We start from the raw sequence: 286,556 nt of genomic DNA on the forward strand, positions 1-286,556 counted from the left end.
CCCCGTGAGCCATGGCCACTGAGCCTGCGCGTCCGGAGCCTGTGCTCCGCAACGGAAGAGGCCACAACAGTGAGAGGCCCGCGTACCGCCAAAAAAAAAAAAAAAGAGAGATGAATGGATAAAGAAGATGTGGTACATATAACCAATGGCATACTACTCAGCCTTAAAAAAGAACGAAATTTTGCCATTTGCAGCAACATGGATGGACTTGGAGGGCATTGTGGTAAGTGAAATAAGTCAAACAAAAAATACTGTAGGATATCACCTGTATATGGAATCTAAAAAATACAGCAAACGACCGAATATAACAAAAAAGAAGGAGAGTCACAGATACAGAGAACAAACTAATGGTTGCCAGTGCGGAGGGGGAGGAGGGGGCAATACAGGGGTGGGGAAGTGAGGGATGTGAACTACTGGGTGTACGACAGGCTCAAGGATGTATTGTACGACACAGGGAATATAGCCAATATTTTGTAATAACTGCAAATGTAAAGTAACCTTTAAAAAGTATATAAAAATTGTTTTAAAAAGAAATCATATTGAAAATTGGAAACAATTTAAATGTCCATCAACAGGAAAATGCACATATAAATTATTGTAGTTCCTTACATGGGAATCCTACATAGCGAGGAAAAAAAAAAGGGGGGGGGGATGCCAGCAGCCACCAGAGCTGGAAGAGGCAAGGGGTGGATTCCTCCCTAGAGCATCCAAGGGAGTTTGGTCCTTCTGAAAAACCCTGATTGCAGCCTAGCTGATGCTGATTTGGGGCTCCCGGCCCCCAGATCCATGAGAGAATACGTTTGATGTTTTAGGCCACTAAGCTTGTGGGAATTCATTACTATGTTTAGCAAACCAACACGGGGCTCAATCTTCAACTCATTAGAGACCAGCCCCCGCTTTGATCTGAACACTTCTGGACTCTTCCTGTAAGGCAGGAGTGCTGTGGAAATTGCACGAAGGACCTTAGTTGTTTTGTACGTGTGGAAACAATCAAGTAGAAAATTATTCACGTTGTTCAGAGAATAGCTCATGGATGTTTAGTACGTAAAATGTGGAGCAGGGATGCACCTCCGTCTAAAGGCAGGCAGGGAGAATGTTAGCTGGAAATGGTAACAATGGGCTGGAGCCCTGAGCAGTGCCTAGGAAGACAAGGAAGTTATCTGCAAGAGTAAATTAAAACCAAAGCAGGAGGTCACTTTCACCTCAAAATTCCCGAAGGCACACTCGTCCTGCTTGCTCACTGGCTCAGACTTACCAGAGCTCTCTATCTTTTGACTACAAAAAAAGCTAAAAAGGTAAAAACCAGAAGAAAGACCCTGGCCCTTCCTTTCCTCTCCACCGTGTTTTTGTTCTTAGGGTAAATATAAGAAAGGCAGAGACAGGGGAGAAAAATCAAAAGCCACCCACCTGTTCATGGGCCCTAACTGGCCCCAGGGCTATGAAAGAGCAAAGAAAATTCCCTCCTAGCACTCCCACCCCACCCAAAAGGAGGCATCTCAGCAGCCGTGTTGGTGCCATGTGACCTCCGCCCTCTCAAGTCACAGCCGATAGGTATGTGTTCACCTGACCCAGGAGAACCAATCAGAAGCTGGGCTGGGCTAGGCTCCTCTCTCCCAGGTCCTGGGTTGGGCAATGTGGTATCAGGGATTAGGGGGCCACAGATGAGTGAAGCAGGGGACGTACCTCAGCACAGAGGGAAGCTGACTGCTGAAAGAGGCAGACATGAAGATGAGACCTCAGACACAGCTGTCTCCTGATGACTTTCTGGTCTTTGGTCCTGATCCCTCGGAAAGCCCAGGTGTACTTCTGCCCCTGGGTTCCACAAGAAATGCTGTGTCCCCCCAATAAATTCCCCTTTTAAGCTCGGATCCTAAATTTAGCCCATGTCCTTGAAGGTGGGCCCTGCCTTTGCATCATATCAGGCAGCGCTGGGCCCGCAGTGGATACTCCACCTGGTCTCAATTTTGATTTTCACTTTTCTCAGACCAGTTACAGTTCTGAGAAGGGGAGCCACAGGCAGATGATTGAGGTAGAAGATCGTGTTGCAGAGTGCTGCCTGGTGTGTGTGTGCAGCTAAGTCAGCTGCATCCACCCACAGATAAGTATTGAGCTCCACAGATATGTGCCAGGGTACTGTTCTGGGTTCTGGGGATAAAGCATGAAGCCCTGCTCTCCATGGGAAGGGTCCTTGCTTGGACAGTGTTTCCCAAAGTGGGTCCAACGGCCTTGGGTGACAATGACCATGGTCATTTTGGACTGGCTACTTGCACTGGATGTAATAAACTTGAAAGCCACCAGGGAGCCACGTGCCCAGAGAAAGCTGGTCTGCAAGACGAGACTCATGAAGCAGAGGTTCACGGAGAAAACAGTCCTTCATAGAAAGAGATCTGGGTTCTCCTTAGCCTGGCCTCACTCACTGTCCTATAGGATGCCCCAGGCTACTTTCAATAAAGTCCTATCTTATGCTTAAACGAATTGCAGTGGGTTTCTGTTGCTTGATGCCACATGTCCTGAGATGCCTTGGTTGGATGAACACGTGTGAGACGGGAAAGCTAAAATAAACCCGCAACCGTGGAGCAGAACTGAAAATGCGACACAGCTTTCTCCCTGGAAATGGATGGCTCAATCTAAACCACAGGCCATAAAGGGCAGCACACGAAGAGCCCTTCTGAGGATTAATGGTCTCGTTTGTTGCCTTAAGGGCCCTGGCCAGGCCCATTTAGCTCCTAGGACAAATTGTGCTGAGTATTTAAGTGTGGAGGTACAAAAGGACAGCCCCTGTTCTGTATGCAAGCGCAGAGGGCGAGAGATGGGCTTTCGATTGGGGAGGACTTTGTTTTAATCCAAGCACTGCTGCTTCCTAGAAGGATGATCGTGGGCTAATAATTTGATCCCTCTGAGCCTTCCTCTCTACACCAGCAAAATGGAGTTTCCTAATTTTGAGCACCTGAGGAAACCACAGACAAAGTGCCAAAGCTACACCTGACACAGAGTGGAGGCGTGGGGGGGGGGTGCGGTTGGTGGGGGGGGGGGAGTTGCCACGTGATGGCTGTGACTAGACCACAGTCTCCTGATGTAGAACTTGAAGATTCAAGCACTTCTCCAAGTGTGAGCCTCACACTCATTTCTGAAAACATGTTTTGGGAAAATCCACCAGGCGCCACCAGTAGTTTGCAAGGAATCTTCACATAAAGCCATCTCCAGGAAAACGGCAGCAGGGCCACGTAGGTAAGACCAGTTGAGGCAGCCCTGGGGTGAGCCTTGCACAAGGCTTGGTTCCTCAAGGTACGTGATGGCAACGCTCATGGCATCCGTTTTTTTTGTTTTCAGTCTAACGCCGAGTTGTCTGTGTATTCAGAGCTAAGTGACTGGTACTAGGAGCCACGGCCATCAGGATTCTAGCCACGGCCATCAGGATTCTAGCCACCGTCTTCCTGGTGAGTCCCCAAGGACATTTGCCAGGATTTTAATGGGAAAATGTCCCTGATTAGCTACATTTGGGAATCTCCAAGGTAAACAAAGTCTATTCATTCAACACATTTTTATTGAGCACCTACTATGTGCCACATGCTAGGGATAATCTGCAAACAAATGGGTCAAGTCCCTGCTGACACAGAGGGCACGTCTTGGGTGGAGGGGGGACATAAAATAAACCGATAAATAAAAATAGGATGCAATGTCAGAAAATGAGAAGTGCTGTGAAGAAAAATGAGGCAGGGTAAAGGATAGATGAGAAGGGATCACAGATCTGGGCGATCAGGAAAAGTCTCCAAGGGAAATAACATTGCAGAAAAGTGACGAGTGAGCCACATGGATATCTGAGTGCAGAGAATTCCAGAAAATCTCTCAAATGTCTGTGCGCATTATGAATCTCCAAACAGATGCTGTATGACGTCGCATTTCCCAAACCCATTTGGCCACAGAAACTCTTTTTCCCCACAGAGCACCTTCCAGGGTCAGCTTTCACAGAACACCCTGCAGGGTATGGTGATGGTCCAAATCTGATATTCTGCAGGGGGAGAAACAGGCCCAGAGCAGACGAGGGTTGTCCAAAGTCCTACAGCTCATTGACGAAGTCGTCCATTAGCTTTCTCGCTGTGTGGCATTCAGATCGCATATCTCCAGTAAGGGCAAGCCACTAAGATGGCCCAGTGCCTGACAGCGGTGGTGGTGGGCAGCGGGGTAGAAACAAGTTCATGGGTCCAGGATGAGCCAGGCACGGGCGCCTGGAACCTCCAGCTCAGACCTCCCTGTGTCCACTCCCCAACAGGGAAGCGTGTGCCTCTGATGGGAAGCCTGCACCCCCTCATGACAGCCTCATGGCAGAGGGGTGGATGCTTTCCAAAGTTCTTGCCACCTGTGTGGGTGGTGGTTCGCAAGGCACCGTCAGACCATTCAGAAGCACCTTTCACGCTGAGCCGACAGGAGAAAGCCATTCCCCGGTTTCTTTTTAGCAATGCAGCTGGCCTAGGAAGCGATGTCCGAGAGTGCCTGAAGATGGGATGGTACGTGACAGCGAGCCACAGCACATCAGGCTCAGATCTTCCGATAACTGAAGGAGAGTAGTGATCAGGAAACCTGCTCTCAGCAAGCTGACCTAGAGAGGGAGGGAAAGATGGGGAAATACGAGCGCACAATACACAGATGCAAATTTCTCCAGAAAAGCCGCTAGAGAGAACATGCATACACGTGCACCAGACACCTTTCAAACGTAGCCCTGGCAACAGGAGCTTCCTCGGGGCCAACCCGCCTGACTGCCGTGTGTGTCATCAGACCCCTGGAACTCTGCACTTTCCAGGAAGGCAGTTAGGTGGATGACATGCTGATACAAGCCGACCAGCTCCCAGATGCAACATGGGACAAAACGTTCTCAACTTGCAGTGACACTCTTAAGGATTCAAGGCAACGCCAGAACTGAACGTTCTCACCTCAGATCAGTGGTTCTCAACCAGGATCGGTTTTGCCCCCCAGGGGACATTTGGCAAAGTCACAGTCGCCGGAGGGGGAGCTGCTGCTGGCATCTAGGAGAGCAGGGATTCTGCTAAACATCCACCAATGCCCAGGACATTCCCCACAACAAAGAACTGTTCTACCCCACAGTCAATGGGGCCGAGTTTGTAAAAACGCTGCCCTGGACAAAGGAAAATCCATTCTCTTGGGCGGTGAGGGTTCCCGTCATAGAGCCTGGCCACCCGGTGTCAGTTGCATAAGAGAGAAGTGGGAAACAGTCATCCTTGGAGACCAGTCTGAGGGTGGTACTTACCATTTTCCTTTAAAGAAACAGTCTTTTACAAAGACTGTTTTCCTATCCCTCCCCAATCCAGAACTATAAATCAAATTCCCCATGGCATGATATAAACAGACTTCTCTTCCCTTTCTCCTTTTCTCTATCTCCAGTCCCAACTCTGTGCATTAAAACCTGGAATTTAATTGTAATATAAAAAATGTGGGAAAGAAAAGAGTCAGTAGTAGTTACAAACTCAAATTGATTTTGAGAAGTTTTAGATTATTTAAAAGCATACTTGGAACTAATGGAGGGTGAATAACAACAACAAAACGATCTAGAATACAATTTGGGAAGCAAAAGTTATGGCAAAAACCCTTCTGGGCTATAGGTCTTCCTTATCAGAAAAAAGAAGCAATGTCAAACAATACAGCATGCATCTCAGAGATAACCTAGGCTCAATACTGTATAAAATTTGGGAGGTGCGTGGGAACTTTAAACGCAAGAAAATATCCTTAGTGTTTATCCTCAAGATGACTTATTTCAGAATGCATCCTTGATGATTATGTCCAGTCAAGAAAAATCACCAGCATCTACTTTAACAAAACACAAAAGAGAGAAAAATCATACAATAATGTAAGAGCAAGCTTTTTCCTTCACTTTTTGGGTAAAATTTGACAAGCTGTGAATATATGTGTCGGTAAGAGAAATTGTGTGAATACTTGATATAAACAAGTGAATAAATGTACCTGCCTGGGCTTCCCTGGTGGCACAGTGGTTAAGAATCCGCCTGCCAATGCAGGGGACATGGGCTCGAGCCCTGGTCTGGGAAGATCTCACATGCCGCTGAGCAACTAAGCCCATGCGCCACAACTACCGAGCCTGTGCTCTAGAGCCCGTGAGCCACAACTACTGAGCCCGCGTGCCACAACTACTGAAGCCCATGTGCCTAGAGCCCGTGCTTCGCAACAAGAGAAGCCACCGCAATGAGAAGCCTGCGCACCGCAACGAAGAGTAGCCCCCGCTTGCCGCAACTAGAGAAAGCCAGTGCGCAGCAAAAAAAGACCCAACGCAGCCAAAAATAAAAATAAATGTACCTGCCTTATCTACATGCTGCCTCTTTCAAAGCTGAACAACAACCACAAGAAAGATAAAAGCTGCATTTTTTTTTGTTTCTGGCAAATTAGTTGTCTGTTTTAAAAATCAGATTCAAAGTATGAGCCCACAGATTGACTTCTTGATTAGGAAAGGACACACCATTCTAGCAGTCGCCAATGATAAATTCATTTTAGCACCAAATGGGTTCTTTTAAATCAGCACAAAAGCATCAGAGAGAAAGATTCAGGAATACACATCTCACAGGAGATGCCGTGAGCGGAAGAGAGCAATAATTTGAAAGGTAGTGCTAAGTTTATTGAAAATATCCACTCAATCAACTAAAATGGCAAAGAGGAATTGGGACCAAAAAATCTAACTGCTATTTACGATAAAAGTTGATTTTGATGTTTATTTCCCGAGTTTAAAAAAAAAATAAATTTAAGACCTAAGAGTTTTCCATTGACCTGAAAGCAGTAAAAATTGTCCATTCATCTTCCCTCAGGCCAATAATAGAAAGGTCTCAAGGGGCAGAATAGGAGCCAGAAATGAGATTGAAGGGGAAACAGTAAAGAGATGCACATCAAATGACTAAATTCTATGCGTAGGTTAAAAACAGACCATCTCATTGTCCTGCTTCATGTATAGCTGAATTCTCAGATGTGTACATTTTCATATGTACTTCCTTTCACTGAAACATATAAGTAAGAGCAATATGATTTTATCTCTATGGATTTCTTCAGGTCAGAGTTTCTCAGCTTCGGCACTAATGACATTTGGTGCCGGAGAGCATTTATGTGAGGGGGGGGGGGGAGCCGTCCTGTGCACTGTAGGATGTTTAGCAGCGTCCCTGGCCTCTACCTACTGGATACCAGTAGCTCCTCCCAGGTGTGACAATCAAAAATGTCTCTAGACATTGTCAAAAGTCCCCTGGGAGGCAAAATATCCCTAACTGAGAGCTACAGCTTTAAGTCTACTGGGGGAAAATGCAGTATGGAGAAGTAGAAAAAAACAGTATCAGCTGGGTGGCCATTTTCATGTTTGTAAAAGGAAGATGTTGGTAACTGCATTCAGTCACAGAACTGGAAGAATCAAATGACTAAACTATAATGTTATATGTAATGAAAATGCTACAAAAGGGAGAGTTTTGAATAGGAATCGTGCTAGAGCTCATTTTGTCCAACTTCCTTGTACAGAGAAGGAAAACTGAGAGGCAGAGTTGTTTGTCTAAAGACCACACCAATGCAATACAAACATAGGTGGTTACAGTTAAATACTGCGTAGTTTCCACCTGGAAAAACAAAAACACAGGAGCCAACCTGCATGAACCCCTGAGGTGACATAGTATGAGCCTCAAACCAAATAATGAGTTCAGTGGATTAAAACACATCTACACTGTTTAAATCGAAGACGTCTAATGATTTTTTTTTTTTTTTTTTTTTGCGGTACGCGGGCCTCTCACTGCTGTGGCCTCTCCCGTTGCAGAGCACATGGCTCAGCGGCCATGGCTCATGGGCGCAGCCGCTCCGCGGCATGTGGGATCTTCCCGGACCGGGGCACGAACCCGCGTCCCCTGCATCGGCAGGCAGACTCGCAACCACTGCGCCACCAGGGAAGCCCCCTAATGATATTTTTTAAAACTCCCTGGTCACTTTGGCAGCTGCTTCTTTGAATACTGACACATAGAAGGAAAGAACCAATCTTTTATTCTGCCTTTCCTGAACCACCTGTATTTTATGATAAACAAAAATGGTTGATGAAGGATTCTAGCTAATAATGACCAAAGGAATAGCAATCAGAAAAAAATCACAACTCTGTGACCCCACAAGAAATACGGATCCAGGCAATGATCCTCAAAGGATGCTAAAGCTATTAGGCAAAAAGTTGATGGATGAGCTCAAGTGCCCACTTACAAATGAATCGATAAGACATGGTATATACACACAATGAAATATTACTCAGCCTTAAAAAGGAAGGAAATTCTGACACATGCTACAACATGGATGAACCTTGAGGATATTATGTTCAGTGAAATAAGCCGGTCACAAAAAAAGACAAATACTGTATGATTCCACTTATATGAGGTCCCTAGCGTAGCCAGATTCATAGAAGTAGAAAATAGATGGGTGGTTGCCAGAGGCTGGGGTAAGGGGAAAATGGAGAGTAGTTGTTTAAGGGGTACAGAGTTTCGGTTTTACATGATGAAAAGTTTTGGGGGGTTGGTTAAACAACAATGTGGATATCCTTAACATTAGTGAACTGTATATTTTTAAATGGTTAAGATGGTAAATGTTATGTTATGTGTATTTTACCATAATTAAAAATTAAAAATGTTAATTATTGGGGGAAAAAAAGCTGTTGGGGACTTTGTAATGGATGGCTCAGTCTGTTAGCACTGGACCTACTGTTCAATCTCAATATCGTTAAAAACGGGATGACCAGACATTATGTGCTCGCTGTGCGACGCAGGACGGATCACACAGTACCGCCTACGAAGGCGTCCGGACAACAAAAAGACTTTGATCTCCTCAGACCTCTCGATCTAACTATTAGTTTACAGGAAACATGGGGAAAAGAGGAACAAGTGAACTGAAACCAAGAAGTGATCAGCCACATCCAGGATGTGAATGTTCTATGGGACAAAAGACCCAGTTTCTCCAACAAATCAGTGGCTGGGGGATAAAAAAGGTCAGGGGCGGGGAGCTGCTGTTACAGAATTAAAGACATTTCAGAGACATAACAACCCAATGTGATGTGTGGACCTTGTCTGGAAACCAACAGTAAAAAAGATATCTCTGAGAGAATCAAGGAAATGTGAGCATGGACTGAATATTAGATGGTATTCAGGAACGATTATAAGTATTTTTAGCTGTGATAATGTCAAGGCAGGGATAAAGTAAAGAAAAAAAAGTCCTTCCAGTTAGGATGTCTTTATGGGTGAAATGCCACAACTTGCTCTAAATTAACCTAGAAAAAAACTCAAAAAGGAAGAAAAAAGAATGAAAGGACATTGGGAAAATGTTGAAGCTGGATGAATACATGGAGTTAATTGCACTCTTCTCTAGTTTTGTGTGTGTTTCCAAAATCCCATAATAAAAAACAATTTTTATGTAGGCAATCTCAAAGGAACATACAGACACACAACACAAACAGAGTGAGCTACAACCAAAGCGTAAGCAAATGAGGAAGCCATTACGTAAGCAAATGAGGAAGCCATAAGTGCAGGAAACGGGAGATGAAGCCCTGGGCCTTTGCAAAGTGAGCTAACCGAGTCTAAGATGCCTGTATTAAGCTGGCACCCTCAAAGATGCTCTACCCCCTGGCAAGAGGAGGGCTTAAAAAAATTTTTTTTCTGGACTTTCAGAAAGGGGAGCCTATGAAAACCTGTAGTTTTCAATGTGGCTCTGGAGGGGAAAACTAATAATGGCCACAATAATGATGATGATGACCACCCTGAAGGTTTGTAAACACGTGGGGCTGGGGCTCAAGTTTATACTCCATGTATTCAGTGGGAAAACTCCAAGCTGAGGAAATAAATGTCAGTGTTCAGAGGTTATTAGCATCCCCGGCATCCAGCTGAAACAAACAAAAAAGACTTCCGAGAGAAAAGCAGCCAGGAATCAGACCCCTCAGGATTCCCACAGATTAAGTTCAATCAAAATGAGATCACAGTCAAATTACTAAACATCCAAGCAATAAGTCAGTATGAGCCAGAGTAAGCAGAAACAACAAACAAGACATTGAGACAGCCCCCCCCGCCACTCCCACCCAAAGACTTCAGATGTTGGAATTATCAGATAACAGATTCTAAAATCACTATGTATTCAATATTTCTTTTTAAAGAAGGTTTTTAAAATGATCAAGGAATGAGACTATCAAAAATGGCCAGGCGGGCTTCCCTGGTGGCGCAGTGGTTGAGAATCCACCTGCCGATGCAGGGGACACGGGTTCGTGCCCCGGTCTGGGAAGATCCCACATGCCGCGGAGCGGCTGGGCCCGTGAGCCATGGCCGCTGAGCCTGCGCGTCCGGAGCCTGTTGCTCCGCAACGGGAGAGGCCACAACAGTGAGAGGCCCGGGTACCGCAAAAAAAAAAAAAAAAAAAATGGCCAGGCATTTGTCCTCAGGAGTTTGTGGGAGCACAGGAGAGCTATTTGACCCCTGTACTTTTGGCTCTTCCATTCTGGTGGGAAAAACAGATTTATTTACAGAATCAAATTATGCTGGCAGTAAAAATTCAAGTGCTTCCAGGAGCCAGAGAGGAAATGTGAGCAGTGCATTGGGCGGGCAGAACATAGGCTGTACCTAAAGAGGGAGCCTCTTCTCAGCCCCAGCAGACTGTTGATCCATATACAAGAAGAGAGTCCAGGTATTGCCAGATATTCCCATTTTCCAAAAAAAAAAAAGGCATAAATCCAGATGTTAATGATCTGTACATGTCGGCTACTGTGGTAGACATCTGGTTTTTGTCACCTAATAACAATTCACCTCTCTTCTAAAATATTATGGTGTTACAATTCCTCTTTGGGAACAACACCTTTCTCCTAGTCTCAGTCCAGTTTCTCAGAGACGGTGTTGATTCCACCTCTGGCTGCAGGGATGGGCATGTGGCTCAAGCTCAGCCAATCACAGCAGAGCAGTCTCCTGGGCCACAATAATCGGCTCAGGAATGGGCCTGTGACCCACCCAGAGAAAATGAGAAGCAGTGAGGCCATTGGGGGAAGCTTAGGAAAAAGACTCTTATCCTTCCCTATGGAATTCAAAGCTGAGAAGATGTAAGGGCTGGAGCTTTGGCAGCCTTTTAGTGACCATTATACAGAGATTCTGTCTAAGGTTGGATCCACATGGTTAAAAGAATCCCTGATAGCTGGAGAGAGGCCAAGGCCTCATGAAATCATCTGAGCCTGAACCCAGAGGTTCCCTCTAGACTTTTCATTTTTGGTAATCAGTGAATTTGCATTCATGCTGAAGACAATTTGAATAGGTTTCTCTGTCACTCCACAGAAAGAGGCCTATCCTTTCAGCAACTAATTAACAGTCTTTTAACACACTGGGAAAACCAGACAAACATATCTGAGGGCTGACCATGGACCTTCAGTTTGCAATCTCAGCACCTGGCCACCCCTCTCCTTCTGTACTACTGTACCTAGCTTCTCTTATTTCTCATCTTCTAGCCTCCATTCCCACTGCTCCTTCCTTGTACCATACTCTTCTCTCCCTGCTCTACCTCCTGAAATCCTAATCATCCTTCAAAACTCAAGTCAAATGGTTTCTTTTTTCTTAGCGCCTTTCCTGACAACCCCACCCTAAGCCCTACCCCAGGCAGAAGAAGATACCTCTCCCTCCATTCCCAGGCCCCTCTGACCCCCCCGATGAACACTCAGCCCTTCTGCTGAGGATCCTAATTACCCAGCAACATTCCTGTCTCCCCTGCTTCTTGACCGTGATCCAAATTCAGACCCAGATTAGAAGGGATGATATTTGAGGCTTAAGTTTCAAAAAACAATCAGTTCTTAGGAGAAGTCAGAAAACATGGTGAAAGATGAGGACATGGGTAAGGGATTAGAAAGAAAAGAACAGTTGTTCCGGGGAAAAGAGAGGGTCTATGTGGAGTGCAGTGAGGAAGGAAGAAAAACTGGACATATTTAGACCAAACGAAATGATTCAGAGGAAACCTGAGAAGCAATGTCTAGAGAGGCGTGAGGTTGATCTGACTGGAAAGGAATATAAAAAATGTGTGACGGGAATGACCCAAAACAACAACGACAAAATGCCCAAAATAGGTGCACTGTTCACATGAGAAAAGAATGCAGACAGCAGCAAGACGCTGAGAAACCTCCAGAAAACAAGAAAGAAGGTGACAAAGGATGAGGTCATCTCAAACCAGATAAACTGGAAGGCTTTCTATTGATTGAAAGGGTTTTTTCAAAAGCTAGGACTCATGTTGACTTGCCACTGATGGAAACTCAGGGCACCAAGGCCTTCTGGAATTTTCTGTTCAGCAGACAGACACAGGGAGGGTCCCAGGAGGCCATTTGCTAGATGTACCAAAAGAGCTACCATGGGTCAAAGGTCAAAACAAGCAAGGTGTCAGTTTATGAGCCACCCCAGGCAAGCACTGTCTCGCTTTTTACTTCTAAGGACCGTGGGACCTTGTCCACAGTTCCCATGCCTCCTACCCCGGGACCAGTTCTTTCTTCATGTGATAAAATACCTAAGCCGGACAGTATCCAATCACAGCGGCCCTTAACCTTTGTTGGGGACATATCTGGTTGAGGCTCTGGGCCCTCTTCCCAGGAAAATGCACACAGCCTCAGACACAACAAAGTTTCCTTCCCATTTAAGCAGCTTATACCCGCCCTGGGGCCCATCTCTTGAACAATAGTTCCTAAACTCATTCCCTTAATCAAAAAAACATTTATTGAGTGCCAGCTACCTGCCAGGTACTGCTCCGGGCACCAAGGATACAGGGATCCTCGCCTCGTGGAGTGGACCTTCCAGTTTGTATCTGAGCCCTCAAATAGCAGCCCGGGAATTCAGTGATTCTGACATGGGGCCAGAATTAGGACCTGTCGTCCCAAAGAGCCCCAGCTCAAACACCCCTTCTGTAAGGAGAGAGGGGAGGAGTGTATTAAAGCATGTGCTCTAACTGGGAAGCTCATAGCCTGCTGAGGGAGTGTAGAGGGTACCTGCGCTTGGGAAAAATGTTCGGCAGAATCTCGTAAAGCCGGACGTATGTGTGACCCAGAAATTCTACTCCTAGATATATACCCAAGAGATATGTGCACATGTGCATACAAAAAGGTATACACAATAGCCCCCAATTATCCCTGGTGTTCACACCTCTGTGTCCCCTCCCCTTGAGAGTAGGCAGGACTGTACTGTATTTCTAATCAGATGCTGCAAAGGTGATGGGGATGTCATTTCTGTGATTATGTTACAGAAGATAGTAACTTCCATCTTGCCTGGAGACTCTCTCTATGGACTCTCACTGGCTTTGATGAAGCAAGCCACCTTATGGAGAGGCCCACATGGCAAGAAACAGTGCAGGATCTCTGGCTAACAGCCAGCAAGGAGGTGAGGCCCTCAGACTAACTAACAACCCGCAGGGAACTGTATCCTGCCAACCACCACATGAACTGGAAAGTGGATCCTTCCCCAGCTGAGCCTCAGATGAGACCCCAGCCCTGGCCACCTCCCTGACTGCAGCCTGGGAGAGACCCTGAGCAGAGAACCCAGCTAAGCAGTGCCTGGATTCCTGACCCACAGAAACTGTGACATAAGTGTGTGTTTTTTGGAGCCGTTAAGTTTGCCATAATTTGTTCTGCAGGAACAGATAACAGAGTGTAATGCAACGCAACAGTGAGAATGAATGAACCACAGCTACATCAGACAACGTGGTCGAATCCCACATAGTTGAGTGAAAGAAACCAGGCAGCAAATGGAATCTGTAAGATTCCATTTACATGAAGTTCAAAAGCAAGCAGAACTAATCTATGATTGGAAGTCAGACAAGCGGGAGGGGGCACAGGGAGACTTCTTGGAGGGGCGGGGACGGGGGGTGACGTTCTGCTTCTTGATCTGGGTTCTGGTTAGGGTGGGTGCATACACTTTGTGAAAACTCTTTAAGCGTACACTTATCGTTTGTGCTCTTTTCGAGATGTATATTACGTTTTGAAAACAAAAGTTTACAAAAAAGACAGTATGCTGGAGTCAAACAGCTAGGGTTCGAATCTTGGACCTATCACTTACAAGATTTGTAACTGGGCAAGTTACTTGACTTTTCTGAGCCCGCTTCTGTAAAATGGGTTGGACTAAGAATTAAATAAAACAGTGCATGGCATAGCGGCTGGTACCTAACAAGCCTCAATAAATATTAGCTAGTTTGGTTAACCTCATTCATAATGGTTCATTGTTAATCTCAAAAAAAAAAAGTAGTGGAGGTTGACTTGCCTGGATGCCTGGGAGTCGAATTTACAGAGTTGTCCTGCAGGTGCCAACCCACAGAGACCAGCTGGATTCTCAGAACCCCTCTAGCAGTGATCCGGGGAGGAGCTCAGCCTGCCTCTGACACTGACACCCACACCCAGAAAGTTCCCTGGGCAACAAGCAAGATATGCGAGTGTTCAGAGGTCAAGTTTGCTCTGGGTTGGGACTGAGACGATGTAAATCAAAGTTCTCCCCAGGATGTTTGTGATCGGGTTGAGATGGTGCTGTCCTCCCACATCATCAAGAAAACAACAGACAGACAGACAGCAATGCAGACATTCACAGAAGGGGTCTGTGGTATCAGGCACAGTTTAGTACTTCACACATATTAACCCATTTGATCTTTACAGTCAATGCTGTTATTACCTCCAATTTACAGGTGAGAGAAGTGAGGTACAGACAGAATAAAACAAACAAACAAACAAAACCAGGCCCATCAGAGGTGGGATCAGCACCCTTCATCTGCAGTTTTCAAACAGAACATACAGACTGGCCTCCCTGGCAAAGCTTTTTTTTTTTTTAGAGAGAGTGGCTTTTTGTTTTCGTTTTAATTTTTTTAAATTAATTATTTATTTTTGGCTGTGTTGGGTCTTCGTTTCTGTGCGAGGGCTCTCTCCAGTTGTGGCAAGCGGGGGCCACTCTTCATCACGGTGCGCGGGCCTCTCACTATCACGGCCTCACCCATTGCGGAGCACAGGCTCCAGACGCGCAGGCTCAGCGGCCGTGGCTCACGGGCCCAGTTGCTCCGCGGCATGTGGGATCCTCCCAGACCAGGGCTCGAACCCGCGTCCCCTGCATTGGCAGGCAGATTGTCAACCACTGTGCCACCAGGGAATCCCCCTGGCAAAGCTTTGATTTGCAAGAGATGAATGTCCCAACCAGCCTTGTCTCTATCTGAGAAAAAACCTGGATGTCTTCTCATTTTCTGACAGGGGAAGTGGGTGAGCACAGCTGCAGAAGGCCTCAGTTACCAGCTGTTATTTTGTGGTTTGAATTTATTTTTGTGAACCTGTGTGTGTGTGTGTGTGTGTGTGTGTGTGTGTGTGTGTATAAAAACCTGCATTTCCTTAGCCCATAGGGTCAGGTTATTAATGGACTGTGGAGCCTCTAGTGGCCCTTTGCTCTCTCATCTGTCACCCTACTCAACAGCTTAGCTACTTCCTGCTCTTCGAGCACTCTCTCTTTTACTCTCCCTTTCTCCTGTTCCAGCTCTTTCCCTGGCTCTCTCTTACCCCTTAAAGGCTGGGCAAGCTCCCTACCTCTTCCGGGCCAGAGGCCAGCATTCATTTCTTGTTGGAATGCAGGAGACAACAAGCAGGTCTGGGGAGGGGGCACAGTGGATGGGCTCTCCCAGTCAAGGACAGCCCAGGGAAGGTATGCGGCTGAATGAGATTTTATGGGGCAGAGGTCCTGCAGGAAAGAAGCCCAGTGGGTGGCAGGAGAGGTCCGTGGCGAGCCCCAGCTACCCCCTCCTGGCTCAGCCCCCTTCCCCTCTTGCTGCGGGCACTGCCGAAACTTCAGGACAGCCGGAAGCCCAGATGGTTCAGGGCTGAGGGAAAGCAGGTGGTGAGCATGGGTGTCTCATGGCTGTGACACCTGTCACCTGTAGTCCCGGGGGAAAATACCTTCCCATCACAGTCATCTAGATTCAAATCTTTTTCTGGCTGTGCCCCCTTGGGCACATACCTCCATGTCTCTTGAGCCTTATTTTCCTGTTCAAGTGGGAGTGATTTGATAGAAATAATACCCATCACGACAGTTTTGAGTGCTTCTCTGCTGAGCTCACTGTTCCAGGTGTTTCACACACACCTACTGCCCCAGGTTATGGTGAGGATTAAATGAGATGATCCACAGGAAGGACTGAGACAGTGCCCTGCAGGTGGAAAGCCCAGAGTTAACATCACTCGCTCCAGTATTATGAGGACAGCTGGGAATGACGAAGCTGGGACCTGAACCCTGGCCTTTCACACACCAGCATTCTGATGCTGATGGAAATACAGTACAGCCTTGGTAGCCACCCAGAGCTCAATAAGATTGATTGATTACAGGCAACACCAAGGAGCCCATATAATCTAGAAACCTCTTTTTTTTTTTTTTTTTTTTTGGCCATGCCGTGTGGCTTGCGGGATCTTAATTCCCCCACCAGGGATTGAACCCGGGCCACGGCAGTGAAAGCACCAAGTCCTAACCAGTGGACTGCCAGGGAATTCCCCAGGTGCAGTATTTTTAACACCCCATCGTTGCAAAGTACCACTCTCACTCAGCCCAGGACATGCTATTATAAAGCCGTGAGTTATTGGGGTATTTTATTTTCTGTTTTTGAAATTTAAGTGGATGACATGGAACTGGGGTTTAAGACTTTCACACACCCTCTGAGATGACTGTGCCAACCTGTGGGGAGCGGCAGGATACAATCAAGAGTTGGCAATTTCTGCTCCAGGGAGTCTGAATGTCAGCTTTGTTCTCCGTTTTGTATTTCGTCATTGAGAGATGGACTAATGGCAAATATGCTCTCCCAAGCCTATCGGGGGGCCATGGGCTGCTCCGGCTCCAGGCTGGCCTGGATGGGCTCCGTAGGGTCTGGCTGGCAGTGAGCAGGGTTGTGTTCTGTGCTCATGTTGATGACACTGAAGACAAGCATGGAGATGGGGGTGGGGCTGGGGAGGGCCATGGCTACAGAAGCCTAGGTCCTGGGGTAAGGACAGTTCAGCTCAGCAGCTCAAGAGGTAGGAGGCAAGGCTGTGGGCGGGTGGCAAGGGCTGCCCCTGTTCATTCACTCATTCATTCATTCAGGCACTGTTCTAGGTACTGGTGATACAGTAGTGAACAAAAGAGAAAAAAAATCCCTGCCCTCATGGAGCTTAAGTTGGAGGGCAGGGGGGTGTTGGGAGTGGGGAGACTGACAACAAATAAGATAAGGAAACTAAATAAATAGCACGTTAGAGGAGTGGTAAGATGAAGGGAAGAGCAATAGCGTGAGGTGTTTGTTTTGTTTTGTTATTCATGTTTTTTGGGGTTTTTTTGGTGGCGTCATGGGGCTTGCAGGATGGACCAGGGATCGAGCCGGGCAGTGAAAGCACCGAGTCCTAACCACTGGACCGCCAGGGAATTCCAAGACCATTTTAAATAGGGTGATATTTGAGTAAAAATCTAAAGGAGCTGAAGGAGATCCCTGGGGGACGTGCCTGGTAGGGAGAAGAAACAGTAACTGCAAAGGCCCTGAGGCAGAAATGTGCCTGGAGAGTTGAGTCTGACCCTCTCTGTTCATCTGAAGTTACCACTCAGGGCCCCAGCCTCTGTGGTCACTCCTCATACTTTCCTAGGGTCTTTCTGGTCGAAGGAAACTAACCCAGGCAGAACCTTCCAGGCAGACTGAGGGCCTGGAAGAGATTTCCAGGGTCAAGTTCTGGGAGGGCTCTGCGATTCAACTGCAGGGTTGAATAAATCCTGAGGTTTTGCCAAGGTTTTAACAAGGAATTTGCAAGAATGCAACAAATTCATTCCTGGACCATGCTCCAGAGCTGCTTAATCAGAATCTCTGAGGTTTGTGCCAGGGAATGTGCATTTCTAAGAGCCTCTAGGCATGTGGGAGCATCTTTACCATATATTCCATCACATATCGATTTCCATGATTTTTCTCTCTTATATCTTCTTCTAATTGACTAGAGTGGAGTCTGCCATCTTTCATCTTTCTTAGATGAATATTTTGAGTTTGTCTTGGGGCACCTTGTCAGTCATTTCCTGCCAGGGAAATGAGGCATTCTGTAGGTAGTCAGCGGGGCTGTTCTGCTCCCACACCAAAAGGGTTGATCTGAAAAAGGTGACATGGGGTGAGGGGAGATAGTTGGGATTTGCATGTCTTCTCCACACGCTCCTTCCCCCCAGTCCCGTGCCCATGGCGGGTGCGGGGGGGCTTCTTGAGGATCTGATCCAGGTCAACACTGGGGCCACCGTCTGACACTTGTAGGGACTCAGGTGATGTTTGTAGAAGTAAAGAATACATAAATGAATAAACGTGAGTTTTGACAGGGAAGGACAGGAACAGTAAGGTTGTGGGCTTGTAAATACCCTTTCCCTAGCACGTGGAAGAATCTCTCATTCTTTCAAAATTGTTCCTTCCACCCCACCCATCTCCCATCTCCACCCCCACCCCCAGAAGTGATGGTCCCCCCAGCTTACTCTATTTTCTCCTCCACAACAGAGAGAACTAGAGATTCGGGTGGGACGGGGGTAGTAACCTCCAAGCTTCTCGTGGTTCAGCTCCATTACCCTCCCACGCCTGACCACCCCCTCCTCAACGCACCTAGCCTAGAGCTAAGGTCAGTAGGAAGGATTCTTGAGTCTGCTCCTTCCCCGCTGTAAAACTTTGGGCTACTTCTGTGAACACTGAACCCGTTTCCCCATCCTTGAAACGGGGCTGGGGACCTCTACGCGGCAGGTCGGGGAGGGCTCGCAGCGCTGCAGCGGGCTGTAATTGGCTGGGTGCTCCCAGCGCACCGCCCCTCGTCCTCTAGCGCCGCGCACGCCACGCCCCTCACCAGCACGGCCGGCTGGGTGGCGTTGCCGTGGCGACGCGCGTACACAGGCCGGGCCGGCGCGCGGGCTGTGGGCCGCCGGCTGGAGACTCCGCGGGAGTGCGGCCCGGCGGCCTCGCCCAGAGCGGGCCCGGCGCCTCCCGAACGGTCAGGGCTCTCGGCGGAGGACGAGGCGTGGGCTTCTTCCTCTGGCCAGGTGAGAGCGGCGCGCGAGGAGGCGGCGGGCGGAAACCTGGGCCGGAGGAGGCCATCCCTGCGAAGTCAAGGGCGTTGGGGTAGGCAGGGGACCCGGCCCCACCCGAGTCCGAACTCTCTGATCCAGGCTCGGGTCGCCAGGAGCACCCCCAGAGAAGGTGCCCCAACACCAGCCGTTCCTTCCTAAGTGCAGCCCCTACCTCGTCCCCCAAGGTAGCCGGCACGGGAGCTTTAGGCCTCTCCTGGGCACCAGCTCTTGGATGTCCTGTGGGTATAGCTGGGATTAAGAGAGGAACCCCTGTTTCCCCTGATTTATGGACAACACCCACCCAATGGTCAGACACACACACACACACACACACACACACACACACACACACACACACCGCCCCTTACCTGAACTCTCCTTCTTTAAGGAACTTGGAGGCCACTGTAAACCTCAAAAGAAAGTTCGCTCCTATATCCCAATTCTGAGCCGTCCAAAGTGGTCAGGGGGGATGCAGATGATTGAAGCTCTTGCTCTTTACCGTGGCTGGTGCTCCATGGCACTGAGTAAGAACGAATTCACAGAGCTAAACACATTCAAATTACTTTTACAGTGTTTTCAGGCAAGGAAGTGATGCACAGGGCAAAGTTAATGTGGAGAAATATTGTCCAATCCAAAAGCTAAAGAGAGAGAATTTAGGTTTTCCAAGGAGTCATCTAAGATAGATACTGACAGGAAAAATGAAAGGTAGTTACTATCAAAGCTTCCTAGCCAGCTGGCTGTACTGACTTGCTTTGAGGTGTCGTTTGTATTTTCATTCACTCAGCAAGTGTTTACCAAGCACCTACTATGTGTCAGGTGCTGTCCCCCCCACCGCCCCCTACCCTGGAGAAGGGGTAATGCACAGAACTGGCAGGAACTGCAAAGGGTCTGACGTTTTACCCTGTTTGAAAGTTAGTAAGAGCCTGCCCAGCTTATAGTTCCTGGCAGAAGACAAGAGACTCCTGGGCCAGAAACAAAGAACTTTATTACTCACAGCACAGCCGACGTAACAGGCAGCCAGAGCTGCATATGCACATTGGTTCCTGTTGCCCAGAAAGTCCCTCGGGGTGGTGCAGAACAGCCAGTGTGGATGCTGTGCCCACAGTGGGTCTGTGTGCCAGGTAAGGAACTCCAAACTTAGGAAACTGCAATCTTTGAAAGGGGCTGCTAGCAAACCTGCCCAACTTTTGCCCCAGAAGGAGCCGTTATCTTTATTATAAACATTACCTATATCCTCCCAGGCTGTTTGCCATACAAGCATTCTCGGAAAGTTAGTGCAGGACAAAATCTTTCAATGCCTTTGCTCTGAAGATGGGTACAAACACAAAATACCCACGAAGAATCGCTTCTTAACAAAATGAACACAGTTCTGGTTTTCCAGGAACATATATCTTAGTGAAAGAGAAACAAACAGCAAGCATAACTAAATAAAGGAACAGAACATGTCAGAGAATGATAAGTACAAGGAAGGAAACACAGCAGGGGAAAACCAGCAGGGGAATAACATGACTGAGGGTGCCTTTAGCCAGAGTGGTCAGGTGGTTGCCCCAAGGGGGGACGTCTGAGCAGAGAGAAGACCCCAGCCTTGGGGACGTCTGGGGTGAGAGCTAAAACACAAATATGCGCATGATCCAAGTTTAAGTTTTAGATTAGTGGCGTTTCCTGTGGTTTTCCTGCAGAAGAGACATTTCTTGAAAGTTTACATTTTAGATTAATTCGACTTGAATGTGTTGCTTGATAACATGGTTCTCTGCAATTGAAGATTAATAACTGAGGGCAACAGAGCATGGTTCTTTGGGAAGAGGAAATGTCTTTTCCCCTATATACATGACAGCGAACTTAATAAAATTTATTTCTCATTATATGAAAGTATATATATTTATTTATTTATTTATTTATTTATTTATTTATTTATTTTTTGCTGTACGCAGGCCTCTCACTGTTGTGGCCTCTCCCGTTGTGGAGCACAGGCTCTGGACGCACAGGCTCAGTGGCCATGGCTCACGGGCCCAGCCGCTCTGCGGCATGTGGGATCTTCCCGGACCGCGGCATGAACCCGTATCCCCTGCATCGGCAGGCGGACTCTCAACCACTGCGCCACCAGGGAAGCCCGAAAGCATCAATATTTGTGGGACATCCACAGGCCTCAAAGTTTACAAATATAAACTATCCTGCTTATTTTTATTTCTCTTACCCCCAGGTAGGGTCTCATCTTCCTTTCGGAGGATAGAATGCTGGTTTCAAGGACTTTCTTTTATTACATGTCCCAAGTGTCAGCAGACAGTGCAATTCCCCCACCCCTACTCTGCCCCACCAGCAACAGTGGAGGTTTGTACACTGGTTACATGCAAAGGCCCAGAGTTGTCACACACTTACTCTTGTGTGACCTTAACTTCTCTGAGTCTCAGTTTCCTCATCTGTAAAGCGGGACAATCCTGACACCTACCTCGCAGGGTTGTTCTGAGGATGAAAAGAGGCCCTGTGTGTAAAAGGATAGCCCAGTGCCTGGCACTTAGTAGGGATTCAGTGATGAAATGATGATGGAAATGTTGATGGAAAGCAGAGCCAGACCGGAGACCCTCTACGGTCACACCTAGATGATTTTTGTTTTTATCCACAGTCTAACAACTTCACACTTCAGTGACCTTTCAGTTGAAAAGAGAGTTCGGGGACTTCCCTGGTGGCTCAGTGGTTAAGAATCCGTCTGTCTGCCAATGCAGGGGACACGGGTTCGAGCCCTGGTCCAGGAAGATCCCACATGCCTCGGAGCAACTAAGCCAGTGCGCCACAACTACTGAGCCTGCACTCTAGAGCCCGCGAGCCACAACAACTGAAGCCCACGCACCCTAGGACCCGCGTGCCGCAACTACTGAGCCCACGTGCTGCAACTACTGAAGCCTGCACACCTAGAGCCCATGCTCCGCGACAGGAGAAGCCACCGCAATGAGAAGCCTGCGCACTGTGAGGAAGAGTAGCTTCTGCTCGCCGCAACTAGAGAAAGCCCGCATGCAGCAATGAAGACCCAACACAGCCACAAAAAAAAAAAAAAAAAAAAAAAACGGAAAAAAAAGAAAAGAGCCTTTCTTTGACATGGCATTGAGATGGATCAGAATTCAAATATCAGGTGAATTATCAACATCTTGGAACCTACTGAAGTCACTGAAATTTTTATGTTTTAAAAAACATGTATAGGGCTTCCCTGGTGGCGCAGTGGTTGAGAATCTGCCTGCTAATGCAGGGGACACGGGTTCGAACCCTGGTCTGGGAAGATCCCACATGCTGTGGAGCAACTAGGCCCGTGAGCCACAACTACTGAGCCTGCACGTCTGGAGCCTGTGCTCTGCAACAAGAGAGGCCGCGATAGTGAGAGGCCCGTGCACCGCGATGAAGAGTGGCCCCCGCTTGCCACAACTAGAGAAAGCCCTCGCACAGAAATGAAGACCCAACACAGCCAAAAATAAATAAATAAATAAATTTAAAAAACATGTATAGGATTTACTTTGAAATGCATTAAAATATAAAAGGTATAGATGGGTAAATATGTGATAAAGCAAATATAGCAAAATGTCGATTGTAGAATCTGGGTGTTGGTTATATAGAAGTTCACCATCCACTTCTTTCAACTTTTCTGTGTGTTTGACATTTTCATAATAAAATGCCAGGAAAAGATATGTACAGAGTCTTGACCATACAGCCAAGCTATAATCTTGATATTTTGTCTTTGGAAATCTTTTTTTTTTAACCTAAATATATGAAGGAGTGCAGTGACTTAAAAAGAAAGTATCTTCTAATGCCCATTTCCTTGATGACTGACTCTTCCGCACTTTAAGAAGCTCTGTAGAAGTTGGGGTTCCTTGAGTCAAAGTTCAGAAGCCCAAGATTAATAACAGTCATAATCACAGTAGGACAAATGGGGGTTTAGTGTAGCAATCACCATTCTAGATGCTTCACATTTAATCCTCACAAAACTCTTTAGGATACAGAGTATTATTAGCCCCATTTTACAGATAAGGAAACAGAGGCATAGAGAGAGAATAAGTAACTCACCCAGAGTCACAGAGCTAGTAAGTGGTGGGTTAGTAACACTGAGCACTTGATTCTGTCAGATAACTAACCCCAAACTAAGCTTAATGGGAGGTGGAGAGCGGTTATCAGAGGAATTCAGATTTGTTTGGGGTTTTTTTTTTTTTTGCTATTGCTTGTTTGTGCTCTGAGTTACATAAAGGATGTCCTCTTGTGATCAGAACCAAGCTCATCTATGCCGGATATCACTGTTAAAAGGACAGTCTTAAAAATGTGAGGAATTCTAATTGTGATCACTGTTAACTCCAGCTACCCACTCCTACCTCTGCTGACTTCTCCTGTGGACATTATGGTGTATTCCATTCATTCTAAATATGATATTGAATAATTAGAGGACTGTATTTTTCTAACAGAATTGTCTTCTGTAAACCTTTTATAGGGGAAGCAGAGAGTATGAGGGCCTATCTAAAGAGCGCAGAAGGCTTCTTTGTCCTGAATAAAAGCACTACGATTGGAAAGCATGAAGATTCAGACCTTGTTTTAGAGGTAAGACCTCTTCCTACCCAGTCCCCGACCCTCCCTACCCCTCACGCCACCAAAAGTCCTCACTGTTCTGTGGACTCCAATCTCTTCTAAAGCACAGCCTCTGGCTAACAGTCCCAGCCTTCGTCGGTGTGCCACCAGTAACCAGTCCCCGCATGTGCTGGGTCTCCCTGGCACGTGTGGTGCGAATGAGCACAGTGCAAAGTGCGATGGGCCCTCTGTCCTTTGCTGACTGTGTCTGCGGTGTCCCACCCTGATGGCGCGGGTTGGAAGGTGGGCGTAGAGCTGATGCTTGACCTTCACCTGCTCCGCGTCTGGCAGCCACGGCCACCTGAAGTGCCCAGCTTGAGCAATGGCCTCTCGCCCTTTCCAGCGCTTCTGGAGACTGTGGGCCCCTCGGAGCCGTCCCCCGCCCCCACACCTCCAAGTAGTAAATCAGGGTAAGCCCCGGGCATGGCCTCAGCGCTCTCTCATTTCCTTTCATTCTCTGAATTAGCTGTGGCTCGGTCCACATTCCCAGCTCATTGACAGCCAAGGAAGTTGGAAGAAATTGTAAGTAAGGAATTATAAAAACAGTGGCTTGGAGCCTTTTAAAATTTTGAAAGGGATTAAAATATTGAAGCAGAAAGAGAAATGCAATGGAATCCCTTTACGACTGCGAAAGGCAGACCTCTCTCAGACTTCACTCGACAGATTTTTTAAAACTTTATTTTGAAATAATTATAGATGCACAAATCGTAGAGAGAATGGCACGAAGCATGTGTGGAGTTCTGTGCCATTTTACCACGTGTGGATTTGTGTGTGGCCATCAAGATACAGAAGTATTCCATCATCAGAGATGTCCCTTGTGATATGCCTTTTATAGTCGCAATTCCTCCTCCCACCATCGTCCCCACGCCCCTAAAACCACTCATCTGTTCTCCGTCTCTATAATTTTCATCACTTATGTATGACCTTTGCGATTGATTTTTTTTTTTTTCTACTCAGTGTAATGCCCTCGACATCCATTTAGGTTATTAGCTTGTTCTTTTATTGCTGAGTAATAGTCCACGGTATGGACGTGTCACCTATGTTTAACCATTCACCTTTTGAAGGACATTTTGATTCCATTTGGGGCTATTACAAATAAATCTACTATAAACATTTGTGTACAGGTTTTTGTGTGAACATAAGTTTTTATTTCTCTGCGATAAATGCTCAGGAGTGTGACTGCATGGATTAACGTATATGTTAATATATATTCGGTTTGTAAAGAAACGGCCGGGCTTATCCAGCGTGGCTGTACCGTTTTTCATTTCCACCAGCCACGTATGAGACACATCCTCACCAGCAATTAGCGTAAACACTGTTTTTCATTTTAGCTGTTTTAGTAAGTATGTAGTGGTATCTCATCATAGTCTTAACTTGCATTTCCCAAATCGATAGTGATGTTAAATGTCTTTTCATGTACGTATTTGCCTTCTGCATATCCTCTTCGGGGAAATATCTCTTCCTGTCTTTTAAGCACTTCTCATCGAATTGTTTGGTTTTTTACCATTGAGTTTTGAGAATTCTTTATGTATTTTAGATGTGAGTCCCTTGTCAGATAGATGGTTTGCAAATATTTTCTCCCATCCATAGCTTGTTTTTTCATTCTCTTAGCAGAATATTTCACAGACCAAAAGTTTTAATTTTTGATGAAGTCCAGGTAGTTATTTTTTTTTTTTATAGATCATGCTGTTAGTGTCATGTCTAAGAACATGCCACCAGGTCCCTGACCCTGAGGATTTTCTCTTATGTTTTCTTCTAAGTGTTTTATAGTTTTATGTTTAAATCTATGAACCATTTTGGGTTCACTGTTGTTTATGATGTGAGATTTAGGTCAAAGTTCATTTTTATTGCATGTGGACATTTAGTTGTTCCAGAGCCATTTGTTGAAAAGACTATCCTTTCTCCATTGAATTGCTTTTGCAAGTTTGTCAGAAATAATCTGGCCACACTTTGTCTGGGGGCTCTCTCTTGGTTCCCTATTATGTTCATGGATCTATGTGTCAGTCCCTCTACCATTATGACACAGCCTTGATTACTGTCGCTAGACAAGTCTTAAATCAGGTAGAGTGATTCCTCCCACTTTTCTTTAAAAAATTTTTTTAACCTATTCTAGTTCCTTTGCCTTTCCATTTACATTTTAGCATAAGCCTGTCTGTATATACAAAATATCATGCTGTAATTTTGATTGGAATTGTGTTTAATCCTATATATCAATGTGAGAATAATTGATATACTCCTACATTTTCTTCCAATTCATGAACATGGTATATTTCTCCATTTAGTCAGTGTCTCTCATGAGTGTTTTGTAGTTTTCAGCATACGAGTCCTGTACATGTTTTTTGTTAGATTTACACTTAAGTATTTCTCTCTCTTTTTTTTTTGAGTGATTGTAAATGGTATTGCATTTTTAATTTTGGTGTCCACATGTTCATTGACAGTATATAGAAATTCAGTTGATTTGTGTATGCTTCTTGGTATCTTGCAGCCTTAACTGCACTTTCTTATATAAGGGCTTGTGTAGATTTCTTGGGATTTTATACATAAACAATCACGTCATCTGCAAATAAGAACAATTTTATTTCTCCTTTCAGAAAAGGAGATGTGAATGCCTTTAATCTTCTTTTCCTTGCTTTGTTTCCCTGGTTAAGACTTCCAGGACTCTGCTGAACAAGAGCAGTGTATAAATCCTTATATGCACTTGTTCCTGACCTTAGGGGAAAGCAGTCAGTCCTTCACCGTTAAGTACGAGGTTAGCTGTAGGGTTTTTCTACATGTTCTTACGAAGTGCGAAATTTCCCCCCTTATTCCTCGTTTTCTGAGAATGTTTATTGTAAACTCAACAGATTTAAAGATAACTCCATGAACCTCCCTGTGAGATTCTCCTCCATGATACGGTCTCCCTTCAAGGACACAGAAAACCTGTGCAGTGTGCAAAGTGGGAGGAAAAAGAAGAAGCAGCAGCACTGTAGTTTCTTCTTTATCCTAACAAGGCATAGATTTGGGGTAGTTTTATTTCCTGTCTGGCTAAAGTAGAGACAGAGATCTCTGTTTTGAACCTGACTATGATATTAGAAAACTGTAGTAATTTTTAAAAGCACAGGCTTTGGAGATAGACAGACCTGGGTTTGAATCTCATTAGGCTACTTTGTGGCTGAGTGACTTCAGCCAAATTACTTAATCACTCTGAGCTCCTTTTCCCTGTCTGTAAACCCCTTACCTCACAGGGTTATTCTGAGGATTAAGTGAGAAATGCACCTAAAGAGCCTGGCCTGTGGTGCTCAGTAAATGACACAATGATCATTATTATGGTCGCATAAAACAGAGACTGAGAAGAATCCTCAGAGGTGCACAGGGTTGAGATGAGGATCCACTGACATTAATAAGCCATTTGGAAACGGGAACCAATGAGGACAGTTATTAACTAGACAGAAATTGAGTTGCATTCATTGTATAAAAATAATTGACTGCTGACTGCTCCTCGGACTTAGCTTAAGAAATACGTCACTGGGCTTCCCTGGTGGCGCAGTGGTTGAGAGTCCGCCTGCTGATGCAGGGGACACGGGTCCGTGCCCCGGTCCGGGAAGATCCCACATGCCGCGGAGCGGCTGGACCCGTGAGCCATGGCCGCTGAGCCTGCACGTCCGGAGCCTGTGCTCCGCAACGGGAGAGGCCACAGCAGTGAGAGACCCGCGTACCGAAAAAAAAAAAAAAAAAGAAAAGAAAATAAATACATCACTGCTGCCAGCTACAGTCACATTGATTTATGAAGGAATCAGTTGCATTTCCGGAAGCACGAGCTCATTTGGGATCCTTGGAGGACAGCTGATACATGAATTGCCAAGCGTTTTGGGGATAGACTTTTGACGGGCGCTTCTGTCTTCTCTTAGACAAATCATCTTCCCAAAGCTTAAATGGGAGAGGAGATTTGCTCTGAAGAGGGGTGTGGGGACATGGGTCCATTTTGAAGAATTGAAACCTATAGACATATCAACATTTTCCAGTTTTATAAAACAAGGTAAAAGTTGCCCCTCTGCTGACTTCACTGGGCCTTTCTGATCAGAAGAATCACCCCTGATCAGCTACGAGCCATCCCGAGGAATAATTCAGTAGTCAATTTATAGTTTATGTTATTGAGGCCACTAGAGGTCATTCCACTAAATAAAATTCAGGGATTTATATTAATAAAAAGTCATCCTTGCAATTACCCAGAGGTTACATCTAGCAAATAAAAAAGATTGTTTGTTTTATTTGCCTGGATCAATCCTAAAGAACAGGCAGTCATGCTTCTAAAGATCTCTTCTCATCAGCAAGGCTGACATGTTGTTTTGACTATTGGTATCGTAGTATTTCAACATCATTTACTCTTTCCAATAATGGAAGGTAGTTACATGCTTCTTGTTTTTAAAAATTGGGAGAAAGGAAAATATAAGGAAGAAAATAACAGTCATTTGTAATCATTTGGCTCAGGGAAAAATCAATATTGATATTTGCAGGGTTTTCCCGTCCAGGCTTTTTTTCTATATCCTGTAAGGAGTTTGGTTCCCTAAAGGCAATAGGAAGCCTGTTTATAGCCAGACTAGTGAGAACTGTTTATAGTCAACAGTGATAACTGTTGTTATCACTCATTATTTGCACAGTATTTACCCAGAGCCTCAGCACCAAGCCAAGTCTAGGGGCACAGCGATGGCAGAACTGGACCTGGTCCCTACAATCAGGAAGCTGCCAGGAGAGAGAGAAGTAAGTCAGATGATCCCACAAAGGTGTGACTAATTCCATTCCAACATTGGGGCTGTAAAGGAAAGGAATATGGAAGACAAGGAGGACTTAACTAGACACAAGGAGAAGGGAATGGCATGTGCAAAGGCCCTGGGGTGGAAGAGCATATTGTGAGCCCAAGGGACTGAGAGAAAACCAGGGCGTCCAGAGTCAGAGTGGGAAGGAGGAGGGCTAAGTGACAAGTAGGCCTCCTTCATGTCACCGTAAGGGTTTTGATCTTTATCTGAAAAGCGATGGGAAGAAGGCTTGAAGGCTGGTAAACAAGGGGCAGACCTGCCAGTGAGCATCCCGGCTGCTGTGTGCAGACGAGCCACCAGGAGCTCTAGTCACAGTCTCCCCTCTCCCGTCTTACACGGCTCAGAAGCCTCAGCCTTGCCCGTTTCACAGCTAAACCTTGCGAGTTGTAATTTATGTGATTTGATGTGTCTTGTAAACTGTAGTTTTTAGAGTTGGATATGGCTGTTATCTAAACGCTGCTGAGAAAGGGGCTCAAGTCTTCCAGAATGAAGAAACACCAAGCCAGTGGTTGTTGGATTTTCCATATGTTTAAGAGTGGTTGTTAAACATGAACTCCTAGACATTCTGACCCAGTGGGTTTGGGGTAAGGCCCAGGAATCTTCACATTTATATGCTCCCCAGGGTCAGGTGGGGGGAATGGAGTCCCCTGGAGTTGGTTCCAGGACCACACTTCGAGAACCCCACCATCAGTGTTCCCTCCCTCTCCCTTCTTGATCAGCAGAGCTCCTGCTTGTGTGTGTGTGTCTGTGTGTGTGTGTGTGTGTGTGTGTGTGTGTATTATTTCAATAAACCTTGTTTTGAGGAAAAGAGAAGCGAAGGTTAAACAATGAAGGGCTGACTGACCCTACCCCCTCCCCAGAGACTCCCCCAGTCCCACCCTGGGGAGGTTCCAGGATCCCTAGAAGACTGAGCTCTAGGACAGCCCAAGTCAGCGCAGGGCTGCAGCTGGGAGGGTGGAGATGGAGGAGAAAAAGAAAGAACAGACATGACAGGGGGATGAAATGCTGGTGTCCGCACCTCCACCCTTGGTGGTCAGTGTCCTGCCAGCCAGCTCCTTTCTCATGGGCGGAGCCACCTCTCCAGCCTGGGTCAGCCCTTCTCGCGTGGGATCGGAGGGTCGTGAAGCCAGACTGAATCTCACACACACACACCAGATCCCATCTAGCCAGATGACTCTCGTCCCTTTTCCTGGCCCCTGCCAGTTCTGGGCTGCCTCTCAGAAAAGAACCAGAGCCTACATCATAATCTTGTTTATTATTATTAAACAAGGCTGCTGGGATTGTCCTATTATTTGCATCATTTCACGGACATGCAGGTACGTCTGCTCTGTCAAAGGACACATACAGCTGTAACGCTGATGGGCATGGCCACATTGCCCACCAGGGGTTTCCGGATGTGGTGTCCTGCCAGCAGCGGACGCCTGTCTCCCACTCCCTCCCCAGCCTAGGGTGCTGACCACCCATTGGATCTTCACTGATCTACGGGGTGAAGTATGGTACCTGTGTCATTTTAATTCACATTTCTCTTATTCTAAGCGAACACCTACATTGTGAGACATAAGGTGACAGGTGGACTCTCTGTGGGGAAATCCACAGAATGGAACAGGCCTGGGAGGGTGCACTTGCTGGCTCCCCATCTGCATCCCGCTTGTCCTCCCGCCTGGGGCGTGCTCCCGTCCCCCCCCACCCCCACCTCACCCCTGGCTTCTCCCCAAGTGCTCCTCGCTCTGGGGGTTCACCTGTTTGGTCTCGCCAGTCCTCAGGGAATGTTTTGTCCCCTGTTTGGGAACTGGCGGCTGATTTCATTGGTCAGTTCCCACCACAGCAACTGATGGACCTAGTTTCTCACCGGCAGATGGAGGGCTTCCAAAAGGAAAAATTTCAGAGGAAAGGGCTCGATCGTGATCTCATTTTTCTCATTTTTTTATTGTGGTAAGATATGCATAACATAAAATTTACCATCTTAACCACTTTTATTAAGTGTGCAGTTCAGTGGCATTAAATCTATTCACACTGTTGTGCAGCCGTCACCCCCATCCATCTCCAGAACTCTTTGAATCTTGCAGAACTGGAACTGCACCCATGAAACAACAACTCCCCGTGCCCCCCCATCCCAGCTTCTGGCAACCACCATTCTGCTTTCTGTCTCTATGACCTTGACTACTGTGGGTATCTCACAGAAGTAGAATCATAACAGTATTTGTCTTTTCGTGACTGGCTTCTTTCACTGAGTATAATGTCCTTAAGGTTCATCCATGCTGTGGCATGTGTCCAAATATCCTTCCTTTTTTAAGGCTGAATAATATTCCATTGTGTGGATTCACCACATTTTGTTTATTCATTCATCTACCGATGGACACTTGGGTTGTTTCCACCTTCTGGCTGTTGCAAACAACGCTATGAACATGGGTGTATAAATATCTCTTCAAGCCCCTGCTTTCAGTTCTTTGGGATATATACCCAAAAGTAGACTTGCTGGATCATATGATAATTTTATTTTTAATTGTTTGAGGAACCGCCATGCTGTTTTCCATAGTGGCTGCACCAATTTACATTCTCACAACAGTGCACAAGGGTTCCACTTTCCCTGCGTCCTCACCAACACTTGTTATTTCCCTTTTTTTTTTATAGTAGCCATTCTGATGGATGTGAGATGAAAGAAAGATCATAATCTTTTGAATAGCATACGTAATACAAACAGCTACAGCATACATTTATGGACTGCTTACTGTATCTCACATGGCTTTATACATCATCTATGTATGTTCTGTATATCTATTTATAGAATTATATCCTCAAAACAAATCCTGTGCAGGTGAGAACTACTATTATCATTATTATCCTCATTTGATGACATGGAAATGGGACTCAGAAAGGTTAAGGAACTGGCCCAAATCACACAGCTAGTCGGGGGACGTGGGGCTGAGTTTCAGACTGAGCTGACTCAAGTTTCTAAAAAAAGAAGCTTCACTTTTTGAGTGTAAATTTAGCTTTGGGAACATCTAATATCTAAATTGGAAATTCTCAGTTAACTGCGATAACAAGATAATTGACTAAGCTAGGGAAATTCCACCCTGTGGAATCCAGAATGGGGGTTGTCAGTGAAATGTGAGATGAATGTTCTCGTGATCCTCATTCATGCAACAGGCTGAGGTCGCGCCATCTAGTGGGGGATTTGGGTAAAGAGGAAACGTTGACCTGGTGCTTTCCCAGGAAGAGGAGCATTGGGGCTGTTAAGTGGCGGCCCAGCAAGAACCACCGCTCATCTCTCCAATCCAGCCAGAGTAAGTTCTCTGCTTATAAGGACTGGTGGGATTAGATTAGTCCCACCTGGATAACCCAGGATAGTCTCCCTCTTTTTTTTAATTTTTTTTTTTTTTTTTTGGCTGTGTTTGGTCTTCGTTGCTGAGCACAGGCTTTCTCTAGTTGCGGCGAGCGGGGGCTACTCTTTGTTGCGGTGCACGGGCTTCTCATTGCAGTGGCTTCTCTTGTTGCGGAGCACGGGCTCTAGGCGTGCAGACTCAGTAGCTGTGGCACGTGGGCTCAGTAGTTGTGGCTTGTGGGCTCTGGAGCGCAGGCTCGGTAGTTGTGGCACACAGGCTTCGTTGCTCCGCAGCATGTCGGATCTTCCTGGACCAGGGCTCGAACCTGTGTCCTCTGCACTAGCAGGCGGATTCTTAACCACTGCGCCACCAGGGAAGTCCCCAGTGCTCTTTTAAGAGCACTGATTAGTAACCTTGATATCTGCACAGTCCCTTTTGCCACGTAATGGGGCATATTCCCAGGTTCTGGGGATCAGGACATGGGCATCTTTGGGAGACCATTCTGCCCACCACATTAATACTACCACCTGACTGGACCGTTGCTTTGGGACTGGTCTGAGAGCTTTCTGGAGAAATCAGTAGGATCAATGCCACAGGCCATGGAGAAAGATGGCTGGATGAGCTGGAAGGTGATAATACCATTACCAAGAGGGGAAGAAGCAGGATTGGTTGAGTGAGCACCTCAACATCCAGGAAGCAGCCAGGCAGTTTGGGGCCTGGAGATGAACCAGGGGTTGGAAATACACATCTGCGAATCGAGGGGGTGGTACAGTGGCCCCAGCCCATGGACAGAGTGAGGAGGAAATGGACATCTGAGGGGAGAGCAGCCCGGCGTGGAGACCTGGAAGCAGTCAGAGAGGTGAGGGAGCCAGAGAGCTGTTGCCAGGCTGAGGGGATTAATAACAGAGACAGCTTGCTTTGTGCCAGGTACTGTTCTTGGCACTTTCGAGTGTATTAACTCATTTCATCCTTAGGAGGTTAGTGTTGTTTGCCCCACTTTACACATGAGGGCGTTGAGGCACAGATAGGCTGAGTATCCTGCCTGAGGTCACAGAGGGAGGCTGGGGCACTGGGAGCCACGCTCGGGCAGTCTGATTTCAGAACCAGCCTCTCCTGAGGCCTTGCCGGTCCACAGGGCTCTCCCGGGGAGACCGGGGAGGAAGGATCCAGCTGACAGGGAAGCAGAGAAGCTTCTTCTTTCCTTCCACTCCCAGACTCGTCGTCTCACCAGCGCCTGGTCATTTCCTCATTTCTTTATTCTTTTGAAAACCCCAATTTTTTACTATTTCTGCACTACATCCCTTTCCTGAGGCAGTGGGGGGATGGGGCTGGGGGATGGGATAGCCAAGAACCAAAAGGTTAAAAGAAATAGATAAAACACACACACACACACACACACACACGAGTTAATTTCAAAAATGTTATCCCTTGGGCTTCCCTGGTGGCGCAGCGGTTGAGAGTCCGCCTGCCGATGCAGGGGACACGGGTTCGTGCCCCGGGTCCAGGAAGATCCCACATGCCGCGGAGCAGCTGGGCCCGTGAGCCATGGCCACTGAGCCTGCGCGTCCGGAGCCTGTGCTCCACAACGGGAGAGGCCACGACAGTGAGAGTCCCACGTACTGCAAAAAAAAAAAAAAAAAAAAAAAAATGTTATCCCACTCCTTTGAACATTTCCCCAAGCAGTACCTTTTGTCAATCCTACGAAGCCCAGCTTATCAAACTCATTTTTGCTGCTCAGGGAGCAACTGAAGAGAAGCAAAGAACCATGCCCCAGGCTGTGCAGCTGGAAGGTAGCAGAGGTGGGACTTGAACTCAAGGCTTTCTAACTCCAGAGCCCATCCTCTTGCTCTTAATAGAGAACATTTCACATTTGCCATATGTTCTCTCCTAAGGGCTTTTGTATGTATCATTTATACGTCACCAGTAACTTATAAGACTGTCCTTTTGTTACCTTACAGATGAGGAAACTGAGGTATCACTTGCCCAAGGTCACCCTGCTAGGAAGTAGGAGAGCTGGACTCGAGCCCAGTCTAATAACCACCACATTGTCCTGCTTCCCCAACCCCTGAACCATCAGGCCACGTGCCTCTCTCTGACAACTGTGTCACATGTCACAGGGAGGCCGAGAGCCCGAGGAGGCCCCCGAGGGCAATGGCAGTGGGTTGAGGACCCAGCGGGAAAGGAACGCTCTTGAAGCCATTTGACAATAAAGGACAGGAAGGGGGAAGGGGAGGCGTTTCTAGGCCGAGGGGATGGTAAGCAGGTTCACAGGTTAGACGGAAGTTACACTGTCAAGATGAGGATGCTAAAGCAGAGATGGTTGAGGAGAGGGACCAGACCAGGGTGGGGTGAAGGCAGGACCACCCGGAGGCCCTTGGCAGCTAAGAGAAGCCTTGAAGGTCCCATCTGAGAGCTTCTCCATGCCTGGGAAGTCCAGGTCCTGGCGGGGGGCTGAAGGTACATTAACAGGGGTGTGGAGTGATGGACGGGAGTTTCATGAAGGGACTCCACAGGGAGTGGGCAGGGCTCAGAGAAACCACAAAGGATAGTGCAGGGCCCAGAGCTAGTATGAGTGAGGACTGTTCCCACCCCCAGAGCTGAGGGGTGAGGGGCAGGGGCATTCCTGGGACCCGGAGACCCCGAGGGCTGGGTAGAGTCCTCTGACGGAAGCTGTGTGGCCCCACAGAAAGGAAGCCAGGGGAGTAAGTACCCCAACCTCTCTCCTCCCTGCTCTGACCTCTAACCCCCCATTGGCCAAACCCAACCAGAAACCAGAGGCAAGGAGCCCATCAGCCCATGATGCAGCTGCACAGGTGGGCCTGCTGGGCAGAGGGCGCCGTGGAAAGGGATGGAGGAGGGTCGGGAGAAGCAGATGGAGGATGCCGGCAGGTGCAGGAGGTGAAGACCTAGGAGGCTGTTGTCAAAGTAGAATGAAAAGCCTAAGAGCAGGGACTTGCTGGCTGGGGGGCCCAAAGAGCACTGGGCAGCCTCAGGACAGAAGCGTGAGGGTGGCAGGAGGGTTTGGGGGCCGGGATGGACTTGAAGGAGCTGGTGGGCTTGAGCAGGGCCCAGGCTGGGTGAGTGTAGGGCATTACCCACAGGGAGGGGAAGGGGAGCAAAGGCTATGTGACTCAAGGAGAGGACGAGAGAGAGGATAAGGAAGGCCGGGATCGGGAGGTTATGGTCTGAGATGGGGCTTCCCAGTTCCAGGTGATGCAGGGTTGAAACCTAGCTCCAAAGGACGGTTCCAGGTACACGTCGAACCTCAGCGACAACGTCAGCGAACCTCAGGGCAACGTCATAACTAAGTCAGCTTCCCGGGGAGGCTTCCTCAAAGCACAGGAGTCATCAGAGCAGAATGGTCATTGTTAATAGATGTTTAAACGTCTCAATATTTTATGGACTCGCTATATACTTTTTAAAGATATTTAAAATGCAGAAGCCTTTAAAAAAATGCACTTGCTTTCTATATTAGGTCCTGCCTGTCTCCTCTCTCATTATTAAATCACTCTCTACTCTGGAAATCACAGGGTACAAATCAAAGGTGCAGGTTTTGGAATTAGACTTGGGTTCAAACCCTGACATTGCCCTGTGCCAGCATCTTGATGTTGAGTGAGTCACTTCATCTTAGCCACTTTTTAAATCGTGGTAAAATACATATACATTTTACCATCTTAACCACTTTTAAGTGTACAGATCAGTAGTTGTGAGTGATTCACATTGTTGTGCAACCAGTCTCAGAAGTTTTCATCTTGCAAAACTGAAACTGTACCCATTAAACAACAACTCCCCGTTTCCCCCTTCCCCAGCCCCTGGCAGCCCCCGTTCTATTTTGTTTCTATGAGCTTGACTACGCTATGTACCTCACATAAGTGGAATCATACAAAATTTGCCTTTTTGTGACACTTACTTCACATAATGTCCTCACGGTTCATCCGTGTTGTAGTATGTATCAGAATTTCCTTCCTCCTACACTGAATAATATTCCACTGTATGGATGGACCGCATTTTGCTTATCCAGTCATCAGTCAGTGGGCACTTGGGTGGCTTCCACCTTTTGGCAATTGTGAATAATGCTACTATAAACATGAGTGTGCAAATATCTCTTTAAGTTCCTGCTTTCAATTCTTTGGGGTATATACCCGGAAGTGGACTTGCTGGATCGTATGATAATTTTATTCTAAATTTTTTGAGAAGCCGCTATACTGTTTTTCATATCAGCTGCACCATTTTACATTCTCAGCAGTGCGTAAGTGTTCCCCTACTCTACATCCTTGCCAACACTTGTTATTTTCTGTTGCTGTTTGTTTGTTTTTGTTGTTGTTGTTGTTTTGCGGTACGCGGGCCTCTCACTGTTGTGGCCTCTCCCACTGTGGAGCACAGGCTCCGGACGCGCAGGCCCAGCGGCCATGGGTCACGGGCCCAGCCGCTCCATGGCATGTGGGATCTTCCCGGACCGGGGCACGAACCTGCGTCCCCTGCATCGGCAGGCGGACTCTCAACCACTGCGCCACCAAGGAAGCCCTGTTTGTTTGTTTTTGATAGTAGCCGTCCTAATGGATATGGGGTGGTATCTCACTGTGGATTTGATTTGCATTTCCCTAATGACTAGTAATGTTGAGCATCTTTTTATATGCTTGTTGGACATTTGTATATCTTCTCTGGAGAAATGTCTATTCCAGTTCTTTGCCTATATTTGATCAGGTTATTTGGGGGTTTTGTTGTTGTTGTTGTTGAGTTATAATTCTCTATATATTCTTCATATTAACCCTTCTTCAGAGTTGTGATTTGCAACTATTTTATCCCATTCTCTAGATGGCCTTTCACCCTGTTTATTGTGTCCTTTGATTCACAGACGTTTTAAATTTTGATATAGTTGAATTTATCTATTTTTTACTTTTGCTGCCTATGCTTTTGGTATCATATCCAAAAAAGCATTGCCAAATCCAATGTCATAAAGCTTTCCTCCTGTGTTTTCCTCTAAAAATTTTATAGTTTTAGACTACGTTTAGGTTTTTGATCCACTTTGAGTTAATGTTTGTATATGGTGTAAGGTAAGAGTTCAACTTAATTCTTTTGCAGTCTTTCCCAGCATCATTTCTTGAAAATACTGTTCTTTCCCCATTGAATAATCTTGGCACCCTTGTCAAAAATCATTTGACCATGTATGCAAAGTTTTATTTCTGTGTTCTCTATTCTATTCTATTGGTCTATGTGCCTGACCTTATGTCAGTATCACACTGTTTTGATTACTGTAGCTTTGTATGCAGTAAGTTTTGAAATCAGGAAGTGTGAGGCCTCCAGCTTTGCTTTTCTTTCTCAAGATTATTTTGGCTATTTGGGGTCCACTGAGATTCCATATGAATTTTAGGATGGATTTTTCTATTTCTGCAAAAACTGCTATTGGGATTTTGATAGGGATTGCATTGAATCTGTAGATCCTGCTGCGTAGTAATGACATCTTAACAATATTAAGTCTTCCAACCCATGAATACAGGGTGTCTTTCCATTTATTTGTGTCTTTAATTTCTTTCAGCAGCACTTTGTAGTTTTCAGTGTACACATCTTTTACCACCTTGGTTAAATTTATCCTAAAATATGTTATTCATTTTGATGCTATTGGAAATGAAATTATTTTCTTAACTTCCTTTTCAGATTGTTCATTGTGAGCATATAGAAACATAACTGATGTTTGTGTGTTGATTTTGTATCCTACGATTTTGCTACTGAATTTTATTTATTGGTTCTAAGAGGGTTGTGGTTTTTCATGGACTCTTTAGGATTTTGTACATGTAAGATCATGTTGTCTGTGAACAGAGATAATTTTACTTCTTCCTTTCCAATGTGGATGCCTTTATTTCTTTTTCTTGCCTAATTGCTCTGGCTAGGACTTCCAATACTTTGTTGAATAGAAGTGGCAAAAGCAGGTATCCTTATCTTATTCTTGATCTTAGAGGAAAAGCTTTCAGTCTTTCACCTTTGAGTATGATGCTACCTATGGGCTTTTTCATATTTGACCATTATTATGTTGAGGTAATTTCCTTCTATTCCCTGTTTGTTGAGTGCTTTTATCATGAAAGAGTGTTGCATTTTGTCAAATGCTTTTTGTACATCAATTGAGATGATCATTTTTTTCCTTCTCTCTGTTAATGTGATGTATTATTACATGGATTGATTTTCATATGTTGAAACATCAAGTCTGCATTCCACGAATAAATCCCACTTGGTCATAGTGTATGATCCTTTTAATGTGCTGTTGAATTCAGTTTCCTCATATTTTGTTGAGGATTGTGGTATCAGTGTTCATAAGAGATATTGGTCTGTAGTTTTCTTGTAGTGTCTTTGTCTGGGTTTGGTATCAAGGTAATGCTGTCCTCTCACTTCACCTTTTGAGTCTCAGCTTCTTCATCTCTAAGATGGAGATAATAATAGAACCCTGTTTAGGGCTGTCATGCAGATTAAATGAAAAAAATGCACACAAAATGCTTCAGCAGGGCCCAGTTCACAGGAAGCCCTCAAAATACGTTAGATGATGATAAGGATAATAATAATAATAAAAAATAAATAACAGTTCATCTCATAGTTGGACAGCTCAGTAGGACGGAGCTTATACAGTCAGTCTGTATTAGCAGCAGGGCATCTGTCCAGTAGTAGCACTTAGCAATTTTCCAGGTAAAGGGAGCGAGTGATATTATAGGGCAGAACTAGGAAGCTGTCTCCTGGCCTAACACGTGGTAGAGGCTCACCCAATTTTGTGGAGTCATTTAAAACTTCCTGCTTGCTTTGATTTCTTAATAATGGCTTGACAGTTTTTGAGGAACTGAAAGTAGTGAAGCCTGGGAAGAGAAAAACAAAATGTAACACACAGAATTTCTCTCATTCATGGGTTATCAAATGTTCAGAGGACACAAAGATCAATGGGAATGGTGATGAAGATGATGTGGGTGACATTTTCCAAAGAACTAATGTGTTTTAATTTTTTTTAATACTTTATTTTTTTGAACAGTTTTAGGTTTACAGGAAATTGAGCAGAGAATACAGAGAGTTCCCATATATCCACCCCTCCAATACACACAGTTTCCCCTATTATTAACGTCATGCATTAGTGCGGTACATTTGTTACAACTGGTGAACCAATATTGATATGCTATTATTAACTAAGTCCATAGTTTACATTAGGGTTCACTCTTTACGTTATACGTTCTTTCGTTTTGACAAACGTATAGTGACAAGTATCCACCATTACAGTATCATAAAAAATATTTTCACTGCCCTAAAATCCCCTGAGCCCCAGAGCCCCTGTGCCCCTGGCAAGCACAGATCTTTTACTCTCCTTATAGTTTTACTTTTTCCAGAATTTCATACAGTTGGAATCATACAGTATGTAACCTTTTCAGACTAGGTTCTTTCACTAAGCAATATGCATTTAAGATTCCTCCATGTCTTTTTGTTATTGGATAACTCATTTATTTTTATCACTAATATTTCATTGTATGGATGTACCACAATTTGTTTATCCATTTACCTTTTAAAGCACATCTTGGTTGCTTCCAGTTTTTGGCAATTATGAATAAAGATGCTGAAGTATGTATCCAAAATAAATGAGTCTTCATGGATATAGAGAACAGACTGTGGTTGCCAAGGGGGAGGGGGTTGGGGGAGAGATGGAGTGGGAGGTTGAGGTTAGCAGATGTAAGCTGTTACATATAGAATGGATAAACAACAAGGTCCTACTGTAGAGCACAGGGAACTATTTTCAATAGCCTATGATAAACCATAACGGAAAAGAATATTTTAAAAAGAATGTATATATATGTATAACTGAATCACTTTGCTGTACAGCAGAAATTAACACAACATTGTAAATCAACTACACTTCAGTAAAATAAATAAATAAACAAAAATAAATGAGTCTTAAAAGTCAACAATAAGAAACCAAACAACCCGACTTAAAAATGGGCAAAAGAGCTGAACAGACACCTCACCAGAGAAGATCTACAGATGTCAAATAAGCATATGAAAAGATGTTAAACATCATATATCACTAAGGAATTTCAAATAAACATGAAATATCTCTTCATTTATTTAGACTACTTTGATTTCTTTCATCAACATTTTGTAGTTTTCTTCATATACCTCTTCATATAGCTAAGTATTTTGTTAGATTTATTCCTAAGTACTTCTTTTTTTTTTTTTTTTTTGGTGCTAATGTAAATGGTGTTGTGTTTTTAATTTCAAATTCCACTTGTTCATTGTTGGTATATAGGAAAGCAATTGACTTTTGTATATTAATCATGTATCCTGCAACCTGGTTATAATTGCTCATTAGTTCCAGCAGGGCTTTTTGTCAGTCCTTTGGGATTTTCTGCATAGACAATCATGCCATCTGCAAAATGGGCAGAAGATCTGAACAAACACCTCACCAAAAAAGATTTTTTTTTCCTTCCCAATCTATATATCTTTTATTCTCTTTTCTTGCCTTGTTGCATTAGCTAGGACATACAGTACAATGTTGAAAATGAGTGGTGAAAGGGGACATCTTCACCTTATTCCTGATCTTAATTGGAAAGCTTCTAGTTTCTCACCATTAAATATGTTAGCTTTAGGGTTTTTATAGATGTACTTTATCAGGTTGAGGAAGTTCCCCTCCATCCCTAATTTGCCAAGAGTTGTTGTGGTGGTTTGTTGGTTTGTTAGTTTATCATGGATGGGTGTTTAATTTTGTCAAATGCTCTTTTTGCATCTACTGATATGATAATGCGATTTCTCTTCTCTATGCTGTTGATGTGATGGATTACATTAATTGATTTCTAAATGTTGAACCAGCCTTGCATACCTAGAATAAATCCCACTTGACTGTAATGTATAACTCTTTTTATACATTACTGGATTCAATTTGCTAATATTTTGTTGAGGATTTTGCATCTATGTTCATGAGAGGTATTGGCCTGCAATTTTCCTGTTTTGTAATATCTTTATCTGGTTTTGCTATTAGAATAAGTTTGGCCTCACAGAATGAGCTGGGAAGTGTTCTCTCTTCTTCTATTTTCTGGAAGAGATTATAGAGAACTGGTATCATTCTTTCCTTAATGTTTGATAGAATTTACCAGTGAACCCATCCAGGCCTGGTGATTTCCACGTTGGAAGGTTATTCATTATTGATTCAAATTCTTTACCAGATATGAGTCTATTCAGAGTATTTATTTCTCCTTGCGTGAGTTTCAGTAGATTGTGTCTTTCAAGGAAATAGTCCACTTCATTAAGTTATAAAATCTGTGGGCATAGAATTATTCATAATATTCCTTTATTATCCCTTCAGTGTCCATGAGATCAGCAGTGATGCCATCGCTTTCATTTCTGATTTTAGTAATTTGTATCTTCTCTCTTTTTTTCTTGGTTATCCTGCTAGAGGTTTGTCAATTTTATTGATCTTTACAAAAAAAAAAAAAAAAGCTCTTTATTTTGCTGATTTTCTCTGTTGTTTTCCTGCTTCTTATCTCATTCATTGCTTCTTTTCTTCTGCTGTGGTAGGCTTATATTGCTCCTCTTTCTCTAGTTTCATAAGGTGGAAGCTTAGATCTTCTTTTCAAATGTATGCCTTCAATGCCATAAATTTCCCTCCAAGCATTGCTTTCACTGCATCTTGCAAATTTTCACAGGTTGTATTTTCATTTTCATTTAGCTCAAGATAAATTTTTATTTCCCATGAGACTTCCTCCTTGGCCCATCTGTTATTTAGAAGTGTGTTGTTTAATCTCCAAATATTTGGGGATTTTCCAGCTGTCTTTCTGGTATTGGTTTCTAGCCTAATTCCGTTGTGGTCTGAAAACGTACTTTACATCATTTCTACTCTTTTAAATTTGTTGAGGTATATTTCGTGGCCTGGAACGTGGTCTGCTTGGTGAACATTCCATGTGAGCTTGAGAAGGATGTGTGTTGTTGTGGGATGAAGTTGCGTGGTTGCAAGTTAGATCCAGATGACGATAGTGCTATTCAGTTCAACTTCATTCTTACTAATTTTCTGCCTGGTGGATCTGCCCATTACTGAGAGAGGGCTGTTGAGGTCTCCAGCTACCATGATGGATTCATCTGCTCCTCCTTGCAGTTCTATCGGTTTTTGCCTCCCATACTTTGATGCTCTATTGTTGGGCACATACAATGAAGGATTGTTATGTCTCCTTGGAGAATCGACCCCTTTATCACTATGTGTCGCCTCTCTTTATCCCTGATCACTTTCCTTCCTCTGAAGTTGGCTCTGCCTGAAATTAATATAGCTACTCCCACTTTCTTCTTGTGTTTCAGTATTTTAAGTGCCAGAGTGTTTGGTAGGAATTTGAAAGGCACAGTCATTTGAATCAGGCAAACCTGGGAACAAACCAAGCGAGTCAAACTGGCTGACTGTGGGCACACTTAATCATTCTATGCCTCAGTTTCCTCATCTAAAAAATGAGTAACTATCGGACCTACTGTACAGCACAGGGAACTATATTCAATATCTTGTAGTAACCTGTAATGGAAAAGAATCTGAAAAAGAATAGATATTATATATACGTATAACTGGATCACTTTGCTGTACACCTGAAACTAACACAACATTGTAAATCAACTATACTTCAATAAAAAATTAAATTTTTTTTAAATGAGGAAGTCTCCCTTTGAATTATTGTGAAGATGAAATGGGATAATGCAGTAAAGCGCTTAGCAAATTTCCTGGCATTTGTGTAATTGCACATAATGTGTAATTAATATATTCTACTAATATATGCAGTTATATTATTATCTATTCATATAATATAAGCTATTATATTATTAATATAAGCTATTGGTTATAATTATATTGTGGGACGTTAGTATAGATTTCTAAGTCCAAGTGCACTCTATGAAAGTTGGATGAGGCACTCTGAGAAGAGTAACTTAGAAAATAATTGCAAAGTCTCAGGCTGGGGTGGATGGCTCATAGGCAGTGTCCTGAGAAGACAGAAGACTTCACACGTGCCCTGCAGCCCATAGTACAGGGCACCGGGGCCAGGGGGAATGTGATATTTCCTCCCTGGTGCCGAGTTTTGCTCATTCTTCTTACTAAAGTGGTTACACAAGAGGTTTCTGACTCCACTGACAATTCACTGTCTGGGGTCTCCCTCTTTTGGGGGAAATGTGGTCACACTAGGGCCCCTATTGAAAAATAGATCATCTTTGGTTAGATAAATTCTGATAAGCTTTTAAGAAGCAACAGTAATAATTAATCACATGGGAAAAACCTTCATTGTACACCAAGGCTTTTAAATGTAGTTATAAAACTATGTTTTGTGGTGTGAGCTCAATTGTGTTTAAACTTTTTAAAAAGATTGTAAGCATAGAAAAAAGACTGGAAGGATGTGAACCATCGTGTTCACAGTGCCTGCCTCTGGGGGACGGGAGTCTAAGTGATTTTAATGTCTTTGTGTTTTTCTCTAGTTCTCATTTTCTGCATTATTACAAAAAAAATGTTATTTTAAAAATGAATAGAACAAACAAAAGAAAACAACAGTTATTACAAAACCTCCCCTTAACTTTAACACTTGCAGTAAATGGACAGTTGTCACTTGCCAACTGACCCTTCTGGTTTGTGTTGGGCCATTTCTGCTGTCTTGCCATTCAGGACAACCAAAAGGATACTTGCATGGGATCAGAGAACTACAAAGTGGCCAATTCCCCCCGAGTTCCCTCTTACCTCTGTGTTGCCTGACGCCCTACCCAAAAACTGGGCATCTATCCTGGGTCTGCTGTCAGGGTCTGGTGACCCTCCACTCACTAGCTGTGTGGCCTTAGGCAAGTCACTTCACCTCTCGGACCCTCAGCATCCTCCTCTTAAAATGAGGATTGCAGTGACCATCCAGCCAGATGAAGTGGTTAGCACATTGGGGCACCCAGTGTCAGTGGCACTAGTAAACATTAGGGCCCCCCTTGTTATTCCTGTTTTCCTGGCTCTGACTGTCCCCCTTCTCCATTTCAGTCTGCAGACATCGACAACCATCACGCGCTCATTGAATATAATGAGGCCGAGAGCAGCTTTGTTCTCCAGGACTTCAATTCCCGCAACGGCACATTCGTCAACGGGTGCCACATTCAGAACGTGGCTGTGAAGCTCTTACCCGGAGACATCCTGAGGTTTGGGTCCGGAGGGCTGACCTATGAACTGGTCATCGAAAACCCAGCCTCGGTGAGTCCGGGCCCCTGCGGGGTGGGGGTGGGGTGCAGAGGCGCCGTGTTGTATCACCTTCCGTGCAGCCTAGGGCTCAGATACGGCCACAGGTGGAGTTCGTCTGGAGCGCGTCACTCTGCTTTCGCGATTCCGCGAAGTTCAGACCCATCTCGTGGGTGCCGGGGGAGAGCGAGTCCTCGCGCCCTCTTCTGGGCATTTCGTGGAATTACATGCAAGAGTTGCCTAGCGACCAGCCCGGAGCGAGAGCATTTTCCTGAAAAGTGAAGCTTGGCGAGGGGAGGTGGAAAGCAGATGTGTGCTTTTGAAGATGCAGAGATGGATGCTTCCCTTTTAGGCAGATCAGTGCTCTACAACTTCCTAGCTTTGCGACCTCGGCCAGGGTACTCTGCATGCCTGGGTCTGGGTCTTCTCAGCGGTGCAGGGCGTTGAGAGAGTATCTATGTGTAAAAAGTCAAAGTCTCTGGCGGGAGTAGACGCTCAAGGCCTGATAGCTGTTATCACACCGGATCAGAAAGGTTCCCGGGATCAGGACCTAAAGTATGGCCCCAGGTTAAGCGGAACGTAACCCAAAACTCGCCCAGCAAAGCTCAGTCACAAGAAGTGTCTGGTTCAGTAGGGAGGAAGGATGGGGGCTGGTTAGCGACACAGTCCTGGGTCAGAACCCCAGCTCTGCTACTGGCCTACTCGGTGTGCTCTTGCACAAACCATCGGACCCCTCGGAACCTCGGTTTCCTCATCTACAAAATGGGGCCAACGACAGCAATGACCTTGCAGGCTTATCTCGAGGGCTAAATGAGATGGTTATAATTGTAAAACTCCCAGAATAATGCCCATTCGTGGTGAGCACGCAATTAATACCTGTCATGTGTGTCCCAGAGAGACGGTGTGTTAACCTCACTCGCCAGCACCGAGAACGCTGCATGGACTGAGACCTCCGAGGCTTCAAATCCTTTCTGGGACGAGGCTGGGTATAAATGAACAAAGTTTAGAGAATCTAGACAGAATCCTGGGTTGTGGGTCCCCTAGGCAGCCCTAAATACTCACTCAGAGAAGACCGGCAGCATCCCTCAGGCTGCAGGGCCCGTGACGCCGCATCCACCATGTTTGGCTTTGAAAATCTGGGGCAGTTTTCTCCTGCGGCTGCTCAGACCCCTTTTCCTCCTTGGACCAACATTAAAGTGTGCTCACTCGTGGGATGCACTGGGGTCCACTGGCCGCCCTGAGGAGGGGCTCCTGACCCAGCAGGTGTTGACCTGATCAGGGACTCTCAACCTGGGTTCTAAGGATCCCCCTCGTCAGAACCACGTGGGGAGCAAACCAACAGTGCAGGTCTGGGCTTCACCCCAGGCCTGAGGACTCATAGTTAGGACTCCCAGATGAAATACAGGACACCCAGTTAAATCTGAATTTCAGATAAGCAACAAATAATTTTTAGGTACCGGTGTGGCCCAAATATTGCAAGGAACCACTTATGCTAAAAAAATTATTTGGTGTTTATCTGAAATTCAGATTTAACTGACACCCTATAGTTTATTATGTATTTATTTATTCATTTATTTATTTATGCGAAATCTGGCAACCATACACATCCTCCCTGGGAGAGGGGCCTGGGAATATGCATTTTCACAAGCTCCCTGATGATTCTGATTCCCAATAGTAGGGAAACCCAAATTTAGAATCGTTTGTATGGAACACTTACAGAATTTTTTAGGGATCAAAGAAAAAGGGATTTCAAACTCCCAAGCCTGAAAATCCAAGTTCGCAAAGTTTGATTCAATGTGCCCCAACATGTCTGATTACAAGAATTTTTCAGGAGTGTTCAGTAAAATTACAGGTTCCCAGGCCCCCTCCCTGGGAAGTTCTGACTTTGTGGCTTTGCCCGTGGGGGGAAGAAGAGGGGGAGCAGCAAACAATATCTGCATTTTTTTCTTTTTTTTTTCCTACAAAGATATTTATTGAAATATTATTTATAGGGGCATAACATTTGAAACCTAAATTTTCATCAAAAGGGGGCATTGTTAATAAATTATAAGGAGTTCGTTTATATATGGAATACTGTTCTGCCTTTTGAAAACACAGCTTTATTGAGATATAGTTGACATGCAATAAACGGCACAGGTTTAAAGTCTGTAAGTGGATGGGCTTTGACATATGTGTACACCTGGGAAACCGTAGCCACAGTCAAGACAGTGAACAGCTCCTTCATCCTCCAAAGTCTCCGATCACAGCATGTGTTGTTTGCTTGCTTGCTCTTAACAGCTTCACTGAAGCACAATTTACATAACAGAAACTTCACCCATTTTAAGTGTCAATTCAGTCAATCTTAATACATTTATGGAGCTGTGCAGCCAACACCACAACCTGCTTTCAGAACATTTTCATCCATTTCTATCACCCCAGACCTCGGAGAAACCTTGGAGGTACTTCACTTGGGGGTTTGTTTTTAACTTTTCATTTTCAAAATTGTGGTAAAATACACATAAAATGTACCATCTTAACCACGTTCAAGTGTACAGTTCACAGTGGCATTAAATCTATTCACGCTGTCGTGCAGCCGTCACCCCCATCCATCTCCAGAACTTTGTTCATCTTCCCAAACTGAAACTCTGTGCCCATCAGATAAAACCCCCTGCTTCCTTCCTCCCCTCCCACCGTGCTTTCTGTGTCTGTGAATTTGACTATTCTAGGTGCCTCCTATAAATGGTATCTTACATTGTTTGTCCTTTTGTGACCATCTTATGTCACTTAGTATGATGTCCTCGTGGTTCATTCCAGCTGCATAATATTTCATTGTATGGATTTTGTTTATCTGTTTATCTGTTCATCCATCCATGGCCACTTGGGTTGCTTCCACCTTTTGGCCATTTTGAGTAAGTTTGTCATGAACATGGGTGTACAGATATGGAATGGGGACTTTATTTGACAAGGTGCTTCTTATATAATTGTGGGAAACAGTGCTGACGACCTTTAACCTTGAGTAGATAAGACGGAAGAAGATGCTTTGTAAGAGCAGCAGGAGGAATCACTGACGTGAACAGCTAAGCGATTCACCTGCTTTCCCTTATCTCACGCTCACAGCAACCTATGAGATGGGTTCTCCCGTGATCCCCATTTTACAGACAAGGAATCCGAAACTCAGAGAGGTTAAGTAATTTCCCCAGGGCCACACAGCTAGTCAGTGCAAATTAAACACGATCCCCACTTGCGGAAAAAGGAGGGGAGAAAACCATTTAGCCTGATGCTAGCTGGAGCAGTAGCCTTGACTGGTTTTCACACAGAGGAAAGCATACTCTCACGGTCACTCGAATATACACGGATTTTTTCAATTCTTATTCAGTACACGCACTTGCACGTTGCTTCATTCCTCGGGTGACTGCAGGCAGCTGCACAAGTGTTGCCCTGGCCTGGGCCCAGGGCACTTTGCAGGACTCTCCCCAACCCCATCTTCTCAAAAGTGCTCTCTGCGAGGGCGTCCCCAGCTTGAGAAGCTTCCATCCGTGACGCTCTTATTCATGGAGGGGCCCTTTGCACGGCCCGCGTGAGGGCGGCCTGTGGACTGACTGACACGTTCCTACAAATTCCACTTCCTGATGACCCCAACCTGCTGGCTGTTTAAAAGAAGAGAAAGAGGGCTTCCCTGGTGGCTCAGTGGTTGAGAGTCCGCCTGCCAATGCAGGGGACACGGATTCGTGCCCCGGTCCGGGAAGATCCCACATGCCGCGGAACGGCTGGGCCCGTGAGCCATGGCCGCTGAGCCTGCGCGTCCGGAGCCTGTGCTCCACAACAGGAGATGCCGCAACAGTGAGAGGCCCGCGTACGGCAAAAAAAATAAAGAAAGAAGAGAAAGAAAGAGGGGAAAAAGGGAGAGGTATTGAAGAGCATCTCTCATCAAATATTCTGAAGCCCAGTTTTTCTAAGAAATTTGTGGCCGTCTTTCTTCCGGCATGTTCTTGTTTCCAATTGATTTTGGGGTCCCTGGTGAGGGCGCTGTGTTTCCTCCTTGGGTGGAGTTTCCACGGGGGACTGCCCTGCTCTCATACAGGTTAAGTATGATGAGAACTTAACCGACAAAGAGTTCCCAAATGAAAGCACTTATTTCAGGTTTTGTGGTGACCATAACCAATAGAGGAGGGTGTGACAGCATTTTATTGGGGGAGGGGGGTGAGGTGCGGGGCGGTTAGGAATCCAGATGTGTTCGCAGGTGTCACAGTGGTTAGAGCACGTGCCCTGAGGTCAGGCTGACTCCAGCGCCGTCCCAGCCCTGCTCTTGTACTGGCTTTTATACTGGACATGCACAAATCATCTGCCTCTCAGAGCCTCGGTCCCCACTCCTGTAACAATAGTTCCTACCACCTTGAGTGACCATGGTATTCAGTGGGCAAAGTACGTAAATTGCTTAGTCCAGCGTCTGGCACCTAATAAGCACATGATAACCCTCAGCTTTAGAGTCAAGCAGACCAGCATGGAGCAGCCAGGATGCCTCCTTTGTACGTGTCCTTCTGGACAGGGGAACCTCCCCAGACCTGCCCCCACTAGCACATAAATATATTTGCAGATAAATTACCCATAGAACAACATACAAGATGGAAAAATATAAAGAAAAACTCTTGTTTGACAAAGTACACTGGCAGCCAGGATGTGCCCAGGACCATACTTTGTAAGTCATAGGTCTCTCATCAAAGTATTAGCTAGGGCTGCCATATTGCACAACTCCAGGGTCACCATTCACAACGTGGTCCATGTGGATGGTGCCCACTGAAGCTATGCAGGACATAACCCGCAGGGCCGTTTGCAATGCCCTGAAGCAGCCGTTGATTAATACCATAGAGTCTTGGCACCAGGCGTGGGAAATTGAAGTCATAAGGTCAGGTGTGCCTGCCGTATTGTGGGTTTTGTTTGTTGTTGCCTTTATTCGTGCTTTCTGAGCTCTGGGAAAGGAGGTGTAGAAACAAGCTGTGCTAGTCACAGAGGCGCCATTCTTACAAGGCAGCTGAGTGAGGAAACCCACGTCACCCATATGTATAAATCATGTCTTTCTCTGTCCTGAAATACGGCAAAACTGAGGGAAATGGCCAGAATGAAAAAGGAAGCCAGGCGCCACAAATGACGTGCCGAGTTGCTCCATGAGCGGGTTGACAGCTCCTTGGCAGCAGCCCCCATCCCCATGATAGCCTGTGTCTGGCCTTCCCTGTAGCCTGCTCTGCCCTGTTCCCAGTCCAGCCAGACTCTCCCATGTGTCTCCTGGATACTGTCTTCTGTCCCTGCAATGTCATGACGTCCTGTCTTGCGAGAAGAGCGCCCTCTGTCGGCCAATATTCCTTGCTGCTTTAATGGGGAAGCTCTGCAGAACACAATCGAGAAAGCAAGGGCTTTGGAGTTTGATGGGCCCAAGTTGAAATGCCAGCTGCAACTGACTTTACCTTTCTGAGCTTCAATTTCCAATTTCTTCCAAGGAGCTACTCATTAATCCCAGGTCCCCTTTCCCCCTTCAGTTTTTTTTATAGAGGTCCCTGGGACCACCCCTATCATGGCATAAACTGAGGCTCAGAGAGTTTCAGCGACTTCCCCAAGGTTAGGCATCAGTCATATAGATCCAGAGCCAGGATTAAAAGCCAGCTCTCCTGAGTCCCTTGGAGGCTTTTCCTAATAGCACGAAGCATCGTGGGGCCGTGAGAGCCCAGGCAGGTCCTTCACTGCCCAGCGGTTAAGGAAGGTCTTGCAATTCCCAGTCCAACCTGCAATTTCACACACTGACAGGGGATGATTCATTATGTGGGTAAAAATGAAAGCCACTGATAATAGAAGAAAATGCATTTTCAGTTATCTGGCTTCCTTGTTTGATTGGCTCCACTAACTTTTTTTTCAGCTGCACCAACGCAGGATCTTAGTTCCTCAACCGGGTATCAAACCTGCACCCCCTGCATTGGAAGCGTGGAGTCTTAACCACTGGACGGCCAGGGAAGTCCCTGACTCCACTAACTTTTTTTTCTTTAATTATTTTATTTATTTTATTTATTCATTTTTGGCTGCATTGGGTCTTCGTTGATGCACGCGGGCTTTCTCTAGTTGCGGCGAGCGGGGGCTACTCTTCGTTGCAGTGCGCGGGGTTCTCATTGAGGTGGCTTCTCTTGTTGCGGAGTACGGGCTCTAGGCGCGTGGGCTTCAGTAGTTGTGGCACACGGGCTCAGTAGTTGTGGCTCGCGGGCTCTAGAGCACAGGCTCAGTAGTTGTGGCCCATGGGCTTAGTTGCTCTGCGGCGTGTGGGATCTTCCTGGACCAGGGCTCGAATCTCTGTCCCCTGCATTGGCAGGCGGATTCTTAACCACTACGTCACCAGGGAAGTCCATCCACTAACTTTTTACCAGGGGTATTGCTGCCGTTCCTGGACAAATTCTGTTGCCCCCTTTCTTCTTCTTTTTTGATGATGATGATAATACCTGATGGCTAATGTTTTATGCTCATTTATTATGGACCAGGAAGTGTTCCAAGCATTTCATGTACACTATCTCACCCACTTCTCACAGACTAAGAAGTGGCTGTTATTATCCCTATTTTTTACAGACAAGGCACAAAAATAACACACTCATCAGGGTCACAGAGGAGGAGCAGAGCAGGGAGCTGGACCAGATTCTGTGTAATGCCAAATCCCAAGTTCTTAACCAGAGGTTGGCAAACTATGGCCCAGGGCCAAATGCAGGCCATCTCCTGTTTTTGTAAAGTTTCATGGGAACACAGCCATCCCATTCATTTCAGTATTGCCTATGTTGTCTGCTACAGCGGCAGAGTTAGGTGGGCAGATCATATGGCACTCAGGGCTGGAAATATTTACTGTCTGGCTCTACAGAAAACGTTTACCAGCCTCTGCTTGTAACACTATGCTGTACTGCCTCTTTCATTTTACTTGGTTTCTGAAAGAAGAACTTAAAGTAGAGGGGGGAGCTGGGGAGAAAGAAGTCACTCAGATTGAGCCTTACTGTGTGCCGGGAAATGTGCTGGTTAATAGCTTAAGTTTACTGAGGAATAAGAAAAAACAGACAAGCTGGAAAAATAAATTTTGAACAGTCTTTTCAACACCTCTTTAAAAAAGAGCTGGAAATATGTGGTTCTAAATATACATACACATATATATGCATTTGCATATATAGTAATAATATAATTACATTGACATGTATCTGATAAATATACTAGACATGAACATATTATATATACAACAGGTGCATATTATAAATGTTACCTGTTTCTTCAACTGGAAAGTTTTCTTTTAAAACTGTGAAATGTCGGGAATTCCCTGGTGGTCCAGTGGTTAGGACTCAGTGCTCTCACTGCTGGGGGCCTGGGTTCAATTCCTGGTCAGGTAACTAAGATCCCACAAGTGCACGGCGAGGCCAAAAAACTAAATAAATAAAACTATGGAATGTCTTCCCTGGGTCACTTTTGAAGCAGAAATTTGGGGTTTGTAGCCTGAAGCCTGCTGTAGCTAGAGAACTACTTATCTGTCAGAGTCTCTCAGCAGCGTTTTACTACTTGTCCTATGATCGGTTCCTTGGTCTTAAATCGTTCTTCTCTGGAGACGCTGCTTTACTTGTATACATTTAAAGGTACATTTGGTGCGTGATTACAGTCTGGTGGGTTTTATCTGCGCGTGTCATTACCTTTAAAACAACTTTCATTCCGAGTACGTAGTGAGGCTTACGCTGAAGTCTCCATAAGCATACTGTCCAGGAAATCTTATCGTTTGCAAGTGTCAGAAAACCAACTAAAACTAGCCCAGGCAAAAAAAAAAAAAAAAGCTCATGTAACTGAAAAGGCCGAACGCTGCAGCGTAGGCCCAGCTGGATCCAGGCGCCCAAATCATGGTCAGGAATCTGACTCTTTCTTCCCTGTTAGCCTCACAATCTCAGAGAGACTCTCGCCTCCCCTGTAGGAAAGTGGCCCCCAGCAGCCCCGGCACCCTACAAAGTAGCCGTTCCAGGGAGAGAGCCAGCATCTTCATTGGCAGTGGCTTGGATCATGGGGCTTCCCCTGAACCAATCACTGAGGCCAGGGGCAAGGAGTGTGCTCTGATTGGCCAGGCCTGGGTTATGGGCTTACCCCTGGAGTGGAAGGGTCAGAGTTATATGGTCTCGGGATTGTCAGGGAAAGGGTGTCTTCCCCGCAAAAAATTAAGGTGCCCGTCCAGAAGATGGAAAAAAGTGGATGCGGGGTAGGCAAAAACAAAGAAGATGTCCATGACATTAGGAAGCATTCCTATTGCCTAAGTGGAACCTTCCTAACAGGATTTGCCACTAGGGATCTGGGGGGAGGAAAATGACGAATAATCCACTTTTCCATTGGAAAAGTCCCAGGCCAGTCTCCAAGGAAGCAGAGTTGCTCATTTCTCTCCTCTGGTGAACAGGTGTGATGAGAAGCTCAGAGTCGGGGCCTTAGTTGTCCATGCCCAAGAAGGGTGGCGTTTCCACGTTCCTGGGACCTCTGAATAGGGCCCATTCTTGAGGAAGATGTGGCTTTACTGTACCCGGGGTTGAGAAGCCGGCAACTGAGTGAATGACCAGAGACCATGGTGCCCTTCACAACAAAGCCTCTTTCTGGTCAAGCTCTGTCATCTCCTACCTGACCTTGTAGGATTTCCTCTACCCTGTGCTCTTACAGGTCCCGTGGGGACCTACTGATGTGATGAGAAATCCTGAGGCTGGGCGTTTTATATCAAAGGCGATTTCCCGAGACCAGTGAAGTGGAGGGCATGGGGCAGCAGACAGCCTCAGGCTCGGCATCTGCAGCAAAAACTCACACGAAAGGACCCCTGAGGCTGTGTTGTCACCAGATGTCTACAGACGATGCAGATGACATCAGGGGAGGTGGAGATGGGAGCACGGGCTGAACCCTTAGCATCCTGCTGAGACAGAACCCAGACCCGGCCAGGAACCGGGCCGCTTCCTGCTTCCTCTGGCAGACCACACCCTTTGTTACCAAACCAGAACCACATTGCTCCTTCTCTTAACTTAGTTGATGATCATTCATTCATTCATTCATTCCATCTCTCAATCTGGCAAGACCGAATTGGAGTAGGCCAAGTCTAGGAGTAGCAAAAGCTATTTGCAAAAATCCGGCTGTTTTCTCATTAGATTCTATTTCCCATTTTATGGACTGACCAGGAAGCTGATTAGAACTTGAAAGGAAAGGAAAAACCGTAAGATTGAAGATTTACAAGAAAATGGGGGCTGGGAAAAACCCAAACAAACGACTTTTCTGAACAGCTCAAAGGGACTTAATTCTTTTAAGTTCCAAAACCTAAAAATAATGTATAACTTGGCGGTTCTGTGTTCTAAATGTATAATCCTGATTTCTCACACTGAAACCCCGTACATAATTTACCCTTTTCTCTGAGTTACGGTGACACCCCAGGAGCTGTTGAGATAAAGGCCATTTGTCCTGGCACCAAGTAGCCCCCTCTCCTGGCTTCTGAGATCTACTGGCCATGTTTTATAGTCTCCATTCTGTCTTTCCAGGTCCATGGCTCCTCCATGCTGCGGTCAGTGTGCCTGTTTGGCACCATCACCCCTACCCCCCAGGCCCTTCCAGACCTCCACATCTATGTATGTTAAATTCTTCCGTAAAGAAGACGGTCTCTTCTCCCTCCTTTATGTATTTACTCCCTAATGTATCTATGTCAGTATGGACTCATGTATACTAATTTTACACTTTGAGTTATAATCCAACACTCATTAACTATTTCATCGCTCAAATTCTTCCAGCCTTGGCCGCTGGGAGCTCTTTCAGGTTGGTTGCTGTGTCCTTGAGCATCTCCCCACCTTTTCGTTTTGGGCACTTCCTTACTCTCCGCTGTTACAAGATGCGCCAGGCTTAGCATGTATTTTCCCCGTCCCAGCCCCAGAATCAAAGTCCTTTTTATTTACACTCCATTTGCTAACTGTTCAGCTCAGTCAGCGAACACCTACCATGAGTAGCAGGCCCTCTGCTGGGCGCCAGTACAGCCAGTGATTGGCTGGTAAGTATTTAACGACCAGCTCTCTGGAAAAAGTAAAGTACATGATGCATAGCATAAGGTTTACTGATATAAAGAATGTGTAGCGGGCTTCCCCGGTGGCACAGTGGTTAAGAATCCGCCTGCCAATGCAGGGGTCACAGGTTCAAACCCTGGTCTGGGAAGATCCCACATGCCGAAGAACAACTAAGCCTGAGCGCCACAACTACTGATCCTGCGCTCTAGAGCCCGTGCCACAACTACTGAGCCCGCGTGCCTAGAGCCGATGCTCCCCAACAAGAGAAGCCACCGCGATAAGACTGCGCGCCGCAATGAAGAGTAGCCCCCCGCTCACTGCAACTAGAGGAAAGCCCGTACGCAGCAACGAAGACCCAACGCGGCCAAAAATAAATAAATTAATTAAAAAAAAAAAAAAAAGAATGTGTAGCACAGTCTTTCCACATAACAAGAAATACAGTACTCTTTCTTGCAAATTCTGTATAGCCAGCTGAGTCTCACAGAATGTTTTCATTGACTTTAGCTGAACTCTTGTATCCACAGCCAATTTCTCATTGCAGTTGACGAATGAGAGAGTTCCCGACCTGAGCGCTGGTGGATATTTGGGGATATTTTGTATTTATGAATAATACAAGTGAAAAAAGAAAGATGTTAGAAGAACATCACACATTCATCAGTGACATGAGTGACTTTTTTGCTGCATCAGATAATAATGTTCAAATACTGGAAGAACGTTTCCCCAATTTTTTGTTCTATTCATAACATAATGGCTAAGACACAACATGCTTTTGTATAATCTGCATTGTTAACATTTTCTCCATTACCGTCTTAAGTCTAGGCAATCAACAAAACAAACAAACAAACAAAAATCAAGCTCTACCTGAACCACCATTATTAAACCTATTTGTAAAAGTTTCTAAAAATCAAGCCCTGATTTATAACATTTCCTGATTTCTATGGTGTAATACGCCCTCCACGGTCAATTTCAAGCTCCCAATGACACATCCCTGAATACAGAGATGGAAAGAGAGGTGTGGTAACACATCACTATGTAGCATTTCCAACAGACACATATAGTAGAGCGAAATAACCTCAAGAGCATAGGTAATAATAAAATAGAGTAAAATAATTAGGAAGGGGTGAGTTAAGTTTGTATCGCCTTTGTTTCTGATATAATTTAATTGTAAATTTATGTAAGTTAATTCTTATTAATAGCTGTGTTTATCAACCAGTTGGCAAAATTCCTGGTCATTTAACAATCGGTTCTCTGGGCGGGTACCAGCTGGCCCCAGCACTCCTCTGGTACAGCAGTGAACATACCACAGGTCTTCCCGGATGGAGGCTGGGGTCCTCTGAGCTGCTTCCAGGGCATGGCATGTACCAGATGAATAACACATCCATAAGACAGTTGTCAGTGTTCCTAGAAAATCCCATTTCTAAGTAGCCCATGCGATGTCTTGTGGTTTTTCACACCATCTAATGCTCATTTCCTTTTTTTAACTTGGAAAATATCCTATCGTTCACTAACCAACCATCTAAGATCTGTTTGTGAGTATGGAAAGCAGGTAATAAATCATGACTTCGAGTAACCTAGAAGTCCTAAGAGCACAGGTATTGGAGTCGAATAGTGTCACCGCTTCCTGGCTGTGAGACCTTGGGCAAGTCATTTAACCTCTCTGAGCTTCAGTTTCTTAATCCACATAATGAGGGATAAAATGCCTCCTCCAAGATTATTCTGGAGATCAGATGAGACCACATGCGTTAAGTGCCCAGCAGAGTCTGTGGCACATCTGTGGCTTCTCTACACAGTGGCTCATAGCCGTTGTATTGTCCACAATTACTTACAAATGGCAGAGCACATAACAAGCTCTCCAAGGGCAAGGTCTAAGTTCCCACCTTCTCTGCAGGCTCCAGGGCTTCCTGGCAGAATTCATGTGTACTGTAGGCACTCAATGTGCAAACTACCTTGAATTTTTTTTAGGGTCTCCCATTCAACCTACACTCTTTACAGGGTTAGAAGCAGATATTGGAGACATAACACAAAGAACAAGTAGATAATATGAAAAAAAAATGGATAGTGATTTCTTGAGTAAATCATTGACCCGTGTTTATTAAAGCTAATATAAATTCAGCCGTGGATGTGGTCATGGTTAATCCAGGTGGTTGACAACCTGCTATTTTAAAGGTAGTATGGAAAAGAAATCAGGAGTATAACATATGCTACCTCAAAAACAAAACAAAAAACCCAACCATGGCAACATACCATATGGTCAGAGAACAGACACAAAGAAAGAGAAAAGGCATTAGCATGTATTTTTAAACTAAAGTTTCTAAAATCAGACTTGGGGACTTCCCTGGTGACACAGTGGATAAGAATCCACTTGCCAATGCAGGGGACACAGGTTCGAGCCCTGGTCCGGGAAGATCCCACATGTTGCGGAGCAACTAAGGCCATGTGCCACAACTACTGAGCCTGCGCTCTAGAGCCCAGGAGCCACAACTACTGAGCCCACGTGCCCCAGCTACTGCAGCCCATGCGCCTAGAGCCCAAACTCTGAAACAAGAGAAACCACCGCAAGGAGAAGCCCGTGAACCACAACGAAGAGTAGCCCCCGCTCGCCGCAACTAAAGAAAGCCTGCACGTAGCAACAAAAACCCAACACAGCCAAAAATAAATAAAATTAAATCTAAAATAAATAAATAATAAAAACAGACTTGTCGATAACTGACCTTGACCCCATGCTTCCTGTACAGCCCAGAGCTGGCTTTTGATGTGAGTCTTTTTCTTATGTTTGCTTTTCTCCCTGCCTGTTTCGTTGTAGTTACCAGCAGCAATTTCTGAGAAAACCTTGACCTTCCCTGTGATAGAGCAAGCCGGCAAACTAGAGAAAACCAGCTTTAACCATCCGACTAAAGCTACCCTCAACCAACACACTTCGGAGAAAAAGAAAAACGCAAACTTCATTTTTTAATTTTTAAACCCGAAGAGCTTGCAGTCTCTGCTGCATTTACACATCTTTCACTCCTTCCCCCAGGGGCCCTATCGTTCGGGCCCTATGTGCGGCAAGCGACAGAAACCAGCTCTAGCCGGCCTCAGGGATAGAGCCCTTCAGGGTAGCACCCCAGCCAGGGCTCAAAACCAACTTCCTTATCTTCCCCATCATGTTCACAGCAGCATAGTTACAATAGCCAAGAGGTAGAAACCACCCAAGTGCCCATGACGCTTAATGGATAAACAAAATACACTCTAAACTGTATGATGGAATATTATTTAGCCTTAAAAATGAAGGAAATTCTGACATGTTACAACACGGATGAACCTTGAGGACATTATGCTAAGTGAAATACACCAGTCACAAAAAGACAAGTACCATGTGATTTCACTTAGCTGAGGTACTTGGTACTTAGAGTAGTCAAATTCATAGAGACAGAATGTTGGTCACCACGGGCTGGGTGGCGGAGGGAATGGGGAGTTGTTGTCTAATGGTAATAGAGTTTACATTTTGCAAGACGAAAAAGTTCTGGAGATCCATCTCACAGTAATGTGAATATACTTAACACCACTGAACTATATACTTTAAAATGGCTAAGATGATAAATTTTAGGTTGCAGGTTATTTACCACAATTTGAAAAATAAACAGCTTCCCTCTCTCCATGTCTGGGCTCCGCTCCCTCATGCTGGCTGCATTCTGAAGTTCCACCAGGTCACTCCAGATCCTGGTGTCCAGCCAAGTCTTCTTGGGTCTCCTTGGCTCTGATTGGATGACTTGCCCCACCACTAAACCAATCAGTATGGCCAGGGAGTGTGATTGGCTGATTGCTTAGCCCCACCCACAGCAATGGGCCAACAGATTGGGAGGGAGATTCCTGGAATTTCCAGAAGAGCTGGGTGGGTTGTGGCCTGTCCACTACAGCAGTGGACCACTTGAGGCATGAGATATGACCACTCCCTTTAGCACCCTGGCAGTTAGTGGGCAGTGAGGCACATCTACCTGAGCATCCCAGCACAAAAGGGATTTCCTCGGGCTTCCCTGGTGGCACAGCGGTTGAGAGTCCGCCTGCCGATGCAGGAGACACGGGTTCGTGCCCTGGTCCGGGAGGATCCCACATGCCGTGGAGCGGCTGGGCCCGTGAGCCATGGCCACTGAGCCTGCGCGTCCAGAGCCTGTGCTCCGCAATGGGAAAGGCCACGACAGTGAGAGGCCCGCGTACCGCAAAAAAAAAAAAAAAGGAATTCCTCCACACTACCCGTGGTCTCTAGATTTGTTTTCTAGCAGGCGGGGGTAAAACATATTCAAATTTCCCCCTTCCCACCTTCAGCCCTTTCATTCGATAAATCTTTATTAAATAGATGAGGAAAGGTTATAGGAATGATTGAGGCAAGACAGCCCCAGAGAAGAGGACGGGAAGGGATAGGATGGATGGAGAAGTTAGTGTAAGGCAGGAGCAGGACACCTCAGCTTCTGAAAGAGAGAAAAGAAGAAAGCTTAGGTGGAGACCGAGGTGCCCACACTGGAGAGAAATTCGAATCTTCACATAAGGTAACAGAGTTCTGGAACACTGCCAAGTCCGTTCCTGAAACAGGTTTCAACGGGGCCAGTGTCATCATAAATGCTGGGCCAGGTGTCGCCAGGCAATTGGAGTTTGATTTTCCTGAACAATATTCTCCCTGACTCCAAAAAAGTCTTCAGGGGAATTCACCGGATTCTTGACTTGGCTGGGAAAGACTGTAGCTAAAAGACTGGGTTGGGAACCAGAGTGAGTGGAGAACCTTCCTCTTGAATACCATCCAGCTGGAGCTATAGGAAGTTCTGTCTGCCAGCGCTCCTATTTCGGAAGCATTCTGTCCTGTTTCTCATTATGTGTCTCCGGTCTGCAGAAAGCGAAACGTGACCCGCCACAGGCAGCAAACCTTTGAACTTAGCTTCTTACTTGAAAAGTGTGTTTTTTTCTGCCAAGAGACTGGGGGCGGGAGGGGGGGCAGAGAAGGGAGAGAGAGACAGAGAGGGAAAGAGCTTTCCAGAACCCCAGTCCCACCACCCTCTCCACCACCACCTGAGCTTGGTGAATTCCTTAACCTCTCCATGCCTCATTTGTAAGCTAGGAATCAGGAGAGCTCCTCCCCTGCAGGGCTATTGTGAGAAATCGGTGAATAATTACAATAAATGGTAGCATTCACGATGTCACGGTTTAACCACTAGGCTCGGGGTGGGATGGTCACAACAGCATTAACCAAGACAAAGCCAGGTGTCAGCACCTCTCAGCATTTGCTTCTCCCGGTTTAGATGGATTTTGATGTGCTGTCTGTTGAAAGTAGCTACAGACATCTTCCGCTGGGTCAGATGAAGAAAGGTTCCCTCGATAGATATTTATGGAGCGTCTGCCAAGAATCAGATGTGGCAGATGTTGAGGATCACAGGTTAATGAGCCAGTTGGGGTGCGAGCCAGTTGGGGTGCCGGCCACCCCAGAGCTCTCGGCTTCGGGGAACAGACGGAATGGGAGTGCCAGAGAGAGACACAGTGTGGATGCGTGTGTCCTGGAGAGCTGAATCTCGGAGATGTGTTCCTTCATTCTTTCAGCCAGTATTTAAGGACCTACTCTGTATGTGCCAAGGGTGTATTCTAGGAGCTGAGGATACGGTGCTGAGCAAGGTAGACAAAAAGCTCTCACCCTCGAGCTCTCACCCTCGTTCTACCCGCTCAGACGCTCACTACCAGACGCTCACTACCACATCTGTGATCCTGGGAAAGTCACTAGGTCTTGCTCAGCCTGGGGCTCATCACAGAGCATCAGGGGTATTAAATGAGGTAATGCATGCGAATCTTTTGACTGGGTGCCTGGCACGAAGGCTGCACCCAATAAATGGTGGTGCAATAGTGTGCAAGGTGACCCACGGTGGGGACCACCATCCCAAATTTGGGGAGAGTCTGGGAGGGCTTCCTGGGAGAAGTGACTTATACGCTGAAATCTAGGGCAGCAATTATGTCGCCGGGACAGAAGGGTGAAGACCACCCCAGCTGCTGGTAACCTCCCCTGACCCTCTTGTCTGCCCCTGCAGGTCTCCTTCCCATGGGTGAGGGGCCCAGCACCTTGGCCAAGGCCACAGCCATCTCGGGCCACCCAGCAACCGAACCAGTCACCCTCACCACCACAGACCCCCTTCCACCCGGGCATCTGGCCAGCGCCAGTGCAGAGGAGCTGGTCCCCGGGATTCCCCGGGCCCCCCATGGTCCCACCTGCCTCCCACAAGCGGCCTGTGAGTGCCAGCGGGAAGATGTTCTCCTTCGTGGTGGACAGAGACGCCCACAGGGTTCCCATCATCAAGCAAGGTACTCATGGGCGCTTCCATGGCAGCTTAGGGGGTGGGCTTTTGGCTAGGAGGGTGGGTCTCAGGTTCTGCTTTCCCCTTTTCTTAAAAAACAATTTTTTGTCGAGGTACAGTTGATTTACAGTGTTGTGTTAGTTTCAGGTATGCAGCAAACTGAATCTGTTAAACATATACACGTATCCACTCTTTTTTAGATTCTTTTCCCATATAGACCACTACAGAGTATTGAGGAGAGTTCCCTGTACTATCCAGTAGGTCCTTCTTAGTTATCTATTTTATATATAGTATTGTGTATGTCAATCCTTCTCTTCCAATTTATCCCTCCCCCCTCTTATTCCCGGTAACCATAAGTTTATTTGCTACATCTGTAACTCTATCTCTGTTTCATAGGTAAGTTCATTTGTACCTCTTTTTAGATTCCACATATAAGCGAGATCATATGATATTTGTCTTTCTCTGGCTTTTGCTCTCTGATTCTGAAGTAGAACATAATCAATTGTGAAAAAATTGGGATAAGCAGAAAGTTAGAAAACAGTCAAAGATAAGCTGTCACCCTTATCACCGGAATTCTCCCTGTTGACTTTTTGGCACAAACTCCTCCAAGACTGTGCTCTGCCCGTCTGCACACGTCAGTACCTCTGTGGTGAGTGTGTGTGTGTGTGTGTACGTATATATGAATATATATGAATGTGTGTCAGGATCTAAATTTATATACTTCGACTCAGATGTACACACATATTGGTAACTGAAATCCCTCTTGCCTTAGGAGGTTTTTAAATATTTTATTACCATTTTACAGGTTAGAGGAGACTGAGGCTTATGGAGAAAATTACTTCTCCGGAGGTGATATATTCAATCTAATCTCATCTAACACTTTTCAGTCAAATTTAAGGCTGGTTATCTCAGTGACTGTCACTCACAGCCTGGTCACTTTGGGGACACACAGCCATCAGGGTTTCCTTCTTCCCCTCTCCCACCCCCCCAGAAGGCCGCATGGCGTTTGGGGAGGAGACTTCCCGTCTGTCACCATCCTCCCGGCCTTGCCAGCCTTACTGGCAGAGTAGCTGGGTGGACTTAGTCCCTGGCATGATTCCCAGGTTTCTTCTGTGGCCACTGGTGTGAAGGTCCCATTCTCTGTTTTCTGCATCCCAGCCCCAGACCCCTCTGAGTCCCCAGGTCTCTCGATGCCTCCACACCCTTCCCTGGTCTCACTCAGGACCACTCACCTAGTCACCTCCCTCAGCCATTCAAATAATAGTTATTATTCTGGGCTTCCCTGGTGGCGCAGCGGTTGAGAGTCCGCCTGCCGATGCAGGGGACACGGGTTCGTGCCCCGGTCCGGGAAGATCCCACATGCCGCGGAGCGGCTGGGCGTGTGAGTCATGGCCACTGAGCCTGCGCGTCCGGAGCCTGTGCTCCACAACAGGAGAGGCCACAACAGTGAGAGGCCCGCGTACCGCAAAAAAAAAAAAAGTTATTATTCTGAAATATACAGACTAAGGAGCAAATGAAAGGTATCTCTGCAGTTTATATCATCATCATCATCATCATCTAAGGAACGCTCATGTACCTACCACCCAAGTTCAGAAATTACTCAGCCATTTCCCCCCAGAATTTTAATGTGAAAACTTTCAAACATACAGCAAAGCAAAAAGAATTTTACAGAGAACAGCTCTCCTCCTAATTCTACCGCTAACACTTTGCTGTACTCTTTATTACATTTCTGTCTACCCATCCTTCCCGTCCTGCATTAATCCATCTTATTTTTTGATGCATTTCAAAATAAATAGCACACATCTGTAGCCCCCCCAGATGTTTTAGCACATACACCATTAACTAGAATTCAACATTCTTTGTCTCCTTCGTGTAAAATTAACACACAATGTGTATTAGTTATCATGACTGCATAACAAATTCTCCCCAAACTTAGCAGCCTAAAGCAAAAATCAAACATGTGTTATCATCTATAGGGTTTCTGTGGGTCAGGAATTTGGGAGCAGCTTAGCAGGATGGCTGTGGCTCAGGGTCCCTCGTAAGGCTGCAGTCATCTGAAGGCTTGACCTGGGCCGAGGATCCACTTCCAAGACAGCGTGCTCACATAACTGTCAGCAGGAGGCCCCAGTTCCTCACCACACAGGCCTCCCCAGAGAGTGGCTCGAGTGTTCTCATGACACGGCAGCTGCTCCTCCTGAGCAAGTGATCCTGGAGAGCAAGATGGAAATTGCAGCATCTCTTGTGACGAAGCCTCAGAAGTCATGCTCTGTCATTGCTGCAACGTCCTGCTGGTTACACAGGGCGTCACCCTCCAGTGTGGGAGAAGACTACACACGGGCCTGAAGACCAGGAGGCGGGGGTTATCGGCAGTCACCTTGGAGGCTGGCTACCACACCATGAAAGTGTAGATCTTGAGTGTGTTCATTGAGTTTTGACGGTCATGTACACCTATGTAACCCGAATTCCTATCAAGATATAGAACATTACCATCACCCCAGAAAGTTCCCTCATGTCCCTCTCCAGTCAATTCCCAGCCCCAGGCCCCAGAGGCAACCACTCTTCTGAATTCTTTTCCCGCCATGGATTAGCTATTCCTGTTCTAGAATCTCAAGTACACAGAACCATGCAGTGCATGTTCCTTTGTGGAAGGCTTTTCTCACTCTGCATAGTATTTCTGAGACCATTCATTCTGTTGCATGGATCGTGTTCTGTTTTATGAACATATATACAGGGTTTTGTTTTTGTTTTTTTTAATGCATGCGTGGACACATGGCACACGGGCTGTTTCTTTTCTTTTCTGTTTTTCACTCCGCCATTTAAATGTTTCCACTGTAATCACCGGTTTCTCCAGTGCCATGTTGAACTCGGGGCTTCTCTGAAGGACTTGCATCCCCCTGGAGAAATGAAGGGTGAGTCATGTGGCTTAGAGTCCCTCACGTCTACCTGGGCTCTATCTCCTCAGCCTCTCAGCCAGGTCTCATGTTTCCAAACGTTTGCCCTCGTTCCCCTGACTCTCCCCCCATCCTCAGAAAAGGACTTTCACCTTCCCTTGTGATGGGGAGTTCCCTTCTGTCTGGGCCTCTCTACTCCACGCTTTAGAGAAAACTCTGTGCTCCAGTCCTCCATGCTGTCTCTTGACAGAAAACACCTATTTTTAAGGGTTCCAAGAAAGCTCTTTCCTCTCTTAGCAAAGCTGGGCTCTTCAAATTAAATTGGTTTACTGTTAGACTGTCACCTTGCTTTAGACTTGAAAAATTCTATTTGAAAACCCAAAGCCAAGGACTTATTTATTGCAGGTCAGGTCAGGGTTTCTCAATCTTGGCACAGTGACATGTGGGGCCAGATGACTCCTTGTTGTGGGATCTGTCCTGTCCACCGTAGAATGTTTAGCAACATCCCTGACTCCTACCCGCTAGAGATACCAGTAGCAACACGACCACCACTACCCCCTAACTGTGGTACTCAAAAACATCTCCAGACATTGCCAAAAATCAAAACGTCATTTCGCCTGGGGGCAAAATCACCCTGTTCTAGTTAATACTCATCCTTCCTATTCCACAAGGCAATAAACCATCAGCTCCAAGGCCAAATCTTAACTGCAAGAGCTCGTGGGAGGTGGGGAAGAATTACTGAGAAAAGAAAATATGTGGAGCGATTTGTTAAAATAGCATCTTGATTCATATATTTTCCCAATAATGGGATCATATGAACCTAACATAAGTAACCTCCTTTTTTTTTTTTTTTTGGCCGTGCTGCTCAGCTTGCGGGATCTTTGTTCCCCAGCCAGGGATGGAACCTGTGCCCCCTGCAGTGGAAGCACAGAATCCTAACCACTGGACTGCCAAGGAATTCCCTACCTGATTTTTAAAATTCAATAATATATCATAAACCTCTTCCCACTTCAATACATTTACTGCATAGTGGTTAAAAGCATAGGCTCTGAATCCAACAAACTTAGGTTCATCCCTTGACTCCACCACTTACCAGCTGTGTGTCCTTGAGCAGGTGACTTGACATCTCTGTGCCTCCTATCTCTCACATATAAAATGGAGATGGGAATAATAATGCCTGTCTCACTGGGTTGTTATGAAGACGAAATCGTATCCTGCCCGTAAGTGCTGAGCACAGCACCTGGTGCATAGCGAACATTCAGTAAATAGTAAAATTTAAAAATTAAGTTATTACCTAACCAGGATTGTTATTTAAGTTTTATTTACAACTTACAATGTCTTAAAGACACAGTTAAGGTACGCACACACTGCCCTTGCTGCAGACTGGTGATTATTGGAGAGCACCAGGACAGCTGGGGGTTGTTAAAATATTAAAGCAACTCCCCTGCCGTTTGGCCAACAGCTCACGCCCGAAAATTCTTTTTTTTTTTTTAACATCTTTATTGGGGTATAATTGCTTTACAATGGTGTGTTAGTTTCTGCTTTATAACAAAGTGAATCAGTTATACATATACATATGTTCCCATATCTCTTCCCTCTTGCATCTCCCTCCCTCCCACCCTCCCTATCCCACCCCTCTAGGTGGTCACAGAGCACCGAGCTGATCTCCCTGTGCTATGTGGCTGCTTCCCACTAGCTATCTACCTTACGTTTGGTGGTGTATATATGTCCATGCCTCTCTCTCGCTTTGTCACAGCTACCCTTCCCCCTCCCCATATCCTCAAGTCCATTCTCTAGTAGGTCTGTGTCTTTATTCCTGTCTTACCCCTGGGTTCTTCATGACATTTTTTTTTCTTCTTAAATTCCATATATATGTGTTATCATACGGTATTTGTCTTTTTCTTTCTGACTTACTTCACTCTGTATGACAGACTCTAGGTCTATCCACCTCATTACAAATAGCTCAGTTTCGTTTCTTTTTATGGCTGAGTAATATTCTTAAAGTGCCTGTGTCCCCGTATCTGCCGTCCCACTGCCCCAGCCCTCCCGACCCTCCCTGGGGCTTCTCCCCACTGGGACCTCTGAAGGATCCAGCAGCTAGAGTTAAGCCGGTTTTGTCATACACGACCCTTAGGTTCTTTTTGATAAATAACAGTAGCCGCTAAAGAAGTTTGGGGCGGGTGAGGGGTAACTGCTCCAGCACTTCCCTGCCTGGGTGTAAGGAAAGCGAATCTCAGAGCAAATTCTAGCCCCACAAAGACTTTGAGTAAACACACCTTCCCCAGTAAAGGGACCCCATCGATCAGCCTGTTCTGTAGGTTTGATGAAGTCTCCCCTCCGGCCGTCATCTTTCAGAGAAGGGTCCCTCAAGACAGCCACAACAGGGTCGCAGAGGCAGCCTGGGTCACCCCTAGAGATGGCATCAGATGCCAGAACTCTAAGCTGGGACTGGACAGGGGCCCAGTTAGGGTCAGACCCCGGGGCCCTCCCTGGGGACACAGGCCAGGCAGTACCTTCCTCCAGTGGGAGCCGATTTCTAGCATTCAGCATACCAGGTGCGAGGCCACCCTTTTACCAATAAGAACCCATTTCTGGCCTTCAGTTTGCTCACCAGGAAGACTCTAGGAGTCACAGCTGCCTCTGGACGGTAGCCTGTCTGATGTAATACTGCCCGGCCACACCAGGCCTGGGAACCACAGATTCTGGCAACTGACTGCCGCAGCCTGAAAACTAAATGACCAGCACACATATAGCATCAAACAGACTGTGCTGAATATTTAGAAACTAAGCCACAGGCCTGTGACCATCCTTGATGCGCCACAGGGACCCCCCACAATTAGGCTGCATGTTAGAGTCAAGCCTGCACCAGAAGACGATTTTTTTAAAATCTCTTTTCTCTATTCCTTTTTTTTCCTAACCCAGTTGCAGATGTTGGCAGGAAAGGAGGTGTTTGTTAGGTCAGGAAGAAGGGGAACAAGGGGAAAATGTTCTGGTTCTGTGCTTTCTGCTACGGCAGCACCAGCTCCAGTGGCTGCTGAACATCTGAAACGTGGTCCGTGCGACTGAGGAACCAAACGTTTAATTTTAATTCATTTAAATTTAAAAACTGATATTTGATCCAGTTATTGAAAGGGTCGAAGTCTGTCTGGAACATGTTGAGTTGGCGAATCGACTTTTTCGACTCTAAGATTTTGTGGAATCTGAAAACAGATCAAGTCTTCCTCCTGAAAATTCAGTTTCCAAATTGAGATGTGCCGTCAGTGTAAAATAAACCCCAGATTTCAAAGGCTTCATACCTCGAAGAAAAAGGATATAAAATATCTCCATATTCTTTGTCGATTACGTGTTGAAACGATATTTTTTAATGTATTGGGTTAAATAAAATTTATCGTTAAAAAATTCATCTCTTCTTTTTACCTTTTTAACGCGACTACTAGAAAATTGAAGATTGCATTCAGTAGCTCGCATCAGGCACTGCTGCTGTAGTCAGTTAGGACTTAGCTGCTCAGGACCCAAGAGGGTCAAATGGGGGCCGTGAGCTTCAAATCAAAGTTTTCTAATCATGGACCTAGTTGGGGAGGTGGAGGGAGAGAAAATGGGCAGCTGCTGAAGTTCCAGGCCCTTCTGTTCCTCGCACCCCAGGAAACACTGTGGCCAGGGCTGCTCATTCAACACGCAAGGCTGTGCGTTCTCCGGGCACCACAGGCTATCAGCTATGTCCACTAGAGGTTCTGGGGTCCACAAACAGGTTTGAGACCTGGCTGGGGGGCAGGAATCTTTGACTCTAAAATGCATAAATAAAAAGTGCAGAAGCAAAATGAATAAATGATTGAATGAATGTCCACAAACATGACGGTGCATGCTTCATTCATTATTAATGTTAATACTCCTTAAAGTTTCATCACCTTTGAAAACAATTTCTTCAGTTTCTCACTTCACAAGAAGATAAGATTGTGCAGTGACTGTCCAGAAACCATAGTCGCTTGGACATTTAAAATACGCTGCTTGGGCCCAAGTGATCTCACAAGTAGAATGATAGAAATCTTTACAAAAGTTTCTACACCAATTAAAAAAAAAAATGTATTCAGTGTTGATGTGAGTGAATTGCGAGATGTCTGATGTGATACAGAGTGGGGCCCCCAAACATAATGCCATACTCCCCGAAAGTCATATAAACAGCCCTTGTAACATTGGGGTTAATAAGAAAGCAATTAGGAAAGCTTACATGTCTATCGAGTGGATCCTAGTTAAATACGTTTGGCACACTTGTACAGTGGACCACAATGCTACCATTGAAAGGAACCCGGTACAGCTACAAATACTGACATGGGAAGATGTTTTTGATATTGTTAGCTGAAAAGTAAGCTGGAGAAGAATCTCTGTCATGTAAATCCATTTTTGTTTTTTGAAAAGATATGACTGCAATAAAAAAAATATAGCTAACGTTTAGTACTAAATGCTCTACATGAGGCGTCAGCAAACTTTTCCTGTAAAGAGCCAGATAGTAAGTACTTTAGGGTTTGTGGGTCACATGGTCTCTGCTGCAGCTACTCAGCTCTGCCTTCGTAGCTGGGAAGCAGCCATAAATAATATGTAAATGATCACTGGCTGTGTTGCAATAAAACTTTATTTACAAAACTAGGCAGAAGGCCAGATTTGGCCACAGGGCCATAGTGTGCCAACCCCTGCTCTATATCATTATTCTATTTAATCTCCAGATAGCCCTTTATAGCAGAGACTATCAGTGATCCTAAATTATATATGTGGAAACTAAGGCTTAGAGAGAGTAAATGACTTGCCTAAGGTCATCAGCTCTTATGCGGCATAGAAAAAAGTCTGGAAAGAGACACATCACAGTGCATCCGTGCAGTTAACGCTGGGGAAGAGAAATGAGGCAGCTCTTACCCTTTCCAGTACTCCTGTAATGCGTTCATTGCATAAGTCTCATGAATGTGAAGGTTAATCTGAAAATATTCTTTAAGACTTTGGGGAAACTCACAGTCTCCTCTGCATTCTCTGTCGACCTTGTGTGTTAGTGTGGACCAACGCCATGGAACTGTCGGAACAATCAGTGGCCGAGGAAATTCCTGGGGCAGGGTTCTCCAGAGAAATTTTTGTGGACCAGGACCTGACCCAGCATGATAAGGTGAGGGGTCTCGGGGAAGGACAGAGCTACAGCAGCAAGAGGGACCATGGAGAGATTGCCACTGCCTCTTGTTCACTGTGTCTCAAGGACTGCCCCTTTTTCCTACTTCCAAGAAACCACCTCTTCCTCCCAAGACGTTCGGCCAGGTTTGGCCATTGCTCATTTTATCCCAAATAACATCTACAGCTACAAGGTACTGAGCACCAACTGTGTGCTGGGCCATGTCCTGTGCACTTGACGTTTATTATCTGGTTAATCTTCACCATCTTCAAAATAGATTTTATCACCCTCATTTTGCAGATGAGGACACTGAAGCTCAGAGAGGTTAAGTAATGTGTTCAAGGTTGCCCAGTGCAAGGAGCAGTGTTAGGATTCAAACCTAGGTCTGGTTAACTTCTCAGAGGGTACTTCTAACTCCCACACAGTAATCACTTGGTCAACCTTGAATGATGGAACAGTGATGCAAAAACACGTTCCTAGCAGGAGCAAGTGAGCACTGAAGTCAGGGAGGCCTGGGCAGAGAGACTCGTTAAAGAACCAGAGAGGTTTAAAGCAGGGATGCGAGCAGAACAGATGGTTTCAAGCCATCCTGGGAAAGGCCCAGGTCAATTTCTCCCCGCTTAGACACGACCTGAAAGTTACTCTAAAAGAAGCAGTCTATAATATCTCGCTTTCCTTAAGGGCCAGGGCCTGCTCCCGCAGCAATTCTCAGAGTTTGTGAGGAGCAGACCTACCTGGGGTTCTTGTCAGACACAGAAATCCAAAACTTCAGGAGGCAGGGGGTTCCAACTCAGGCATCCTGGGACCAGACTCTGAAAAATGTTGCAGAAAGGCGAGAAGCCACGCTCAGATTCTGTATTTATCGCTGTGTAACAAGCCACCCCAAAACTTAGTGGCTTAAAACAGCAATTCATTATTCCCCAGAATCTATGGGTTGACCTGGAAGGTTCCTTTGTTCGCATCCCCTGGCCTCACTCATGCAGGCTCAGTCAGCCGCTGGCTTGGCCAGGCTGGTGGTCTCCATTGGCCTCCTTCCCACATCTGGGGCCTCAGCCAGGATATCTGGACTGGTGGGCCCCTTTCTGCATGTGGATTTTCATCACAACACGGTGGTCTCAGGGTTCCCAGGGGGCCAGAGCAGAAGCTGCACAGCCTGTAAGAACTTGCCTGGAGATCATGCAGCATCACTTCCACTCCATTCAGTTGGTTATAGCAAGTCACAGGGCCAGCCCAGACTAGAGGATGGGGAAATAGACTGGATGGCAAAGCTGCAAAGTATTTGTAGCCATTTTTCAACCTGCCTCAATTTTAACTTGGAAATATAGTGCAACCACTATAAATTTTTCTATTTATAGAAAATTTTTATAAGCCATTTATAATTTTTTCTATTTATAATAGAAATAATTTTTTCTATTTATAAGCTATTTTTACCCTGACTTGCCAGGACTCCTTCAAGTGACAATAAACAAAGTAGCTTGAGGGGGAGCAATTATTAGCTCATCTTATTGGAAAATTTAAAGGGCCGCTAGCTTCAGGTATGGCTAGATCCAGGAGCTTGAATGATGTCGTCAGAACACCTCCCCACTACCAATCTCTCCCCTCTGTTTCCCTCAGAGTCTGGCTTTCTACATAAGGCTGGCCTTGTGTGTTAGAAAAGACAAACTCAGGCAAACAAGCCTACATATTTAAAGCTTGTGATCCAGAAGAAGGCAAGATCCTCTCCCTCTGTAATCGATGTGTGAAATCTCTGATTGACCAGCTTGGGCCACATGCACACGGGGAGGTGGGACAGGAAGGAGCAGGGCACATGACTGACAGTCCTACCCAGACCACATGGAAGGAGGAACGCTCCCTCCAAGAAGGGCAAGGGGACCCTCACCAGGAAAGCAGAACCCACGGCTGTCCGCTGCCCTCTGCAAACTTCTTATATTCCAGCACTGGCACGGGGCCTGGCACTTAGCTGCTGCCCGATGAATGTTTGTTGCATGAAAAATGAATAAGCACCTGGCTGATCCTAACAGGGTGAAACAGGGGAAACTGCCCAGGCGTAGGGAACATGTCTGATGCTCTCTCTTGAAGTTTGGCCACCAGCGTTCACAAGGACCCAAAGGAAGGCCCCTGGCAGTAGTTGGCGATGTCAGACAGGCTTTCTCATGAGCGAGACCCTGTCCTTCCCCAGGTCACGGAGCTAGCAGGTCGTGAGGCTGACTGGACGGCTCCCCTGGGAATGAGCTGGCCTAGAACTTGCCCGTTTACCTCCTCCTGTGACTGCTTTGGAAAAGGCCTCTGGGGCACTTTTCTTCTTCTTCTTCAGTTTTGCTGACATTTTATTGATAACTTCTGGTGAGAAGTTTGGGGGATTTTTTTTTCCTTTTTTGGAAAACCTAACAAATTCTTTGGCTGCAGAACTTTTTCACTGGAGAGACGGAGGACAGGGTTAATTATACCTGTGGGTAAAGTCTAGCAGCAATTTTGTTTTTCCAGCCGAAAGTTTACATGAGCCCACGCAAAGAAATCACCATTCCTGTCTCATTTACTTTCCAGATTCAGTCACCTGGAACAAATTCATACATGAATAGCGAAAAGAGGCAGGAAGTACTAGAAGAGAGGAAAGGGAAAACAAATATTTCAGAACGTTTTAAGTTAAAAAAAAATAACCCTCATTATAGGCAGAATGTGGTCAAACAGAATGTTGTTTTCCTGATTACCTTTCCTAGGTCCCCAGTGTGCTAGGCTGACTATTATAAATGAAAATATTATAAGTAAACTTTCTAGCAACAAAAGTTCCCAAGTGGGATGGTTGTTCTTAATATGAAAGTATAATTCTCGGGGAAAGGAAAGTTTCCGTACCTGTGAGGTATAGACATCCATTACAGGAGTCTATATACAAGTACTCATTTTAACCAAATTCTTGTCTGTGTGAGATTTTCCAAGCGACAGAGACAGCCTTGAAAGTCTGCTTTTTCCCTCCCTGCCTGCCCTCACCTTCCCAAGAATGATACCGTATTTTTCCTGTATTTCTTTAAATGGGCTCAGCCTTATACCCAGACCCACACCTAGTAAATTTCCCATCTGGCCTCCACCCAGGATGAAATAATTCTGCTGCTGGGAAGAGAAGTCAGCCGTCTCTCAGGTTTTGAACTTGAATCCAAATACAAAGACACCGTGATAGCAAGCCTGCACAACGAAGTGGCCAACCTGAGCCAGAAGCTGTTGGAAACAGCCGCCTCCAGGCAGAAGGAGAGGGTGATCCCGCCCAAGGTTCAGGTTCCGCATGAAGAGGACGATGCCCAACAGACAGAGATCCAGAGCTTGAAAGACCAGGTAGGGCTCAGAGACAAGTGGGTCGGGGCCTTGGGGTCACAACACAGGTGACAGCTCTCAGGGAGAGCCTGGGCAGAGCCACCCGGGTAGTTAGAAATGGGCAGTGAGCATAGCATGGTGGAGAAGAGTGCAGATCCAGGGAGTGGAGGGTTGGCAAGTTTCTAGCCTTGTAAGAACAATATTAGATTTGATTAAGTGCCTACCATGCTCAGGCCCTGGTGCAGGCACTTTTGGTGTATTAGCTTATTTATTTATTCATTTATTTATTTATTTTTGGCTGCGTTGGGTCTTCATCACTGCGCGGGCTTTCTCTAGTTGCAGTGAGCAGGGGCTACTCTTCGCCACGGTGTGTGGGCTTCTCATTGCAGTGGCTTCTGTTGCTACAGAGCATGGGCTCTAGACGCGTGGGCTTCAGTAGTTGCAGCATGAGGGCTTCAGTAGTTGTGGCTTGTGGGCTCTAGAGTGCAGGCTCAGTAGTTGTGGCCCACGGGCTTAGTTGCTCCATGGCATGTGGGATCTTCCTGGACCAGGGCTCGAACCCGTGTCCCCTGCATTGGCAGGCGGATTCTTAACCACTGCACCATGAGGGAAGTCCCCGCATTAGCTATTTAAACCTCAGTCTTCTGGCACATGCCATTCTACAGATGAGGAGACTGAGGCAGGCTCAGAGATGCCCAGGAGCTCGTTACAGCTTGCACAGCAAGTGAGAGGCAGTGATGTGATTTGGGTTCAGCTCTGCCATCTTGTACACCTCATGCTTTCACACCCACTTTGCATTTCCACCCAACTCCTGTCGCTTCAGTGACCACTTCTCACACCCACCCAGACCCAGCCAGAAAGAGCTGGAGATGGGGAGAAGGAACCCCATAGTGTTCCAAACACTGAGGCCTTTATCAAACCCTGAAGGCAGCTGCTGGTTCATTAATAGGGAATTTGACCAAAAATTCTCCACCCAGAATGTCTGGATTTACCAGTCAACTTCCTTTCTCCTGAAACTAAATACAACAAAGAAAAAAAATTTTTTTTAAGTTTTAAAGAACTACTTTAAAATTGGCCATTGATCTTGTACATAAATTATATCTCAACAAAGGTGATAAAAAAGCAATTGATCATTGATGAATTTTGGCCTCAGTGCATAATTCTGCTTAAAACCGTAGTCAGATTTAGTTCAAGATGGTGGAGTAGAAGGACATGCTCCCACTCCCTCTTTCGAGAACACCAGAATCACAACCAACTGCTGAACAATCATCGACAGGAAGACGCTGGAACTCACCAAAAAAGATACCCCACATGAAAAGACAAAGGAGAAGGAGCAATGAGAGGGTAGGAAGGGCGCAATCACAATAAAATCAAATCCCATAACTGCTGCGTGGGTGACTCACAAACTGGAGAATATTTATACCACAGAAGTCCACCCACTGGAGTGAAGGTTCTGAGCCCCATGTCAGGCTTCCCAACCTGGGGGTCTGACAACAGGAGGAGAAATTCCTAGAGAATCAGACTTTAAAGGCTAACGGGATTTGATTGCAGGACTTCAGCAGGACTGGGGGAAACAGAGATTCTACTCTTGGAGGGCACACACAAAGTAGTGTGCACATCGGGACCCAGGGGAAGGAGCAGTGACCCCATAGGAGACTGAACCAGACCTACCTGCTAGTGTTGGAGGGTCTCCTGCAGAGGTGGGGGGCAGCTGTGTCTCACCAAGGAACAAGGACACTGGCAGCAGAAGTTCTGGGAAATACTCCTTGGTGTGAGCCCTCCCAGAGTCTGCCATTAGCCCCAACAAAGAGCCTGGGTATGCTCCAGTGTTGGGTTGCCTCAGGCCAAACAACCAACAGGGAGGGAACCCAGACCCACCCATCAGCAGACAAGCAGATTAAAGTTTTACTGAGCTCTGCCCACCAGTGCAACAGCCAGCTCTACCCACCACCAGTTCCTCCCATCAGGAAACTTGCAGAAGCCTCTTAGAGAGCCTCATCCACCAGAGGGCAGACAGCAGAATCAAGAAGAACTACAATCCTGCAGCCTGTGGAACAAAAGCCACATTCACAGAAAGACAGACAAGATGAAAAGGCAGAGGGCTATGTACCAGATGAAGGAAGAAGATAAAACCCCAGAAAAACAACTAAATGAAATGGAGATAGGCAATCTTCCAGAAAAAGTATTCAGAATAAAGATAGTGAAGATGATCCTGGACCTCAGAAAAAGAATGGAGGCAAGGATCGAGAAGATGCAAGAAATGCTTAACAAAGATCTAGAAGAATTAAAGAACAAACAAATAGAGATGAAAAATACAGTAACTGAAATGAAAAATACACTAGAAGGAATCAATAGAATAACTGAGGCAAAAGAATGGATAAGTGACCTGGAAGATAGAATGGTGGAATTCACTGCTGTGGAACAGAATAAAGAAAAAAGAATGAAAAGAAATGAAGACAGCCTAAGAGACCTCTGGGACAACATTAAACGCAACAACATTCGCATTACAGGGGTCCCAGAAGGAAAAGAGAGAGACAGAAAGACCTGAGAAAATATTTGAAGAGATTATAGTCGAAAACTTCCCTAACATCAGAAAGGAAATAGCCACCCAAGTCCAGGAAGCACAGAGAGTCCCATACAGGAGAAACCCAAGGAGAAACACACCGAGACACATAGTAATCGAATTGGCAAAAATTAAAGGCAAAGAAAAATTATTGAGAGCAGCAAGGGAAAAATGACAACATACAAGGGAACTCCCATAAGGTTAACAGCTGATTTCTCAGCAGAAACTCTACAAGCCAGAAGGGAGTGGCATGATATACTTAAAGTGATGAAAGGGAAGAACCTACAACCAAGATTACTGTACCCCGCAAGGATCTCATTCAGATTGGGTGGAGAAATCAAAAGCTTTACAAACAAGCAAAAGCTAAGAGAATTCAGCACTACCAAACCAGCTCTAAAACAAATGCTAAAGGAACTTCTCTAAGTGGGAAACACAAGAGAAGAGAATAACCTACAAAAACAAACCCAAAACAATTAAGAAAATGGTAATAGGAACACACATATTGATAATTACCTTAAATGTGAATGGATTAAATGCTCCAACCAAAAGACACAGGCTTGCTGAATGGATACAAAAACAAGGCCCATATATATGCCGTCTACAGTAGACCCACTTCAGACCTAGGGACACATACAGACTGAAAGTGAGGGGATGGAAAAAGATATTCCATGCAAATGGAAATCAAAGGAAAGCTGGAGTAGCAATACTCATATCAGATAAATAGACTTTAAAATAAAGAATGTTACAAGAGACAAGGAAGGACATTACATAATGATCAAGGGATCAATCCAAGAAGAAGATATAACAATTATAAATATATATGCACCCAACATAGGAGCACCTCAATACATAAGGCAACTGCTAACAGCTCTAAAAGAGGAAATCGACAGTAACACAATAATAGTGGGGGACTTTAACACCTCACTTACACCAATGGACAGATCATCCAAACAGAAAATTAATAAGGAAACACAAGCTTTAAATGACACAATAGACCAGATAGATTTAATTAGTATTTGTAGGACATTCCATCCAAAAACAGCATAGTACACTTTCTTCTCAAGTGCACACGGAACATTCTCCAGGATAGATCAGATCTTGGGTCACAAATCAAGCCTCAGTAAATTTAAGAAAATTAAAATCATATCAAGCATCTTTTCTGACTACAATGCTATGAGATTAGAAATGAATTACAGGGGAAAACCTGTAAAAAAACACAAACAGATGAAGGCTAAACAGTACATTACTACATAACCAAGAGATCACTGAAGAAATCAAATAGGAAATCAAAAAAAAACCTAGAGACAAATTACAATGAAAACACAACTATCCAAAACCTATGGGATGCAGCAAAAGTAGTTCTAAGAGGGAAGTTTACAGCAATACAAGCCTACCTCAAGAAACAAGAAACATCTCAAGTAAACAATCTAACTTTACACCTAAAGGAACGAGAGAAAGAAGAACAAACAAACCCAAAGTTAGCAGGAGGAAAGAAATCCTAAAGATCAGAGCAGAAATAAATGAAATAGAAACAAAGAAAACAATAGCAAGCATCAATAAAACTAAAAGCTGGTTCTTTGAGAAGATAAACAAATTGATAAACCATTAGCCAGACTCACCAAGAAAAAGAGGGAGAGGACTCAAATCAATAAAATTAGAAATGAAAAAGGACAAGTTACAACAGACACTGCAGAAATACAAAGCACCCTAAAAGACTACTACAAGCAACTCTATGCCAATAAAATGGACAACCTGGAAGAAATGGACAAATTCTTAGAAAGGTATAACCTTCCAAGCCTGAACCAGGAAGAAAGAGAAAATATGAACAGACCAATCACAAGTAATGAAATTGAAACTGTGATTAAAAATTTTCCAACAAACAAAAGTCCAGAACCATATGGCTTCACAGGTGAATTCTATCAAACATTTAGAGAAGAGCTAACACCCCTCCTTCTCAAACTCTTCCAAAAAATTTCAGAGGAAGGAAAATTCCCAAACTCATTCTCTGAGGCCACCATCACCCTGACACCAAAACCAGACAAAGATACTACAAAGAAAGAAAATTACAGACCAATATCACCGATGAACATAGATTCAAAAATCCTCAACAAAATACTAGCAAACAGAATCCAACAACACATTAAAAGGATCATACACCACGATCAAGTGGGATTCATCCCAGAGATGCAAAGATTCTTCAATATATGCAAATCAATCAATGTGATACACCATATTAACAAATTGAAGAATAAAAACCATATGATCATCTCAGTGGATGCAGAAAAAGCTTTTGACAAAATTAAACACTGATTTATGATAAAAACTCTCCAGAAAGTGGGCATAGAGGGAACCTACTTCAACATAATAAAGGCCATATATGGCAAACCCACAGCAGACATCATTCTCAATGGTGAAAAACTGAAAGCATTTCCTCTAAGATCAGGAACAAGACAAGGATGTCCACTCACACCGCTATTATTCAACATAGTTTTGGAAGTCCTAGCCACAGCAGTCAGAGAAGAAAAAGCAATAAAAGGAATACAAATTGAAAAAGAAGAAGTGAAACTGTCACTGTTTGCAGATGACAGGATACTATACAGAGAGAATCTTAAAGATGCCACCAGAAAACTACTAGAGCTAATCAATGAACTTGGTAAATTTGCAGGATACAAAATTAGTGCACAGAAATCTCTTGCATTCCTATACACTAATGATGAAAAATCTGAAAGAGAAATTAAGAAAACACTCCCATTTACCATTGCAACAAAAAAATAAAATACCTAGGAATAAACCTACCTAGGGAGACAAAAGACCTGTATGCAGAAAACTGTAAGACACTGATGAAACAAATTAAAGATGAAACCAACAGATGGAGAGATATACCATGTTCTTGGATTGGAAGAATCAATATTGTGAAAATGACTATACTACCCAAAGCTATCTACATATTCAATGCAATCCCTATCAAATTACCAATGGCATTTTTTACAGAACTAGAACAAAAAATCTTAAAATTTGTGCGGGGACACAAAAGACCCCAAATAGCCAAAGCAGTCTTGAGGGAAAAAAATGAGCTGGAGGAATCAGACTCCCTGACTTCAGCCTATACTACAAAGCTACAGTAATCAAGACAATATGGTACTGGCACAAAAACAGAAATATAGATCAATGGAACAGGATAGAAAGCCCAGAGATAAACCCACGCATCCATGGTCAACTAATCTATGACAAAGGAGACAAGGATATACAGTGGAGAAAAGACAGTCTCTTCAATAAGTGGTGCTGGGAAAATTGGACAGCTACATGTAAAAGAATGAAATTAGAACACTCCCTAACACCACACACAAAAATAAACTCAAAATGGATTAGAGACCTAAATGTAAGACCAGGCACTATAAAACTCTTAGAGGAAAACATAGGAAGAACACTCTTTGACATAAATCACAGCAAGATATTTTTTGATCCACCTCCTAGAGTAATGGAAATAAATACAAAAATAAACAAACGGGACCAAATGAAACTTCAAAGCTTTTGCACAGCAAAGGAAACCATAAACAAGACGAAAAGACAACCCTCAGAATGGGAGAAAATATTTGCAAAGGAAGCAACTGATAAAGGATTAATTTCCAAAATATATAAACAGCTCATGCAGCTCAATATTAAAAAAACAAACAACCCAATCCAAAAATGGGCAGAAGACCTAAATAGACATTTCTCCATACAGATGGCCAAGAAGCACATGAAAAGCTGCTCAACATCACTAATTATTAGAGAAATGCAAATCAAAACTACAATGAGGTATCACCTCACACCAGTTAGAACGGGCATCATCAGAAAATCTACAAACAACAAATGCTGGAGAGGGTGTGGAGAAAAGGGAACTCTCTTGCACGGTGGGTGGGAATGTAAGTTGATAACAGCCACTATGGAGAACAGTATGGAGGTTCCTTAAAAAACTAAAAATAGAATTACCATATGACACAGCAATCCCACTACTGGGCATATACCCAGAGAAAACCATAATTCAAAAAGCCACATGCACCCCAATGTTCATTGCAGTGCTATTTACAATAGCCAGGTCATGGAAGCAACCTAAATGCCCATCAACAGACAAATGGATAAAGAAGATGTGGCACATATATACAATGGAATGTTACTCAGTCATAAAAAGGAACAAAATTGGGTCATTTGTAGAGACACGGATGGATCTAGAGACTGTCACAGAGTGAAGTAAGTCAGAAAGAGAAGAACAAATATCGTATATTAAGGCATATATGTGGAACCTAGAAAAATGGTAAAGATGAACCAGTTTTCGGAGCAGAAATTGAGACACAGATGTGGAGAACAAACGTATGGACACCAAGGGGGGAAAGTGGCAGGGGGTGGGGATGGTGGTGTGATGAATTGGGAGATTGGGATTTACATGTATACACTGATGTGTATAAAATGGGTGACTAATAAGAAATAAGCAAATAAACATTTTAAAAAAAGAGAGAAAAAAAACCGTAGTCAGTGCTTGGGGGCCTTGGTTCTCTTGTTCTCTGTTTACTGTCTTTCCCTTCTGTAACCGATGCTAAGTACACAGTCTCAGTCCTAGAAATGATGCTCTAGAAAGGACACAGATTGTGTATGGTGAACCTAGGAGATTCTAGCAGGAAACTGTAAGCTCCATGAAGGCAAAGGTTGGGCCCAGTAACCTTCTAGAACTCTGTTAGGACCGTGTCTGTTTGTTTGTTCTTTATTCATCCATCCGTCCATTCATTCAAATAAATATTTTGGGGGTGTCTATCCCATGCCATGCCCTCTTCCAGGCTCTGAGAATTCAGCAGAGAACAAGACAGACATGATCCTTCCCCCTGTTATGATCTAGTGAGGGGGACAGAATAAACAAGTAAACAAATACATGCTCTAATATTTAAACGAACTAATGACTCTCCTTCGAACCTGGTTTTGAAAAAACAATGAAAGTAACAGGTCCTATAGGAATTATCAGTGCAAACAGTTACCTTGACATGTAGCTGACACATTAATGAGCATCTTTTTCTTGAACTGAGCCCAATTTTGTTGAAATATTCCTTTCAGTTATTCTCCCATTTCAGAGCTTTCCTGAGAAAATGACATGTCTTTTTCAGGTACATGGACGAGGCTGAATTATTCCCATATACCATTTTTTTTTTTTTGGCCGTACCACGCGGCTTGTAGGATCTTAGTTCCCTGACCAGGGATCAAACCCAGGCCTCCAGCAGTGGAAGCACAGAGTCCTAACCACTGGACCACCAGGGAATTCCCCACATACCTTTTTTTTTATAATTGAAATATATTTGACATATAATATTATATAATTTCCACATATCTTTGAATATCAGCAAGTCACAATTTGAGTATTATTTAAAGTGGCTGCCGATATCTGGGGGAAAAAAATGGTTTTTTACAAAGAAATTATCTAGAAATAATTACACTGATGCATCATGCTGTTGCCTCCCCTACCACTAGAGCTTCACTTATAACTGAAGGAGAATATTTTATAACAAGGCATATATGAACCAGAGGCTCCACTGGTTTGAACTCAAATCGAGTTTCATCCACTGACATTTTAGTTTCTTAACTATTCTACTACCTGCAGAGCATTCCACCAGAAGTGTAAGCCACATGGCAGGTTGATTTATTGTTCTGATTACTTTACGTGTTTTCCTTGGTCCCCGAAGGTGTGTGCATAATGATTTGCTCTCAAAAATCTTCGATCCGCAACAATATCACTAGAAAATTCTTACCTCCGTGTGCTCTTATATGCCTGTGCTAATTAGAAGCCAAATTATTATCTTGAAACAATCACTCCTCCTAGCACTATTAACTTTCTTATGATTCAGTGCCCATTTTATTACACAGCTTAACCGACATTAAACATCTTGGAATTTATGCCAATTACAAACAATATGGATATTTATTTTGGTAGTAAAAGTATCAAAGAGGTTTGAAGACTCTTTGGAGTTTTCCAGCAATCCGAAATCCTAAAACTCTGACGCTTAGATTGAAATATTTTAAATCTGTCAAAAGCACTGGAGTCTTAGAGGGGAACGTATGTTTTCCCTTCTGGAAGTTTGTCTCTGTGTGTTCTATCTCTGGTATCATGTAAATAAAAGCATTACGCTGAGAAGAGCTTACAAACACTTTCAGTGTTCCAAGGACCTTTTATGGAAAAGTTGTATTTCCCCCAAATTTCACATTCCCCCCCAATGTGAAAGAATTTTTTTACTCAAAGTTTCCAAAGCACAAATATACAAAAGTATAGCCTTGGGGAGAGCGAGGGGCAGAGTGGCCTGTGTCCCCACAACTTCTAGCATAGACCGCCCCCCAGTAATGTCTCAGGTGCCCCAGGGAAAAAGTGAGTGTAACTGCCCCAAATGTCATCGACTCTGAACCATGATGGTGCATGAAACGAGTCAGAAAACTTGTGAGACCTTGACGCTTCTGTTAATTCTACCAGAGTAATAATGACAAGATTTCCAAGGACACAAACCAAGACCAAAGGCTGTGAGCGCCATCTGGTGGCCATGTCACCACGCCCGAACCCCATTACCTGGGCATGCCCACTCCCTCCCCCCAATCTTTTTTTTTTTAATGTGATGCCCGCAACCTGGTCTGATGGTAAACAGGAAAATACCTGTATTTCTTCTTTTGGAGGGATTATTTTTATTTAAGATACTGAGTCTCTATTTACTCTTATAACAGTTATTTTTAATTTAATGCACATTTTTAAGTTTAAAAAGGGAGCTGCTTCTATGAAAAATGCTAAGAAATTATAGTGGGGCTAGCCAAGAGACATGGGAAAAATAGTGAAAGTGGTATATGAATGACTGAAGTTTAGGAACTCTCTTAGGGTGGGGTTGCCAGATAAAGTAAGGACACCCAGTTAAGTTTGAATTTTAGAATTTCGTTTTAGTGTGTGTCCCAAATATTGCATGGGATACACTTGCACTAAAATATTATTCATTATCTGAAATCCTATTTTAAGTGAACATCCTTTTTACCTCCCCTAAATCTGACAAACTTACCTTAGGAGAACAGAATTGCACCCAGGACTTCCCTGGTAGCGCAGTGGTTAGGAATCTGCCTGCCAGTGCAGGGGACATGGGCTCGAGCCCTGGTCCAGGAAGATCCCACATGCCGCGGAGCAACTAAGCCCGTGCGCCACAATTACTGAGCCCTCGTGCCACAACTACTGAAGCCCGTGCGCCTAGAGCCCATGCTCTGCAACAGGAGAAGGCACTGCAGTGAGAAGCCTGTGCACCGCAACAAAGACCCAATGCAGCCAAAAATAAATAAATAAAATAAATAAATTTATTTTTTAAAAAAAGAAAAGAAATTGCACCCTTCTCCTTGTCACTTCCATTTTGATATCAAAACAAGCTAGCTCTTGTCCTGTCTACGGATTGCGTGGCATTTATGCCCCAATAAACGTGTCCCTGTGCGAGTACTGAGGCCTGACATCTGAAAAATCACAGGACAAAGGCCCACCGTGCACCCTGAGGTGGGAAAGGCCTGGCCACTCAAAACAAACAGTCTGGCCGCATCAGACCGAGAGGGAGGGGGTTCCGGGCCCAGGTCTCTTTCCCGGCCTCTCGGGTACCTGCTGTGAGGAGGCCAAGGCCTGGCAGCTACTTTCGGGCTCTTACCAACGTTGCCTTTGATGGAGAGCTTCCGCGCCCCGCGTGTAGACCTAGACCCCTGGAGGGGGGCCCGCCCTCGAGGGGGCTCTGAGCCATGGACTTAGAGGGTGCTCCCAGCAGCCTTAGATAGAGCCGGCCTGTGGTCCTGTATTTCCTCTTAATAACAACCACACTGGTGTTTAAGTGAGCCTGGCAAGGCTTACAGATGCACACATAAAGGTTACCAACCACCTTCCCCAGAGCCAGACGAGGGAAGCAGAAGCTAAAACACCCCGTGGGTAGTCAGAGGAGAGGACTGTCCCGGCTCATCCCCCTGCGCCGTGTGCCAGGCATGATCTGAGCACTCGTACACATGCTAACTTATTAAAATACTTCTAACAATCCTATCAGGTTGGGACTACCATCACCCCATGTACAGACTGAAAGAAAGGAAACAGAATATGGTGTCCTCCTTGTGTTCACAAAGCCCGTAAGTGGCAGAGACAGGACTTGAAGGCCACAGTCCGGCTCCCGAGCCCATGCCACACTTTACAGCCTCCGACTTCTCATGCTCATTCCTAGAGCCACCTGGGAAGGAGGAACCAGGCAACTAAAGACTGGGTTTGAATCACACTCCCCCTCTGACCAGCGCGTGATCCCGCGCAAGGGACCTCGCCTCTCTGAGTCTCAACCTGCTCCCTTGCGAAATGGGAACATTAATGGGAACATCAGCCTTCAGCAACGCTGTGAGGAGTATCAGGGTAGCATGTGTGAATGGGCTTTGTAAACGCTGGCGTGTTCTGTGAGGTATAAACTGTCCACTGTTATCATCAGAGGGCGTTCAGTTTATAACCTGCTCCCGCCTCTTGAACTTTGCTGTGCACCCCGTCAGTGCTGGTTGATCTGGTACCAACAGCTGGTCTATTTACGGTTGACAATCCCCAGGTCACAGGAAGACAGCGGCACCTGAGCCCCCGGGTGGCCACGGAGATAAGGTTCGCGTCTCGATGACCTATGACACGGTGGTCACTGAAGGAACAGGCCCCCTCCCGCCCCTTCCACTAGTTACAACTGAAAAGCTTGGTTTCCCCGACACCCCGACCCAAGATCAGCCCGACTCTTTGCCCAACGCTGGAGAAGTACCAGCATGTCCTGCAGGCCTGGCTGGCCCCCTCTGACCGTGTGTTGCCTCCTTCCACAGATCAGTGCCCTACAGCAAGGCTACAGCCAGGTACTGTGCCAGACCCTGTCTGAGAGAAACTTAGAAATCACATCCCTGAAGAACGAGGCCGAGAACTTAAGGAGGGAGACCGCCATCACATCAGGTGAGGCCCTTCTGCCTTCGGGCCCCAGGGCTTCCGCCCTCCCCCTGCAGACATCACCAGTCAACCACCACACCTGTGCCCGTGACCCGGGTGCAGCCTCAGGGATCAGAGTTCTCCCCCAGTGGAGGTTTCTTGCCACCCAGTCCCGAGGGCAGGGCCTGATAAATATTTGAGAGAACGTTATCTCTTGGCTACAAGGTCTCCTGAACACTGGCCCCACCAGGGAGAACACAGGTCGCCTTGTGGCTTGGGTGGTTCCACAAACCAGCCTGAGTACCAAGCAGAGCGTGGACAAAATGGGGTCACTCTTTTAAGGCACCCTTTGTCTCAGCCATTTCAGCCGAGTGCACTTGGGCCCAAGTGAAAACATTTTCTAATTTTAGCAGAGGTGGTTCCCTGACAAAGGGCTTGGGTGGGGAGAGGGGCAGCCAACGCACAGCTGTGGCTGAGCTTTGATTCCCTGGATTCTTTCATTCCTTCAACATGTTTATTGAGCACCTACTAGATATCAGGCCCCGTTCCAGGCTCTGGGGAGGGAGAGCCAAGCAAGACAGTCAGATTCCTGTACTCACAGACTTGGGAGGGGGTGACAGACAATAAAAGTAAGCGGATGAATAAACAAGCCCACTTCAGAGAGCAGCGGTGCTGTGGAGAAAATAAACTGTGTGTCGTGGTGGCCAGTGCTTCAAGGGGGGAGGCCAAGGGAGAACAGCTTAGTGGGTGTGCAACCATGGAACTCAGGTGGGGCTTGAACCCGTGGGCTGGGACTCGAACCCAGTCAGAACCCACTATCTTTTAATCGAGATCTCACATCTGGTTTCGGGACTTAATAAAGCTCAGGTTCTTTATGTCTCATGGCAGAAAGAATTCAGTGAGAGACAAAGTAAGAAGTGAATTTATTTAGAGAGAAGCACTCCACAGACAGAGCGTGGGCCATCTCAGAAGGCTAGAGGCCCCCAAATGTGGGGCGGTTAGTTTCTATGGGCTGGGTTATTTCATAGGGTAATGAGTGGGAGGATTATGAGAACTCTAATATTTTAGGGAAGGGGCGGGGATTTCCAGGAATTGGGCCACCGCCCACTTTTTTTTTTTTTTTTTTTTTTTTTTTTTTGTGGCCTGTCCCGTTGCAGAGCACAGGCTCCGGACGCGCAGGCTCAGCGGCCATGGCTCACAGGCCCAGCCGCTCCGCGGCATGTGGGATCTTCCAGGACCGGGGCACGAACCCGTGTCCCCTGCATCTGCAGGCGGACTCTCAACCACTGCGCCACCAGGGAAGCCCCACCACCCACTTTTTGACCTTTGTGGTCAGCCTCGGAACTGTCCTAGTGCTGGTGGGTGTGTCATTTCGTTAATGTATTACAAAGAGCCTGTAATGAGGCTCGAGTTCCACTGGAAGTCGAACCTTACTCCCCCTTGGACTTAGCTGATTCTAACCAGTTTAGGTTGTATCCTCAATGGCTACGTCCTTCTTTTAGAGCGGACCTGTTTCCGGTGGGCAAGGACAAACCAAGGGCAAGTGACGCTGCATGGAGTGCACAAGGGATTGTGGGGCTGGGCAGGGTCGGGGGGTCTGGGTTTTTATTCTAAGGGTGTTGGGAATCCAGTGGAGTTTTTAATCCAGTGGAGTTTTTTAAGCAGAAACTAACATGTCTAGAGACCTGAAGAAGATGGGACCACTCACATACGAGGGGAGGGAGAGAAGCAGGTGACAGGGAGGAGGCAGTGAGCCTCGGGGGGGCACATCACTCTTAAAGCAGCCAGCGCGTGGCAGGAAACATACCCACAGCTGTAAAAGCCAGGCACAGCGCTGAGTCGCACGTGAATCACCATCTCTATGAATCTGCGCTTTTCTTCTGCCTCACTCTGCAACTTAATCACCCCCCCACCCCCTGCTGCCCCCAGGTCTCTGCTTATGCTCCACCCTAACTTGGGATGTCCTCAGATATTTTCTGAGCACCTCCCCCAGGCTAGGTGCTGTTCTGGGCACCAGGAATGTTAAGGATGAACTCGCTGGTCCTCACCTTCCTCCCGTATGGCGGCCAGTCAAACCTCATCCAAGCATCAAGCCTGTCTCAGATCCCACTTTCTCCAATCAGGGAGTCGGGACAGACCTGGGTTGGGATAACGCTTGAGATAAGCTGGACCCACTCAAAGTGTGGCAAGCCCCAGAGGGATTTCCAAGTAACTTAACTGTGTCCTGGAGGCAAAGCTCATTTTTAAAATGAAATTCTGGAGCATTTTGTTCTTTATTTCATATACATTCTTGATTGACACCTACCAATGAAACTGGGCCTAATGTTCTTGCAAGAAAAGAACCGTATGAGATAACCCAATACCACTGCATTTACGCACCCTTCTTCCCACTTTTATTCAAAATGATACTACAATGCAAGAGGGAAGAGATATGGGGATATATGTATATGCATAACTGATTCACTTTGTTATAAAGCAGAAAGTAACACACCCTTGTAAAGCAATTATACTCCAATAAAGATGTTTAAAAAAATGATACTACAGTAATAGAGTAGTTATCTATTGCTGCATAGCAAGTTACCCCAAAATGTAATGGATAAAACCTCAACCAATATTTATTATCTCACCCAGTTTCTGTAGTTCAGGAATCTGACGGGGGGGTGACTTTGAGTTCTCATGAGTTGCAGTCAAGATGTCGGCGGGGGCATCAGTCATGTCATCTAAAGCCTCGGGGGGAGCCAGAGGATCCCCCTTCAGAATGGCTGCTCGTGTGGCTTTTGGCTGGAGGCCTTAGTCCCTCAGCACACATGCTTCTCTCTAGGGCTGCTTGAGTGTCCTCACAACACGGCAGTTGGCTTCCCCCAGAGTGAGTGATTCAAGGGAGAGCAAAGAGGAGGCCACAGTGTCTTTTATGACCCAGCCTGGGAGGAAACATTCCGTCATTTCCACAGTATCGTATTGGTTACCCATGTCAGCCCCATTCAGGGTGGGAGGGGCTACACAGGGCATGAATCCCAGGCGGCAGGGATCGTTGGGGCCATTTTGGAAGCTGGCTGCCGAGAAGAATAATAGGCGCCCTGTAACCAACATAATTCAGCCACTTGGTGTTCTTGGGACATATACCGTTTCATTTGACCCTTACAATAACTCTGTGTGGGACAGACAGTGGGAGGTGAAAGAGCTTGTCCAAGACCACCAAGCTAATAAGTGGTAGAGGGGGGTCCAACCAACCACCCCATCAATAGTGTCCAGCAGTGCCCTCTGCCACAAGCCCGTCTCCTGGCCTCTGGGGAAGAATTCCTGGACCTTCCCTGTGCTGCAGCTTTGTTCCCCAGGCCCATGGTGTGGCCTCTCCTCCTGGCTTCGCCTGGCCTGTGCCCACAAGGGGCCCCCAAAGCCTTCTCCTCTCGCTGGTGCTGACTGCCCCTCATTCTCACTGAAGCCTCAAACCATGTTCCGTGGACCTTGCTCTCATTCCCATTCCTGCTCTGGGACCCTTGGAAAAAGCCTCCCCAGTTCTAGGCGGGCACCGGTGGTGGCCCGGGCTTGGAAGGTCTTGTCCGAACGTTGGCTGACAGCCATGGTGTTGCCAATAATCCTTCCTGCCTCTTTGACCTCCATGAGTTTTTTGTTTTGGTTTGGTTTGGTTTTTTTACAGAGATGGTGTCATCTTTGCAAAGAGATGTGTTAGTAAAGGATGATCAAGTTCAACAACTAAAACAGGAGGTGAATCAACTAAAGAGTGAGAACAAAGAAAAGGATCACCAGCTCCAAGCCCTCAGCTCCAGAGTGAGTGTCGGGTCATCAGCAAATTGTAGCTGCGAAAAGCAGACACAGTGGAGTCACATGACACACGGTGGTGAGATGAGGCCAGTGCCCAGGGGCACAGGGAGGGTAGCTGCTGGGCAGGTGGTCAACTTCTCTGCAGCTTTTCAAAGTACAGCGTGTATGTGGCTCAGAATAAGCATAATATATATTCAAATCCAGCAAACATTTTCTAACCCCTATTATAAATTAGTTTGTTTACTCCCAGCAACAAACACACTTACTAGCATATACTGCCATTGCAAAGTTTAATATTAAACAGAATACAATCTCTCTGTGAGCAAGGATGACCACACGGCTGCATCATGGTCCCAGCACCACTGGTTCTCATAATTGCCTTCAAAGCAGAATGTTTGAAGATCCAGGTGCAAACACGCAGACTCTCATTTCTTCCTTAGACTTTAGTGTGTAGAATTTCTCTATGGAAAATGAACGTGGTAGGCAAGCAAAGAGATTTTTACATGTAACTTTGACTATTTGCAAATCTTGCCTTCAATGCTAACTTCAGAATCCTGGCTCTATAGGGTAAGATTTCTCAGTATTTGTATGATGTGTCTGTTTCTGTGAGTCAAGGTAAAACCTCAAAGCTTTCATCTCAGGTGGCAACTCAGAGATTCCCAGCGGCTACCCGATAGCTAGGTCTGCATGGGGGTGGGGTGAGAACAGATCTTGAGGTTCCAAGGAAAAGGCACAATAAGTAATACCTGGTATGTAGTACCACACCCAGTTTGGAGCTGGTGAAAGGCACTGCATGAGTTTTGGGATCAGACAGACCAGGGTCCAATCCCAGAGCTTTCTTTGATTGTAACTTATTTGGCCTCCATTTCCCCATCTGTGAAATGGGGATGACAAAATCGTTTTCTGAGAAGTGGGAGGCTGGTTTTAGTTGTGCTTCTCTGCCTCTGCCCCAGGTCAGCTGCCTGGCCAAGCCCTCTGCATTCGTTTCTCCCAAGCAGAGTGTCTTCCCAGGCATGTGCTATAGCTGTTTTATGTGGTGTGTGTGTGTGTGTGTGTGTGTGTGTGTGTGTGTGTGTGTGTGTGTGTGTGTGTGTGTGTGTGTGTGTGTGTGTGTGTTGGGGACGGGAAGGGGATGCAGAGCTGATGCTAAGTAGAGGGAATACGCAAAGACAGCACCTGCTTGGCTCTTCTGCCTCCAGAAGTGCATTTGGGTGATTTATGTCCCCGTTTCCCCTTCCTCGTTGACCTTGGAATGAGGTCCCTTCTCCTCTAGCCTGTGCCGGCCAATAGCACAAGGGCTCGTCACCACCAAGGGTACTGCTCTCGTGAACATTTGAGATGCCTTTTTTTTTTTTAATGACATACATCATGTGTGTTAATTTTAGAAAAATAAGTAGATGACATTGAAAAGAAAAAATAAAAAGAGAGGAGAGGAAATGCTACCTTGAGAAATCAGTGTTAATATTTTCATGTATGTTCTTCCAGTCTTGTTTCTATATATTGCCTAGAAATCAATCAATCATTTTATAGTGAATTTATACAATTTTTTAAATTTTTAAATACTATTTTCCCATGCTAATAAATCAACGCTCTTATCATTGGTCTTAAAAGCTACATACTTTCTCCTGGATGTACCCAGTGTTATAAAGTGGTCTGCTGTTATGAACAACACTTGGGTTGTTTCCTCTTTTTTTCCTTCCACTGTTACTGACAATTCTGTGAAGAGCATCCTTGAAACTACAGATTTACTTCTTTCTCCAGCCGTTGTCCTTAAGGTACATTCCTCAAGTGGGAATTGCTGGGTCAATAGAAGGCACACATCCATCCTTATGCCCCTAATGCCTGTTGCCCAGCCACCCGCGGGAAAGACAGCTCCGTTTACCCCTCCACACCAGCGGGGGCAGTTGTGTCTTTGAGATGCAAACTGCACAAAAGCCCTAAGAGGGACCCGAGCTCACTGGTTCCGCCCCCTCCACCCTCACCGGTCACAGAGTGAAAACATCCCAATTCCTGCACCCTAAGTACCCAGACTCTACAATGCTGCATTTCCCCTGCGGTGAAGTTTGCTGGTTTTTTGAAGAGGAATTTAGACGCTCTATTTCTCAGAACTCATGAGAGGGGTGAACTGGGAACGACTGCAGGATCCCGAGCTCCCATCACACAAATGGTCTCGCGTCTCAGAATTCAGAGGTGTGATTGGGTTATACAGCAGGAAACACTCCTGGGCGTGAACACAGGGACTTGGGACCCCCAGCCAAGCCCCCGTGGCCTTGTCCTTTTTCTCCACAGTGCTCAGTGCTGAAAGAAGAGTTACAGAAGGAAGATGCCCAGAATGAGCACTGGGAAGCCCAGGAGAAAGAGTTAAAACTCTGCAAAATCGTGCGTTGAACCTCCTCACCCCTAGGTGTCCACTGAAAGCCTAGATTGTGACCTTCAGGGTTTTGGAGGGGTTCCGTGGCCCATTAGCTAGCACAAGCTCTGGGGCTTTCCGGGTGTTTGTCTGTTAATGTAGTCTCATAATTCTTTGATTTGCTAGCCTCAAAGAGATGGGTGAAAAGACCATGGAAAACATACTCTCCCCAGATTTTCTGGGCAGTTGGCTCAAGGCCCCTCATCAGGTTTCCCCTGGGTAAAGGGAAGGGAGGTGGCCACCATATACTGCTAGAAATTCACCGTGGTCCCTACCCCTGGACTTGTGATGCCTAGACTTTCATGATCCACTGTCACAAGTTTCATCACAGCCCTGAGCACTGTTATTAACACAACTCTTCTTTAAGTATTTTTACTTAAATACATTCAATTTTACACCAATTCATGAAAACAAAATAAAAAGCAAATGTATCACTGGCCTTGTATGGAAGGTGAACATAAAAATTAAGACAATGAAAAGATGACCACTAAATGTAAATGTTCACCCCCTGTACCAACCGAACCCTCGTGCACATCACCAGGCATATGTTTTCCATCCGTTGGGAAGGACGGTGCCTGGGACAGGGGCAGGAGACGTGTGCTCTTCTCTAAGTCAGGAGCACACTTCTCTGCCTCAAATGAGAAAAAAGAAAAATTTCATTGTTCTTTTCTTCCAAACTGTGCCCATTGTGTCTTCCAAACAGCCCTTATTTAGATTGAACTCAAAAATATACCCCAAGGAAAGAGATTCTAATGAGTGGATAGGTATCTTGTACTGTTTAATCCAGGATCCATGCTAATCTTCAAAAGAAACTCAAATTTTCCCTCACCCAGCACTTTCATTGCATCCATTGAAAGAAATTCTACTTTGCCTTAAAGATGTAGAATTGGCCCCCAAGGGAAGGAATTAAGCAAATCCCAGACTAGGTTTCTGCCTTAATGAACTGGATGAAATGAGTTATGAAGTTGACTTCCCTGTTGTTGGAACTCTTTTCAGCAAATCCATGACATGGAGAAAGAAATGAAGAAGCTCAGGGAGGAGCTGAAAAGGAGCTGTACCGAGCAGAGCCTGATCTCTAAGACGCTACGGGAAAAGAGCAAGGTATGGCGGGGACAGGTCGGCCTGGCAACCACTCTGGGGCAAGCACTCCACCTGCATCATCTCTGTTCATCCTCACAATGACCCCATGCGGTCTATACTGGTGTTAACCCCACTTTACAGTCGGGAAAACTGAGGCTCACAGAGGTGAAGGAAGTTAACCAAGTTCACTTGCATAAAGTAGTTGCGGCAGAACTTGAATCCAGGACTGCCTGACTCCAAAGCCCCTGTGTGTAACCACTACCCTAGACTGCCTTCAAATCTTAATTGTGAAATTATCTAAGAAAGAATTGATCCATTCAATCAAGTTTGCCAATGATGTTGTTCCAACTTTAAATTCTTATATTGATTTTTTTTCTTTTTGTTCCATCAGTCATTGAGAATGTTTTAAAAATCTCAACATGTTTGTAATTTGTGTGTTTCTTCTTTTAATATTAACGATTTTTGCTTTATATATTTTGAGGCTGTGTTACTAGGTGCATATAAATTTAGAATCCTAATACTTCCTGTAGAACAAAACTTTTGATCGTCGTGAAATGTCCCTTTTCATCTCTAGTAGTGTTTCTCCCTTAACGTCTTCTTTGTCATTTAGCTTCATCACTGGCTTTCTGTTGGTTAGAGTTTTCATAGCATATCTTTTTCATACTTTCTCTGTCAATTTTTGTCTTAAGTTTTAGACATATGCCTTCCAAATAGTGTATCATTTTTACAAAATCCAGTTTGACAATCTTTGACTTTTAGTCCATTTATATTATGTAATTACTCATGTGCTGGGGTTTAAATCTACCTTAATGCTCAGTACCAGTTGTACCATCTGTGCTATATTCCTTTTTCTCTCCTTTCTTGCCTCCTTCTGAGTGGATGGTTTTCTCTCATTTCTCTCATTCCACTTTCTCCCTCTATTAGCTTGGAAATATTTCACTTTTTTACTATTCTTTTAGTAATAGTAAGACAATAGCATTCATCCTTGACTCACACACTAATTAAGTTTTTCACTCTTCTACTATTCTCTTAGTAGTCATCCTAAAGACTACAATACGCATTCTTAACTTACCAAGAGGCAATAGTAGTTGATAATTACGCCCTTCTCCTTGACAGTGCAATGAGTTTCAAACACCTTAACTTCACTTACCTCCTCCAGATTTATAAGCCATTGCTGTCATTTTCTAAACTCCTCTTGATAGTTAAAACCCCAAAAGACATTACTAGTGTTTTTCTATAGTCAGTATCATATCCACACATTACCCTTACTGTTGCTTGTCTTCTTCTGCCTCTCTGATCATCCACCTGGGTTCATTTTTCTTGTGTCTGAAGAATACCCTTTAGTGTTTTCCCTCACTGTGGCTCTGCTGATGACAAATCCTCAGATGTGCCTGTGTGTCTGTCTGGAGATGTATATTTAACCTGCATTCTTAAAACACATTTGACAGCGTGTTGAATTCTACAGTGGCGGTTCTTTTCTTTCAGCACATTGGAGGTAGCATTAGATTGTCACTATTGTCTCGTGGCTCCTATTATCTCCAGTTAGAAGTCATCTGTAAGCCTAACTGTTGTACCTTTGCATAATCTGTCTTTTTCTCCGGTTGCTTTGAAGATTGTCTTTTCCCTTGATTTCCAGAAGTTTTTTCATGGTTTATCTAGGTGTGGATTCATTTTTGTTTACCTCGTCCAGAGTTCGTAGGGGCTTCTTGAAGTCCCTGGCTTGGTGTTTTGCCTTCGTTCAGGTGCTTGGGCTCTGTACCCCATAGGCAGTGGGGAGCTACTAAGGCTTCTGAACAAGGGACTGATGCAATGACATTTGTGGACAGTAATAAGGGTGAAAATGATAGTTAAATTTCTCATGTACTAGGCATTACCCCGAACATTTCATCTCTTCATCTTCACAGCAGTGCTGTGATCTAGAAATCATCCTCCCCATTTTACAGATGAGGAAGTCAAGGCTACTAGTTACTAGTACAGGAACTAACCCAACTGCACAGTCGGTTTTGTCTGACTCTGGGTTCATCTGACTTCAGTTACCCTGGCGTAGCAAACAGCCACATGCTACTGTTTACACTGAAATTAGTCAAAATTAAATAAAATTTTAAATTCAGCTCCTCCGTCACACCAGCCACATTTCGAGTGCTCGATACGCAGATGTGGCTGGTGGCTGCCGTATCAGACAGCACAGCCTCGCTCAGAGTACCTGTATCGTTGCAGAAAGTTCTGTTGGACAGAGCTGCCTTACAGCTGGGTAACTCTCACAGTACCGTTAAGATTGCACTGGAAGACACTAAACTAGAGGCGAGGAGGCCAGTTGTCACAGGCCAGCTTGCATGTGAGAGGGATTGGAGGACAGGCGTGAGACCACCGAGTGTGAGAGAGGGAGCAGGGCGGCCGCTGAAGGTGACTCTGAGGCTTGGGGATGGGAATGGGGGCCGTTCATGGAGAACACAGATAAGGGCAGAGTCCAAGGTTGGACCTGGCTTTTGCAGCATATGAAAAAGGCTGCTGAAATAGAAGTCAGAGCGTGTTTAGACCTGGGAGAAAACTAAGGCCCAGACAGGTTAGATGACTTTTCCAAGGTAACGGAGCTGGGTAGAGGCTCTTCCACTGCACCACACGACTCAGAAGAAAGCTTTTAAGGGCTTTTCTGGGCCTTTTATTACGTCCCTGTGATCCCCCTCTTCAGATCCCTAATAAACAGCCTGTGAATTGGTTTCAGCACAAAATCTTTCCATTTATTTACGAGAGTTTGCCTCATTTCCTGTTAGTGCCAGAGCCCAGGGCTCAGCAGGTGCGTCTAAGAACTGAGCAGCTGCGAGGCCTACAGTGGCCAGCAAAGGGTAGCGTGGAGCATTCCCAAGCCTACCGCGCGTTGACTGTTACCCAGGCAAGGGGGGAAGAGTAGGCCAGCTTCTCCACTTTTAAACGCCTTCCTTTGCAGGCTGCAATTCTTAATAGACATTGCTTTAGCAAGCCTGCAGAGAGGTTTCCACCAGTGAGTGTGCTCAAAGAGGTAACGACAAATAGTTATGATAATAATCCCAATAATAACATTTCCAAGTACCCATCACGAGTTATTAGAATGAGGCTGTGCGGCGGACATTCCCGTCCACCTTTCATACGTTACAACAGTACTTAACACACTCACAGAGCCCTTAAGCACTATTCCAAACATTGAATCCCCACAATAACTCTGTGCAGTGGTACTGGTATCATCATCCCCATTTGACAGATGAGGCCACCGAGTCACGGAGCAGTGAAATAACTTTCCCAGGGTCGTACGGCTTGTTAGGGACCGAGCTGGGATTGGAGTCTGCGGCAGGACATAGTTGAGCCCAGGGTGCAGAGCTCGGCCCCTTCCCGTAGGGGGCGACTCCCTGTGAGTTTGCCTCCACCCCGTGCGTGCCTGTGACCCCTGCCACTGGGCTGCAGCTGTCCCTACCCCTCAGGGACTCCCCCACTGCCATTAGCCCCCCCAGAAGAGTTTCCCCAGAGGGCATGATGGTCACATTAGCAGCAAAGCCCACGCTTTCATCATCCTTTCAGGTTGAAGAGAAGCTTCAGGAGGATTCCAGAAGGAAATTGCTTCAGCTGCAAGAAATGGGGAGCAGAGAAAACCTCATTAAAGCCAATTTGGAAAGGGCAGTAGGTCAGGTAGGCGCACTGCAGAGCCCCTTCACGGGCCCGTGCCCTCCACAGAATCCCGCACCCAAGCGGCCGGCAGGGATGAGAGAGGAGGAAGACGGCCTGGTTCAGCTCACCCGCTTATCTCAGGGCAGGGCTTTGTGCGGTTTCCGCGTCCCCAGTGGACGTCACTAAAGAGGCTTTTCCTTCTGGGAAGCTGCCCACTCCAGTGTCTGCTGTTGCCTGGGACCCCGACCAAGCAGCCGGTCCCAGCTCAACCCCCGCCCCCATGAACCAGCTGTGCACTTCCCTCTTGAGAAGGGTTTGAGCTCTTGAGCCCAGGGGTGTTTCTAGCACTTTCTCCTTCACATTTTTTGTCCTGACGTTTACAGCGATCTTTCTTCCTCTGGGCCCCCAAACAGATGCTACAGTCAGTGTCCCCAGGGAAATGCAGCATTTCTGTTTGTTTGTTTGTTTTGTTTTGTTTTGTTTGGCCAAACTGCGTGGCTTGCAGGATTTTAGTTCCCCGACCAGGGATGGAACCCGTGCCCCCTGCAGTGGAAGCACGGAGTCCTAACCACTGGAGCGCCAGGGAAGTCCTGCCACTTTTCTTAATAAATTAAAACCCAGAATACCACGGCTTATGCCAGATGGAGATGGGCAGGGTGGGGAGAGGGCCATTTCCCAGGGCTCTGACCCAAGATGGCCCAGTGGCCCTTCCTCTTACACGTGGCACAGACATGAGGGCCAGAACATGCAAATGAGCCTTCACCAGAGGCTAAGGGAGAGCAAACGAGAACCCAAGATGGGGCACTGGTCCTCCAGAACACGGCCCACCGAGGGCAGCCCATCTTGGACCCCTCCACAAGGCATCCTCTCCTGGCAGCCACGGCTCCAGGGGGACCAAGAACGTTTTGCGTGTATGTGTTTGTGCTTTTCTTTTTCTGGGAGAATGAGTCCACCTCGTCACTCACTGGATTCTCAGAAGGATCTGTAAACCACCAAAAAAGGTTAAGAGCCACAATCCTTAAAGGAGCCCTCCATCCCACCCAGCCCAGCTCCCAAAGCCCTTCCGCTTGGTAGCATCCAAGCCTGAACCATCAGTGTGACCGGAATTTGTCCCACGCGCTGACCTTCAGAGGCACCCACAAGTTAAATGACGATGCTGACCCTCAGGCGGGTTTTAAAGCCTCTTCAACCAATTTCCACACCATCACCCCCGCTGTCCTTTCTCCTTCAGGGTGCCGACCCCTCAGCAAGGCAGAGAGCCCGCCAGCCTGGGCTTCCCTCTGTGCACCTGGGCTACCCCTCACCTTGCTGGCACTCTGCACCCACAGCGCATACCCGCTTTGAGGGCATGATCTGCGCCACTTGCCGAGGGCCTGGTCATGGCTCTGACCAGGGGTCATCCAGGAAGACCCTCAGAGACACTGAGATTCCTCCAGGTCTAGACTCGAGAGAGAGAGGACGAACGAGTCTTCTCTGCGCTGCCTGGGCTTTCCTGCTTCACCCCCTTGTCTCCACAGCCCGCTCCCGGCCTGAGGTCCTGCCCTTCCCCAGGCCAGTGACCACAGGACTCAGGCCATCGTCCAGCAGGACCTGTCCCTCCCTACCCCCACCCCCCCGCCAAGCAGTCCCGTAGGGCGCCTCTGGTGGTAATGCGGGCCATCGTCCACAGGGCCCTCTCTACATAACCTCTTCCTTGGGCGAGCTAGGACCCTCCCTTGGCCATGAAACCAGCAGACGACCCAGAGTCCCTCCAATCACCCGGCTGGCTTCCGGCAGGATGACTGCAGAGGTGTCCTTAGGAGAGTCACAATTCCTCTGCTTGGCTTCCCAGAGCTCCCTGGTGTGCAGCAGACTCCTGTGTCTTGGGACCTGTGGACGTTCTCATTGATTCAGTGGCCCTTATGGTCCTTCAGGGCTCTGTTATAGAGCCTTTCATGACCACATTTGGCCAGTGAGCCAAAAACCCAGGCCAAGAGCCATCGTGTTGGTAAATTTCCAGAGAAACTTGGGCTTCTTTGCCGTTCAGGTCTCATGAGCCTGGGGCATCTTGAACTCGTCATTCTCGAAGCCCTGATTTAATTTAACTGCGTTGTTTCATCATCCGTAATATGAAGACACCAGCACCAGGGAGGCACTCAGTAAAAACTGGCTGAACTGAAATAGAGGACTTTGAACATCTGACCTGACAGATGTTTCTGTTATAAGCATTCGATGAACATTTATTGAGTGCCTGCTGTGTGCCAAGCGCTGCACCAGGCTCCGGGGACCTGGAGAGGAATACAGGAGACGTCGTCTTCAGGACACAAGGTCTAAGGCACAGAACGGCAGCAGGCAGCAGCTCCTTCTCTCCCCAGGCGCCCTTGCTGATTACACGAGCTGCTCGGGCTGACAGCCTCAATATTTATCTCACAGCCTGCTGCCAACGAAGCAATCACGGAAGAGCGCTCCTGGCCCTGGACTTCCCACTGGATAATCTTCCGAGAGCCCGAGACGTGTGTGTGCTGACCATGTGCGTCGGCTGGGTTAGGCGGGCACACCTGAAAAGTCATTAGAGCCTGCGGTCCCCCTCTCTTGTGTGGGCACTGCCCCTTCCGGTGAGAGGTGAAGGTGTTAATTACCCATAATGACCGCTAAAGGCGTGCAGAGCCTTCTCACCGATTTCTCCCAGACCCAGCGACGGAGGCGCCTCCCCCAGCCTTGCAGCTGCAGCTGCACCACTCACCTCATCCCCCTTCCCTTTCTTTGTGCTGCAGCTGGAGCTTTTCAGAAGTCAGGTCATCAAGGCCACGTACGGACACGTGAAACCGTTCCAGGACAAACCCGTCTCCGATCAGCAGGTTCGTGCCTCTTCCCCGCTTTCTCCTTCAGGGACCCGGGGTTCCAGACACTGGGAGCACATGCTCCTGGCTTTTGTGGGTGGCACATATTCTTCACGCTGTTGCTACACCGTAAAGATTTGTTAGGATTTTCTGGGACTTCCTGGCTTTTAAAGTAAAAGCCAGTTAAACTCCCTTGCAGTGTTTCTGTGAAAATCCAATTAAACCACCCAGGACCGTGTCTGGTCGCCAGACCCGCACGGTTAACCTCCGTTAGTCCCGCGAGGAAAGGGGCGGCCTCAGCATGGACGGTGCGTCCTCGCTCGCTCGTTCCTTCTGAAGAGGCATATGGCAGTGAGGGTGGGCCTCTGGCTGTAACGATTGCCTTATTATTCTTCCGTTTATCCTCTCCAACCCTGGGTGTCAGCGCACGGGTCAAAAGATCACCCCACGGGCTTCTCTTGGAGAACGTCCTTTTTAGGGGCCCACAGCATCAGGCTCAGCGTGATGAGTCACTCCCAGAATGCAGAAGAATCTAGGACACACTCGTGGCCACATGACAGGCCTTTGGCTCTTAAAAACCATCTCTGATCCTGGGAAAAAGCCCTGGTGACAGAGCCGACATCCACCCTCCAGAGCCATCGCCAAAACACGCCAGGACCTCCCTCCTCTGAGCTTAAGCTGAAGCCCTCCAGGTCCCCTCCCCCCAGAGCCACCCTGCATTTTAATTAATTTATTTATTTATTTATTTTTGGCCGTGTTGGGTCTTCGTTTCTGTGCGAGGGCTCTCTCCAGCTGCGGCGAGCAGAGGCCACTCTTCATCGCGGTGCGCGGGCCTCTCACTATCGTGGCCTCTCCCGTTGCGGAGCACAGGCTCCGGACGCGCAGGCTCAGCGGCCACGGCTCACGGGCCCCGTTGCTCCGCGGCATGTGGGATCTTCCCCGACCGGGGCGCAAACCCGTGTCCCCTGCATTGGCAGGTGGACTACCAACCACTGCGCCACCAGGGAAGCCCCACCCTGCATTTTAAATCTTTTTTTTTTCTTTTTCTCACCAGTTAATAGAGAAGATCACCAGGGTCACAGAGGACAATATCAACTTTCGGCAGAAAAAGCAGACCCTGCAGAAGGAGACCCAGCTCAGCAGCTGCAAACAGGAGGAAATGACAGAGAACATCGTGAAGCTGAAGACATCCTTAGACAGTTGCCAGGTGCCCCCTTCTCCATTTCTCAGATGTCCCCTGTGTCTCGTTTTTGTGCTCCTTGTTCAGGAAATTGTCCAGCTCTGCTTTTAGTCCACCTTTTCTCTTGTTGGAGAAATCTGTTTGGGATCAGAAAACAAAGGACCTCCAGAAATGCCTCCCAGGTGAACTTGGTGTGACCAAGGAGAAGCTGCCTGACACACTCCAAGTATTGCCTTTGGGAGGCCCCAGACCCCAGGGAAAAAAACAGCCCCGTGTTATTTCCAGAGAAACCAAAGAAACGTTCTGCTCTTTATTTGCAGTTTTCTTTTCTGTCCCAGCAGCGGAAGGCTGCTCTTAGCCTTGTTGCCTTTGACTTTGGAGGAGATGCGACCAGCGGGTCTGGCAGAGCCCCCACTTCGTGGCCCCCACGCAGGGGTCCAGCTTATCACATCAGGCAGCTGCTTCTGCTTTCTCTGGAAACACGCAGCTACTATTTGGGGAGTCTGTGCAAATGCTGGCTTGTCAGCACTCTTTCAAATCAGGAAACCGCACTTTATGACCAGCTTGTGTGTTGATCTCAGCAAGAATTCTGTAGCCAGATTTGGTTCTCGTTTCAGCCAAATCGTCCTTGGCAATTTGGCTTCGGAAGTGCGTACACCTAAACAAAGGGTCTCTTTGACCATCCAGGGTCCAAATCAGAGCACATGACATAAAAGCTGCCTCCTTCCTTCCGCCCCCCAAAAAACGCAAGTAGAACTGGACCGTCACAGGGCGGCCAACATACGGCGCTGCCTGCTTCACGGGCACGTCAGGAACACTGCTCTTCGCGGGTCACAACCGTCAGGTGCTATTTCTGGCGATGGTGCCCGGGCTCCTCACGACCTCATCTCTTTCCAGGCGTGCATGAAAATGTCTTGCTGTAGCAGTGACCTGAAGAAGGAGGTCGACCTCCTGCAGCACCTGCAGGTGAGCCCACCTGTCTCAGGGCTCCAGAAGGTGGCGCTGGACATCTTGCGCCTGTCACTGTCCTGGCTGGAGGAAACGGAGCATCTCCTCCACGAGGTGGGGATCCAGTTCTCCAGCTCCGACAAAGGTGATTGCAACTCTTTTCTCACATAGTTAGTTGCATGACTGAAATATTGCGCTGAATCTGATCACGATGGGACATCTGTTGAGGGAGCCTTCTTAGGTATGTGGCCAAGTGTTCCCTTCTCCAGACTTCACTTTGCTTCACCACTTGAGAAGCAGTGTTCCTGGAAAAAAGTATACAAGTGAGACGTGATTACTGGAGAAAAACGAGACGCAACAGAGGCAAAAGGAAAAATCGAAATTATGCTAAATCTTCTCTCTCCGAAGTAACCATATATATACATATATATAGTAGAGACTTCTTTAGAGCAGTTTTATGTTCATGGCAAAATTGAGAGGATGATACAGAGCTTTCCCAGGTAGCCCCTGTCCCCACTCATACACAGCCTCCCCCATTATCAACATCAGCACCAGAGAGGTGCAGTTGTTAGAACTGATGAACCTACATTGACGCATCATAATCACCCAAAGTCCATGGTTTACATTAGGGTTCACTCTTTTTTTTAAATCTTAATTTTATTGGAGTGTAGTTGATTTACAGTGCTGTGTAGGGTTCACTCTTGGTGTTGCCCATCCTATGGGTTTGGGCTTGGACAAATGTGTGATGACACGTATCCACCATTATAATGTCATACAGAATCGTTTCACTGCCCTGGCCTTTCTCACCTTCTGAGACGGCCCACGCTCTGTCTGTGGAGTGTGTTTCTCTCTAAATAAATCCACTTCTTACCTATCACTTTGGCTCTCACTGAATTCTTTCTGCGATGAGACATCAACAACCTGAGCTTCATTAAGTCCTGCAACCAGCAGGTCCACCAATAATGAGGCCAACCCCGGAGAGGAACCAGAGGCCCTGTAAGTCACGATTCTCCACCGGGAAGGTGGTCCAGTCCTGAAGGTGCCTTTGACCCCAAACCTACTGCCATAAGCAGAAGCCAGGGAGCACGGTGGGGGATGTGGTTCAGATCAGGCTATCTCTGAGCAGATGGGTGGATTCTGTGCACAAAGCCCTGGTATTAGGTCAACTCGATTTATGAGTTTCACTTCTCAGGTCACTCTATAACTACATAGTAACAGAAAGTACAGAGAATTCATTCAAAGCCACCGTGGAGTCCATAGAGGGGAAGTGAGGTGGGTGAAGTTACAGATCAGGGACATGGGAATAAAGCAAAATGATGATTACCCATAAACCAGAATATCTGATATTCTAGAAATTGAGGAAAGTAAAGCTACAAGTTTAACAAAATAAAAAGAAGCAAAGGAGAAGCCAACTTCAAAGCCAGCCTATGCAATTCCTCCACGGCAGCGCACGTCTGTCTGACTGAAGCCTGGCTCTGCTGTTCCTCAGTGCCTTCCTATTAGTGTCTTAAGTAATCAACATCTCCAGTAATCCCTCTGCAGTGTTCAGGAATTCACCTCGTCATGGGGAAACTTGTGGTTTGAGGACTTATGTTTTTTGGAAAACTTTTCTTTTCAAAACTGGACATTTTTATTCCAAATAAAAGAAACTTATCCAAAAAAAAAAAAGAATAGTTTCACTGCCTGAAAATCCTCTGTGCTCCCTCCCCGCGCCCCCCCAGCCCCTGGCAACCACAGATCTTTTTACCGTCACCATAGTTTTTGCCTTTTCCAGCATATCATGTAGTTGGAATCATACAACTTTTCAGATTAGTTTCTTTTATTTAGTAATAGGCATTTTCGTTTCCTCCAAGTCTTTTCATGGCTTGATAGCTCTTTTTTTTTTTTAAGTGCCAAATAATAGTCCATTATCCATTCACCCACTGAAGGACATCCTGGTGGCTTCCAAGTTTAGGCAGTTATGAATAAAGCTGCCATAAACGTCCATGTGCAGGGTTTTGTGTGGACATGTTTTCAATTCCTTTGAGTAAATACCAAGGGCGCGGTTGCTGAATCGTGTGGTTAGAGTACATTTAGGGTTTTTTTTTAATTCATTAATTTAATTTTATTTATTTTTGGCTGTGTTGGGTCTTCATTGCTGCGCGCGGGCTTTCTCTAGTTGCCGTGAGCAGGCACTACTCTTCCTTGCGGTGCACGGTCTTCTCGTTGCAGTGGCTTCTCTTGTTGCGTTGCATGGGCTCTAGGCGCGCAGGCTTCAGTAGTTGTAGCACATGGGCTCAGTAGTTGTGGCTCGCGGGCTCTAGAGCACAGGCTCAGTAGTTGTGGCGCGCGGGCTTAGTTGCTTCGCAGCATGTGGGATCTTCCCAGACCAGGGCTTGAACCCGTGTCCCTTGCATTGGCAGGTGGATTCTTAACCACTACACCACCAGGGAAGTCCCTAGAGTACATTTAGTTTTTAAGAAAACCACAAAACTCTTTTCCAAAGTGGCTGTTTTGCGTTCCCACCAACAATGAATGAGAGTTCCTGTTGCTTCACATCCACGTTAGCGTTTGGTATTGTCACTACTATCATATTTTGTGTGTAACTTCCAAGGCATTTTTCCCATGGAAAGAGCTGTGTGATTCTAGGCAAGTTACTTCCCCTCTCTTTGCCTGTTTCTTTACCTGTAAAATGGGGATAATAGGGAATTCTCACCCCTTAGGATTGTGAGGATTAAAATGCATTGATATCTGTAAAGTACTTAGAATAGTACCTGGCATAAAATAGGCACTACCTATATACATGTATTGATTTTTTAACTTTACAAAAGAATAATGTCATATTATACCCAATTTCCTTTAGTTTCGTTCCTAACAGTACATCAGGAACACCCTTCCATGTCAACACACACAGACCTACATCATCGCTGTCACTGATGGCAAGGAATCCCATCCTGTAGGATGTACCATAATTTATTTAGCCAGTCCTCTATCATGGGCATTTAAGTTGTTTCCAGTTTTTCATGCTTAATAGATGAGGCTGACATAAATATTATTCACACATACCTGTTCATCTTTTTATCATCCTAGATGTGGAAGGATATGAACCACTGTCATTCAACAAAGATTTATCGCAGGCCTCCTAGATACCAGGCACAGTGCAGGATGGAGATATAATGGGGTCAGAAACAGGTAGAATCCAGGTCATGGAGTATATGGATGTTGGCTGTAAAATTCCTCCCTCTTCGCTGTACATTTGAAATCTTTCATAATAAAATATTGGGGAGCTAACAGACACTATCCCTGAGCTTGTAGATCTTACGGTCTCAGGGAGGAATAGGGTGGGGCATTAAGTGAAAAATCACTCACATGTAAAACTTTAATCGTGACAGTTGCTTTGAAGGAGAAGTGCAGGGCTCTGACCTGGTCAGGGACGGCAGGGCACCTGCAGGATGCATAGGAGTTATTTGCCAAAGAGGGGAGGGGAGGGCATTCTCATGGTGGGGCCGGGGGCTTGCAGAGCCCTGGTAAGAAGCTCTGCTTTAACCTGAGAGCAGAGAGAAGCCCATGAAAGGTTTTAAGTAAGGAACTGATGGAACAGGCTTGCATTTGGAGACAGTCATCTTGGCCACAAGTGGAAAATGTACAGGAAGGTGGCCAGCACAGAACCCCGGGAGAGCAGTTAGGAGGCTGTCACAAGACACGATGGTGGCCCTCACTGTGGCAATGGAGGGGATGGAGCAAGAGAGAAGATTCCAGGGGCATTTAAGAGATGAATCAACAGGCCTCAGTGATGGAGTTAGATGTGGCTAGAAGGGAAGTGATGGAGAGAAAGGGGGCTACAGATCTCCAGGTTTCTGGCTTGTGTTAAAAGTACAGATGTGGTTCCTTCACTAAAATCCAGAGTAAGGAATGCTGCAGGAGGACCAGGTTTGAGGGGGAAGATGAGTGTGAGGTGCCTGTAGACATCCAAAGTGAGGTGCCAAGGACGCAGCTGTCACCCTGGATGTCCAACCATATCAGTGATGTGGCCCCGGAACCCAGAAGAACATGTGCCACATAGCGGGTGCTTAGTCAGATGGGATGGACGGACGGGTGGATGGTTGGAGGATGACTAAAGCCATACGTGTGAATGGTATCACTAGGAAGAAAGTGTTGAATGAGAAGGGAGAGCCCAGGGCCACACCTGGGAAACTCCAACATTTATTATTGATCCTTCTTGCCAAATCACTCTCCAGAGAGGCTGCACAAATTTGACATTCTTACAATAATGAATAGAGGAGTGATTTTCAACTCAGGTGATTAAACAGCCCCAGCCAGGATATCTCTAAGGTAATCCAGAAGGTGGTGTGAATTTCTTTGAAACGTCTTTAAAAAGAAAGGCAAAAATCAAGGTTAACTTTTCTGTAAGTGCCTGCCCCCTCACAGATAGCATAGAGAAGAGGGGGGCTGGATTTCTCCCAGCAGCCCAGCCCCTCCCCAACCCCAGTATTACTGTTGTTGTAATCACGGCAGAGTCTGAGTGTGCATGAAACCAGGAGAGACGTGGCCCACAGTTCTAACTGTTCTTCAAAATCAGAACTAAAACAAGGAAAGACCATGATCTCTATCCTAGTAATAGCGGGGCCAAGCAATGTGTGCACTGTCCCCTCCCCAGACTTCAGGAGTCACTGAAGCCTCTGTCTCTAAATCTAGTCATACGTTACCATAAAGAAACATGGGTTGCAAAATTAAGCCCTCAGGGGCTTCCCTGGTGGCGCAGTGGTTGAGAGTCTGCCTGCCGATGCAGGGGACGCGGGTTCGTGCCCCGGTCCGGGAAGATCCCACGTGCCGCGGAGCATGTGGGAAGTTAGTGAGGACGGCCCATTCTGTATTCATTCATTAGGAGAGGAAGTTGGTGGTAAAAGGCATTTTATCTTCCAGAACTAGCACTATTATGGCAAAGCCCCAAAAGACTAAAAGAATGGGATGAGCTAGAGTATCCCCTGTATTCTCTGTATCAGGTACTGCTGTACCTAGTTCCTAGAGGCATCTACACAAGGATGGTGGTGGTGAGGATGATGGTGAGGATGGTGAGGATAATTAAGGTGATGAGGATGGTGGTGATGAGGATGGCGATGGTCATGGTGGTGAGAATAATGATTAGATGGTGATGGTGACAACGGTGGCCATCATTCATTATTGAGCACTTATATTCTAGACAATGTTCTAAGTATTTTCCATACATAACCTCGGTTCATCATCACAACAACTCTATAAGGCAGGTAACATTATCCTCATTTTAGAAATGAAGAAACTGGCTCAAAACCTTTTTATGTGTTAGTCCACCATGATAAGTGATTCAAGGTACTTCCCATTACTGAGGCCAGCAGGGGATCCCCAGTCACGCATCACCATACACAAACAGTCCTAAGAGCCTTCCGTGTTCACAGTTCCTAAGAGGAGGATAGGAACCATGGTTTGTTTAACTCCTCCTGGGCACTTGTCACCGTGCTAGTTGTTTTACATGTACTGTGTACTTTCATCTTCCAGCAACCCAATGAGCCAGGTACTATTGTTGTCTTTATTTTGCAAGTCAGGAAACTGAGTATCCATAACATTAAGAAACGTGCTCAAGGTCGCACAGCTGGTACATGGTAGGGTCAGGACTCAAACTGAGGTCGTTGTGATCCTAGCACTTGTGTTTTTTCTGTGACCCCACATGCCTTCCGAAGATCCAGAGGGGTACCAGGTACACGCCCAATTCCTAGAGGACAGGTTCTGTCATTAACTTGAACAGAGACAAACCTGAGAGTTTCACTCCCTGGAGTGAAGGGCGTCTGATGCACACCGCGGGCCTTGCCCCAGCAAAGCCCCATTTGCATTATAGCGAATAATTCTGAGTTCAGGCTTTGGAGACCGGCTGCTAAGGTTTGACTCTCAAGTGTGCGCTTACTCATTGTGTGAGCAAGTGTCGACTTCTGTGTGCCTCTGCCTACTTGCTTATAAAATGGGGTTAAGATCTCACGAGGTAGTTGTGAGGATTAAACGATGTGGTACCCAAATCAGGGGGTCACACGTAAGCCTTAGTAAACGGTAGCTGCCGTGAGCATCAGCCTTGAATACTTGTTGATTTAATGTGAACTGAATGTGGACGGCAGACAGATGGATATGCACACAGGCAGGGCAGCTTGATTTGCTCACGCCGAGGTGCCTTTACCTGTGACCCCTGCCGCATCTCTATTTGACAGCAAGTCAGATTTTCTTAGCCGTGAGCACTCAGTTCTCTTTCCAGGCCTTCTTCCTCGGCTCTTGACAACGGGCTGCATTTCCTAGCTGCCGAGTGGTAAAGCTGGGACTCTGTCCAGGTCCCTCTGACCACAAAGCCCCTTCTCTGAACCACCATACTACCTGCCTTTTGAAATACTGTCCTAAGGGATAAAACGCATGTAACGAGCTGGGTCTGTAAAGTGCTGGAATAAATCCCTCAGGGAAATCCAGGTTGAGTGAGTATTGTTGGATCATGTCATGAGCAGCCCAGGAGACTGGGGTCACTACTAAAGATCTGATTGATTAAGGTATCACCTAACACCTGTCAGAATGGCCGTCACCGAAAAGAACACAAATAACAAGTGTTGGCGAGGATATGGAGAAAAGGGAACCCTTGTGCACTGTTGGTGGGAATGTAAATTGGTGTGGCCACTATGGAAAACAGTTTGAAGGTTTCTCAAAACACTAAAAATTGAACTACCATATGATCCAGCAATTCCACTCCTGGGTATTTATTCCCCCAAAATGAAAAACACTAATTCAAAAAGATACATGCACCCCAATGTTCATAGCAGCATTATTTATGATAGCCAAGATATGAAAGCAACCTAAGTGCCCATCAACAGATGAGTGGATAAAGAAGATGCAGTAGGGAATTCCCTGGCGGTCCAGTGGATAGGAGTCGACGCTTTCACTGCTATGGCCCAGGTTCAGTCCCTGGTTGGGGAACTAAGATCCCACAAGCTGCATGGCATGCCCCCCCCCCAAAAAAATAGATGTGATATAGATATATCTATGTATATCTCTATGCTGTGGAATACTACTCAGCCATAAAAAAGAATGAAATGTTGCCATTTGCAGCAACATGGATGGACTTGGAGGGTACTATGCTTAGTGAAATAAGTCAGACAGAGAAAGACAAATACTGTATGATATCACTTTTATGTGGAATCTCAAAAATACAACTAGTGAATATAACAAAAACGAAATAGACTCACAGATATAGAGAACTAACTAGTGGTTACCAGTGGGGAGCGGGAAAGGGGGAGGGACAAGTTAGAGGTAGGGAAATAAGAGGAGCAAACTACTGTGCTCACTTCAGCAGCACACACACTAAAATTGGAACCATACAGAGAAGATTAGCATGGCCCCTGTGCAACGACGACACGGAAATTCATGAAGCGTTCCATATTTTTGTGACCTGAATGGGAAGGAAATTCAAAAAAGGGGGGATATATGAATACATACAGCTGATTCACTTTGCTGTACAGTAGAAACTAACACAACATCGTAAAGCAACTATACTCCAATTTTAAAAAAGAGGTACAAACTACTATGTATAAAATAAGTAAGCTACAACGATATATTTTATAGCACAGGGAATATAGCCAATATTTTATAATAACTATAAATGGAATATAACCTTTAAAAATTGTGAATCACTATGTTGTACACCTGAAACATACAATATTGTACATCGACTATATCTCAATTAAAAAATTAAAAAGCTGTGACCTAAAAAAAAAAAAAATCTGATTGCTGAAGGATTACTGTGTGGTCCCACTGGAAGATAGGAAACATCTAAGGAGGACCTTAAAAGTTAGCTCCCCTCTCCTCCTGCCTGGTTTCTCAGCTTCTTTTGATAAGGGAAAGAAAGGACTTCTTACATTTTTCTTTGCAAGCTCAGTTGACTGTGTCTATTTCTGCAAGATTTTGTTGCAAATAAAAGGCTTCCCTGCATACATAGAAAATCGCTCTTTCTCAGATATCCAAGATATGCAGTATTTTTATGTGAAAAAAAAAGAAAAGCAAGTTGTAATACAATATGAACAGTGTTCTCCCCCTTTTTTTTTTTCAAATGCCAATATCTGACCACAGGAGAAATCTGGTGGAAAAGACATATAAGTGTTGAGAGTATTATCCCAGCATGATGAGACTGCGTGAGCCTTGACTTTCACTCAGTCATTCAACAACTATTTATTGCAGGCCTACTGTGTGCCAGCACTGAGGATACAGCGGGGGGACACTTTCCACTTTATGGGTTTCTGCCCTGTTTGGATTTGTGTAACAGGCATGTGTAACTTTTGTAACCAGAACTATAATCAAGAATTGCTTCTTCTCCCACAGAAGAAAATCCCTCTTTCCAACAGCCCAAGTCAGCATCACCCATCTCTGCCATCTCGGGGTCCTCCGAGTGCCCCTCTCCTCACACACCCTTCACATGAGCCAGCCCAGCCCTTCACTCTCCAGCCTCTAGTCTCTCTGAAAAGAGAATGACAGACCTAGGTCTGAATTCTGATCCTACTGCTTACCAGCTCCATAGCTTAACCTTGCTGAGAGTCTGTGTCTCACCTATAAATGCAAACACATTGCCTTGCTGGGCTGTTTGTAATGATCAGAAAATATCACGTGTTAAACTCCTGGCATGGTGCCTGGCACACAGCAAGTGGTTAATACTGAATTGCTATTATTATAATATTCTTCTTCTCACTCTTCCAAGCTGGAAATTCTCAGCAAGTGGCATTGTCAGAGGTCAAGGGCCCAGGCACGAGCCTGTTCAGCTCCCCTCCTGTCTCCCTCCGCACCCATCTTTTCTCCTTTCCCTCTATCTTCCCTCACTACGTTCTCTTTCCAAATGCAGCTCTTCCCTCCCTGAGTCTCCCCTTCTCTCTCCCTCCCAGACCACCTTGTGCACTAGCTCCTGAATCATGACCTCCTTCTTCAGCGTACACAGCCTCTCACTCCATCTTTCTCCTTTGTCATCAAACATGCGCTTCAAGCTGGTGCATCTTCACTGGGACCACTGCTTCTTCAGCTCCTTTTCTACCGCTCGTACTCCTGTCCCATTAAGACCTTGAAGTGCGTTACACCCTGTGTGCTCACCACCAACTTCCTACTTTGCCTCTTTGAAAACTGACGTGGCCCCCCCGCACTGAAGCCCCACCTTCCTCCGCCCGCCATGTTCTCTCTGGCCTACCCAACCCTCTCGGTTTGCTTTCTTGAAACCCTCTCATCTTTGATAATTACAGCTTGGGTGGGTGATGCTCCTGGCAGCCAGTAGGCAGAGGCCAGGGATGCTGCTAAACGTCCTACAGTGCCCAGGACGGCTCCCACCACGAGGACTGTCCAGCCCAACACGTCGAGAATGCTGCAGTTAAGAAATGCTGCTGGCTCCTTCGTCTCTAATACATCCCGGTTATTTTTCTGAAAAAAAAAAAAAAAACACCCTTCATTAAGCCAACTCACTGCTCCATCAGAAGCTGAAATAGCAGTGACTCAGACCCTGGAGTCACACCACTGTGAGCCCAAGCCCTGGCTCAGCCATTTGCCAGCTGTGTGGCGTCCAGCAGCCACATGTCTCAGAGCCCGACTGCCTCATGTGTAAAAGGAGGCGATGGCGGGACAATATAGTGGGGTGATGCGCTGATGGCTTGGCAGAGGGCCGGGCACACAGGTCACACTCATGACATTTCAGTGATGTTTAACTCAAGTTTATACTCTTTAGGCTACTGTTCTAGGCTGGCCACAAATTGAACTCAGCTTTCCATCCCAGCTCTTCCCTCTACTCCTCCCCTCCCCCATCATCTGCTCTACCCCAGTTAAGCTCCACCCTCTTCCAGAACATGCACTGCATTTCCCCACCTCTCATCCTGCCTCCTGCCTTCACCTCCCGTATTAGTTTCCTATGGCTGTTCTAACAAATTACCACAAACTTAGGGGCTTAACACAACTCATATTTATTCTTTTACAGTTCTGGAGGCCAAAGGTCCAAAATCAGTTTCGCTAAGGTAGAGGCAAGGGGCTGGTTCCTTCTGGACGCTCTAGGAAAGAATCCGTTTCCTCGCCTTTTCCAGTCTCTAGACTCTAGACTGTCTAGTCTAGACTCTAGACTCCAGTCTCTAGACTGGAAAAAGCAGGAAATAAAACTTCCCCGCTTTCCTTGGCTCAGGGCAGAGGAGCATCTTCAACTCTCTGCTTCTGTCACGTCACCGGCTCTGTCTGTCTGTAGTCAGACTCCCTGTGTCTGCTTCTTGTAAGAACCCATGCGACTATATCGGGTCCACCCAGCTGATCCAGAATGAGCGCCCCCATGTCAAGATCCTTAACTTCACCACATCTGCAAAGGTCCTTCTGCCCTGTTAGGTAATGTTCACAGGCTCTAAGGATTAGGACCCAGACATCTCTGGGGGGGGAGGCATCATTCACCCAACCACATCTTCCATTCTGAAACGCCATCCCCTCCAACTCTGCGTACCCACCAATGCCTGCGCCCAGTGGGTCCTCAGCCACCAGTGATCACTCCAGGTGAATGATGGCCCCTCCTCTGGGACCCTCACACTTCCCCACTCCTTCAGCCATCACTTCCACGCCACCTGGAGTCCCTGCCTGTTTCCTCCCAGGCACGTAGACCTTGTCTCTCACACTGAATGGCTTCATACCATCCCCTGCTCAGCTCACAGTGCTGCACACGGTAGACACTTGGTCGGTAGGAGCTCTGCAGGTGGTTTTTATTGTCCTCCCACAAAAAGAAACTTGGACTTGAGCCCAACCGAAGCTGATCAACAATTTAAAAAACACAAGGTGGGGCTTCCCTGGTGGCGCAGTGGTTGAGAGTCCGCCTGCCGATGCAGGGGACACGGGTTCGCGCCCCGGTCTGGGAAGATCCCACATGCCGCAGAGCAACTGGGCCCGTGAGCCGTGGCCGCTGAGCCTGCGCGTCCGGAGCCTGTGCTCCGCAACGGGAGAGGCCACAACAGTGAGAGGCCCGCGTACCGCAAAAAAAAAAAACACAAGGTGGATGGCAATTCACGTTTCCTTGATGGGAGGGCAGCGTTGCCCTCACCCACCTGTCGGCAAGCTCTGTGAAGACATTATTCAGAAAGCAAAGGAAGTGAATTGAATTGATACTTACCTTCTTCTTCCTTCTCTCTTTAAGGATTGTCTTTGTATCTGAAATACCTTCTGGAACATTATAAAAAAATTACAAGCTGGACCCAGGAACTTCAGGTAATCTTTGAACTTCAGAAGTTCATTTCAGCTCCTCCTTAGAATTTACCCAGCCCTGAGCATTTTAACTGTTTCTCCTCTGTTAGGTAGTCAGCACACATCCTCCAAAAGGTGAAATGATACCTCCATTTGCACACGAAATGCTTCAGACAGGGTGGCTGAGATCTCCCAGGAGAGCAAGGAGGCTTGTTTTCCTCTGTCAAAAACCAGAAAAATTTAAATGCCATCAGATCTTTACAATTGTTTATTAAATGCAGTGGAAGAAGTACAGCTAGCCACAGTACAGGCAGCAGAATTACGAAAAGTTACATAATGTCGACATTTTAGAGGCAAAATTATCCTTAGGGATTGTATCTCTCTGGTAGCTATTGCTGTATTAATACTGTATAATAAACAACCATAACACTTTTAGCAGTGTTCCACAGTTACTGTCTACTGATCACACATCTGGGGCCAGCCGCTACGTGGGTCCACTGGTCTTGGATGGGCTTGCTTACATGTCTGGGTGTTGGCTGGGCCTTGGTCGATATAGGCTGGCCTCAGCTGGAGCAGCTGTGCTCTTTTCCACGTGTTCCACGTGTCTCTGATCCTCCAGCAGGCTGGCCTGGGCACGTTCTTATGGTGCTAGCAGAGGAAGCAGACATCGGGAAGAGAAAGCAGGCCCAATCACAGAGTGCTTTTCAACCTCTGCTTGTGTTATGTCTGCCAACATCCCATTGGCCAGAACAAGTCACATGACTGAGTTCAGTGTCAGGGGGCGGGATATGGGTGGGCACTGCAAGTTACAGAGCCAAAGATTTGAATAGAGGAAGGGTGAAATATTGAGACCAGCATTACGATCAACCCCAAAGACCATCTGGTCCAGGGGTCAGCAAACTTCTTCTGTAAAGGGCCAGATGGTAAACATTTTAGGCTTTGCAGGACATACAGCCTCTGCCACACTTATCTGACCAGCTGTTGTAGAGCAAAGGCAGCCATAGACAGAAGTAAATGAATGGGCGTGACGGGAACGCTCTGCTCCGATAAAATTTTATTTATAAAAATGGGCAGTGGTCCATATGTGGCCTGCAGACAGTAGTTTGCCACCCCCTGATCTAGTCCATTCTCCTTATTTTACAGAGATGGACAGTGACATTCAGAGGCTAGGTGACTGTTTCAACGTCACACAGATAGTTGGTGGAAGAATCAAGACAAAAGCTCAGGCCTTCTGGCCCTAGCTCACTGCTTTTTCTCTTACACTCAGCAAATAATAACAAATAAGTCTAACTGCCATTTACTGAGCACCTACTATGTGCTAAACACTGTGCTAAAAGCTTTCCATCATTATCTCATTCTTACAACTCTAAGAGGTAGATACTAGTGTTAACCTCGTTCTCTATACAAAGAAGTGTCTAGAAAGAACTAGAGCTGAGATTCTATCTAGATCTAGAGTCTGAGCTCTTAACCACGATGCTGTACTACTTCCCTATTAGTTACTAAGCTAAGCATCATTTTTCTGTGTTTTGAAGAAAGTTTCGTGAACCTTTATCCCGCCCCCAAATGTAGTGGAAATGACTCCTGCGTTAGTCCTGTCCCCCATCAGCTGCAGTTTCCCTTCACCTCATTTCAGATCAAGATCAACAGTTCTCAGGAGACTCAGCAGTATTTGCTGCAAGAAAAGTTACGGCAGCATCTGGAAGAGAAGGAGAAGCTGACCGAGGAAAGGCTACAGCAAGAGGAGAAGCTGAAAGCCAGAGTCAAGCGGCTAACGGAAGAGAAATCGGTAAGGTGGCCCCCGTCCTTCTCTTTACTACTGGAAACTGATGAAATGGGCTTTCCTATGAGAAACAGAGGGCGCGTACTTAGATGGAGAAATCTCAGCAACTCCTTGTTGGGAACTAAATTAATTAAAGAGGGTGAATGATGTAGGAGGAATTAACATGAAGCTTGAGTCCTAAAACTCAGAGATCAACTTGAAGATCAACTTGAAGAGGCAAGGTTATTGAAATGTCTAGAAATGGTACTTTGTTTATATACTGCAGCTGATTTTATTGATACAAATCCCAGTCGTTACTGCAGGTCCCAGTTTGTGTCTAAGTGTGTGCAAGACCAACCAATAGTATTTCAGTCTTCTGCTTTCTCTTCATGCATATCAGGGGAAACACATGGGGCTTCCCTGGTGGCGCAGTGGTTGAGAGTCCGCCTGCCGATGCAGGGGACACGGGTTCGTGCCCCGGTCCGGGAAGATCCCACATGCCGCGGAGCGGCTGGGCCCGTGAGCCATGGCCGCTGAGCCTGCGCATCCGGAGCCTGTGCTCCGCAACGGGAGAGGCCACGGCAATGAGAGGCCCGCATACCGCAAAAAAAAAAAGAAAAGAAAAGAAACACATGGCCAAAACTGCTACTTACTTTTCCAGAAACCAGCCAATTAGAGGATACTTTACAGCAGCGCCTCTCAACTCAAAGGTGTCCACGGATCACATGGGGATGTTGTTAAAATGCAGATTCTGATTCAGCAGGTCTTGGGGGTGGGGGGGGAGCCTGGGATTCTGCATTTCTGACCAGCTCCCAGCTGGTACTGACGGCACAGCTCTGCAGACTACATTTTCAGCCACAAAGTCTTAGAAGAAGGTTTTCCCCAAGTTGGCCGATAAGAACCACCTGGACGCTGGTGAAAAATATAGCTTCTTGGGTCCCACCCCAGACCCACTGAATCAGCATCTCAGGAGAAAGCCAGGAAACTGCACATAATGGGCTGATTCTCATCCTTGTCCTTGCGTTGGCCCTTTCTGATATTCAGGGACCCACCATGAATTTAACTACCTCGGTCGCCATCATCCTAGATCAGTGGCTCATGACTTTGGCTGCACTTTTGTCACCTAAGAGATTAAAAAATACTAATGCCTTGTACCCCTCCCCCCACCCCACTCCCAGGTTCTGACCTAACTGGGGTGAGGGTGTGGCTCAGGCACTGGGATTGGTAAGTTCTCCCTGGTGGTTCCAATGTGCAGCCACGGTGGAGGGCCACAGCGTGCTGCCCCTCCTCCACCCCCCTCAAGACAGCAGCACGAGATCCGCTGGACCCCAACTCCCCCCCAGCACCTCCTTTCTTCCCCTGAGAAGGACTGGACCTGCCGTTTCCTCCGCCTTCACCGGGAGAAGCTTGGTGACTTCCTGCTTGGACCGTCCTTCTCTGTCACACACCCTCACTCTCCAGACGTCTCCAAGAGGCAAAGACCTCTGCCTGCTCCCTTTCATCCTCTAGTTCACGCCCCGCTACCTCTTCTCCTGTCTGCCTCTTTCTCTGCCTTTCTGCCTTTTGTGAAATAAAAGATTAAAAAGGAAGAACCACCTGACCCAAATCACCTGTGAGGCACATAAAGGTACCATTCACAACAGCCTTAAATCAAGGCAGCTCCCTCCAGAAGGACAAGTAGACATAGGAAAAGCCAGTGCCATTCCACAGAGAGGGAAATGAAACCAGAAAGAGCCTAGCAATCTTCAAAATCTCCACCAGGCTCTCCACCTGTTCCCTCCCTCCTCTCTTGATTAACTTCTCCCTTTGCCAAATGTCTTATTTTAGTTTTAACTTTGGTTTGACTTGTTCCCACTGTGGATGTACAGTATTGCAGCCCCAGCATGTTCAACATCACCTTGGGCACCGGCCTGGGCCTCCCAGACGCCCATTTGTAACATCGATTCCAACAGATACAGGGTTTCAAGGGCTGACATCGACCCCCCTTTAATCACAACAAAGCTTAGCGCGCACACCAGCCCATGCAGAGGGGGACGCAATGCCAGGGACCCACCAAGACAGAGCGCCACTGCTCATGTCCACTGTCGTCCCGTCGAGGGTCATCCTTCCCCAGACACGCACATTGATCAGCTCGACCCCAGGGACTCATCCGAAAGTACTGTTCCAGACTCCAGTGCCAGGTGCCCCGATTTTAAGTGAACCTCCCTCATACCACATGACACCATCACCCCCACCCTTTCTAAAAATATGCTTGTCCGAATTCATTAATTAAACTCCTCACGAGTCCTAACTTGTCTGAGGACTCTGTTTCAAGGGTAAGAAATTCTAGGTTCCCTTATGGAGCCAACATTCTTTTTTTTATTATTTTTTATTTATTTATTTTTTTATTATTTATTATTTTATTATTATTCTTTTTTTTCTTATGATCCGTTAGCAGCAGTCCTCTGATTTGTGCACACACTAATGGTTTAAATCAGGGAGCAGCAAACTTTTTCCACGAAGAGCCAGATAGTATCTATTTTCAGTTTTGCGGGTCGTATGGTCTCTGTTGTGGCTTCTCAGCTCTGTTGTTGCAGTGCAGGGGCAGTTGTAGGCAACCCACGATGAGCATGGAGGGATGCCAATAAACCTTTATTTACAAAGAAGCAGGCAGCAGGCCAGATTTGGCCCAGATGCCGTAGCTTGCCAACTCCTGTCTCTAGGGTCAAAGGGACCAGGGTTCAAACTCCTGTTGACGTGATTTACTAGTAAACTGAACAGATTCCTTAATCTCTCTAAGCCTGTTTCCTCCTTTGCAAAGTTGAAATGACAGAAGAAATGATTAATCTTTACTAGTGAATAGTTATCATGTGACAAGTATTTCATGTTCATCATCTCATCTGCTCCTCACATCAACCCAATGCAGGAAGCACTATTACTGTCCCCATTGTACAGACAGGGAAACTGAGGCTTCTAAAACTTCTCACTTGCCCAAGACTATACATCTAGGAAAGATCAACCGGAGGCTCTAATTTGGGCCTGCCGACTCCAGACCCCATACTCTTAGCCCCTAAGTATACTGCCCACAGTTTTCTGTGGCAGTGAGGAGTGAAAGAGTTTTCTTGTTGTGAGAAGTGAAAGAGTGAATCCGTGCAGTGCCTGGCACAGAGTCCAGATCCCTACTGTGGTAACCATGTCTATTAAACAACAATCATGACTTTCAGGCTTTGGAGGAAACCATTTCTCAGGAGAAAAGCAGAGCAAAGGAAGCATTAGAAGAAGAACAGAGCAAAGTCCAAGAGCTGGAGAATCGCTTAACCCGCCAGAAGGAGGTACGCAGCTCGGGGAGATAGTTGGCTCCAGCCCAAATCCGGCTTGAGGGCCAAATGGAAGAAGTTTAGAACCACAGATGACGGGGAGAAGCGCGTGGCAGAGTTTCCTAGAGTGATTTGTCCTTGGGAGGGCTCAGCTAGTCTGGGAAGAAGCAAGGGGGCCTCTAGGAGAGAGCCCTAGAGCTGTGGCCTTCACAATTAGTTGGAAAAATTGTAAACAGCGTAAAATGCAGCCTTAGATAGGCGACAAGTTGGGATTGGTGACATGAGCATGTACAGAGATTGTATCCCGAATCCCAAAAATGGAGGAATTACAGAATCGTGGGACTTCAGGGCTGCGTGTATCCTCCAACAACATCCTAAAATCATCCAACCTTCAGCTCCACCACCAAGGAATTTTCTGCAGCCCAGGGCAGTCTATCCCAGTGTTGATGCCTTGGGCTGGCGGAACGTTCTTCCTTTAGGTTGAATTGACCCAGACTTTCTCCCAGAAGGGTTTCAATCCTCCACCTGCCCCCCGGGCTCCTGCAAGACCCGTCTATTGAATACTTTCTCTTCCACAGAATAACCTTTTATAGATGCTTGAAACTAGAGGCACCCGCTCCTCTCCAGACCCAAGTGCCATTCCCAGTCCTGGAGCACGGCCTTGTTCCGCTCCTCTGAGCTGCTCTGTGCTCCAGAAGCCACAGATGGGCAGCTCACTGGCTGAAAAGGGCCTGCAGACATGTTACGTTTGGTCCTAGAGTGTTTTTTCTTGAATTCATAAACTATACTGAAAAATCCAGATTTCCACCCTCTCTTGAAAAGTTCAGAAATCTGGCCCTCCTTTCCACTTGGCAAAAACGGGCCGGAGTGGAACCAAGTAGCAGAAGTTTGCCACAGTCCTCGCCATTCCCTATTGCATCACACACAACCCACTTCACTTTGGGTAACTGTCGAGCCCCTGTAGGCATCTGAGTTTGCAACCCATCATCTGTTTTCTTCCTAAAGTTTTTGTAGGCAAAACTGGACACAGTTCTCCAGCATTTAGTGGCCTAGAGCAGGACTCTTCTCTCCCTCGTTGAAGATGTTGTACTTCTATTGATGTGTCCAAAATGGCTTTTGGAAAAGCCCTATTACAGTGTTCACTCATACTTACCTCGTGGTCACCCTCAGATCCCTGAGTCTTTTTTACAAAATGTTTTCATTAGCGCTTCGGTCCTGGGGCAGCGCAGAGGAGTGAGGAGTGCAGGCTTTGCAGCCTGGCCGGGCTACTTACTGGCTCAATACCTACCTTCTTTAAAGGATGGCTGTGAAGATTAGAGATAATGTACACTAAAGTGTTTGACCCAGAATCATCTCTCAAAGAATGGTAGCTATTAATACTATCAATCACTGTACTTCCACTTCTGTTTAGGTACTTGCCTCCTACAAATCCCCCACTGCATCCCTACTCCTCAGAGGGAAACCCTGGCCCACCCACCAGTGAGGGAGAAATAATGAGCCTGGTGGGCAGAGCCCATGTCATTTGATCCGATCCAGAGAGGGAAAGTGTTTATGTGTTGGGTCTCACTCAGGTTTCCGGCGCAGCTGTGCTCTGCAGGCCTGTGTAAACAGTGTCAGTACCTGGTCCTGAGTTATTTCTCCAGGGGTGGCAAGGAGGAGGAGGGTGTCTCAAGGGTTCCCGGCGGCCAAATGCCACTGAGAGGTCATCAGCACAAAGATGGGGAAGCCCCTTGATTTTAGAGATCTCGAGGTCACGGGGCACTTCAGGAGGGAGATTTAAGGAAAGCCTGGTGGTGGACAGCCCCATGGCAGGGAGGAGCTGTGGCCGGGTCACCCAGGCCTAGGACAGCGTCAGCCCACTTCTCCCGGCAGGACCTCTCCGTGGCTTCTTGTCAGGGGAACCTGAGATTAAAATCCCAGACACAGACTTAGATCAACCTCAAACAGTCCTTTGATTTTTCTTTCTATTAGACCTTCCTCCACACTGTCAGATGCATCTTTAAGGACGACAGAATCACTAGGTCATAATGCGGGTTTGGAGGTAACGTTAAAGATTAGTTCCCATGACCTGCCCAGGAGCGTGGGAGCAAAGTGGCCCGGGGGGACGGGACCTGGGCGTGAGTCGCACGAGGACAGGCTTCCCTGTAGTGCGTAGCGCCCGTCTCGGCTGCAGAGGAGCTGCCGAGAGCAAAGTCCCGCGTGTAGACGTGAGATCAGGCCAGTGGGGCAGGAAAATGCCTCAACCTGAAACCCTCCTCAGACCTTCGGCTCCTCACGTCTCATGGGAGACGCCAGGCTCCCGCGATGTTACTGCGCTTCTGCTTCGTTGGGGCTGGTATTGGAACAGATGAGTGTTGGCGTTTTTTAAACTGCTTTTCACTGCAAAATATATAAAAATGTGTAGTATTTCCTCCATATGATGGATTCGATATTTTTGCAGACCAATCTCGGACCCTAACCACCAGCTATAATGGAAACCGTGTTCCAAATTCCAGACCTCTGCCAAGCTGGTGTTTACAACACAACCCGTTTGAGAGTTGAGGTGCCCTTTCTTTTTGTTTGTTTTTTTTTTTTAACATAATGATGATGAATCTGAGGTGCCCTTTCTCGCAGTGACTAGAAACAGGGGCCTTACCGGCAACTTCTAGCCTTCTGCAATTTGCATAAACCATTTAACTGAACGGCTTATCGGCAAGCTGCTTCCTAGATGAAAGTCCCTGACTGCGGGCACTAATTACCAATCACAGCGCTCGCGTCCTCTCAGAGCTTCCCTTGTGAGCTTTGCCCCCGCCCCCCTAGAGATTGTTACGTGTGGCTCATTAATTCAATACACTGCCCTCCTCTAGAAACCTGATTGTCTCTCAGAGATTTACTTCAACAATGGGAAATTCCATTATTAATGAGATTCTTCTTCTTCTTATCACAGAGGCTGCCTGGCACAATGATAAGAGCTCAGACTCTGAAATAAGACAGGCTTGGTCGCCTCTGCTGGCTTGCTCCCTGCCAGGGCCTCCACCCACAGGCAACGTGAGGGGTTCAATCCTGGCCTCACCACTAACAAACTTCATGGTCCCCGCACCCTCACCAACTTTCCGTTCTTTAGTTTCCTCATCTGTTAAATGGTGACGCTAACTTCTCTGATGAGGTTGCCGTGAGAGTGACGGGAGTGAGAAGCGCTGGCCTTGGGCCCTGGCACGGAAGACCAACCCTCAACGTTTGAGCTACTGTCATTATTAGTATCATCGTTATTAGCAATTTTCCCCCTAAATGTGCAGGCAACCAAAAAGCCTGGTCATTGATTTTCAGATTTTGGAGAGCAGCATTGCCCATGAGAAAAGCAAAGCAAAGGAAGCCTTAGAGACAGAAAAGAGAAAAGTGCGAGATCTGGAGAACCACTTAACCCAGCAGAAGGAGGTCTGAAGAGCAGAGAGAGAGAAATTGGGTGGTGGCAGCCAAAAGCCCTTTGGAAGGAGCTCCAGAACCAGATGTGAGGCTGTGTTTCGGTGCCCTGAGGTAGAGCAGGTGGTAAAGCGGGCAGGTGGGGAGCCGTGCCTCCGTTCAGAGTGGCGGATATCACAACATAGGACTCACCAGCTGTATGACCCTAGGGCAGATCACCTAACCTCCTGTGCGTCAGTTTCCTCATCTGTAACATGGGGAGGGGTACAGTCCCTGCCTCGCGGGATTAAATGAGTTAGTGTATATTAAGTACTTAGAACTGCACTCGCACACAGAGGGCCGTCTTCAAAAGCACTGCTGGCCAACTACCTAGGGGAGGGAGTTGCACTCCAGGGGAGACCCGCTGGGTTGGAGTCTGGGTCAGTCCCTCAGCCAGCATGCTCCTCGTCGTCGAAAAGTATTTATGATGCACCCAGCGTGGGCACAGTAGGAAAACACCCTCTTGGCGCCAGCCTCCTAGTTTCATAGACTCCAAAGTAGACCCTCCCTGGGCCGATGGACAGATAGAGACACAAACATTGCAGCGTAAGATGGAGTAGACGGTACACAACCAGCTCACACGGTGGTCACATCAAATAAGCACCAGGGGTCAGTGCCTTCTGGAAGAGATGAGAAGCACACCCTCAAGGACAGGGTGATGTGGGAGGGGGAAGGGGTGTCCAAGTGCCAGGCCCAGGCCGAGCCAGTGACATCCACTGCCACCAGCCTGGGGACTGGGCTTACCAGCCGGAGCCGCCATGAAAGGCAGGCCCCAAGGCTCAGAGGAGGGATGAACGCCCGAGTCATGCCGTGAAAGTCAAAGAAGGGCTCTCGGACCCAGGAGGCCAGGTGGCCGTGCCCTCAGTGACCTGTGATGGCATCTCCAGGAGCCGGACTGTAGGGACAGAGGGGGCACACACAGACATGTGCCGGCCCTCATGGAACTTCCAGAAACAAAGCTGGTGACTCAATGAATTGTTTAATTCAGTTTTATTCATCCATCTGCAAATATTTACTGAGTACCTACCACGTGCCAGACCTTATTGGGTGTCAGGGATACTGCAGAGCACTAGACGGACCACGGCCATGCCCCCCACTCTAGGGCGGAGGACAGACAACCATGTAAACAAACACAGGTGACTCCAGAGCCACAGGCTGTGGGGTAGACAAAACCAGGGTGGGTTAGAGAGTGGCCCGCCAGCGGGGAGGGCGTCTCCAAGGAGGTGACCTTGCGTAAGAACTGGAGGGCAGAGGGAACACCACGGGAACATCTGCGGGAAGAGAATGCCACTAGGTCAGGGGTTCCAAGTGCAAAGGAGAGGGACCGGAGTTTGCCAGAGGGACAGGGGCAGGACGGGAAGAATGAAATCAAGCTGGAACAAGACGGAAGCCAAATGGGTCAGAGGAAGAAAGCCGGAGGGAGACACACAGTAGGCTAAGCGAGGCATGGCAGCAGAGCTGGGTGGGCTAAAAGTGTCGATTCTGGTCCCAATTCCAGCTCTGCCCCAACATGCTGTGTGACTCTGGGCAAGCCCCTTGCCCTCTCTGTGTCCCCATCTCTAATGCGGGTGCTGTGACAGAGGTTTGTTTCGAGGAGTCCGTGCATGCATTGTGACCACCTCCGCAGGTGAGGTCAGAGTCCCGGTCGGGTGGGGAGGATGGAGTGCATGGCGGGATATGGGGGCTGGACAGGCAAGCAAAGACCTTGGGAGTGAGGCTGTGCCAGCCCCTGCAGGGAAGTGAGGTCAGAGTCCACACAGGGCGAGGGAGCTCCGACACAGAGCGAGCCTTGTTAAGGGGTAGAACCCAAACTGCGGTCATAGCTGCCCCCAGATCAGCCCTTATACAGATGGGCCAGGGGTGGGGCTTTAGAGTGTGGGCTCCCGCTGAGCAGGGTGGCAGACTCTGTGCCAGTCTACGTTTGAATACACAAGCATGTCTCCTGCCTCCAGGTAGGGTGGGGCTGGAATCAGGAGGACAGCTCAGGCCAGGTCCAGAAGCCAGGTGGCAGGGTGGCTAGGGCAGGGCACTGGCATCTGAACTGGCACCACCACTTCCAGATGGTGTGACCTTAATGCATTACTCATCCTCTCCCTGCCTCACTTACAGCCTCTGTGTCCTCACGTGCAGAATGGGGGGCAGACGCCACCTGGGGGCTCGCATTCAGTGCACGGTGCAGGGGCTCATGTTGCAGAATTTAGAGCGTGGGCAGTATCATCATCATCATTTTCATTTGTAATTTGCCAAGCGGCGCAGAATAAGAGAAGGGAGGGTGCCCTCCCGTGGGGCATGTGGCCTCTTACGTCAGGCAGGACACAGACTCGCAGGGTGGGGTCTGGACAGTCTTAGGCAGACTTGGCAGTGGGAAAATGCCAAGCCCATGCAGGGAGGAGAGTCAGAGCCCAGGTGGGGCGGGGAGGCCCGTGTGCAGAGCAGGGCAGGGGGGATGGAGGCCCAGGACGTAATGCTAGAACAGCAAGGCTGTCGGGAAGATCCTCTTTTCTCCAGAGCCACCCACCCCCAAAGTGTAACAATGTCAGTAGATTTTCTTTTTACCCAATAATGCATGTTCACTAAAGAAAATTTAGAAGATACAGACCAGTGAAAAGAAGAAAATATAAATTACCATAATCTCAATTCACCCCAAATAGCCATTATTTATATTTTGGTACATAGCTTTCCAGTCTTTTGTTTATGCATATATAAATTGTTGAAACTACAAGAGTTTCAACAACTGCAAACAGGGTTTCTCGACCCTACTCTGGCTGTTTCCCTCCTGGGGCTTGTGTAGTTGAAGCTGGGCTCCAATCCCCTCTCCATCACCGTATCTGTGGGGTATATGTTCTCAGTCCCAAACTGTCCTGGGCTTCAATTTCTGGACCCAAGCCTTTGTAGGCTGGAGAGAGACCGCCAGTGTCCTTTGAAGCCACAGGCGTCAGGCCTGCTGGCACAGGAGGTGTATCCCCCCACCCCCTCCCGCCCCCCACCCCTGCCCTTTGCCTCTCCTGCCCCACCTCCCAAGAAGCCAGGTACTTCCCAACAAGGGACCACACTGGTGCCGTCACCTGTCCGTTTAGTAGTTTAGTTCGCGGCTCAGCACCAAATGCATTGACCTGAACACTCACCAGCCTGTCACTTCCTGAACACCAGCCCAGAAATCCTGAAAGACGAATAACTCTCTCTTTTAAGGACACAACTAACCAAGACGTGACTTGCGGGTTCTCACCATGCTGGGCACGCCACCCTTCTCACCTCTCTCTCCAGCGAGCACCCAGTGCCTTGAGCTCTCACTCCCAAACCCTGACTCACTGGTGTCAACGATTACTAATCCTGGCTTCCCCTTGCTGTTGTCACTTCCCTTCCTTTCTCGTGCACACACCCTCAAACCGCTTGTTGTTGACTTCCAGATTTCAGAGAGCAGCATCGCCTACGAGAAACACAAAGCGAAGGAGGCCATAGAGAAGGAAAAGAAAAAGGTGCAAGATCTGGAGAACCGCATAACCAGGCAGAAGGAGGTATGAGTCTCAAAGAGGAAAAGACGTGGAGGAGCCAGCATGGCTGAGCACCAGGCTCTGGGGGCAGGCGGTCTGGGTTCAAATCCTACCTCTGCCACCCCCTGGCTGTGGGACACTAGGCAGGAGTTGCCACCTCTGTGCCTTGGTTTCCCCACTTATGAAATACAGATGATCCGATAGATCAACCTCATGGAGTTGTGAGGCTAGATTGCTAACATACACAGAGACAAGCGCCTGGCACTCAGTGAATGCTGCTTGTTTTATTGTTGTTGTTGTTGTTGTTGTTATTATCTCACAGCCAGGAAGTGGAGGGGCAGAATCTGAACCCAGGACTACCTGACTCTAGGACTTCTCATCATCACCCCTCCTCTCTCTATCCTTGACCTTGGTGTAGGCTCAGCTGCCCGGGGTCACAGAGGGGGCAGCAGGATACAGATGCCTGAATGTCTGATCGCCTTGGTGCTATTTCTCCACCAGAATCTGTCATCATCGCTATCATCACCTTCATAATCAAACCACGTTTATGATTATTACTGAGAGTAGGAGATGCAGGAGAAGCAGAAGTTGTTGCACAGGACCCTGTCTTAGGCACCTCCAAGCTGGAGGACTGAATTCACCCCTCCTGGGTCCCAACAGTACAAGACACACATACACACACACACACACACACACACACACACACACACACACGCAAGCCGATATCTCAAAAGTCAAGGCACGTGATAAACACACAACCTGACAATAGTGGGTTAAATTTAAATACAGGTAAATACAATTTCAAAGGATTTTCAAGACCAGATGGGGCTGGGACTTCCACGGTGGTCCAATGGTTAAGAATCTGCGTTCCAATGCAGGGGACGCGGGTTCGATCCCTGGTCGGGGAACTAAGATCCCACATGCCGCAGGGCAACTAGGCCTGCATGCGCTACAGCCCACGCGCCACAACTAGAGAGGAGCTCGCACGCCGTCACGAAGAGCCCTCTCACTGCAACGAAAGATCCCGCATGCCGCAACAAGGATCCGATGCAGCCAAATAAATAACTAAATAGACCAGATGGGACTAAACAGATCTTCAAGTCCATTCACATCGATCTTAGATCGTTTTCTTCAAAGAAAGGTTCCCAAATATTACCATACATAGAATCACTTGGGGGTTATTTTCTTCTTCTTCTTTTTCTTTTTCTTTATTTGGCTGCGCCGCACAGCACGCGGGATCTTAGTTCCCCAACCAGGGATCAAACCCATGCTCCTTGCAGTGGAAGCATGGAGTCTTAACCACCAGACTGCCAGAGAAGTCCCCTGGGGGGGTTGTTTTGGATTAAATAATGTTCATGAAAAGGCTACATGCAGTATGATTCCGACTATATGACGTTCTGGAAAAGGCAAAACTATGGCAACAGTTAAAAGATCAGGGATTAAAAAAAAAAAAAAGATCAGGGATTGGTTAGGGGAGTGGTGGTGAACAGAAGGAATACGTAGGGTTTTTAGGGCAGTAAAACTATTCTGCATGGTACTCTAATGGTAGACACATGTCATTGTACATTTGTCCAAACCCACAGAATGTGCAATACCAAGAGGGAACCCTAACGTAAACTATGGACTTTGGGGGACAATGATGTGTGGAGGCAGGTTCATCAGTGTAAGAAATGTACCAGTCCGGTGGGGATGTTGACCGTGGAGGAGTCTGTGCATGTGATGGGGGCAGGAGTTCATGGAAACTCTGTACTTTCTGCTCAATTTTACTGTGAACCTAAAACTGCTCTAAAGAATGAAGTCAAATAAATAAATAAAGTGCGTCCAGCCCCAGCACAGTGCCTGTCACGAAGCCCACATTCCACAGTGTTGGAGAATGGACCCAAGGAGGAGAGTAGAATTTCGACAAAGATCGGAAGAATGGGTCCCGGGAGGAGGGAGAAGGTGTTGAGGACATGGCGACCAGAGTCCAATCTTGCCGGGGCCCCACGGGACGAGGGGAGGTCATCCCACGGCCGAAGCCACAGAGGAAGATGGAGGAGTGTCCTGGAGGCAGGTCCTGTGACGAAGGGGTGAAGGAACTTGGCACATTTATCCTGGAAAATAGATTTAGGGAGAGACATGACAGCCCTCCTCAAATATTTAAAGGGCTGTCTCATAAAAGAGAAATAAAACTTGCTCGATGAGCTCCAGGTGACAGCACTGAGCTCAGAGACGAGAAATCTCAAGTAGACAGATCTCAGCTGCATATAAAAAAAGAGTTCTGTAATCATTGGAACCTTCCAGAGAAAACATGGGCTTTGGACTTTAAAAGGATCAACAGAACAATACCAGAACAGAGGTCACCTCCTCTCTGAAAACAGGGGAGGGAGAGGCTAGGGTAGATATTTATACCTGAATTTCTGTTAATTTGATGTTTGCTGTTTGTCTAGGAGATAGATTTAAAAATGCAAAAAGAAGACATTTTAAATGATAAATTAAATGATGCATTGGCCATGGTAGAAAAGACTCAGAAAACAAAGACGGCTGAAAGTCTAAAAGCAGAGAGCCTCACCATGAAATTAAGTGAAACATTAGCTGAACTGGAAACTGCTAAGACGAAAATGGTAAGTCAGTGCCTTCTGGGGACGGGAGAATTCTCCCTTCAATGCGAGATCATGATGCCATGAGGATGCGTGGTGTAGACCAGGGGTTCTCAGCCTCTGCACTGTTGATGTTCTGGGTGGGGTAACTCTTTCTCATGTCCTGTGCATTATAGGATGTGTAGCAGCATCCCTGGTCTGTACCCACGAGATGCCAGTGGCACCCTTCCCCCAGTGTGACAACCAAAAATGTCTTCCAACTTTGCCAAATGTCTCTGGCAGGGTCAAATCACCCTCTGCTGGAAGCATTAGTTTAGTATAAAAAGTAAACAGAAGCTAAGATGACGCCCTCTGTCCAGGGTCTTCTAAGATGTTGTAATTCAGGGTCTTCACAGGATCAGGCTGAAGCACTGAGCAGCCCCAGAATTTAGGGATCAGCGACTATTCCTCAGACGTTAAGATAATGTTTTTCAATTTCATCTCAGCATTCAAGGCCCTCCACCATCAGGGCTCAATGTTGCACCCACCTGTCCTTCATACATTGAACAGACAGGTCTGTGGACAAGGAGTTGATGAGGATTGACCTGGCAGAAGTGCACAGAGTGAACCTGAGTGGGACTGGACTTGGAGACACCAGCTCGGGGCGTGGCACGTTGTTGCTGTAGTCCTGAGTCATAGGACCTGGACACTCGGGGCAGCAGAGGAGGGGAAGGAAGGAGTCACTCTGGAGACAGTGAGCAGAAAAAATGGCAGGACTCGACAACTGACTGACAGGACAGGAGCACTGAGAAGAGGGAGGAACCAAAGGAGGCGGGCGAGCTTGGAGCCAGGGCACCGGGCGGGCTGATGACACACGGTGGAGATGCGGGGAAGATGGGGGTCGGGGTTTGTGTCGGGGGGGGGTCTCTTGTGGGAGAGGGGCTGTCTTCTGGAGAAGGTGAAGAATTCAGACTGAGACGAGGGTGGGGTACCAAGTTCAAAAGTTGCCCAAACTTTTGGCAGGGCGATAAAATAGATTTGGGGCAGGAAGCAAGACATGGGAACAAAATTTGGAAGATAGCCTTGGGGGAGTGATTGTTGAGACAGCAGGCACGTGTGAGCGTCTCAGGCAGAGAATTTACGCATCTGGAGAAGATCAGAGGCTCAACGTGTTAAGGGAATCAGGAGGAGGAGGATGACGTCATCCAGGTAGCAGGAGAATGATGTCATCCCGAGAGGGGAGGAAGGTGGGGGGCGGTCAAGGGAAAAGTTCTGACTCACCATCAGGGGACCACTGATTATTTTTGGGTTTTTTTGTTTGTTTGTTTTTGCGGTACGCGGGTCTCTCACTGTTGTGGCCTCTCCCGTTGCGGAGCATAGGCTCCGGACGCACAGGCTCAGCGGCCATGGCTCACGGGCCCAGCCGCTCCATGGCATGTGGGATCTTCCCAGACCGGGGCACGAACCCGTGTCCCCTGCATCGGCAAGCGGACTCTCAACCACTGCGCCACCAGGGAAGCCCCATTTTTGTTTTTAAGAACTACAAATTCATTCACTTTTCTCTTATAAAATTGTTCACTGACTAATTCAACCCACACTTACTGAGCATCTGGGTCTAGATGCTGTGACAGGGATCTAGACACTGATGCTGTGGGCATATTGGTAAATAAGAAAGGGTAAGTTTCTGCTCTCATGGAGCTTACATTCCAGTGGGAGCAAGAAATAAAGACAAGAGATCATTCAGATGGTGATAAGTGCCTCAGGGGAAATAAAACAGGATCATGTCTCCTTCAGATAGGCAGTCAGGGAGGGTCTCTCTGAGGAGGTGACATTGGAGCTGAGGCCTGTCACATGAGGCGTCAGCCATGCGAGGAGCTGGGGGAAGATTGTACCGTGCAGAGGGAACAGCACATGCAAAGGTCCTGGGGCGGGGCAGAGCTTGGTGCTGGTGGGTGCAGGGAGCCCATGTTGTTATTGCTGTTATCGTCCTCTTATCCAGCTCCCAAGATCATGTTAACCACGTCTGTTTTCCCAGATCATGATGGAGGAGCGGATGCAGCTGCAACAGCTCACAGTAAGGGCCCTCCAAGAAGAACAGGAATCCCAGAAGCACGGATTTGAAAAACAGATCATGGAATACAAGGACCAAATCAAACAGCACACCCAGACGATTGTGAGTCTTGAAGAAAGACTCCAGAAAGTGACCGAACACCGTAATAAAATAGGAGAGATTGCAACGTTGAAGGACAATGACCCAGGTTGGTCCAGAGAGACGCCGAGGAAATCTTAGTGTTCAGGGCAGGTTCTGATGACCCTGTGGGTCCCCCTAGACTGATGCAGAAGAAAAGTCTGCGCCTCATTTAAAAGCTCCTCTATTGTCTGGAGGCCTTTTCTTCTTGTTACACAGCAAGGTTAGGCGCCCTCAAGGCCCAGGTTCAACAGAAGTAACAGCAATGAGCAGGGACAGCCTTTGTGCCGAGCCGGTCAGCCAGCGAGGGGCACAGTCTGCCGGGGCTGTTAGGGGTGTCAGAGCAGCACCACGGGAATCATCTTTTCCATGTGGAAACATCCCGTGCAGGGGCCTTTCAAAGGCATCTCTCTGCCATCAGCAATTTGCAACTTTGTCTAATGCACTTTTATAACCAGCTGGGGTTTATCTCTTTAAAAAAAAAAAAAAAAAAAAGAGGCTGAAGAAAGAACTCAAGAGTTGTGAGCACTTGTTCGCCCTGAATGACCAAGGTGATGCGTAAAGCTAAAGACAGTGAGCTCTTGGAAAAGAGTTCTGGAAGTAGAGGCCTCGGGCCAGGGCTTCTCATCCTCGGCACTAGTACTGCCATTTGGGCTGGAGGGCTCTTGGTTGGGGGCCGTCCTGTGCACTTAGGCGCTGAGCAGCCACCCCGGCCTCTACCCACCGGATGCCAGTAGCCCCCACCCCCACCCCAGTGCGACAACCAAAAATGTCTCCAGACGTGGCCAAACGTCCCCTTCAGGGTAAACTCCCCACTGGTTGAGAACCGTGGTCCTAGCCTCAAGCCAGTTGACAAGCTGTCAGGGCTCACCTCGTGGATTCATTCACTCAACGTGCATAACTGATCATCTATTATGTGCCAAGCTCATTCTAGGCACTGGGGGTTCAGCAATGGACAGGCCAGGCAGCTAGCCAAATCGCTGCCCTGACAGGGGACCCAGGATGGACAGGGCACCGTGGCACGGGCACAGGACGGGACTCAGTCTCCCAGCCCAAGTCCAGGTCGGAGGGAGGATGTTTCAGCTGGGACCCGAGAGCGACTACATCTTTGTCACCCCACTCTTAGCTCCATGCCTGCCATCAAGCAGGTGCTCCCTAAGCATCTGTCGAACGAATAAATGAGTGGGTGAACTGAGGGTGAGGGCGGAAACTGGAGGCGTGGGCTGAGGAGTAAGTGGGAGGTGAGGACAGGACGAGACTCTCATCTGAGCGGAGAGCAGGAAATAGGGCAGGAGGTGCGACCCAGGGGTTAAGGCTCCACCCCTCCTGCGCCCATCTCCTCGTCTGTCAATGGAGTCAGTGATCCCTGCCTTAGAGAGTAGCTGGGAAGATTTCATGAGCTCATACATGGTGCGGCGGGAGGCGGCAGCCTGTGACACAGAACACACGTTGGTTCCCATTAGGTGGAGAGGGCTGGGGGCATAGGGAAGCTTTGTAAGTTGAGAAAGACATAGGTGTGTTGATAAGCAAAGGGGAAGGAAGACATCCGTTGTGTAAGGACTGTGGTGACGCTGGCCTGTCCCTCTGATTCAGCCCAGGAGGGGGAAACACAGCAAGACCCTGTGGCAGCACCTCCGGTGGAGAGCACCGCCAAAGACGCAGTGTGTGGACACCTGATGTGAGTACCCGACTGGACCCCTGCTTCTGGCCACGTTGTCAGAGTCTGCAAAAAGGAGTTGAGTCTGGGCTATTCTTGCTGGTATTTGAGTTTTTCGATCCCTTTAGTTTCTCGATCATGTTCAAATTCCAACTCAACACTCTCCAGGTGTGTGGCCCCGGGCAGGTCACATCACCTCCTGTGCCTCGGCTTCCCTGCTGGTGAGATGAGGTACATGAATGCCAGCTAATGCTATGACTGGCTACTTTTTCCAAGTACCTGCTCGAGGCAAGTGCATTCCTGGGTATTATAAGCAGGTTTCAAACACCACTTGGTGGAGTGGGTCCTGCAGATGGTTCAAAGTTAAGAGGTTGGACTAAACGACCTTGAAGCTTCCTCCCAACCCCAAAGTCCATACCTGGAGCCACAAAGAGCTGACAGTTTCCAGGGAAACAAAATCCATGAATGGGAAAGATCCTGAAAGCCACTGACAAGCAGTGTCCAAACAGTAGGCAGGAATGTGATGCAGAGAAAGGATTCAGAAAGTTTCTCGAAAAAGACGAGCCACCAGCCTGAGCCCTGTGCCACGTACCAGTTACCAAAGTCTAACGTCACAGGGGTTTTACCTCAAGAGGGCAAAGATACTCAGATACTCAGCCTCCATGTTCTGAAAAGTTCCTAACTGACTCCTCCTGGTAGAAAGAGCTCTCTCTAAAGACAGCAGTAGCCACGACCTGGAGAAGAATCAGCACCACGTTACTCTTCTCTGGTCCACTTCCTTAGCTGTGGACACCCTTGAGGCAGAGTTTCATCCTCAAGTTGGAAGAGTTATAGCCAAGGAGTAGAGAGAGAGACACACAGATAGACAGACACACACACACAGCACGCGTCTCTCAGGGCTGGGATGTCTCACCCTTGCTCATAACTCCCCTCAGGGCACCTCTCCCGCTGTCACGCTGGGCCCCTTCCCACGGAACACTGCTTCCCTGTCAGCCACCCTGATCGTCATGGTGCCAAAGACGTCCTGCCCTCTGGGGCATGGGGCCAAAGAGCTGCCCTCATCCCACCCTCCCTGTGTCCTCCTTGATTTTCTGGGCCCCAGGGCCCACACTTCTGCAAAGGGCCCCATGAGCACCACTCACTCACGTGGTACCACGTCTCTCCATCAGGAATTAAAAGAAGCTGGTGAGAGAACGGAAGCCATACCGTCCTCTTCTCTCTCCTCTTCCTCGTCCTCAAAGAATCCCTGAACCCACAAAAAAATAGTCTTCCTTCCTCTTTGCACCAAAGATCAAAAGTCCACAAGAGCATTGGTTCACGCTGACAGACGCTTGAGCAGCAAGAGGTTTCAACTTCATACTAGTCATATCTCAACCTCAGAGCGAACCCGGCCGGGATCCTTTGTTCTGTCTCCATGTATTTCTTTGTAATGAAGGTGGATCAAAATGGATTTTTGTTTTGAGAATTTTTAAAGAGTGTGCTTATCGCCCTTGCTGGGACTGGCATCACGCGGACCATCATTGACTGGGGATCACTTTGCCTTTGTACTTGGCCCCTTCCAGGCACTCAAGACACCAGGGAGATTGCGTTGAACTGACTTGGTCTGTTTCTGTGAATTTCAGAGAGGACTTATTGACTGCTCAGAAGGAAATCCTGTCTCAGCAGGAGATCATCATGAGGTTACGGAGGAACCTCACTGAAGCCCATAGCCGAATGTCAGATTTGAGAGGTGTGTACACTTGCCCATGTCCCTTGATTTCCTGACCCACTTCAAGAAAGGAAAGAAACGTGTCTGAAGGGTTGGAAAGCTGGGCATTCAAAATCCCACTCAACCTGATTTCCTGGGCCGTCACCGTACTTTTAGCTCAGGGTCAGCAAGCGCTGTATCCTGGGTATTGAACTGATTCCTTTTGACATGGGGCTACAGGGAACATTCTCAGATGGCTCTGGACCTCTGTATGGAAACGCAACTTTCTTTTTTGGAGAGAATCTCTGATGACCACAGAGGATTTGTCTCTGGGGGCAAAGGCTTGGGGGTCAACCGTGGGCACCCCTGGGCAGGCCAGCCGGCACAAGTCCTAGCACCCAACAGCTTAGGGACCTCAAGTAAGGTGTCCCCCGGGCCTCTCCTTCCTCTGATGCAAAAACACCTGCAGCACGTCTGCCTCCCGGGGTTGATTTGGACGTCAGAGACCACTAGAGTAGGGGTGAAATAGCTGCGAGGTCCGCTCTCTTCTGGACGGACACAAGTCTGACTGAATATTCCTACTTGACCCTTCTTCTCCCAGACTTTTATTTTTGCCTCTCTTCTTCTTGCTTCTTAGAGCTGTCTTCTTTTCCCATCCCTAGCTTCCATCCAGCCAAAGGGCAGGAGTCGTGGGCTGTAACTAGGTTTGGGGAGGTGGAGGGAGGGTGAGGAACACTCCTCTCGTCCCCATCTCAAATCCTGTGCACCCCAGACCTTCAGTGGTGTTTGCTCCTGTGTCTGGACCAGCTGATGTCCCCAAGGCTTTTATGGCAGGATTTCTCAAAGAGTGATTTTTCCATACCAAGTTATGAGAACACGTGGGAGAGAGGCTACAGTGTCCAGTTCTAGAACGGGGAGGCGCTGGACCCGGTTCTGGATGTGCTGTTTATTAGTTGAGCGACTTTAGGCAAGTCCCCTGACCTCTGTGAACCTCAGTTTCTGCACCTGTGACATGGGGGTGTTACTAGGAACTGCCTTGTAGTGTTGCTTTGAAGACTCAAGGCAGTGTTGGTGTCTTTTTTCTGGCCCTGCGGCATGTGGGATCTTAGTTCCCCGACCAGGGATCAGTCCCTCGCCCCCTGCGCTGGAAGCGCAGAGTCTTAACGGCTGGACCGCCAGGGAAGTCCCAGTGTAGGTGTCTTACTTTGGGTTTTCCCACAAGCAGACCCCTAAGACCAGAATTCCACTGCAGGTGGTTTATTTGAGAGATGATCCCAGGGAAGACAGCAGTGGAGGTGAAGTAAGACAGGAGGGGGAAGAAAGCAGATAACGGCTGTGCTGGTCGGTCAGTGGGCATAGTGGGGGACTGAGGTTACTACTGCAGTGTGGTCGCAGGGGTGCCATCTGGGGTGGGAGGGAGCTGGGCTGTGTACCCCTGCCTGTCTCCACCGGTCCGTGGTTGGAAGCTGTTGCCTCTGGCAGGCTCATGAGCAGAGCAGTCTCCAGAGGCCTTAGAACGCCATAGGCAAACATGCAGAGCAGGCAGCCGAAGGTGCCCTAGCATGCCACAGGCTCACAGGTCCTGACAGCTGGGGCCGGGCAGGCGCCTCGCGGGCTGCCTCATGGCGCCAGCGCTCACTGAAAGGTAATGCCGTTTTGCTGTTTTGGGGGGGAAGACGCACGCAGACCTCCTGGCCGTTACTGAAGCCCCCAGAGCATCCCTGGAGGGTGGACCGCCTCGTGGCTCTTAGAGGCCTGGCAGAGCTGCTGTGGCCCTCGCGGAGACCCGGGGCGGGAGACCCCCTCACCAGCTTCCACGTCACTCCCAGGGGAGCTTAACGAGAAGCAGAAGGTGGAGCTGGAGCGGAATGTGGCGCTGGTCCAGCAACAAAGCAGCGAGCTGAGTGTGCTCAAGGAAAAGATGGCACAGATGAGCAGCCTGCTGGAGAAGAAGGACAAGGAGCTAGAGGCCCTCAAGCAGACACTCAGGTGGGTAGGAAGGTCTGCACGGCGGGTGTGTGGAGCCCAGGCACACCCAAGTGCCCAGGGAGCCTGGCACAGAGAGGCAGAGCAGGGGGCGGTGGGGGGGCGGTGCTCAGTCAATGCTGGTTGAAGAGTTGAATGAATGAGTAGATGAATGAATGACATACATTTCATTGCTTTACAACCTCATCATTTAAAACAAAGCTTTGCTCAGTTCTGTGCATCTAGACATTCCTGCCCAATATTCCAGATGAGTCTCAGCTTAAATGCCACTTCCTCCAGGAAGCCCTCCATCATTTGCCGCCACGAAACATAGCCAAGGGCTCCTGCTCTGCCTGGGGTCCATCAGCTGCTTCATGCCACTTGAGCGAACCCTTCTCACACAGCCAGGCTGCTCCCACCTGCTGATTGTCTGCCTTCCCCATGAGAACCCCTGTGTAGACTCTATGACTCCCCAGCATTCACACGGTGCCTGGCATATAAAGGAACGTAGTAAATATTGACTGTACAAAGGTATAGACTGGAGGTGTCAGAGGTCAGCTTAAACTAAATATATTGTTGTCCCACGGATTCGTCTCAAAAATACATGTGAGTTTGCATTTCCATCTATAGTGTATCCATATTTTGACATAAGATTAATGTTTTTCCCAAGAAAGTTTGCGTAGAATTGATATCTCATGTGTACCCTGTAGCTTCATGTGCTTCGTGGTTCATGGCCAAGGCAGATTCACATAGTGATTAAAAGAATAGCCTCCAGACCCAGGCTGCATGGATTCGAGGCCAGGCGCCTTCACCTACAAGCTCCACAACCACAGGCAAATTGCTATATGTCTCTCTCCTTGTCTGTAAAACGGGGCAAGCAGAGTCCCCACCTCATGGGACTTCTATGAGAAATAGAAGGGTTGACACATAATAAGTGTTAGAAACAGCAGACACACAGTAAATACCCCCCATGAATGTCACAGCAGGTGTCCCGCAGACCCAATGCAGGAAGCAAGGATGGGTAGGGGCCTGCCTGTCTGGTCACTGTAGCCTTAAGTCCCCCGAAGCTCATTTCCCTAGAAATCTTCGGGCAGTAGACTTGAAGGCTCAAAGATTTTGGTTCCCTGTAAAAATGGGGGTCCCTTTTCCAATTCTGTTCGTGGGTACAAAGGTCATTCACGGTTCCCGGAATGCATGCTGCCAACCACTCTGCTGCCCAGTGTCTCATCTTCTCTGTCCTAGGGCCTCCCAAGAGAAACACAGGCTCCAGCTGCACAAGGAGAGGGAACAGAAGGCCAGGAACGCAACCCAGACGTGTGACATCTCGGTGCAGATAGAACCAATCCACACCGATATTTTCTTGAGCAGCCAGGAGGTGAGTGCCTGCCCTGTCCCTGGGCAGCTAGAAAGACAAGCTAAGAAAGAGCCCAGCAGTGGCTTTCTTTGTGCTTTTTTTTTTTTTTTTTTTAAACAGGGTGATGTGAGGTTCCAGTTTGAATGAGAAGGCACAGCTGGGGAAGGGCGGTCCAGGCAGGGTAATGGCCACTACAAAGGCCCTGAGGCAGAAATATGTTTCAGGAGGAATATATGTGGGAAGGAGGGCAGTTTGGGATCTAGGAGAACTTTTACTTTTATTATTATTTTGTGTGTGTGTGTGTGTGTGGCTGTGTTGGGTCTTCGCTGCTGCACGCAGGCTTTCTCTAGTTGCGGCGAATGGGGGCTACTCTTCTTTGTGGTGCACAGGCTTCTCATTGCTGTAGCTTCTCTTGTTGCGGAGCACAGGCTCTAGGCACACGGGTTTCAGTAGTTGCGGCACGCAGGCTCAGTAGTTGTGGCTCGCAGGCTCTAGACTGCAGGCCCAGTAGTTGTGGCGCACGGGCTTAGTTGCTCCGCAGCATGTGGGATCTTCCCAGACCAGGGATCAAACCTGTGTCCCCTGCATTGGCAGGCGGATTCTTAACCACTGAGCCACCAGGGAAGCACCTTTCTTTGCTTTTGTAAACATCTTCATTTTAAGTTCCAAAAATATTACTTGCTTATGTGAAATGTATGTTATCAACAGCTTGGCACGTGTGCCATCAGACCTTTTCCTCACAGAAACCACCACGCGCTCATACAGTCAGGATTGTGCGGTGGTTGAAGGTCAGGCTTGGATTCAATTCCAATCTTGACTCCTCCACTCAGAAACCCTGTGACCTCAAGGATGCACCTGAGTACCAATTCCCTCATCTGGGAAGTGGGAGTAATCCAGTCACCGCCCCCCCATGGGGTTATTGAGAAATGAATTTATACACACAAACATGCTCAAACTTACATATACATATATTTATTTAATAGGGTTTTTTCAAAACATGGTATCAAGCCGCATATATTCTGCAACTATTTTTTTCTCACATAAGACTATTTAATGGGCATATTGTCAAGTAAGCATGTAAAGATCTACCTCATTCTTTTAAACGGCAGCAATGAATTCCATCACGTCCCTTTTATCCAACCAGTCCCGTATTGATGGACATTTGTTTCTACTTCCACACGTTGCTGTAGTGAATATCCTTGTAAGTATGTAGAACAAATTCCTAGATGTGATTCCGAGATGTCCAGAGGACAGCCTAAACTGTGCTTGGCATGGCCAAACTGCCTTCCCAAAGAGCCATGCCACTTACACTCCATGGCTGACTCTTGGCAACCTCTGCCCAGAGGCCTTTGCATGCCTGGAAGTCCCAGCGGCGCAGCACACAGGGATCGTGTCCTAGAGCGAGAACAGCCTTCAGCACGCAGTCCTCAACGGTGGCGCTCGCCTCTGTCCCCGTGGCAGGGGCTGTGATGCTCCCCATTGTACGTGGGCGGCTGACTGTGGGGATGGCGCTTCCTCGAGGCCCCAGGTTTCCTGGAGTCCAAGGATCTCCTTTGCTTTGTGAAACTAGAGAGCAGAGCGTTTCAGTAACGGGCTTTGGACTTTCACTTGGAGACAGGGCCAAATGTGGCAGCTTGCCTTCCTGCCTTCTCAAAGATGCCTTTCCCCTGCCAAAGAGCAGTGAGCCAGGGCCGCCCGCAGCGTGAAGGAAAGGGCTCAGTGGCCCAGCCCTCCGGCCCTGGCAACGATCACCATCCAGAGAACTTTAGCAGAGGTGTCTCCTCGTTACTAGGGCCACCTGGCGATGGGGCTGCAGCGGGTTCCGCAGCTGTGAGCTCCATGGGGCCGGAACCAGGTCTCACTCCTGTCGGAATCCAAGCTCTTCGTGCAGGACCCGGCCCATACTCATTCACACATTCAACAACTATTGAGCACCTGCTGTATGCCAGGCCCTATGCTGGGCTCAGGGGAGGATGCTCAGGGTCCCTGCCCACACCAGACCCCCTGCGACTCTGCACGTGTTTGCTGGAAAGGACTGTTGACCAGAGGCCTGTGATTTTTAGTTTCTGTGACGAGGAGGGGTTAGTTGAGGAAGATGGGGGAGGGAGGCCGCAAGATAAAAGTAAAAAGGATTTTTTCTGTCTCAGAACGGCTTTCCACACTCAGGCTACTTCCTGCTTTCTAAACCAGAGTGGGTCAGAGGGCTTAAGCATTGTATGAGAAAGAATCTCCATCTTCTCTAAATAAACGAATTCCCAGAAGAGCCATGAGTAAGGGTCACAGCGGGCTCCGGCGAGCTCTGCAGGCAGAGGAAGGGCTGTCACCCAGCCCGGCTACTGCGGCTGCCCCACCCCCAAGGCCGGCCACCCCTGCCCACCTCCTCCTCTCCAGCCTCCAGCGTGTGCTCACACACACACACACACATTCCTCGTGTTTACTCCCAAGGCAAACATACACCCTCAAAGAGAGGGAGGCCAGTGTAGAAAGAGCCTGGGAAGTAAGCTGGCTGTAGCCAGGGTTGGGCTCCCTCGAGGTCCTACTACGTGCAGCCGGGGGTAGAGTGCCCCCTTCTCTCAGGGACTGAGCCCTGGTCCCAGCAGGAACACTGGGGCAGACCCCTTCTGGCTCCATATTTCTTGAGCCCCTACTATGCCCGGGGAATAAGGCTGGGCCCTGGGAATAGCACAGTCTACAATGGAGACAAACTCTGCTCTCACAGAGCCCACATTCTGGAAAAGGGGAGACACAGGCAATAAACAAGTCAACGTCGAACAAAATGTCCAGCGGGAGTGAATGCTCTGAGGAAAGACACAGCAGGATTCGGGGCAGAGTAGCGTGTGGGAGGGGGCCTCCCAGGAGGAGACCAGGAGCAGAGCCTGAATGAAATGAAGGAATGAGTGGTGGGGACATGGGGTGAGAAGTGGCCCCAGGAGGACCTCAGGCGGCCCTGCTGGGCTCCCCGAGCGAGGCCATGAGCCTTGTGCCCATCGTGGCCAGCGTGGGGCCTGGCACATGTCACATGGGCCTTCAATAAGCCTTTGATGAATCAAGGAAGGAAGAGCAAATAAATGTCCCTTTCCCTCTTCTCTGCTTTGTTTACCTGGTAGCATTTATCACTTTCTGGAATTTGAACATGTCTTTCTGCTTGTTTGGTGTGTCTGCCCCATAGAAATGAGCCCCCAGCAGCAGAGCTTTCTGCCTGATTCCCCGATCTCTCCCTAGTGCCTAAAACAGTGTCTGGTGAGCACTGTCTCTCTGAACCAAAATTGTTATAAGATTGTGATAAAACAAACAAGTTGTCAGTTTCGTCCCTTTCTCGCCATTTTGACTGGGACCTTCCCTAGCCACAGTACTTACATCTGAAAACCATTCCCAACACCCCATCCCATTTCCAGTTTCTTTCTTTAATATCTATCACTGTCCACCATATATTTTCCATGATTATCTTGTTTATTGTCTGTCTGCTCACACTAGGATGCAGAATCTATGATAACAGGGATTTTGCCAGTTTTAGTCCCTGCTAAGTCCCCAGAGCCTAGAACAAGGCGTGGCACATAGACGTGCTCAGTAAACCTTTGTGGTATGAATGAATGAGTGGATGAATGAATCACTTACCCTAGGGAAGCACTGTTTAATTCGGAGTCTACGACAGGGCTTCAGGGGGTCCCTGAAGCTCCAGAAGTTGTCTGCAAATTTTTGTACGTGAATTTTTCTGGAGGAAGAAACCCGCATTCTTCCTATTCTCAAAGGGGAGAATATGTGCATGACCCTTAAGAGATGAAGAACTTTCCTGTCTGTGCCCTTCGTAAACCCAACTCTAGCGACATGGCTAGTGACTACCATATTGGATGATGCACATAGAGAATACTTCCGTTGTTGCAGAAACTTCTGTTGGACCACGCTGTTCCAGAGAGTCCAGGAGTCTCAGAGGAGTGTTTTCCTTTCTGCAGACCAGCCAGGAGTCCGCCCATCAAATTCCCTCGAGCAAATATTAAACCACCACCCTTTAAGAAGAAAATATCACATGTTCTTACCTAAAAAAATGCCCCTCCAGGGACTTCCCTGGCGGTCCAGTGGTTAAGACTCTGCACTTCCGCTGCAGGGGGCGCAGTTTCGATCCCTGGTCAGGGAACTGAGATCCCGCATGCCGCACGGTGCGGGCAAAAAAAAAAAAATGCCCCTCCAGGAGCGAATTTGATGTGATTGTTCAGAGATGAGACCAGAATGACAACAAGTGGAAACCCAAGCTTAGATGAATATTAGAAGAAAAAGAGAAATAAAACATGGGGATGGAACACAGAGGGGATCTCTTATTTATAGTGATGCTAAGTAGGTAGGAAAGTTGGAAATCTTCCTAGATGTGACTTTGTATTTGAAATGAAATTTTTAAATTCCTTCTCTGCTGAAGCCCCTTGATGATATTTTCCAAGGTACTAAGTAAGTGACAGGGTTTCTGCTGATCCATGATTTGTTCATGTTTCTTCAAATACAAGAGGGGGAGATTCTGATCCCTGATAAAGCCGCTGTCCTCACCATTCTGGCCACAGGAGCAGTCCTTCAGTGACGTAGGGGCCAAGTGCAAAGGGTCCCGACATGAGGAAGTCATTCAGCGTCAGAAAAAGGCCTTATCCGAGCTTCGTGCGCGAATTAAAGAACTTGAGAAGGCCAGCTCGTCAAGTAAGTTTCCTCCTTCTAGTCACCCGCTCTGTGCTGAGAGCCGTGGGCCCCAGACTTGAGGGTTCACTTTGGGGACTGACCAATTTGCCAGGACCACCATCTTCTATCCCCACCATTTCATAACTAAAAGGACATCGTTATAAAAAAAAAAAAGATGGGCAGGAAAAAAAAATTGGGGAGACATGATCTCAGAGTCAAGAGCAGGCCTTGATATTAAATAAACAGGATTTCATGAAAAACTCACAACCTTGTCCTTCTTTTTCTGATTTCACTGTGGCCCAGTGGAAACTTTTTCATAGACTGATGCTGTGCAAGGACCAACCCTGGGGAACTTCCCAGGATAAATACCCTGTTTAGAGGGAATAGGGCTTTCAAGAAGCCAAGCCTGCTGCTGGGTAGAGCACTGGGCCAGGACACAGAAGCCTGGGTTCAAGTCCATCCTCATACCTGTGGCCGAAGGTTCACCCTCAGTGCCTCAGCCCCGTGAGGCTGCAGCCTCATATTAGCTGTGTGGCCTTGGACAAGTCATTTCACCTCTCTGGGCCTTGATTCCTCACCTGCCAAGGGAGGATGGCCTGTGGTAAGTGTCCAGTAAATAGCAGCTGTGATTTTTACATGCAGTAACTTCTTCCTGAGCCTTTCTTTTGAGTGTAAATTATTTCTTTTATAGATCATAAGGACCACATGGATGGATCATTTCTAGACTTAAAGACCCTCAGGATGGAAAAAAATGTTCAGAAAATATTGGATGTAAAACCTGACTCGCCAACTTTTTCAAGAGTAGAGTTCCGAGCGGTAACCAAAGAAAATTTGTCTCTGCACTGACTGACACGTGGAGAGGGTGGGCATGAGGACAGACACTAGCCGTGTGCCCTGGCACCACTGTATACATCATTGGTTCGAGACCAGGTCCTCCCTGATGGGCCAGCACCTGTATGGACTGGTCAGTGCCTGGCCGTACCAGCGGTCCAATGTTTGAATAGAAAGGCGGCTTCCCATCATGTACAGCATGATGTAGCGTTGCACTGATGTTGGCCAGGTCAACCTCTGGGCCCTCCTTTTCACATCACATGTTATATTCTGCAGAAAATATTCAACAAGCTAATGTACAACATTATGTCACGAGCTTGCCTAACATTTGCTTTTTGCTATAAACTGAAAAACATGAACACATAAAGGGCAGCAGAAGGGAGCCATGATGACTAAGAAGACACAAGTTCTAGAATCAGAGATCTGTGTCCTAATCCCAGCTCTGCAAGCTCTGTGACCTTGGGCAGGCTCCTAACCTTTCTGGGACTTCATTTCCCAGCTGTAAAATGATGATGGAAAAATTAAAGGAGATAATTATGTAAAGTGCTTATCCCAGTGCCTAGCCCATAGTTATTATTAAACAGTATTTAAACAGTATTATCCAAGAAAAGCTTCCTTTCTTAGGGAGCATAGTTTGTATCTGCCAGGATTTTCAGAAGTAATTTGATTGTCAGGTTGAAGGTGCCCGTATCCTAAATGGATGCTTGATCGGGTGTTTGATTGACACATGACAGTGGACAGCTCAGGTCAGCGTTAACCACAGGACCTGCTGGGTGTGGCCTGCTGCAGCAGCTGGTCTAAACCAGCTTTTGGAAAAAATAATAAAGCCATCCTATCTGTACCCGCATTTTCTCCTACAATTTTTCTAGACATTTGCTCACACGTCTAGAGATGTGAGTCTTCAGAAACGTGTTGGTTTTCCTGATAAAATTGAACCTTCCTTCTCTGAGGTTGGGAGTAGAGGGACCATCTCCAGGTGGGGAGCTCAGCTGGATCTCACATCCTGATGATCCTGCTTCTAAGATTTACCTTCTCCTCAGCAACAAGCCCTCATCCCACCACTGACACCACAGAGCAGGAAACCTCCCAACTCTCAATCCTCCAAGGTTGGCAGTAATTAAACGAAAGAGCAGGAGGAAGAATAGCTGACATCTGTTAACTGCTTACTGTGTGCCAGGCGTTGAGCTCAGCTGGCTACATGCCTTATCTCACTTAGCCATCGTAGCAGCCTTGTGTCATAGTTACTATTATTGTCCCCATTTAACAGATAAGAAAAATTAAGGCTTCGGGAGGTCAAGTGCCTCACCCAAGGTCACAGAATAATGATTGAAGAAGCCATGGGTGTGTCCCTGGTGGTCTGTCTGCTAGGCTGCAGAGACCGGGTGGGGACTGTGTGATTGGATCCCGTAGCCCAGGTTCTTCCTTAGTGACCCTCCCCTCAGGAAAAGGGGGGGAATCTGGAGAGGTACAGAGGATGCCACTCAGGGTAGCTGAAGCCACTGAGCAGCATCTCAGGTTCTTTTTGCAGCAGATCTGCCCGGTTTATTGTCATCTTCGGATACCCTCTTTTATTCTCATCTCCACAGATACATAGACAAATATGGCCACTCTTATCTATCACAGTCACTTTGGGGGCCTTTAGATTTTTGTAGTTGTTTTTTTTTTAGTCTCAGAGGTTTTCAGGGTAGTGCCAACAAATGCTAGGGCTAAGAGACGGCAAGCATTAAAAGCCAAGTTATTTTCCAAGGAGGCTTATTATGGTTGTTTGTAGTCATTCAGATCAGGCCCCCTATTCAGTCTGGTGGCCTTTCCGTGTAGTCAGTTGGGCTTCCAGCAGCCAGCTGGCTGGTTGGGGTCTTAGGGAGATGCAGCTGCAAATACTACCTGCATTGGCTCTGGAAAGGGTCTGAAGTGACGCCCACCCACCAGGTTCCAGAGCTGGGAGAAGGTTTGGCCAAATTTTGTGAGGGTAGTTTCTGCTGCTTAGAAATGAGATTCCTTTCATAAAAAGGAGGGAGGCTATTTTCTACTTAACCTTCATTCATTCATTCAACAAACATGCCCACTATGCACCACTCAGTGCCAGGTGCCACGCTGGGCGCAAGGAGGGGGATAGTGAGCAAAGGCAACATGGTCCCCATTTCTCTGGAGCTTGTCTTCTCAACCTCGGCGGTACTGATGTTTTGAGCCAGGTAACTGTTTGTTTGGGAGACTGCCCTGTGTATCGTGGGGTGTTTAGCAGCATCCTTGTCCTCTACCCACTAGACGCCAGCAGCAATTATGACAAACACAAATGTGTCCAGGCATTGCTAAATGTCCTAGAGGGGGTAGGGTGGACAGAGTCACCCCTGGTTGAGAACCACTGGCCTAAAGGGAAGACAGACGAGACAGTGGCCAAAGAACGGCACAAGCGATGCATCATTTCAAAGGCAGTCGTGCTCCGAAGGGGTAGGAACACAGTCATAAAGAAAGCAGTTCACAGAGTCAGACTGGATTTAAAACCAACTCTCTTGGCATGGACACATATACACACACACGCTACCAAAGGTAGAATGGATAGCTAGTGGGAAGCAGCTGCATCGCACAGGGAGAGCAGCCCGGTGCTGTGTGTCTACCTAGAGGGGTGGGATAGGGAGGGTGGGAGGGAGACGCGAGAGGCAGGGGATATGGGAACATATGTATATGTATAGCTGATTCACTTCGTGATACAGCAGAAACTAACACACCATTGTAAAAGCAGTTATACTCCAATAAAGATGTTAAAAAAAAAAATCAACCCTCTCGAATTATTCTTTAGTAACTTTCCAGTTCTTCCATTATTCTTTGGGTTATTCTTCTGGATGCAGAAAATCATAATGGAATGCCAAGAGAGTTTTTTTTCTTTCTTTTCATTTCAGCCTCAGAATGGCCTTTCCAGCCCAGGGTCCATCATGGCCACTGAGAAGTTAGGGAAAACGGATGTGGCTGCGGCTTTAGATCTTAGTGAAAAGCTGGTAGGTACACCCAGCATCAGTCCCCTCCTGTCCAAAGCTGCGTGCCCTGCAAGTGGTTTAAACGTCAACCCCACATACATATTTATTTGTTAGAGTAGCTCCACGAGACCCATCTCCTATCCCAGCATGGGCTGGAAATTGCACAGCCAAATTCCTTGGAAGACTGGGTAGTAAGAGTGAATGTTTATGTCTGTTGTCATTCCCCCTCCCGCCCGCCACCCAATTCTCAAAAAGGTATAGTGTAAATGGATGCGGGGAAAATGAAAGTCGTACTAAAAGCCCCAAATGCACTCATTTGCAAAGCATGTGTTTCTTCTCTGCAATTGCAGAAAATGAATGAAACAGAATTAGACGTTTGCCTCCTCAAAGTGGCCACCAGCGGTCTTGGGCCAGGCCTCTTACCTGCGAAACGCTTTCTCGTAGTACATGGATATGAGCAAAACCCTCGGGAGTCTGATGAATATCAAAGATATGTCAGGTCACGTGTCCATGAAACACCTCTCCCCAAAAGAGAGGGAGAAGGTCAACCAGCTTCGACAAAGAGACCTCGACCTGGTGTTTGATAAGATCACCCTACTCAAGAACCAGCTGGAGAGAAAAGAAGAGCTTTTGAGGCGATACGAGAAAGACATTGAACAGCTCAGGTACGGCCCGTGTCCCCGGCAAAAGGCCCAGGCCTCCATTCTCCAGGCTAAACCTCGGGGCAGCTGCAGACCCGTAGGGACGAGGACAAGAGGACAGAGGCCTGGGTGTGGAGGGGGGAGGCGGGATGGTGACTCAGGGCCTGATGGACCCAAGTCTCTGGGCAAGAAAGCAGCAGTTAAAGTACCCTACTCTCTCTTAAGGAATAAGGTGCACCTTTTATGAATGTGTCTGATGTTTCACCACGTGTGTGCTTTTCATAATTCCATCATATTTTCAGGGGTATCAGCTCCCCCACCCTCTCTGGGAAGTTGGGAGGGGCTGGCAGCATAACCTTTGCCACCTTCATGCTACACTTCCACAGCCCATGGGCTATTTATTCTGCCCTCTATTCCCCAAATCTTCATCCTTCTCCCCCACTTGTAATGAAACCGCTAAGTTAGGCATATATGGAAGTGTTTTGAGAATCTCCCAGGTCGGGAGCATTGGTGGTGAGTTGAGAAAGATGAGGGGAAAAGAGACTTTGTCTCTCCTGTGTGCTCAGGCAGAGCAAAGTGTCGGTTCAGATGTACCAGTCACAGGTGGCAAAGCTGGAAGACGACATCTACAAAGAGGCCGAAGAAAAGGCGCTGCTGAAGGAGGCCCTGGAGCGCGTGGAACAGCGGCTGCACCGGGAGAAGAGGGTCAACAGGGCGATCAGGCAGCAGAAGGTGAGAGGTCCCTGCTCGGAGCAGAGCCTCTGAGGCTGCCCCTCAGCTCCCTTTAGAAGCAGCCAGCTGAGGTCCCAGTGGGATCCAGGCAGCACAGAATGCATTCGCCGATGCAAAGGAAGGTGGCAGAATAGCTTTAGCATTAGGCAGACCCGGGTTTAGACTCTTGTTCTACCATTTACTGTGTGACTTCAGGCAGCTTTCTTTCTTTTTTTATTTTTTAACATCTTTATTGGAGTATAATTGCTTTACAGTGTTGTGTTAGTTTCTGCTGTATAACAAAGTGAATCAGCTATATGCATACATATAACCCCATATCCCCTCCCTCTTGCGTCTCCCTCCCACTCTCCTTATCCCACCCCTCTAGGTGGTCGCAAAGCACTGAGCTGATCTCCCTGTGCCATGCAGCTGCTTCCCACTAGCTATCTATTTCCCATTTGGTAGTGTATATATGTCCATGCTACTCTCTCACTTCGTCCCAGCTTACCCTTCCCCCTCCCCATGTCCTCAAGTCCATTCTCTACATCTGTGTCTTTATTCCTGGCCTTCCCCTAGGTTCATCAGAACTTTTTTTTTTTTTATTCCATATATATGTGTTAGCTTAACCTGAGACTCATAGTCTAGCTTGTCTCTATTTTTTTAAACTTGTTTTTAATTTAATTTTTATTTTATATTGGAGTATAGTTGACTTGCAGTGTTGTGTTAGTTTCAGGTGTACAGCAAAGTGATTCAGTTATACATATACATATATCTATTCTTTTTCAGATTCTTTTCCCATATAAGTTATTACAGAATATTGAGTAGAGTTCCCTGTGCTATACAGTAGGTCCTTGTTGATTATATATTTTATATATAGTAGTGTGTATCTGTTAATTCCAAACTCCTAATTTATCCCTCCCCACCACATTTCCACTTTGGTAACCATAAGTTTGTTTTCAAAGTCTGTGAGTCTGTTTCTGTTTTGTAAATAAGCTCATTTGTATCATTTTTTTAGATTCCACATATAAGTAACATCATATGATATTTGTCTTTGTCTGACTTACTTCACATAGTATGATAATCTCTAGGTCCATCCATGTTGCTGCAAATGGCATTACTTCATTCTTTTTGACGGCTGAGTAGTATTCCATTGTATATATGTACCACATCTTCTTTATCCACTCCTCCATCGACGACATTTGGGCTGCTTCCATGTCCTGGCTGTTGTGAACAGTGCTTTCTGAGACTCATAGTCTAGCTCGTCTGTATTTTTTTAACTTGATAATTCGTGTATCTTATCTTGTTCTTTCTATTCAGATAACTATATTTTCTACCAGTTTTATTGAGGCATAATTGACATACAGCACTGTATTGAGCTTAAGGGTGTACAGCATAATGATTTGACTTACCTACCTCATGAGATGATTACCACAATAAGTTTAGTGAACATCCCGAATTTTTTTAAAGGCGGCTATTCTTCCTTTCATTGTTCTGCCAGGTGCTAGGGATACGCCGATGAATAAGCTCTCTGAGAATAAAGATTTTGGTTTGCCATTCTGAGTACCCAGAATAGTACTCAAGTCCTTCTGACTGGGGGCTGTGTATTTGTACACGCATGCTTGCGTGTATGTGTGTACATGTGAGTATGTGCTGTGTGTTTGCACGTGTGTGTATTTGTATGTGTGTGTGTGTTGCCTGCATGAGCTCTAAGGAGGCCAAGGTCATAGAAGGGTGCCCTTCTCCTCAACCAGGAGGTGATGGTCAGATAGCTCCTTGCAGAAGCCTGCCCTCCATCCTGCAAACCTTCCAGGCAGTAGGTTTCCAGACAGCAGGCTCTCTGGCTTATAGCCCCAGAAATGAAAAGTGGCTGTCCTGCTCTGAGGGAGCCTGGATGCGGTGTTTCCAGTACTCACTGCTCTGAATTAAACATCACAGGCCTTAGTCTGCGTGTGTCATGGGGCTGCCTCAGGCAGAGGACAGCTTCCTTTCACACCAAGCAATGCCAGGGAGAGCTGGGCCAGTGGCAGAGCTGTGACTTTCCCTTTGATGTGCCCTCTGGAGAGCTCACCCCTCCCTGAAGTGACCCCCCCCCCGCCCCCAGGGCTTGGCAGGCTAGACCCCAAAGCAGAGACACCAGACCACAGAATGGGACAGCAAAGGGCCCCAAAAAAGCCATTGTCATGTACTGAAAACCTGAGGATTTACATAATCAGGCTTCACATGCATTATTCATGGGCTGCCTCATTCATAACACAATGCAAGGGACGTGCCAGCCTGTTTGGCGCTAGACATCCTTCAGCCGAGAAGGGTCTGAAATGGCCAAGTTGAACCTGTGTCAAGGTCCCCAGAAGAGCTACAGCTAGTAGCTTTCATATTCGTGGAATTCACAGTTGGGGGAAAGATGTTTATGAACTACAGCCATGATCGTGGCGTCGCCGATGGTATCGTGTACTGAGCACTCACCAAGGAGCAGGCACCTGCTCCACACCGCACATGCTTCATCTCTCCCGTCAACCCACGAGGGATGCTGGCAAGTGTCGGCCCCTTAGAGAGAGGGTACCGTTCCCTGGCTACTAAGCGGCAGAAACAGGATTCCCTCCCCACCTGCTGCCCTCCCCAGCCCATGTTCACTTTTCCACACCCCTTCCTTCTGGGTCTCCCTTACCAGGGTGGCCCCCTTGTATACCTCTCACCGTTGCTCCTGGGGTTTTCACTCCAGGACTCAGGTGTGCATTTCAGGCTTGTTATTAATATGCAGTCAGAAATCCCTGTTTGTCAGGAAGAAAACAATAATAAATTTTAAAGTTTTGCTGGATTCTAAAGGGCACTTGTATACATCTGTCTTGCCATCAGTTCTTTCCAGGGAGTATATCTTCGTTGTTTTTAAGCAGAAATTAACAGAAAATAGAATTCCTCTTTTCTAAGTATTTTCACAAGGAGCCTTCGTTTTTGTAGTCTCCTGTATAAAACTTTGAAACTCTTCACCCGTTCATAGAGGTGGCAGGGTTGAAGCACTGAGATGAAATTACACATCTTAAGCTTCAGCATTGCCCCCCCCAAAAAAATGTAGTTTGTAGTTTTAATGTTTGACCATCCCTTCACCAAGCAGAACTTTCAAGAATCAAAAGTCGTATTTCCACACTAATACCTTTGGCTGTGAAAATGAGACTTGGTAGAAAATGCTGGGCATCCACAGAGAACTGGGTCTGTGGCTCTGTCCATGTGGCAGAGGGACGGGAACCGTGGCCCAGGCCGTGCTCACTCTAATCCACATCACTCGAGAAGCCGGCAGTGTCTCTCAGAGTTCAGAGGCCGGATTTGGAGTCAAATAGAGGTCAAGCCCCACCGCTGCCCCGAATGACCCTGAGTAAGTGGCTTGACCTCTGTATCGCAGGTTCCTCAACAAAAGCAACCAAAACTGTTAACAAGGGGCCTACTCCGTGGGGCAGCGGGAGGGTTAAATGGCAAAATGCCTGCAGCGCCTGGCACACGGCAAGCCCGGTTTCTAAGGGGGAAGAATAGGCAGCTCATGGATGGGTGGGGATTCCTCTATTTCTTTCAGGGAGCTTCCTGCCAGCTGACGCCTTCCCCGGTCCTCCCAAAGCCGGCAGCTCTTATGGGACACGCTCTTCTCTTTGGTGAATACGACTAGGGCCACGGCCAAGAAAGGACCCAGATACCTTTTGTGAATGGGTTAAGGCTGGGATTTTCAATAGGAAATTTTTAAATGCACAGAAGTTGCCACTTGAGAAGCACGCAAGCCCTTTCTTAGGGCTTGAAGCGTAAGAAAGGCTGAAGGGCACCGGCTGCTTCCGGCAGGAGAAGCCGCTCGGCTCTCCTGCCAATCAAATCTCCAGCCAATCAAGTCCTGGCTAGGGGGCGTGACCACCGCTTTGCCTTGTGGTCTCAGCCAGGAAAACCCCCTAACCTTCTCTCTGCTTAATTAGCTCGTATTCCTCTTCTTTAAGATGAGAATAAAAATGGCGCCTAACTCGTAGCCTTCCATTCAATGGGCGCTTGTATACAAAACCCTTAGCACACAGGACCACAAAGCATACATGCTCTCCTACCATCGTCATTATCCCCATTATTCTATTTAACTCACTCTCTTCCAAGATTTCCTTGGGCCCAGGTATTCTCAAGATTCTGGCTTCCTCCGTGCCACTTGTGGTTTTTTTGTTTGTTTGTTTTTTGCGTTACGCGGACCTCTCACTGTTGTGGCCTCTCCCGTTGTGGAGCACAGGCTCCGGACGCGCAGGCTCAGCGGCCATGGCTCACGGGCCCAGCCGCTCCGCGGCATGTGGGATCTTCCCGGACCGGGGCACGAACACACGTGGCCTGCATTGGCAGGCGGACTCTCAACCACTGCGCCACCAGGGAAGTCCCGCAATTGGTAGATGTTGTGTAGGAGGAGCGTGGGATAGGAGGGGCTTGGGTGGTGCTCTTCCACCCACAATGATAAAGTAGAACCGTGTGGCCAGGCCTATGCAGCGTACGGATAGAAGAAGGCTAAAGAAAAAGACCCTCACCCACCCCCTTCTTCTGCCCACCAATCCCAGTGAATCCCAGCGTCTCCTAGAAACCTCAGAGGTGTGTCCCCGAATGGAACAGGTGGGGATGCATTAAACGCTGTTGTGCTTACCTGATATTTTCACTCGGGAACGGGAACGTTTAGAGGGTCTCGTACAGAGCAATGCCAAAGAATCAGCACCTTGCAACTGTTCCTTCAAAGAGAAAGAGAGGCGTACGGAGAGGTTTTGTGATCTTGCAGCCAGACACAAAGTAGGTACCTTATTTTCAAAGGGTAAGAGCTTATGGAGTGTAAATGCCAGCGTGGATGGCCCAAGAAACATCCACACGCTCGTGGCAGGTCTGCCACGAGCTTGGGGTGGGAGGCACCACAGAGCAAGCTTTGGTCCCCATTTTTGAGTGGGGGGACGGGGGCAGCAGAAGGCAGACGGGATGGCTGAACTGGGAAAAGGAAGAGATGGGGGATGGGAAACGTGAAAATGCAAGTGTGGGCCCGAGGGTTGGGGGAACCTGGCAAGGTCCGTCTTGAACCAGTGACCACAGGCAGCGACATGCGTTCAGCCTGAGTGTTTGGAACCACATGCCCTGTCCTTAGAAGGACAAGGCGGGGGTAGAAGCCCCTCATTTAAAGAACAACATCTAGATTGGAAATTTGGAAATTAACTGGAAATTAACTCAGGGCATACTGGAGTGGCTGCTTTGGGCATCTGCAAGCATCGGTTCTAGAAAGATCCCAGTTCATTCCCACACCACCTCAGGTCTTGGTTTTAAACATCCCCCTTTCAGGGAGGCCTCTCTTGGCCCTTGACCTGGGAGTGGGGGGGAGGGAGGTCCCTGTGAAATACGCTCCTGAGCTCAGTGCACTGGCCTTTGTCCTCAAAAAGCAGTTATTTAATCATTATATTCATTTATTTATCCCAGAATAAAACCCAGAAAGACAGGGAGTTTTGTGTGTTTCTTCACTGATCTAACCCAGTGTTTCCCACCCTTTTTTTCAGTATCGTTCTTCTAGGCATTTTTTCCTAATTGCTCTCACGTCCATAAAATTTGAATATTACAGAGAGCGCTGTGCGTACGTCTGCGCTTTATACATTAAAAAAGTAGAGTTTTGGCCTCGCAGGGGTGATATGGCTCCCACTGAGAACGGGGTTGAACCTTAACACCTGGACAGTCCCCGCCATATATCATAGGCTCTCAACAAATATATGTTGAATGAATGAGGGCTGGAATCATATCGTCTTGTTTATTCTTCTGTCCCCAGTTTCTACCACAATATGTGGCCTAGACTAGGTATTCAACAAATATTTGTCAACTAGAAGATTTCCCCCTTTAGCATATGACTGACAAACAATTATAGAAGACTGTTAGCTGCAATGGAAAAAATATATAAAATCGATGAATGGCATTTGGAGGACAGAAAACAAAAAACCAGAGGGTCTTAAAAAGGTAGGAGGTGTCAGTTCTGAAGCTTGTTAGAGACGGAGACTCTCTTACGAGTGGGCGAGACGGAGCAGATTTTTCACGTACCATCCTTTTCAAGGTGGCCCTGGTGACTCCATCCCCCGAAGGACTCCAGGCCCACTCTTGAGGAAGGAGTCGCACAAGTTACACTTGGCAAGGAACCTGGAGGAAACCTTTCTGTACTGAGGAGATCCTAGACACCAAACTTCTAGGCTCAGGCTGGAGGGCAGGGAGAATGGGAAGCTGGCTCTTTGCTCTTAGCCGGAGCACCATGTGCCCCGCTTCTGTTAAAGCCAGAGGCAGCGTGAAGTTCCAGGGGGTCTCACATCTCAGAGAAGCACAATGTTCCCACAGCATCCGGGACCCATCCCAATACCCCCTCTGCCATTTTATATCCCCAGGTGGTCCTCAGACAAAACCTAGATGTAGGGCAGTTTCTGCCTCCTCCCAGCTCAATCATATATGTGAATGAATAAGTAACAAACTTCCAGTCATTTCCACTTTACAGGGTGGCAAATGTCTCAGATCAAGTGGGGCCCTCAGGATGCTCTCTATCCTCTTAACATGCTGCTCTAGGTAGTAACCACCTTCTGGTCTTAGCACAAGGATGCTGGTTGAGAAGCTTCTATTTTCCAAATATATCCCTCACCTAGAATATCTTCGTTTCTTCCCATGATAATGTGGTTGCCTCAGCATGACTGTGGCCTTTTAGCAAACTTGAATGTCTCCTCTCTCATATTCAACCAAAATGTGTTTGGCTTTCAAGCTTCCTGAGAGCTCGCCTCTACTGTCTGCAAAGTGGGAACGTGGATTGGCTTAATTCCAGTTCCAGGGCTGATTTGTCAATGGCAATGTTTCAACATGTTCAAGATTTCATAGTCTTAATTCTCAACTTTTAAGAGAATTCTAGAGGATGCTTCCTTGAAATTTAAGAGAAATGCCACTGGAAATGTATCAGGTTTATTACCTGGAGGTTTATAACCTAAAGGAGGAAAAGCTAGCCCTCACCTGGGTGTCAGATCTGCACTAATTCCCAGCTCTCCTAAAGTCTCTGAGCCTCAGACATCTCATCTGTAAATTGGGTATAATAACAACACCCACCCCATAGGGTTGTTGTGAAGCTTAAATGAGATACTGCATGTCGAGTGTTTGGCTCTGTGCCTGGCACATGCCGAATGCCCAATACATAATAGATGTGGGATAACTGTCAACTGGGCTTCCTGCTGACGTTCTATGGTTTTCTCTCTTCTCTCTTCTGGCTCACCTGGAAATGTGAGTTCTGCATCTTTTGAGTTCTTCACCATCTCTACAAACATTCATCTCTTTAACACAGAAAGAACACTGACAAAATTTAGCTTATGTTCTTCTTTGCCTTTTGCATCAGAGAAAAATGGATTTTTCTCAACTTTCAGATGCTACCCATTTGGATGGAATGTTGAGCCTTCCTAGGTGAGGAGGTGAGGATGGAGGTCTGCAGAAGGGGGTGTGGCTTTGGGGCAATGCTACACTGTCCTGCTGAACCTTTTAGGGAATCTCTGTTCCAGATTGCAGCAGAGAAGGAGGTGGTCAATCAAGAAGGCTATGAAGGATACTGTATTCTTCTTGGAGGACAGATCTGCTTTAGTTGGAAGCAGAGCCTCCTAGATCAGTGGAAGAGGCTGTAGATGTCCAGTGGCTTTCCACCCAGTGGAAATGTTGAAAGCGCCAGTGGCTAACCTCCCTGGCAGGGACTACAGGGGCCTGTTGGGAAGCCAGCATCACTGAAAATCTGGAGCCTGCCACTCCCCTGGGGTTTGATTACCGTTGCCGACCCTCATCTGCTCAAGGCCCCGCACCTCAGGGGCAGCTCATCAAAGAAAGAGCATCCCCTAGGCACTGGAGACACAAAAGTGAGAGGGAACTGGGGTCTCCCTTGCAGACTGACACTCCGCAGGTGAATGTGCAGTGGTGTCAGGAAAGAGACTTTCTCCGAGAGCTCTGAGTATCCACCGGGGTCGCCAACCTGACTCCTACAGGGGCCAGGAAAGTAAAAGAAGTGGGGGAAGTGAGCTGGGGTGGTGGTGGACAGCAGCAAACACACGAGCCCAGTGCCTTTCTAAGGGGCCTGGAAGATGGAGGCTTGTGATGGTGGCTTGTGGGTCTGTGGGCCTAGGGTCGCCAGATCTTCCGAGTTTCCCAGGGAAGCTGGAAATCCAGAGTATTCCAGGAAACTGCCCTATTTTGAAACATAACTTAAAAAAAAATCCCATGAGCCAAATGGAATATATCTGTGGGCTGCCATCTTGCGACACCTGCTTCAGAACCTCCCTGTTCGGTGTCTAGTTGGTGCTCAGTACACGTTGGAGGGGTTGCCAGATAAAATACAGGATGCCCAGTTAAATCTGAATTTCAGAATGAAGCCAACAAATTTGTTAGTGTGAATATGCCCTGTGTAATATTTAGGACATTTATACTGAATAGCTTTTGCTGTTTATCTGAAATTAAAGTTTAACTGGGCATCGTGTTTTTTGTGTTTTCCCCTAAATCTGGCAACCTTACTGGGTAGTCACAAAACTCATGGAGGAAATAAGGCTGTCTTTTGGGACCGGGCATAGGTGCTTACAAGACTCTTCCATTCTCCCAGAAGGATGCTAACTCTACCCTCAGAGGACTGTCCGTGAAGGCTGATGGGCCCATATTGAACTGACAGTTGCCATCCAGGTGTTTTCCGTGGAGAAGGCCTCGAGCCTGCAGCCACTCAGTATTTATCACAAACTCAGTTGACACAGTCACAATCCAAGTTCCCAGATATTATAAAGCAGGGGTTAGTTTTAAACCAACAGCCTTCTTCTCTCCCACCCCATCCTGCCCCCCCCCCACTTTTTTTTTGCAGAACCGTTTATCCAAGCAAAATTCCATGAGGAACTTGGGGTATAAGATAATGGAGAGCTTCTCTGGTGGGAGAAAGGTGTGTGTGCTTTGAGAGTCACACCCTTCCACGGCACCCAAAGGCGCCAGGGAACCCCAGTTTGAACATTGCTGCAAAACTCCTTCCTGGATTAAGTTCAATCAGTGGGCAGCTGGGCACTGAAGGGCCCAGGCTGGCCCCTGTGCACCTGCTTTTCCTGAACTTTACTGAACTCACTGGGATGTGACGACATCAGTCCGTCTCAAGAGCTGTGCACAGATGTGGCTCAGCCAACACCACGTTGCCGTTCTCAGGGGTGCTGTCCATTACATCACACAATGTCCTCTCTGGGGGAAAATCCAGTATTGTCTTTGTTCTGTGAACACTTCTGAGCAACACATCCCTCATATCTCATGGACGCTGTGAACACTGGACCACACTGGGTTTTCCATTTCCCATGGGCTGCCAGAAAGCCCACCACCAAATGGGGCTCCCCTTCGGCAGGTGAAGGGATCGTTATAATAGGCACTTTCATCCTTATTTCTGGCTCCATTCTGTACCACTTTCCCCCTTCTTTCACCCACATACTTCCTTCTTAGGGCAGGGGTTCCTGGGATTCCCCACTCCCCCCTTCTCCTTTTCTTATGATTTTGTCTCTATGTCCCCAAATCATTTAGCACCTAGGATGGTGGTACTGCCCTTCTGCCTTCTCTCACCTCCAGATACTGGGTCCCTTAGGTCGTTTGTTCAGGAGAAGGGACAGGGGCAGGGGCTGGGGTGGGGGAGGGGAAGGCACTGGAGGCCTTCTGGGAAACACCCAGAGCCAGCAATTTTATTGAAAATCAAATAAAAAAGGATACAAACGAAAAGTGGTTTAGAGGCGAAAGATTTTCAACATTTCCTGTTTTCCTTTTATCTGGGCATTCCTGCCAAGATTTACTTTGTGGGCTAGTGTAGAGATGTTAGCCTTTCTTACCCTGAAATGATTTTTTTTCCCTTGAAATGATTTTGAATGCAGTCTCACAACACATTCAAGTCAGCCACTGGCACAGGTCTGGCACCTGTCTTAAAGAGAAAAGAGCTGCAGAGATGGTCCTAACAGCCCCTTCCATTGAAATCCACCCAGAACCTCCTCTCAACCCCTGAGAAAGACAGGACATTCTGGTCCCTATTTGACAGATGAGGAAACCAAGGGTCACGCAGTCAGTGGCAGAGCTGAAACCACCTGACTGAAACCAGCTGAAACCAGCTGACTACCCACCAGCCCTCTTCCCCCAGGGGCATGTGTTGGAGTCAAAAGCTTGCAGGAAGGCAGTGTGCAACCTGCTGGGAAGAAACTTGCAAGGTACAGTGGCATCTACAGTACATACAGAACCGTGTGAGTGAGATTCTTGGGTTGCAATTAATAGAAACCTATTCAGAAAGAGGGAGGGGGGGCTTCCCTGGTGGCGCAGTGGTTGAGAGTCCGCCTGCCGATGCAGCAGACACGGGTTCATGCCCCGGTCCGGGAAGATCCCACATGCCGCAGAGCAGCTGGGCCCGTGAGCCATGGCCGCTGAGCCTGCGCGTCCGGAGCCTGTGCTCTGCAACGGGAGAGGCTGCGACAGTGAGAGGCCCGCGTACCGCAAAAAAGAAAAAAAGAAAAAAAGAGGGAGGGGGCTTTTTTAAGGATATAGGGGTGAGTGCCTCATAAAAAGTGAGAGCTGAAAGAGAGCCTGGCCTCGAAATAGAACTGGTAAGCCATCAGATCTCAGGCATCATCTCTTTTACACACACACAAGCATGTGCACGCACACACACAGGCCATATCTCCTCTCTGTCTCTCTGCATGGCTCCCCTGATCTCTGCTCTCTCCAGTCATGTGACAGGAAGGAATGACCTCACGGTCCCCCAGTTCAAAGGACCAGCCCAGGGAGCAAGTGGCATCTTAGAGCCCATAACCCCAAATCCTGGGAGTGACCATTTTAAAAGCCCAGCCCGTGCCAAGTGCCCGATCAGCTATGACCAGGGACAGAGTCACACACATGGCTGCCTGGAGCCAGGAGTAGTGCTCAGAAAAGGGTTAGACGACCCCCTAGAGTATCCTGCATTTTCCCCTCCTAAGACATCAGAGACATAAGGCATTCCATTCAGTAACAGCTTTTCGAGCGAAAGTCCATCCCAATGAATGTGCCTATAATCAGAAACTCCTGGTTCGAAGAAAGATGCAAATGTAAGAAGAAAATGTTATCTGTGTATCTGGAAGAGTGTACACCAAAATGTGAATAAGGTTACCTGTGGGTAGTGTGATAATGGTGGATCATTTTACCTTCGTTTTGCTCACGTCTATGTGTGTATATAAATATTTTTTACAACAAAGATTTTATTTTGAGTAAAAAAAAAATGCCATTTGAGAAATATTTGGGGATGTCCCTACAATTATAGAGTTTGGGCATTTGTTGCTCTTGCTTGTTGAAGGTTGGAGCCAGAAAAGACACCCCAAAGATGGACCAAGAAAGGGAGATGCTGAAGAGAGAAGCGTCCAGCAAATCCAGCCAGAACCTTCTGTTTTCTAAACCTGGTGGAAGGAACTAGAAACGTCGTCCCGCTGGGCCTCGCGTGATCCTCCGTGAGTCAGTGTAACTCTTCCGCATCAAACTACTAAGATGCTTTTTTAGGACTTTAAAGGTTGCTACCCTAGTGTGTTGCTTCCTAGACTGGTATTTTGCACAATACTGTATTTTGGAGTGTGTGAGGAGAGGGGTTCTTTTCACAGATATTATGAATGTAAACATACTCAGGCATATGAAGAATAAGTTTGAAATTCAGACTCCTAGGCCCGGTAGATACAATTATGTGTTTGGGTAGTGACAAACCCAAATGTCACACCTCCAAGGAGCTCCAAGAAATCCGCAGTTGAGAAAACCCAGGGCGTGTACTGGGGCCACAGGACAGAATGGTAACCTCAGGGCTGTTGGGGCCATGGTACAGTGCATTTATATCTGAATTTATTATAATAAATTTGAACACCAACCTGTTTTATCGCTTCCCTAACAGTGAGTCATGTTTATATGGTGCTCTGCGGTTTTCAAAACACTTCTCATCTAATCCTCTCCCAAGCCCTGGGAGGTAAATAGCATTATGTTCCCCATTTTACAAATGAGGAAGCTGAGGCCCAGAGAGGTTAAATGGCCCACCTAAAGTCACACAGCTAGTAAATTCAAGAATTGGGTCTGGAACCCAGGTTTCTAACTCCATCTCATGCTGCCCATTCTGCCGCACCAAGACAGCCCAGTAGGTCAAGTCCCAGGCCATCAGGACAGACCAAGTACCCAGTCATCAAAGAGCACACTGCCCAGGTGGACACACCCCTTTCCCATGGTGTTCGAAGAGACCCTCATTTTTGCCCTCTCTCCAGCCATCTGGTCTCTCCCTGCCTTTCTTGTACGGCCAAAGACCACCAAACAAAACAGGAGGAAGAGCCAGAAGTCATGAATATCATTTATTTTTTATTTTTAAAAAGCCACAGTAGGGCTTCCCTGGTGGCGCAGTGGTTGGGAATCTGCCTGCCCATGCAGGGGACGCGGGTTCATGCCCCGGTCCGGGAAGACCCCACATGCCGCGGAGCGGCTGGGCCCGTGAGCCATGGCCACTGAGCCTGCGCGTCCGGAGCCTGTGCTCTGCAACGGGAGAGGCCACAACAGTGAGAGGCCCGCAAAAAAAAAAAAAAAAAAAAAAAGCCACAATAAAAATATTTTGATATTTTAAAACCAAATGCATTCTTTATACTGATTAAAACTAGAAGGAAATGGGAAAAATTATTTGCAAGATCTTCCAGTAAAGGTACTTCTTACACAGTGAGAAGGGTGAGCATCACCTGACCTTAAAAATAATCTTGAAAATCCCAGCAGTTTTCCATAAAGAACATATTACTTATACTGTACCATATCCCCAAATCCAAAACAGCCATCTCCAGCACCAGGAAAGATCACTTGGTCAGGCAGTAGTTAGGCAGCTGGCTCACGTTTGGAAGCCAAATTGTGTGGGGAAAAAAGTACTCTGGTTGAATACAAATATTTGAATTTGCATAAGTTAAATGTAATGCCTATGTGACTCCACTGTATCTGAGGTCTTTCAAAGGACGTGTTAATTTGTATCATATCAACGTTGCAACCCACAATGGCAAATTCCTTTCTCCACTCCTTGAACTAGATGGTTCTTTAGGTGTCTCCTCAGCCACACACCCCTTTCTCTGAGAATGCACATTCCCCAACCAGGTTTACCCTACCTACTGCTGCTCTCTTGGCCACACCTGATTGGCTGATCAGTGGATAGTCTACCCAAGCCAGACCAATCAGGTTTCTCTTCTAACCCAAGCTGGGCCAATCAGCACCTGTGCCCTTGATATTTGGAAGTGGGACACGGAGTTACCACACAGGGTCATTAATGGTCCGGAGCTGAAGGTCTTGATGCAGTTCCCAGCTGGGGTGGCCATTTCTCGCACTGTGTTTGGAGAAACAAAGCCAGTCTTAGAAAGAGATGGCCAGGATAGATAAGCAACAAGTAGAGACAAGAAACCAAGACCCAGGGAATTCCCTGGCGGTCCATTCTGCGCTTTCACTGCCAAGAGCCCGGACTCAATCCCTGGTCAGGGAACTAGGATCCCATAAGCCACACAGCATGGCAAAAAAAAAAAAGAAGAAGAAACCAAGACGACCCCCAGAGAGACAGTGCAGCAGACACTACAAGCCCCTTAGTCATTGCCTCCCTCTACTGTATAAGCAGCACGCTAAACGCCCTCATTTCCCAGCCTCCCTTGCAGCTAGACCTGGCTGTGTTGTTCAGTTCTGGCCAATGAAATGCAGGTGAAGGCCCTGGGCAGGGCTTCCCTTCTGGAATTAAAGGCAAGGCTTTGCTAGGAGAAAGTTTTTCTCTTTGTCCCTTTGCCTTGTCTCCTTTTTCTCTCCTGGAGCTCAGACTTGGAGCTGGAGCAGCCGTGTTGGGGATCACCAGGTAACAAGCAGGAGACCAAAGCCCACCTCAAAGGACAATGGAGTAGAAAGACATGAAAAGTCTGGGTGGGAGCCTAGTGGCACCACTGTGCTCTGCACTGTACCTGAACTGCCTACCTCTGTACATCCTGTTGTATAAATAAATAAATCCCTATCAGTTTAAGCCACTGTGGTCAGATGTACCTGTCTGTGCTGTGGAGCAAACCACTCAAAACTTAGTGTCTTAATACGGCAACGATTATTTCTCATGATTCCACGTGTCAAGCTGGCCACTGGTACTGGTCCGGTTGGTTTGGCTGGGCTAGTTTAGGGTGGCTTCGTGTACATGCCTGCCTGGTCACTGGCTGGGTTAGGGCAGTGGTTCTCAACTGGGGGCGATTTTGCCACCCAGGGAGCATTTGGCAATGTCTGGACACACTTTGGTTGTTAAACTGGGGTGGGAGTGATACCATCACCTAGGGGTGGAGGCCAGGGATTCTGCTAAACATCCTACAGTGTACAGAACAGCTTCCCACAACCAAGGCTTACTTGATCCAAAATGTCAATAGTACCAAGAAGGAGAAACCCTGGTCTAGAAAGGCCTCAGCTGGGACGTCTGATTCTGCCTGGTGTGGTCCCTCATCACCCAGCAGGCCAGACCAGGCCACGTGTGGGGGGTACAGGTTTCCGAGAGCAAGCCCCAAAGCACACTTTTCAAGTCTCCACCTGCCTTGTGTTTGCCAACATCGCATCAGACAAAGCAAGCCACGTGGCTAGAGTTCATTTGGGAGGGGCTCCAAATGTTTACAATCTACCCACATGCAGGTTTCTGTCGTTTAAAGCTGAAGGCATTCCAACTGATGCAGAAAGTTGCCCTGATTCCTGATGACTTTCTGGTTCCTGGTTTCTTTCCTTGGAAAGGCCCATTCCAAGGCCTGCCCTTGGGTTCCACTAGGACTCTTTGTATCACTCAAGATTCTCTGGTTGCAAACAACAGAAATCTCCTGTGGCTGACTTAAACAGAAAAAGAGTTTACTGAAAGGAAATGAAGAAGGTTAGAGCATCAGAGGGCAAGCAAAGCTGAGGAGTCTGGACAGGCAGGAGCCGTCTTTTCTTCCCCATAGACGTCCCCTTTTTGCTTCAGCCGGTTTGAGTTTCCGTTATTTGCAACCAAAATGGCATTTACTAAGATGCTCTGCACAGCCCCAACTGGTAGCTCTGAGAAGCTACCAGAGACCTTTCTTTCCCCTGACGTTGTGCCAAGGGACAGCAAGGTACCTGCAGTCCCCCCACCAGAACTCCCAGTCTTCTGATCCCCCAAGAAGCTAAGCCAGACAACTTCCTTCCACCCTTGCCGATGGGGGCCCATTTGGATGCGTGACTTTGCAGATAAGGTGCCCTTCTCCAGCAACTTGGCAGAGCCGTCAGTGCCTGCTGTTGTGGAAACTGGAGTCATGAAAGCGTCTGCGGAAAAAAACAGCTTCCCCCGGATCCGCGTTCCAAAGTGTGTTCCTGGTAAGTGGAGTGGTTTCCAATTTTTTAGGTTCTTAGGAAGGAAAGCAACACACTAACGATGAGAGGAAACCCAAAACCTGCTAATGCTAATGTGCTCCTCTTTTTGTTTTTCATAAATTTACTTATTTATTTTTGGCTGCGTTGGGTCTTCGTTGCTGCGCCCGGGCTTGCTCTAGTTGTGGCAAGCGGGGGCTGCTCTTTGTTGCGGTGCGCGGGCTTCTCTTGTTGCGGAGCACGGGCTCTAGGCATGGAGGCTTCAGTAGTTGTGGCACGCGGGCTCAGTAGTTGTGGCTCACAGGCTCTAGAGCGCAGGCTCAGCGGCCATGGCTCACGGGCTTAGTTGCTCCGCGGCATGTGGGATCTTCCTGGACCAGGGCTCGAACCCGTGTCCCCTTCATCGGCAGGCGGACTCTTAGCCACCAGGGAAGCCCATGTGCTCCTCTTTTTCGTACTGAGTTTCGTAAAGCAGGAGTTAGGGAGCCAGGTGAGGGTAAACTCTTTCGGCTCATCAGCTTGGCCTCATTTCCATCAAGATGCGCCGCTTGCATCCGTCTGCTCCGTGTCCCGAGTTATTCTGGGCCCATTCATGATCTTATGTGCCTGCTTTTGTTTTTAAACATTTTTCTTTGTCCATCTGTTCCCCAGGAATCCATCGCAATGCCTCCGTCCTGCAGTGGGAAACATTAGCAGGCGCCTTGTTTTGAGTTTCCTCTCATCACATTGCTTTCATTCCTAAGACCCTAAGATATCGGAGGCAGAAATCTTACCTCTGGCTCGACGTGGTCTTATCGTCACAGATTAGAGGTGCCCTTTGACTGATAAACCTCTTTTATGGTTAAACAACCAGCCTTCATTCATTCCAACAAACACCAGGTACCTACTATGCGCCAGGTACTAATGATACTGTGCTCGACCTTGGGGCCTTAACCTTTGCTCCCCTTTCTTTTCACGGTCTAATCTGCTGCCCTCCTGCAAAGGAGTTGGAATAGTTAATTTAGCGGGTGCGTTGCCTGGGAGAGCTCACCTGTGACATTCCCATCCTCTTTCGGCTTTCTATGAGATTACTACTGGGCCTTCTCTAGAGAAAGCTGCATGCAGCGGTGACCCTCTTCTGGGAGTTTCTTTGTGCCTTTCAACAGTTGAAGTTTAATAGCTAATAATAGCCAACTTTTTATAGCATCCTTGCCAGCCATCAGACCCTGCACTAAGCACGGTCCAGACGTTATCCCTCTCAGTCCTCACTGTCTGTATCACTCCAGTTTCACGTGTGAAAATGATGAGAAGTAAGTTACTTGCCCGAGAACAGAAGCATCAGAGCCCAGACTTCGTACTCAACTGCTCCAATACATCGTTTTCCTCAGTGAAGTCCAGGAACCAGCTTGTTATCTACTGGTCGATGAGGATCAGGTCAGCAAACGTTGTCTATAAAGGGCCACTTCCCTTTGTGAACCATGGGGTCACTGTCATCATTACTCAACTCTGCCATTGCAGCATTATGCCTAAACAAATGAGCTTGGCTGTGTCCCAATAAAACTTTATTTGTAAAGATAGACAGAGGGCCAGATACGCCAACCAGTGTTAAACTCTCACCCAGACTAGATTGTTAATATCTGCATGGCTATTGTCTGCCGCATGACTACCAGGAAGCCAGCTGGTCGTCATCTCCATCACTGAGAGTATTGTGAGCTTTTCCTACGTGCCATGTGCCACTCGCTAAACGAAACACTTTACATAAATTTTCTCATTTAATCCTCTCAAGTACTCCAGGAGGAGAGAGCCATTCGAAAGGCCTCTCGAAAGGTAAAACAGGCTGCCCAAGGTCACCCCAAAGGGATTTTCAAACCCAACTCCTAACCATGACACCACACTGCCTCTCACCATCACAGTGCTGCATCTGGACAACAGGAAACTTTGCTGGTGAGTCTGGACACCTGCCTTCCACTGGACCAAGCCTGAAAGAACCAAGACTTCACGACACACCCCTTCCTCTCAGCATCCTGGTTTACTAGCCCTTCTTAGAGTCCCCTGCTTTCTTTAGTTACTACATAAGTTCAGGTGTTCCCAGCCTAGGCACCATGCTCTCTCTTTCAACCGACTTTGCCTGTCTCCGCCTTGTGTTAATTTTACAACCTTCCTTTCAGTTTCCCAAATCCTCATGTGCCCCTGCAGCGGCCACAAGCAGTGTTTACCCGTAACTTCCTTTTATTCCTTCCACCCTGTCTGCTGAGCAGAGAGCTCTAAATGACCTCTGGGCCACATCGATACCCAAGGACCAGCAGGTCACCCGGCCCCAATCCCTATCTGATGCGGCCGACGCTGTCCTCAGAGGAGCAGGGGACAGACACTTGAGAGGCTTGTTGTTCAAGAGATCCTGTTAACGTTTGTGTTGAGTCATGTGGGTGCACAGAGGTGTCACTTTAGCAGCTTCTCTTTCTTGGCAGTGACCTTGAGACCTGAAATCGGGCCACCAGATGCTCTGGAGGGGACACTGAGAAAACACGCAGTCCATCCTGAGCCCTCAGGCAGAGCGGGCCATCGTGCATTTAGTCAACCTCGATTTCTCCACCAAGGACCTTGGGCCAGGCTCCGTGCAGGGCACTGAGGAGACAAAACTGAGCCAGCCAGACAGGTCGCTTCCCCCAGGAAGTTGTGCTGGGGCGGGGTGGGGTAGGAGGTGTCAGGTATTTTATTAAGAGCTTCATTGTGGGTTGTAATAAGTGCTGAGTCCCAGCCAGAGGTGGGCTTAGCTGGAACAGTCGTGGCTTCTGTCAGTCCCCCAGCGTGGGGTCCAACAGATCTCACTCTTCAAACTGACTAGTCCTGCCCTCCCCACCCCCACCCCCACTCTTGCCCACGACCAGAAGAATTCCAGGACCAGAGCCTGGTGCCAAACACACTTAATAAATAGGTCCTGATTGCCTGGACGTAGACGCACACTGCTTTCACAGAAGAGTATAAAAATCGAAATCAGCTGCCCGTATTATTGCCAGCTTTGGAAAGGGTCCAGGAAGGCACTGCAGATGCAACATTGCTGAGTTTTAAGCCACATGGTACACACACACACACACACACACACACACACACACACACACACACGCACAGAGTCTTTGAGTGTTTAAAACAGGGCTAAGACTCAGGCCAATCAGTGTTAACGTTGGACACAGAACCACCTGGGATTTAACAGAAGCAGAAATCACGCTCAGATTTTTTTCCTCCAGCCTGTCCAGTCGGGCATATGCAAATAATTTGAAAGACAATTTTGGTTTTCAAGCAGATTCAACGCATCCAAGATAACCCCCAAAAGAGAGCTCACTAGAGAGATAGGTTGGCTTCTAATGACCTGCAACCACCTGCAGGTCTTGGTCCCATCGTGCCCTTTTGCGCCTGCCCTGCTCAGCAGTCCCATGAGCGCCTGCCTGACACGGCTCCCCACCCCGATCCCCTATGCACAGCTTCCAGACTTTGCAGGACGTGAGAAAGCCTCTGAGATCAACCAGGCTGTGACCCCATTCCCTGCTCTCACTCCTCCAATTGCTCCAAATGAGTATCTGGGTTGTCCCTGAACTTTGACCTCTGTGCACCTTTCTCTATCCATCACAGGTTTGCTGGTGAACACAGAGGGTTTGTGATGATTAATTAGTAAATTGGTATTTATAAAGTGCCAGGTGAATGATGTAGTTTATGAGCTGACTTTATCTCTGCTGGCCTCCCTAATCCCTTCTTGTTTTCCCAGAATCTCAAGCTGGAGGGACCACCCAGTTCCGTCCAGCTCTGGAATGCCCCTCAGAGTTCTCTCCATCTGCCCCCATCACCCAAGAGCTCTTCCCAACCCTTCCTGTGTCTCCCCCTCTTTTTCAAAGTGCTGTTGTTTTTCTTAATATTACCTTACCCCTCCTCAAAAGACAGTTACACAAGTAGATGTGGGAGGAAGCAAAGAAATATGTCAACGGTGACTAAGTCTGCCTAGCTCCCTTGTCGCTGGAGTATCGTCAGAATTGGCCCTCTCTCACCCCTGCCTCTGTAAAAATCCTTTGCCAAGTGTGTGATTCTTCCTGAAGATCATTCTTTCCGCATGACCAAATGCCGTAATGCATAACCAGTCCAGATCGTTTCTTTCTGCCTAAATCCATGCTTGGGACACAGCGCTCAGGGTCACTCAGAAGTGATTTCCCCTAATGAACAGGCAACTGATGGTTCCTGGAAGTTTCACCAGCCAATCAGGGATCATCAGTTATCCCGGGCTGTTCTTCCCCCACTACTTCTCTGGTTTCTGAATAAGTGCTTTTCCTGAAGTCCAATGACCTTAGAAGGAAAGAGTTCAAATAAAATGCAGCCCCTAGCACGCATCTCTGTCTTTGCAGCGGATCAATAAGGCCTCTGAAATGAGGCAAAGCTCTGGGCAGCGTGAGCTCCCACTCCATGGTCACAGCGTCTCAGACCTCTCAACCCCTGAGCACCTGTGAGAAAATCAGCCCAAGAGGTGTTAAAAGGGCTCACCCATCCAGCAGCATTTCCTGAGCTAGGCCTCAACATAACTGCAGCAAGGTCTGGATGTTCTGCTCCCCTTTTACAAGATGCAATAGGTAATGAACTGGAATTCCCCCAACTGTGCATCACGGAGCCTGCCCTCCCTCCAGAGGGTTGTGTCCACATGAGCCAAATGGGTAATTAACCAGAGCATTTAATACATGCAGCCTGTGTGGTTAATTCAAACCAAAACCCCATGTTTTTCACATACATGTAAATTGTTTTTCAAGAAGGCAAACTCTCACCTAATCTCTTCACTGTCAAAAAGTTTGCTCCCAGATGCAAAACATTTCATAATAAAGGTAGCCCTGGGAATTCCCTGGCAGTCCAGTGTTAGGGATCCGTGCTTTCACTGCAGGGGGCACGGGTTCAATCCCTGGTGGAGGAACTAAGATCCTGCATGCCTCACAGCGTTTCCAAAAAAAAAAAGGTAGCCCTATTTCATGCAGACCCGCTATAAACCATAGGTTGGGGCAAGTTGAGGTTCATCAGATTTTTTTAAGTAATTAGCTGCTTTAAAAAGAAAGGTCAGAATTTGCAAACCCAAGCATTTGCAGGCATAATTTTTAAAGTTTTGATCTACACCCTGTCCCTAGTCTTTTGCATTCAGTAAAAAAACAACTATTTTGCTTCTGTTGGGTCCTTGAAGGACACATATGGAAGATATAGAAACTTACCTTTTAAAAGTAGCTGTACCAAGTTGCCCAAGACCAACAGAAACTTAATTCCAAGCTTTAAAAAAACAAAATCGTGTCATTTAAGCTGAACGTCTTTATTGGATACAGAAACAATCTCAAAAATAAGTTAATGTAAATTTCATATTTTCTTGAACCCTGAAGGTTTTTTTGTCAATTTTATTATTTTTAAAATGCCTTTTAAATTAATTCAGCAATATTCTTAAACCGTGGAAAATCAAAAAATATCAGTTGAGGGTTTGTTCTGTGCAAATCAGTCTGTAACAGCTTGCTGGTTATACATTCTCAAGGGCTCTCTGCCTCCAGAGCACTGGTTTTTTAAGCCCTAAGCCCATCTCTTCTCTGCACATTGATGGGTAGGAGCTGCTTCTGCAAAGGGGTCTTGAGCATCACCCTAACATTCTAGAGCAGCGGTCCCCAACCTTTTTGGCACCAGGGTCCGTTTTCATGGAAGACAATTTTTCCAAGGACGGGGGCGGGGTGGGGGGAAAGGTTTCGGGATGATTCAAGCGCATTACATTTATCGTGCACTTTATTTCTATCGTTATTACATCAGCTCCACCTCAGATCATCAGGCATTAGATCCCCGGGGGCTGGGGACCCCTGTTTTAGAGAATAAGCACAAAGCACAGTAGTGATTCTCAAACTCCCCTGGGTGTCTGCTAAAAATGCAGATTTCTGGGCCCCATTCCAGAGATCAGTTTTGTCGGTCTGGATTGGTGCCTGGGAACCTGAATTATTAACCAGCCCCACTCCTCCCCCGCAGTGGTTCCGCTGCTGGAGGTCCACAGCTTTGCAGTTTTAAGGTGACAGACCAGACCACAGAGAGAAATTCTCTCTGGTCCCTTCCTGACACCCCATCCCTTGAGCCTTTGAAGAGGACATCTCTTCTCTGGGGTCCCCACTGAAATGGCAATATCAAGATCTCCCTCTCAGTTCCCCTAAAATTAAGTCTCAGACGACCGCGTGGCCCAGCAGCTATTCTGCCAAGTCATTCATGTGATGTGCTGGCCCACAGGGAGAGGGCAAGGCTCTTCTCCCTCTCGCTCTCCCGCTATCTGCGAGGATCTCTCAGGGCTGAGGCCCAGGGTCATATCCCTCGCAGCTGCTGATCCATCCCTCTCCAAAAGATGCAGCAGCTCCACCTGCGGTTACGTCTAAACGGGGGTTCCTGCTCACCGGGTACACCTTCTTCATTACCTCTGCAACCCTCATCGAAAGCGACAGTGTGTAACATTGAGTCGTCTCCATAGCAACCGACAGGGTGTCACACCGCCATGGGATTACGACTCCACGGCGTGGGGATTCCAGAGAAGGGGTTGGGGGCGGCGCCCCCCTGCGCCCCAGACCCACACCCAAACTGCAGGGAAGGACCCCCTCGTCCTTCCCGCCTCGGTCCCCGGCCCCCAGCCCGACCTCTCCCGTTCAGCCGGCACAGTGAGGAGGAGAGGGGGGATGGGTTCTACGGGAGCCCCCCCAACCTTACGGGGGAGGATGGTGGCGGGCCCGGCGCCCCCGGTACACTCTAGTCGCGGAGCTCAAGCCGGAGCCCGAGCCCGCGCGGGGCGGGCTGCGCAAGGCCGGGAGCCGGGGCGGGAGCGGGCGGGCCCAGCGAGGGGCGTAAGTCCCACCTTCGGGGGCGGTGCCTGGCGCTGGGGAGTGTCAGGAAGAGGAAGAGCGCGGCCAGAGGCGGCGCGGGCGCGCGACTAGCAGGGTCCGGGGGCGAGCGCCGCGCGGGCCACCATGGCCACGGACGAGCTGGCCAACAAGCTGAGCCGGCGGCTGCAGATGGAGGGCGAGGGCGGCGTCGAGGCCCCGGAGCAGCCCGGGCTGAACGGGGCGGCGGCAGCGGCGGGGGCACCCGACGAGGCGGCCGAGGCGCTGGGCAGCGCGGACGAAGAGCTGAGCGCCAAGCTGCTGCGGCGCGCCGACCTCAACCAGGGCATCGGCGAGCCCCAGTCGCCCAGCCGCCGCATCTTCAACCCCTACACCGAGTTCAAGGAGTTCTCCAGGAAGCAGATCAAGGACATGGAGAAGATGTTCAAGCAGTGAGTGCCCGCCCGATACGGTTCCCCACCCACCCCGAGAGCCGGCCTCGGCTCCCGAGCCCCCGAACCCTGGACCCCGCGCCGTCCCGGGACGCATGCGGCCAGCCGAGCTCCCCGATCCCTGACACACCAGGGGCGGGGACCCCTGGCCCCTTCCAGATAATCACGAGGCTTCGGGACCTCCTCCCTACCACGCATATGGGTCTGGGGACCCGCGGCCCCTGGCACGCGACCCCTCCTCACCGTGACGCTGCCCCCGACACACCGCACGCGCGCACGCGGAGTGGGGGACCCCGCGGCTCCTTCTAGATAAGCACAGGGGTCTGGAGGGTCCGGTTCTCTGGCCTTGTTAGTGATGCTTCTCCACACGCGCGCACACCGAGATTGAGGACCCCGTGGCCCCCTCTCCCCCTCCTCAGCTACTTGAATTCCCAACCGCCCCCCCCCCACCAAACGCGGGTCTAAAACACACACCCCACCCTCCAGCGCCTCAACAAAGGTGACCATTCCTTTTACTGGGGTCCTTTCATTTACTCTGCTTATCTCAGATCCCTCTCAACGTGGGTTCTGGGCCGAGACCCCTCCCCCGCGTCCCCTCCACTTATTCAGCATCTGCCAGCAAACTGTGTCAAAGACCCTTCGGCCCCTCCCACCTCTGCCCTCATCCACTCCGTTAGCCAGGACCCCAGCCCTTGACCCTCAGGTGATCTCCCCAGGGAGGGACGGCTTCCTCCCTGCCCCTGACTCGGCAGGTATGTACACACACACACACACCCGCAGCCACGTCCCTGCAGGGCCGAGTCCCCGCCTCCCTCCGCAGACCGTCCCTCCCTCCTCTTACCCTCGTCACCCCGCGACACCCAGCAGCTTTGCAGTCACTGCCCCCTGTTTTCTGTCAGAAAGGCCCCATCTCTCCTTGCCTCCCTTCCTCCACCGCGTGCCCCCTTCCCTCCCCACACAGGGTCCCTGACACCCCACACCTTCCCATCTGACTTGGCTGGTAGCTCTCACCTCTACCTTTACTCCATCCTTAAATTCCATACCCCATGCCCTCAGCAGGTTGGGCAGGTCCTTCCAGGCCTCTGGGCTTCCCCCTCCCCCAACAAAAAAAACTTTAAATCTCTGTGAAATGACTAGAGAGAAAGGCTTCCAGGTCCCCTTCCGGTCCATCACTGCATTCACCCAGTTGGGATTGAGATGGTCAGCCACGCTGCCCCACCCCGAGCAGTGAGGGGGGCCTGCGGCGGGGGTGAAGGTACTCAGCCCCCCTCCCTTTGGTATTCTTCCCTGCCCACCTCCTGTTGACCATCCCCCCTGCCCCTGGCTGGAGGGGAAAACAGCCCAGGGGTGTGATCTGGAGTAGATCTGGAAGTGGATCCAAAAGGTAGAACCGTCCTGAGGCCAAGTCTCAGGTGAGGGAGTCAGGAGGTCTGGCAGCCCAAGGTCGAGAGGAAGGGGCGCTGACCCCACCTTGGCTGGGGCAGTGTGCTCGGACTGTAAGCAGGAAGCCCGGGGTGGCGGGGGGAGGGTTTTGCAACCCCCCAGCTTGAGAAAGGCTCTTTCCCACTCCTTACTGCTTGCTGTGGCCCTGCTTCTGCATTTGGCCCCAATGCAGAAGAGGTTTTTGGTTCTCAGACCTGGATGGCTGGGAGCCCCATGTTTTTCCAAGGGTCAGCCTGGGGTGGAACTGAGTCCTTAACCCCACTCCAGGCCTCTGCATGGAGACCCCTGGGCCTTGAGGAGCCTGCTTCTTTGGCTCCAGGGTCTTGTCTGGGAGTTCTTCTCAAGTTTCTTCCTGATAAAAGACTGGCCCTATCAGGAGAGCAGGAGTTCCAGGATCGAAGCCTCAATAGAAGGCAGTCAGAACTTCCTTATAGACTCTGCCCCGCCCCCTGCCCCCCCCCCCCCCCCCCCCCCCCCCCCCGCCGCCCATGAAGTACGAGGGAGATTATTCAAATGCAGCCACCATCAGTGCCGCAGGACTAAGGAGCTTCTCCGTTCCTCCCAGCAGCCCCATGACATAGAACTGTCGTCACCAACCATGCCGCAGTTGGACAGTCTGGGCACAGAGCGGTTAGGTAACTTGCCAAGAATACACAGCTCAAAAAATGATGGAGTCATAATCTAAACCCAGGTCTGTGACTCCAAAACCCATGTTCTTCCCTCCTGGGTTTCCCGTCACAGACGTCTGCCTCCACGCGGGGAAACACACCCCTCCAACACCCGCTTCCGTGTGCATGGCTGAGTTTCTCCCACGTGGACCCACCACCAGAGTCATTCTCTTAGGCTTCATCCCCTCTACGCCCGCCAAAAACAAGAAGGAGCTGTTTGGAGAACCCAGACACGCTGAATGAGCGGGGACCTGGGAGGCTGCAGCTTGGGTGGAAGGGGCGCGTGACTAGGGGAATGGTCGTGAAGCTGCATTTGCAGCGCGAGCTCACTTTTTACAGAGGCTGTTTGGCTGTTAGTTTGACGAGGGGTACTTTGTTGAAAATTGAGGGGAGCTGAACCCCTGGAAGCCCCCTCTTGGCACCACTACTGCCTGATGAGGTATTGGCAGGGGTGAGGGGGGCAGGAAGGGGTCAGGGAGATTCTAGGGAAGGAAGTACCACCCGCCGGGGGCCCTGGCGTGGATGGAAGGCTGCAGATTTTGTATTCAAGGAAACAAGGCTTCACTGTGCCAGCCGAGCCCAGCCCAGCCGAGTCCCGCCTGTGAACAGCCAACAGACGGGCTCTCATGGAAGACAAAACTCGCGTTCTGCTTCTGCTGTCCAAGAGGTGCTGCAGCCTCCTGGGTCCAAGCAGGGCCCAAGGATCACAGCCAAGGCTCTGCTGGGACACTTCCACCCTGATCTGCAGCTCCCATGGCAGAGGGGAGGGGAGCCTGGCCCCCCTGGGAAGCCATCCCCCAGAGCAGAGTGCAGGAGATGGGAGAGGGCAGAGGGAGCTGGGAGCTGGACTTGTCTTGGAGGCCAGGAGCTAGGAAGTGGGGCTTTGTCCTGGCTCTGCCACTCAGTTACCTAGTCTGCCTGCCCCCTCTGGGCCTCAGTCTTCCCATCTGTGAAAGGAGCATGATGTATCTGATGATTCCCAAAGGTGATTCACCAATGACTTCCTTAGTTCTGAGTCGTCCGGAACCCTCCCGGATGGCAGAACTGCCTTCCAGGGTCTTCCAGTTCATCCATTCAGTGATCATCAGCAGATACTTCCTAAGGATGGAGATGGAGGGAGATGAGAGGGGGCAGAGGGAAGGTAGACGGGCTTTCCGTCATCGCTGACCTCACGCTGCTGGTAGTTTCCATCTGGGAGAGACCTCCGGGGTTGTCACCAATGCTTCTCCCCCATTTTACAGAAGAGGAAACTGAGGCCCAGGAAGGTGTAGTGACATTCCTGGGGAGGTTTTCCGTGGCTGAACCAGAGCATCCTTATCTATACAGTGGGAAACGTGGTCCCTGCTTCTCGAGGTGGGGTGGGGGGAGGTGATGCACGCAGAGCTCTGGCAAGGTGCCAGGCACCTGGAGGCACCTGGACTCTCAATCCTTCCTCCTCTTGCAGCCTCAGGCTGCACCCCTCACCTCTAATCCGACCCTCTGCCCTCCTCTGTCTGCCCATCCATCCTGGGCTGCTCTGGAACCCTCCAGGCAAGGGGCAGCCACCTCTGGCCTGGCAACAGCCTGCGTGGGGCTCTGCGGGGTGATGTAAGCCGAGACCTGCCAGAGAGGAAGGCAGCCATGTAATTCTGAACCCGCCGTGGAATCCGAGGAAGATGTCCTAGTTCCCTGCCCTGCCCAGCCTCGTCCCCAGCCACTTCATCTCATGACCCCTTGCGTCAGAGAAGAGGGGGGCTTTCCTCTCTCCTTCCCACCTTGCCCTCCCCTCCTCTCCACCTGCTACGCCTCCCTGGTGTCGCCCTAGGCTCCTGCAGCTCACAGCAGCACCACCCCCTCGTCCTTCCTGGAGGGCTGTCTGGTGCAGTGGTTAAGGGCAGGGCCTTTGGAGTCAGCCGCCCTGGGTTGGAATCCCAGTCTTGGGCCCTGGGGCAAGGCACGTAAACCCTTCTGAGCCCCGATTCCTCACCCTGGAACAGGGAGAATAACAGAACCCACCTCACAAGGTTGTTACGAAGTGCCCGGCACAAAATAAGTACTTTCCAGGTTCCTGTCGCCACCATCCCCAGCCCTGGTGGTGGCGCCTAGCACGGAGATTCCTCCACAGAAGCCACTGGCTGACTCTACCTACCCCCATGGAGCTGCCCGGCCTGCCAGACTGGCAAGAACCCTCTTGCTTTGGGCCGGAGTGACGGGGACCCAGCATGAGAACCCTCTTTCCCTCCTGCTGAACCGACACTTTCATTGACGGCTACATATGGCTTTGATAAATAACAAAAATGGGAAACCGAATTCATTATCACTTAACTACGTGGAAGGCAGGTGGCAGAAAAAAGGGCAGCGCAGACAGCAGCCCTGGGATGACACAAAACTAGGACTCCAGCGCCCGTCTGCCACCGCCCGGACGGGGTGCTCTGCTTCTCAGCGCCTGTTTCCCCTGGGGCTAAAGAACCTGCCTGGTAAAGTCCTGAGGATTAAGTTTTAAAAAGTCCTGGGGAATTCCCTGGAGGTCCAGTGGTTAGGACACCGCCCTTTCACTGCCAAGGGCCCACGTTCAATCCCCGGTCGGGGTACCGACACGCCTGACCGTGCGGCCAAAAAAAAAAAAAAGTCCTGAGCCTTTGTAGAGAGCCCACCATTGTGTCTGGTCTGTGGGCTATTAAAAACATAGACGATGATTTTGAAAAGCTTAAAGTCCATTCCTTTGATCATATTTTATTAAGTTTCTGTGTGCAAGGTCCAGAGAATTAAGGGAAAAATAGAGTTCCTGCCCTCAAGAAGCTTAAAGTCTCACGGAGAGCAGTGGCATAGAGGGGTGGGTCTTTGGGGGGATAGAGAGGATGGGCCCACCGGGCTGGAAACGGCAGGTTCCATTTCTTTATTTCTATGACGAGGACTGAAGTTCTCCTGAGGGATGCCGTGCCGCCGGCCCTCCACAGCCAGCCCCCCGCCGCCACACCCTCTCCTTGTTAAATGGGGCCGCCAGGCCCAGTTGAGCCTGGTGTGTTATTTCAGGAACTGAACTTCATCCTCACACCAGCCCAGGGAGGTGGGTGCTGTCATTATCCCCACTTGCCAGATGAGGAAAGCAAGGCTCAAGGTTATAATAAGTGGCAGGGCCAGGATTAGAACCAGGTCTGCCTACTGGGAGCTCCCGAGGCCAAGTGAGGGCTGCGTTTATGGGAAAGGAGGAGTCCCAGAGCCTAGGCGGGGGGTGAGGCGGTGAGGGGGGAGGTCCTCTGGGGGTTCAGAGGTTGGGTCCTTCCCCCTGCAGCAGCCAGGAGCTTGCCTTTCTGGGGAGAAGCCCCACACCCCTGGGGAGGGAGGATTTCCTGGCCTCAGGCCTGTCCTCTGCTCTCCTACTTCCCTTCTGATTCTGAGTCACCTCTCCTTTCCGTCCCCCCAGGGACTTTCGGTTCCCTTTTGGTTTGCACCTTCCTGCCTTCTCTCCTCTGTGCCTCTGGGTTCAGGGCCTGGTTTCGGCTGTAGGAGACCCAGCCCTGCTGCCTAGGGCCCTTTCTGCAGGGCCAGCCCAGCCAGGAGCAGAGTCGCCCTGTGGCCTCAGCAGGGACAGTCCCCACATCCTCCATCAGCCGAGTTCCCTCTGACTGCCCAGCAGCCTGCTCCTCGGCAGACTTCTGCTTTTCAAGGTCTCTAGAGAAGCGAGGGTTCCGGGCCAGAAAGGTGCAGCCTGACGGAGCCGGGCCCAGGGACGCCTGAGCTGTGTGCAGACAGGGCCGCTGTGGCATCTCCATTGCAGGCACTTTGCCTCTTGTTTAATCCTGTCTCGGCATCCTGGAAGATGATCATCACCCCTTTCATAGATAAGAAGACCGGGTCTCAGAGAGGGTTCCATGACTTGAGGAGTGGAGACAGGATTTGAACGAGGGTCCTTCTGACTCCCACGTCCCTTTCTCCCATGGGACCCGAAGAGAGCAGCGTCAGTGTCCGCCAGGAGCTTGTTAGAAAGCTCAGAGGCTCAGGCTCCACCCCAGGCCTACTGGGTCAGAATCTGCTTCCCCCCCCCCCACCCCAGTACGCGGGCCTCTCACTGCTGTGGCCTCTCCCGTTGCGGAGCACAGGCTCCGGACGCGCAGGCTCAGCGGCCATGGCTCACGGGCCCAGCCGCTCCGCGGCATGTGGGATCCTCCCGGACCGGGGCACGAACCCGCGTCCCCTGCATCAGCAGGTGGGCTCTCAACCACTGCGCCACCAGGGAAGCCCAGAATCTGCATTTTAACAAGGCTCACCGGGTGTGCGCATTAAGGTTTAAGAAGCACTGGGCCACCATAGCTGTCTCCCTGCCACGTTACTTAGTCTGGGCAGTGAGGGGAAAACAAGGGGAAAGATTAAGTTAAATAGTAAACACTGGGTTATATTAGACATTCAGTAAATGTTCTTTGCAATCACTTTTATAATAATTATTATTATTAGGGGCAGGCAGGGAAGGAGGCGGCACAGGGGAGAGCCCGGGGGTGGGGGAGACCCACTGCTGAAACTACACGTGGAGGGAGCTGCCCTCCCAGGGTGGGCTCAGCATGAGGTGCTCGAACTTGAGGTTAGGACGCCCCCAAGTCCTGACAGCGCCCAGCAATTGCCATCAGCCTTGGGGGCCCCCACTTGATCCTTGGACTTATCGGAAAGCCGTGGAGGAGGCGTGAGCACCCCCCAGCCACACACTCACCCGTATGCACTCACACACCCTCTCCTTGGCTGACACAGGGCAACAGATCAAGTGTCAGAGTCCGCAGATAGGACTGGAGGAAGTGGTGAGAGGCTGGGCTTTCCCCCCATGAGTCAGGCAGTCTGGGGGTGGGAGAGTGCAGGAACGGATGGGCACTGCCGGCCGTCATCACCGAGCCTGTGGGCGTCCACCTGCACGGGGAGGCGGGCCAAGCCAACCTGCCTGTAACAGCTAGCAAGGCCAAAATGTCCCTGTTGTCCAGAACTTTCCTGCCCCAAGCAACCTGCCTTCCCATTTTGCAGGTCAAAGAGTAGAGGCCTAGGAGCCTCTGGGGCCTCCCCAGATAGGATGGAGGAAGACCGGGTCTGTGAATGCTGAGAACAAAGCCAGGTGGGCCTGGGGGCTCAGCGGTCCATAAACACCACTCTCTCCAGCTGTCTGTCCTCCTTGGGACCCCCATGGGCAGAGGGGCCATGAGCAAAGGCCTGGGATGGGAACTAGAAGGGAGAGAATTGGGGTCCCCTATGCTCCCAGATCAGCTGTTCCCACCCTCCCCTTGTGCAGCAGCTGTGATGACTCCTCACTCTGCTCTCAGACTGTACAGCACAGCTGGTGGGTGGGGAGGGTCGTGCGTGAGGAGAAAGTTTCTAATAGTTCCAGAGCCACAATGTGCTGCTTTAGGTAAGCAGTGAGCTTCCCGTCCTTAGAGGCATTCAAGATGCCAAGCAGGAAAACTGCACTGTGTATCTGACCCTCATGAATGGCTAAATGAGGTGGCCTCCAGTATCCTTCCCAGCCTGAGTTTCTTTGGTGCAGGGTCTGTAGGCATCAAGACGCAGCATAGTAGTTAAAAGCACATGTTTTTCATCAGGTCAGGGTTCTGATCCCAGGTGTGCCCTCGTCAGCTATGGTCTTGGCCCAGTCACTTTCTCCCTGAGCCTCAGTCTCCTCGTCTGTAGTATGGGGATATTTATGCCTGCTTCATGGGGTTCCTGTGAGGATCTGATACGAAACACTTGGCACAGTGCCTGGCACATAGTAAGTGCCCAGCCAAGAGCAGCCACTAATGATAATATTGTTATGAAATGAGGGCAAGCCCTGCACGCTGTAGGAGCCGGCCACTGCTCTCACCCCCGTATCTCCGGGTTATCAGAACCGGGGGAGGAGGAGCCATCAGCCGGATGGGACCTGCAGCCCAAAGGGGCAAAGTCTGCCTGGGTGGTGGCCGCTGCTCCACGTGCAAGGGCGGATGGGAGGGGATTTCGTCACCAGCATCCGGGGCGGCAGCTGCTGAGCCCTCCCCGTCGAGAGCTATTCAGGGGGAGGCTCAGAGGGGTGGTGGTTAGGCATGTGGGCACAGCACAGGTGCAGCCGCCTCCCTCCAGTGCTGGAGAAAAGTGCTCAGCTCCCAGCCCAGGAGCTTTGTTGTCAGTCCTGCCAGATGGAACTGGCCCTCCCAGGCAGGGCCCAAGCCTCTCCTCTCAGCCCAGTCTCCCCCAGCCCTGCAGGCTTGAGAATCTGGGGCCCTCCATGGGACCGCCTTCCCAAGAAGAAAGCAGGCAGGCAGGGAGGAAAGCTTACAACTTTGGGAATCTTGCTTTTCTCCAGCTGTGTGACCCTGGGCTGCTTGCTACCCACTCTGGGCCCCAAGTTCCCTACATGACATGAAGGGGGTAGACCAGGCATCCCGGCGGATCTTGGGTACGGGCTCTTTTCCTGGATCCTCTGAGCCACCTGCAGCCTCAGCTGCGGCTCAGGGAGCGGGCTGAGGGAAGAGAGGTTCTCCCCAGTCAGGGATAGATGCCTGTTTCCAAGCATGTTAGAACACCATTCTCTCCTGGGTTGCCAGTCGTCCTCCTGCTGGTGGCACAGAGGCAGTCTCCCCCTTTGTCACTTCCCTCCCTGTCAGAGGAAGAACAAGAGAGTAATCCAGGACCGAGGCTTCTCTCTCTCTCTGCCCAGCGAGAGAGCAAAAGATTCTGTCCGGCTGTCTCTTCACCTCCCCAAGTGGCGGGGTCCTTGCATCAGGCCTAATGGGGGTGGGGGAGGGAAGTAGTGGGACCTTCAGAGAAGATGCTGGAGGGACCTCTGGGTCATCGTGTCCACCCGCTGCCTCCAGGCCAGTCTACAACAAGCATTTCCTCCCCGCCATGCACCATCAGGACTGGTGCCTGAGGGAGAAATTGTATTTTTTACCATTATTATTCTCACTATCAACACCATTTTTATATTATATGTGCAAAGTACTTAACTAGTATCTGGCACATAAAAAGGTCTCAACAGCCCCTATTCTAAAGAAATTGCAGGGTTTAAGGACATACTAGGTACTAGGCATTTTACATCCACAATCTCCTTTATCTCAAATCCTAGAGGTAGATGTTACCGATAATAATAATTTAGCAGTAGTAGTACTGTAGTTAGCGTGTAATGATTAAGTACTTATTGTGGGCCAGCCTCTGTGTTAAGAATCTGGGTGGATCATCTCTTAACTCTTGCCGCAAGCCTGGGATGGGTCTGATCTCCATGATGTCAATGGTTCATAGGGTCATGTGACTTGAGCAGCGTCACCTAGCCAGCAGGTGGCAGAGCTGGGGTTAGTCTCAGCAGAGCTGCTGTGAGCACAAACCTCCAGGGTTTACCCAGGAACCTGGCTGATCCAATGACCCAGAGCCCACCCACGTCACAGCCCAGGGCACATGGTAGATGTCCACTCCCCCGGGGGCCTTGTGGGAACAACCCCCTCCAGTGTGGCCAGCCCCTGCATTGTCCCCCTGGGGGCAGGAGCCCGGAAGCAGTCATTGATTGATGCTTGATTGACACAGGCAGCGGTTCACGCCGCGGTTTGAGCTGCAGCCCAGCCAGGCCTGGGAGCTGCCAGAGACCGAGATCCAGAGCCCAAGTTTCTGTCCAAGTTTGGACACTTTATCTGCACTTCCTCTGAAACTGAGCCACCCCTGGCTGCAGGAGTAACCCTTGAGCAGTAAATAAAGCTGAGGTTCAAGGGAGGCAGGTGGGGCGGTAGAGAGAGTAGAGTGTGGGCATCACAGGGAGGGACGTCTGAACCCTTGGCCAGTGCCCAAACCTCTCCAGCCCCTGTCCCCTAATCAGTCACATGGGGACATAACTCTGACCCCCCAGGATTGCTGAGCGCAGAGAAAAATGCCTGGCACATAGTAGGAGCTTCATAAAAGTAACAAAGTCTCGTGATAGCGCTGGTAGCTGCAGTTTCTGGAGCCAGCGCTGTGTGAAGTGCTTGTCACGTGTGAACGTACCCAGTCCTCGCAGTGACCTTACGGAAGAGTCACCATCATACCGGGGGTTCTCTGCCTTGTCTCCTGGAGCCCAAGCAGTCTGCTCCAGCCCTGACATGTCATCACTGGAGCCCGAGTTCAGAAAGAGGCGGGGGCTTTGTCTTCCACAGGGACGCTGAGGAGGGGCATCCACGTGACTTGCCCCGGGAAAGACTGACTCCCTCACCTGGCCACGCTCCAGGGCTGCTCCAGTACCGGTCACTAAGGCTCATGCAGCAGCCACCCAGCCCCTTACCACTGGCAAACAGGCTCCAAAGATGGAAGGGGGGCGGGGCTCCACCGTGTCCCCCACAGGGCCCCTCCAGCTCTAAGCGGAGCCTGGACCACGGGATCGTTGGCCTCCCTGACCCTCCCGAGCCCCACAACCCTCCACCACATCCTCTCGCATCTGCTTCCGCCTCGGCTGTGGCCACTGCTCTCACCCCGGACCCTTTCACCCCGTGGTGGGGAAAAAGGCCTCAGGACCCCGTGTTCCCTGCAGGGTTCCCAGAGACCTATCTTCCGGTGCTGCATCACTTCCAACCACTGACTCACTTGCTCGTGAACTATTTTTACCCCTTGCACAAATGCTCTGCTCAGCGCTCCAGGCAGATGTCTCTGTCCTGCTGGCAACCCCAGGACATGAGTGGTAGGGGGTGGGGGGGTGGGGCCCAGCAAATGTGCAGGTTTATGAGCCCTACTGACGTGGGGTAGAAGCCCAGCCCCTTCCTTCACTGCTGTGTGACCTTGGGCAGGCCACTTAACCTCTCTGAGCTTCCATTATAAAAGAAGGTTATTATGAAGATTAAGTAAAATAAAGTATGGAAATTTCCCAGCACAAAGATAGATTTCAAAAAGTGGTTGCTGTCAGATGTCCACAGTCATGTGAAGCTTATGTGTAATTAGAGATGGGTGAAGGGAATTGGGAAGCCCTGTAGAGGCCACAGGAATGAGATGTGTGTTTGTGTAGGAACTCCAAGTCTCCAGGAAGTTTCTGGAACTCAGCCCCTGTATGTCATATTGCTGTCACCAGCGCTGCCACCCAGCCATCTTGAGGCCTCGGGGACCGCACAAGCTTCTTTAGGCTCAGAAGGCCCATGTGGCCAGCGCTGAGATGACTCTCCCCAGCCCACCAGGAGACAGTCAGGGCGGCTGCTTGGCTCGCCTGATAAGAGGCCTGGCTGGGCGGTGGGAGCAGCACCCACTTCTGCCATGCTGTGTGCTCCCAGCACAGGCAGCACCTCCCCAGCCAGGGCACGGGCCTGGAGCCCAGCTCTGACCCAAGCTCTTACCACAAGGAAGCCAGTCGAGCGAGACGTTTAGACTCTGCCCCTCACCCTGTCCCTCTCTCTGCCAGGCTGTTGTGGTAGAAAAAAGAGACCTGAAATGTGCAGGACAGAGGCACGGTCATCACGTAATCACTGTTCCAGGTCTTTCCAGCCACCCAGCTGGATCCCTGCCGCTCACTGCAGGCACCCTGCACAACTTGTTCCCAGAACACACCCCAGGCCACCTTCCAGAAAACTAGCAGTGGCCCCTCCCTCCTGTGACCTCTGGCCCTACCCTGAGACATGTGGTACCTTCTGCTTCCTCCTGCGTGGGAACAGGGAGAGGAGGACAGATGGAGCCAAGATGTCCCTCGAGTGCCTGTGGAGGTACCTGGAGATGCTCAGTGAGTTCTAACTTCAGGGCCTCCCGTCACAATCCTCACCCCCATGGTATTGTAAATTCTCCCTCCCTGCTTGTTCACATCTCATTCAGTAGAGAGGGGCTGTGGTTTCCACTGCCTTGTGTAGCAGGTAAATTTGGCCAAAAGTTAGCACTGTTCAACATGTAGGAGGCTGCCAGGTCACGTGGTGAGCTCCCCATCATCAGAGGTAACCAAGCAGTAGCTGGGCCTCGAATCGGGAGTCCACCTGGGCCGAGGTCCTCTCCAGCTGTGATAAGATGACGTGTTGGTGGGAGGTACCTTTTGAGCCCCCAGGCTCCTTGTACTCTGGCTTATGGTATGAGGTGGCAGGATGTCCTTAGGCCTCTCTCTTTGCGCTCACAGGTACGATGCCGGCCGGGATGGCTTCATCGACCTGATGGAGCTAAAGCTCATGATGGAGAAACTTGGAGCCCCCCAGACCCACCTGGGCCTGAAAAACATGATCAAGGAGGTGGATGAGGACTTCGACAGCAAGCTCAGCTTCCGAGAGGTGAGCCCCACTCCCCGTGGGGGGCAACACCGGGGAGTGGGGAGAAACTAACCCCTCTTTGTCATTGAGCGACTTTGTCCGTGAACGGCCACTGTCGAGTGGCTGATGGTTGGCTGAGTGAGGTGTCAGCGGATCCTAGAGCAGGTACCTGGGGAGATTCTGAGATGCCTAAGTGAGACAGAGGCACGTGCGTTCCTTCACGCAGTGAGCACTGCTGGAGTGACTTCTGTATACCTGACCCCGTGTGGGCTGTGGCAGTACAGAGAAAGGCCCTGTGCTCCGGGGGTCCTGGCGTGTAGAGGGGGAGATGCTCAGAGAGGAAATAACAGGATGCTGTGCTTCAGGAGAAGAGGGGACAGATGGGGGAGGGACATGCACTGCGGGTCCGAGAGGAGCCGGGCGCTGAGCTGGGTGACCTCACACTCCGAATCTCACTCAGGCCTCACTCTGAGACAGGAGCCACGAACGAGCCTGTTTGCTGGAGGAGGAAGCAGAGGCTCAAGGCCAGAGAGCAAGGGCCCTGGTCCCCGGGCAGCATAGGGTTAAAGGCCAGAGGCGGCCTCTGGAGAGTCAAGGCTCAGGCCGGGCCTGGGAACTGGCAGGAAGCACAGAAGAGGCAGGGCGAGAGGAGGGGGAGGGGGGCGCCTGGGGGAGCCGAGTCCAGGGAGGAAGGTGCTGCGAGCAGCACACGATGATGGTTTGGAGTCCGGACCCAGGTTCAAATCCTGCCTCCATCGCTTTCTGGTGCTGAGATCAGGGCAGGTTTTTTCTTGCCCCTGAGCCTTCCTCGCTCTGTAAAATGGGCAGAGCCATGTACCTTTAGGACTCAGTAAATGGAAGTTAGAGCGGATTGGTTTGGGGAACAGGGGAAACAAAGGTAAGTGGTAGGTTGAGGCTTTTAACGGGAGCTGAGCATGGGCAGAGCAGCCTGCAGTAGCCCCAGTCCTGGGTGGGGGGGGGCAGGAGACAGGTCACCTAGCCTCCCATCGTACAGATGGGCAAACCAAGGCCCAGAGAGGGAGGGACGCGACAGCCTGTGCAGGACACAGAGCATGGAGGACGGAGAGCTCGGACCTCCAGCTCCCAGGCCTGTGAGTACCTCCTTTCTGGGGAGGCCTGCAGCTGGCCCCGGGTGTGGGCAGGCTCTGGCCCCTTTCCCTCTCTCCCTGACAGCATCAGTGTTCTGTTCTCCCTGCTGCAGTTCCTCCTGATTTTCCGCAAGGCAGCGGCTGGGGAGCTGCAGGAGGACAGCGGGCTGCACGTGCTGGCCCGCCTCTCCGAGATCGATGTGTCCACCGAGGGCGTCAAGGGGGCCAAGAGCTTCTTTGAGGCTAAGGTAAGGAATATGGGAGGAGGTGTGGAACCCAGGCTGGGGTTGCCCTGACCCCCACGTGAGGACAGGTGTGGCCGGGGTACTCCGGGGCCCTGAGTTAGCTCAAGGGTCAGCACGTCCCCTTCCTGTCCCTGCTGAGACTGCAGACAGGAGGTGGGGAGCTGACGCCCCTCCTGGGTCGGTCAGGGCCCACGGCGCTCCTGGCTTCTGTCCCCTCCCGTCCAGCCTGTGATCCTTTCCAGCTTCTCTTTCTCTCCCTGCCCCAGAGGTGGGTGAGGGAGGGGTGTGTACTCTTGAAGAGGTGACAGGGGCCCCTTTGAGCTGCCCCAGCCCTGTACCCAGAGCCACTACCCGCAAAGGACTGGACCTTAAAGAGTGGGCCCGGGAGACAGGAAGCAGGCCCAGAAACACAGCACTGGCTCCCGGGGCCTCTGGAAGACACTAGCCCCGCCAGCCCCAGCCGGGAGGGAGTATGATGGGCCCCAGAGGCCACCGCCGTGCACAGTACCCTCCCCTTTCAGCACACGCTCAGATGCAGGGGACAAGTATGGTTCCAGGATCCTGCCCTCCCCGGGCCCCGGGGCCCCTGCCTGTTCTTGCTTCTCCCCCTCCCCATGTTAGCTAAGAACATTCCTTCTGAAGGCCTCCTCCCACCTCCCTCTGGGCTTCTAGGGTTGATGGGATGTTTCCGGGTTCATCAGTGGGACCAGGTGTGCCTCTGGGCTTCCCAGGACAGGGGACAGGGTAAGAATAGCAGCTTGGGAAGCTCACATTTCTAGGACCCGTGCTCTGCAGCAGCTACTGAATATGTCTTCTCTCTTTCAATCCTCCCAACGTATCCATGAGGTCGGAGTTACTGAGCGCCAGGCTGTAAGTGGAAGCAGTGAGGCTCAGAGAGGTGACTGAAGTACCTGGCCCAGGACCAGGCTAGTGGGAGGCAGAGCTGTGTGTGCATAGGGGAGGGGGACAGCGGAACCAGAAGAGACCCCGGAGAGAGCCCCTCCGGCCCTGAGCCACTTCCCCCCCGACCCCACCCCAGGTCCAGGCCATGAACGTGTCCAGCCGCTTCGAGGAGGAGATCAAGGCAGAGCAGGAGGAGAGGAAGAAGCAGGCGGAGGAGATGAAGCAGCGGAAGGCCGCCTTCAAGGAGCTGCAGTCCACCTTCAAGTAGCGAGGCTGCGCCGCACCGCCTGGCCCCGGCCCCGGCGCCCAGTCCCGCGGGCGAGGGTGGCGAGGGCCGGCAGACCGCAGGCCAAGCCTGATCCTCGGCTCTGTCTGAAGGGACCATGCTAAAAAGCTACACGTGTCTGTGAACAAGCCGGCTGAGGGGTCTCCCAGAGCGGCCCGGCCCCTCCCCGCTCCCTTCCGCTGTCCCTGAGGCCCTGACACCAGCCGCCTCCCGGCCTGGCCCAGCCCTCCCTGGCCAGTCCTGCACCTCTCGCCTCCTGGCCGCCCACTGCCTGCTGCAGCCGCTCCTGCTTCTGGCTCTAGGGCGCTCCCTGCCGGTGGGCTGCCTGCACACACACTCCTCCCTGTGCCTCTCCCTTTCCACCTCCTCCTCTACCCCCGCAGAGACCACCTGCCCTTAACCCACAGGCTGCACTGCCCCTGGGGCCCTGAGCGCCCCCCCCTTGACTGGGGGAGCGACAGGTGGCAAGAATCGTGGCCGGCCCCATAGAGCTGATGGGTGGCACCCGGGCTCCCCATCACCAGCACCTGTTCCTCTGGCCCTGCCTCCTCTCTCTGCTGGAATCAAGGGGGGGCTTCTATCTTGGCGAAGGGACCCAGGCCCCTGGCACCCCATGCTGGCAAGGAGACCCCAGCTCTCTGGGACCCAGCCAGGCAGGGTGAGGGGGCAGCTGTGCCAATCTACCTCAAGGGCCCACACTCTGCCGGCCATGCCACGGATTGTGGACAGGGAAGGCTCTGAGGGCAGAAACACCAGTCCCTGGTCCCCTCCACCCCCCCCCCCCCGCTTTCCCTGGCCCTGAACAGCCTGAGGGTCTCTGGAGAGAAGAGGGTGGGGAGGAGGGATTGGCCCCTTCATAGGGAAGGAAACCAGCACGTCTCCATTCTCCAGGAGGCGTCCAAGAAGTGCTTTAAGTGGTTTGCACGGACCAGGTTGTGGGGAGCAGGGGGCCTGGCTCGGCTCTTTCACGCCATCCTTCCCCAAGTGACGTTCACCGCCTTGTCACCAGCAACGGGACATGTCCTGTCACACCCACTCCCTGAGGGAGCATGGGGACCCCAGCCCTCCCCGTGCCCATCCCCAGATGGGCCGTGGCCAAGCCTGTGCCACCGGCCCGGCCCTACGCGGCTCCCGATGTGCTCGCTCACGTGTGTGCGTGTCTGTGTGTACGTGCGTCTGTGTCCTTTGCTATGTCGTGAAGCTGTGCCCGTCCTCCAGTCCAAACAAACGCATGGCCACCGAGGCCACAGTTATGCAACTTCCAGTGTGTGTTGTGACAGCGTCACTGCTTTTTAAACTCGGTAACTCTTTATTTTAGTAAAATGCCCCAAGAGTCCACAAAACTCCTGTTGGACTTGCAGAGTTGGACTTGCAGAGGTTTTATTTTTTTGGCCTTAGAATCTGCAGGAATTAGGAGGTACTGACCCCAGTGCAGCAGCCTTGGCCCTGGATTGCGTTTGCCTTAGCGGATATGTTTATACAGATGAATATAAAAAGGTCTTTTTCTTTTGGCCTATTGCTTTTTTTTTTTCTCTCTTCCCTTCTCACCAAAAAAGAAAAAGGAAAAAAAAAAAAAAGGCTACTTCTTCATTCGGTGGTACGATTATTTTTTTTAACTAAAATAAGATAAAATTCTATATTCTTATGTGTGTGTGGTTCTTGTTGGGGTGGGAGAGGGGAGGGGCTGGGAAAGGAGCGGACAGGATGAGGTCACCTGGGTGCTGGGGCAGCACTGGCTCAGGTGGCTCCCATGTCATTTCAGAAGCAGGGAGAAGAGGGACTCTTCCTAATGGGAGGTTGAGTTTGATGCTCACCTGCTGTCACCAGGGGCTAGTCTAAGCTCTTTATACGTAACAGCTCATTTCATCTGCACAGCCAGCCCAGGAGGGGGCTGGGGGTGCTGTGTTATTCCCAGATAAGAACAGAGACACTCAGAAAGTCTCCCAGAGGCACACAGGCAAGCGGGGCAGCTCCAGGCTGCTCGGTCCACAGCTCGTGCCCCTACCCATCCAGCCGCCCTGCCTGGCAAGTTCATTCAGAGGAGGACATGCACCAGGGGTGGCACCGAGGCCACGGGGATTCTGGATTGAGGCACCCTAGAGCCCCCCAAGACTCTCTGCCACACTCAGAGATGCACCCCAAGCCTCCCCCGCAGACGGGTGGTTGGATGAAAGGCAAAGAGCCAGGTGGTCCCTGTGTAGCTTTGGACAGATCAGGCTCCCGCTGGGTCTTAGTCACCCCACCTGTTCAATGAGAGGGTCTCAAAGTCTTCCCAACCATTCGGTTTCCAGGTAGCGTGTCCCCCGTCTGTCAAGTGCAACCTGAGTTGGGGGTGCAGGAGTTTGAGATTAGGCTGGGCATCGCTGCCCCCGGGTGGACATGGGTGGTATGACAGCAGCCAGGATGCCCTCCACCTCTGGCTTCCTTAGTCCCTGCTTGGAGAAGGCTGCGTCCTTGAAGTGTATTTCCTGAGAAAGGCCACTCCCACATGCCACCTGTGGCCTGAGATGCCACTATCATTAACACCACATGTTGGGTTAAGCGTCGCCCTTCAATTGCCTTCCCAAGGGCAGAGCATCAGAACCCCTGACATGCTAGCAAAAGGGTCTCAGAACTGAGGGACAGAGGATACTGACAGGGAAGGGCTAAAATTCAAGCCCCAGAGCCCCCGCCCAGCTGGCCCGGCGGTGGATGTGGGCCTCCAGCCCTCAGAATGTGAGGAACACAGGCCAGCGGTCCCACGCCAGGCCCTCCACCATCAGATCCAGCTGAGAGGGGCCCCAGCCTCGGCCCGCACAAGACCTCCCACTCCCAGCCCAGGCAGAGGGCACGGGAGGAATAAGGAGGCCTGGAGTGATTCAGGGACCAGGAATGGGAAGGGGAGCCAGCTCCTCAAACCCTGCCCATGTCCCGTGCTCTCAGTAAGCCCCCCGCCAAGTCCCGGTCCCCATCACCAAACCCCTCACTCAGCCCCCAAACCCTCTCTCAACACCCAGTACTTTCATCTGACTTTGAGGAGAAACACTGCCAGCCCCCAGGCCTGCCTCCTTAGTGGGTCCCACCCAAGATGTAACATTTGCCCCCCGAAAGTCCTGTCCCAGCAACTAAAAATTATGGGCCCCGGTCAGTGGCACCTGCCCTGTTTCTCAGGCTCTCACCAACAGCCTCCCCGCTTGACTCCCAACCTTGGCATTGCTTCTCCTGGCATTCCCTTCCCCTGAGCCCAGCCTCTGCCAAGTCACCCGTGGTTATTTTTCCAGCACAGTCTGGCCCTGAATGGCTGGGGGACATTAAGTGCCCAGATCCTGGGAGGCCCTGCTCCAGGCCCTGGAATACACGAGCTTCAGCGGGATAAGGATGGGGGTGTCTGGCATCGTCACAGTCTCAAGTCCTCATGTTCGTTTTGGACATGGAATCTGCAGAGAAGCCACCCTTTCCCACCTGCCCCCTACTAAGCTCCCACCCAGAACTCACGTCTTCTCGTTTGGGGCTCCCAGCTCTTGGCCCAGAACACTCCAAGGAACACTTATCACCCAGCGAGGCAGGGAGGTCCAGCAGTGCTGAACAGGGTCTTATCCTCTCTGTGGCCCCAGCCCTAGCACAGCGCCTACGCACCGGAGCTGCTCAGCGAGTCTGGGAAGAATGAAGGAATGAAGGGCTTCTGTGTACCTGGTAAGTCAGTGCCTCACAGTCTGGGCAGGTAAGAGTCACAGCTTTAAGTTAACCCAAAACCAAGCCCCCTGCCCTCCAATTACAGCAATCCACTCCCCCAGGGCGCCCTTCTGCAGTTATTCCCAAGTCCCCCTGGGGCTGCTTCTTCAATCTTGGCGGCCAGAAAATCAGGTCAGCCAGCCGAGTGTCACCCCCATAACTTTAGGCATTTGGAGCCCCTGGAGGGATGGCGTCCTCTGGCCGATGGCTCCCTGCACCAGGGCCAGGTCAGGAGGGGCTGGCACTAGCCGTGCGCACGCCCAGAGGCAGCTCCCACCTCTGCCCCAGTTGCTCCCAGTGACAGCACAGTTTTCTCCCTGGCTGCCCTAAAGGCATCTCCAGGGTCCAGAACAGGCACTCATCGTGATCCAAAGAACATTCCCCAATGTCTCTCTCAGCCATTCAGTTGTGCAGAACCTGACATGCGGAGGGGCCACAGCCAGGGCCAAATCGTCCATCAGTACGGTGGGCGCAGTGCCTGGAGCCCACAATAACTTTAAGGCCCACAGAAATGTTTTAGTTTCTCTTAAAATTGGCAGGAAAAAAATGAATAGAATCCGAACTGGATTATACTAGTCTTTATACCCACGCAGTCATAAAACATAAAATTCTTAATATTTTTTGGTGGAGGAAGGGGCCCACAAAGGCAAAAGGGCCTGGTGACAGTCCAGATTCAAGCTCTCTCATGAGAACCAGACGACCAACAACAATAATAATAACAGCCAACATTTACATAGTGCTTGCCCTATGCCAGGCACTCCTCACAATAACCCTATGAGGCTGGTACCACTTTTTAATCTCCATTCTATAGATGAGGATGTGGAAGCACAGAGAGGTTGAGTCACTAACGCAAGGTCACACAGCTAGGAAGTACTGGCTCTAGGTTTTCCGTCCTTTGGGAATATGGTCCAACACTAGGCAAAGCACTCAACATCCCATCTTCAGCCTCTGAAACAGACTAAGGTGACGTCAGTTTTCTCCAAGCACAATTGCTGATGCTGTCTTACATAAAGGACCTCAACTGGTAAACGTCTCAAAACAATGAAGTTCCCCTAAAGCTGATGCTGTCTGCACCTTCCAGAGCAGCCAGCAACCTCCCTCTCCAAAAAGGTCAGTTTCTCTGTGAACATTCCAAAAGAAAAAAAATGAACGACTTTTCATCTGGTACCTTACTACCTATGTGCCTGTGCACTTGTGGCTATTTCTATATCAGAGTACATTTTGAATGTGTGGCTCGGGGCTCTGAGAATGACTGTGTTTATAACAGACTGCTTTCTATGTAGGACACTGGTGTGTGTGTGTCTGTCTGTCTGCCTGTCCCTGTATGCTTGTATATCCATGGGCTTGTACACGTGACTGAGATGGGCGCCTAGACCTTGCTGTCTCTCTGTGTGTGTAAATCAGCAAACTCCCATCCACAGGAGCCCAGCTAATCATTTTCCCAAGTTGTTCAAGAGAAACTGAGGCCGCAGAAGTTGCCCAAGGTCCAGGGTCCAGCAAGTCACTGACTGCGACAGAAACCAGGAGTCTTGTCTCCTGCCCCCAGAACCCTGGCAACCCCCAATACCTCCTAGCTCAGCCTGTCTCTCTTTACGATGTCAGTCCCCAGCCCAGGGTGACCCTTTGCAGAGTTTGGTGACCAACAGCTCTGGGTCTGAGGTGTGGTGGGCAGTAGTCACTGACCAGCCTCTAGAAGGCAACAGAATGTTCTCGCAGCGAGTCTGAGATCCCCCAGACACCCCAGTTCTGAGGCCTGAGGCCATCACCCCTACACACACTCCCTCACACTCCCTCTCTGCTGTTGCTTTTTCAGTCAAAACTTTATTGATTTTTAATATGACCGAAGTAACACACACTTGTTTTTAAAAAGGATTTAAGCTGTAAAAACGTGTGAGTTAAGAGTCCTCCTCTACCCCCAGCTCACCACCACGACTGGCAGGGTGTGTAGCGTTCTGCATTTCTTTATTAGGAAATAATTCCTAATGGGACCAGTGGGCCCAGCTCAGAAAACAACTTCCTAGGAGCACGAGAATGAGTCAAAAGAGGACAAAGGGGAGAAGTCGGGCCTCAGGACAAGTGGGTTAAACCAGATGCTCCGAGAGCCAGGCTGAGCCCAAACTGCTGGGGCTCTGGCTGGAACTTCTGGGCACACATCACAAGTCCAGATCTGCACTCGACCTTGACATCCAAGTCATGGAATTTTAGGACTGAAAGGAGCCTGAGAGTCCATCTGGTCCTACCTGCCCATTTTAGAGACGGGGAGACTGAAGACCTTGCTGGGAGACACCTGAGCTGGCTCCAGGTAGGAGCTTAGCCCACGCCTCAGCCTCCATCCAAAGCCTGGGGAGGAGGTGCTGGAGAGCAGGGGGTACCCCAAGACCAGACAGTATTCGTTGAATAAGGGAGAAAGAAAAGGACAGGAAGCAACCAAAGAGCTATAAAGACAGAGAAGGAAGCGGTGCGTCACGGGAGTTTGCGGCCCCAGACTGAGGTTAGAAGCGCTGACTTCAAATCTTGGGTCTGTTGTTGCCCAGCTGTGTGACCCCGGATTGCCCCCGACCCTCTGAGTCTCAGCTTCGTGAAGTTTAATGAGCGAACAAGAGTGTCTACCGCGTGGTGTTGGGAGAATTAAGTGACTGCAAGAGGTATTGGGCACGGCACCCGGCACAATAAATGACAACTAAGAAGAATGAGTCAGGCCAAGCAGCGTGGCAGGGCCCCCCAAACCTGTAAACGTCAGATTTGCTCTGTCTCAGGATATTTGGGAAACTCCTGCCTCCACGCCAGCTCCATCTCCTGCGCAAATTAAACAGTAACCAGCCAAGGTCAGGGAAAGGGCCTTGACAGAACAGGTTCCTCCCAAGGGGTGGCTCAGCCTTGACGAGGTGGGCCCACCCTCCTCCTGCCTATAAGTGGGGACCTGGTCGCCGCGACGGCCACTCGATCCCGGACACTCACGACATGCTGGGCGTCAGCGTCTTCACAGTGCTCCTGGCCTACGGTAAGCTGTGGCTTGGGGACCAGCGGCAGCCAGCGGGCTGTGAGCTTGGGCTGGCCTCCCGGGGACAAGGCTGGGGTCAGGGACCCTCTGCTCTCCAGGGCTTCAGGAAAGGAGCTTTGGGGTCCCACGTGGGTTCAGCTACTACTGACCAGCTGTGTGTCGGATGAGCCACTTGCCTGCTTGGCGACTCTGCTTCCATATCTGCAAAATAGGATTCATGTTCCTCACCCCAGGGTGAGGATGAGCCATGAGGTATGGAAAGCACCAGGGACGCAGAAGGCGCCTCATCCCGGGTGACCCCGGGGGGCCTCAGGGCCTACCTTTCCCAGCATCAGCATCTCTCATTTGGGGATTCTTTGCTCCCCCCGCCATGCTGGTGACCTCCCAGATTGGGAATCCAGGAACTTGGCTCGAATGTCCCTCTCTCTTGGCGGGACCTGGACAAGCCACTTCCCCTCTCTAAAGCTCACTGGCTCTTCTGGCAAGTGAGAGCACTTGATTAAGAGTCCTCCAGCTAATAACAACAGTGATGATAACAATAGCTGCTCCTGTGTACCCCATGTTTGCTCTGTGTCGAGCACTGTGCTAAGCCCTTGACGATCAGGAGCCAATTTGATCCTACAACAACCTTGAGAGGCGGGGTCTGTTAATATGCCCATTTTACAGATGAGGACCCCGAGGCTCAGTGATGCTCCATATCTTGGTATCTAAGATCACATGGCTGGTTAGTGGTAGAGCCAGAATTTGAGTCTGGGTCTTCCTCACTGCACAGCACTCGCTCTTGACTGTGCCACACAGCTCCCCAGCTATGACAGTCTGGAATTCTGTAGATTCAGTGCTCACACACCCACACTGTGCTGTGGCCTGAAAAGGGACAGCAGGGTAAGGTTGAAGGACACAGGTGTACCTGGGCACTCACACACAAGCCAGCCACTTTGGGTTTCCTTCAATGATTCGACATTCACTCTATACCAGGTCTTTTGCTCAATTCTTTACCTGCGTCATCTAATTTTTCTTAGTTGTCATTTATTTATGTCATGTTTTTTAAATTCTCAGGACGAACTTACCAGGTTAGCGCTAGTCTTCCCGTTTCACAGAAAGGGAAGTTGAGGCCCAGCAAACTCGATGGCTTCCCCAAAGCCATGCAGGAAAAGTCAAACCCATGTCTGCCCAGCCCCCAAATGTGCGCTCTTTCCACCTGCCCCTTCCCCAAAGCGATGCCAGCCTGGCTCACCTGTGCTCTTCCTCTCCTGTATCCCCAGCCTCCAGCTGCGGGGTCCCCATCTTCCGGCCCAACCTATCAGCCCGGGTGGTGGGCGGAGACAACGCCGTTCCCCACAGCTGGCCCTGGCAGGTAAGCGCACTGCAGCAGGTGGGGAAGGCGAGGTGGAGGTGGGTGGGGAGCAGGTCCCTGGGGGCTGACACGTGGTCCTTCCCCATCCTCCCCCAGATCTCCCTCCAGTACCTCAAGAATGGCGTGTGGAGGCACACCTGCGGTGGCACCTTGATCACCCCCAGTCACGTCCTCACAGCTGCCCACTGCATCAGGTGAACAGGATGCTGCCCAGACACCCCACCCTCGCCCAGGGACAGGAGCCTGATAAGCTGCTTTTCTTGAGCACACACTCCAGACACTGGGCTGAATAAGCTACTCCCATCCAGTAACTCAGTTGTTAATTTATTCATTCCACAAGTATTTACTGTGCGCCTACTATACGCCAGGGAACACGGCAGTGAGGACACAGTCTGTGCTCTCAGGGAGCTTATATTCTAGTGGAAGACAGAGTGACAGACCATTCAACAAGTAAATATATAACAAAGCAAGTGGCAATGAAGAAAAATAAAGCAGAAAGAGAATAAAAAGTATGAGGAGTTCTATTTTAAATGACGTGGCCGGGGGAAGATCTCTCTTGAAAGGAGTTGTTTGAGCAAAGACCTGAAGGAAATAAGGGAAGACGTCATTGGTCTGGGGGTAAGGTGTTCCAGGTGGAGGGAACAGCTGATGCAAAGGCCCGGAGGAGGGAGCCCACTTGGTAGGTTTGAGAAATAAAGTGGAAGCCGGTGTGGCGGGGCATTTTGTGTGAGAGGAGAGGAAGAGGCAGTTAGAGAGGAATGCAGGAGAGAGAATGCAGGCCAGCAGCATGTGGACTAGCTCATCTTCACAGCAGCCCTGGCAGGTGAGTTCCAAGATTATCTCCACCTTCCAGGTGAGAGAACTGAAGCCGAGCCTACCCACCTAGCAGTCAAAGTGGACTTGACTCCAAGACCAGGGTCCTTACCCCGTGCCCTGGGAAGGGTCAATGGGATGAACACTCCCTTCCCCCGAACAAGTCCCACGGTGGCCCCAAAGCTGGGTTACTAAAGACCCAACGTCCCCCTCTACCCCACCGGCCAGTGGGGACAGGAGGCCACCCTGACCCGGTCCCCTTGCTCTGTCCAGCAATACCCTGACTTACCGCGTGGCCCTGGGGAAGAACAACCTGGAGGTGGAGAATGAGGAAGGCTCCGTGTTCATGGGCGTGGACACCATCTTTGTCCACGAGAAGTGGAGCTCCTTCCTAATTCGGTGAGTGCCCAGCTGGCCATCCCACAGCCCCCTAGGAGCAGCTCAGAAGAAGGAGGCGTCCCTGAGATGCGGCCGGAGCCTGTCCCTGGACCCCATCCTTAGCCTGAACAGCCAACAGATGATGACTTTACGCAAAATGGCAAAATGCTAAGTGGAGGTGGACACCCCTCCAATACCCATCACTGGCCAAGGGTCTCTGGAAAGTACACAGGGAATAAGGATCCTGAGGCTCCCCCAGTATATTACCTGAAGTCTCTCAGCCTGAGGATGAGCCAGCACTCACCTTTACTGATGCATGCTCGCATTGTAATAAGCAGCTTACATGCCATCTCTTATTTAATCCTCACAACAGCCCTAGACAAGGAACCGAGGATCAGAGAGGTTAAGGAATGTGTCCCAGGTCACACAGCCCAGTACATGGCAGAACTAGAAATCAAACCAGGCTCTCTCTAGGGTTGTCCATTTTCATTCTGGCGACACGAAAACATTAAAAATTGCATCCGCAAGTGTTTTTATCGTTATAATTTCCAATTTGCTTAGCTGAATTTCAGTTGATACATAACCTTGCAGTGGTTCAGAAGGCTTCTGCTCTTGTCTCCCCTCTGTTAAGCCTTTCATGATGTGAAGACACAAGGTGGCGCAGGGTGGGGGGGAAGGGGAAGAAGCTACACCTACAGGAGCGGGTGATGGGGTTAGAAGGCAGATCATTGGTCCTCCGGCATCTCTGTCTGCCAGTAAGAAGCTGGAGGTCCAGGATATTTATGGAGGACCCCTGCTCACCCTTGGCCCGACTCCCAACTCACAGCCTGGGCCTCTTAGCATTGGCTTGGGGGAGCAGGCCCTCCTGCCATTCACCACCTCCACTTTGGATTCCAGCAATGACATTGCCCTTATCAAACTGGCGGAGCCCGTGGAACTGAGTGACACCATCCAGCCAGCCTGCCTGCCAGAGGAGGGTTCCTTGCTGCCTCAGGACTACCCCTGCTACGTCACTGGCTGGGGCCGTCTCTGGAGTGAGTATAGCCCCTGGCCAAACACGAGTGTCTTATTGGAGGAAGCAGCTCCCGTGATAAGCACACCACCCACATTTGCCCACCGCTTTCCTTTTTGCCTTAACATCTTCACATCTTTTTTAATTTTGTAATAATGGTTAATATTTATTAAGCATATACCATGCGGCAGACACTCTAACAAGTGCATATAAAGGGTGTTATAAGGATTAAATGGACTAGAATTTGTCAAGGGCTTAGAACAGGGCTAGGCACATACTAAGTGTCATGTCAGTGACTAGTAAATAAATGAAACTAACCATCTTGGGGCGGGGATTAGATCTTATGACCTTATGTTATACCACACGCCCAAGTAAATTCCAACTGAATTAAAAGGTTAAATGCAAATAAATGAAACTACAGAATACTTAGATGAAAATGCAGATCCTCTACAATTTGGAAAGTTTGGGGGTGAGAAAGACCTTTCAGTGTGTGACACCAAAGGCAGAGAACTACAGGGAAACCATTGGCAATTAAAACCCCAGAACCCAAATTAAAGATAACTCAGTGGTTATTTCTTAAGCGTTTTCTATGGGTTGGTTCTGCCTTCCCTGCCCTTGGAGGGGTCTCTAACCCAAACAGTTCAGGACCATTGGCTCAGAGTCTCGCCTCTCAATTAAGGGCCTGTGTGTGGGTCCCTCAAAGTCTCTCCAGAACTCGCCCGGTCATGACCCAGCCCCATCCAGCCCTCTGTTCCCTGAAGGCCTGGGCCTGGGCTGGCGCTGAGGCTGCCTGGGCTGACCGCCCGGTCACCACCCATTCTCTCTCCAGCCAACGGCCCCATCGCTGACGAGCTGCAGCAGGGCCTGCAGCCCGTGGTGGATCACGCCACATGCTCCCAGAAAGACTGGTGGGGCAACAATGTGAAGAACACCATGGTCTGCGCCGGGGGTGATGGTGTCATCTCAGCCTGCAACGTAAGTGTCGAGGTGCTGCCCCACGTCCCTACTGCAGGTGGCCAGATGGAAGGGGGCAGTGAGGAGGGCAAAGGAGTGAGAAGTGGGGAGACGCCACCCCCTCTCCCTGGGGGGAGACTGAGCCCTGGCTGGGCCTAAGAGGCTCAGGAGAAACTTGCCACTGTCCCCCTTCCCCTCCCCCACCAGCACTGTGGCCAGAGCATGAAAGTTGAATGTGAGTCTGAGTCCGAGTCCCAGCCCCCCACTTCATAGCTGTGTAACCTTGGGCAGGCTGTTTGATTTATCTGAACCTCGGTTTTCCCATGCATAAAATGGAGCGGTAGTAAGCACAGGGCTGCTATGAGGACTAAGTGAGTCTAACACAGGTAGAAGAGACTTCGGTGAAGTCCGGGCACACGTTCCTTCATACCGTCAGCTCCGTTGGTCCAGGGAGACAGAAGACTCAGGGAGTCTGACACAGAACGAAGAAACATCTAGGACAATCGGGGACTGTCCCGTTTTCAAACACATGAGCCTCTCCCCACTTGCATTTTCTTCCCTTTTCTCGGGTCTCCTACACGGCTCCCAGCATGCTCATCCCTCTGGGCAGCTCAGAGTCTTAGGTGCGGTGACCTGAACAGCTAGGGAAACCAAGGCACAGAGAGGGTTCTCAACACCTCAAGATCACACAGCAAAGCAAGACCTAGTCTGACACCCCAGGGCCCCCCAGAATAAGGCCAAGTTACCCACAAACCACATTTTCTCTGCCTCCCTCACTATGGACACGCTGAGGCCAAAACAGGGGCTACCCATATGCCCCGCCCTGACCTTCCTGCTTCCCGAGCTTCCCTCTGACGCCCGCCCCGTCTGGCACAGGGGGACTCGGGCGGCCCACTGAACTGCCAGGCCAAGGACGGCTCTTGGGAGGTGCGGGGCATCGTCAGCTTCGGCTCCGGGCTGAGCTGCAACACCCTCAAGAAGCCCACGGTCTTCACCCGCGTGTCCGCCTACAACAACTGGATCAACGAGGTGGGTGCGCCTCCCCTGCCCCCTCCTCTCCACCCGCCCCTCACCCTCCCTCGCCCTTCCTTCACTGACTCCCCTACTCACTCTTTCACTCACTCCATTTACTCACTCACTCCTTCCAGAAGTTTTGATCTCGTGCTTATTGCAGGCAGCCTTGAGTCAGGGGCAGTGAAGCAAACGGCCATTCACTTCCCCACCCTTTCATCCATCAGCAAATACTTCTGTCCCAAGCCCAGGCTCCCACCAGTGCCCCCAAATGTGAAGCGTGGCCCCAGCACAGGAGAGGGGGCAGCATGGATGGCCGTCTATATTTTGAGGGTGCGGGGACAGAGAGTCACCCTGGGCTGGGGGCTTCCACCCTGGGAGCAGGAGGTATCCTGAGCTCACCTGCACAGTGGTCGGAAGTGCCCGAGAGGGCCAGACCCCTCGGGCAGAGGCAAGCCTGTCTTGTCAAGGCCCGGGGCTGCCGGCCATGTTCCTACCCTCCCGGCAGAGCCTCACACCCGGCAGAGTCCCTCACTCTGTTCTCTGCTTCTCCAGAAACTACAGCTGTGATTCATCCCTGGGAGCCAAGGCCGCAAATCCCGGCAACCACAATAAACCTCCTTTCCCCTCAAGCGACCTGTGTTCTTGATTTGCGCGTCCCCTGCGGGTTCCCGGGCTCTCTAGGGGCTGCCCGTTTCCATACCAGGGGTGCAATGAGAGATCCCCCTCAGCCAGCCTGGTTAGGCCTTGGAAGGAGCTGCTGGGGATGCTGGTGGAGGGGGCACCCCCAGGAAGCCACCTGGTGCCTGAGGGAATATGAGTTAAGGACACACCAGACACCTGCCCCATCCCCGCACATCTCATAAGCCGTGAACCACCGGGCCCTGATCAGACCGCAATGGCTTCCACACATAGTCACAGCAGGTCAGAGGTGGGAAAGCTTGCACTGCACTAGACAGGCAGGGCAGCTCAGGCCCAGAGAAGGAAAGAGCTGGGCCAGATCACAGGAGCAGACGTCCAGTCATGCACAGGCAAGAGGCTCAGGGCAGGGCCCTCTGGTCCTGAGGCCGACTAGAGGGCAAGGGGTCCAGAAAAGAGAGGGACCCAGTGTCCAGTGAGGTACATCCAAGCGGGACCCCCGACCCCTGACCATAGGGTCTCTGGTCCAGGGCGCTCCTGGGGATGTGCTGCTCTATGGAGGGAGGTATCCCCAACCCGGCCGCTGAAGTCCTCCTAGGAAAGCCATCAACTATGGCTGCCTCTGGTTGGTCCATGAGTTGTCCAGTTTCCCCATCAGACTTTGGTTCCTGGAGATGGGGACCGTGGCCTCCCACGATGTCCAGCTCATTCTCAAAAAATACTTTATTTTCTCAACCAGCAATGGGACCTACAAGGAGCCCAGCACCAGCTCAGCCGTAGGAATCTAGGGATGGTCCAGACAAGATTCCTGCTCTGCAGGAGACAGACCCATAAACAGATCACTGAGTTCCCTGGTGTAAGTGTGAAGGTAGGAATACAGTCCAGGAGCATGGCGAAGGGACACTTAAACCAGTGAGAGTAGGCAGGAAGAGTCCAGGACGGCTTCCTAGAGGTGGTGATGCCCAGTGGAATGTATTCTTTACATTTGAGCAGAAGGTACCAAAATACAGAAGATGCTGCTGGTTGCTTGACCCAAACTTCATTCCCAGCCTCCTCCTTTTGTAGTTGTCTCTATACTGGAGGCTAAAAATGCTAACTTCTTGCTGTCCCCAGGTCCCTTGCAGTTATAATATCAGTGATAGCTAACACTTACTGAACACTTACTCTGTGCCAGGCACCGTTCTACAGGTTTTACGTGTATTACCTCACTTAATCTCCAAAACAGTCCTAAGACGTAGGTTATTAACATCATCCCCATTTCACAAATGAGAAAACTGAGGCTAGAGATGGTTAGTGACTCCCCAAGGTGATTTACCTGGGAGGTGATGGAGCTGGGATCCAGACTTTGTTAATCTGGCCCCAGAGCCCATGCTCTTGACCACCATGCTCTACTGCCCTGTGATGAATATGGATATGATGCCTGGAACTAAGGCAGCCTTCTTGTGGCGAAGAGAATTACAGAGACACGAGCCCAGACATCATCGAGCTGCAGATCTGATGCCAGCAACCGTTCTCTGAATGTCTAATTATGTAAAAACTAAATAAACCTGCATTTGTTTTAACCACTGTAGTCCAGTTTTCAGTTACTTGCAGCTCAGCACAGTCCTAAGTGATACCCTGGGGGATAACATAAGGGGTCACTTTCCTGACTGAGGGAAGGCCATAAGCAAAGTCATGGTAACTGCTTGGAAGAATCTCCAAGCAGAAGGTATTGCTAGAGCATAAGGCACAGGGCAGGGATTGGGTGACCAGTGGTCCTGGCACTGAGTAGTTTTCTAGGAAGTGGTACTTTCAGTGCTGTCCCAGGCAAACTGGGATGGTCAGTCACCCTAACGGGGAGGGGCAAGAGATGTGGCTAGAGAGTGAGAAAGGCCCTTCCTGGAAGGACTTGTAGCCATGGTAGAGGGTTGTTGGGACTTTATTCTGAGGGCAATAGGGAGCCGTAGAGTGGTTTTAGACAGAGAAGTGATCTCTGTGGTCAGATGTACACCCTAAAGCATTCATCTGACAGCTATATGGAGGGTGATTTGGAGCAGGCCAGAATGGAGGCAGGGAGGCCAGTGAGGAGGCTGCTGCAATGTTCTAGGCCAGAATTAATGGGGCCCCAACCATCAAGCTGCAGATGGAAAGGAGAGATAGGTTCAGTAATTCAGTAATAATTCAGTAATTAGTTAAGAGGCATATGTATAGTGTTGGACAGCAGCATCCCCCCCAGGGCCAAATCTATATAAATTTTGGGAACGTGATTGGATGATCAAAGCTACTTTTTATTAGCTAATAAACGGTAAAACATAAGCCACAGTTCTCTCTGTTCAACAAGAGTGTAAAATTCTCAGATTCAGGGACAAGACCCACTGTTACATACAAGGGTCAATGCCCATCTGTGGTAGACAAAATACTAGCCCTCCAAAGACGTCCATGCCATAGATCCCAGGACAGGTGAATGCATTACCTTACGTGGCAAAAGGGATTTTGCAGGTGTGATTAATTGAAGGACCCTGGGATGGGGTGATTAGCCTGGATTATCCAGACGGGCTCAGTGGAATCACAAGAGTCCTTTTTTTTTTTTTACATCTTTATTGGAGTATAATTTCTTTACAATGGTGTGTTGGTTTCTGCTTTATAACAAAGTGAATCAGTTATACATATACATATGTTCCCGTATCTCTTCCCTCTTGCGTCTCCCGCCCTCCCACCCTCCCTATCCCACCCCTCCAGGCAGTCACAAAGCACCGAGCTGATCTCCCTGTGCTATGCGGCTGCTTCCCACTAGCTATCTACCTTACGTTTGGTAGTGTATATATGTCCATGCCTCTCTCTCGCTTTGTCACAGCTCACCCTTCCCCCTCCCCGTATCCTCAAGTCCGTTCTCTAGTAGGTCTGTGTCTTTATTCCCATCTTACCCCTAGGTTCTTCATGACATTTTTTTTCTTAAATTCCATATATATGTGTTAGCATACGGTATTTGTCTTTCTCTTTCTGACTTACTTCACTCTGTATGACAGACTCTAGCTCTATCCACCTCATTACAAATAGCTCAATTTCGTTTCTTTTTATGGCTGAGTAATTAGATCACTCCCTAACACCATACACAAAACTAAGCTCAAAGTGGATTAAAGACCTAAATGTAAGGCCAGAAACTGTCAAACTCTTAGAGGAAACATAGGCAGGACACTCTATGACATAAATCACAGCAAGATCCTCTTTGACCCACCTCCTAGAGAAATGGAAATTAAAACAAAAATAAACAAATGGGACCTAATGAAACTGCAAAGCTTTTGCACAACAAAGGAAACCATAAACAAGACCAAAAGACAACCCTCAGAATGGGAGAAAATATTTGCAAATGAAGCAACTGACAAAGGATTAATCTCCAAAATTTATAAGCAGCTCATGCAGCTCAATAACAGAAAAACAAATAACCCAATCCAAAAATGGGCAGAAAACCTAAATAGACATTTCTCCAAAGAAGATATACAGACTGCCAACAAACACATGAAAGAATGCTCAACATCATTAATCATTAGAGAAATGCAAATCAAAACTACAATGAGATATCATCTCACACCAGTCAGAATGGCCATCATCAAAAAATCCACAAACAATAAATGCTGGAGAGGGTGTGGAGAAAAGGGAACACTCTTGCACTGCTGGTGGGAGTGTGAATTGGTACAGCCACTATGGAGAACAGTATGGAGGTTCCTTAAAAAACTACAAATAGAACTACCATATGACCCAGCAATCCCACTACTGGGCATATACCCTGAGAAAACCATAATTCAAAAAGAGTCATGTACCAAAATGTTCATTGCAGCTCTATTTACAATAGCCAGGAGGTGGAAGCAACCTAAGTGTCCATCATCAGATGAATGGATAAAGAAGATGTGGCACATATATACAATGGAATATTACTCAGCCATAAAAAGAAACAAGAGTCCTTTTAAGAGGGATTAGTCACAAGGAGATATGAGGACAGAAGCAGGGGGTCAGAGTCAGAGGGAGATCTGAAGATGCGATGCTGCTGACTTTGTAGATGGAGGGAGGGGCCACAAGCCAAGGAATGCAGGCAGCCTCTAGACGCTGGAAAAGGCAAGGGAAGGGATTCTCCCCTAGAGTCTCCAGAAGAAACCAGCCCTGCTTTAGCCCAGTGACACCGATTGTGGACTTGTGACCTCCAGAGCTGTAAAAACGTACACTTTTATGTTTTCAGCACCTTATTTGTGGTAATTTGTTAAAGCAGCATAGGAGTTAAATACACCATCACTCCTCCCTTCCAGCAAATCTAAAGTACTAGGTGGGGAGTGTAAGAGGGTGGCAAAGGAAGGGTCAGGAAGGACTCCCTGGGATCTGGCTGGGATGAGAGCAAGGATCTGTAGACTTTGTCCAAGAGGTCACAAACCAGTGGTTGGGAGCCAGGGAGAGTGGGCACTTAGGCAGTGACCCTCCACCTCCACCTTCTGCCTTGGCAGGAGTTCCCTTGGCCTGGGGGCATGAGAGCCCTCATGCCAGTGACCCACTAGAGTGCCATTGTGTGTCTAATGCAGGCACCGTGGCTAGTGTGTACTGAGCACTTGGTAATCTGTGTGCCAGGTACCATCCAAGGGCTTTATATACTCAATCTCATTTAATAATCCTGGCAACCCCGATTATCATCCCCCTTTGCAGATGAGGAACCTGAGACTCAGAGGGGTTTAAGAACTCACCCAAGGGGCTTCCCTGGTGGCGCAGTGGTTGAGAGTCCACCTGCCAATGCAGGGGACACAGGTTCGTGCCCCGGTCTGGGAAGATCCCACATGCCGCGGAGCAGCTGGGCCCGTGAGCCATGGCTGCTGAGCCTGTGCGTCCGGAGCCTGTGCTCTGCAACAGGAGAGGCCACAACAGTGAGAGGCCCATGTACCGCAAAAAAAAAAAAAAAAAAAAACTCACCCAATAACAATTTGATACCTATCTCTGAGTTCTTTTACAGGAACTAAGGCCCCCACCCAGGTGGAGGACGGTAACTTCAGGCTGAGCCCAAGCACGTGGTCAGAGCCACGGAGATTCCTGGAACAGCACCCTGTCACCTGACCACCAACCAATCAGAGGAAGGTTACACACCTTGGAGCCCTCCTGGCAAATTTTGCCTATAAAAACTCTTCCCGAAAACCTTTGGAGAGTTCAGGCTTTTTGAGCATGAGCTGCCCATTCTCCTTGCTTGGCCCTGCAATAAACCATTCTCTGTTCAAAAACCAAACCAAACAAAACAAAAAGAAACCCTCACCCAAGATTGCACAGCTAGTAATGGGGCACCAGGACTTAAACCCAGGTAGTCTGACTCCAGAGCCTGTGTGACTAACAACCATGTTATTCTGCCATTAATCCCGAAATCTCAAGGCCCGCCTCACACACTGATTCCTCTAGTGGCCCTGCCAGGAAAGGGTGGAGGCTGTACATGTGCTGACAAGCTTGAGCGAAGCTGGCAATGAGCCCACGTAGACAGAAACCTAAGAGGAGAATTGTTGCTCAGAGACGTTCACAAAGGCTTTTACCCACTGTATCAGCTACTTCCAGCATAATTAATAATGTTGAGCAAAAACCAACCACAGATGCTCAGTGGAATCCAATGACAAGTATTTATTGCTCACACGCCTGGGGTCAGTTGGGGTCAGTTAGGTGGCCCTGCTGATTTTGGCTGGAATCACTCATATGGCTAGGGGTCAAGTCTGGGTCTGGCTGGGACAGCTCAGCTCCACAGGGCTCTCATCCTCCTCCCAGGAGGCCACCGCAAAGTTACATAACAAAAGGCATGGATACAGGGAGGGGTGAAGGATCAGAGCCATCCTGGCAATCTCCCACACACACACACACACACACACCCGTTATCTTGGACACAAATTAATAGCATAAACTATGGCAGGGCAGAAGGGAAGGCGGTCACTATGCTGGAGCTCTGAACTCTGCCACTGATAGGCAATGACAGCAGCTGAGTCACTTAACCTCTCAGAGACTCAGTTTTCTCATCTGTAAAATGGGCACCTCCCCTCCATCCCTCCCTCCTTCCCTTTGGGAGCCAACAAAATAACAGGGGCTTGTGATCGGAGGCATCATTACTGCTACTGACCTCACACCTGGACCCTTATTAGGAGATCCTCCCTCTCCCTTTTATTCCTAAGGAGAGGGAGCTTCATTCCCAGCAGGCCGTGGGGGTCAGTCCTCTGAAGCTCACTCTCATCAGGTGGGGGGCACCTATCTGCAAAGCTTCACAAGATGATGGGCTGGGGAGCAGGTAATGACAGAGAATAAACATAGAGCACCTTCCCAAAGCACTGATTTCCTATGAAGATTGTGTGGGAAGAAAAAAATGCACATTAAAATAAACCCAGCTGTGCTATGAAATAAGCTGCAAAATTCAGATCAAGCTTTCAAGATGAAGAATGAGACTCCGGAGACATTTTGCTCTTGTGGTGACTGCTACATGCTAGACCCCACATCGTTAATCTACTGAAAACCGGAGCCTGCAAACCAAATCTATTTTGTAAATAAAGCTTTATTGGAAAACAGCTATGCCTATCGGGCTACTTTTGCACTGTGACAGCAAGGTTGAGTAGTTGCAACAGAGACCGTATGGCCCGCAATTCTAAACTATTTATTATCTGGTCCTTTACAGAAACAATTTGCCAACCCCTGATCTCCTAGGATTCTTTGATGGCAAAGTTGGAAGAATTCTGTGCTATTCTGATAGCTGAGGCCTACAGGTTGAAGGCTTGAAGAGGGAACATTTTATTGAACATTTATGATTCTCAGTGTTTTAAGTGAATAAACCGTTGCTTAATTCTAACAACAATCCTAAGAGATAGATGGGATTGTTACTGTTGCATTTGGTAGGTGAAGAAATTGAGTTAAAGAGATGAAACTTGTTCTAGCCCAGGTCGCCTCAAATGTTAACGTGCAGAAGAATCACCTAGGTATCTTGTTAAACTGCAGATGCTGAATCAGTAGGCCTGGGTGGGAGAGTCTGCATTTCTTTTATGCTTATATATACACACACATATATATATTTGACTGCCCCGGGTCTTAGTTGCAGCATACGGGATCTTCGTTGTGGCATGCGGGCTCTTAGTTGCGGCATGTGGGATCTAGTTCCCTGACCAGGGATGGAACCCCGGCCCCCTGCACTGGGAGCGCAGAGTCTTAACAACTGGACCACGGGGAAGTCCTGAGTCTGCATTCCTTTTTTTTTTTTTTTAAGATTTTTTTTGATGTGGACCATTTTTAAAGTCTTTATTGAATTTGTTACAATACTGCTTCTGTTTTATGTTTTTTGGTCGCAAGTCATGTGGGATCTTAGCTCCCCAACCAGGGATCAAACCCACAGCCCCTGCATTGGAAGGTGAAGTCTTAGCCACTGGACCTCCAGGGAAGTCCCCCCGAGTCTCCATTTCTAACCAGATCCTAAACTAGGCTGGTCCAGACCACTCTGTGAGTAGCGACGAACCAGACCAGAGTCCCTACCAGGAGGCACAGGGGTGCAAACCCAAGCCTCTAACCACAGAGCATATGGCGTCTCAGAGGAACCCTTATGAATGAGTCATACGCCCCGTGAGAAATTCGCATCTGCATCTCCCTGGCCCCGCTGAGACCTCAAAGACCCAGCCGAGGCTAGAACTTTACAGATTGCCTTGTTGTCCCACAACAGATCAACGGGGGACTGAGCCCCAGAGGGGGAAGTGGGCTGTAAAACCCACTCTCTCTCCCAGCCTCCGTTCCCCCTCCAGAAGCCTCCATGGTTATTCGGTGCTGTCCCTCCCCCGCACCTCCATCAGGAGCCTGGAGCCCAGATCTAGAGGTGGGACTTGTGCTCCAGGCCTGGCCAATCCACCCTAGCAGCCCCTCCTCCACCACAACAATTGGTTCAGGGATGGGCACGCGACCTGAGGCGGATCCAATCAGAGAGAGTTGCAGGACTTCTGCGGGAACTACCAGGAAGCTCTCACTCATTCCCTGATGTGTTTGAGGATGAGGGATGCGAGGCTAGAACAGCAAAATGGGGGAAGAGGAAGAGGGGATGGTTTTGCTCTCCAGGGTACCTTCGGCAATGTGTAGGGACATTTCTGGTTGTCACAACTTAAGGGAGGAGGGCAGGGACTACTGGCATCTAGTGGGCGGGGACCAGGATTGCTGCTAAGTACCCTACAATGCACAGGAGGGCTCTCATCGCAAAGAACCATCACCCAAAGGTCAACAGTGCCATGGTTGAGAAACCCTGGGTCAGGGATTCTGTAGCCCTCGTGCCCCCATAGGACCACCTGGAGCTCCTACAGGCCAGTTAATGGAGCCTGAGAGTGGACGCTCACAGTGGAAAGCAGAGCCAGAAGACGGAGAGGAGCCGAGTCCTAGGGACATCACCAGAGCCCTGGATCCAGCTGTGCCTGAAGTGAGCCCTGCTCCTGGACTTTTCCATCTTGTGTCCCAATGAATGACTCTTTGGCTTAAGCCTGTTTGATGACGTTTTCTGTCACTTTCAAACCCTCCCAGCAATATGGTGAAATAGGCCAGGCATATGTTCCTCTCACTGTTTTCATTCATGGGCAGCCCCAGGCCAGAGGACCTGTGTGATCACACAGCAAGCCCATGGCATGCACAAAACTGGTATTTGTCCAGTGACCTCATACAGGGAAAATCTTATAGTAAAACAAACGCAGATACGTGAAACAGAATGGCATGGTCACATTAATTCAAGATAAAATAGGAAACTTCAGAAATTGTTTGTTGTTGTAGTGACTGCTACAGATTGTAAACAAGAGCCCACACTGTTAAAGGAGTTAGGGAATGCAGTTGGGACTAGAGCCCAGATATTCTGACGTCTAATGCAACGGGATTCTGTACCCCAGCCTCCTTCACCTTCCTCACGATCCCGGGGAGATTACAAAATTTTCTCACACCCATTTTCTCACCCATACAATGATCCTGCAATCAGGCCTGGATTGTTATTTAAGAAACTCGGGCTCAGGAGAGAAGTGACTTGTCCCTCCAAGCTATAATGCTCAGATCTGACTCAGTGAGGGCTTGAACTCAGATCTTAACAGATGGAGTCCACTTTCTGCTCTGCTTTTCTAGCTGGGCAAAAGGTAGAATCTGTGGTCACAGAGCAGGACTGTCTCACCAGAGCCTGGCCTGCCTGGCACCGTGCTCAGACCACAAGCAATAAGAGTGAAGGTTTAAGGCAGAACGAGAACATCCATCAGGAACCCTCGCTCATTTTCTCCACCCGTCTCCCCGCCCCCCCACCCCCGCCAAAAACAAGGGGCTTATTGCAGTGCTAGGAGGACATTCGGAAGGCCACCTTCAGCAGCATCAAGTAAAAGGGCTTGGAAATCAGACCAACCTATGTTGGAATCCCCATTCTGCCGCTTAGAAGCTGTGTGTTCTTGGGCAAGTCACTTTACCTCTCTGAACCTCAGCTTCCTCCCTTGAAATATGAGACCCTTGTGCAAGGTTTTGTAAGGCTTAGATTAGGTAAGACATCTGAGTGCCTCTGATGTATATGTTTGGTGAGTGTCAGCCTCCCTTTCTAAGAAGTTCCTGCTCTGACCCCACTTGGCAGATGAAGTTACTGGAGAAGTACAAACTGTTGTCGTCTTAGGAGCAGATGATAGATACAGCCCTCCTCGGCCAGCACTCCCTCCTCACTGTTGCTGGGACTGCCAAACCCTACCTGTGTGGGTCTGTTTTGTGCTTCTCCTAGGTAAGCACGTTCATGTTTTTCAAATCCTCACCACATTGTTGCAAAACAGACTGGGCACACGTTTCTCTGCCTGGTTCACAGAAGGGAAGGCCCCAGGCCTAGAGACTTCCATGGCTTGTCCAGGGTCACACAGCAAGCCACAGCATGGCCTAGAACAGGCTTCCTCAACCTCAGCACCACTGACGTTCAGGGTGGGATAATTCCTTGTTATGACGGGCTGCCGGGGGCCTTATAGGATGTTTAACATCATCTCTAGACTCTCCCCACTACATACCAGTAATACCCCATCCCCAGCCAAAAATGTCTCTGGACATTGCCAAATGTCCCCTTGGTAGGCAATACCAGCTCCATTGAGAACCACTGGCCTAGAATGCTGTTTGCTCAGCACACCAACCTAATCTTTTCTATGAAAACACAACTCCAAGGACCAACAACAATATTTTTCTTCTTCCCCTAACACGTAACATAATCTCTTAAAAGCAGATAGAACTCATATTTCAATATCCACCTTTGGCATTTTTTCAAAGTAGTGCCAGGGTGACAGGTGGGGGAAATGGAAAAAAATATTTGGACACAGGCCATTTTTCCATTGGGCTTGGAGAAAATCCCCATCTTGCATTCCTAGTGTATCTCTGGCCGATAAGTTCACTCATAAAACCAGGGCCTTAGCCAGGGCCACACATGTCGGACTCCTACAGACACACCGTGATCAGAGCCCTACTGCTGCCTACATTGGTGGCTGGAGGTAAGTCCTGTCACCCAGAGGCACATTTTCAGTCTCCTGGTGGGACTGGGGATGGGACCTCCCTGTACCCACTGGACTCAGTCCTGTGGTTATAAGAAAGCTGGAGGGAAGTTCCAAATAAGTGGAGCAAAGGGCAGGACTCTGCAACGTGTGGAGATCCTTCCAGAACAGGGATTCTCTATTTGGGATTTGGGAATTCAGCGAGTGTAGGTTACATCGTTTGGGTCATTGCTTCCTGGGCTCACGACCCTTTCTCTTTTTACAGCTCTCAGCTGTGGGCTCCCCACTTACCTGCCCAACCTGCCCAGGGTGGTTGGAGGTGAAGATGTGAGAGCCAACAGCTGTCCCTGGCAGGGGAGTCCCCCCACCCCTCCACTTCTGCCCCCCTGCCCTTACCTACCTCACGTCACCCCTTTGCCCTCCACCACGGGGTCTACTGCGCTGGCAAAGATGAGGATTGGTGGGGACTCAGAGAGCAGGATGGGAAAATTCGCCAATGAAAAATACATTTCTGTGCCCTTGGTCAACCTTGGGGGTGGAGGGAGAGGTGCCTTCTCCAGCGTTGATAAAGACCTGCCCTACCCACAACCCATACACACAAATTCACAAATACAGTCTTGCTCTGTTAACCAATCAGATGCTTGCTTACACATGTACTGTTATCCTATGAACAATTCATCACCCCCTATGCAAATATTCCTTGCTTTAAGGAACCAACTAGTACAAATTAATTATTTTTTATTTTTTTTCTTTTTGGCTGCGTTGGGTCTCATTGCTGTGCACGGGCTTCTCCTTGCGGTGGCGGAGCACGGGCTCCAGGCTCGTGGGCTCAGTAGTTGCAGCGCACAGGCTCGGTAGTTGTGGCTCGCGGGCTCTAGAGCACAGGCTCAGTAGTTGTGGTGCACGGGCTTGGCTGCTCCACGGCATGTGGGATCTTCCTGGACCAGGGCTCGAACCCGTGTCCCCTGCATTGGCAGGCGGATTCTTAACCACTGCGCCACCAGGGAAGTCCCGCAAATTAATTCTTAACTACAGACAAGTAGATGTTACCAATGAAAGTAAATGCTTCCTTACCTTAAAATAATCCTAGTGATATGGAGACTAAAAATTCTGGTTGGGGCACGGACACAAATTACCAGGACCTGTTAGTGGTAGGACTCCCGAAGAAAATACATGAGGCTGACATTGACATAAATAAATATTGTAAAATCTCTCTAATCTGACGTGATTGGGACTAAGTAATTGAAAGCTTGGTTATAGCGAAATTATTAGAAACCACACATACATTTTTTAAACATTTTATTTTAATTTAAACCTTGTACATATATATTTGTTCACCAGTCTGTCTTGCGTAAACCACCCCCCACAACACATCATCTATAATTCCATTTCCTTAGAGTAGAGCAATGACTGTGAGACATTCAAGAAGCCATCGGAATGAGCTCTTCCAGATTTTTATGACCTATTTTCTCAATTTTTCCGTTTTCTCTTCGATGCCTAATTTCACAGCAATTTTTCAAAAGTCAGGGTTATCTGGTCTCTTCCAAGCATTTAACTTAGTTTCCATATAAATCACAGCTCACTTTTTGAACTCACGTTTCATCGGTTACATGTTTAATCAATTTACATAATTACAATACAAGCACAACTGGCATACACGGGTTTGGAAACAAAAAGGTTGAATTGGGGTGAGTGCTAGTGGTGAGCGTTCAGGGTGCCCCACACAGCCATCAGTATGTTTCACGGAGGGAATGGCAACATCCGTTCATCTTCCCCTCAATTAATAGATGGTGACCGATAGTTCGCAATTTATACACTTGGCTCTGTGTATGTTGCCAATTCTTTTGGCACTTCTCTCACACTCACATAATATATTTTTTCTGGAAAGTTGGAAGAGAGATCCTATACCTCCCCCTTAAGCAGAGGTCACCCTTGTGCTGAGAACCAATCAATGCTGCCTACCAAAATATTTCCTCATCCTCTGGACCCGCTGACACTGCTGGTACAAAAGCATCCTTGCCTTGGGAACTGATTAATGTTGCTCTTGGAAGTGTCTCTCTACACTTCCTGCTTCTGCTTCCCTGGGAGATTTTTTTATTGGGGTTGGTGGGCAGGTCAAGCAGGGTGGGGACCAGGGTGAGGCAAGCAAGGCACTCACTTTGGGTGCAAAATCTAAGGAGGCATCACAAAACTCAGTAACCAAAATGAATATTTAAATGCAATATTTTTAAAAAATCAAACTTTTTCATAACAAACAAAATATCAAAATTTTAAACAGATATAATTTGCTCTGAGTTGCCTGAGAGGTCTCTTTTGTTCCACACTCACCCCAAGATTATGATCCTAGATCATAACCCACCAGACACTCGAAAATAAAGTGCTATGTGATTCAAAATTAAAGTAGGATGTATAAAGTTTCCAGACAGATCGTGGAGCCAGACGATCCCTGCTCTACCACATAGTAGCTGTATGAGTGGAGCAACTCAATTTACCTTTCTCGGTGGGTAATATTAAAAATGTACAACAGCCCTTATGGCGTGGACCACATTATACAAATTTCTATTGGTTGCCTTAGTTTACTCATCTGTAAAATGGGAATAATAATAGTGCCTCATGGGATTGCTGTGATTATGATGTAAGCTGATTCACACTCTGAGCTCAAAACAGTGTCTAGTATATAGTAAGTGTTCAAATTATTAGACATTTAAAGTGTTAGCTGTTGTAATTGTTAATCATCCCAAGAGCCCCTGACAGGCATTATGGCATTATGATCCCCATTTTCTAGACAAGGTAACTGGGGCTCAGAAAAGTTACATAATTGCCCAAAGTCACCCCGTTAGCCTGGCGGAAACTGGAGATTCAAATCTGGTTCAACCTTTGCTCTTTAGCTACCCACAAATTATATGGCCACACTTAGCTACCCACAAATTATGTTTCCATATTATTTCAAATTTTCACATCTGTAGGATGGTTTCAGCCTATTTTCAGATTTTGGGGGTGGGGACATCCTTTAAGGTGTCTTTTTTAATTTTGTCTAATTTTAAGCATTGTTTAAAAAGCCAGTTCATCTAAGGCCCCTTAAATGTCAAGCAAACAAGAAAATGCCACGTGGATAATCAGAAATGAGGATGTTTGGAGAAAAGCAGGCATCATTCCTGCTTTTCCTCCACGGGAACCCTGGTCAGAGCACACAATGCTCTGCTGTCACCTCCCTCCTCTCTGCTTGGCCTTGGCAAGGACTTGAAAGGAAGGGGAAGGAGATGGGACAGCTTTGGCAGAGAACCAAACAGTGCCAAGTGCAACCGCCTTAAAGTTCCAACCCACACCTATTAAACTATCAAATCTAAATAGAAGCACGTTTTTGTTTAAAAAAAAAATGAGGGACTACCCTGGTGGCACAGGGGCAAAGAATCCACCTGCCAATGCAGGGGACACGGGTTCGATCCCTGGTCCGGGAAGATCCCATATGTCGCAGAGCAGCTAAGCGTACGCACCACAACTACTGAGCCCACATGCTGCAACTACTGAAGCCTGCGTGCCTAGAGCCCATGGTCCGCAACAAGAGAAGCCACCGCAATGAGAAGCCCACGCAACGCAATGAAGAGTAGCCCCCACTTGCCGAAACTAGAGAAAGACCGGGCGCAGCAACTAAGACCCTATGCAGCCAAAAATAAATAAAATAAAATACATTTTTAAAAAATACAAAAATATTTTTTAAAAGTTGAGGAGCTGTAGGGTAAGGTACACTTATGTATGTTCATATTCCTATCGGTGGGTTTAGTCTTGAGGGAAAAACTAGAGCAACAGGTGACAAGTTCTGCAGGAAAGACCAGACCCTTGCCTGGTGAGTCTACTTTCATTCATTCACTCACTCATCCATCCATTCATTTATTCATTCATTCATTTGCTGATTCACTCACTTGTTCAATTTATTAAGGACCCACCATGAGACATGTACTGTTCTAGGCACCTGGAATACAGCAGTGGGAAAAAAAATTCACAGAGCTTATATTAAAGTGGGAGAGTGAGACAATAAACAATTGAATGGGTAAATTCATAATGTCAGGTGATGATAGATACTATGATGAAGAATAAAGCAGGACCAGAGGAAAAGGGATGTGTGTGTTCATATGTGTGCATACGTGTGTAAGGATGTACGTGTGCACATGAGCGTGCATACTCTGTTTTAGGTAAGTCACAGAAGGCCTCACAGAGAAGAAAACCTTGAGCACAGACCCGTAGGAAGTGAAGGAGAACGCTATGCTAATACATAAGAGAAGAATAGTCCAGGCAGAAGGAACAGCAAGTGCAAAGGCCCTGAGGCAGAAGTGGGCTTGGTGCATTTCCAGAACCTCGTGGAGGTCAGTGTGGCTGGAGCAGAAGGGAGTGGGAGCCTATAAGGTCAGGGAGGTCATGTGGAGACTTGTAGAGCCTTGTTCAGTTTGGGGTTTCACACTGTGTAATAGGGGGAGCCACTGGCTGTTCGAGCAGAGAAGAGATATAATCATGCTTACATTTTAAAAGGATCATTCTGGCTGCTGTGTTGAGAAATGGGGTGAGGGAGGGGCCGGGGTGAGGGAGGGGCCAGGGTGAGAGCAGGGAGAATACATAGGAAGCTACAATAATAATCCAGGTGAGAGTTAAATAAAGATGGTTGGGACCAGCAGTTGAGGTGGTAAGAGGGATGCGTTCTGTCTACATATTCTGGAAGTAGAGCTGGCAGGATTTGCTGGTAGATTAGAATGAGGCATATGAGAGAAAGAGAAGCAGCAAATTCACTGCCTAGTGTTTTGGCCTGAGCAGCAGGTACAGTGGGGTTGCCATTTACCAAGATGGGAAAACACAGACTTGGGGCGGGGGGGGAAATCAAAATTTTGGTTTACACATATTAAATTGGAGGAATATGTCCTAAAGAAATACCTCCCAAGAAGGGAAAAAAACCCAACAAGTCAGGTTGCCCAAAGATGTTCAAAACAATCACTTTTTATTTATTTTATTTTTGGCTGCGTTGGGTCTTCTTTGCTGCGTGCAGGCTTTCTCTAGTTGCGGCAAGCGGGGGGCTACTCTCCCTTGAGGTGCGCGGGCTTCTCATTGTCGTGGCTTCCCTTGTTGCGGAGCTCGGGCTCTAGGCGCGCGGGCTTCAGTAGTTGTGGCACGTGGGCTCAGTAGTTGTGGCTCGCGGACTCTAGAGCGCAGGCTCAGTAGTTGTGGCGCACAGGCTTCGTTGCTCCGCGGCATGTGGGATCTTCCCGGACCAGGGCTCGAACCCGTGCCCCCTGCATTGGCAGGTGGATTCTTAACCACTGTGCCACCAGGGAAGCCCAACAATTACTTTTTAATACTGTCTTTATTTAAATTTTTGACATTTTGTTCATCAGAGATTTTTTTGTGCTAATTTTCTAAAGATTATTAAAAATGTTATTTATCCTGATTACCGAGTTTCTTGGTGCCCCCTTAGATTTTGCACCTGAGGGGAGTGCCTTGCTCACCTGACCCTGGCCCCGCTCTCAGGGCTGGGAAGCTGCAGAGCAGAGGCGCCTGGTCCTTTCAGTGACCAGAGCACCTGCACTTCTTCCCAGGTCTCCCTGCAGTACAGCTCTAAAGGCCAGTGGCGCCACACCTGTGGAGGGTCTCTGACAGGCCAAAACTGGGTCCTGACAGCTGCCCACTACATCAGGTGAGTGCTCTTCCCCAGTCTCCCAGCCCACTCACCCCACTGGCCAATGCTCATCCCTCAGAGTTGGAGCCCAGATGGCCTGAGCCACCCTGTGTGAAGGAGCCTTGCACATAACCACTTCCTCAGCCGAAAACAAGTTCTCATCAATGTATAGTTCCGTCTGTTGGTCAGTTGATGGGCCCATACGCGACATGGGTTAAGTATCTCTTGCGGGGCGCTGAGGGGGACTATGGAGAGGGAGGAGGCCCATTTCCTGTCCTCTTGGGGGAACTAGATGTGGCCTCAGGATCTGGAACTGAGTTCCCTTGAGCAACTTGAACTACTACTCCAAGCCTCAATACCATCACCTGCTAAAAATCAGGCAACAGAATTTAGTGTGGATTAAATATGATGATGCATTAAAGGGGCTGGCTCTTAGTAAGTGCTCAATAAAAGTGAACTGGCACCATTATAAAGGCCCACAAGGGACAGGAAGGGCTCTGTGACATTCGTTGTTCAGCTGTCCTTTTCCCTCCCTACAGCCTCTGCTTATCTCACACCGGTTGGTGCTCACTGGAGTTTCCGCTGGGCCAATGTGATGCTTTCATAGCCAGGAGAGGTCCCTTCTCCTCACCTGATTTACAAGTTCTAGGAGGCAGGTGGGGGGAAATAATAGAGGCCTGGGCATCAGAGTCCTGGTTCTAGCTCTGAATTGTCACTAACGAGCTGCAAAACTCTGGACCATTTCTCCTCCCTGAGCCTCAGGTTCCCCATCTAAAAATGGAAGGTGAGGGGTTAAATTAAAAGATGCCCTTGAGGATAAATGACTGCTGTTATCTCTGTATCCATCTCACTTCCCCGATAGTAACACAGAGTTTATATTATTATAACTTTTATTTTATATCATAGTTTACAGTTGGTATAATATAGTTGCAATTACTGTTTGGTTATAGTTATTGTAACTAACCGATTGCCCAGAGGGAAGAAAAATTCCCAGCGCCAACTAGTAGCTCTTGGGGCAGGCACTGACTTGGGCCCATCCCAGCACTGGCCAGAGCCAGGCCTCCAGACAGTGCATTGATTGGGGTGTCCCTGCCCATAGGGGCCCAGAGAGAGGAAAGGACAGCCCAGAGCTTACCTTCCCCGCTTGGCCCCCTCTCCCAGTTCCTCCAGGACCTACAGCGTGCTGCTGGGCCAGCATTGCCTCGCCACCCATGAGCCCGCCTCGCTGGCCGTCAAGGTCTCCAAGCTTGTGGTGCAAGAGGACTGGAACTCCAACCAGCTCTCCAAAGGGTGTGTTCTGTCTGGGTGCGCTTGGGGGGTGGGTTGGCAGGGGTGCAGAGCGGGGATAGGGCGTCTCCCAGAAGGCAGTGGGTGCAACCCTGCCCCATCCTTTGCTCCTTCTGTAGGGAGTGGGGAGGAGCTCTCGGCCCCAAAGATGCCTGGGCTGGGCTGTGACTAGGGGAGGGAGAGGCATAGACTGTCAGAGCGACCTGGATCTCCTGCCAGTTAAGCCTGCAGCTCCCCTGTCCACCGCAGGCACTCACTGACCGTGTATTTATTCTGTGCCAAGTCCTGGGGACACAGGGATAGGTCTGCAGGTCCCACTATAAGTGGAGTCTATGAGTGGAGTAGGACACAGTCCCTCTGCTGTCCCCTACTCTGTGTCCCCTCCCAACACGCCTTTGACATTTTTCAAAGATTCCCTGATACTCTGCTGGGACAGCCTGGGGTAACACACACAGGAAGCTGGCAAGGGGCACAGAGCTCTGCAAAGCCCCCCAGTGATTGTTCCCCGACCTGCAAGGAGATGGCAACTCCGCTTCCCCCAACTCCTCGTAGACAAGCACATACCATCCTATGTTCACCCGCCATGTCCCACATGCCGTGCTGGGTGCTGGACGCACAGAGATGCACAGGTCACCACGCCAGCTCTCAAGAAGCCCACGGCCAGAAGTGTGGCTGGGAGGCAGTGAGGGGTGGTGGTTAGGGGTCGAGCTTCTGGAGCCTGGAGGCTTAGATACGAATACTGACCGCGTGGCCCAGCACGAGTTCCTTAGCCTTTCTGTGCCTCAGTTTCCTCTTTGGTAAAATAAGGACAGTAATAGTGTCTACCTCTAGGGTTGTTGCGAGGATGAAATGAGATAATGTATGTAAAGCGCTTAGAAAAAGTCCTGGCACATGATAGAAGCCATATGTGTGGGCTATTAGCAGTAATAGTACAATAATGGTGCAGTAAAGAGGTGTAAGTGCTGGGATCTATGTCTGAGCCATCAAAGTAGAGGGGAGTGGTCCCAGGAAGTGGAAAAAAGGAGGGAGAGGAAGAAGAGGCAGGGAAGGTTCTCTGCCCGTCAGAAAACTGGCGGAATCAACCCCTTCCTCCCGCCCGGCCCACTCTCAAGGTGCATTAGAGATGAATTCACATCTAATTCCCCTTCTAGCCGGAAGTTTGCAAGGGCTGGGCCATGCCTGATTCACCCCTGAATCTCCACCCCCTACCCCAGGGAGCGGGCACATGTAGGGGCAGGGAATAGTTGCTGGAACATCAAACTTCTTTCATCATCACTAATCCTGAGATCCAGGTGGTATTAAACAAAATTCAGAGCCATGGGTTCACTCACGCCTTCATTCCACAGGTATCTGTTGAGCACCTACTATATGCCAGGCCCTGTTCTAGGCACCAGGAAACAACAGTGAGTGAAATACACAAGGCCCCCAGTCCTGCGGGGTTTAGGGGGCTGCCTAAACCCGAGCATCTCATTGCAGCTCAGGGAACTCCCCCTTTCTGATCACACAAGCAAGCATAGGCACTCCAGTGACCAGCAGAGACTGTGCCCAGCCAGCCTGGTCTTCCACAAGGACAGGCAGGAGTGGTGGGGGTCGCCAACCCTCCAGAACCTCACAGTCTAGGCCCCCTTCCCAGTGAGCTCTCTTCCACCCCCAGGAGTTAGCTTGCACAATCACGCCAACGAACACTTAGTGCTTTCCTTGTGCCAGGCACTGTGCTAGGTGTTTCCTGAGCATTAGCATATTTATTCCTCACAACAGCCCCAGGCGGGAGGTACTGTTATTATCCCCAACTCACCGATGAGGAAACCACGACCTAGGAAGTGAAGGAACTTGCCTGAAGATACAGATCCAGAAAGTAGCATTAAATCAGGTGTGATGTGCCCAGCAGAGGCCTGATCTGAGCACATCTTCAAAACACTTTCCATCATCATTGTCGTCATGATTGTCCCCACTTTCTGGGGACAGAAAGTTGTCTTCCCTTTTCCTGCTTCCCCATCACCTTCCCGAAACCCAGAGGTATCCATCATCCTCTCCCAATCCCCAAGAGCAGATCTGCAGTTCCAGAAGGGCCTTTAGAAAGAAGAGCCCCAGCCATCTCTTCAAATCTGCATAATTTATCCACATGCAAGGGCTCTTCTGCAGCCCAAGGTGCCACTCTTGAATGGCTGCCCAGAAAGTTCATTCTGCCATATCGTCCAGAAGACTCTGCATCACAGCCCTGGGGAGAGCGGGCGGATGCCCTGTGGCCATAACACCCTGTGATCCTTCATCCGGGCAGCCTGCTGTGGTCCAGCACCGATGATGGTGCACAAAGGATGCGGGGTGTCCGTGAGTCATAAGTCAGTCTCTGCCCCCAAAGGGACTTGTCAACTAGATGAAATACACACAGACAAGACGCTGGAAAGCCGTAAAATGACACAGAATGGGTCCAGGGAAGCCTTAAGAGATGGGGAGGAGATGGGTGGGCAGAGAGTGGAGAAGGGCCTTTTCACATACACGTGGACTCTCTATGTGGCCTGGGCTTCTTCACGGCATAGAGGTTAGGACCAAAGAACAGGAATCCTGAAGGACCAGACAGAAGCTGCATTTTCTCATGCCCTAGTCTCAGAAGTCACATGGTGTCACTTCCTCTATATCACAGTCCCCCACCCCCCAACCAGAGGGAAGAAACCCAGTCCCCTCCTCTCAAAGGACAGAGTGTCAACATCACATTGCAACAAGCACCGATGGGATGGGAGATCTCATTGCAGCCATTGTGGAAAATGTAATCTGCCAATCACTAAAGGGTTCCTAGACAAGGACGTGAGACTAATGGATAAATCTGGCAGCAGAACTCAAGGTGGAAGGGTTAGTAAAGAGTAAAGGTAAAAAGGCCTTTCAGCTTGAACATCTACTGTTTTCTAAACCAAACATAGGAAGCATATGGCTGGGACAGACATTACCAAGCAGTTATGGATTTATTTCCTTGCTGACCCTGGACAGAGCCTCAGAATCCTTGTCAACACAGCCTGCCAGGCAGCCACAAACTAATCCATCAGAGTAGACATTGCAAGACAAACCTATTTGCCCTCCCTGTTCTGTATAGTCCCCTGAAAGGCCTCAGGGGAATTTAGGGCTCCAAGCTCCACCAGGGACAAAATGCAATCCTGGGGTTTAACCACAGCTGCTCCCCAATCCCTCATAGCCCCAACAGAAGGAAGATTCACCAGCAGGCTGGCCGAGGAGGGGGTTCGATGGTCCCCGCTGGGGCTAAAATCAGAAATATAATTGGGGCAGGACCAGTCAACCCTCTCTTTATGCTCTGCCTCTTGACAAACCCAGGAACGACATTGCCCTGCTCAAACTGGCCAACCCCATCGCCCTGACTGACAAGATCCAGCTTAGCTGCCTACCGCCCGCCCACTGGCGCCATTCTACCCAACAACTACATCTGCTATGTCACGGGCTGGGGAAGGCTGCAGAGTAAGTGGGTGCTGGGAACCCCAAGGATCCCAAGGGAGGGAAGGGAGGCAATGTCACCCCTGTCCAGTCAGGGGCTCTCTCCCCACTCATCATCCAGGGAGTCTGGAAAAAAGGGCTGCTGCCTTGGAGAAGCAGGATAGCGTAGATGGATAATCAAGTGGGGTTTATTCCAGGAATGCAAGGATTCTTCAATATACGCAAATCAATCAACGTGATACACCATATTAACAAATTGAAGGAGAAAAACCATATGATCATCTCAATAGATGCAGAGAAAGCTTTCGACAAAATTCAACACCCATTTATGATAAAAACCCTCCAGAAAGTAGGCATAGAGGGAACTTTCCTCAACATAATAAAGGCCATATATGACAAACCCACAGCCAACATCATCCTCAATGGTGAAAAACTGAAAGCATTTCCACTAAGATCAGGAACAAGACAAGGTTGCCCACTCTCACCACTCTTATTCAACATAGTTTTGGAAGTTTTAGCCACAGCAATCAGAGAAGAAAAGGAAATAAAAGGAATCCAAATCGGAAAAGAAGAAGTAAAGCTGTCACTGTTTGCAGATGACATGATACTATACATAGAGAATCCTAAAGATGCTACCAGAAAACTACTAGAGCTAATCGATGAATTTGGTAAAGTAGCAGGATACAAAATTAATGCACAGAAATCTCTGGCATTCCTATACACTAAGGATGAAAAATCTGAAAGTGAAATCAAGAAAACACTCCCATTTACCATTGCAACAAAAAGAATAAAATATCTAGGAATAAACCTACCTAAGGAGACAAAAGACCTGTATGCAGAAAATTATAAGACACTGATGAAAGAAATTAAAGATGATACAAATAGATGGAGAGATATACCATGTTCTTGGATTGGAAGAATCAACATGGTGAAAATGACTCTACTACCCAAAGCAATCTACAGATTCAATGCAATCCCTATCAAACTACCACTGGCATTTTTCACAGAACTAGAACAAAAAATTTCACAATTTGTATGGAAACACAAAAGATCCCGAATAGCCAAAGCAATCTTGAGAACGAAAAACGGAGCTGGAGGAATCAGGCTTCCTGACTTCAGACTATACTACAAAGCTACAGTAATCAAGACAGTATGGTACTGGCACAAAAACAGAAATATAGATCAATAGAACACGATAGAAATCCCAGAGATAAACCCTCGCACATATGGTCACCTTATCTTTGATAAAGGAGGCAGGAACGTACAGTGGAGAAAGGACAGCCTCTTCAATAAGTGGTGCTGGGAAAACTGGACAGGTACATGTAAAAGTATGAGATTAGAACACTCCCTTACACCACACACATAAATAAGCTCAAAATGGATTAAAGACCTAAATGTAAGGCCAGAAACTATCAAACTCTTAGAGGAAAACAGGCAGAACACTCTACGACATAAATCACAGCAAGATCCTTTTTGACCCACCTCCTAGAGAAATGGAAATAAAAACAAAAATAAACAAATGGGACCTAATAAAACTTCAAAGATTTTGCACAGCAAAGGAAACCATAAACAAGACCAAAAGACAACCCTCAGAATGGGAGAAAATATTGGCAAATGAAGCAACTGACAAAGGATTAATCTCCAAAATTTATAAGCAGCTCATGCAGCTCAATAACAAAAAAACAAACAAGCCAATCCAAAAATGGGCAGAAGACCTAAATAGATATTTCTTCAAAGAAGATATACAGATTGCCAACAAACACATGAAAGAATGCTCAACATCATTAATCATTAAATAAATGCAAATCAAAACTACAATGAGATATCATCTCATACAGGTCAGAATGGCCATCATCAAAAAATCCAGAAACAATAAATGCTGGAGAGGGTGTGGAGAAAAGGGAACACTCTTGCACTGCTGGTGGGAATGTGAATTGGTACAGCCACTATGGGGAACAGTATGGAGGTTCCTTAAAAAATTACAAATAGAGCTACCATATGACCCAGCAATCCCACTACTGGGCATATACCCTGAGGAAACCATAATTCAAAAAGAGTCATGTACCAAAATGTTCATTGCAGCACTATTTACAATAGACAGGAAATGGAAGCAACCTAAGTGTCCATCATCGGATGAATGGATAAAGAAAATGTGGCACATACATACAATGCAATATTACTCAGACATAAAAAGAAACGAAATTGAGTTATTTGTAGTGAGGTGGATGGACCTACAGTCTGTCATACAGAGTGAAGTAAGTCAGAAAGAGAAAGAAAAATACCGTATGCTAACACATATATATGGAATCTAAGAAAAACAAAAAGGGTCATGAAGAACCTAGGGGTAAGATGGCAATAAAGACACAGACCTACTAGAGAATGGACTTGAGGACACGGGGAGGGGGAAGGGTAAGCTGGGACAAAGTGAGAGAGTGGCATGGACATATATACACTACCAAAAGTAAGGTAGATAGCTAGTGGGAAGCAGCCGCATAGCACAGGGAGATCAGCTCGGTGCTCTGTGACCACCTAGAAGGGTGGGATAGGTAGGGTGGGAGAGAGGGAGAAGCAAGAGGGAGGAGATATGGGGATATATGTATATGTATAACTGATTCACTTTGTTATAAAGCAGAAACTAACACACCATTGTAAAGCAATTATACTCCAGTAAAGATGTAAAAAAAAAAAAGGAATTCAGACTGCCTGGGTTCAAATCCAGCTCCTCCACTTACTTGCTATGTGACCTTTGGCACGTTACTTAATTAGCTTTTCCACACTGAAGTTTCCTCTTCTGTAAAATGGGGATAATAACAGCACCTGTATCACAGAGTTGTCAATAATCCATGGGAAGCACTTAGCCCAGCGCCTGGCACATAGTAGGTGTTGTGTGTTAATTGTTGTCACTGTCACTATGATGGAATGAGGGTTACATTGACTACATGACTTCTGGCACAGAAGTCCCTTTTCTTTTTCTCCCCTTTCTTGGCCATGCCGCGCGGCATGTGGGATGTGGGATCTTACTTCCCCAGCCAGGGATCGAACCCATGCCCCCTGCAGTGGAAGTGCAGAGTCCTAACCACTGGACCGCCAGGGAAGTCCCCAGAAGTCCCTTTTTATGGCCCAAAGCCAGAGTCCAAAATAGCATTCACTCTGTGACCTCAGGATTCCAGAGCTCCACAAAGGTCCCTGGGGCCCTCATCAGACTCTCTGCTCCCCATCTCAAAACTCATCTGTCCCACGTGCCTCCTGACCTTGCTGCTCAGACCCTGGCTACATGTGGGTCTCCTTTTGACATAAGCCCTAAGGGTCAGAAATCCAATGACAGCAGGCCACCAAGAAGGAACAGAGGACCTGCCCTCCCCTTGTAAAATCACCAGAGGTTGGAAAAGTCTAGGAAGGCTCATGCAGATAAGTGGTTACTTTTTTTTCATAATGACATAAATCTATAAGTGACACGTTTTTTACAGAGGTACATCAACACACATACACTCAAATTAGTATCACCCTCTTGCCTGGCTTATCTGCAAAAACATGGATACATGGAAACTCAGCAGAAGTAAGAAGTGGGAAGTGTAGCTCATGCTTACTGAGACACAAGCACAACCACTGGTTCGTTTATCAGAAAACACCCAGGCAGAAAGTATTTCACTGGAGGCAGCAAGAGCCAGGGAAGGGTCCAAATGCTTGGCTTTATCCCCAGCTCTGTTGGTCACTAGCTGTGTAAACTTAGCTTCAGTTTTCTCATCTGTAAAATGGAAATACGGTTGGCAAAGGTTAAAAGAGATGACAAAAGAGATGTGAAAATGCTTAGACACTTGCAAAATATAATACAGGTTAGACTAGATTTAATTAGGATGGTCTTGGGAAAGCTGCTTAATTTCTCTTGGCTTCAATGTCCCATCTGTCCCAATGTCCAAAATAGGAATAAATACTTACTGTGAGGATTAGTTTAGTATTTTGAACGACCTAATAAAATGCAAGTGAAGAATATTATTAGTCTTTGACATGAGTAGCAGTGACGATAGTAATGAAAGTGATGGTGGCAGTGTCGTTGGGAGCCATTAGGAAAGCTCTACTTTCAATGCATTCAAATATTTTTCCCAAGCTGGGTCTCCAGATGCCAGCAGGCTCACCGTCATATTTAAGGTAAGTGGTAGAAACCATGGAGCCAGCACAACAAAATGGAGAGTTTGTTATAAGGGTTTAAGAGACTCAGCCATGGCCAGAGACAGCCAGGCTTCAGGAACAGGAGAGAATCAGGGGCTGAAAGACTATGAGAACCTCAGGAAACCCTCTCTCAGAATTTCTTTTCTTCGTGGATCTACTTCATCCTTCTCTCCCTAGAAAAAAATGGCAGCCACTACCAACAGCTCCCAGATTTATATCCTCTCTGGCTGGGATTTCTTAGTCCCACCCCCAAATTCTCAGGAGAAGGAGCTCATTGGCTTAGCTGGGGTCAGATGTTCACCCCTGAACCAATCAGCTGTGGCCAGAACACTACCCAATCAACTGTGAGGATACAGTATGGGCAAACATGGCTGCTCTCATGGCAACCCTATGGATGGAGGGAAGTAAGAGGGACCATAAAGAAAGAGGCTGGGCATCCACTACTCGCTTTTTCTCAGGAGTCCCTTTGTCCCTGTAACACCTTCTCTCTTGTCTCACGCAGCCAGCGGAGCTCTTCCTGACATCCTGCAGCAGGGCGAGTTGCTGGCTGTGGACTCTGCCGCATGCTCCCAACCTGGTTGGTGGGGCAGGACTGTGAAGACCAATATGATCTGTGCTGGGGGTGATGGTGTGATCTCCAGCTGCAGTGTGAGTGCAGGAAGTCAGGTGACCCCACACACACACTGACAAAATGAGGCTGAGGATGGGGAGAGTCTCTCAGGGTCCTGGACTCCATCCTCCCAGCTGCTAGCAAAGCACTGGGAAACAGCTTCACACATTTGAACCCCGACCTTTGTCCTTGCAGTCTCCAGAAAAGATATTTTGAGATTCTCCTTGTAGTAGTGTCCACCCTCTCACTGCTGGGAAGTCCTTCCTTGGGTCTCATTGAGGTCTCTCACGACTGTCATCTCTCTTATTCTTTCCTCTGTGTAGTAAGGGAGCCAAGGGGACATATTTGCTGGGTTAGGACCTTTCTAAGGTGATTTCAAGTTTATCTGTTGAATTAGTCCCATTCATGACCCAACGTATCCCTTCATGGTAGCTGCCACAGAGCCTTTCTGATACAGTGTCTTAACCAAAAGGACTTGCTATGTGGTGGACTTTGAAGCAGAGTGGGGACAGAGCGGGAAGGAGCTTCACGTGTCCTTCAGATCACACTGGGCCCCTACACTCTCTGCCCAGGCAGACGGGCCCCCGGGACACTCCGTCAATGGGAGGAAGTGGCCGGTGGTGATTGAGCGCGTGGCATTCTAACTCTGGCTCGCGTCCCAGCTCCTCCACCTTACTGCTTGCACAGCCTGTCTGAGGGCTTCTGTCTTCCTCTTTGATGAAATGGGGATGCTGCAACACTTAGCTCATAGGTTTTGGTAAAGATTAAACGAGATAAGGCCTATAAAGTGCCAGCACCATTCCAGGCACACACACAGCTCCTGTCGGTATTATGGTGCCGTCTTGAGCTGTGACCGCAAGGCCTGGCCTCCGAGAATACGGCAACCCACCGCGGAACAATATAAATGCACTGCCAACATGTAAAACACGGGGCTCTGAAGGGTGGCCCCTTCCCCTCCCCTCCCATCGCCCCACCCAAGCTCAAAGGCCCCTCCTGACAGAACACCGGCCTTCCCCAGGGGGACTCCGGCGGACCACTGAACTGCCAGGCGGCTAACGGCCAGGGGCAAGTGCACGGCGTGGTCAGCTTCGGGTCCTCCCTTGGTTGCAACGACTACCACAAGCCAGCCCTCCGTCTTCACACGGGTCTCCAGCTACGTTGACCAGATCAATTCGGTAAGAACCGGACCAGCCCTGTGCCCCCCAGGCCCTGCCCTGGCCCTGGCCCCATGAGGGCCATGCCCACCTGAGTTCTGAGGACCCCCTCCCTCCTCTTGAGAGCTAGGAGGCTGCAGACCTGGGCAACCCCTGCAGGATCCCCCATAAGCCCCAACATTTCTGTGTGAGTTGAGTGAAAAGGCACATAGAGGGTGGTCTTGTCCAAAGAGGTTGAAAATAAAGGTTACTCCTCCAGCATTAACAGCAGGTTCCCTAGGATTCATGGGGTATTTTGGTTTTGCTTATCTACATGTAGGCCCAGACCCCACTGCCCAATGCTATATTTATCTGCAAAGCCCAAAACCTGGTCGTTTGAGATCCTCACAGCCTTAATTATTGGAAATTAGTCATTCTAAAGGGTCCCCCAGCTGTTCTGTAGGGTGACCAATCATCTCAGTTTGCGCTGGACTGGGAAGTTGCCTGGGATGCAGGACTTTCTGTTTCAGACCAAGGCAGTCCAGGTAAATGGGGCTGAGCTGATCCCACTATGACTGTGAATGTGTCCCCAGAGAGCTTTAGCCTGTGAGCTCAAAACCAGTGCCTCACAAACTTCCACACCAGCTCAATTCCTATTTTTAAAAAACAGTGAATAGGGCTTCCCCAGTGGCGCAGTGGTTGAGAGTTGGCCTGCCGATGCAGGGGACGCAGGTTCATGCCCCGGTCCGGGAAGATCCCACATGCCGCGGAGCGGCTGGGTCCATGAGCCATGGCCGCTGAGCCTGCGCGTCCGGAGCCTGTGCTCCGCAATGGAAGAGGCCACAACAGTGAGAGGCCCGTGTACCGAAAAAAAAAAAAAAAAAAACAGCGAATAAACATTCATTTATAATGAAAACCAGAAAAAAATTTTATTTAAAAAAACCCCAAAAACTGGCACCAATCTTGGGAGCAGCCATGGATACAGGGAGAGTTGTCACAGAAGGGCAGGCCTTGGTGGGGGGGACCTGGGGGAGGGCGGAGGAGGCATCGTGCCTGGTAATGGATGCTGGAGGGGAAAAGCAGGGCACCATACCGAACGGGGGCACTTTTTTACCCACCTCCCAGCAGTGCCACCCCCTGGGTTTGCTCTTCTGTAAAATGAGACTTGAACTAGACCAGGACTCATCCACTTTTTTAGGAGGCAGAACAAGTCGGGGTTGTGGTGTTTGTGACAGAGCCCCCAAAGAAGGGAAAGCTGGCATCTGGTTTCATTATTTCAAGTTGAATTTACAGAGAGCTGTTTAATTAAATCAAACCGACACTCCATTATAAAATCAAATATGATGTCACAGCCGTGAGCTTGCAGTCCCAGGACGAAAACAACACTGTCAAATGGGCACTGTCAAAATAAGCAGGTGGCTGCCTCCGGGTTTTCCCATTAATACTTGAGGGCTCCTTGTTCATTTGTCTGTCTGCTGGCATTTCTCTACCAACAAGTGGTTACAGGCACCAGAAGTGCCAGGAAAGTTTGTTGGAGAAAGGTAAAATCAAGAAGAGAGTGGCCATTAACTTACCAGGTTCTCTCTGTCCATTGGGGGAAAGCTCTGGTCCCCTTTTGCCAGAGGAAAACCTGAGTCCAGCTTTGGAGGTGCACCAGCATTTCAAAAGAGCCTGAGACGGATTAGATGGGAGGATGCTTAGGGCCTTTTCCCAGCCAAAGCCGAGGGTCCTTTCCAGCCCCAGCTGCCGCGTGAGTCACCACGCGGCTGGCCCTGGCAGCACCTTGGGGACCCCGAGCAGGGCCAGGAGCAATTGTCCTATCTTTTGGTCCCAGCATCAGCTGTTCCCAGCCACAGACACAAGCACAACAGAGCAGGACTCAGCCGAAAGCCTGGGCAGATGTCAGAGGGGATCAATGGGGAAAGCAAGCCTTTCGAGGCAGCCGGGCAGAGGCCCTAGGCTCCCGGGACAGCAGCCAGGGCAGGCTCATGTGCCTGTGACAGGTTCCAGGAGCAGCAGAGCCAAGCTGCCAGCTGTCCTCTGGTAGAGGCCGCCCCGGCAACTGCAGAGGGGCCAGTGGAGCCTTGCAGTGGTCCCAGCCCAGGGGCACACCGTGTGTAGCTTGGAGTTCCAAACCCAGACAAGTGACGAGCCAAGGTCAGGGGCTGGGAAGCGATAGGAGACAGGTGGCCAAGGGCATTCATCCTTTCAACAGATGTTCACTGAATGACAGCAACACATGAATCTTCAGCATTCACCAGCTTTATTTTTATTTTTATTTTAGAAGGTAATACATACTCTTGGTAAAAATATTAAAAGCATATCAAGTGTATTAAAAGTATATCAAGTAAAAAAGTAGACATCCCCCTTGTATGACATCTGCAGTTCTACCCCCCAGAGATAATCATAGCCAGTGGCTTGGTGTGTGGTCTTCTGGATTTATTTCGGTGCATCTATAAAATATCTATATACGTACATATAAACATACTGTCTTCTAACCAAAAATAGGATTTGACTCTCCATTACTGTTCTGCAGCTTAGTCGTTTCACTTAACACCATATCATACTTTACATGTGAGCCCATATATCTATGTCATTCTTTTGAACAGCTAAATAAAATTCCATAGTATGAATATAATGAATGAAGCTTTCCTCTGTTTCCTATTTTCCACTCTCACATGGCTGCAGTGAACATCCTTGGACGTATATCCTTGCACACTGATGAGAGCATCTATGCTACACAGATCCAGCAGCGTCACTGGATCACGGAGTCGGCACGTTAGGATGTTTAGTAGATGCCAAACCGCCTCTGAAAACGGGTTACAGCCCCACTCCCAGCACGGGATGGTGCCTTGACAACAGCAGGGATTGTTAACAATTTAGGGGCTCTCAAACCTTTTGAGAAACAAACGAGATCTACAAACATGCCCGTCCATACGTTCGGCGTATAATTTTTTAAGAGTTCCCAGGCCCCCCGCCCTGAAGTCCAAACTGCACTCCAGGCTAAGACTCCTTTTTACAGGAAGCCCCAACAGGTCAGTGTAAAGCTGTGAGGACATCTTTTCTCTGGAGCATCATTAGAGCCCCTAGGGAGAGCTGCTTCAACGCGGGCCGCCTGATTCACATGGGCAGCGCGGAGCCGGAAGGGAGAAAGCCGGGAACCTGCAAGCAAGGCTCTGCTCTGCTGGGTTAACCGGATTATTTTCTTGTGTGTGTCCTGCAGGTGATTGAAAATAACTAACCACCAGAAGTCCCCGGGACTGTTTCGGACTTGGAAAGGTCACAAGAGGAAAATAATAATAAAATGACAACTACATGAATCACATCTTGGTGAGAGTCTTATTAGCAAATCGTCCTCATATCTAGGGCCCTGAAAGCAAGAAACAGGCTGGGGTCGAGGCAGCTTAAAGGCCTTGGCGGTGGGGGTAAGGGTGCGGGTCCTGCAGCCAGGAAGGCACCTGGAGGGATGGGCTGGACTCAAGAAGACCTGGGCCTGGCCAGGTCTCTCCACTGGTTAATTGTGTTCCCTGGACAGGTGACTTAACCTCCCCGAACACACGGCTCCCACCCCAGTCACCTTCCTGTGATGGGGTAGGGGGGAAAGTCAAAAGAAATAAGAGCTGGGGAAATGTTTCCCAAAACTCCGAAGTCGCCTTTATATAAGGAAGAATAAAGAGTTAGAGCAAAATGTTGGGGGGGGGGGCAATAGGTGAAAGAAAGTCCACATTCACCTAAGGTTTTGTTTTGTTTTGTTTTTAAGAACACTGCAGTATAGACAAAACTTGATAATTTTTAAAACTTCATTTAGGATTCACAGATTCTAACTCTTCAGACTCTAGCAGCCCAAACTGCTGATCTAAGAGATGCTGGTCTGTTTGTCACCAAAATGTCCTGTAGCTCAGTGGTTCTCCAGCGGGGGCCCACCAGGGAGATTTGGCAACGTCTGAAGACAGTTTTCGTTGTCACGACTCGGGGAAGGGGTGCTGCTCGCACCTAGTGGGGAGAGGCCAGGGATGCTGCTAAACAGCCCACAGTGCACAGGAGGGCCCCACAACTAAGGACTCTCTGGCCCCAAATGTCAGCTGTGCTGAGGTTGAGAAGCCCTGATGTGGAGAAAACACAGGGGTCACAGGCCACAGCCACTAGGCAGGAACGGGCCACTGGCGAAGAGCCCCGTGGTGTCCACGGCGTTCTGCTCTCCTTCCTCCATCGCCGGTCATTTGGCTCCAGTTTGAAAGCTGCTAGGAGCCTGTCTGCAGCCCAGCGGGGGAAAGAGCAGACCTCTACAGGCTACAGAATCCTTCAATGGGTGTCAGCCACAGTTGTAGGAAAGTCCAGGCCTCAGCCGCCAACAGGGCTGGAGCAGGAAGGTTTGGGGGTGAAAGGTAAGGCAGGGTGAGAGGCCCCAGCCTCATTACGTTTTAAAGAACAGTTTTTTCCGGAGGAAATTAAAACAGCCAGGAATCTGTTTGTAAACTCCTTTCACTGAAACAGCATTAGCAACCTGTGAAAACACGACCACAGGGAGGCCTGTGAGTTCTCTTGACTGAAGTAAGAATTCCAAAGAAGGGCTGGGGGAGCGTCCACCAAGTCAGAATTTTATTTTATTTATTTTTATTTATTTATTTGGCTGTGCAGGTCTTAATTGCGGAATGCGGGATCTAGGTCCCTGACCAGTGATCGAACCCGGGCCCACTGCATTGGGAGCACGGAGTCTTAACCATTGGACCACCAGGGAAGTCCCCACCGAGTCAGAACTTTATAAACAACTCTAGGGACCTCCCTGGTGGCGCAGTGGTTAAGAATCCACCTGCCAATGCAGGGGACATGAGTTCGATCCCTCGTCCAGGAAGATCCCACATGCCGCGGAGCAACTAAGCCCGTGTACCATAGCTACTGAGCCGGTGCTCTAGAGCCCATGCGCCACAACTACTGAGCCCACGTGCCACAACTACTGAAGCCCACGCACCTAGAGCCCATGCTCTGCGACAAGAGAAGCCACCGCAATGAGAAGCCCACGCACCGCAACGAAGAGTAGCCCCCACTCGCCGCAACTAGAGAAAGCCGGGCGCGGCAACAAAGACCCAATGCAGCCATAAGTTAATTAATTAATTAATTAAAAAAAAAAAACTCTAGCTGCAGCCTCCTTGAGTGTGTGTGTGTGTGTGTGTGTGTGTGTGTGTGTGCACACGCGCACGCTGGGCGGGGGGATAGGGGAGGGGTTAGAGAACAAGCATCTCAACTATAAGTTTAGAAAACTCAAAATTCAGAATTTCAAAGCTCAGAAATTCACAAAGTTCAAATCAGACTGAAAGGTTTGCATGAAGGAAAGTTGAGAGAAGAGACTGGGCCCACGAGCCGAGTGCACTGCTTAGCCCTGATGGGCCCGCAGCTGCCTCTGAGACCCGCTCATCCGTGGCCATGGCTCATGGCGCCCCCGGAGTCGAGCTGCGTGGTGGCCCTGCACCTGCTTTTCTTCTCTCCTCTGCTCAGCAAAGCTCAGAGCCCGGGGCGGGGGCGGGGAGCCTCCCCAGGAGGAGGTGCCAGCCCTTATAGCTCCTTCTCACGGCACAAAGTACCTGAGCAGAGCAGGAGGGGCCCATGCGTGCTCTGAGACGCTTGGAGAAAGTAACTGCTTTGAGTGGGGCCCTATCCGGCTGTCCTTCCCTGTTGTCACTGCGGCCTTCCAGAAGGGGAGACACTAAAAGGATTCATGATTCTCGAGGGTCAAGAGTAGAAGGCCGTGCAGTGGGGAAACGGTGTAGGCCCCGCGACCTGCCTTCAGGGCCACGCCCAGGCACTGGGCCATCCCACCCTGGCACTGAGGACTGGCTCCATCAGTGGGCGGACAGAGGTGTCAGCCTGGGACCTCAGAGGCTGGGGAAAGCAGTCTTTTGCATGATGGGCAAATGTCACTGCAGGCAGTAATTTCTCGCATTAGAAGGAGCAAAAGCATCAACTCTCAGGGCAAGCCCGGTGCAGAAGAAACCTCTGGCTTGGGCTTGGGGCCCTGCTCAGCCCCACCACCTGCCCTGGGGAGGATACACTGGCCCTCCCACCAGCCTCACCCTGAGCAAGAGTGTCTGAAGGTCCTCGCAGTGAGCCCACTGCTCAAAAATGCTGTCCAGGGTCTCGATGTACCAGGAGCCACTCTTGGTATCCCTCCAGGAGACAAAACCTGCCGAAGGAGAAAGGCTGAACTTCATTGGGAAGCTGCCCCTCCCCACGTATGCAGACAGGCCCACCTCCACACTTTGACTGATGTACACAGCCAGCAGCAGCCTACATCTCTGTGCTCTGTCCCATCGTGATCTTATTTCATCCTCACCACTACCCTGTGACTTTGGTCACGGTTCCCATTTTCCTGACAAGGCAACCAAGGCTCGGAGAAGTCAAGTGACTCTCCCGAGGGATAAGAAAGGAAAGAAACTAACACTTGTCACACCTGCTATGTGCCAGGCACTGTGCTCAGTGGGGGAGCAGCCACCTTGTTAAAATCACCATGACGATCCCTAAGGTACAATGGATATACCCATTTTAAAGATGAGAAGACTGAGGCAGGGCCAGGACGAGGGTGAAGCGCGTGAGGCACACCAACGCAAGAATGCATGCCTCCTCACATTTTGCATTCTAGGCACCCTGACTGCCTCGCCCTAAGCTGAGGCTCAGAGAGGTGAAGTAACTTACTCAGGGTCATGAGAGGCAGAACGAAGTCTCACACGCAGGTCTTTTCTTCACAACACAGCTGCTTCTAGGGCAGATGGGGGGACCTGCTGGCTGGAAGGACAAGCTCTCACACGATCCACTCACCTGGGAAGGTGGAGTAGGACACCAAGATGTCGCTAGGTGTGGGCAAACTAGACACGGCATCCGGCTGGTCGACGGTGACTGGGCCTTCCTGGAACGGGGTAGCATCTGGCTCAGGGTCGCTGTCAGGGGTCCTGTCTTCAGGGGAAGTGGAGGCCACCTCAAACCCCTGGTCTTTCTGCTCTGCAGGAAACAGAAACAGACAACACTTGCCAGTGAAAACACCCAGACCAGAGCTCCCACCAGCCTGAGAGGTGCCACCAGCCTGAGAGGCCTGGTTTCCTCTCGAGCCAGGGGCCTAGTGCTGGACAAACATGGGCAGGAAATCAAAACAGGAGCTTTACTTTTACTATAACAAGAGTTTTCCACATTCATTAAGTCAAGCTGGGGTGAGGGCAAGAATGCAGAAATGTTTAAAATAGCTATAAAAATAAGTTACAAGGTATACACCCAAAAGAATGGGAACCAGGTGCTCAAGCAAGAACTTGTGCAGCAACGTTCATTACATTATTCACAACAGGCAAAAGCTAGAAACCACCCACGTGTCCAGGGACAGGTGAATGGATAAACAAAATGTCGTATAAACATCCAATGGAATATTGTTCAGGCTTAGAAAGGAATGAAGTACTGATACAGAAAACAATGTGGATGGGCCTTGAAAACATGCTAAGTGAAAGAAGCCAGACACCAAAGGCCACAGAATATGATCCCATTTATATGAAATGTCCAGAAGAGGCGAATCCAGAGAGGAGAAAGCTGATTGGTTGCCAGGGGCTGGGAATGGAGTGACTGCTAACGGGTAAGGAGTTTCTTTTGGGGAAAGATGAAATGTTCTAGAATTAGATGGTGATGATGGTCACACACATTGTGAATGTACTTAACGTCACCGAATTGTACAATTTAAAATAGTTTAAAATGCTAAATTTTATGTCATTAAAAAGTCACACTGGGGGCTTCCCTGCTGGCGCAGTGGTTGAGAGTCCGCCTGCCGACGCAGGGGACACGGGTTCGTGCCCCGGTCCGGGAAGATCCCACATGCCGCGGAGCGGTTGGACCCGTGAGCCATGGCCGCTGAGCCTGCGCGTCCGGAGCCTGTGCTCTGCGATGGGAGAGGCCACAACAGTGAGAGGCCCTACCACAAAAAAAAAAAAAAAAAAAAGTCACACTGGGACTTCCCTAGTGGTGCAGTGGTTGGGAATCCGCCTGCCAATGCAGGGGACATGGGTTCAATCCCTGGTCCGGGAAGATCCCACATGCTGTGGAGCAACTGAACCCATGCACCACAACTACTGAGCCCACGGGTCACAACTACTGAAGCCCACGCGCCTAGAGCCCGTGCTCTGCAACAAGAGAAGCCACACAATGAGAAGACCGCGCACCGCAACGAAGAGTAGCCCCCGCTTGCCGCAACTAGAGAAAGCCCATGCGCAGCAACAAAGACCCAACGCAGCCATAAATAGATTAATTAAAACAGCATATAGATTTAAAAAAAAAGTCACGTTATACAGCCTTATAAAGGAAGGAAATTCTGACACATTACAACATGGATGAACCCCGAGGACATTATGCTGAGTGAAATAAGCCGGTCACAGAAAGACAAATACTGCATGATTCTGCTTACATGAGGTGCCTCGAGTAACCCAATTCATAGAAACAGAAAACAGAATACTGGTTACTAGGGGCTGGAGGAACGGGGAATGGGGATTAGTGCTTAATGGGTACAGAGTTTCAGTTTAGCAAAATGAAAAGAGTTTTGGACATGGACGGTGGTGATGGCTGCACACCAGCGGGAATGTACTTAATACCCCTGCAGAGCTATACACCTAAGACTGCTTCCCATGGTAAATGTGACGTGCATTTTATCACAAAGTTTTTAAATTAGAAGAAATTACCCCCCAAAAGGTCACAGAACAGTATATAACGTATGACCTGTCTGGCATAGATATGATGGATAAATGGACAGGAGAGAAAGAGAAAAGTCTGGAAGGAAACACCAATTGTTAACAGTGGCTCTTCTGAAGAACAAGAATGGGAGTAGGGATGGGCCCAGGACTTTGACTTTTCACCTTTATACACCTCTGAGGACTTTGATTTTGTTTGTTTTTTAATGAGCATGAACTTTTTTTTTTAAATAAATTTATTTATTTATTTTTTGGCTGCATTGGGTCTTCGTTGCTGCGCACGGGCTTTCTCTAGTTGCAGCGAGCGGGTGTTACTCTTTTTTTTTTTTTTTGCGGTACACGGGCCTCTCACTGTTGTGGCCTCTCCCGCTGCAGAGCACAGGCTCCGGATGCGCAGGCTCAGCGGCCATGGCTCACGGGCCTAGCCGCTCCACAGCATGTGGGATCCTCCCGGACCGGGGCACAAACCCGTGTCCCCTGCATCGGCAGGCGGACTCTCAACCACTGCGCCACCAGGGAAGCCCCAGTGGGGGCTACTCTTCATTGCGCTGCACAGGCTTCTCATTGCGGTGGCTTCTCTTGTTGCACAGCACAGGCTCTAGGCGCGCGGGCTTCAGTAGTTGTGGCACATGGGCTCAGTAGTTGTGGCTTGCAGGCTGTAGAGCGCAGGCTCAGTAGTTGTGGTACACGGGCTTAGTTGCTACGTGGCATGTGGGGTCTTCCCAGACCAGGGCTCGAACCCGTGTCCCCTGCACTGGCAGGCGGATTCTTAACCACTGCACCACCAGGGAAGCCCAGCATGAACTACTTTTGATCTCATGAGTTTACCGACCAATTATTATGCACTTTGATCATTTTGTCCTTGTTGATTTTTTTGTAACCATATTTGTGGCTTCTTCCCCAAACACACATTAAATCTCAACATTATGATTCAAAACAAAACAAAGCCTGGCCATGTTGGCAGCAGCCAAAGACAACCATGGCTAATGGTTTGCTGCACCTCCTTCCAATCTTTTGTGTTTTGTTTTTACCTGCTTATTTGCAGGTTCAACTAATCATGCTTTATTCCCTTATCAGGGCATCATGAGGATTTTCCTCAGGTTACGATAAAGGCTTCTTTAAAATCATGGTTTATGACACAGATGGCAGAGACACATACACACGGACTACCCCTGGGGTACAGAGCACCAACATGGGCACCGAAGAAGACAGAAAATAAGAAGATGGGGGAATTCCCTGGTGGACCAGTGGTTAGGACTCCGCACCTCCACTGGCGAGGGCCCAGGTTCAATCCCTGGTTAGGGAATTAAGATCTTGCAAGCCAAGCAGTGCAGCTAAAAAAAAAAAGAAGAAGATGGGATCCTGTCTGGGGAGCTAAACACCCAAACTGAAAAAACTCTGCCCTCAATTTACATTGAGACTTGGATTTTTTTTTTTTAATTTAAAAAAAGGACTTCCCTGGCATTCCAGTGGTTAAGACTCCGTGCTCCCAATGCAGAGAACACGGGTTCGATCCCTGGCTGGGGAACTAAGATCCTGCATGCTGTGCAGAACGGCCAAATAGATAAAATTTTTTAAAAACAAAAGATATAAAACTGATCTCTTTTATTTTTTGGTAGGTATACAGTTGAGGCAACTGTCCACTATCTTACAGTGTCCCCTATTAAGACAACCCAGGGGAGAAAAACTGTCATTCTTGGCAATTCTGTCTTACGAATACCAAATAAGGTGGATCTTATGAGCAATTCTACCTCACCCTATCGTGCCTCAGAGGCTGGAAAGCACAAAGCCGATCTGCGGGCCACCTCTAGCAAGCACGCAGAACCTCACGAGATGCACTTCTAGATGCCAAACTTACTCCTCTTCTTTCCTTGCATTTCTATTTCCTCCTTATTTTCTTTTTCTCTGTATTTTGTTCTGCTACATCACTTGTACTTCCTTAAGTTACCTCAAACCCTTTTATGGAAACCAAAGAAGGCATTAAGTCACAGGTAATGGGATCCATGGAGATGTTTACACCCCTGATTCAGTAATTTCCTAAGGAAATAATTCAAGTGAAGCCAAAAGCCCTCAATACAAAGACATTGGTGGTCATGTGAGCCAAAAATTGGATACCACCGAAATGGCCAACACTAGGGATTGGTTTAGTAAGTGAGTGCGTATCACTACAATGCAAGATTATAAGCCATTTGAACGGTGACAGTGGAGACTGTGGAGACGTGGGGTGATGCTTCAGGGATAAGGTTCAATGAGAAACGCAGACCACGCCCCTCGGCCAAGATCCAGAGGTAAAAGGCAAAATGAGGCTGCCACGTCGGGCTCGTAGGATTCTGGATGTTTCTTTCTTTAAGTTGCCATATTTTCTGTCTTTTCTGTTTTAAAACCCAAACTGCCCCAGAGCAGTGGCAGGCCTGGAAAACAGAGGGTTAGGAGTCAGGGCAGGACTCGGGCCACACACAGCGCAGCCACAGAGTCACTGGGGCGGTGACGCTGCAGGACATGTCCTGGGATGAGTTCCTCCAAAGCAGAGCTCACTGCAGAGTACAAAGTGTTACTTCAGAAAGGAAGCAGCTGAAAAGAGCTTCAGCAAAGACAGGCAGAGGGCCGAGGGGCCCGGGGTTCCGCAGGGGAGGGTTTCTGGAGCAGGCGGTTGTGACCCAGGCTCCCATGTGAGAAGGGAGAGCAATCCTGGTGGGAGAAACAGCACCTGTCGGGCAGGTCTCTGGGCAGGAGAGCTGGAGGGTTTGTGTGGCTAGATCCACGGTGGGTAATAGCAAGGAGGGAGGGAGGTCACAGTTCACCCAGGGAAGCTGGGGTCCCATCCACAGGGGACAGAGACAGGACAAAGATGCTTCTGGAAACCCCATAATAATAACCCCAACATCTACTGATCGGACTTCCCTGGCGGTCCAGCAGTTAAGACTCCGTGCTTCCACTGCAGGGGGCACAGGTTCGATCCCTGGTCGAGGAACTAAGATCCCATTTGCCGTGCAGTGTGGCCAATAAATAAATAAATAAATAAAACCTTTAAAATAAAAAATCTATTGACCTCTCACCCCATACAACTAAAGCTCAGAAAACTCGGTAATTTGTCTGTGGTCTCACACCTAAGGCGCAGGGGACCAGGCCTCTGCGCCTCTCAACCTGCTGCTTCCCAAGCCTGCCAAGGGGGCCTCTTAGATCTGTGAAAGCTGGACGCTGGCATAGCTGCCTCAGGTCACTGCTTCCGGTTGTTTGCTTGGTCGAGATTCTCGAATCTGTCCTAGGGGAAGTCGGACGGGGGAGGGGACCTGAGAGGGGAATCTGGGGCTGCCGCTGGGTCTGCCCGGGGAAGCAGGGTGCCGTGGGGGAGGGAGCGCTTCAGTGGGGGATGCCGTAGGAAGGGCCTAAGGAGACGGGTGGGGGCTGCCTGTGAAAATGGGACGATGGGATCTGAGAGGGGAGGATCGGGGTCAGAGGAAGAAGGGGTCAGACAGGGGATGCTGGCCGTGTCTCCATCCACGTGTCATCCTCCTACAAATCTGCTGGGAAGGCCTCGCCTATGGGTTATGCATTTAAGCCATTGCTTTCTTCTTAAGCAGGCTTATTGATTCAAAACTCCCTACGAGGAAGAATAACACCCCATAAGAATTCACAGTGGGAAGAGGAGCCGTTCCCTCAGCACATAAAATCCACAACCACTGTCGTACGTTATTCTTCCTTTCCAGCTTCTCAGCATGATCTCTAAAGTTCTGGAGGGGTCACCCCAAAATTTAGGCCACTCAGCTCTGGCTGAGTTCATCATGCTAACACTGAAGTTTCACACCAAAGTTACTGACTTTGAGGCACGCTCTTCCGTGTTGGCGCCCGCACTACCTCTTAACGAAGGGGCGGATGACATTTAGAAGATTTTTTAATTGATTTAAATTGTAACAACAGTGAATCTTAAAATAGCAACACAAGAGTCACCAAAATCCAGGGCAGACATTCAGAGACCTGTAAACAACACGACACCAGTCACCAGACACCAAACAACTGTCACTGACATTTGGGTATTTCTGTCCTCAGCTGATGGTGGCGCCACCATGTGGCAACAGCGTTAAACACAAGATCCCGCAGCAGGGAGCTAAGCAGAGACTGAGGCTCGGAAAGTGGCACCTTAATCACTGCGTTCCAGCTTTGGAATCCTGCTGTTGTCAGTGAATTGTTTGGTTTTGTTTTTAATGGCAGGAGTCCACATTACTTCAAACCATATTTTTGTATGGTTCTATTTCAAATTCAAACAATTAGAATGCACATAAGATGCAAGCATACTGTGGGCTTTGTGCCAGGCTGGGGACCCAGCTGCAGGGCGGATGTGATTGGCTCTGCCCTCAGAGAGCTGACCAGGGGACGAGGCCATCTGAACGCAAGGAGAAAGTGCTAAGACAAGGAAAGAACGGGGGCTGCAGGAGCACAACAGCCGGCGTGAACCCTGACTTTCTGCAAGGAAGGAGGTGTTCAGGGAAGGCTTCCTGGAAGCGGTGACAATAAGCTGTAACCAGAAGGATGGATGATTAAGAGGTGGCCAGGAGACAAGGCAGAGGAATGGCACATAGAAAGCCTGAGGAGTCAGCCAGACCCTGGTGTCCTGGGAAGGCTGTGCCCTGGGGTGGGCACAGCATGCCAGGTGGGGGAGGCAAAGAGGTCGGGCCCAGATCAAGGGCCCAGCAGCCCTGCTAAGGAGTCCAAAGAGTAACACCACAAAGATCCTCCTTCGCTGCTGAGAATGGACAGTGGGGTGGGCCCTGGCCCAGAAGACCGGCTATCTTCCCCAGAAAGCTGGCACCCCGGCTCACCCTTCAGTCTGTTCTTCCTTTGATTCACAAGAGAAAGAGGGACCACACACTTCTGAGTAAGCACATCACTTGACCACACATCCTGGATCATAAGAAGAAAGACAAGTTACAAAGGATTTCAACCCAAGAACAGCAGCCTCTCCATCTACCTGTCATCATCACTCTGAGATAACTGCACTGGTGACAGGGGTGGGGCTCTTATGTGACCCTGAGTCCTCTAGGGTCAGCAGGAGGAGGGAGGCCATGTTTCCAGTTAGGAAAATGAACCAGGCAATGTGTTAAGTGTGTTAAGAGACACACTAGGGCTTCCCTGGTGGTGCAGTGGTTAAGAATCCGCCTGCCAATGCAGGGGATACAGGTTCGTGCCCTGGTCCAGGAAGATCCCACATGCCGCGGAGCAACTAAAGCCCGTGCACCCCAACTACTGTGCCTGAGCTCTAGAGCCCGCGAGCCATAACTACTGAGCCCGTGTTCCACGACTACTGAAGCCCGCGTGCCTAGAGCCCGTGCTCCACAACAAGAGAAGCCACAGCAATGAGAAGCCTGCGCACCACAATGAAGAGCAGCTCCCTCTCGCCGCAACTAGAGAAAGCCCACACACAGCGACAAAGACCCAACGCAGCCAAAAATAAATAAACAAATAAATAAATAATAAATTTATTTTAAAAAAAAAGAGCCACACTGATTAGTATGTGAGAGATAGTAACACTAAGAGCCAGGCTCTGTTGCTATCCCTATTTGCCAAGACTTCTAGAGATTAACTGGCCCGTGGCTGTGCAGGGAGTAGCTAACGCAGGATTTAACCCAGTGTTCTCCATCACTCGTGGCCAAGTTATAGGCCTGGGTCATGATAGTGACTTAACACAGTTCCCGTCAAATTATAAGTTCCAGGGGACAGAGACCCCACCTCTGCATCTCTACAGCCTGGTGTATACATCCGGTGGTCAATAAACTTACTGGATGAATCATATGACCAGAGCCTGCCCTCCTAGACAATCTCTCCCATGACTCCCCCGCCAATGTGGAATAGTATGGGACAAATCACCGTGTGCAGAAGAATATGCCTCAGGTGCCCACGTTACAGGTCACTGGTGTGCACACTTGGCATGCAAGCTGACAGCTCTATGGTATAACAATGCCCGCTTCTCTGGCAGATCAGGCCAAGGGACAAGGAAGTGATATGCCTTTCAGACATCCCTGCCCCTGGAGATGCCATCATGTCCCATAATCCAGGACACATAATGTTGTTCTCTCTTCCCTCTTGTTTTATTTTATAAGAAAACCTGGTAACGTTGAAGTAGGGCTCAGGTTTAAAATCAGGACATATAGCAAAACTACAAACAATCTAAATAATCCTTAAAAATTACTGAATCCCCAGAACCTAAGCCTTTGGGAATTCCAGTAGTTAATTCAGCAATGGCCTCCCTTTCTCTGCGAAAGGGGGAAGGGAGCCTGGTTGATGGAGGTCAGGGGAATGATGATAAGGAAAATGAAAGAGGTTTTCTCTCTCCTCTGCATTGTTTGTTTTTGCCAAGTCTCTGGGGTTGAAGTGGCCACAGCTGAATGATCCCCTGATGCTATGGCACTGTGAGACGGAAGACGCAAACCTCTAAAGGCTGGACAGAGCTGAAGCTACTCCAGCTAGGTGGGGGTGCCACATTCGGAGAGCAGTGACCATGTGTGGGACGCCCCCGGCTGCCTGGATCAACCCCTGGGACATCGAGAGGAGCGATGGAGAAGGAAGTAGGCGGTGGCTGCTTCCCCACTAGACTCACAGGGGCAGGGAGGCTGAGGACCGGCCTACCTCCGCCACAGGCCTGGATGAAGAAGAGCTTGGGCTTCCCTCCCAAGCTGGGGCAGCCAGTTCCATTGAAGGTGTTCACAATTCTCTCGACAGACACGGGATATCCATCCATGCCATAAACAGCGCCCGGGAACTGGAGGTGGCTAGCCTAGAAAACCATGAATCCTGGTGACAAACCCAAGAAGTCAGGGTAGGAATCCAACAGCCTGTTCAGAGGCTTTGTGGGGGCCAAGCATTTAGAAGGTCCCACCCAGGGGCACAAGGCTGAGTTACAGCAGGTCGGTTCCGGGCAGCCCCTTGTCCACCTCTACTGCAGGGGTCTGAAACTCACATGCCTATAAGCACCAGATAGCCTAACTCGAGGACACTGGGCAGCTACCTCCAGATCGGCTGCTCTCAAAGTGTGGTCCCTGAAGCAGCAGCATCAACATCACCTGGGAACTTGTAAGACATACAAATTCCTGGGCCCCACCCAGACTTCCTAAATCAGAATCCCTTGTAGTGGGACCAGCAGTCTGGTCCTTCAGGCACCTCTCTTGCAGTGGAACGTTGAGAACTGCTATTCTAGACGAATTCATCTCAAACTTTATGTGCAGAGGGATCTCGTTAAGGTGCAGGCTCTGAATGAGGGTCCGCATTCTCGAGAGCTGCCAGGTGATGCCCAGGCTGCCGGTCTAGGAACCACACTGTGAATGAAAGAACCAAACGGGCAGCCCCTGCCTGCCAAAGGCCAGAGCTTCGCTCCATGAGGATGCTGGCCTGAGAAGGTCAGACCTTTGGGGCTTTTCAAGAGAAGCCGGAAATCCTGATATTAGTGCTAAAGCTGCCAGTTTTGAAAACACTGTGCAACCCATAGGGGTTGTTACCTCTGTTCTGTCCAACCCCTCAACTCAAAAGATGGGGAAACTGAGGCCCAGGAAGGGGGAGGGGCGTGGCCACAATGACCCAGCACATTAGTGGCCAAGCCCAGAGTGGGTCCCAGTGTCCCGACTCCCAGCCAGCAGCAAACGGCCCGGAACAAAACCAAGCAGGACCGAGGCAGGAACTGGGAGCTCTTATGAGCTGACATGAGCAGAGCAATGTCCAGCTCTGAACAAAATCCAGCTTGTCTTTTCCAGCCTCTCCCAGACAGCTTCTCCAAGGGACACCGTGCCACCCAGGAGGAGCATCAACCCCTCAGAGGGCAAATGGCTCCCGAGAAAACAACAAGAGGTGGACAGGGCCCCGCGGCTCTTCCTACAGGGCCAGGGTGTCTTGGACACAGGAAAGGACGGGGCTCTGCACAGCCTCTCAGGGCAGGCTTCCCAGGCACCTGCCCAAGGAGGTGAGGTCGCCTACCTGACAGCCATGAGAGAGGATGACCACCACGCAGCAGTCCAGAGCACTGTGGTCCCGCCGCGCCAGCTCCACCAAAGCCTGGACCATTTGCTACAAGAGAGGGCTGAAGGTGAGCCAGACCGCTGACGGATCAGGTCCTTGTCCCGGGCCTGCCCCCTGCTCCCAGAGCCAATAGTGAAGTAATGACAGTCACAGCAATCACAATAGCCACCATCCTTGGGGAAGGGATGCTGGGCTAGGCACTCTTTATTTACTCCTACAATGACCCTAGGAGGTGAGCATGGTTCTCGCTGTCTAGACAAAGAAGCTAAGGCTTGGGAGTCACACAGGGAGTGGGAGAGCCAGTCCTCAACCCGGGTCTCTGAGTCTGAAGCTTGCACTGGTAACCACTGAACCATACTGCCTCTCACAGTCCTACAGACCGAAGGGCTCATCTTGGGGAGTCATTTGTTTCCAGGGTCCCTCGCAGGACACTACCCCACCCGCCCCCCGTCTCTCTCTGTGCACAGGGACCATACCTTGGCAGTCAGGTTACACTTCACCTCCACCACGAAATGCAGCAAGTGGAAGCGTTGCTGCATCCTCTCACAGTCAATACTGGAGCCCGTGCGGGTCCTGAGCCCCGACTCGTGGCAGAAGTTCACATTGTTGATAATGAGGCAGTGTCCACAGGGGTCTGCGTTCAGGACGTATGCCTGCCCAAGCACGGGGACCAGCGTAAACCGGGGTCTCGTTGCACTCCTCGGGAGAGAAGGCGACCCCCTGGGTTTCACTCATGGGGTAGACAGTTTAGAGAGACGGGACAGAGCATGCAGTCTGCCTCCCTCTGAAGGAGGGGTCTGGGATCTACACCCAGCATTCCAGACTGCGAAGCAGACTAGGGTGCGCACTAGCTGTGTGACAGATGAACAGCTAAACGTGGGACCAAAGATTAGCTCCCATCGCAGTATTCAGGGATAGGAGCTGCTAGCTTAGAAATCCAACTCCCCTAGACATTCACCCCAAAAGGACCTAGAGGTCGCCCAGTCCAGGGGAGCACCTGAGAATCGTGTGGTCAGATCTGCCAGCAGACTCTCACCCGGGCCACCCTCGGAGAGTCTGAGGCCACTTCCTCCAGAGGTTCAACGTTTCCCTAGTAATTCTCTCTCACAGCAGCCTGTTCTTTTTGCTTATGGTACTTAACAGTATTTATACTTATATATTTCTTTGTGTGACTAGCCTCTGCTAGGCTGGTGGCTCCACGAGGGCTAGAAACTCGAGTGGTCTGTTCCCAGGTGTCCTAGCACGAAGCCCAGGGCTGACACACAGGAGTCACACGATAAATGCTGTGACTAAGACAGAGACTGACTTGGTCTGGGGAGGCTGCTGCAGCCGATTCTGATGCCCACCCCTCGTCAGATCTAAACTTCACAGACGAGGAAAGAGCAGAGTTAAGACTATCTGCCGCAGGAAGAGCTGCACCAGGGCCAGGGTGCTGTAGAAGGCCTGGGACTGGGACCCTCTCTCCAGCTGGGTTGAGTTCCCTGGGCTCCTGACACAGCTGCAGGAAGGATCTGGGAAGTGGAGAGCCGAAGAACCCAAAGCCAACACAACTGGCCCCGAATCACATGAAGACTCACCAAGTCGGCATTTCCCTTGGCTCTGTCCTGAGCACCTGGAGAGAGAGAAAGAAGGAAAATGTGAATGTCGGGGTCCAACAGGGGAAGGGCAAGGGACACTGTGAGGACAGCTCCCACAGAAGCACAGAGAAGCAGGAACTCAGGAACCCTCAGGAACTGCTGGTGAGAGCCAAGTGGCACAGCCACCTTGGGGAACTGCTTAGAAGTTTCCAATAAAGTTAAACACACACCTACTCTCTGACCAGCAACTCCACTCCCAGGTATATATATACCCAAGAGAAATGAGCACAATGGGCACAAAAAGACTTGCCCGTGAATGATCACCGAACACTTATTCATAATCCCCAAACCAGAAACAACCCAAACGTCCATCAACAAGTTGATGGGGGGACTTCCCTGGTGGTCCAGTGGGTAAGACTCCATACTACCAATGCAGGGGGCCCGGGTTCAATCCCTGTTCGGGGAAGTAGATACTGCATGCATGCCACAACTAAGAAGTCCACGTGCCGCAACTAAGAAGCCTGTGTGCCACAACTAAAGATCCTGCATGCCGCAACAAAGATCCTGTGTGCCACAACTAAGACCCGGCACAGCCAAAATCAATAAATTAATTAATTAATTAATTTAAAATGCTAAGTAAGTACTAGGGATGTAATGTACAACATGATAAAGATGATTAATGCTGCTGTATGTCACAAATAAAAGTTGTTAAAAGACTAAAAAATAAAAAAAACAAATTGATGGGTAAGCAAACTGTGATACAGCCATACAAAGGGATACCACAGAGCCTAAAAAGGAATGAGTTACATGCCAACACCACGGATAACCGCAAAAACCCAGGCCAGGGAAAAAAAAGCCAGCAGAGTATATATGGTGTGATTCCATTTATGTGAAATTCTAGAACAGAAAGACATAAGGAAGCTCCAGGTCTGCTCCCTCTCTGTGGAATCCATGGAGCCCAGCATACAGTAGGTCCTCAGGAAATAGTTGAAGAATGAATAAATAAGTAAAGATGGTCATTTTTCCTTCAGTATCAAAAGAGTTTTCATTTCAACTAGCAAGAAGTCAACTGGCCACCAGCCTACAAGGTTACAGGACTTTTTCTTTTTTAAACAAATAGAACACATTGACCATCTCCAAGTCACACTGGAGACTATTCTCATGATCCAACTATGGTGCCATTCATTGCTCAGAGTGGGCCTGGACCTTGTTGGGAACTATTCTTTTGCCAGTTTAAAAGTCATGCCAGGGGCTTCCCTGGTGGCGCAGTTGTTGAGAGTCCGCCTGCCAATGCAGGGGACACGGGTTCGTGCCCCGGTCCGGAAAGGTCCCACATGCCGCGGAGCGGCTGGGCCCGTGAGCCATGGCCACTGAGCCTGCGCGTCCGGAGCCTGTGCTCCGCAACGGGAGAGGCCACAACAGTGAGAGGCCCGCGTACCACAAAAAAAAATAATAATAAAAAAATAAAAGTCATGCCAGAAATGCATTTACATTCCATCTTTTAAATTGGAAATGGTTTTACCTAGCCTGAAGACTCCTATTAGGCCACAGACTTAAATCTTTAACAACTGCTCATTTCCAAAATTCCACTACACCCCAAAAATATACCATTATCTACAACTGAAAAATGTATTCATTTCCTGAATTAGCAGTAATGATCCCTAAAGTGAGAGTAACATCATCAAAATGGCAGAATAAGAGTTTTCTACCGCCTTCCTCCTCCCAAAGAACACCAATTTTCACAATCACCCACAGACAAGAGTGCCTTTGTGGAAGTCCAGGAGTCCAGCAGAGAAGTTCCAGTACACGATTGGTGCAAAAATCCAACTATATAGGACACATTGAAGAGTAAAGACTGGAGGAGGTTACGCCTTCTTCAAATGCAAAGACAGTGACATAAGACTTTGAAGAACATGAAGAATCAAGGAAACAAGATTCCACCAAAAGAATACAATAGTTTTCCACAGTAACTGACCCCAAAGAAATGGAAATCTATGATTTGCCCAATGAAGAATTCAAAATTGTTTTAAGGAAGCTCAGTGAGCTATAAGAAAAGACAGAAAGGCAATTCAACAAAATCAAGAAACCTATACACAAACAAAATGAGGAGTTTAACAGAGAGATGAAAATCTTAAACACATACACACACAAAAACTGTGGCTCAGAAAAATACAATGAATGAAATGAACTATGCAATAGAAAGCATCAACATCAGACGTGACCAAGCAGAAGAAAGAATCTGTATAGAAGACAAGTCATTTGAAATTACCCATTCAGAAGAAAACATAGGGAAAAAAATGAAATAGAACAAAGTAAGCCTATGTATGTAAAGCCTGTAGGATATCATTCAAAGAAACAATCTATGCATTATTGGAGTCTCAGAAGAAGAGAGGGACAAAGGGACAGAAAGCTTATTTAAAGAAATAATGGCTTAGAACTTCCCAAATATGGGGAGGGATTTGGAAATCCAAGTTCAAGAAGCTCACAGATCCCCAAACAATTTCAACCCAAAAAGATCTTCTCCAAGACACATTACAATAAAACTGTCTAAAATCAAAGACAGAGAGAGAATTTTAAAAGCAACAAAAGAAAAAAATTCCTCACATACGAGGGAACCACCTTACAGCTATCAGCAGACTTCTCAGCAGAAACCTTGCTGGCAAGAAGAGAATGGGATGATATATGCAATGTGCTCAAAGAAAAAAATTGCCTGCCAAGAATACTTTACCCAGCCAAGCTGTCCTTCAGGAATGGAAAGACTTTTCCAGGCAGACAAAAGCTGAGGGAGTTCATCACTGCTAGACCTGCCTTACAAGAAATGCAGAAAGAAAGTCTTCAGGCTGAAATGAAAGATGCTAATTAGTAACGTGGAAACACATGAAAATATAGAACACACTGGTACCTAGTCAAAATCAGATACTCTAATACTGTGGTGGTGGAGTGTTAATCACTTAACTCTAGTATAAAGGTTAAAGGACAAAAATATTATATATAACTATTGCTATAATAATTTGTTAATGGATACACAATATAAAAGATATAAATTGTGACATCAAAAACATAAAATTGGGATCGACAGATTCAATGCAACCCCTATCAAAATCCCAACAACATTTTTCACAGAAATAGAAAATAATCCTAAAATTGATATGGAACCACAAAAGACCCCAAACAGCTAAAGCAATCTTGAGAAAAAAGAGCAAACCTGGAGGTATCACATTCCCTGATTTAAAATTATACTACAAAGCTATAGTAATCAAAACAGCATGGTATTGACAGAAAAACACACAGATCAATGGACCAGAACTGAGAGCCAAGAAATAAACCCACATATATATGGACAATTAATTTATGACAAAGGAGCAAAGAACATACAATTGAGAAAGGAGAGTCTCCTCAATAAATAGTGTTGGGAAAACTGGATATTCACATGCAAAAGAATAAAATTGGACCCCTACCTTACACCATTCACAAAAATCACTCAAAATGGATTAAAGACTTAAATGTGAGACCTGAAACCATAAAACTCCTTGAAGAAAACACAAGACCTTAACACTAGTCTTGGCAACGATTTTTTGGGATATGACACCAAATTACAAGCAACAAAAGCAAAAATCAACAAGCGGAACTACATCAAACTACAAAGCTTCTACACAGCAGAAGAAAAAATCAACAAAATGAAAAGGCAACCTACAAAAGGGGAGAAAATATTTGCAAACTGTATATCTGATAAGGATCGATATCCAAAATATATTAAAAACTCATATAACTCAATAGCAAAAAACCCAAATAATCCAGTTAAAAAATAGGCAGAGGAACTGAATAGACATTTTTCCAAAGAAGACATACAAATGGCCAACAGGTACGTGAAAGTTGCTCAACATCACTAATCAGAGAAATGCAAATCAAAACCACAGTGAGATATACCTCATAGCTGTTAGAATGGCTATTTAAAAAGACAAGAGATAACAAATGTTGGCAAGGATGTGGAGAAAAGGGACCCCTTGTGCACTGTTAGTGGAAATGTATATTGGTACAGCCACTATGGAAAACAGTATGGAGGTTCCTCAGAAAATCAAAAATAGTAATACTATATGATCCAGCAATTCCACTCCTGGGTATATATCCAAAATAAATGAAACCAGGATCTTGAAGAGCTATCTGCACCCTCATGTTCACTGCAGCATTATTCACAATAGGCAAGACGTGGAAACAACCCAAGTGTCCCCAGAAGGATGAATGGATAAAAAATGTGGTATATATACAATGGAATATTATTAGGCCACAAAAAAGAAGGAAATTCTGCCTCTTGCGATAACATGGATGGACCCTGAGGGCATTATGCTAAATGAAATAAGTCAAACAGAGAAAGACAAATACTATATGATCTCGCTTACATGTGGAATCTAAGAAAGCCAAACTCATAGAAACAGAGAGTAGAATAGTGGTGGCTAGCTGGGGAAGTGGGGAAATGTTGGCCAAAGGGTACCAACTTCCAATTTTAAGATGGATACATTCTGAGGATCTAACGTAGAGCATAGTGACTATATTTAACAGTACTGTATTACATAGTTGGAAGTTGCTAAGCAAGTAAATCTTAAATGCTCTCATGACACATACACAAAAAGTGTTAATTATGTGAGTTGATGGATGTGTTAACTAGCCTTATCGTGGTAATCGTTCCATAATATATCCATGTATCACATCATCACCTTAAGCTTACACAATGTTATACATCAATTATACCTAAATAAAGCTTGAAATTTTTTTTTTACTTTTTACTTAAAAAAGGGGGGGGGGCTTCCCTGGCAGTTCAGTGGTTAAGACTCCACGCTTCCACTGCAGGGGGCAGGGGTTCGATCCCTGGTCGGGGAACTAAGATCCTGTGTGCTGCATGGCGCGGCCAAAAAAAAAAGTAAAACTTACAAAAATAAATAAAAAATAAAATAGAAATAAATAAAAAATTTTCAAAGGTACACAAAGCAAAATGGTTGCTCTTGAGAGGTCCATAGGCTACAGGGACATGTAGAAGGAGTAAACGGACAAAGGTACCAAAATAAAGAGGTAGGGAAGGCTCGAGGCAGCAGTCACAGCACTAACAAAGGCAGGGAGGGGTACAAGAGCATGGCACGCTTGCGGACCCTCACGGAGGACGACATGGTCAGATGTACCATGCGTGAAAGCCGTTTTTCCCAAAATGACAGCTCCCGTGGGGACAAGAAGCACATATGGACAAGTGTGTGTGCAAAAGAATCAGTCATAGCCTGAGCATTACTGGGCATATGCCCATGTCTCCAGCACAAGGAGAAGGGGGGAAGCACATCCTCTCTGCTGCCCAAGGGAAGGAGGGGTAGATGTCCTAGCGCTGGCCCTTGCCAACTCAGAAATCACAGAAGGAAGCCAACCAGCCTGAGTGCTCGCCCGAGGCAAGGCCCCACGTGAAGTCTTTTCCAAGAATGGCTTCACTGACTCCTCGGAGCAGGCCTTGCAGCTGCGAAGGACTGTCATTTATCCCCAGCTGCCAGAGGGGAACTGGAGACTCAGAGAGCTTGACTGTTAATAGAAGGTGAACACACTCACCAGCTCCACGGTGAAGGGGCCAGGAGACCAGGTAGGGCTAAAAAGCCAACTTTCAAGAAAGTTTTAGCCCAGGTAAGCAGGCCACCATGATGGCCAATTTATGTTTATGTGTCAGCCTGACTGGACTACAGGATGCCCAGATATTTGCTTAAACATTATTTCTGCGTATGTCTGGGAGGATGTTTCTGGATGAGATGAGCATTTCAATCTCCAGAATGAGTAAACAGATCACCCTCCCCACGGTGGGTGGCACCGTCCAATCCGTTGAGGGCCTGAATGGAACAAAAAGGTGGAGGAAGGGAGAATTCACTCACTCTCTGCATGACTTTGAGCTGGTCATGGGTCTTCTGCCCCCAGACTGGAATGTACAGCAACAGCTCTCTGGTTCTCCGGCTTCTGGACTTGGACCACAAATATACCGTGGGCTTTCCTGGGTCTCTAGGAGAGCAGACTGTGGACCTTTCAGCCTCCACAATCACGTGAGCCAACTCCTTATAATAAATCTCTTTATACATCCCTATATCTATATTCTGTTTCTCTGGAGAACCCTGACTCATGCCGCCACCAACAGCTCTCCCAGCCCGCCCCCTGCAAGCGGTCCTGGCTGAGACAAGCAGTGACAAGGCATCATGTCCAAAACTAAGAAAGTTAATTCCATTCTGAAGGAAAAGGCATTTCCCACCGAACATCAAAAGACAAAGCCACCCACTCTGGTAAGTCCCCCAAAGCACTGTATTCAATTTCTTTGAGGCACTAACCACAGCGGTGATTAAAGACCCAGCTATGCAGGCATGGATTGAATGTCTGACCCTCCCATGTGAAGGCATGGACTCTGCAGCTTTGTTTAATGCTGCATCCCCAACACCAGGCTGATGCCTGGGTCTCAGCAAGTACTCAGTAAATATCTGAGTGAACTAATGAGTAAATGGCACAAAAACAGGAACAAGAAAGAGAATGAGAGAATTAGTTCTTTATGAGGCAGTAGATGGAGTGGATCTGGACTTTGGAGCCAGAGTCCCTGGGTTCAAATCCCTACTCTACCACTTACCAGCTGCATGACATTGGACAAGTTATTCAGTCTCGGGGCTGCTACAGTTCCCATCTGTATTACTGGATAAGAGGAGCAACTACCAACCTCATAGGGCTGCGGTGATGCCTCAGTTCATTAGTACATGTGAGGTACATAAAACCCGACACATTTGACAACTTAATAAAAGTGAGCTTAGCTATGATTATTATTAACACTCATACTCCAGAGCAGTATGTATATACAACCCCAGCACTCTTGACATTTTAAGCCAGATTATTCTTTGTTATGCGGCTGTCCTGTGCATTGTAGGATGTTTAGCAGCAACGCTGGCCTCTACCCACTAGAGGCCAACAGCACTCACCCACCCTCAGTCGTAACAACAAAGTATGTCTCTAGACATTGCCAAATGTCTCTTGTGGGGAGGGGAGATTGCCCCTCCCCCTTGAGAAACCTTGACCTAGAGCACACTTTCCCATATTAACTTACTAAAGGCTCTGAGAAGTCCAGCTGATGGCCCTAATCCTACTCATCCACTGGTATGACTACAGAACTCTTCCTTTGTGGGTCACCATGAAACCGACCTTGGGAAACATTCCTGTGCAGTACTTAGGAGCCTTCAGCCCAGCTCCTAAAAGGGACATCCTTCAGCAGATCATGGGTGGATGGGGCAGTCGCTCTATTAAGCCAGGAGACCAAGGCCCAAGTCCTAGCTCTGACCTTGAACTTGCTTTGTGACTGAGTTGTTCTCAGAGCCCAGCTTCCTCCCCTGTAAATGGGATATGATAACAGAGGAGCTTGCCCTGTCTACCACAGGGTTGTTCTGATGACCTGAAAAGCACTGTGTATCAATATATACATTTTAAAGTGATCTTATTATTGTTATTATCATTTACCCTTCAGATTTAAGCTTCCACTGGGAAAAAATATTCACAAGACCAGGAAGCTTTAAGTCAAGACTGTTGGCCCTAAATGACTCACACTGACATTTCCCCGAACAAGATAGCAACAGTTGGACTTTGTATTTTCCCTCCCTCCCTAATGGTAGAATAATTCCAGGACTGGTCTTCTTCCCCAGACCCTCAGTATGTATGTTTGTTTCTCTGCGTTAACGAGTCATCCAAAATCATGCAGTTATCCAGCACAGAAAACAGACACCACTTTTTGCCCATCACATAGGAAAAAATGTTAATACTCATTGTTGGCAAGCGTGTGGGAAAATGGTCTCCTTCACTTATGGTTGGTGTGATTATAAAATGGCATGTTTTTGAAGTCCAAGTTGGCAGCATCTATCAGATGGGAACATGTACACTTTAACCCAGTAATTCCATTTCTAGAAATGTATCCCCAGTCGGAGATAGATGAACATGCAAGGCCACTGCAGAAACAACACAAATGTCCATTAACAGAAGTTGGATAAATGAAATACAGTGCAAAGTACATGTGAGACCATACAGCAGAGCAGACAGTGGGGAAGCCTGGACTGCAGTCCTATTTCCACATCTCACTAACTACGTGATTTGGGGCAAGTCATTTCTCAATCTGTCACTCACTTTGCTCAACAGTAAACTGGGGAGTTCCCTGGCAGTCCAGTGCTAGGGCTCTGCATTTTCACTGCCGTGGCCTGGGTTCAATCCCTGGTGGGGGAACTAAGATCCTGCAAGCCGAGCAACACGGCCAAAAAACATAAACAAAACAAACAAACAAACAAAAAAACAGTAAATTGGGAAAACTGTAGCACCTACCTTACAAGAGAGTTGGTAAGATTAAATTAAATCATTTATTGAGGGGACTTCCCTGGTGGCGCAGTGGTTAAGAATCCGCCTGCCAATGCAGGCGATACGAGATCAAGCCCTGGTCCAGAAAGATCCCACATGCTGCAGAGCAGCTAAGCCCGGGCGCCACAACTACTCAGTCTGCGCTCTAGAGCCCGCAAACCACAACTACTGAGCCCACGTGCCACAACTACTGAAGCCCGCAAGCCTAGAGCCCGTGCTCCCCAACACGGGGACACATCACAATGAGAAGCCCGAGCACCGCAATGAAGAGTAGTCCCCGCCCGCCGCAACTAGAGAAAGCCCACGTGCAGCAACGAAGACCCAACGCAGCCAAAAATAAATAAATAAATAAATATAATAAATCATTTATTGAGCACTCCAGACAGTGCCTTGCAAAAAGTAAGCACTCAGTAAGGTTAACCATTACTACTATTATTATTATTAGCATCCATGCAATGGCCCACTAGGCATCCATGAAAAAGGATGTGCTGGATCTCCATGTGCTGCCATGGAAACGAAGCCCTAACAAAAAACCACATGTCCATCAACAAGAGATGGTTAAATAAATTGTGGATGATTCAGAATAAGAACTACCTTGTAATGAAAAAGAACTAACTACTGATATGCACAACCACATGAATGAATTTCACAAACATAATGATGGCAAGAGAATCCAGACTCAAAGTTTACATAGGATTTCATTTATATTGAAGTTCAAGGACAAGCAAAAGGGATCTATGACAACGGAGCTCAGAATAGTGATTCCCTTGAATGGGGTAAGAGTGGGAATAGACTGGAAAGAGGTACAAGAGAGTGTGATAGGACATCAGAATGTTCTATGTCTGTTTTTTGTTTTGTTTTGTTTAAATTCCTTAAGTAGAAAATGCAATTTTTTTAATTTAACTTTATTTTTTTAATACAGCAGGTTCTTATTAGTTATCTATTTTACACATATTAGTGTATATATGTCAACCTCCATCTCCCAATTCATCTCACCACCACAACCCCCCACCACCCCCATAGAATGTTCTGTGTCTTCATGATCTGGGGTTTGGTTATCTGTGTGTACCCATAGGTAAAAATCACCCAGCTGCACTCTTTGGATTTCTGCATTTTACCGGATGCAGCTTTGTGACCCTGGGTGATGACTTAACTTCCCTGAGCCTCAGTTTCCCGTGCCTTGCAGGGCTGTTGTGAGGGAGGGAGGTAAGGGTATGTACGGTGCCTGCTTGGGGCAGACACTTAACAGGCAGCTGCCTCCCTCCTGCCCCCAGGCCTGGGTTAGTCCACACCACCCACCTGGAACCAAAGGCAAAATCCTAAACAATAGCTTGATCTGGAAATACTGATCAAAACCTCCAACATCCAAAACAGACTTCAACACTTGCTTTTCAGAGCAGGGGCTCTCCTGAAGACCTACCAGAACAGTCCACCCATCCCCTACGAGTACTCAGAAAGACAACACCAAAATTAAATTAAACCTCGCCCTACCCAGCTGTACCACTGGTCACTCCTCAATGACCGCTCAGCACACCCACCCACCACCCACTCTTGGTACTCACGGATTTCACTGAATCCTCCAGAACCAATGTCCACTGGCCTGGGGGCCTCTGGTCTGAGAACCTCGGGGCTGAGCTTGGCTGGCCAGAGCTCCTCAGGCCCCAGCACCACCGGAGCGAGTTTTCCTTGGCTCGGCCTCGACGGATCCTGCTCCGCCCCTCTCAGCTCCTTTGGCTTGAGGCTCACTGGTCCAAGCACCACAGGCTTGAGGTTCAGGGGTCTGATGGCCTCTGGATCCTGCTTTGCTGCTTGTCTGCTGGTTCTCAGGAACGAAGCCAGAGTCTCCTGGCCTGTGTCCTCTAAGCAGGAGATGAACAAAGGAAGGGCCTGACTCCCTCGGGTCTCTAGATCTGTGATCAGCTGCCTGGCCTGATCTCGCCGAGACCCAGAGCCTGCCCGCTGTTTGGAAAGAAAGACATGGCACTATTATCCACGTGCCTTCCTGTGACTCTCACCCTGTCCCCCCATTCCCCATCTACCTAAGTCTAAACAATCAGGCACCTCCGCAAACATTAAGCCTGTAGTTGCACTGAGCGTGTGCCACCTGCCAGTCTTTATCTCTTCAATCAGTATGTTGGAGGTGTTTGCGGTGTGCCCAGCACCGTGCCAAGTGCTGAAAATGCAGCAGCAAAGCGTCACAGTCTTCAGGGACCAAACGTCTAGCGGGGGATGTGAACAGACACATCAACGACACAGCAAAGAGAGAAGTGACAGAAGGGAAAGCACATGGGGCTGGAAGGGTACAGGGGCACTCAACTCAGCCTTGGGGCGTCAGGGAAGCCTCCAGGAGGGGCTATCTTAGCTGAGACCCCAGGGAACATTAGGAAGTGAGTAGTGAATTCAGAGAAATGAGAGACATAAGGGGGGAGACAAAGTGAGAGAGGAGACTTTTGCACTGTTGTGTCAAGAAAGCTGTGGAAGCCACTGAAGAGTTTTAAGAAGGGAGTAACGGGGACTTCCCTGATAGGCCAGTGGCTAAGGCTCTGCGCTCCCAATGAAGGGGGCCCAGGTTCGATCTCTGGTCAGGGAACTAGATCCCGCATGCCGCAACTAGGAGTTCGCATGCCGCAATTAAAAGTTCCCGCAAGCTGCAACGAAGATCCCGAGTGATGAAACTAAGACCCGGCGCAGCCAAATAAATAAACAAATAAAAAGAAGGGAGTGACAGTGTCAGATGCCTTTTAAAAAATCATCTTGGGACTTCCCTGGTGGCACAGTGGTTAAGAATCCACCTGCCCATGCAGGGGACACGGGTTCAATCCCTGGTCCGGGAAGATCCCACATGCCGCGGAGCAACTAAGCCCAAGTGCCACAACTACTGAGCCTGCGCTCTAGAGCCCACGAGCAACAACTACTGAGCCCGCGTGCCACAACTACTGAAGCCCGCATGCATAGAGCCCGTGCTCCGCAACGAGAGAAGCCACCACAATGAGAAACCCGTGCACTGCAATGAAGAGTAGTCCCCACTCGCCGCAACTAGAGAAAGCCCGTGCACAGCAACAAAGACCTGTCACAGACAAAAATAAATAAATAAATTTATTTAAAAATTAAAAATAATAAAAATTTAAAAATCATCCTGGGGGTAGGGTGGACAATGGCAGGGAGTGGGCCATAGCCAAGTCAGGTGGTGGCAGAGACTTTGCAGCTGGAATGGAGAAAAGCGAGAGGACATACCAGAGAAATAAGGAGCGGAAATTGACAAGACTTGGGCATTGATCGGGTGGACTGTGAAGTTGCAGGAATGGTCCAGGTTGACAGGTGTCAGGATGGTGGTACCAGACAACGAGACGGCGATCAGGTTATCTGCTGGTTGTCCTTTGAGGCCCAGCTCTGGGCAAGCTCCACAGGGATAAGACATCACCCTGTCCTCAAATATCCTACAGCACCGTGGTCCAAGAGAACTTTCCAGGATAATGGAAATGTTATCTGTGCTGTCCAATATGGCAGCCATCAGCCACACGTGGCTACTGAGAACTTGGGTCATATGAGTGAGGAGCTGCATTTTTTGTTCAGTTTTAATTACTTCATATTTACATTGAAATAGCCACATGTGGTTAATGGCTCCTATATTGAATAGCACAGACCTATACTATCATTGAGAAGGTAATTCTCATTAGCAAAATTAGCTGCATGCTTACTTCTCTGCAAGTAAATCATGGTGTTTTGGTTTCTCTCAACATTTACTGAACACTCACAGACACTGTGTTAAATGCATCATTTCATTTAGTCCTCCTCAACAAACTTAAGGGGTTAAATTACAATTATCCCCACCTTATGGGTGAGAGAAACTGAGTCTAAGAAAGGTGCTGCAACTTGCTACTATGTAACAAAGCCAGATGACAGCCCAGATCCATGTGGTTCCGCCATACTAGGGGTGGCAAAATGGTGGCCCATTGTTCATAAGACATTCTTTAAAAATTCCAAATTTGTTGCTAACATTTTTTTTATATTGGAGTATAGTTGATTAACAATATTGTGTTAGTTTCAGGTATACAGCAAGGTGATTCTGCTATACACATACAAGTATCTATTCTTTTTCAAATTCTTTTCCCCTTTAGGTTATTACAGAATATTGAGAAGAGCTCCCTGTGCTATTTTTGCTAACATTTAAAATCAGGGAACTCGACATCGAAGTCAAGAGTTCCAGCTTCTCGGGAATTCCCTGGTGGTCCAGTGGTTAAGACTGCGCTTTCATTGCCAAGGGCCTGGGTTTGATCCCTGATCAGGGAACTAAGATTCCACAAGCCACACAGCGTAGCCAAAAAAAAAAAAAACCCTAACCTGGCAACACTGGGCCAACATTCTGGTATAACCATACTCATCTGGAGCTGGGGGGCAGGGCAGAGGCTGCCCGCTCTAGTGCCCACCCATTGGGCCTCCAATGACATTCGAGTTTATGACTCCTGTGAATGTACCTGATGGCAAGGGTATGGCCTCAAATCACTTCCACTCCTCAGTACACAGCAGATGCTCATAAGACTTCTTGTAATATTATTATTCATTGGCAATTTTCCATATGATATTTATCCTATTAAAGACTTCCTCACTGGATCAGGCCAAGTTCCTGGATGATGCAGAAACTGGCCTGCAAGCAGCCCACAGGGCACTGTGCAAGGGCCTCTAGGAAGCCACACATTCCCACTGTATCTTGTGGTAAAAAAATACCTCCTGTGGGCTTCCCTGGTGGCGCAGTGGTTGAGAGTCCGCCTGCCGATGCAGGGGACACGGGTTCGTGCCCCGGCCCGGGAAGATCCCACATGCCGCAGAGCGGCTGGGCCCGTGAGCCATGGCCGCTGAGCCTGCGCGTCCGGAACCTGTGTCCCGCAACGGGAGAGGCCACAACAGTGAGAGGCCCGCGTGCCGCAAAAAAAAAAAAACCTCCTGTTCCCTCCTGACCTCACAGGCCTGTGGGGAGAGTCAAATAAGCCAACGACATGACAGTGCTTTTAAAGAGAACCTCAAATGTTTGACTTTATTATTCTCTTCATTACCTGCAGTAGGCCCCTCATCTCCAAACCCCTTACAAAACATAATCGTAACTCATGAGGGGCTGGCCAAGGAGGACAGGGCACAGCCAGCTACCATATGATGTGCCCTCACTCTGTGCCTGAAACTTTACTGTTTCACACCCGTTATCTCTTTTAGCCCTCAGGACAGTACTGCTATTGTCCCCACTTCACAGCCCAGGACACTGCAGATCGAAGAGGATACAGTGTCAGGCAGTCTGACCGCCCAAATGGGTTTCCTGAACCTCCACGTTAGAAGAGGAAAAAACAGTACACCGCTGCAGCAGCTAACGGTGTACTCTGATGGAATCGCTTTAGCAAACCCTCGAAAAGGCGTTTGGGGTTGTTTGGTTCCTCTGGGCAATTTAGTGGGCTCGACGCCCTCTGGGAAAACGGGGTTCCCTGACAATGGTTCCCCAAATGGAGCGGGTACTGCATGGCACAGACGCGAGAGGAGAGGGCGGGAGCTCGGCCATTAAGTCACGGTGTGGCTTCAGCAACCCTCTCCGCGCGGCCTCGCTGTCCCCATCTGTGACCTGAAGTGTGCGCGGCGCGGGAAGCTGGGGGCGCCGGCTGGGGGGGTGGTGGGCCGCACCTGGATGTCCTCGATCATGTCGGGGGTGAAGAGCTCGCGATTCAGCAGAGCGTCCCAGAGCGCGGCCACCTGCAGCTCGCCGACCAGCCGCAACCGGGACTGCCGCAGGAGCCGCCGGTCAGCCTCGTCCATGTCGGACAGACGGCAGAGGCCCCGGCCGCCTCTGAGCGCTTCCGGGTTTCGGCCGCCGAGCCCCGCCCTCTCCTCAGGACCTGCCCCGGGACCTGCCACCGCGTTCCGCCCCGCCCCCATCTCCCCACGCCCCTGGGTCCCGCCCCCAGGCACCGCCCTCGAAACCCACCCCAGCGTTACTGCACCGCCCTCCGGCCCCGCCACCTCACTACCTCTAGCCCCTCGGCTCCGGCCCCGCGCCCTGCCACGCCCGCAGGGTGCGACCCGCCCGCAGGGTGCGACCCGCCCCCAGGGCACACCCGCGCAGCTCCGTCAAGGGCCCCTGCGGGAATTCATTACCACTTCGCTTTCGCAGACTCGGAGTGGGTTACTCTTCTAGTAAGAGACTGTCATGCCTGGAGCGATGGTCTGTCCCGCCCCATTCGACCCTCTCCTGGGCATGATTCCCCTCTAGCCCCCTGCCCTGCCCCCAATGAAACCATAAGTCTCCGCCCCGTGCCCAGATATCCTGGTTTACTTTGCCAAACTTGTCTCATGCAACCAAGTCCACCTTATAGGTCTCCCATTCCCCTCTTCCCTCCCTCCCACCCTAGCACCTCCCACAAAGAAAAAAACCGGCAGAAATCATGTCCTCTGATCCGTTTGTACGGCTCATTTCCTCATTTCAAAAATTGCTCCTATGTCAACTATATTTCAATTAAAAAAACATTGTGCTAGCCACTTTACATTGTATTACCTCATTTCTCCCTGACTACAATCCTACCAGGGTGATAGTCTTTTCCTCCATTTCCCAGATGTGGACGCTGGGGCTGTAGGAAGTGAAGTCACTGTTCAAGATCACAGAGGTAGTAAGTGGCAGAGGCGGGTGGGATTTAAACCCGAGCCCAGCTCAAGGTCCACACACAACCGGGAATCCACTTTAGAATGTATTCTCTTGAGCAGTGAAACCTCAGCCCCATTCATCCATTTATTCCCGAATATTTGTTGAGATCCTATCTGTGCCAAGGTCTGTAGAGGCACCAAGAATATAGAGACGAACAAAACAGACTTTAAAAGGCCTGCTTTTATTTATTTATTTTGGGCTGTGTCAGGTCTTCGTTGCTGCGCGCGGGCTTTCTCTAGTTGCAGCAAGCAGGGGCTACTCTTTGCTGAAGTGCGCAGGCTTCTCATTTTGGTGGATTCTCTTGTTGCGGAGCACAGGCTCTAGGCGTGCGGGCTCTAGGGCTCATGGGCTTCAGCAGTTGTAGCGCGTGGGCTCAGTAGTTGTGGCTCATGGGCTCTAGCGCGCAGGCTCGGTAGTTGTGGCGCATGGACTTAGTTCTTCCGCGTCGTGTGGGATCTTCCCACGCCAGGGATCAAACCTGTGTCCCCTGCATTGGCAGGTGGATTCTTAACCACTGCGCCACCAGGGAAGTCCAAAAAGCCCTGCTTTTAGGTGCTTACATTCCAGTGGGAGGAGACAGATTATAAACAATGTAAATAAATAAAAGATACAGTATGTTAGATAGTGATAAATGCAAAGGAGATAAAGACTAAATAAGCAGGGCAGGAGGACATGAAATCTCTTTCTTTACATCCCCAAGGAACCTATGTCATTGGCTCAATGAAAGTTTACCTCACTCACTTGTGCCCCTCCTCCACCGCCCCCACCAGCATCACCATACACATATCCCTTTCCCGTGCTTAGGACAGGACCTGGTACATTCTAGAGTGGAGATCGCTTTTGGTTATATAGGATTAGGAGTCCTGGATTCTAAGCCTTGGGCAAGTCCCTGCCCGTCTCTGGGTCTCAATCTCCCCCATCAGGATACGGTGGAGTTGGACTAGAAACGATCCCTAAGGTCCCTTCCAACTCTGACGCTCTAGGATTCTATGAATAGGGTTAAAGAGAATATAGGGACCAGCGACTGCTTCCGCACCCCAGCAACTGTTGTTAGACAAGGGCCATCTCCTGGTAGAAGTGGAAACTCCTCCCTGGGAAGGGGAGGTGTTTTGGCATCCCATCATGCATCGCGACTTCGCCTCGCTAGGAAGGACGTTTTAGCCTCTTTGGTCGCCACCATCCTTTTGGATCCAGCCGGAGCGCGAGCCTCGTTCCTATGACAACCGCGCCAGGTCCACGCGCAGACGGCGGGTGGCAAGGGTCAAAACAGATTTTCAAAGTTGAAGCCCTAGAACTGTTCAGTCCGCGCCTTTGGTGCGCCGGGCCTTTAAGTGCCACGTGACTGCCCTCCGGCTCGTCCCTCCTCTTTCCCCTCCCCAGGCCCCGGCGAGCGCTGGTGTGGACCGGAGGCTCTCGGCCCCGCGGAGTAAGTGGAGCACGGACGTTGCAGCCGGTTAGGACGGTGCCCTTTCCAGGTAACTACTTCCCGGCGTGACGCGCGGAGCCGCAGACGCGGCGGGGCCGGGCGGGCTCAGGGATCTCCCGTCAGTTCCTCCTCGTTCCCGGTCCCCGCTGGGCCCGGGGGGAACCCGGAGCCGATAGGGCCTGGCCCAGGGTTCTCGGGGGCGGCGAGGGATGCGGCTGTCTCCTGGAGGGTTGCGACCTCCGGGGGGAGCTCGAGGCGGGGCTCAGAGCTAACCATGTCTTTGGGACCGGCTGCCTGGTCCGGGGTATACTGCCCGAGGGCGATAGCCTACCTGTTGGGCAGGTTGTTTCCTGCCTTGAGGCCGGCACCGTCGAGCTGTCAGCAAAAGTACACAGCCCCCCGGCACTTGGGCCCTCTAAGTGGAGGCGACTGACACAGTTGAATAAGGCACTGGTTGCACTGCATGGTACAAAAAATAATGGCAGTAAATATCGCTTATTGGCTGCTGACCCTGTGCTCAGTAAATCCTTTACATACGTTTAACTCCCATTTTGATCCTTTCAAGGTGGTATTATTTACCCCCATTTTATGAAGGAGGACATGAGGCTTAGCAAGTGTTAAGTAATTTGTCCAAGGTCATAAAGTGGTAGAGGACAGACCCCAATGTTAGTCTGATTCCAGAGTCCATGTGCTTAATTAGTAGCTACATCACCTTCTCAGTTTTTAGCGTGCTGTATGTGTTTTGTGAGAGAATAGGTTATAGATTGCCTTTACAGAAAAGAAACGGGTTTGTTTTAGGATTTTATTCAGCATGCTTGCAGTCCTAAACAGTGGCCATCAGATTAGTCAATTTCTTGAGGATTTAGACTCCCACTTGTCAAAATCCACAATGTTACAGCTTTGCCTCCCTTAAGTAAGGTGTCATATTAGATACTTGATCCTTAAAATTTTAGTGATTTGGGAGAAACCAAGATATGGCCCTTGAAAAATCATTGTGTGATATCACAAAGATCATACTCCTGGAGTGTAAATGTCCCTGCAGTACAGCACTACCTTGTTCATTTACCATCCGGGATTATTTCCAAAATCCACAGTGAATTCAGTCACTACACTCACCAGAGCTGGAGCTTTAACATTTGAAGACCATGCCTGGTCTACTATCTTTGCCATTAATCCCCCTTCACGTGGCAAACTAAAATTTTTCTCACCACTTTTTTTTCATCTGAGATCTCCATTTGCAATGACAGTATTGCTAGTGATTAAAGAACAGCTTCTTATTTTCTTGTTTGAATGGGCATGGTGAGAAAGAATAGAATTGGGGCACACAAAGTTGTAACTGCAGTTTTTTTTTTAGAGTATTTCACTTTCATTCTTATACTTATTTAACTCCCAAGAGCATCACAACTATCTCATTTTGTAGTTTTGCACATGGTAAATCTTAAGATTTCATGAATTTGTTTAGCATGTGCTCAGTGAGGTATTCTCTAACTACGTATTTTAAGTTTAAACTATTATTGTCAGAATAAGTGAAATAGTGTATTTGAGATGTAGTTGCCTTGATTTCCCTGTGTATGTTTTCCCACGTTTGCTTATTATTTCTTCTTCTCATTCGTTTTCAGTCATTTCTGAAGCTTTTCTGATACAAGGATTTTGGAGAGTTGCTATTCTTATTGCTCATCTCTTCATCTATAATAGTTCTTATTTGTGATATTCAAAAACAGTAGCAAGATTGTTCATTTAAGAAGATGTGGTCAAACAGCTTGGCACTTTTCCTGCAAAGTATCTTTTGTTTTGTTTTTCATCTGTATATCTTATACCTTTACCTAGAAAGCAAGACTCTCCAGATTTCTACCACTAAAACTTACTGCCTCTTCAATCATTTCAGCTCTGGAAAGGAAGAGAAATGGAAGTGAAAAAGTTGAGCATTTCCTGGCAGTTCTTGATAGTTCTGGTTCTGATCCTGCAAATTCTGTCTGCGTTGGATTTTGACCCATACAGAGTCCTAGGGGTCAGCCGAACAGCCAGTCAGGCTGATATTAAAAAGGCTTATAAGAAGCTCGCCCGGGAATGGTAGGTGAAACAAAGAAATAGCAGTTTAAAATAAGCTAAGCAGTTTTAGCAGGAGAATGAAGCCTAAATTATGGTTAGCTTTTATTTGTCTCTGTTTCTGTGTTCATTAAATATATAATATATATTTGTCTAACGTATTTTATGTGGAAGGACTTGTATTCATGTGATTCTAGAATTTTTAGTGATGAGATCCAAAGCCTCTGTTAACTATGAAACCCCCTGTTAGGAATTCTTTGGCTTAAAGAATTGCCTTGATACTGTTCACTTATTTAATGTTAAAGTAAGTAGGAGGAAACTTTAATAAATATATTTGTAATATATATTATAAATTTTATATATATATATATATATAATATATATATAGTCAAGAGTGGATAAGCTGCCCTTCCCGTGATTCATAAAGTAACTCTTTTTTTTTTTTTTTTTTTTGCGATACGCCTGTTACTGTTGTGGCCTCTCCCATTGCGGAGCACAGGCTCCGGACGCGCAGGCTCAGCGGCCATGGCTCACGGGCCCAGCCGCTCCGCGGCATGTGGGATCTTCCCGGACCGGCGCACGAACCCGTGTCCCCTGCGTTGGCAGGCGGACTCTCAACCGCTGCGCCACCAGGGAAGCCCCGTAAAGTAGCTCTTTATGAGTGCCATTGCTAAACGGAACACTATCCAGTCCTATTGCCTAGGTTATTAATTTTTAAGCTTTCAAAAAAATTTTATAGTAAGAGCTTTTTGCCCTCAATTTAGTAAGAATATTCAGGAACTGAGTACATTACTTTAAAAAATTATCACATAGAAAACTCTTAATTTTACCTGTAGACATTGGGGAATAAGCAAGTGTTTGTGATTTAGCAGGCTAGCAATAAATTTAAACCTCATTTTGGACAAACATCAGTTTCTTCCACCGATGCCTTGGACATGACACAGTAGAAGCGGTAGATTATATAGCTGGAGGGGAGCAGCAGGAGGAGGAAGGGATGGTGAGGACACAGGCGGCTAAAGCTGGGTGGACCAACCAGAAGTAAGGAGAGGAAGTCTGGGATGGGAGCCATCATCAAGTACCTACTGCGTGCTAGGCTCCAGGTTCTACGCTGTTTATCTCATTTAAACCTTATAATTACCCTTTGAGGGCGGATATTGCTGTGCCTGTTTTTCCGGGGAGGAACTAGGCTCACGGTTGGTAAGTCTGTATTACCTGTGGGTTCCATAGGTTGACCTTCCTCACCAGCAGGTAGTTTATTGCTGTTTTCTTTTTTTTTTTTTTTTTTTGCGGTGTGCGGGCCTCTCACTGTCGTGGCCTCTCCCGTTGCGGAGCACAGGCTCCGGACGCACAGGCTCAGCGGCCATGGCTCACGGGCCCACCCACTCCGTGGCATGTGAGATCTTCCCGGACCGGGGCACGAACCCATGTCCCCTGCATCGGCAGGCGGACTCTCAACCACTGAGCCACCAGGGAAGCCCTGCTCTTTCTTTTTTAATCACTTACCCATCTGGGCAGAAGCGAGAGTAAGTGGGTTAGTGTCTGGGTGGGTAGGAAGTTATGCAGGAGCAAAGCTGCCACGTGCAGATGACACTGCAGGCTGTGCATGACTCTGCCTGACACCATTTTTCTTCAGTGAGAGATGCGTCTGAGTATTCAGTTGGTTGCAGTAAAGGTGAAAGATAGTTTAAAATATACTTTTGAATGTTTTGAATATGTAACTATCTTAGACCATATAGTCATATCATGAGGAACCCAGAATTGGATACTAAAAACACAATCTCTGATTATGCATGGCCTCTTTCCAGGGACTCTACAGCAAAGTTGCTTTTTTTTCTACATCATTTCAGACGCTTGCCTCTTTGTATTTAAAGCAAAATACATAAATCTGCAATTCATAAGGTAACAACATTCTTTTAGACACAGTGTGGCCTTTGAATTAATTCACAAGGTAGCAATATTCTTTTGGACAGGATATGGCCTTTGACACAATTTGAAAGCAGAAATGATAGCTTGGTTATGTGGGATCTATTAAAATGTACAGCTGTGACTTTTCTATCTTCCAGAGCTAAAAAAGGTGTTATGATATTAATTAAATAAATCATATGCTTCTCCTCCTTAATTAGAGTCTCTCTAGGCATAATATGTCACCATAGAAAGTCTAAAATTTGATCCAATGAAAGTCTAAAATTTGACTTCACCTTTGTATTTTCACTGTACTATTATTTTCTGCTGTTCTGGCCATGGCAGCATTTTATCAATGAAACAGTTTGTTTCATTTCATAATGGTTTCATATACAGTCGGCCCTTGAACAACATGAGTTTGAACTGTGCAGTTCCATTGAGCCCCATGTTGTTCGAGGGTCAGCTGTACACTGAAAATAGCAGTTTCCCAGTTTGTCTTTTCAGAATGAGCTGTCACAGTGGGGAATGGTTCATTATTGAATTGGATTTGTAACCTTCCTCTGCTGTTTCACCACTTAATAGTATTTCTTACATTGCTCAAGAGCTTTCCCTTTGCTTGGTGAAACCTCTGGTGGGTTTTTTTTTTTTTTTTTGAGAGTTTTATTTGGCAAGAATTTTTAGGGCTTCAAGCCCGAGAGGCAGCATCTCAAGTAATCCTGAGAGAACTGCTCCGAGGAGGCGATGGGGGGAGCTAGGATATATAGAGGTTTTGCAACAAAGGGCAGGTAGTCCAGAAACCATATTAAATTACTTTTTATCTCAGAAAAACTGTTTCTCTCCCAATAATTAAGTTTTATTATCGGTACTTTTCTTTTGTCATCTACACCGGCAGAATAACTCCTCCCACCCCAGGAAAAAGGCATCATAAAATTTGATTTGAAGCAAATGGGTATAATGTAGTCATTCACCCCAACAGTAATTGATTGGTCTGATACTTTCCTATATTACTTTTTCTACCTTTGTTTTTTTTCCCTTAAAGGTAGCGTTAGACAGCCCGTAGATACCAAGTACAGTATTTTCTTCACTTTGAAATTTAAAGGGTGTGTATAATATTGTAGTCTGTGAAATGTTTCATGTACACTGAAAATAGCATTAGATGGTACTTTCCTAGAGCTGAATTTATCCTTTTCTAAATGTTTTCAACTTTGTGGTATCTTCCTGTAATAAGGAAAATATTCCTTATAAGCTAAAACCGTCTTATGGTATCCTCCTTGTTCTTGGGCCTTGGATTCCTCTGTTTCAGGATCTGTGGTTTTAACCCAGGTCTCAATAGTCTGTCTTTGGTTCAGTCTCCTTAAAAGCTCCTTCCTACCCCTTCCCTTCTTCCCCTACAGAGTTCTGTATGTTAAATCTTCATTTGTGCAATTGCATAATTTTTATCTTCTCAACCTTTGGCCTAAGTTGGAACATTGAAAGCACTTTTTTTTTTTTCCAGTCATCCAGAAACATACTTTGGAACCACCATCTTGTTTCCTTAAGTCATTATTTTCATTGACATCTAGCTGAGATTTTTTCCCTACTAATATTCGTAACAGGATTAAATATTTAAGGGAGGAATGATGTCTAAATTCAACAGCCAATAATTTGAAGGTTTTTTATTTTTAGAGAAGCCAGAATATTGGTGTAATTCATTCAAACATGTTCCTGCTAGAATAAGTTGGTCAAGTTGTAAATTTTTTTTATTCCGATATACTTGGTGCTGTTTTTAGTAGTCATTTGCTTCCCAGTGGATTGTTTCTTTCCAGAACCTTTGCTAGAGGAAATGTACTAGAAGTTAGCAGGAGTGATTACAAAAAAATAAGCTCTGTAATAGAATCTCTTAATAAAATGAACATTGAAAAATCAGTTGGTATAAAACACTGATTTAGATCTTAAGCGGTTCTAAGGAAATAAAACCCAGCCCCTACTTTCCAAAACTTTAGAATCCCCAAAGCTGAAATTGGTACCAGTACAAGAAGATTACAGAATAATATATGGCAGCAAGATGGATACAGTTAATTGCCAACTGTGTATAATAGCAAATATTAGTTCCAATATTAGTTGAAATCACTTTGTACAAACTAGATTTTTCTCACATTTTAAAACATGTGGCCTTGTAATTATTATCCATTTGTAAGTAGGCAATCAGGCAGGTGGGATAACCAGGGGAATAGTGAAAACTAAAATGTTCTAATTTGAACATCAGCAGCAAGATACCATTTGGAACATGGTTGTTACTAAACAAATTCATGGAATATCCTAAAAACTGTTTGCTTTGTCTACCTGAGTTGTCAGAAGAAATACCTACATTGATACCATTCTAACATTGGGATGAAATGCTGCCATCCTGGGAAAAGAAGTTGGTTCTTACGGATAAGTGACTTGACCCTTGAGCTCCAGCAGTGTTTGGGAGCAGTGTAAAGACAGATATACATCCCACCCTTACTCATTGAGAGCCTGGAGCGCTATCTGGTGCATTGAACATGTGCCCAGCTGAAGCGCTTTGGGAAGAAATTGCTTGTTCACAGTTTATTTACTGTAGTCACGTGAAGCAACTAATTGCTTCTCCCATTTTGAAGAAACTGTCCTAACAGAATGCCCTTCCCTTTGCCTCTGTGTGTACGAAGATGTCAATTGACCATGTAGAGAACAGTAAATCCGTCCTCACTGCCTGCCCCTTTGTGTTTCAGGCATCCTGACAAAAACAAAGATCCTGGAGCAGAAGACAAGTTCATTCAGATTAGCAAAGCTTACGAGGTATCGTGGCAAACTTTGTGATGTATCTTTTAGCTCTTATAAAATATATCTTAGGTGATCAGTTTGGTAAAGTCCTCTCGGAGAGGGCATGTTCCCCATGCCCTTGACCCCGTTTCTAGGTGATGGTAGAGACAACATATTTGGCCACAGCCAATATGTTGAAACTAGTACCTGAACACTCAGCTCTTAGGAAAACTGGCCTATTTTAAAGGCTTTAAATGGAATTTTAGAGTCACCCTGAACGTATGTCTCTATTTCCTTATGTTACATGCTCACTTTGGCAGCACATATACTAGAAACTTATATTAAAGAATCACAGAACAATTTGCCTATATTTATTAAAGTGAATTAAGGTTACAAATACATTTAAACACAACGTTTTTAACAGTTTTCCAACGTATCAGGTTAAGTAAGTTGGTCTGGAATATGCAAGAAAGATAAGTCCATGGCTTCCTGATTTGTGTAGGGTAATGTTCTTCCACAGACAGTGCTTGGCTTATAGAATGATGCTTCATCCTAAAACAGGTTCTTGAATTTTAGACGTCAAAGTTACTTCTAAGTAAGACAGAGTCAGCTAACATACAGTCACAGAATTCAATCCTGTGGCTACTTTTTGGTGTTCTCAGCTTTCCATACCTTCGTTTGAATGACTCCAACCTAGATGGTATGACTGAGTCAACGTTCTCGAGGTTGAGCCCTAGCGATCAAAGTTATATTAAGTTTTCTTTGCTTTATTGACGTGTTTAGTAGTGTGATAGCTGAGAATCTTTAAAGCCAAGATGATCATGAGTAGCTACACAACTGAAGTATTTTGTTTCTGAAATACTTAATTTTTCTGTTAAGAGAAGCGTTTCATGGTATATTGAGTGATTGTGTTTAAAACATCTAATTGTGTTGTATCTTTACATTTATTTCTTTCCTATGTCTTCCAAGCTGCTTACAGGAAAGTCCTTTAGATGATCTCTTTTTTTTTTCTTCGTTTCCCGGATTTCTTATTTTTTTTTCCCCTTTCTTTATAGATTCTTTCCAATGAAGAAAAGAGATCACATTATGACCACTATGGAGATGCCGGGGAGAACCAGGGCCACCAGAAGCCGCAGCGAGAGTATCGCTTCCGCCATTTCCATGAGAATTTTTATTTTGATGAACCATTTTTTCACTTCCCTTTTAATTCTGAACGGCGAGACTCAATTGATGAAAAGTATTTATTGCACTTTTCACATTATGTGAACGAAGTGGTTCCAGATAGCTTCAAGAAACCCTACCTCATTAAGATCACCTCAGATTGGTGCTTTAGCTGTATCCATATTGAGCCTGTTTGGAAGGAAGTAGTGCAAGAACTGGAAGGGTTGGGTAAGATCATTTTATTCCTTGGAAGATGTTGGTATAGGAGAAGGTGACTTTTACATCTCTTGAATTTTATGGGATATTTGGGAGAAGGAACAGTTACTGTGACTTCTCTTCACAAATTCATGGTGACTGGTGTTTTCCTGGGGACACATTTTCAGAGAGGGGAAATGTGTAAGCCACTTTCATCAAGTTAACGTTACTAACTGGAAGCTTTATCTATATAGTCTGCTAACATCTAGTTGAGGGCCTAATATAGAGGAAAAACTTAAAAATTATTGGTTGAACAAAGCAGCCCTCGAGCACCAGTTTTAATGCTGGTAGGATCTGCAGGTTATCCTTATGGTGTTTGTGATTTCACTCTGTGTATTAATTTGCTAGGGCAGCCATAACAAAATACCACAGACAGGGAGGCTTAAACAGCAGAAATTTATCTTCTCATAGTTCTCAAGGTTAGAAGTCCAAGATCAAGGTGTTGACAGGTTTGGTTTCTTGTGAAGCTTCTCTCCTTGGCTTGCAGATGGCCACCTTCTCCCTGTGTGTTCACATGGTCTTCTCTATGCATGTGTCTGGCTCTGGTGTATCACACTCTTTCTGTGACCCCAACAACCCCATTTTAACTTAATTACCTCTTTAAAGGCCCTATCTCCAAATATAATCACACTCTGAAGTACTGGGGATTGGAGCTTCAACCTATGCCTTTGGGGGGCATACAACTCAGCCTATAACCCATAGTATGCTAATGGTTATAGGTTACCACTCTCAATCACAGATTAGCCTTTCCTTTGTTCATAGGCACCACTTAGCGCCAGGAAAATTTTACTGATCCAGGAAGGATATTTATTTTAATAACTCCTAAAAGTTGGAATTACTGAATTAATTGTGTGTGTGTGTATATGTATGTGTTTTATAGGCATTAGCAGACCTATTGAGTAACTAAAAAGGGACAAACTCAACCATAGGGGCTGAGGGGCCTGGATTTCTCTGGAGAGCGTGCACCCCTGAAAGCCATCAGTTCATTTATTCTAAAGCAGAAATTTCAACCTGTTGTCCAGAGGCACTCAGGTACTCAGATTTGCCAGAATGCTTTCCTAAGATGTAATCAAGTTCTTGGAAGACAAGGGAGTAAGTTTAGCACATTGTCTCACGTGTGGCAGGCGGTCAGCAGATGCTTTCTGTGGCGTCTGATGAACGAATGAGAGGCCGAGGTCAGGCGGAAGCCACCGGGTTCATCACACACAGCACAGCTGCACTTTGTGCCATGCCAGGTGGTGTGCTGAAAATCATTTAACCTCTTCAGTCTAGGAGCTGACATTAAAACCCCATAGCAGGGCTTCCCTGGTGGCGCAGTGGTTGAGAGTCCGCCTGCCGATGCAGGGGACACAGGTTCATGCCCCGGTCCGGGAAGATCCCACATGCTACGGAGCGGCTGGGCCTGTGAGCCATGGCCGCTGAGCCTGCGCGTCCGGAGCCTGTGCTCCGCAACGGGAGAGGCCACAACGATGAGAGGCCTGCATACCGCCAAAAAAAGAAAAAGAAAAAAAAAAACCGCATAGCAGAACGTAAACATTGACCCAGTGCATAATTTAGAATGGTAATGCATTTACACCAAGGTCAAATCAGAGCCAACAGGCAAACATACATGACATGAGGCAACATAGCACAGTGGTCAGCTGTTATGAACACATGCCTTGGAGTCATATAGACCAGTTTTCAGATCTCAGCTGTATCATTTACTACTTTGTGTCCTTGGACAAATTACTTAGCCTAAGCTTCTTCAGCTCTAAAATGGGGTTATGATGTCAAACCAACAGGATTGTTATGAATATTAAATGAGAAAAAAATGTGTTTTAAGTGCCTGATATATATGAAGTACTTAATAAATGAACCTTAGAGAATTTCTGGTTAACGGGGTTTTCTGGTTTACCAAACTAAAATTTTTTGAAAGCACCTATTTTGTAAATTCCTTTTAAAAATCTTTCTCAAATGTTAGTTTTCTTCAGCTCATAGACTGTCAAGCACTGACCTTTGCCTTATTTTTAGCTAAAGATGATTAGATGATTAGAAGCTGGCTGGACAGGAAATGGAGGAGTAACATTCAGGCAAGAGGGAACAGTGCAGGCAGGGCAACAAAGAGCATCCTCAGAAGAGCCAGCAGCAAGGTGTGACTTGAGTGCAGGTGAGAGTGGAGGAAGCAGGAAGAGCATGCTGGGAGCCAGGTGGTAAGAATCCTTGAAGTCCAGGCTAAGGAAGCTGGACTTTATTGTATAGTACGTAGTAAAGCCAAGAGTGATCTAATCAGGTCTGTGCTTTAGAAAGCTAACTGTTCAAGCTGCATGAAGGACAAATTAAAGAAGGTGAGAATAGAGGCAGGGAGGTTACCAGTCCTGGCAAGACAGCAACCATCGGCCTGAGCTTGGGCAGTAGGAGCAGAGAGGGGCCAAGTGTCCGATATTTCAGGGGTAGGATCACGAAGGGGCCTGGCACCTGAGGACCATTTAAATGTGAGAAATGAGGAAAAGAGAGGGAGTCAAGATTGACGCTGCATTCTGACTTGAGCAACTGGATGGGCAGGAAATACAGAGAAGAGTTGAATTGGGGAGAAGTGATTCTAAATAATGACTGTGGTTTGGACATTACCAAGTGCAATGACATGACAATAATAATATAAGCATAATAATAATAGCATATTTATTGACAGGTTACCGTATGCCAAGCACTAATGTGAGTATCAACTCAAACAACTCCTTGAGGCAGCTGCTGTTGTCATCCCGCTTTTATAGAGACTTGGCTCATATTGGTACCTTGTCCAAGGTCCCACAGTTGGTATTTGGCAGAGCTGAGATTCAAACCCAGGGAGTCTGGCTCTATAATCCACGTGGAGAACACGATGCCCTGCTTCCTTTCAGGGTCCTTAAATCTGTGATGATTGAAGGTCTTGCCATCCTTTGGGGTTGCTGTGCTGTATAATCCTAATAAGTCAGGACTCAAAATGACAAGGATGGAAGAAGATGGATTTAGATCCACAGAAGCAATGTTTATAGGAATTTAGTCTGTTCCCCCACCTCACCCCCCAAGTCTCCTCGAAAGCAGGTTTTGACTAAATGTATTAAATTAGTTTGGTTTTCCTCTTTGGAACATTCGGATTTGTTGAAGATTCCTGACAGTCAGGTTCCACTTGGAATGTTAGATGACATTGAGATGAGATATCCATGTATCCATGGCCAGTGTCCATGGCCGCTCCCTGTCCGAGCAAGGCAGCATTATCCTTTAAGAGAGTTACTGCAGAAAATGTTTCTATTCTGAGTCGACAGAAAGAGCGGACAATCTTAAAGATTAGCTGGGTGGTCTGGGGAAGCCTGGACATTATCTCAGAATAACATAAAATGCTGAATTGCAGTAAATGAAGGAAATGGAACAGTTCCACCCAGAGAAGAAATGTTGTAGCTATTTAGATGGAATCTACGGTCATGCAGTTTGGTAATAACTAGTGTGCAGAAGCATCCAGCATTTATAGACAACCATGCAGTGGAGGAGGGTCCAGAAATAGTCAGCACTGCCCCTGACCTTGAGGAACTTACTGTTAATTGAAGAGAAAATAGGTACCTGGAAAATTCACACCAACCTCACATTCGCAAGTACAGAATAATATAGTACTACAGGAATAAGTAGAAGATGGTAAGGAATTCATTGCATGTTCTTATTTAAAACTTTTTTCTTGGGAGTTCCCTGGCAGTCCAGTGGTTAGGACTCAGTGCTTTCACTCCCATGGCCTGGGTTCAATCTCTGGTCCGGGAACTAAGATCCCGCAAGCTGTGTGGCATGGCCAGGAAAAAAAAGAACTTTTTTCTTAATGGACCAAGTACCATATTAAACACTAAAGTAAATATTATAACTTTTTTTTTAGCATTTTACTTATTTTTCATTGTCTTAAATGCTTTGTATAGATTGTCTTTATCCCCAAAGTAACCCAATGAGGGAGAGACTATTATTATCCCTATTTTACAGTTGAGGAAACTGAGGCCCAGGAAGGTTAAGGAACAACTGAGGTCACACTGTTGATAAGCAGCAGTGTTGGGGTATGGACCCAGAAGTCTAACTCCAGAGTTCAGTCTTAACCACTGTGCTGCACTGCTCAGAAATAAGTAAAACCTGGTCCTCGCACCCAGGAAACTCAACTAAGAGACACACCTGAATCATCACGGTGCCCTCAGTGCTCGCTGGGAGCTGCAGACAGTTACCAGGGCGTCAAGGAGGTTCCGTGTCTTGAAATCAGATATCATTTTAGGGAAACCCAATTTGGATGATCATGTAGTGTTTATCCACCATGACTTCTTATTTTAAAAGAAAGAATAATTCCTCTCTTTCAAGGGATTATTCCTAAAAATAGCTAAGTGTGTAACAACTTCACACTGTGTAGGAAAACGGTCTGCCTAGATACTAGTTATTTTTTTTTCCTCCTGAAGCTCTGTGTTCTTGATATTGTGTTCTTTCACATCATTTTGCACCTTAGTAGTTTGTTTATTAACAGGTTTGTATTTAGCCAGATTTGACAGTGCCATGTTCTTTGAGTTGGCTCTGTACCATCCCTTAAGGCATATGGAAAAGTTGAAAGAAAGATGAATATGTGTATGCGACAGAGGGGAAAATGAAAGAATTTCCCTAAAAGACATGATACACGTTTAGGATTGCATAATGAAAGCAAATATAATTTGACACCTCAAAAGAGAGGTCTTTAGTACTTTACAGAAAGAACACCCTCTTACAAACTCAAAAAGAAGAGAAAGTATTTGTATTTTTAATTCCCCGGGATCTGCAAATTAGCCCGAAACATTGATCCATAGAAAAATCAAATGTTTCTGAAAACGGTAACACACTTTGCCTTTCTTTTAAATTTGCTGCTCAAGTTCTTGTGGATTCTGGTGTGTCCTTGTTATCCAGCCAGGTTATGCTGAATCAGGATAAGAATAGGAGAACTGTACTTGCTGAACTCGCTTTATGAACCTGGAACTTTGGAGTGTAGAGAGTTTCAAGGCAGAGGAGGAGACGATAGAAATTGTGTTGTCCACTGTAACTCAGAGACCCTAAGTCACCACCAGTCATAGTGGTCATTTCCCAGCCTGAGTCTTAGGGAGAAAACAGTGCTGTCGACTTTTCTGACTCTTCCTTCCCAGCTTGGATGGAGGGAGAGGAAGGGATTAGTTAGGTCTGGACTTTAAGGAATTTCGGTATTCTTATTATAATCTTAAGTATCTTTTCAAGAGGAAGAATACCACAAATTTAAACACCAAATATGTATCATTCTTTATGCTATTCTAATTCGTGTGATAGTCAGTCTATAGGAAAGAAGTAACATTCCTTCAGAGTTTAGAAATCGGTATAATATTAAGAATCGAAGTCCTTTGTAGAAATGATCCAAGGAATAGCCTTTTATAGACTGAGAAATGCTTACGTTTGATGAAGGTGATGTAGGTAATTCCAAGGACTCAATGGTAATTTTAAGTAAAATAAATGAAACCAATCACTTGTATTCTGTTTTAACTAGAAAAAAGCTATATTGATTGGAGCATAGGAAAGGTGGGGGGAGGATGACATAAAGAGTGAGAGTGTAACATTGTTTATCCCACTCCACACAAGGAAGGGAGAGAGACTCATGGAGGTTAAAATTCCACTCACATAAGAGACAAGTCTCTAGATCAGACTTCACACGGTCTGGATGAAATAATACTTAATAATAAGAGTTGTAATTAATTAGGCACCCACTATATTCCAGGCTCTGGGCTAGGCTCATTTTTATATTATGTCATTTAGTCCTCACAACAATTTATCTCCATTTTACAAATAAGGAAGCTGAGGTTAAATGACTTGCCTAAGGTTGCACAGCTAATGGGTAGCAGAGCTGGAATTTGAATCTGGATCTGACTTTGAATACTTTATTCATTTACTTGTTTTTAAAAAACTGAGTGCCAGGAACTATTCTAGATATTAAGGATACAGCAGTAAACAAAATAGCCCCAAACCCCTACATTCATAGAGCTTCTATATTCTAGTGAAGAGAGACAAACAAACAAAATATACAGCCCGCCAGATGGTGGTAGAGTGTGATAAAAAAGACCAGGTGCTAGGGAATGCCGGGGTGAGAGGCTTCAGTTCTAAATCAGGCAGATGAGGAAGGGCTCCCTGAGCAGGTGGCCCATAGGGGGCGAGAGAACGAGCTTCCGGAATATCAGGGAAGAGGGGGGGGGAACAGCAAGCGCAAAAGATCTCTTCAGTTTCCTTTGCTCTCCCAAGACTCCTGCATCCCTTGTCCTGATTCTGGGCCCACCAGCCACCATTCTAATTACTGATTCTAGTCCCAAAGTCTGGTAGACGGCACCGCTGAATGATGCAGTTACTGGGAAGGCATATTCCCCAGGATCAGTTAAATACGGTGGCTTCTGGCCTATGTAGTCATTGATGGTGGGTCCGTCTCTAAGAAATTGATCCCTCCAGCGTTCAGAGCCGAGGGTGGAAGAGGGTACTGGAGACAGGAAGGAGCCAGGCTTTGCAGTCGGCTGGGCCTGGGTTCAAATCTTGGTCCTACTGCACACTAACTGGGATGCCGGCTAGGTTGGCTCAGCCTCTCCAAGCACCAGCTTCCTCATCCATGAAGATGACAATACTTAACCACTCGGGGTTTGTGGGTGTGAAAAGTGATAACAGATATAAAGCTGTAGGCATGCTGCCTGTCTTAGAAAGGGCTCAAGACACGTTGATTCCCCCCTTGGACCTTTGCTGTGTGGCCACTTGACCTTGCTAGGTGACATCTCTTCTCGCTTTACATGAGACTGGGTCTCTCAGGTATGTGCCTGCTATGTTCTCGTTCTTTCTCCTGCTCACACAATCTTAGGTGCACTTTCATTTGCTGACATTGTTCAGTGGTTATTTTTAATACCTCTAGTGTGATAGAATAGTGTACTAGACTTGACTCTAGAACATCGAGTTGGGATTCTTTTTCTGCAATTTTATCACCTCTGCAAACTGGGATAAGTCAGTTCACCTCTCCGAGTCTCTTTATCTGTAAAATGAGGGGAATGGACTATGTGATGTCTGAGGTGCCTCCTTTCCTGCCCTTGAGATACTCACAGTCAGGTGGCCAGCAGATAGATTTGTTTAGCCTACTCAGCAATTTTAAAGTATTAAGTTTGCAGTCGCTGCCGTTTACTCAGCGATTCCATTTGGGGGATTTTTCAATTAAGTTATCACACAAGTACACAAAGATGTGTGTACAGAGATGTACAAGGATGTCTATCGAAACATGCCTTATAATAGTGAAAGCCAGAAGCCATTTCAATGTGCAACAATAAAGAATGGGTTAAATAGATTGATGGTCCAGTTTCAGTGATGAGCTCCTACTGTGTGCCAAGCTCTGTTCTGGTGCTTGGAGTACATCAGAGAACTAAACAAAGACCCCTGCCTTCAAACGGCTTACATTCTAACAGGGGAAGACAGACAATAAAAAAATCCACAGAATGAGGAACTTGGGCGGTGTGTTAGAAGATGGTAAGTGCTATGGAAAAGGGAAAGTGAGGGACTTGAAGGGGATCCTGAGTGTGGGGAGGGCAGTTTTAAATACAGGAGTCGGGTCGTCCTCATTGAGAAGGACCTGCGGTTGGTGAAGGAGCCAGCTACACAGATGTCAGGAGGTGCACCAGCCAGCACCGAGGCCCAAAGGCAGGAAGGAACGTGCCAGTGTGTTTAAAGAACAGGGATGCTGGGGGCTAGAGCAAGTGAGCCTGAGGAATGGGAGAGGAAGGGGGCCAGGGGCCAAATCCCAGAGGTCTTGTCAGCCTTTGTGAAGATTGCGGTTTTATTCTGAGTTGAAAGGGGAGGCTTTGCCAGATTTGGGCAGAGGAGCGACATGGTCCGTTATTTATGTTTTAGAAGGAACAGTCTGGCTACCGTGTTGAGGACAGACAGTAGGGGGACAAGGAGAAACACGACACCATTGAGGAGGTTATTGCAGCAACTCAGGGGAGAGAGATGAAGATGCATAAGAGACGGGGTACAATGGAAGTGGAGAAAAACAGTCGGATTCCTGCTGTATTTTGAAGACAGGACCAACAGGACTTGCTGATGGATCGGATGGAGGGTGTGAGAGACGAGAGGGGTCAAAGATCACCCTTAAGACTTTCGTCCTGAGTAACGGGAAGGAGGGAGCCGCCGTCAATGGAAATGGTGAAAGCCAGGGTAGAACAGGTTTGAGGAGGAGATCAGGAGTTTGTTTTTGAAAACTTTATACTTAGAGGTCTGTTAGACACCCAAGAGAAAAAGCATATTTACTGTCTATTAACATTTACTGTATCTCCAATGTTTAGCAGAGGAGCTAGCCCTCCAAATACAGTGGTTGAATGAAAGACAAGAAAAGTTATTCAAATACTAAGTGAAATAAGTGTCAGATGATCCCGTTTTATTTTATTTATACCTGTGTGTATACATACACACACACACATATTTGCGTAAGAAAAGGCACAGATAGATACCAAAATGTTAACAATAGTTATGTGGGATATGACCAAGTAATTTTAACCTAATCTCTTTCTCTTTCTGAGAATCTGTACAAAATCTCTATAAAATAGTTTATGTAAAAGGGAGACATGCTCTGAAAGGTGAGAAGATTATGATTCCAGCCCATCGTTAGATTCTAGGTTTTTTCAACCATTGCAGAGTTGATGAACCCTTGAATTGCTTACAGGTGGTGTTCTTTATGAATAGGAACACTGTGGACAGATTGTTCTTTTCTTTTGAAGTATTTCTTCATGATCTACTCCCAAAATTAGAAACCATGGACTGAAAGATAGAAAGATTTGTGGCCCTTCTTAAACATTGCTAGATGGCTATGCAGAAAAACTGAACCAATTTAGCATTCCAGCAGTGATAGAATGCTAGACAGTCTATCAGGAAAGATATCCCCTCCTACTAAGTCGGGATTTCATTTTCACACCAGAAAATTACTTAGCAGCATTTCTTCACCTGCCATGAGGGCATAAAAGTCTTCATGGAGGTCTTCCATATTTTTCAGGCGTAGGAATCGGCGTGGTCCACGCTGGCTACGAGAGACGCCTGGCCCATCACCTGGGAGCACACAGCACACCGGCTATCCTAGGAATCATAAATGGGAAAATCTCCTTCTTCCATAATGCAGTTGTCCGTGAGAACCTGCGACAGTTTGTAGAGAGTCTTCTTCCAGGGAACTTGGTGGAGAAAGTAAGTACCTGGCTGAGAAGTAGTTCAAGAGGCTCCTGGGACTGCTGGCTGCCCTGAACTCTACCTGTGGTCATCCTCAGACCTGAGTTTCATTTGGGGCAGGGCAAGACACATATTAATTAATTAATTACTCTAACTAAATCATTTAAATGAAGTCTGCCAGAGACTGAAAATTGAAACCGATGACGTAGAGAGACTGAAAGAACCATCCTTGTCAAAACCGCTGGGAAGACTTACACTGTCATAGGAATCTGAGCCTAAAATGAGAGTGCCTCTTCTTTTCTCAACAAAAAATTAGATCACAACATGGGATGAAGGAGGTCTTTCCAACTCATGCATGTGTTCGTTTAAAGATACTTTTCTTATGAGAGTATTCAAATTAAGTTATATTTGGTTATATATTTAACGATCATATCTATTGAAAACACCAGATTCCATGAAATCATATTATTTTTGGAACTTTCAAAACATATAGCCATGCAACAGTGTGAATAAACTTCACAAACAAAAGATTGAGCTAGAGAAACCAGGCACAGAAATTCCCACAAACTATAAACTATGATTTTTATATTTAAGAAGCATTTTTCCCTCAGTATCTGAGGTTAGAGATCACAGGAACTAGAAGATTCTTATGTTGCTTTAAATGAAAATGATTCATTCTTTTAATAATACCAAGGAGAGTGAACATACAGATACTTCCATCCTATTTCTACACAGCCTGTCCCACCAGGATCATTACCCACAGAAGAAATATTTGTTGGAGTTACCTTGAAATTGTCAGAGAGCATTGTAGCCTCCTAAAATGATGATAGGTTGTCCTGACAGGTCCTCAAACCTTTTTAAAATGCCTGTTGTATGTCAGACATTATGATAAGTGCTGAGGACACTTTCCAAGGAGCTCGCAGTCTAGTAGGTGATTGTTTCCATCCTATATGTAGCGTGCCCATCCTAGAGATTTGAGAAAGGCTTCCTGGCAGAAATGACCCCTGTACTGAGTTTGCCAGGTGAGGAGAGAGAAGAAGGGAATGAGTTCCAGGCATACAGAGGTAGCCTGCTTTGTATGAAGTAGTCATTAGTGAGTGGGAGAAGACAGGATTAAAGGGGTTAATGGCAATCTCACTGTGAGGGTCTCCTTTAAGGAACTTGGACTTGGCCTGCAGGTGATGGAGCCATTGAAAGGGGCTGAGCAGTGGGGTGAAATGATGAGATTGCGGTGTTATATAGATCATTCTGGAAGCAAAGTGGAAAGATAAACTTTTTTGAACTACTATGAACATTTACTAGATAGAAATTTAATTCAAGTTTTTAATTTGTTTTCTTGGGATTATTTTAAGGCATAAACAGGGAAACACAGAAGTAGCAATTCAGATGGCAGTGAATGAACTTATGTAATGTATAGGTGGGGTGGGCCCACTTATTTTTATTCAAGCCGTTTTAAAAGAGCAGTTGTTGCATTATCTTCTAATAGATTAACAAGTGCAGAGTCTATAACTGAGCAAGAACCAACTTTGAAAGCTCATTTTTTTTATAGTATGGTCAGTACTTGTTTCAGAAAAGATTATGATTTCAGTCTGTAAGGGTTGGATCACATGAAAATATGAAATCAATATCTCTGTTCTTTTAATGAATTTTAGTCACATAAAGGCAAAAAATTAGTTGTCTGCATTTTTTATTTTTTACAAAACAATCTTTTGCACATATTTGATTTTGTTTAATTATCTCCTGACTGGATTATAATGCAGTTGTTAAGAATTAAATGTTGAAACTAACATCCTTTATTCAATTTAAGGTTACAAGTAAAAATTATGTCAGATTCCTCTCTGGCTGGCAGCAAGAGAATAAACCGCATGTCCTTCTGTTTGACCAAATGCCCGTTGTACCACTGCTCTACAAGGTACTTTAGGTGCTGGGTAATGTTTTCTCTTATTTTGGTGATTTTCTTTTCTGTGAGTAATAGCTCATCCCAAGAGAAATGCTTGAAGACCAGAAATTTGCTTTAACCACCATACATTGAGGACCTACTGATGCTATTACTGTGCTAGTACTTTCCACACACATAATAGCATTTAATCTTCAGAAGAACCCAGTGATACAGATTATTATCCCTACTTTTACTGAAGCTTAGAGTGGTTGTGTAACCTGCCCAAGGTCTCCCATGTTGAATATCGATTCCCTTGTAGCCTGTCTGATTCCGAACCTGCCCTCTGAATATATACTATACTTCTGTCTAGCACACCTCTGGTTATCACTGTGACATGAGATGGGAGAGGAAAGTGCTAAACCGTTGGCATGGTCACTGCCATCTTACCTAATTAGGGTACAGTTAACTCCTCAAACCTCCCACCCAGTACAGATCTCAGTAAGATGAATATCTTGCTCTGTCTGAAAAAAAGAATTAGTTGTTGTTTAGCTTTGTTGGTACAGTTTTTGTTCATGGAGCACCATAGCATTCCTACCAGGGAACGAGGGTGTAGCAGCCTGAGTGGGGCTGTATAAGCTAGCGTTCATCTGCACCCACTGATGAGAACAAGTCACACTTAATGTAGATGCTGTGCTATCAATTTCATTTCTTCCTCTCTGTTATGCCCTAACAGCTGACTGCTTTCGCGTATAAAGATTATTTGTCATTTGGATACGTGTACGTCGGTTTGAGAGGGGCGGAAGAGATGACGAGGCAATACAACGTCAACGTCTATACCCCCACCATCCTGATCTTTAAAGAACACATACACAAGCCTGCAGATGTTATCCAGGTATGTGAGTGTCACCTTGTTTCAAGATGGCCCTCCCATTTTATCTCAAGATGTCATATAAATAAACAGCAAAATCGAGCACAGCAGGAGAGGAGAAGAAACTAGTTTTAATCTCTTCCTTTAGGGACTTCCCTGACGGTCCAGTGGTTAAGACTCCGCACTTCCACTGCAGGGGTGCGGATTTGATCCCTGGTCAGGAACTAAGATCCCACATGCCTCGCTGCACAGCCAAAAAATTAATTAATTAATTAATTAACTAAATAACATCACTGGAAAAAAAGAAAAAAACCCATAAACTAAGTTAAAGAACATACGCTGAATATTTATCTGATCTTAAGATAGGGAAGGGCTAAAAACATTGGGGAAAATCTTGTTGGAAAATCTTAATAACTTGATTATAAGTTTTAAATTTTTATATAAATGCTTAAGAATTTTTGATTAAACAATAAGGGAAGTAATTACAACCAATATAAAAGGGATCATTATCTTTAATTTCTAATGAGCTTCTTCTAATCAAGGAAATCAACCCAAAACTTCTTGAGAATGACCACTTAATGAGTACAGAGTTTTAGGGTGATGAAAATGTTTTGGAACTAGATAGAGATGAGGGCTGCACAACACTGAATGTACTAAGTGCCACTGAATTGTACAGTAAAATGGTTAATTTCATGTTATGTGAATTTTACCTCAATTTTTAAAAAAATTTTTAAAACTTCCCCCCAAAATGAAGTGAACAAAATCCTGAGAAGAGATTCAAGTGACTAATAAACACCTTTAAAAAAATAAATCTCACTAATAATCAGAGAAAAGCAAAATAAACATTTTCTTCTCTCATCAAATTGTTAAAGATTTTTGAAGGAAAAATCCTCAGTAGAGTTGAGACTACAGAGAAACAGGGACTTGTCTTTCTTGCCTTGCTGGAAGAAGCCTCAAAAGTTTTCCGAAAAGCGATTGGGTGATGAAACATCAACTGCCTAGCAGAAGAGCACTCCTGAGTACCTGCTGTGTGCCAAACACCGCTTTCTGTGCTGAGGGTGCAGCCCTGGACAAGACTGACAGAATTCCCCGTCCTGTGTTCTAGTGGGGACGACAGACAATCAGCATAACATACTCTGTCGTGGTATTTATATAGTGATACGTGCCACGGAGAAAAATAAAACAGGGAAGAGGGTATTATGGGAGAGGGTTCACATTTTTAAGGTGGAGCAGCCAGGAAGGGCCTCATTAAGGTGACACGAGGAAAGACCTGAGGGTGGTGAGATTACCTTTTAGGGCTCTATCCTAAAGGAATAGGAACGCGGGCAAAGAAGTACATACAGAGATGTTAAGTATCATTCATAATACCAAAAATGAGGTGGAAATATAAACATCCAACGGCAGGATAATTATTGGTACATCCCAGAGACTATTATATAGCCATTTAAAATGGCAACTCGAGAATACTTAATGATGGGTATAATTTTCCTAACATGATGTTACAGAGAAAGCAGGATGCAGAATTGTATATGCAGTTTATTCACTGACCTCAATTTTGTAAAGTGAGTGCATGTGTGCATGTGTACACACAGGAAAAAACTAGAAATAAATACATCAAAACATTAATGGTTATCTTTTGATGGCGGAATTAGGTATTATTTCAATATTTAGGTTTTCAAAAATCCCTATAATGGACATGTATTTTTTAATATTTTTAATGTTATTTTTTTTTAAATGGTCAAGAACCCTTTGATACTTTCTCTTATAGGAGGCTAGAACGAGAAGAAGGAGAAATTCTCTAAAATCCTTTATTCAGTACATTCACTGCCTGCCTGCTGAACACTAAATACAGAACAGCTCCGACATCCAGTTTAGTCTTCATCCTCCTTTGACTCACAGTCAGGAGAGGAAAAAGACCGTCCACTGTAGTAGGTGTCTCACTAAGATGGAGGGTTCCTCCGGGGTGCCCTGTGGATGTAGAAGGGGTCCTGAGACTATGGGACTAGGGTGTTGTGTGTGACAGAACCAGATGGGGAAAGTGGATAGTAAGGAAGGGAGAGCAGGTTTAAGAAGAAGGTAATGAGTTCAGTTGTGGACATAAGAATTAGAACTGCCTTCAGGAAACCCAAGGGGAGATGCCCATCAGGCAGGGCTCTAGATCCAAGGAAGGGCGGAGGGGCTGGAATAGAGATTTGTGAATCGTCAGTGACTGGTTAGAGGGTGAAATCTTTAGTGTGGGGAGATCTCGCAGGCATCGTATGTAAAGTAAGGAGAAAAGGCAGCCAAGGACAAAACTCTGGACAATCACCAGCAAATAAAAAGAGGGGAGGGCTTCCCTGATGGCGCAGGGGTTGAGAGTCCGCCTGCCGATGCAGGGGGCACGGGTTCGTGCCCCAGTCCGGGAAGATCCCACATGCCACGGGGCGGCTGGGCCCGTGAGCCATGGCCGCTGAGCCTGCGCGTCCGGAGCCTGTGCTCCGTAGCGGGAGAGGCTGCAACAGTGAGAGGCCCGCGGACTGCAAAAAAAAAAAAAAAAAAAAAAAGAAGGGATGCCTGATGGCGACTAAGAAGGAGCCAAGAGAGGGTCAGGAAGCAAACAAATGCCAGTTGTGGAAGAGAGGAAAGGTCATCTCAATCCAAGATTAATCTGTAAGATTTCCTAAATTGCTTTTTAGTGATAGCTTGTACTCTTGGGAATTGTTATTTATTTATTCCCTGGGGAAAATCGTTAATCAGATACATTAACAAAATTGCTGGTACAATGGATGCTTTACCAGTTTGCTCTTTATGAATGTAAAACTGCATTCTTAACATAAACTGAGTCCTCCCAATGGCAAGGGGCTTAGCAAACACTAGTAGCACTAGTGGTTTCTCTTAGCTCTAGTTAACTTGTTTTCATCTGCTGTACAGTGGCTATGGCCACATGATAATGGGTTTATTCATTCTTCTGTTGATGGACATTTCGGGGCTTTAGGACCAGTGATGCTGTGGACATCCCATGTATCCCGGTGTACCCAATCACAAGTTTCTACAGGACGGCAGTTTTAAAAATGTGGTTCACAGACCCCTGGGGGCGGGGGGCGGGGGTCCAAAAGACCCTTTAAGAGAGTCTGTGAGATCAAAGCTGTCTTCACAGGAACCACTAAGACATAATTTGTCTTTTCTCTGTGTTGACGCTTGCACCGATGGTGCAAAAGCAATGGTGGGTAAACTTTCCAGTGCATAACCACCAAGTGCACACACCAAGGCCCGGGCACCAGGCTGCCGGTGGCCGTGTGTTCTTCACGCCTAAGCACTCACCGTAACAACACAGAGGGTCAACTCCCATTTCACTGAATAGCCTTGATGAAGCAGTAAGAAGTATGAATTTTATTAATAGGTAAATTGACACTCAAGTCCACGTCTTTCTGGTATCTTTAATGTTCTCTGTGACAAAATAGGAAGTGTGCAGAAAGCTCTGCTGCAGGCCAAGTTGAGAGGGTGTCCTGGGGACAAATGTCTGTGTGGTTGCCTAACTCAGGAGTTTTGAACTGGCAACTTTTCTTTTTTTTTTTTTTTTTTTTTTTTTTGATGGAACATCATTTTTTACTTGAAAGAATAATTGACGGACAACTATGGTTACTCAGAGTTAGGGCAGACATTTTCTTTAAAATGAATGAAGTGAGCCTGGCACTTTAAGGGAAACAACTCACAGCATCTGTTGCTGACGATAGAATCCAGGCTTCCAAGGAAATTTTAATTTTGAAAAATTTGTATCAGCCATCGTGACCTTGATAGCTTCTCAAACTTGCTTACGAGATTGGTTCATCGATGTGATGCATTTTTCATATGAATAAGAAAATTTGTCAGCATCTGGGAGATCAGTGAACCAGTATTTTTCGAATGACCATGCATGAGCAAAAGATCCATTCTAAGTGCACAGCGATCAGTGAATTTTACCTTCTTTATTTTTGATCAGTGAATTTTAATTTAACAGAGTACTAAAAGTTCATGGATGGGAATTCCCCCGCGGTCCAGTGGTTAGGACTCTGTGCTTCCACTGCAGGGGCACAGGTTCGATCCCTGGTTGGGGAACTAAGATCCCCCATGCAGTGCAGCCAAAAAAAAACAAAAAAAGTTCATTGAATCCACATAGCAACTAACTTTTAAGAAACTACCATTTGTCCAGTTTCGGTGTAGTGGCAAAGAAGGATATCCACAGTTATCTGAAAAGCTATTAAAATAAACCTCCCTTTTCTAACCATATATCTGTGTGAGGCTGGGTTTTCAACCAAAACAATATGTGACCCCCGATTGTATATAGAAGCAGATATGAGAATCCACCTATCTCTCCTATGAAACCAGACATTAAAAAGATTTGTAAAAATGTAAAGCAGTGTTAATCTTCTCACTAAACATTTTTTGGTTTTGGAAATTATTTTTTTTAATGTTTAAAAAAAGTTATTTATGTTAACATATATGGCTTTATTTTTTTTAATGATTAAATATATATATATATCTTTAACTTTACTAGCTAATGTGTTTTCCTAAGTACATTTCCACCAATCACGTGTGAGTGTTCCATTGCTCCATATCCTTGCCAACACTAGACCAATTTAATTTTTCTGATATGAATGGTGTTGATTTTTATCAGATACTTTTTACACATCCATTATGATTATCCAGAGTTTTCTTCTTTCATGTTCTGTAATGTGCTAAATCATATTAATCATTTTCTAGTGTTAAACCTAACTTGCATTCATGAGATAAATCCAACAGGATCATTATTTATATTTTGCTTTCAGTATATTGCTGTATTCAGTTTGCTAACATTTTGTTTAGGACTTTCACATTTATGTTCAGAAATGAGATTGACTTCTAACTTCTCTTTCTCAAGATGCCCATGTGAGGATTTGAATCATGAAACGAGATGGGGTGTGTTCTCCCTTTTTCTCTTCTCGGGAAGACTTTGTATAAGATTAGATTGTCCTCCTTGAAAATTGGGTCAAAACCACCTACGTAAAGCCATCTCAGCCTGAGTTTGTGTTCAAGGAGAGATTTTTGACTACTGACTCATCTTCTTTAATGGTTATAGAACTAGTTAACTCTTCTCTTTTTCAGATGTTGTTTTATTTTTCTAGCAATTTTTCTGTTTCATCTAAATTTTCAAATTTAAATGTATATGTGTATATATATATATATGTATGTATACGTATATATTTTTAGTTTCTACAACATAGGGAGTGATTCCTCCTCGTCATCCTTTTTTTTTTTTAATATTTATTTTTTTGGTTGCTCCAGGTCTTAGTTGCAGCAGGCTCCTTAGTTGCAGCTCCAGAGCTCCTTAGTTGTGGCTCCCCAGCTTCTTAGTTGCAGCACTCAGGCTCCTTAGTTGTGGCATGTGAACTCTTAGTTTCGGCACGCATGTGGGATCTAGTTCCCTGACTAGGGATCGAACCCTCATTGGGAGCATGGAGTCTTATCCACTGTGCCAGCAAGCAGGTCCCTTTTTTTCTTTTTTTAATATTTATTTATTTGGCTGTGCCCGGTCTTAGTTGCGGCACTTGGGATCTTCGTTGCCACGTGCAGGATCTTCCTTGTGGCGTGCAGGATCTTTAGTAGCGGCATGCAAGCTCTTAGTTGTGGCATGTGGGATCTAGTTCCCTGACCAGGGATCAAACTGGGTCCCCCTGCATTGGGAGCGCAGAGCCTTAGCCACTGGACCACCAGAGAAGTCCCTCGTCATCCTTGATAATGGTTATTTGTGCCTTCTCTCTTATTTTCATGATTGGTTTTACCAGAGGTTTGTCAATTTTATTAGCTCTTCCAAAGAACCAATTTTGTTTTTGTTAATTCTTCTTCTTATATATTTATTTTGTTTTATTGATTTCTATATTCATCTTTACTATTTCCTTTTCTCTACGGTTTGTTTTTGTTTGTTTGTTTGTTTTTGCGGTACGCTGGCCTCCCACTGCCGTGGCCCCTCCCGTTGCGGAGCACAGGCTCCGGACGCGCAGCCTCAGCGGCCATGGCTCACGGGCCCAGCCGCTCCGCAGCATGTGGGATCTTCCCGGACCGGGGCACGAACCCACATCCCCTGCACCGGCAGGTGGACTCTCAACCACTGCGCCACCAGGGAAGCCCACTACGGTTGTATTTTTGTTGTAACTTCTTGATATGGATGTCTAGTTCATTAATTTCTTTTCTATTATATTCATTTTAACATTACTCTCCAAGTACTACTGATACTTTATCTGAGTCCCAAAGTTTTGATAAATAGTATTTTCATTAATCACTTCAAATTCAAAATATTTTCTTATATCTGATATGCTTTCTTCTTAGGTCAATAAGTTATTCAGAGTTTCTTAATTTCTAAACAAAAAGGGATTTTCTGGTTTCTATCTTATATTGATTTCTTGTTTAATTGTGGTCAGAGAAGCTACCATATATAAAATTTCAGTCCTTTGAAATATATGAAAGTCAGTAATAACAAAGTGGTCATATTACAGTTTTGTTGTCCGCCTTTTATACTCAGTAACATTGTTACTTTGGAGTTTTGTGGGGGGTTTTGTTTCTTTCTTTTTGTTTTTTTGGCCACATGCAGCAAGGCATGCGGGACCTTGGTTCCCCAGGGATTGAACCCGTGCCCCCTGCAGTGGAAGCACAGAGTCTTAACCATCAGACTGCCAGGAAGTCCCAGGGAGTTTATTTTCAATTGTTCAGTTTCCTATAAATCTTGAAGTAAATTTGCCTAAAAATTCCAAATTATTGACTTTTTAAATCTGCTACCGTACAACAGTATATAAAAGTTGTCCAGTGAAAAGAGCACTTGATTTTTCCTTTGACCTGAGATAGCTACGTCATTGCTCTCAGCCCTGCTTTTTTTTTTCTTTTCTTTTTTTTTGTCTGCGTTGGATCTTTGTTGCCGCCTGCAGGCTTTCTGTAGTTGTGGCGAGAGGGGCCTACTCTTCGTTGCGGTGCGCAGACTTCTCATTGCAGTGGCTTCTCTTGTTGCAGAGCATGGGCTCTAAGCACGTGGGCTTCAGTAGTTGTGGCACGCAGGCTCAGTAGTTGTGGCTCATGGGCTCTAGAGTGCATGCTCAGTAGTTGTGACGCACGGGCTTAGTTGCTCTGCGGCATGTGGGATCTTCCCGGACCAGAGCTAGAACCTGGTCCCCTGCATTGGCAGACGGATTCTTAACCACTGCGCCACCAGGGAAGTCCCAGCCCTGCGTTTTTTAAAAAGATCACCACATGTTTATCTGCTCAAATGAGTCTGACGTAAGTGGTTTTATTACTTTAGCCAGGATCAGGCACTTGTTTTTTTTGGTTTTTTATTTTTTGGCCGCGCTGCACGGCATACGGGATCTCAGTTCCCTGACCAGAGATCGAACCTGTGCCCCCCACATTGGGAACACGGAGTCTTAGCCACTGGACCGCCAGGGAATTCCCTCAGCTACATGTTTATTAAGCTGTAAGTAAAGCCCATTTTCAGTGAGAAAACTGAATCGGAATCCACTGTCTCTTGGTTTTTCTCCAGGCCCGAGGTATGAAGAAACAGGTCATTGATGACTTTATCACCCAAAACAAGTATCTGTTGGCAGCCAGGCTCACCAGCCAGAAGTTGTTCCATGAACTCTGCCCCGTGAAACGGTCTCACCGACAGAGGAAGTAAGGACTGAAGGCTTTGCCCCTGCTCATCAGTGCAGCAGAGGGGCATGTTGCATTTTACTACAAGGCAGTTAAACGTCGACCCTGAGACAATCAGAATTTATTCTTCATGTAACAGATATTGATGAACAACTATGACAGCGAGGGGTATAACAGTCCAGGGCACCTTAGGACCAAATAATTGGGTGTGCCAGAGAAGATCCCCCTAAGAGGTAACACTTTAGCTGAGCCCTGAAGGATGAGGAGATTTTGCCGGGCGTCAAGGAGAGCCTGGGTCACTGTAGAGCAGCATGGAGTAGGAGAGAGTTACTGTTCCTACCAGAGTATTCCACACAGGGTGAGCCTCTGGGGGTCTTGGAGAGGAGCCAGGTTAATGACTAAACAGTAGAGAAGTGAGAGTACTGAGGAAATGGTAAAATAATTAAATGGGAATAGTAAGGCTGAGGCATACTTATTCATACAGAGTGTCTAAAGTCTGGAAATACAGGGAAAATACTTATTATACCTCTTTCAGATTAATGCATCAGTGCCTTTAAATTTAGGGCTGTTTCATCTGTGAAAGCTGTCTGGATATGAGTGAAAGCGGTCTGGATATGAAAGGGAAACATTTTGATCACGTTATGTGAAAATACAACTAAAATATTGTTTAAAATAGGAAAACTTCCCTGTGTTTCCAGGCTTTTCAGTTTCCTTTATAGACTAAGAGAAGAAAGACTTTAATTAACCGTAAGGCAGGTGATCCTGGGCTTTAAGGATTGGTATTTATACCGCCTTCAGAAAGTATCCCCGGTCCACGCACTCCTCCCTTTGTTAGCACCGCCACCCTCGCCAGGTCACTGTCACCTCTCATCGAGGCCACCGTGTTAGCCTCCTAACCTCCTCTGCCTCCGCTCCACTCTCCCACCCTCAGCCAGTTCATGTCAGCCAGCGATCCTCCTAGCACTGTGAATTGGCTCGAGTGCCCCAGTCTCAGGGTCTTTGCACTTGCGCTGCTCTCTGCCTGGAGTGCTCAGACCCCACTTCCCCTCATGGCATCTCCTTCACACCTCTGCGCAGCCAGCCTGATGGATCGTGACTCCCAGCCCACCCTTGACTCTCTCCCCTTCACTTCTTTTTTTTTTTCATGACCCTTGTCACTACTTGTCACGATCTGTCCATCTATCTATTTGTTATCTGCCTTCCACACTGGAATATCAGCTCCAGGAGGGCAAGAGCGTTGTCTGTCTTACCTGGCATCTATTGAGTGCTCAGTAGTATTTGAGAGAATGAATGCATGAATGAATGATTAGATGAACTTTCCCTTGGCACCACTACAAAGGAAGCCCTTCAGAATGAGGCCCAGTGGCCCTGGCCTCAGATAGGCTCAACCAGCCCTGCCTGCGGTGGGAGAACTAGAACAGGTGCCTTCTGCAAGGCCCTTCTGCATCAAGGGTTCAGTGACCATTGCCTTCAAAGGCATCTCTAAATGTCGTGAAGTTTGGTTTGGGGAGAGCATCACCAGTCTAGAAAGAAGCGGGTCCTTAATGCCTTGGACATTTTCTCTCATTAGAGGCTCCCCCATGAAGCTTTCATTCCTAAAACATGCTCGTTCACTTTGTAAATGAGCGTCTCCTCTCTTTCACCTTCACGTGCCATTCAGGTTCTAGCCGTGGCCTCAGGGATTAAAGTCTTGTCTTTTGTTGACCTGCAGGTACTGTGTGGTTCTACTGACCGCGGAAGCTACCAAGCTGAGTAAACCCTTCGAGGCTTTCCTGTCCTTTGCTCTGGCAAACACGCAGGACACAGTGAGGTTCGTGCACGTCTACAGCAATCGGCAGCAGGAGTTTGCCAACACCTTACTGCCAGACAGCGACGCCTTTCAAGGAAAATCAGCGGTGAGTCGTGGATGCTGTCCTGGTCTCGAGCTCTTCACAAGCACGTGACGCTTAGTTCTGTGTCCTCCTTCCTCAGGAGTTTTCAGTATAGATTCCAGGAAGTCCAGGAATCTCTGAAGCCTGTTTGTTCCGTTTTGTTTTGCCTTATGTTTTCCGAGCGCTTGGAAGCCGTTTGACTTTTTTTTTTTTTTTTTGACTTTTTTTTTTTAATTAAAGTATAGTTGATTTACAATGTTGTGTTAATTTCCGCTGTACAGCAGATTGATTCAGTTATATATACATTCTTTTTTATATTCTCTTCCATTACGGTTTATCACAGGATATTGAGTATAGTTCGCTGTGCTGTCCAAAGCCTGTTTTGAAAGCACTCCTAAACTATGCTGATTTCACCTCCTAGATTTTCAGCCTTGGACCTTCACAGAAAGCATCTTCCCTCTGGGTAAAGATTAAAGAGCATCAGCCCCTTTCACCAGCCTTTCCCCTTGGCAGGTCTAGTCTTACAGTACCTAGTTTGTAGAATCTTCCTTAGGCTACCAGTAATAGGCTTTCCAAATGTCTCCCTTCTGTGCTTCTGCCTCTTTTACTTCATCCTAACTGATTTCACCTTCCTTTCCCGTCCTTCATCATCACTCTCTGCAGAAGCATGAAATTCTTCTCTGTCTTTTTCATCATCTTGGTAATTATGGAAAAAAAATCTCTCGAAAAAACAAAGGTTTCCTTCTTTATGACATTAAGTCAGAAGTTATAGAACAAAGTCTATTGAGAAGAAGGAGCTTTAACTTTAGCAAAAGCTCTGGAAAGTCACCACAAAACTAATTTCTTTTGTTAGAAAAATGTCAGTCTCTTGCAGATATTGTACACTCATCCATACCTGTGTTTGAGCTTCGCTAGACCCGTTTTTTCCATCCTCCCTGGAAAAAACCCAAGCAAGAGTAACTTCGCATTCTTTTGAGAATTCTCATGGTTTTTGCTCTCTTTTTCTCCCAGGTGTCTATCTTAGAAAGGCGCAACACAGCAGGGAGGGTGGTGTATAAAACCCTGGAGGATCCCTGGACCGGGAGTGAGAGCGATAAATTCATCCTTTTGGGTTATCTTGACCAACTGCGGAAAGACCCAGCTCTTCTGTCCTCGGAAGCTGTGCTCCCCGACTTGACCGATGAACTTGCCCCTGTAAGCACATAGCCAGGAGGACGGGCACCGGGCAGGGCTCCTGAGCCCCCAGAGCAACAGTGCCATGTTGGAGGCAGGGGTCTTCTCCCTCCAGGGCTCAGGGGTCCGGGCCTGACCGTCACCCATTTTCTCCCTCAACAGATTTTTCTCCTTCGTTGGCTCTATTCTGCTTCTGACTACATCTCAGACTCTTGGGACGGCATATTTCACAGCAACTGGTAGGAGTATTGCCAAGTTTGAATTTCTCTCTCTGTTAACTACCAGGACTGCTGTTTTTTTTTGAGAAGAGTCCACTCTTCTTTGATTTCAGTGTGGACTCCATAGGCAGGTGGAAGAGTGTTTACATATTTTCAACAACTGTTCCCCTTTTTCTTTCTTTCAGTGACTTCCCTTTTTTTATATTTGCTGATTGACCCTTTCCCACTGGTGGGGAAAGAAAGGATCACCCCTGGCTGCCCCTCCAGCTAGCAGAGCCTGGGACCATCCTCTTCATCAGAGCACCTCTGGTGTCCAGCACAGGGCCTGACAC

At 47.8% G+C, this 286,556-nt stretch overlaps 6 protein-coding genes and 1 non-coding gene across 11 annotated transcripts in view; 6 read left to right on the forward strand and 1 right to left on the reverse strand.

Moving 5' to 3' along the window:
* Window positions 1-23,540: 23,540 nt before the first annotated feature.
* On the forward strand, window positions 23,541-154,872 carry FHAD1 (forkhead associated phosphopeptide binding domain 1). Its single transcript, XM_060012343.1, has 28 exons — window positions 23,541-23,633; window positions 43,769-43,975; window positions 60,039-60,309; window positions 68,230-68,339; window positions 71,427-71,663; window positions 83,053-83,176; window positions 86,808-86,938; window positions 89,222-89,311; window positions 90,339-90,443; window positions 93,972-94,079; window positions 96,812-96,895; window positions 97,932-98,084; window positions 98,955-99,150; window positions 110,170-110,240; window positions 111,850-112,002; window positions 122,117-122,224; window positions 124,630-124,803; window positions 126,794-127,016; window positions 128,540-128,624; window positions 130,226-130,332; window positions 132,120-132,279; window positions 133,498-133,630; window positions 138,157-138,286; window positions 138,957-139,081; window positions 141,994-142,089; window positions 142,513-142,733; window positions 143,276-143,441; window positions 154,756-154,872. Exons 1-28 carry the CDS (start codon window positions 23,541-23,543, stop codon window positions 154,870-154,872), a joined length of 3,978 nt encoding a protein of 1,325 aa, XP_059868326.1.
* On the forward strand, window positions 106,323-106,429 carry LOC132416040 (U6 spliceosomal RNA). Its single transcript, XR_009517451.1, has one exon. It is a non-coding gene; the product is annotated as a U6 spliceosomal RNA (small nuclear RNA).
* Window positions 154,873-165,678: 10,806 nt separating the features above from the next.
* On the forward strand, window positions 165,679-182,495 carry EFHD2 (EF-hand domain family member D2). Its single transcript, XM_060014796.1, has 4 exons — window positions 165,679-166,053; window positions 178,189-178,336; window positions 179,538-179,672; window positions 180,709-182,495. The coding sequence occupies exons 1-4, from the start codon at window positions 165,749-165,751 to the stop codon at window positions 180,838-180,840; spliced, it is 720 nt and encodes a 239-aa protein (XP_059870779.1). The 5' UTR covers window positions 165,679-165,748; the 3' UTR covers window positions 180,841-182,495.
* A 4,684-nt stretch (window positions 182,496-187,179) lies between these two features.
* CTRC (chymotrypsin C) lies at window positions 187,180-193,719 on the forward strand. The gene is made up of 8 exons (XM_060032960.1): window positions 187,180-187,570; window positions 188,833-188,924; window positions 189,021-189,118; window positions 190,011-190,136; window positions 191,013-191,149; window positions 191,957-192,102; window positions 192,958-193,110; window positions 193,648-193,719. The coding sequence occupies exons 1-8, from the start codon at window positions 187,531-187,533 to the stop codon at window positions 193,660-193,662; spliced, it is 807 nt and encodes a 268-aa protein (XP_059888943.1). The 5' UTR covers window positions 187,180-187,530; the 3' UTR covers window positions 193,663-193,719.
* Window positions 193,720-204,136: 10,417 nt separating this feature from the next.
* On the forward strand, window positions 204,137-223,735 carry LOC132425897 (chymotrypsin-like elastase family member 2A). Its single transcript, XM_060012356.1, is given in 10 exon segments — window positions 204,137-204,200; window positions 204,466-204,551; window positions 209,777-209,877; window positions 211,021-211,149; window positions 214,468-214,546; window positions 214,548-214,612; window positions 219,258-219,399; window positions 220,380-220,484; window positions 220,486-220,536; window positions 223,718-223,735. Coding segments are annotated over 10 exon segments (840 nt in total).
* Window positions 222,747-252,996, reverse strand: CASP9 (caspase 9). Of its 4 annotated transcripts, XM_060014828.2 has the most exons (9): window positions 252,827-252,996; window positions 248,728-249,124; window positions 238,781-238,815; window positions 237,680-237,856; window positions 237,162-237,251; window positions 235,824-235,971; window positions 227,305-227,484; window positions 226,563-226,672; window positions 222,747-224,998 (listed from the first exon to the last, which is right to left on the reverse strand). In XM_060014828.2, exons 1-9 carry the CDS (start codon window positions 252,956-252,958, stop codon window positions 224,909-224,911), a joined length of 1,359 nt encoding a protein of 452 aa, XP_059870811.1. In that variant the 5' UTR covers window positions 252,959-252,996; the 3' UTR covers window positions 222,747-224,908. The 4 variants fall into 4 exon arrangements, with proteins under 4 accessions (XP_059870811.1, XP_059870793.1, XP_059870807.1 ...); XM_060014810.1 differs by lacking the exon at window positions 237,680-237,856 and having other exon boundaries at window positions 252,827-252,986; XM_060014824.1 differs by lacking the exon at window positions 235,824-235,971 and having other exon boundaries at window positions 252,827-252,986.
* Window positions 252,997-255,229: 2,233 nt separating this feature from the next.
* DNAJC16 (DnaJ heat shock protein family (Hsp40) member C16) overlaps window positions 255,230-286,556 on the forward strand; it is a 37,264-nt gene continuing 5,937 nt past the window's right edge. For both annotated transcript variants that reach the window (XM_060014839.1, XM_060014843.1), the window contains exons 1-11: window positions 255,230-255,316; window positions 257,153-257,337; window positions 261,945-262,011; window positions 263,031-263,364; window positions 272,420-272,604; window positions 274,394-274,498; window positions 275,199-275,357; window positions 282,853-282,983; window positions 284,674-284,857; window positions 285,845-286,027; window positions 286,169-286,245. In XM_060014839.1, the coding sequence (XP_059870822.1) occupies window positions 257,171-257,337; window positions 261,945-262,011; window positions 263,031-263,364; window positions 272,420-272,604; window positions 274,394-274,498; window positions 275,199-275,357; window positions 282,853-282,983; window positions 284,674-284,857; window positions 285,845-286,027; window positions 286,169-286,245 (1,592 nt within the window). In that variant the 5' untranslated portion in view covers window positions 255,230-255,316; window positions 257,153-257,170. The remainder of the gene's footprint in view (window positions 255,317-257,152; window positions 257,338-261,944; window positions 262,012-263,030; window positions 263,365-272,419; window positions 272,605-274,393; window positions 274,499-275,198; window positions 275,358-282,852; window positions 282,984-284,673; window positions 284,858-285,844; window positions 286,028-286,168; window positions 286,246-286,556) is intronic.

This window comes from Delphinus delphis, chromosome 1 (genome assembly GCF_949987515.2).
Source record: "Delphinus delphis chromosome 1, mDelDel1.2, whole genome shotgun sequence".
NCBI classification, from domain to species: domain Eukaryota; kingdom Metazoa; phylum Chordata; class Mammalia; order Artiodactyla; family Delphinidae; genus Delphinus; species Delphinus delphis.

What these genes read in the sequence shown, in the direction of transcription:
- EFHD2 (XM_060014796.1), top strand. Translation starts at nt 165,749, where the DNA reads ATGGCCACGGACGAGCTGGCCAACAAGCTGAGCCGGCGGCTGCAGATG. An exon ending in ATGGAGAAGATGTTCAAGCA is followed by an intron (nt 166,054 to 178,188) that starts GTGAGTGCCCGC and finishes TTGCGCTCACAG; the next exon opens with GTACGATGCCGGCCGGGATG. An exon ending in GCAAGCTCAGCTTCCGAGAG is followed by an intron (nt 178,337 to 179,537) that starts GTGAGCCCCACT and finishes TCCCTGCTGCAG; the next exon opens with TTCCTCCTGATTTTCCGCAA.
- CTRC (XM_060032960.1), top strand. Translation starts at nt 187,531, where the DNA reads ATGCTGGGCGTCAGCGTCTTCACAGTGCTCCTGGCCTACG. An exon ending in CCCACAGCTGGCCCTGGCAG is followed by an intron (nt 188,925 to 189,020) that starts GTAAGCGCACTG and finishes ATCCTCCCCCAG; the next exon opens with ATCTCCCTCCAGTACCTCAA. An exon ending in GTGTCATCTCAGCCTGCAAC is followed by an intron (nt 192,103 to 192,957) that starts GTAAGTGTCGAG and finishes CGTCTGGCACAG; the next exon opens with GGGGACTCGGGCGGCCCACT.
- CASP9 (XM_060014828.2), bottom strand. Translation starts at nt 252,958, where the DNA reads ATGGACGAGGCTGACCGGCGGCTCCTGCGGCAGTCCCGGTTGCGGCTG. An exon ending in CCAAGGGAAATGCCGACTTG is followed by an intron (nt 237,857 to 238,780) that starts GTGAGTCTTCAT and finishes GTGCTTGGGCAG; the next exon opens with GCATACGTCCTGAACGCAGA. An exon ending in TTCAGACACTCTTGCTCAGG is followed by an intron (nt 224,999 to 226,562) that starts GTGAGGCTGGTG and finishes GTGTTTTCACAG; the next exon opens with GTTGCTAATGCTGTTTCAGT.
- FHAD1 (XM_060012343.1), top strand. Translation starts at nt 23,541, where the DNA reads ATGAGGGCCTATCTAAAGAGCGCAGAAGGCTTCTTTGTCCTGAATAAA. An exon ending in TGGAAAGGGCAGTAGGTCAG is followed by an intron (nt 94,080 to 96,811) that starts GTAGGCGCACTG and finishes TTTGTGCTGCAG; the next exon opens with CTGGAGCTTTTCAGAAGTCA. An exon ending in GTTCTCCAGCTCCGACAAAG is followed by an intron (nt 99,151 to 110,169) that starts GTGATTGCAACT and finishes TCTCTCTTTAAG; the next exon opens with GATTGTCTTTGTATCTGAAA.